Source organism: Corvus cornix, chromosome 3 (assembly GCF_000738735.6).
Source record: "Corvus cornix cornix isolate S_Up_H32 chromosome 3, ASM73873v5, whole genome shotgun sequence".
Taxonomy (NCBI): domain Eukaryota; kingdom Metazoa; phylum Chordata; class Aves; order Passeriformes; family Corvidae; genus Corvus; species Corvus cornix.
This window is the reverse complement of record NC_047056.1, coordinates 42,893,738-43,182,095: the sequence shown is the minus strand read 5'-3', so window position 1 is coordinate 43,182,095 and position 288,358 is coordinate 42,893,738. Positions and strand designations below refer to the sequence as shown.

Genomic DNA, 288,358 nt, shown 5'->3' with positions numbered 1-288,358 from the left:
GCTGTATCAGAAGCAATGCCAGTGACCTCAAAAAATTACCTGAGAATGAATCTGATGTCAGTAAAGAAAGGGTCTTCTGTCTCTTTTTTGGAGATTCATTTTTGCTGCCAGACTAAACCTTCAACCTTCCTTTTTGGGTAGTTTAACTTATTATTTATTTGGTGTCCTAAGCCCTTTAAATCCTGTCTAGTTAAATCTGAGTTATTAAGATCTTGTGAAGAACGTGAGAAGTACCAGAAGGTGGTTCGAAAGGTAAACAGTGCAACTTGTTTGAAAGGAGTAGAGTCAAGATGATCCCAGGGACGACACAGCTGGCAGTTCAGCTACAGCAACAACCAGTCAGCTACTAGTCTGTATGCCCTTGTAAGAAAGAAAAGAAAAGAAAATAGAAAAACACAACAGCAACAAAACAAAAAAAATTCCCACGACAACAAAAAACAAACAAAAAACCCCAACAAAACGGAAAAAAAACCTAAACCACCAAATAAACAAACAAACAAACAAAAGGAAAAAAGGGGAAAACACGTGTGTAACTGGTGTACAATTGTCCAGGGGAAATTGTGTTAAACTCACTTAATTTCCTTCTGAAACAGAATTTCAGGCTTTGCAGAAAAAAGCAAAGCATTGTTACTTACATCTAAGCTTAGAAAGGCTTTTGCAATATCCTACTCAGATTCTCATAAGGAAATTGGAGGAAAATGGTACAGGAGGGATAAAAAATAAGATTGCAAACTTCCATTGAGCCAGAAATGAGCGAATAAACCAAAGAAGGTAGGGAAAGTTTACCAACAAGCAAACTTTATGGAACTCCCTCCTCCTCCTTTCATTTTTCTCTTTTTATTTTATTTTTCTTTCTGTTTCCTCCATCCCATCTAGCAGAAGTTGATGGCAGCTTCAGTTCTCTTCCAGCTCAGTGACAGTATACCAGCCCAGAGGTGCTGAAGATAACTATTACTTTCAAGAGCTGAAGGACGTGAGAGAGATTTGGGTGCAAGTTATGGCTACATCTGACAGGTATTGTCACCCTGAGGGGATTAGCAAAAGACATTTAATTTTCACTTACCAACATCAGCCTTACCCTACAGCGAAACATGTGAGCCCACCTCAAAACCCACTGTTTAATTGCTTTGAGTTATCCATCCTGTGTTGCCTTTCAGCTCCAGTCTCTGAGGGTGCTCCTGCCTCACACATGCATTCAGAGTCCCAAATGTTATGTACAGCAGCAAAGCACAATGCCAGAGTGACCTGTCTTCTGGTCAGAAGGGGCCATGGGACTCTCTGGCTTCCTTTTTCCCCAGCTGCAGCAATCTCCACTGCTTTTGGCTGTGGGAAAAAACACCCAGGCAGAGACACCTACCCAGTGCATGGACAAGTGTCTCTTTGGAGGAGCACGGCACTGCCATCCCTCTGTACATCATGGGTCACCCAAGAACCCCTTGCCACTTCCCCTCCGCCACAGCCTGGGAGCACGGGACCAGAGGGCATGCACTGCTCTACTGCACGTCAGGAAGGAGGGGAGGATTGGCCCCTCTGAAAGCATTCTCTTTTTTCACAAATGTTCTGCTTTGGAAATGGATTTTTTTCTCCTTTGGGACAGCCATCAGAACCAGAGCAGGAACAACTGGCAGAAAAGACAAACAGAGCCACCACGCTTCACATGTTTCCAACAATGCCCTGCTGTGACTTGATCCATAAGACCCTAGGAAGCTGCAGTAGCACCCTGACACAAGCTGACATACATGTTACTCCATAGAATACTGCTTGCATCTTTTCTGACAAAATATTTAGTACTCCCATTCTCCCGAGTTTCAGCACAGGAAACTTGGCATAAATTTACTTCTTCTCTGGAGAAGGCATGAGCCACCTAACTAAACTGCACTTCACACCAAACTATAAAAAAATAACAAAAAGCCCAAACCAAACCAAAAAAACCCACATAAAACTTGCCAAAGCATATTTAAATCTGCCTTTATTTTCCATCTCTGCTATTTCCTAGGGATGAAATAATGCTTTTAATACCCTGGGTGCAGACAGTTCTGGACTGTGTGAGTCCCAGAGATGCTCAGGGAACAGTTGCATGAACATGTTGAGTCCAAGGACCCTCTAGAATAAGTGAGCCCAAGGACCCCCTAGAGTAAGCAGCCAGGCCACAGGTTTGATTCATTGATTTGTTATAGGTCAAAGAGAAGCTAATTGTGTGACACTGTGCAGGATGTATCATCATTACCATTATTCTTGTTTAGTGTGCCAGTGTCTAAAGACCAGCCATGGATGAATCCTTGTACAAGATTAGCTGACAGCCCCTGGATCATGGAAGATACAGTTCAATAGCCAGAGAAAGGGTTGGGAAAAACATCTAACACACACAACATTCATGCATAGTGATCTCAGAGTGCTTTGTTTTATTTCTGTCTTTCTGTGTGTAGGTTAAATAAGCATGGGTGTGATAAATGGAAAAGTGAATGCAGAATAGATGAGAAAGAGCAGACGAGACAAGAACAAAAGGGATAAAATACACATTTTAAAGAACTTAATTTCTCTTTTACCTCAAGACCCTGAGTTTTCACCAAGCCTAGAGTCCAGTCCACATGTTTCCACACACATTCTCCCGTCACAGCCCAATCCACCTGGGCAGGGCTTGAGGAAGTTGCTGCATGAGAGATGCAGGTTATATGTCGGTTTGCAGGTTTATAAATTGTTCTGCCTGTTTAGATCTTTCGTCCAGGCATGGGAACACAGCTCCCAGTTTGATTTCTATTACTGGCAAGTATCCATCCTCCAGTCCCATCTGTTATGCTTAGCCTGCCTGACACACACAGCAGACTCCGTCCTGAGGGCAGGCTGACAAGGGACTGGTGCACACTTGCATTTCCTACCAGTGAACTGAAATGTATATACCAGCATTTTCTGCAGATGAGAAATGCCAGAGTACCCAAATGTCAGGAAGAGATTTGACGTCAATATTTCTAAAAGTCAATACTCTGCAACACCATTTGGACCTTTTTTTGTAATTCTACTCTTAATCCTGACTCCAAAACAGGTCTCCTATCATCATGGTTAGGAACTGTTGGGGAATTTCCAAATTCTCTTTTCTGCCATCTGGGAATGTTCAGTGAGTTTCCTCCTTTCTACTTTTTGGGTGCAAATGACATGAGAGAAATACACAGGGGTATTTATCAGCTTTGAGTTTCATCAGTTTTCAGCTTCCATCTTCTTGGACAATTCAGTTTCTCATGGCCCTTCCTTTCACATCAACTACCAGTACCATTTACATGGTGATTTGTTTGTGTTGAAGATTTATTTCTGATCCTCAGATTGTTTGTGAAGAGGTCTCATGCTGTCTTTACCATTGCACAAGCAACTGTGTCTTGAAGTGCTGAAAGTGATCTGGAGAAGTCACCGCAGTTGGTGAAAGCACTTCTACTGAGATCTGAGAAATGAGACATTTAACTCTTGCAATAGTATAAGGGCAGTATTAGAAAGTCTGAAAAAACAACTGATAATAGACCAACAAGACCAAAATTACGTCTTTCTTCAACTGAGTTCTGAATAAGACACTGAAAGTGTAGCATGGAGGAAACTGAATGGATGAGGCAATATCCAAATATAATACCCAGTGATATGACACTAACTGAATAAAGGCATTGTAACATTTTCATGTACTAAATATATGGATATTTATCCAATTAAACAATGTAAAGTAGGTGTGTGATAGAAGATTGTGACGGAGGAGAACACAGTATGGAATGTAAAGATGAAACATATACATGTGTATATATGTATGCACGTGTATATATATAGACACACACATAAAGGAAAGGCTTCTTTGAACATATGTTGCTGGACAGCCAGACCCCACCCTGTGCCTCTTGATCACTGGCACAAAGTACACTGTAGCTTTTGCCCATTGTGTGCTGGTATGGAAACCTACCCAATGAACCTGGTGTGCAGCTGAACTGTCCAGTTTTTGGTGACCAAATCCTAGGTTAAGATTAGTGTCTCTGAAACAGCTGACTGTGACAAGGAGGGAACATTTCCAGCACAGAGCTCTGACCAAGGGGAACCCTGTAGTGCCAGCACGTTCCCGACTCTCACGCTCTGGAAAAGGCTGCCCAGAGCCCAAAAACTGTCAGACCTGTGAGCCAAAGCCTTTCAATAACCCCCAGATTTCATTTCCACCCTCCTAACTGTGTGCATGGTCAGCTCCATAGATCCACCTGCTGTGTTGCTTGCCCTCACAAGCAGACTCTGACATTCTCTCATTAAACTAGCTGAACTGTTTTCCACACTGCACCAGCACAGCAGAGCAGCAGACCTGCATGCAGCTTTCAGTAAGGCTACAGCTAAATGACACTGTATAGCCAGGTTTTTTCGCCATTCTCAGTACAGTAATGACAGGTTTTCACTCCCATACTCACTGTATGGCAGTTTCTTTTAAAGTACTGATCTACCATAAAGATACCAGTCTAGTTAAAGTAACATGTTTGAAAATCAAGCAGTTTTCCTAGTGAGATCTGGTATCTGATAGCAGCTCTGAACAGCACAGTTCCCCTCTGTGGTTGACTAGCAGGGCAGTATCCCTGGGTTCCACAAAAAATTTGCACCGTTCATTGTATTAATCATTTTTCTGCAGGTCGTGGCTCCTTCCACACCTTTTCACTTGTCATACAGGAAGACATACGGCTCTTGCTCATTATTGCTTTGTGTCTTCCAAATTCATGCATGGATCCTGTTGCACACCACTTGCAAGCTGTTGTTTATTAAAGCGGTGGAACACAGGTGTTTCTTCTGCCTCTGTGCCAGCATAGGCAAGGGAACCTTGCAGAGATGGAGCCCATCTCATGCTCCACTGCATTTTTGCTCATAAGCTCTTTGGGTTTTGTATGGCCTCCATGGACAGGTGCAAACAAGCTTGCTGATTAGAGGAAAAAATCTCCCTTCCTCTGAATGAGTTCTCTAAGGTAATCAGAGCAGGTCAGAGGAGCATTAAAAACATCCTGTGATTCTGCATTTCTGTAGAGCGGCTGGTGGACAATCACAGAGGAAGGAGTCAATGACTCCATGTCTTCTGAAGGTACTGTGCCTCCAGAAAGGTCTGCCAAATGAGTAATAACTGAAGAAGAACAAGATATCCACAGAAACACCAGGCAGGAACACCCGTGTGACTCTGTCACCTCCACCCTTTGCAGGTCATTGGATTCAGTAAGTTTTCAAGGTTAGAGCTCTTCTTTTCTTTGCCAGGGGGAAATCCCCTCCTTTCTGAGGGAAATATGTGGCAGAGGTTCAGGATGACATCTGTGGGATTTAATGTGCTTTGTCTTTCTCATGGGTTCCCTAAAGCCCAGACCAGTGATTGTCTTGAGAAAACCATCAGAATCTGCAGTGCTGCATCAAAAAGGTCAATTGAACAGGGTAGTGGGAAGGAAGAGAGAACATGATGGGGAAAAGGAATGTTGAGAAGGATGCAAGATGAAATGGATTACCTTACTGACAGATTTTAGCAGTTCCAGCCCAAATGTCACATTTTATGCACTCTCAACAAGGTATGCTACAGGGAAGGAAATCCAGCTCTAATGGCTGATAGATATTTTCTATGGTTTCACAAGGTATTTTGCCTCTGTTGGTCTGGTTTTTATACAACAGCCTGTCTAATGAAGTAGTTCTGCAGTTCTTTTCATCAGTTTTGAAGTACAGCATGTGTTGATTATCTCAGTTGAACAGATCTGAGTTCATTTATAAGTTGCTTTGTTTTGCCATTTCTTTTCACTTCTTTGTTCCTCCCTTCTCTGTCTAAAGCACACAAATTGTTTGTAGAGGGAAAAACATATAAACAGTGTGATTCAGTACAATAAAGAACAGCTTGTTAAAAATGTGCTTTTGGTGTATGTGGAACACAAGCTTTTCCTCTTTCTATCACGCCGTGGTACAGAATGCATTAGCTGAGGTTGCTGTGGGAGTTCCATTTTAAAACCCTGTTTTCTTCTTCCCATACAAGCCTGAAAATATCTTTTCAGTTGAAATTATGTGTGTTTTTCTTTAAGCCAAAGACAATGTTTAACAAAAGTTTGAATCAAACTCATGCACCTTTTAGTTTTATGGAACTTATGAAACTTATCAGGAACAGATCTCTCTGAAATGATTAGCTGTGTCACAGAAAATCTCTTTATTCTTTTTATTCCCTTTCTTCTTTTTATCCAGCTCAAAGGAAGACAATGAGAGCTTTTCTATCTTTCCACTGAAACAGAATCAAACCCCATCCCTTCAGCTGAAAAATTGCATGTGACTCATTCTTATGAGCCAGGCCAACCTGTTGTTGCCATTAAAGTTGGCTTTAACTCACGAAGAGTTGAAGCGACTGAACATCTGTTTAGTACACACACAGTCACAAGCATTCACTGAGCATCAGCCTATATATCTGGAGCTGCACATTGACATAAATACATCCCATGAATGTTAATTATGAGGCAGTGTTTCATTCTGAAGATCTATCAGTGCATAAGCTTCCTTAAAAGAGTACAACTCTCTAAGCATCGAGACTGATGTGTTTGAGCCTGCTCCTATGGCTTCACTTGCCCGGGCAAGCTGGAGAGGCAAGAATGTTTTGAATAAAAAATTCAAAGCTGACATGCTTTGAATAACAAATAAATAATGTCATGCAGGTAGGGATGCAGTTCTGACTAGGAATCACCCAGCCACTGGGAATGGTTTGCATGAAGGGGAGAGGCACAGCACTGAGGCCGAGGGCAGATCGTGGAGCTAGGGAGGGACGTGAGCCCTGGAGCATACACCAGCCCTTGCATCTCCCGTCTCCCTGACACTGACCGTGCCGTAATTATGCCTCCCCTGCTGGGGGAGAATTTTAGAGTCTTTGCTAGGAGTCTGAGAGATGAACGGGGCTATCAGCCTTCTCTGCTTTCAGATAGTTGTTTATTAAGTCTTATCAGAGAAATAGAGCCACTTAACATGACCCAGACATAGCACAGAGCAGAGATGCAGGAGAATGCCCAATTATCAAGATTACACAGCCTTTTTAAAGGTAAATTAACCAATGGTCACTAAAAGCATACATTACTTTTACTTTTCCACCAATGTATAATAAATCATCTAATCACGTAGACAGGAATTGCAGAATTCTTTATCCAATCATCCCAAACCACTTCTACTGCAGAATATGGAGTAGTAGAAGAAGAAGAAGAAGGTCTGGAGAACAACAACAATCCTCCATTTTGAAGTTTTTTGCTTTTATCTATTTACTACATTAACAAACCCAGATCTTCTAAATTTTTCACCCTGTGACAATCTTACATAATATTCTATCACCTAGTTCACACCAGTGTAGATTCTAATTCTTTCCAGAGGGTAGGCAGTTTTCTCCAAGGACGAAGGTCAAAAACAGTGTTGTCCAGGGGGGCAGAACCCTTCAAAACAGGCAGAGAAATATTCTCTGCACTCTGCGTTCCTACATCTCCCTGTGCCCCAGGTGTTCTTGCTTCCCAGGCAGCAGGATGAAGAGCAAGGTGTTTGCCTTGAGTCACAGGGATGGGGTGTGGAGAGTGAGGGTGGATGGACGGAGCTGGATGGGGTGGCGGATGGAGTGGCCTCAGAGGCTGTGCTGCGGTCATGGCACTACTTGTGCATGTGGGTGCGGTGCTGCCTCCTCGCCGTGCCCGTCCCCTCTCCCCCTGCAGGGGCTGCATCTGGCCCAGAGGCAGGGCTGGTGACACAGGCTGTGGGGAGCTGCCCTTCAGTGAAGACAGACATTTCGTCTGGACCCCTGACGTCAGGAGCCAGCAGGGCTGGTGGCTGCGGCTGGAGAGAGTGGGGCTGCAGGCAGGATCTTGCCAGGCAGTTTGGCTGGGCTGGGGAGAAGGGAGAGGGGAGCAAGGCTCCCTTTGCTGCAGAGTGGGGATCACAGGTTTTCTTTGCAGGGAAGAAGACAGATTACATGTCAGATCTGGAGAAGGTGGCTAGAGGCTGGGATATAGAGCATCAGGGTAGGCCAGAGCAGGCAGCAGATGCCAGGAGCTGAACTCATACAGAGAGAAAGGGGAACGTGAACTAAAAATATTACAAACCACTGGTACAGAGAAAGTATTTTAGGGTCTTCTGTTCTTTCTTTTTATAGTAAAAAGGAAAAGAGGACAGACTCTGGAAATAACAGCCCACATATCCTCTGACAAAGGAACCCATTTCTGGCCACAGGCTAATGAAACGTGGAGATACTGGTGCAGGAGCTCCCGAAAGTCAGGGATACCACAGGATTTGAACACAGACTATATTTTCGCACAGCAGTCAAGGTGGTTCATGGGAAACTTCTGGCCCATTCAGGAGCAGACTTTTCAGAGATTTCAGAGAAAAGCTTACTGTCATGAGATTTTCATCTAAATTTGCAGATGTAAGAGGCTGAGGTGTTTTATAGATACATTTTGAAAGAACATCTGAAGTTTGGATGCCTATGTATATGTAGCATCATTCAGCTGGCTCTTCACTCTTCGCTGGCAGATCACTGGAATGAGGAACAGCTTTTGCTGCTGTGTGGACTTGAGGAAAGCAAATGCGATCAGATTCATCAAGCTGCTCCCTTAGCACGGCATGAACTTTAGCTCTAGAGTTTCTGAGAACAGAATTGATCAGCCAAGTCTCTTGAGGATAGAAACCCTTAAGTAATTAGGAAGATGGCATTATTCAGAAGCCTTTGCTTTTAGTACCCTTTGCTGAACAGTTGGGTCTGGGTAATTATAGTCCCTGGGGGATAGGTTTCAGTGACTGACAGTCTCCAGTGATGCTTTGGCCCTCATCCTTCCAGCTGCACAGAGAAGTGAAACTGCACACAGAAGCAGTTTTTGTTTGAATTTGCAGCAGCAGGCATTTGTGTGTGTGTGTGTGCACATGAGTATGCCTGTGGGTTTATTCAGGTTTATCAGTTCCAAATATAAGACATAGGTTGTGTGCACATTTCCCTTATGTCAGCACCAATACCATTTTTGGAGTCTATGAGTAATTAATGTACCATGATTTTTTAACTCCTTTTTTACTGATAAGCTGCTCTGAAGTCTCACCAAGTCAAGTGAAAAATCCACTAATCTATATGTACCATATATGTACTAACCTATAGGTACGGAATACAGACCAAAGAGTAGACTTTTATTTACCTGTTTAATGGAAAGAAAAATGTTTGCCTAAATTAATGGACATGAAATTATGCAAGACTCCTGTATATGAGAAAATCTTTGATTTTTTAGCAATTATGTCATTCTCAGCACAACATGGATAGCTAGAAATAAGTATGAAGGGTTCTTCTGCTCTGCAATTTACTACAAAGAGTTTTCATTTAGGGCAGAAGCAGCTAGGCTTCTTATTTTGACTAGTCCAAAGTATCTCTGTATTTCTGGAAATTTCCCCATTCTTTTTCTGTGAAAAACCTTTGAGTTTCCACATATCTTCTGTTGAGTTATTTGGTGTTCTTTTTCTTTTTAATTCACAGTGAATTTTTAATTTCTTGGGTTACAAATATCTTTCTGATGTAAGATATTACCCATCAGGTTACTGGTGTGAATATCTAACCTGAACAGCAAATTAAGTGAGAGGATTGTTTGGATTAGAAGCTGTTCATTAGACTTTCTTTTCTCATGTTAAACTAGCATCTCTGGATTTTTTATTTAAGATTTTATAATATCCTTAACAGTGCAGGGTAATTTCTTACCATGAAGAAGTTCTAGATGGACAGATTGCAATTAAATGTGAGCTGTGTCAGGAGCCATTTTGAGACTCTTTATTTTAGGCTAAACTATCTGATTAAACAGTCATCAAAGTGAAACAAGGACTTGGACTTTCAAGAGAAACAAGGACTTGGACTCATAAAGCAAAAGCCAAAAATGCCTCAGAAATTAAGTCTGTGGAGAGGTGGATATTTGCTTCTGTAGGTGCCTCACAGACTTTTGTTGTGTGTGGACTTCGCATAGGGATGCATCAGGCAGAGGTAGCTGTGATCAAACCAGCCCTGGGAAAAATCCAGCCACATGAGTAAGTTATATTAGCGTAGCAAAGCAACTGGCTGTGAGGGCAGTGTGGCATTGGATGAATGCACCCCAAAGATGCACCCCATGACAGCATGGAGATAGGGAAAGTGAGGCTTGGCATTTTAAGGGGATGGAAAATTTGATCTGAAGATGAGTAGGTAAAGTGAAATATTCCTTCCTCAATTAACGGCAGCAGCCACACATCCAGTCTTTCACAGGTACCAGCATTTCAGTCCATACACAGGGATGTATTTACATTCCTCTCTCTCCATGATCTCTATACTTCACGTGGGCAGCCTTCCCTTCACTTTTCTGTGGAACACAAACTCTTCACACCCAAGACCATTTTGTGAGATTAACAGCCATCAGTACTGCCCCGTCAAACGCCTCATGGCTCCCTGCAGCACCTTTTGATCATGTAGCATAGGAAAGATGTATTATCCCAGGGAATTGCATATGCTGACTGCTCAGCTTCCCACAATACCATTTTCTCTGCATCCATTTATCCCTTAATTGGTGTGACGCCACATGAAAGCCCATGCTCTCCCACATTTTCTCTCCTCATTGAAGATGTTCCCAGTGTATTTACGTCCTTCTTACAAACACAGCACAAAAATGCTTTTTTGCATTTGCTCTGCTGGAATGGTATAATCATGAACAAGGGGTGCTGGTTTGAAGCCAGGGCAACAGAGCAACAGGAATGGATGCTGTAGACTTTGGGCTCACAAACATGTGCTCAGTAGCCTTTAGGCTCACAAACATGACAGTTATTTGAACCTGATGGTTTCTGACTTTCTGAGACCATCAAACTCTAAGTTCATATTATGATGCAGGTCTAGCTAAAGACATTTTGTATGCATATGAAAAGTCTTCATGACGTTGGGTGTGGTGATGCATATTGTGGTGCTCGGGGACATGACTGTGGTCATTAGAACCCCCAGGAAAGACAAAGGACATCAGGAAAGAGGAAACACAAGTTAACAGAAGGCACTGTGTGGGCAGAGGATAGAAACATATAATCACTGACGTTGGAAAAGACCTTTAAGATCAAGTCCAACTGTTATCTGAGCACTGCCAAGACCACTACTAAATCATGTCCCTAAGCACCACATCTACACATCTTTTAAATACCTCCAGGGATGGTGACTCCACCACTTCCCTGGGCAGTCTGTTCCAATGTTTGACTATCCTTTCAGTGAAGAAAATGTTCCTAACATCCAACTTAAACATCCCCTGGTACAGCTTGAGCCATTTCCTCTTGTCTTGTCACTTGTTACCTGGGAGAGGACATTGACCTCTACCTTGCTTTGATGCCTTGAAGTGGCTACCTAAAAACAAAGACCGGACAAAAAAAAAAGAGAATAAAAGTAGGTATTTATTTGAAGGCCTTCAAAGGTACACCCCAAGCAGTCAAAAATATTTCACCCAAGATGGACACTGGATCACGGGTTCTTTCACACTAAGTTTGGTCCATTTGCATATCAGGGTTAATACTCCAATTATAACTTCAGTTAATGATGTAATTACCCCAAGTTTACCCCTCCTCTTCAGAGGCTTTAAGTTTACACATTTTGGGGCCTGGGACAACAAGGTGTCTTTGAAGAGCAAACCTAGAGAAGCTCTGTTATGTCTAACCAGCATCAGAGAACAGCAGCTAACAGGCCACAAGAAACTTCAGAGTTACACACTAGGCAGTACAGGATTTGAAAAATATAAAAGTTAAAACCTAAGGCATCAGTTTCTCTGGACTTGCTCCAGCACCTCAGTGTCTGTCTTGTCATGAGGGACCCAAAACTGTACACAGGATTTCAGATGTGACCTTGCCAGTGCCAGGAGAATGCTCCCTTTCCTGCTCCTGCTGGCCACACAATTGCTTACACAAGTCAGGATGCCATAAGCAGAAAAGATCAGATCTATCTCCATGCCAGCACTTTTCTGTAGGTCAGGAGAAAAGAGAAACTATTTCTTCAGCTGCCAGGCCCTGCTTGAGTTTGTTAGCTGCTCGGATTGGTGTGAGGCACAGAGGCAAGTGCTCAAGCCTGCTCCTGTTCCAAGGAATCTTCCACTGCTGTGAAGACCCATACCTACACAGTGCATAAGCTCTGAGGAAGCCCAGTAGATCTCCCTGATGAGTAATATTGTTGATTTGCTTGTACAGATGCTAGCAAACACCTTAAAACCTCACTGGGGGATCTCTTGTTGCCTCACTGTCGGGTTTAAGTGGTTTCCCACTTGCACATAAATTTGGTTCTTTGCTTTTAGTTTTCTGTAACCATCCTTTCAGCTCATTACATAGCTACAACCAGCAGCAACACTAGACCAGTGAAAGTTAACCTCTTAACTATTTTGTACATCTTGTTTGGAATGTAATTCCCTGAAGGAATTCGACTTTCCATTTTAGAATACTGAGGCTGAAATACAGAAATTCTCCTCTGAACTATTCCAAGTCTCACCTGACTCCTATTGATAGTACCTTTGACCTAACCCACCAAAAAAAAGTTATTTATCCCACCCAATAGACAGTTTCTCTTGCCTATGTGAAAAGACTTAGCAGTGCCGGTCAAAACTGAAGCAGCTGCCTTAGCTTTTGCTCATGGCTCAGTCACCAGAGGTGGAACAAGACCATTTAGGTGCACTCTCAGAAGAAACAGCCACACTGCACAAAAAGCAGAGGTTTTTAGTTTATATAGGCATGCAGTAGAAAAAGCAGGACCAAACACTCTCCAGCCAAAGTGGGCAATCTTTTTTTACTTACCACAAGATGGACCAAAAATTTATCCCATGAGACTGATTCTACTATTGAATTGTGGTGTCTACATCCTCTAGTAAGAAGTGGATTAAAATGTAGAAGATCAATAAATATAGTGATTTCAAGTGACCTGAAAACCTGGGCAGTGTGCAAAGCATTTTGAAGGACAAAAACCTATATATTGAAACAAATATATGGGAAAAAAATCCTAGGGGTTTAGTGTTACTAAATGGACTTTAAGTATTGCTGCTGTCTTTGCAGTAAATGACAGGAACTATGAAATTAATTTAAAAGACAGTATTTTCCCTGTCTGGATTAAAGCTGTACTATCTCTGTCAACTTCCCTCATCATCTTTTTGAGAAGCAAAGACATCCTTGCTAATCAAACCCTCAAGGAGTAAGTTCCCAAGAACTACATACACAATTATCTCAAGCATGTTGTACTGCACATCCTAACCCCCAGCCACCTCATCTGCGTATCTAAATGCCATTTTCTGTTCCTCCTGTATAAAATCAGTCCTGGCCAGACAGACACAGGAGAGGAAGGGTGCTGTTAAAGTAACTTCTCTGAGCCCAGCCATACGAGAACAGCTGCTGGCATGGGTGCTGGTGGAGGAGAGCAAGTAGTGACACTGGCCTTCAAGCCACAGAAGGAACTTGATTTTGCGGATGGTGATCTGGGCCATTATGCCACTCTTTGGTCATGGTCCTGGTGCTCTTTGAGGACCCATGTGGAGCAGATGCAAGACCACAGGTTTGCTGAGATATATGCAGGCACTGGTGCAAGCTGGAGGCATGGGGAAGGAACAGAGCTGTGGTCCAGCACTAGGGCAGTGGTTCTGCTTTGAGCCATCAGGGTGTGGGGGATCCCGATGCTAGGGCAATTGCATTGCCACACACTGGAGGCAATTGCAACAGCTGTGAGCAGCACCACACAGCTAAAGTTTAGCTGTTCTAACCCCTCTTTTCTAGAAGCTCGGTGCTATAGGTGCTCTCCCATCACTGTCCCTCTCACATCTCGCCTGGACGTTGTTTACACAGTACCCGGAATTTTACTGGAGAATCCTGTCAGCTCATGCTCCCTCCCGTGTGTGTTGCTGTCTCCTCTGCAGCCAGCCATGCTTTCACCTCCTCAAAACACAAGCCCATCTCCTGCCATCACCAGTCCCCAGGTGAGTCTCTTAGAGCCAAGGTCTGTATCTTTGGAGGGTCCTCCTGTCCCATAATGACTATGGGAGCAGTGGCTCTCTTGTCTGCATCATGCCTCACAAATGCTGTTCTTTTTCTCTTCAGAAAAAAGGAATATTTTTTTCTCTTCCTCCATTCTTTTTGCTACTCTTTATTCACTTACTCTGTGTTTGGAGGAGAAGACAGCAGAGGAATATAGCTGCATTTGAAAGGCTATGCAGTGTTATGAACTAGATCCAAAACATGCAAGAAAAGCCCTCTTCATGTCCCATCATTTTATGAAACCTCCACCAATTCTCATTCAGATATTTTATTAGGTTTTTAAGTACTTCTCATTTTAGTCTTTTAGCCTGGTACAAAGACCTTTAGCACCATTTAACTAGGAAAAAAGTGAATCAGTCTCTGTGGGAATCATCTTTCTCTGTCTTGTTCCTCCTATCTCTTGGAGTTTGTATACAACAAAATAGTCTCCCTTGCTATGCTTAAGATTCCACACACTAAAACCCTTCCATCATGTTCCAGATAGAAGAAAGGACTCCGAGTGGTAAGTTTTAAACTTAAATACTGTATAAAGCACAGGTAAAGCTGCCAGTGTTTGCTGCTATATGGAATTGTAATTAACTGTGCTTGTGCATATGTATTTTCAGTGTTGTACTTATGTAAAGCTTCAGCTGAAAAGTTTTGCTCTTCTTTTTGTCAATTTCAAGTCTATTCTAGCATCTAAACTGATGAAAACCCTAATTTGATTCAAATAAGATGGACTCAACCTGGGATGAAAATTATTAACACCATATATATTTTCATCTCTTCAGGGACAAACAGTTTTCATTTACGTTAGCATCAGTCCAGCCTAATGAAGAAAGACTTTTTAAAAGTTTATCTTCCTGCTTCTCTCTGTTCTGAGTCTTGTTATCATTCTTGTGGTCCAGACCTCAGGGAAGCACGAGGTCCCTTCACCTTTTCCAATGCTGTCAGTCACTCGTCATTACTACTTTTCTGCATAAACTGTTACAGATTCTGGACTTTGCTATAAAGGTACCTTATTGGATGTTGTGCACAAAAGGCACTGTACACATCACCAGTGAGTCCATTAGCAGGTGATGCCATGAAGATTTTTGCCTTTTCTTTTTTACCCCTGTTATACCCGTTATACCTTTTTACAGCTTCTGTATTCCTAGTGCTTTTTGCCTACATTCTTGGACTTGTTTGTTAAGCTAAGAGAATAAACATCTTAGAAGCTTCGTAGTTAGGGATCAGTGTGCCCCAGAACCCAAGGTTCTCTCCAGAACATATTCTGTAAACCAAGATAGAACCATCCAGGGGAAGGTTCCCTGGGGAGGGGGGCTCACTTGAGCCTCTCATTGGGGAATCTTTGATAGATATGCTAATTAGTAAAGCCTATAATGTTATACCCAATGTTGGAGGGGATGAACACACAGGAGGAGAGAGACACAGGGAAAGACTCGGTGGGGTACATCTCGATGCATATGACCTGGACGTGTACACCTAAGGATCCTTAAAAATAAATACCAAGGTAAAATCACTTTTCCCCTTCTAACCGTGTATGCCTCTTGATTTTAAGACCAGGAAAAGGCATCACAGGCACATTTGACCATTAACTTGATAAAACCGTCTAAAAGAGCAGTGCATAGTATTTAAATAAAACTGTGTAACAATAGAGTAGTTCCACCAAGAGATGGCCGTCATTTGGCCTTGTATCTGTACAAGCCTGTATACACCACCAGCTCTGGCTGCTGAAGTGAGTAGTGATAAAAGATTTATTTTGAGACAGTACATTACCTTGAATAGCATCACAGTCCTGGGTACCAGTCACAAATGAATAATGGAAGTGCTTTTTCTGCCAACAGCCTGTATATTTGTCTATTGCATCTCCTGCCAGCAAGTTTCTGAACACTGTTTGTGAATCTAGGGCGTGAATTTACATAGAGTATGAATAGGTATTATTTACTATGGCTTGTTTTGTAGATGCAATATATTTTTATACTTTTTATTTCTTAAACCATATTTCTCAGAAACCAAAAAGCAAGCAAGCAGTCTTTCATTTGATTTTTAAGCTGATGAATGCAAAGTGACAAAACTGATCAGTCTTAAACTCCACAGTAAATCCTCTTTTGACTTTAGAATTTAATACCCTTACACAAGTGGTTTGTCCCTTTTGTATGCAAACTTGCACACAAGAATTACTGCTTCACAAAGGTGACATTTACAGGTTTGTGGCAGAAAACTTTTGTTTCGATCCTTTATCACCCAATCTACCCACTGAATGAAGATCAAAAGGTAAGTGATGGTTTAAGTGAAGACCAGACATAGTTACTCTGAGGTGCTGTGGGAGTTGAACCCCCACCACCACTATTGACCAGTGTTTGTACAGTGTCTGCATCATCTGCCACATAACCAGGATGTAGCTGCATGATGGAGACTGGGGCTGCATCCCTTCATGAGACCTGAATCCTGAGGTGGAGGCAGAGGGGAAGAGATTAAGACCAACTGAACCTTGGCCTGTTTCCCATCTCTTTTTGAAGAGACTTATGCCTTGAAGGAAAGAAGGGAAAAGTGGTTCTTACTTGAGGGGACAGACCTTGGCAAGGCCAAAGAACAGGTTTGGGAACCCACTGTGTGCCCACGCCCCATCCTGTGCAGTCTGCACAAGAGCTGCTTGTCCTTGATAATTGAGACAGACAGAGACAGGATTTTTAGACATGAGTCTGACATATCACATTCCCTTGGCAATGGCCAGTGCCAAGTCACATTGACTTCTGATGTTTCCCTCCCAGTCTGGACCTTATCCCAAGGTCAACTCAAGGGGAAGGGACCATGCTCCTCACTTCTCCTACCCTGAGGAGCTGATCTCTGTTTATGCTTTTTTGTGAAATAAAATTCCTCCCTAATTATTGCTGTCCTCTTGGAAGTGTGGTTCTTTATGTCAACTAAAAGTTACTGTTATTGGAATCCCCATATTGTTTGAGTTCCTGCACATATTGCTGGCTATCAGTTTGATGACTTCAACTCTGACTTCCAAACCTGCAACACTGCCTTTCTGCTTCCTTTCCCTTGCCCATCAGCATCTAGTTTTTGGTCCACCCAAAAGTGAGGTTTTTTTCACTCACCCTCTGTCCCTTTCCTAAAGTCCACTCTGAGACCCCACCATTTTCACTCCTCCAACCTAATCCGCAGACAGGCCAGAGGCAGATCTAGAGGAGAGACCACAGGGATGGAGTGAGGAAGTGGCTGTCACTGAGTAAAAATCTTACCCTGCATGATCAGGCAGTGCTGTTGTCTGGTGAGGAGAAGATGCATGAATTTTTTTAAATCTCATCCTAACCAAGGCTGCCTGCAGCACGCAAGTCTTGTCTCCCCTCAAAAGCTTTTCTCACAAATGGAGAGCTGGTAGGTCAGGATCATGAGATGTCTGCTTTATTTGCCTAAATCTGCATAGCTTTCCAGGCTTCTGTGCAGCTGTATTGTGTCACTCATCTCCGCTGGGGGTTTTTTTTCTGTATGAATTTTGATTACACATAAATCAGCACAATATTTGAAGGAAAAATTGTAATGAAAAAAACCAACAAAACAGAGCATCAGTGAAGTTGACTGCACTGCCGTAAATTTCAGAATCAAATTTTACAGGACAGCGGATTTGTGCAAGTCTCTTACTCCAGTTAGATTTCCAGTTTCAGTGAGTACTGTCAGCTGAAATGCGTTAACAGTTCAGCAAATGCTGAATCACAGTGGACACCGTATAACTAGCCTATGTCGTTCCAACATACAGAAATTGGCGGCTGTAATTTTCCCTGTAGTGACAGGTGACAGAGTAACATCAAGACACAACTATAATAAAGTCTAACTGAGAAGAACACAGGCTTAGGAAGTGCTAGATTTGAGGAGGGATTTATAAAAGTGCTGCAGCAAACTCGTGCACAATCTTCATTCAATCACTGTGCACAGAGAAGAGCACGTCGCTGAGTATAGCAATGGCTCAGACTGCACAGCCGTGCCTGATGGCACAGAACAACCCAGCCTGCAGGCCAGTGCTGTGGATTTGTCTCCAGGTGCCTTTATATTTGAACTGCATATCTATGCTCCATATTGAAGAGCAAATGAGATCTTCCTTAGGTCTCTGATCTAAACTCAAACCCCACTCACTGGCAACAGAAGAAAGTTAATGTTTGATGTCTCTATTTGCCCTGTGTAAAAGATGAGACAAAGTTCTTTTCCTTCTGTGAAGACACTGCTTCTGTCAGAGGAGCCCTGTTATGCTGTGGCAGCATGATCTGGCCTATCCCTGTTCCTGGAGGAGAATGAGATGCCTGCACCATCTGCGCTAGAGAGGCTGACTCACTCAGGCACAGGGGGGCCAAGGACTGCTGCAGCACATCTCACAGGTCACGACACCATGTAAGGCCAGTCACATCCTAAACTACACTTTAAACCAGCTCATCCTTTGGTCTTCCTATTTAGGAAAGCCCACCACAGAATTTTAACTGCTCTGATTCCATAAAATCTTTCCTGACTCCCAACTAAATATATTCCCGACTGAGAAATACTTGATGTGATCTGTAGGTGATGGTCAAGCTCATGTGGTTCCCCTGCCCTCTGCTTGCCCTTACCCTGCCAGATTCAGAGTTCTGGGCTAGGGGCACCTTGTGCAAAATGCCAGGGATTTCTGGGAGAGAGCTGATAACAAAGCTGTGATGCCCTGCAACAGGACTTCCCACAGATCTCTGGAAAAAGGTTTTTTTTGCTAGGACTCAGCTGGTGAGAGGGGGCTGCTGGATCCCTGGCTCTCCCTGCCCAGCCCAGCCATGAGGTCCTGCAGGGCAGTAGGGAGGTAGCAGGAACACCCTGTGGGTTGGGACAGTCTGTGACACATTCTGGAGAGGACAAGGGAGAATGCTTTGCACCCTTATCATCTTTGCACATTTGTCCGGGGATCTGGCTGTAAAGACACAGATCTGTGTATCTGTTAACACATCTGGAGAGAAGGAAAAGATACATTAAATTCCCGTTAAACTGACAAAACAGCAGACAGTCTGCATCTGCTGAGAGTCTGAAACAAAACCCGAAGCTACTCTATCCTCTATGCAAACTGTAAAACCATGGGCAGGATCCTGATCCCCCCTCCCAGTTTTATGCGGGGCTGCCACTGGGAAGCTCAGTTGTGCTGCTGCCACTGGTTTACTTAAAGGCAGTGGAGATCTGCATGAGATCCAGAGTATTTTTAACGGCTTAAAATAGGCCACAGCTTGGCCAGAAATCTAAATTAAAAATCTGTTTCCAAGGTTTTGGCCAGCAGCTCCAGCCGTCACAGTGGCGGGCTGGAAAGATGGGCACACAGCTGTGCACGGCTTCCCATGCCCAGGGCTGGACCATTTTAATTGGGGAAGTGTGCGGGAAAATGCAGGGCCAAGAACCCGTTAAGAAAGAGGAAGGCTTGAAAATTCTGGGAGAATGTGTGGGTTTGCATTTACAAAAGCTAAGCAGTGGGCTGCTGAGCCATCCTGGCCCTGTTGTTAATCAAGGGAAGCATCCCAAGAAAACAACCCCACAGCGACAGACACTGTAGAATTATTTTATTTGCCACAGGGACGTCCCATTTAAAACATATAAATAGAGTGAATGATGTGCAATTCCTGCCTAAGTTACACACTTTGGCTTTTGCGCCTCCTTCCCAGTGTTGTACTCATAACTGAGCTCACTGTTGGCAGCAATTAAGTTTTGCCCACTTCCCAGAGTGGTGAATTTGGTCTGTTTATTGCTCTTGTCCTCTCCCAGATGCCTCCCTTAAGCAGTCTCCTTCAGGCAAATGTTTCAGGCTTCAGTATCATACTGGCTGACTTCAGCTAGAGGGAATGACTGAAAGCAATGTCAGGATACGGGAGGGACCAAATTCTGAGCAACTTGTTTTGGTTTGCTGTTAGCATTACAGATTTGCTGTTAGAATTACAGATAGTTCCGAGCTACCCGACTCTCACCACTCCTAAATGTGTCTTTGCTGTGCAAGGAGGAGACACAAGCGCACAAAACAGAGGTGCTTGTTTGTGAAGACAGCTCTAAACAAAAGCCCTGTCTCACCCATGTCCTTGTACTACCATGGTTATAGAAAGCTCTTACTGACGTATTTCAGTCATGTCATCCATTTGCCATTATTTGGGCGTAGAAGGAGAGGACTCATGTTCTCACTGCATGCCTGCACCATTAGAAATAGGTGCATGCATATTTGTGGAAATTTCCAAGGGCAATGCACAAGGTGTTTCCTCTTCTCTTTCATAACAAACGTATCTCTGGCAGCTCCCAGCCACAAAGATCAGTGTGAGAATCAAAACAGACAATTTTTAACTATTATATCCTTTTCTTTTAATAGTCTCAATAAAAGCAAAAATTAATAAATAATAAAAATCTTCAATAGGATGTAAGCAATCCTTATAGCATATAAGAAGACACATTTAAAAGTGCAGAACTGCTACAATTTATCTGCTTGTACAGGAAGAATCCTTGAAAAGCAATAAAAGTCTGTAAAATGAGCTCTAGTGTTGAAAAGTAGTTCAGTTCAAAACCTATGATTTATTTCCTGGAGAATTTCATCCACATTGGTCCAAATATTCAGAGGCATGCACATGCATGCATTTAATGCTTTTGTTAATATAATGTTTTTATGACTGAGTGTTTTTCTACAGAGGGATTCTGGACTGCTCCACCAAAAAGCTCTTTTCTAATCAAAGGAAATTGCGAAGATCCCCAACAGTATGAAATGTGTTTGCAACAATCCTTTATTATTAACTCCTGATGGTGCATCTGTTTCATTCTATTCAATAAAGTCTTTTATAGATTTTGATTCTTCTCTCTTGCAGCAGGCTAACGCTTCTTGCTGTCGGCTTTGGATGTGCACCCTTTTGTTCCCGTGTCCTTCTATGTGCTGTTGCTGCTTCTATCTAGTGATTGCTCTTCTTCCTAGCACTTGGGTGAGGATCAAACAACCTACTTAGTTTTTCTTAACTTAGCTCTTGACTTTGTTTGTGCCCTTAGAAATATCTCTAGTATCTCCCTTTACACAACAGCCCATTTTCATAAAACCTGTGAAGACCAGTGGGGTTTACAGCAGTCACACCTCACACCTCAGACATATATCTGATTGCCTTCCATCTTTTCTTTAACATGACACTTCTTCTCAGCCTTCTATCACTTTGCACCATCTATTCCCTTTTCTGTTTTCGCATTATTACCTTTTCATTAGCTTTTAGAACTTCTGAGGAACCAACAAAATTTTTACCAGCTGTGTAACACCTTTGAAGGCCCCTGTGTTAACCTGTTTGAAAAGAACTTCATCTCCATCCCTGAAAAATCTGAAACATCTAAGGGCTCTGCACTTACCAATGGGTCTTCCTCCAGGAGGGCAAACTCCCTGCAGAAAATCCCATGCTTTCTGCTTCACTGCTAAAGTTATGAACCCGTTACCTGGGGAGAAAAATGTGGCCGCACTGACTGAACAAGGGCAGATCTTGCTGATATGGAATAGTTCCCACTCAATCCATCCCTCTTTAATATTGTGAGACGGTCTTTTGAACAGGGCAGAAGTGTCTAAGCCTCACATATATCTAAATAAGGGTATTTGTCCTGAATTCCCTTATTGTGTTGTCTGGTTTGTCACTAATTCTGGGTACTTCACTGGGTCTCTTAGCCAGACCAACCATAGTGTTCCTTTCCTCATCTGGGCTTTGCCCAGGCATCCTATGTAGGCTTTTGGCATAGACACAGGCCTGCTGACCTATCAGCTTTCAACATAATCATGAATCGTAACTGTAACTGAAGGGGCCATTCGTACCCCGAATGGAAGGAAAGGCTGTTGGCACGAGAAAGATTAGCTCATATTTACCCCATCCACAGACAGCTACATCACTTCAATGATGCTCAGTATCTCCAGTGAAGAAGGTTATGTGCAAATCAAAGAAACCATTTACAAAGCATTTATAAAACTGTTCCAAGAGATTGTTATAAATCTTATGTCTTTTGCCCAGACAGAGCTGTGCTGGAGATGATTCAGGCCGATTTGACAGAAATGACTGTCAAGATCACAGCCAAAGTGGCTGTTAAAAAGCACTTTTGGCGAACTCCATTCCCTGCTTCTGAACTCCAGTCTCCCAGAGGCAGTGCTGCTACCCTTTGCCAGCACAACTGCTTCTTCCTACGTCACCACTACAACTCTGCTCTGGAAGTCTCTGGGTCAACTGCATCAAAGAAGTGGGAGATCGTTTTGTCAGGTTGCTGTGCTGTGGCCCCTCTCCTGCTCCCACCCTAGTCCTGCCAGGTGCCCTTGGCCCCAGAAAGGGTTGTTCATGTTCTAGCAGTGCATTTTGCATCCAGGAGAGAAGTGAAATCACTCCTTCCAGCAACCTGGAAAAAGTAGTCATGCCTGCACATTATAAAAAAACCCAAATATGTATTTTCCAGTATTAACAACACTGACATCAAGTTTTGTGCCATCTTATAAGCTTTTCTCCTTGGTCTTTGTTTTTTTTTTTACCTTCGTTTGATGATGTGTTTTATTCCTTGAACCCCAGATTGCCTCAAGAAACTTCTTCTCAGTAATTCTTCTGAGAGTCCTCAACGTCATTCACAAGTGACCTTCCAGAAGTCAGAAACAGGCTCAAATATAGTCATTGACTCATGTTTTGTAATGAGTCCAGTAATTCATGCTCTTAATTCTTCCTCAATTCTTTTCATTCTTTCCTCAGTGCTCCAGAGCAATGTTAAAATCCAATTGCCTTGCAGGTGCTTTGCATAGACATGCTGCCAACAGCTTGTGATTGGACTTTGGGGAAGATGGAGACCACAGGCCCACAGAATTCACCATCACTAGGGAGGTTCACTAGAGGGCCAAGCAGTTCTGACAATGTGAGAAATGGCTGAGACTGCCAAACAATGTAATTGTGCTGGGCAACTGTGTAGACATGGATGAAAAATGAACCGCACAATTTGTCTTCTGCATATCTCTAGGAGCACTCCTGTCTTTGTGCAGCATTAGAAGCCATCCCTCCAAGTTCAGACAGAGGAGACCAAGGGCAGGATGTTTCTGGGGGTGTAATCTCAGACCCTCATGTAACCTGAATTTTATATTTGTTGTGACTGCTCTCAAAACATGTTTGTTTTTCAAGTACATTCCATTCAAGCAGCTTTCTGAAAATTAAAATGTATACACAGAGTTTTCAGCTTACCATAGCAAACTCCTCTTGCACAGAGAGATTGCAGCTCTGTGTCTGTGCATGTCCATCTGTGCCTCTCCCGTGTAAAATCATCCCTCCAGCCCTGACCCCAGCAGCAGCACCATGCAATCTTTTCTGTGTATTTTCACAAAGAAGCAGTGCCTCAGTATATCTGTGAGCAGCTGGTGAATCTGGGTAAAAATGCATGGTAAAAATGTTTGTGTTTTATGAGAGCACAAAGAAGCCCTAAGGAATAAGCTTGCAGGAATTTTTGCTGATGTCGTTTGTTTTATTGCTTCCTAATTGGAAGGAGGCCTTGTTATCAGCATTTATGTCCAATTGCACAGATTGCTCACCTGCTGTGAGGGAGCTACAGCTCCTTATATTTTAAGTCAGACCTGCTAATACTATTATTTTTTGAGGACAGTCAACAAAAATATCAGAGCTGCCTGAGGTTAATATGATGGTAGCTCCCTCAGCTTTAAGAAGCTTTGTGGTTACTCAGGGAAAATCTCCCAGTTCTTGGGAGTTTAAACTCTAGTTTAAGTGGATGTGAAAGAGACTTATGCCACTAAGGGTTATTTCAACAACAATGATGGTTTCAAGAATAAAGTCCTGTTTTCACTTCCCAAACCCTTCTGAGAATCTCTTCTGAAACCCCACGTGACTATCTGAGATGCAGTTGTGAAGGACTTTGGAGGCACTAGCCAGAACACGCCAATATCAATAACTGAGACTGACAAAAACGTGATTTTCTTTCCAGACATTCCCTGACGTTTTCAGCAGGATACAGTGAGACCAGGATCCCTTCAAACTGAGGCTGGGTGGAACACAGTCAAAAAAAAGAGTCCCTGCCCTGGAGGACGGGTGGATCTCTGAGCACAAGGCAAAAAGGAATGAGAATCAGTGATTCATCGCATTTCTTTGGACCTACTCAACTTTATTAGGAATGGCCCATCATAAGGAATGAAAGAAGAAGCTGGTTTTTGATATGGAAAGGATAAAAACAAGGAAGATGATATTCTCAGCAACTGAAACAAAGAGAAAGTGGAAACTATTGTTTAAATGGTATCTTCTCAGAAGCCTTTGTTTAATTTAACATTAATGCATTAATCAGCCTCTTTTTTTAATGGATTGTCCTCAGTAAATTTATCGTCTTTTCCCTGAAGCATCCAGGAACATGCTGTATTTACATATTCAACACTTATACATAAAATGGGAAATATGTGTTTACTAACCCATTACATTCCACTTGCAGAGTGAGGGTAATTCTTTTCTCAGTTATCAGGTTGATTGCAGATTTTTTGGCTTAATTGAGTGCATGCGTGCTGTCTACATGTGTGACGGCAGAGCCTCCAAATAGAATGTGAAATAGGGAAGTGGCTGGAATTCACTGAAGATCTCCTATTCACATGCTTCCGTCTGAGACAGGTGTATCTGGAGGGAGTTATTTTGAGCTTAAGTTAATGCTGACCTCAGCTGAAATAATTTGCCCTCTTGCTCTTCCTCTGATACAGAGTCAAGAGGGAGTTGTCTGACTGCTGAGTGTGATTGTACACATCTGTCAACAGAATTGGAGATACGAATGCAAAACGTAGCGCTTGGGAGCGTTGTGTGGGTTTCCAACACTCCCTGAAGGACACAAGGACCATAAACCAGTGAATGGATTTCAATAAAGCATAAATAGAGCATTTTTATCTGTGACAGATGTAATCCTGCTCCAGCAATGCTTATGTTACTTAAAGGAACAAGATCGCTATCTAGGACCAGCTCTCTGAATTTCGAATGAGAAAAGAAGTCACAAGCTTTCTTTCCATGCGAGTATTTGTGAGGCTCCTTTGTAAGTGGTTTGGCAGCTTTGTTTGGAAGGGACCTGGCCATTACCTCTTGCAGGGCATGCCCTCCCCATGAGCACAATGTCATAGAAGGGACCACAGGCTTTCATGTATGTTGCCACCCCAAGCAGGGGAAGCCCTGCTTCGCTGCCCTGCTTCTCCACTTGAGACCTGCAGCACCACAAGCCAGCCAGGTAGTAAGAGAATTATGAGAAATAATATCCCAAAGCCAAGAAGCAGGTGTGAGACATGCTTCTCACTTGCACAGACGTATGCTACAAAATGTTGCAACCTTTTCTGCATAATATCTTAATGTATAGACATTAGGCAGGACAGAGTGGAGAGTGCACATATGGAAAGCGTCTCCTATTTGGAGACAGGAGCAAGTACTTTCCCTTTAATGCTGGCATGTGCAAGGAAATACTTATATGCCAATTCCAAACTGCCAATCACAACCTGATGAAGAGACAATCTTGAAGACAGCAGAAATTTTAGCAGGCTTTAGGTTAGAAACAATTTTCAAATTAATTATTCCCAAAAAGTGGCACAGCCAGATTCTGAATGACTGCATCTGGATTTCAGTGCACTGGTAAGTCTTACTGGTAAGTCTTTCAAGGGAAATGAACTGAAAAAGGAAGACTGGAAGTTTGGGCTGTGCAACACGTAACAAAAGCATATGGCAGTGGGGTAGCTCACTCCTTTGGACAGCCTCCAATGTACTCACAGCTTTTGAGTCAGGAGGAAAATGTTCATGTCGAGTAGCTGGGCAAAAGTAGCTGAGTGGAATATTCATATCAATAAATGGCCATATTCTAACATCTTTGTGGTGCTGGATTATTTTAATTTTCCCTAAAAGTAGACCCTGATGAACTCTAGCAAAATCTAAAGTCTTCTAGACTCTTTAGCCAGCCAAGAGGCAGTCAGGCACTGACTTGCCATGGCATACAAAATCACAGAGCAACTGATGGCTGGTGTCTAAGGAACCTTACATTGTATTACCAGGAAAATCTGGTAGAATTCAGGCAGGACAAAATAATTCCATCACGGAAAAGATAAATTGAAAGAACCATATTGATAAAGGTCTGGTTATCTGTAGATTTTTGAGAGATTCAGGCATTGAGATTCGGAATGACGCATCTATTAGTATTGAAGTGAGATTAGTAAGTTTAAAATTTTGACGGAAATTTTTTAAAAAGAAACAAATACCATGAGCACTTTCAATGTGATCTATGAAGTAACTTTTCATGGGAAGTTTCGTTTCTCGAAACATTGAAAAACTAGACAAAAACTGTTGCAGAAAATGGGCATATATTGTCATAGCGATAAATTAGATGAACTGCATGGCACAACAGTCATTTTTCCAGCTCTGTCTCCATTCATCTTTAGCTACAGAGACATATCATACTGGTGTAACAGTCCAGTAATTTTGTAGACTTGATCTTTTGACACAGACACATAAATATACCTCCACAGATTCCTCTCTTTCTTTCAGCTATTGCAGCTTAGATTTTTATACAGGTCACAGCATGTGCTGCTGTTCTCTTCCCAGCTGGGGAGATGATCAGTGACTACCAGGTCAAATAAATTCAGCAGGGTCCGGCAGCAAAAATAATGTACTGACGCAAATCCCTGCACGTTTATTCAGCTGCCATTGAGCCCATGCTCAGGCTCAGTCCCATTGCTTGTACTGCCCTTTCCAGATGTATGCCTGCCAGGACAAGAAACGGGCACTGGAGCAACACAGCCTCCAGATGTCACATTTCTCCCCCTTTTCTTAGCCTTTCACTTCCACTGGTCAGATCCCAGATGTGAAGTCTTGCGCTTTCCCTCAGTGGTACCCAGAGAAGCAGAGAAGATATTACCAAGGAACCACATAGCTTTATCACTCTCCAAGGAGTCAGAGTTATATGGTTCCTTCCCTTTGCATATTGCAGAGTAAGGACAACTTCCAAAATAGGAGGTTTCTTCCCTCATGTCTATTTATTAAAGATTAGGTTTGTGCAGCATGAGCTATAATTTATGCATTTTCATGGAGGTATTACTTTTACTGACTGTGAAGTTTTGATGCAATGAAAGAGGTAAACCTTGCCATACTCGTCAACTGCACATGCTGCTTCCCAGCATATCTTTAGCAAGTGACATCTTAGTGGCTTGTAGGACAAGGAATTTGTGAAGGATTGTTCCTTCAAGGGCAGCTCCCAGGTAGGCAGTAAAGGAAGGTGTGACACATACTGGTTTTGAGGAACAGTCTCCCTGTCCCCTTCCACCCATCCAGAGCGAAGTACACTCATGCATCTGCTCATACAAGCCAGCCTATACCTTGTTTTCTCTGCTGTGAGTGTCAATGCGCTGAAGTCATCCCATAACTTGCTGTCATTTATAACCCTGGTGCCTCTTTCCAGCTCCTGCCCGGGAAGGAAGGCTCACTGGACTTGCCACAGTTTGTTAATGGCACAAAGTGTTTGATTTGCTCCAAGCACGAGGGCATATTCAGTACAGCCAAGACAAGCTGCAAAATTCTTCTGGTTTTTTCCATGACCTGTCATCACCTGCCTTCTAGCCAAGATGTGGTTTGGAAGAATCTGTGGGTAAACAGCATGTGGAACAAATTATATAGGGAAAGAGCAGAAATCCAAAGCAGTGCTGCACGCCATGCTGGCTCTTGTGCAGGGATCTTCTTGCTGGTCTCTGCGGGCAGTTGGGGAACAAGCAATGTTTCTTTTATTAACATTACCCTGTGCTCTTCTGTTTTATCTCTTAACTGTACCTGCAAGTAAGAAGTGATGATTTTAACACACACGGCATGAAATCAGGTTTTGCAGTGGGAATAAAAATTCACCTCTCAGAAGGAAAACTCCAAGCGCATGCCAGCTCTCCTTTAGTTTGTTTTCTTTTTGTTGCCATGTGGTTATGTAGGTAACACAGTTGCATGTAACACAGTAGTGATCAAACTGTCACAGACAGCTTTAAAATAAAATATTTTTTCTTCTGAATGATTAAATTTCTGTATTTTATTTTATGAGCAATGAAAGTGTTTTTTTTTAGCTTGGACAGCTAAGACAGAGTTGTTTTCTTTCTAGTTCCTGTATGCCAGAGAAAAGAGTTTAATTTCAAACAATGTGGAACATTTTGGTTCAGAATTACAGCATTAGAATTTAAACTAACAGTTTTGTTAAACGCTATACATTAAGATCATCATCTAATCTGTAAAATCCACTTTAAAACTCACTTAAGCTAGTTAAACTGCTCATCAGTGGCAGTATGACAGGAAAGAGGAAAAGAATAAAATCATCTGTGCCTGATTTCCTCTGCCTCTGTGCAGGGAATCAAAGCCATGAAGTTTCCCATCACCACCTCACTATCAGGTAACACTTCCTTCCCCCTGCCAGACACATCACAGCAGGGAAAGGGTCCTGACAGTCCCTCTGTGCCTTGCTCCATAGCAGGGAGGGAACTCTGCTGAGATAGATTGTCAGGGACCAAGCTGATGCCAGGGTGGGTGGGAGAGATGGGATGGAGAACCTCTGTAGGCCAGGATAGGGGTCTTGGAGAGAGGCACCCAGCTCCATGCTGCATATGTCACTCAGGAGAACAGGGCTGGTGGGCAGGAGGTGTAGTCCTAGCCATGCATCCAAAGGGCTGCATGTGGGGGATCAAGGGAAGAACATCTGGTGCAAAAGGAAGGAAGAGGAATGGAAAGAGAGGTCTTTCCCACCATTGCTCAGGTGCTGTGCTTCCGGATTCTTATTTTTTGCATGACTGCTGGGGCCAAATCCTGAATGTTTTTCCACAGAGAAGAGATGGGAGCTGTCTGTGCTTGACTATCAGTTCCCCCACCCTGAGCTTGCAGTGTCCTCAACATGTGCTCATTTACACAGGAAGTCAATTAAGTTGCTTAGGAAAGGTGAAAATGCTCAGCTAAGATGAAGTGCTGGTCTTTCTCGAGATTCAGCTTCTTCCTCGCCTGGTTAGAATCGCAGTGGGAGAGTGACTTTCTCAGCCATGCTCAGTGGTATGTCTGCAATTGTTTCTTAACCTCTCTCTACCTCCAGGACCCTGAGACCAACTAATATTGGATCCCTGGGGAGGACTTGCTCTGTGCAGCTGTCCTTTTAACCTTTTAATGCTCTTCCAGTTTAAGCAGTTTGTGGCAAGACCCAGACTTAAATTGCAGAAAGCAGATGTCACAAATGGCTTTTCAATATGCTCTAGTGATGCCTGGAGCTGCTGACAAGTCCTGTAAGGGTGAGTTTAAAAAGAAGATTTTAGTTTGGACAAGCTTTAAACTGCTTTCCCCTAGTTCAGCATCTGGTCTCACATGAGTGATGAACTGATGAGTACAAAGAAAAAAGAAAAGTTCTTTCCTAAAGAATAGGTTCATGGCCAGTGAAATTCTTTGCTAAAAGATAAAAGTAAATGTTATAAAGATACAGACAAGTCTGAAGAAGAGATGAAGCCTCCTTCTATGGCAATTTTCAAAGAGAAGCTAAGAGAAAATGTGAAGCAGGGCAGCTGGCAGATACAGATTACTGCTGTATCCCTCCTAAGCAGTCCATGGAGGCGACTGCCAGATATGGGTATCTGGGTAAGACGAACGCTCCCTCCAATTGGTTGTGACAATTCCTGTCTCCAGGGATCTTTGATGGCTCAGCCAGGAGAGAAGGAGCCTTCAGAATGCCATCTGGAAAAGGCACTGCTCCTGCAGCACTACCATCACCAAAACCAACAAACAAGAACACACTTACGAAAAAATGTGCCTCTTTGGTGCTCCACAGCGGAGTGGCAGAGAATGCAATGGAAAAATCCTCCCTCCTGTACTGTGCCACATGCCTTGCAAGCATTGCCACAAAAATTCTCCATCAAACCCTCCACGCTTTAATACAAGGAAGAAATGTGACAGAAATGCTTGGAGGCAATTACATATTTTTTGTTTATTACTTTCTTCATAAGTGTGTTCATCTCGGTGTTAATGTCTGTGATTGATTATTCAGGTTGTATTCCTCTTTTAATTATGGGAATGTCTGAATTTTATTTTACAAGGAATGTTTTTCTTTCTTCCTCTCCCTATTTTCCTCTTTCCACCCAAATTTCTGGAGATGCATGGGGTTACCGGTCTGCAGCTAGTGACCACATGTTTCTATTGTGCTTATTAAATTTGATATTTTATTTTTATATTTTTAGACTGACATTTATATAAATATTGATATTTGATATTAATTTGCTAGGCATGATCCTAGGGCAGAAGTCTTGTTATTTGCCTTTTTTTTTCCTGAATAGCACAAATCTTGTTGCAGACCAGTCCAGACTAGGAATATCTTGCTGACAGATCTGTATGTGAAGACCTAAGTTTTTCCCTGCCAGCTGCTGCTGATTCACTGAAGCTGTGTTTGTGTCACCAGATCCCAGCTTGTACTAAACACAATGGAGAAGTGAGGATGGGGGACAAAATTACCAGTCTGCCACTTCCTGGTGTTGGCATGGTCTCTGCCACCTTGGGAGAAACAGCATCACAACACGTGTGACTCAAGAATTTGGGGCCTGCTGAAGGGATTATACTTAACAATTTTGGGTAATGCAGATCTAGGACTCAGAGAAGGACACAAAGTTATACATCTGTCCATTACCAGCAGAAAGAGGCAAAACCTCTCCACAGACATACATTCCCCCAGTCTCCAGAGGGAAGACTTGGTTGCCTATCTTCTTGGTTTTGTAGGGGGACCCAGCTCACACTGCACTTTCCCACATGAGCCCCTGGGGCAGAGGGAGGACACCCTGACACCTGCACCCTGCTCAGCAGCTCACAACTGCACCCAGGCACTGCCACCTCAGGGGCCAGAAAGCATGGCAAATTTGAAAGCATACAGCTCACATGTCGGGTTCGGAGCAGAGGGAAAGTTGGGGATAAAAGGAGATGAAGTGAGAATACCTCCACATTTGGGCAGGCTACCAAGCAGGGGAAAGGAGCTGCAGGCTAACAAAGGGATCTGGGTGACAAAGTGCATAAATGCATTGGCACAAGCAAGATAGGTCTCCTTTTCCCTGACAAAACCAGACGTCTATCCCAATAGGATACAGTTCTGTACCTTCTTCCTGACTGATGCTCTAAGGCTGCTTGTTTATTTATCTTTTAAATTCAAAATCTCTAGGATAAACACCAGGTAGCCCACAACACTGTGTTTATCATCGCCTCTCCTGTGAGCAGATTTCTTAATTGTCTCGAGTGATGGCTGTATATTGCACTAACACTCCTAGTCCCCATGAGACCTCACGCTTGCCTGGCTTTCCTGCAGGGGTTTGCTCAGAGCAGATGGTTTTGGTCTCAAAGGCTGCATTTTTTTCTAGCAGGAGGAACAGTTATGGCCCAGCAGCTGAGCAGTCCCCAAGGCAGGTGTGGGACTGTCTCTGGAAAGAGCCTTCTGGCAGGAGTGGGAATGGATCATAGCTGGGGCTTCTGCCTAGCAAGAGAGCAGAGGCCCACAAGACAGGAACAAAGCACAGCAGGCTGAGCACAGCTCATTCCCGCAGTAACACATCTGAACCTTCAGTTTATTTTAAACAATATTTTGCAATAACAAAAAAACCTTGATGAGTTCTCACTCCATCTGAGCACTTCACCTTCCTATCTTTCACAGCAGCGTTAGCTAATCAGGCAATTTTTATGTATAACAATGAACAACCCTTTCCTGGAATGATTTTCTGTGCTCCTGGTGCACTTTGCTTTGTTATATTGGACAGCACTCAGAGACACAATTATACCCACTCTGCAAATGAGGAAGATGAGATACAAAAATGTTATGTGACCAGGTCAAGACACAATCACATTCACAGAAATAGGTAAGAAAATCCTGACAGCTCTATAAGGTCGCTTGTTCTTTTTTCGTGACGCCAAGAGTAGCTCATTCCCTAGCTCACTGAATGGGGTAGGGACATTTATTACTGGTATAGTTTGTTTTCTGTACTTATTTCTTATAAAATGAGCACTAACAGAGGTCCACTAGTCTTGAGAAGGCACTGTGTAAATAATTATTTAGCCTATTATCAATGGTTATGGTCATGTGGGCACATACATATTTGTACATCTGACATGAACTCTGCATATGGAAACGACTTTGTGAACACACAAAGCAACTGCTTTTGAAGTGTCATATTTTAAGCCATTTTTTTTAAAAAGCAAATGTCAAAGGAATGCCTCCTCAAGCCCCTAAAAATTTCAAGTGTACATATTTTGACTAATCTCTTGCCAAAATTTGTTTTTAATTGGCTTTTTTTACATTTAATTACCATATATAAATGCAGAAATACAAGTCAAACCACAAAAATCCCCCTATTTTACTTCACACTCAAAATAAGTTACAGTAAAATCGTCAAATGCATGTATTTTTTAACAAATTTGGAAGCCTTCTGTCTTGAGCAGGGATAGTTACATTTTTGCCTTGAGACCACTCTGCAATAAAGCTATTATCCCAAAAACCTCCTATTCTTAGATTAGGGGAAAAGCTCAGTGAGACTCTCTTTCTTAAAAATAGTAACAATATGTGCTCAGTAAAGCAGCAGGGATGACCACAATGGTTTCCAACAAAATGATCTGACTTGTATGTGGCAAAGTATTTCCACCAACATTTTGGAGACAAAATGTTCTGGGAACGAGTTTGACCTCCAAATTATACGAACTCCAGACTTGAAACGCCTTTGGTGCTTACCATTTCGATGTTCCTGAGACTCATTTCAGGAATTCCAAAAACACCTCATCCTCTTTGGCACACTGGGAATTAGGGATGCTTTCTGAAGGTTGGGCTGGCAACATCTCAGAAATCAGTTGCCTGCTGATGGGTTGCCACATCTGATCAATTGATTCTGAATTTTTTAAGTCCTTTTAATTATGAAGCTCTTACCCACTTGATCCTGCCACTGTCTACAACATACCCTACCACTAACTTTAATGGCCTTTGGAGTGACCCAAGGGAGGGGGTTCTGGACCTTAGTACAAGCCTGCCCTCAAGGATGGAAAGACACAGCCTGTCTGTGAGCACATTAGAGGTTTAACACTTTGGTGGCCTGAAGGCAAATCTTGCTATGGAAGGTGCCATCCCATGGCTCTGTTTTGGAGGGCAGTGGGATGCCTATGATGATTAAACTAGTGTCCTGAGAAGCAAGAAAGTACAAAATTGTGAGACAGGGGCTTTAAAGAGGAGTGATACAAGGCAACCTAGATCTACACAAGTCAGCAGCCAGCAAAGATGCTGTTAAGTGGCTTGTCTCTGACTCCTCTTTAGACCTATTCCTTTCTGTTCAGCGGTCACAGTGAAAGCCTTATACAAACGTGGGCTTTAAACTGGTTGTGATAAGCAGTGGTCACCAGCCCCACGCAGCTGTCCTGGCAGGAAGAGAAAAACCCCACAGTTAGAGGTAGCAGTCGCCACCATGGCTGGTGGAGCGCGCCACATGCAGATGGAAGGGAGTGGCCTTAGTGGCATTCTTGCCTTGGAGTGGTGGTTTAGCCTCCTGCCTGACACATGGATATAAAAATAGGCAGCCTTTCCTCAGGGCCTCACTAGCAGTGGACTAAAACCTGCTCCAAGCCCCAGTGTATTTATTTTTTTTTCCCGAGGCTTTAAAGGTTTGTTAGTTGTCACATTATGCTGCGTAAGAAGTGTAGTCCTCTAGCGACAGGACAAAAACCTCCTGGGTGACAGATAAGCAAGCTTGCCTGCTCCATCCTCCCCATCCTTTCTGGACAGATGAGTGTGTCTCTAAACCTGTCTCACTCTTACCATGCATGCAGTAGTCTGCAGGAAGAGAAAGCTTATCTTCTTGCTCTGTAGTGTCTCCACTGAAATTAGTGGAAATGAGTTTGAGCCATGGGGTCTGACAAAGGTTGCAGCAGGTCCTTTCCATTGCTTCCAAGGTGCAGATTCCCAGAGTGTAACACAACACTGTGAATGGTGAGCAGAATCTCCTCAGGGTGGGGGTCCTTGGAGGAATTACTTGCAGCCACGCTGTCCAGCTGTTCTCTGCCATCTGTGAATTAATGTGACATCTCACCATTTCCAGCTCTTATTTTTCATCCACAGTCTTGCAATAGCTGATAAATTAATGAGAGTAAAGCTGTGGAAACAAAATGTTACCTGGAGAGTTGAGAACTTCTTTTAAGTTGCTTCTTTTTTTTTCAACAAACACATTTCTGATTTTCACAAGAAAACAAACAAAAAAACAAACCGCAGTCAAAAATGGCATTTGAAAAGAATGCAACCTTTTGTCTGGATTTGTGGATTGTGAAGCCTGTCTGATTGTATGGGGGAGAGAATGGCAGTTGTAGAATCAGGAAGAATGCAGCTAGACAGAAAAAACAGCTCAGACTTCCTGGGAGAACTTCAGGGATTTTGAGAAATAAGTCCATTTCACATTGATTGCCCTCTCACAGTGGTTTTATTTAATGCTACAGCTGCGTCTGTTGATCCAGTGGCTATCTTGTCTGGCTAACTGCTTAATCTCAACCTAGCAAATGTTGATTTGTGGAGTCTTAGCAGCAGACGGACACCTTTGTTTCAGTAAATATTTCTTACAGTGTTTGTAGTGTGAAGGAAGGGACACTGAAGGAATCCAGAAAGCCAGAGATTTGAAAGACTTTGCAGGTTACTCACGGAATAGATATACCATAAATCTGACTGAAGCTGGTGCGTTACCCACTGTAGCCGCTGCAGGGGCCTATCTGCCAAGGTACCCCACGGGCAGATTGTGCTGCTGAGCTGCTGGACATCTGTGTTGCATCAGGAGGGATGAAGAAAAAGTGGTACAGAGCAGACAGGTTGCCCAAACTATCTGCTCCGTTTGACCTTTGACATTCGATCAAAACCAGTTTGCTTAGACATGACTTTTTTTATGGGAGTCTGGCTGGACATATTTATTCATTGCGCTGCACCCACCATGCATTTCTTCAAGAGCTATGCAAAAAAGGCATCAGTGAATAGATAAAGATATATAGACAGACAAATGAGAACTGATTATAATTGCTTTGGTATATTTTTTCACTCTTCAGACTTTTAAAAAAAAGGATTTTGAAAAAAACAAGAGAAATAAATCAAGATGTGAAGGGGGATTGAAATCTCATAGTGGAAGCTATCAGCATCAGCCTTAGCTCAAGCAAAATGCACCATAACAACAGCCAGAGAGTCAGAGAAGACAAGAGCTGGAATGCTGCCCTCTTTGCACCCAAGAGCATTCCAGATCCAAGACTCTAGTTCCTCAGTAACTGGTGCACCGCACCCCTAGGACCATCAGTACAGGAGATGGCATCATTTCATACAACAATAAAGGTCTTGTGGCTCAGAAACCCCGTTTCCAGAAAGATAAAGACAATTTCTGGGTGGGGTGTGTATGATCTTAATTCCAGTTAAGATATATATGGGGTGTGAACGTTGCTCTTTCAATAGAAAAGCAGAAGTAATCATAGCTTAAGGCTAAAGCACTGATATTCTCACTACACAGCAGTCATGGTCCACAGACACACTGGGTATCACCAGTTAAACCCATGTAGATTGGCACATCCATGAAGCAGACAGCTACAAGGCTGGATCCCGAAAGCAGGATAAGCTGTTGAGAGTTCCCCTGGTCAATAGAGGCATGAGCACCTTTGTGGTGCGTGGGCCCCCACGCTGAGTGTGCCTCAGTTCAGCGTATCCCAGCCACTCACAGGGAAGAGCAAGCTCCCTGTGGCTGCACAGGCCATACCTGCCATGTGTGACCGACTGGTGGAAGGTGATTTCAAAACAGCAGAAGTTGTTCGGAGACCAAACACTGTTTCTAAATCACTTTTCTGCTTAAAGCAGGTCACATGGGTTCCACCTCAGCATGCCCTCCCTCTAAGAGCCAGGGAGGCTTATTTCAGAGAGACTGATGATGGTTCTTACAAGTGGCTGAACTTGCCTTACTACACCCACGAGCTGGCCATGACCCTTTATTCTGTTGGAACTGAGGAAGATTCCTTCCTCCACCTGTCCTTGCTGAGAACAACCTCGAGGTGTCCAACGGTACCACAGTCGGGCTGTGTTCGTCATTCCCTAATGCAGCTGACACCGTGATACATTTTCTGTCACACAAAATTTAGAGGCACATTAACCTGCTTGACAGGAACAGTGAGTCACAAACAGCTCCTGAGTAGAAATGTCCTCGCTGTGGAAAATGTTTCAGGATTTTTTTAGGCTGCAGTTCTATATACTTACTGATTACATTCATAGTCTCACAGATATTCCCTGCCCCCCCCCCAAAAAAAAAAAAAACATAAAAATACATAACCTTCCTAGGAACACAACTGATTTTGTTGCCAGAATTTTCTAGACATTTCTGTCTTCTTTAAGCAACCAAAAGCAAAATCAGCCTTGAGACACTCTCTTAATGCCCACTGTTTTGCTAGTAATTTCAGAATTGTTTGGTCTACATCATGAGGCCTGGTAGTGGCCAGTACATCTGCTCCAGAGTCAAATCAAGAGTTAAGAAAAAATTACCTTTATCTGGCTGTACTTGTATATGCCTGTGTGTCCTGCAGAGTTTCCAGTGCTGCTGGCACTGGACTTGGATTTGTTGCCACCCTTAGCTGTGGAGGGGCCTGGCTTGGCAGCTTTGCTCTTTGCAGCTTGGCAGAGCAAGGGGGCAGAGGACGTGGTGCCCTGGGGTCCTGGCTGTGGCACAGTGCAGGGACTCCAGCCAAGGACTGGCTCTTTCCCAGCTGGTGCACTAGTGAGACATCATCACTCAGCTGATTTCTGACAGGCTTCCTTAGAGACAGGTCACTTCCTTCAAGCCCTGAGAGGAGCCTTGGAGTGATTTGAGCATACCAGGCAGCTTGGGAAGAGCAATTGGTACTGGTTATCTTTAGTCATTTGCTTTAGAGGAGTCATTCCTAGCTGGTGGTGATGGGTATTGTCAGAGATGTTTGAAATCAGAGTCAATAGAGTCACTGGTATCTTTAAATTGAAACTGACCATAGTTGGAAAGAAATCTTTCTCCAAAATCTCATGTTTCCTGGTTCAGTTTCATCTTCTAGCCAGTAGTGTAGCCAATCCACATTAATCACTTCTTCCTTTCTCTTGCTCTCTCTCATTCTATGTACTTGTATGGCTCTTGTCACACTCATATCTAAATGCCTCTCCCTCAAAGGAATTTAAGAGTAAAAATAACTATCTCCTTTCCCAGGCTGGAAAATGCCTCCAGTTTATAGTTTCCTAAAAGAGCGCTGCACATACTTTATCCCAAAGAACTCTTTTCTTTGACATGTGTATATGACAGGAAAGTTACATCAAACAACAGTTGCAGGTAATAGGGAGAAATCCTAGGACCTGGGTCTGGTCCTAGACATAGAATAAGAATGTGATCTCTGTTATGTTTGTGTAATCTTTAATTACGCCACAAATTATGCTAATGAAATAAATATTTACCTGCAGTAGTGCACCTGCTTAATTCAAGTGCAGGATGTTTTGGAATGCATTAGTTAATGCTGTAGGCCACTATGAAGGTATAAAATGCTATGTCTGTGCTAAGTAGTGGTAGTAGTAGTGGTAGCATTAAATCTGAGTTGAATAATGTAGTAAGGATGCTGCAGAGCAATTAAAAAGAAAGAGTTTCTTCTAGTTGTTTGGGGGAACAAGCACAGAATGATTAATGCCTCCTATAAAGAGCTAGCAAATCGCTAACTGATGTAGGGAGATAAGTATTTATTTCTTGGCAAAAAACCCTTTTATAGATAGCCCTATCCATTAGATACTTCCAATTAAATTGAACAACACATTTGTTTTTACAGATTTTTTACTACTTGTTACTGATGCTAACAATTTCTATGGAAGGAATTGTCAATCCTAAGTACTTGAAAGTAGTGCTGCTATAAAGAAAGGTATTTCTCTATAAAGCCTGGTAAGGTCTTGAACAGAAGTATCTGGAGACATTTGGAACTACACCTCCAATGCAAGTAAGTGCACTTTGATCAATTTATACCACCACTTTTCTATCTTTACAGTCATTTCTACCTTGTCACCCCAGATTCTTGCGGAATAATGCAGGACTCGATGATGTACCCATGTGTGATCCCATGTATCCCAAATGAAAACCTTCCATTGACATCAGAAGCATATACAGGGTGGGGACAGGCTGGGGGGGGATGAACACAGGACACAATGAAAAGTTAGTCTGTGTAGCCAGTATTTTGTACCAGCAATGACACATTCTTCAGAGGAAGGTGCAAAGGACTGTACAGTGCATGTTTAAAACAGTATATTCACAGTAGCTGAAGAGAGGCCTCTAGCTTGGATTTTTACTGACTGCAGCAAGTGATGAGAAGTTAACAGCCCAATTAACAAATGCTTTTCATCACCCATGTATAACAAGAGCCAAAAATCCTTAGAGTACTTGTTTAGAGTAAAACATGGGTGGACTATTACACACTATTTTATCTATAATGGAAATCCTATTTGGAAGAACGTGCTTTGTGTATATGACCATTTGCTAAGAGAAAGCATACAGCATATGGAAGAAGAATTTTCCTTAGGTTTCTCTGATATGTAGATGCCTGCTTAGTGGAAATATACACTGTTTCTAAGGCGGCCAAATCCCCAGGTGATTCAAATTTGAAGGATACAACTGAGCTGACTGATGCGTGTAAGAGTGCATCTGAAATGAAAGAGCTCATCCTGGACAGCTTTGCCATGTATTCCTTTCAGGGAAGGCAGGGAAGAACCCGCATTATTCTCTGGGAGTGCACAGCAAGCTCACCAAAATTGAATTAAACCTCTGAAAGCAATCTTTAGCCTGTTATATCTAAGTGGCTGAACCCTGTGTGAGGTTACATACAAAAAGAAGTTATTTTGCATCAGCAAAGCAGATCAGATTTTCATATTTTACTCTTTGTTGTGACCTCGGCTATGCATAAAATGTCAGCAGGTGAGAACTCATTGGGGCTTGCTCCTTAGGCAGAAATGAAAGGAAGTGTGTGATAAAACTCTTGATTCCACCATTATGTGGGAGAAGACCCTCACAACCCGCAATCCCTCATTCCTGCGCATTGTGGCTGTGGGCCAAAGCTCTCTTAACCTCTTCTCTTCCTTGGATCACTTTTAAAATTGACATAGTGCAAGGCATTTTCAGACTGGGCTTGAGCCTTAGTTAATGTTGGTTCAGGGTCCTTGATAAAGTGAGGTTTTGCTATTTGCTACTGAACTGGCTTGATGCAATAAATAACAGGACGTTATCAAAGAGTGAGGTATAGTCTTGAAACTCTCCTCAGGACTTGTCTACCTGAGACCATTAGCATTTCAGTCCCAGGAGATTGATCCACAGTCCTTCATGGAGCTGTTGACCTGAAGAAATCAGGGTAAAGCAAAGCAGGCCCAAAGTACAAGGACAGCTAGGGTGGCATGGAATTATTAGTATACTTATTCCTCAGCATCTGCATTTACTACGGCTCTTACTGCCATGCATCTCTCAGAGAATTTTGCCCCTCTCTCAGCTCCAGCCATTCTCTGTATAACCCAGGCTTGCTAAGAGGACCCTGGCAGCCAGTTCCGGTGCCAGCTCTTGTGGTGGGACTTCACTCCACATGAAACCGTGGGAATTGCTTTTTTTATATATTTTCATGTCACAAGTATCCTGTGCATCTGATCCTGTACCAGCAATTAAACCAAACTCAGCAATGAGATCAGAAATCATTTTGCTTCAGCATGAATACATGTTTGTTTAATATTTCTATGTATAAATATTCCTTAAATGCATTCTGACTTGGCTTCATACAATCAAGCTTGCTAGTTAATAAAAACTGACTCCCCCAAACCTTATACTTCCTTAATTTAGGAATGCTCTGGTGTCTTTAGGGGGTGGGGGGCTTGCTGACACCCAGGGTCTCTCATTTTGGGTGAACTTTTATAAAACACACTATATAAACTGAAGTTGACTGATCTGCAGAAGAAAAAAAAAAAATAGGAAAAAAAAGGTACCACAAACAAAACACTTTCTTCTCTCCAAAGAAATAAATTCACACTAGGAATTAACTCCAGCAAAACTAAATCAGTTTGAATTCATGCCTTTGGTTATGCCACCGTAAGTTTTCCATGTAGACAACCCCATATAGGGAAGTTACATTTTACATTATAATGAGGTTGCAATGTGCTAATCCCCTTGGACTGAAGCAATTATCACCTGACTGCTAGGTGTTAAATGCTGCATTACAAGGGGATTATTTTCTCTTTTGTTCTGACTGAGGCCTGGTCTACCCACAAATTCACACTGGTTAAACTGATTCAGGAGGGAGTTCCCGTTTTGCCGCCTCTGAATCAGTTATGTATTACATTAATAAAACTGGACTCAATGACAATTCCCTTGATATGCTGTAATTCAATGTGGTAAAATGATTATTTCTCTGCTACCTGGCCATTTACCATTATTCTCTAGGGTCCGTTATTTGATTTTATTCATAGCACCTTTTATTTCATAGTTGGACATTTACTCTTCCACAGCCTAGTTTTACAACCATGCATTGTAACACAGCTAAATAATATAAATGAGGCGAGTTTGGGAATTTTCAGTCATTTCAGTCCCTGAAATGACACACAAATGTTGGTGCCACAAAAAGTAGGTCAGCAATTGGCCTTTTTTTTCCCTTTTTTACTCAGTGCAATAAAATAGTGCCAGGGGACAGCTGGCTGTCAAAGGTGCAGTCTTTTGAACAAGCTATAAACATCTAGGTCCCACGTCAATCTTCACAGCAGTAATGAAAGGTTGTTGCCTTGAGTGTCCTGGGTGAGTTCCAGTTATATTATTACAGTTTACATGTCTCAGTTTCCTCATAAGTTACTTGCATGAAGCACTGATCACAAACTTTCTGTGCAGACATGCATCCAGCTTAGAGGCCTCCCTCCACCACTTCAGAGCAGACTGTGGTTTAGCGATGGTGAGCGAGCTGTACCCGTACACACACCGCACACCAACACACATTGCTCTTCACCTGCAGTCTCACTGAGTACAGAAGAGGAGAGAAACACCCACTCCAGTGCGTGCTTCAGATCTTGTATCCTGAGCTGGCCCTTTGCTGTTCACTTCAAAGCTGAAAGATGTGTCTTGGCATGAGCCATTGCTCCCATCCTGCTGGGTGTGTCCATAATGCTGCTGGGCACAGCCCAGACCCACCATGGCTCTTGAATGCATCTCCTCCTACCTTTCCCTCCGCACTTCCTTGAGGTTGCACGACAGACACTTTTTCTGTAGTCAGGCAATCCATGACTACATATGGTTGTATTGGACTTGCCCAACATTTTGAGAACATAGTCTTATTTGGATGAAAGACACCATTTACCACCAATGTTCCCATCATTTGTTAGTTGTAATGTATCCAAAGACTCCTTGAAGGCCAATTATACTGTGCCTATTGTTTCAAGGACTTGGAAAAATTTATGTGAAGTATCTCAAATAAAAATAGAATTTTTGTGGCTGTGCAAATGCTCTTCATGAGCCTAAGTCCTGCAGACATTGTCAAGAAGAAAGTTAATGCCAGAAATTGTAAAGATGGTAAAACCATCTTGAAATCCACTTCTTTTCTTACTGGTAAGCCTAGACCAACACTTAGTGCAATCATTCTAAGACCAGCACTTTTAAAAATAATGTCTGACTTCAAATAAGTTTGTAATAATAAGTAATAAGTAATAAGTCAGTGTTTACCTCACAGATTCACACTGGTTTCATGGTGCTTACAACCCAGGGATGCTACAAGTGCTGTTTTTGCCCATTGGATAAACAAAATAGCAAGGTTCACCAAGACTTCCTGATACTGCTGTTTTATATGGCGATGCAAATCAAAGGCCAGCCCAATTTAGGCAGCAGATTAAGATGCATTTGCAGTTGTTTTGTACCATAGGAGTATGGCAAGCTTCTGGCACTAGCTTGTCTATCATCCTGAGCCATGGCACTACAAAATCAGGCACATGTGACCCCCAACCAAGCTCCAATACATCACAGTAAGTGTTTATCTGTGGTAGGTCTCTGCGAGCATGCAGCAACAAGACAGCCTTGGTCCCTGGCAGAGTCTCCTGCTGCTGCTTCTGTGGAGAAGGAGGGAAAGGAGTTGACAGCACTGAAAAGAGAAGGGTTACTCAGTTACCTTTGTAAGCCCACCCCCCTTCCCCCCCCCCACCTCCTGTGATGGAAGTCCTTCAGTCTTCCCTCTCTTTGGAGGACAAAAGTAGTCCATATTCTGCCCCTAGGGAGAAAGCTGAGCCACCTCTGGCACAAGGAGAAGAGCAAAGGGAAACATATCTAAAGTAGCTGAAGTTAGTGAAGGCATGTGGCAGCATAAAACCAAAAACCAGCAATCCATCTGGATATTTCTTTCACCTGCACACTTCACTACCACTGTTATTTAAGTAGGGGCTGACCCTCTGCAGGTTTCTCACTTACAAAATAAGAAGGAGCTACTACTATTTTTTCCACAGATGTCTCGCTACTTGAGTCTCATCTGGTCTAAATCTAGTAGGAAACCAAAACTGGAAGTGTCAGCACTGCTGAAGACTTTTTTCTTCTGCTGATTAATGAGGGGAAATGAAACCCTGATGAGGTCCCTGCCTTTCATCTCCCAATAAAGCCCAGAGTTCCATATATCATGTGTGGATTCCCTGAATTGCTGCCCACTGGTGCCACTTCAGTGAGGAATGTGTTAGTGATGGTCATCTTTGGCAACCAAGCACTTACCAACATTCTTAACTACAACAGATGGGAAAGAAGGAGGAGGATGGAGTAGGAAAGTCATAGAACAAGCTGTGATGGAGGCAGGAGGGAATAGCATCTCTAAGTGATTCACACCCCACTAGTTCAGGTCTTTCCTGGTTTCCCTTCTGCCTGCCCTACCTGTGCCACCACCCTGAGAAACCAGGCTGCTGCTGGTGCTCCTGCTGTGTAGAGAAGGTAAGAGTATATGAGGCAGTGACTGTTGTTGGGGCAGTCATTGCCCTCATCCTGCCTATTTCTTCAGCGGCAGAAAGAATAATAAGACTTTTTGTAGATCCCCACTTGCCTGGGAAACCTTTGGCTAGTGTTGACTCTGCTCCCTCCCTAAGTTCCCTGCTTCCCTCATGCCTTAAAGCTGCTCCTTAGCTGACTGGTGAACATTTCCAGAGCCATTTCTGCTGACTGTGGGCTGTAACTAAGTGCTTTTTCCTCTGGTTAAGAGCAGGGCAGATCTTTAGCATATTCCTTTGCTAACAGTCCCTTCAGATGGCTGGAATTCCTGGTCAAATATTGATAAAGTCATGGCAGTCTGTACATGACACAATCTCCCCAAAAGTCATCCTTTTCAAAATGTTTTTTTCTGTCTGGAATGCGGCACTCATCCTCTGATTTGCAGGGACAGTCTTTTAATTTCAGTTCTCGTGAAGTTCATGCAGACTTGTGAGCCTCTGACACTACTCAGAGACAGGCCATCATGCCTGAAATTGGGACTGAACAGCTGACAGCACCCCAAAGGAAGGAGTAGGTGTCCATGGAAATGTGACTGTAAGTGTGCAGTGAGCCTTACTCCAGGCATGTGAGAGCACTGCTGCAGAAATCCTTGAATCCACGAGTTCTGTCTCTGCAATGGAGCCTCAGACACTGAGGAGTAGGAGTAGGAGCTGATCATCAGCTCATACTAAAAGATATTTGAACCTCCTGAGTTTATTTATTGCTCAGGGAAACCTTGTCCTCGCCCTTTTTCCTTCAAAACTTGTAACGATTAAGTGTTCTGTGACTGTGAACTTTCATCTTTTCAGGGTCATAAACTCCCTGTGCTGTTGCAACATTATTGAAAGAAGCAGTTTTCCTTGCTCATGTGACCTCTTTTTCACTCAGGTCTGGGTGAGGTGGCTCTTACTTGGACAGCTAGGTAAATGATACAGCACTAAAACAAGGAGATCACATTTAGCCATTGAGGTAGAAAATGATCTGTTTTCAGACTGACAATGCTTTTTTTTTTTTTCAGTATTGACTGTTACAAAACAAGGTATGCTGTGGGAGATACCATAACTGCAGCTCATATAAATGTCTCATTATAGTGATGAAATTTCCTTCAGCCAGACAGCAAAGAAGGATTAAATCCTTGGTTGCAGGTGCCCCAAATATAAGTTGAATGAACAACTGGTTTGCACTTAATTTCAAAGGCCTATCACATTGCAGGAGGCCTGAATTCAGATCTCTTTCCTCATTATTATTCCTCCTGAAGTATCACCCAGATGCCTACATCTAGAGCCCTTTTGTGTAAGACAGCTGCCAGTCAGAAGGATGTAGGTATTCTCTAAGGATCCCATTTCTCAGGGGTATCCACTCTTTTGCAGTTCTTACAGGAGCCATGGACTTCCCAATTTTTGCCAGAGGACCTGGGAGCTCTGTTGTGGCCACCAGTCCTTATCTTCTCAGGCTCTGGTTCAATAGTGCCTGTTCTGCACCACTGGACCGCAGGTGGATCTGCTCTAAGATTAAAATCAGAGCAGCCCAGAGAATGATTGTGAAAATGACAGGTGTTATGGCATTGTTATCACCTTCTCTGGAACTCGCAGGGTTCAGGTGTGCTCTCCTTCAGACATGCCTGTAGGTTTTCTCTTGTGCCTGTCTCCCATGAGGTCTTTCTTTCTTTCCTGGTAAACCCCAAGAAAGCAACTCCTGGAGGGGGTCAGCACAGCTTCTGTGATCCTGATCTGCCTTGTCTTCCAGAAAAGACTGTGCTGGGAAGCAGAATACCCATACCAGGCCCCTTGCTCTTTAGGTGACAAAATTTTGGCTGAGGAACATATGACATATGTCACTTGATTCTGGGTAAATTCAACTATTAGATGAAATTTAAGGGAAAAGTATTTGCAACAATGCAATAGGACACAGACAGATAAAGTAATAAAAATCCTGCTGTTTAAATAGTATTTATTGCTAAAAATCCTTTGTGGATCTCAGCCATTTTTCATATTTATTTTTTTCTTATGTTAGGTGCCAGAATCTCCTTTTACTGACATAAAGCGGAGTTTCTTTGTCAGAGAGAGCTGTCACCACCTCTACTCTCCTGTCACTCCCCACTTACCCAAGGGAGGGAAGGGTAGAGAACAAAAGCTAAAACTGTTTTCTATCCCATCCTAAGCTTGGATACCCCAGTTTTCACACAGCTTACTTAAGAAAACTGTCTTCTAAACATCTGTGATTAGTTTCTGGACTCCACATGGCATCATATAAAATGAGTTACCTTACCTCATTTTCCCTCTTTTTCTCAAGATCTTTTAGTTAAGATTTTTGATCTACACTTTAATCCTAACTCTGGAATGCTTGTCTTTGTCACCATCTTATGCAGACAAACAAACCACTGTGCCTGTGTAATTCTTCTCACTAACTTATAACCATCGGTTTTTTGGTGACTATCTTATTAAAAAAAATGCAGATCATGTTGAGCAATACCAAACACTACTCTACGTTTTTCACAGACGCTTTTGATAGATGTTATCACAGGTACTACGTGAAAAACCATCTCAACTCATGCTGCATGCAGGAAACAAGCAGCCATCTCACTGTCTGCAAATGGATTTTTGAACAAGATGTTGCATCTGACATTGCATTAATGCAAGAACTGATTAGTATGTGAATAAGAGTTACTAACAAGACGGCAGAAATTAAAATCTATTCATACTTTTGAAAGAGTGAGATGTGTAGGCACTGCACTCCTCCATTCTGTGCTCTGACACCTTCTCTCTTTCTCTTGAATAATCTAATAATAACTGAAATTTCCACTCCAAAAAGCCCTCTGCATTAATCATTTGGTCTGTCAAGATCTCAGCTCAATTATTGTCAGTCTGTATCTCTGCAACTAGGAAATTACATTAAAAGTTACTTCAAAGTGATGTCAGAGTGCAAGAGCTGAATGGAGAGGGGGTAGCTGGGCTTCACTCTGTATCAGCAAAGCGTCCTCTCTAGGACAGTGCTGAGCTGGTATGCAGCACTATTTCCAAGGGAAAAAAAATTAATGCAATCAATTTGCTTCACGTTTTGCCTTGTCTCAAAAATTATTGAGTCATTAATCTTAGCAATGTCATGGTGTTGTCATTCACTGAATTCAATTAAGCCAGAGCACACTATTAGAAATCGGTGTATTCTTCACATCCAGTAAAATGGCCCTCTTGACCGTAATGAGTGGAGCTCCCCATGTTGAACTAGGGGGAATTTAAAGGAAAGGAGCTAATGAAGATGAATAGGGTAAACTGCTTCAGAATACTGCATCTTGTACACACCTAACCCTGACACTAGTGGGGCAAATTCTTATATAGGCAGAGGCCTTAAATGGAAATGCAAGTTCCCAAGCTTCCTTTCAGGGCACCTAGCTCTTGTGCTCTTCCATTCTTAATTCCCTTTTTCACTGAGGTAGTGCACAGTTTCTGGACCAAGAGTTCAGGGCTTTCATGCTCCAGGGTACACTGCTGCCTTCCTCGGAAAGCTGGGCTGTGACATGACTTTGTGCCCTTGGGTCACAACAACCACTGCTGAAACAGCGCAGTATGGGAATCGGAGAAGTGCTCACCAAAGGAGCTGAGCACTGAAGCTCTGAAGGAAAACTAGCAAGTCTGGAGAGAAATTGGAAAAAACAACATATGTCAAGAGGTTAATTGAGCTGAAGCTGATTTACACTGCATGAGCAAGCAGAAGTTTCTGTGATGCCAGACAAGAGTCAGATTAACATGGGAATATCAATGAAACTGCAGTACATTAGATCAATAGATTATTGGGGGAGAAAAATATAAATCTGATCATGGCTAAGGGAACTGCCAGAACAAAAAGGAGGAATAGGAAACTTGGTTTTGTCCAGCAGGTTGAAATCATGTCACTGGGAATACTACAAAAGGTGGCATGCAGGCTGTGCTGAAGGGAAAGCATTGCTGCTGACCATTAGGGAATGCTCAGGGGGATCTTGGTGTTACCTCTATTTCACACAAGAGCATGGTGCCAGGAATCCCAGGAATCCCAGGAATCCCAGGCTGCCATTGATGGATCTTGGGCCACCTTATGACACAGGCTGCAGGTTATTAGTGATAACAAATGTTAGTTTGACTCCCTAAGGATATACAGGTGGAAGATAACAGGGTAATTACATGAGGTAATTAGTCTTGCCTGTCAGCAGAACTAGTCAGCTACAGCAATGGTGATAGCATAATGACAATAGGGCTTCTGACTTTGGAGCTGGCGTGGATGGGTGTCTGTGATCCGCCTGCCATTCTGCAGCACTCGTGCTATCTCACGCACCAAACTCAGCCTTAAATCCAGCCCTTAGGCTTGGGTGTGCTATATGCAAAATGTGTGCTGGATACTACATGAGGCACTTTCTGAGCTATTTCCTAAAATCACCGATATGAAACAGGATCAGCACACGTACTGGCTGTACTGTAGTGTCATGGGGGTATGTAGAGTCACTGGTAGGCAGTGTAGATGCACATGCTGAAAGAGGGTTCTGACGCCGACCCTGAAGACTTTCCTTCAAAAGAAACAGAAGTGGAGGAAGGGAGAGAGCACACAGATACGAACACAGAGCATATCACGAACATGTATACATGGGATATAGTCAATTACTACAAAGCGATTCAACTCAAGCTGTGATGTTAACACACCTAAACTATGGGGTGTAGAGTGTGTTAAATCCTCAGGTGTGTTATGTTTTCAGAGCACATTCTATTTAGAGAATGACTTTATTGCCAGAGGAGGGCATCTGCATAAGAGCTGAGTGCACCTGAACTTCTGCTTATTAACTTTGTACCATTAACTGACTTGTTTTCACTATCCTGAATGCACTTGTGAAGGTCGTATCCCTGCAGCTCTAATTTTTGCCAATAGGACCCACCTGTCTTTGATGTTACAGCCCAAAGAGATGAGGGCAAGTTATTGCTCACACTTGTGCTGCTTTGAGCAAGAGGTATGACTTCAGAGTTGCAAAGGCAGTGGTGGTGTTGTGACAAACTGGCCGGGTTCTGTGTTGAAAAAGGACTACCAAGATTTGTGGAGCTTTGCTCTATCCTTGATCAGGTCTAATCACTGGAGGGGTACTCAAGAATCAAAGTATGCATCTTCATCTCAGGCCGTTCCCTGGGTTCCCAGGCCAGACACAGCTTCTTTCAGAGAGCAGATTAGGTTCTGGTCTAGCCTGGTGCAGTAATTCAGTGCATGCTTTACGTATTCAAAGTGTTTCAAGAGGCCTTTTTAAGATTTTGGGCACTGATTATTATTCTTACAGTAAACAGTTGAAGTGGGTTAACACCTTACAATTTCCCATCATTTGATTAGTGATCCTTTTTTAGAGATAATTCCTTCATCAGAAGAGAATAATTCACAATACAAAATGTAAGGATATTAAAAGAATAGGTGATGATAGTCTGGGGAGGATGAAAATGGTCTTTATTCTTGTAGTTGTGTCATAATTTTGAGTAGGTTTTTCAAGTATTTGAAGATACTAAGTCCTGTGCATTGATGGTTTTATCACCTTACACAGTTTTTCTGCATTCTGCTCTTGTTCTGTCATTGTTAAAATATCTCTGACTAGGAAAACAACTAAAAGAAAAAAAGCAATACATTGACATATCTTAAAAATGAACACTTTTATATATTTGCACCTTCCCTTGTGCTTCTGATAGGTTCTCAGTTTGCAGCACATTATTACTATTTTGTAAAATTTCTGACCGTGTTTATTATTATTGAAGTAGCCTTTGAGTTCTCACAGTTTTGAGCAGGAAACAGCTTTTATCTGTGTGTGTGTGTGTGTGTGTGTGTAACCATTTTAGTTTGTTAGCTAGTTTAATTTGACTATTAAGGTGTTTAATTTGACTATTAAGGTGTTAATGGCAGTGAGGAGCAGCCTCTGTCTGCCCTGGGCCCACTGCGGTCTTTCAGGTGAGGAAGCCATTGGTCTGTGCTAAGCAGAGGGTGTCATCCCAGCCCAGTGTGCCACAAACAGGCTCATCCCACACTGCCTTTGTCATGGGAAGTGGCCAGTGTGATACCTGCTGCCACCATCTCCCTGCAGGATCCCATCTGAGGTGAGGAGAAGGGAGATGGAGCAGGCAAGCTGGGATGGGGAGGAGGAGGAAGGGAAGGCTAGCACCAAGCAGAGAGGGGGTTGCCCAGGAGAACTGGAGCACAGCTGGAAAGGAGAGGAACGGCCCCAGAGAAGAGGTGAGGGCACTGGAAAGGACTGAGGTCTGTCAGGACCTGGGGAGAGGGGAGACTGGGACTGTAGAAAGGGAGAGGCCTGGGCAAAGGCACCTGCATAAGCAGAAACCCAGGGAGAAGGAATTGGGATGAATGGGATGGGAGGGAAGGGAAAGTGGATATGGTAGAGGTGGGAAGACTGGGGAAGAGACAGAAGCCTCACGTGTTGCAGAAATCAGCAGTTGCAGGATGAACTAGGTGTTGAACAGGAAATTGGAAGCTTATAACAAGGTTAAAGCAAGTGATCATTTTTCTAAAAGATCCAATTCTGTCCTTACAATCATCGAAGTGATCCTGTGTCATGTTTGACGTGCTACTTAAACCAAACCTAGTATTAGTGATCACTGATCCTGTATTTCTTTTCCTATTTTTGCTGCCTGACTTGAGATGCTGTAGCTCTCCCAGCTGCAGAGGCTGACAATGGACAATGTTAGTGTGTGTTTCATGCTCTAAATTGTCAGATATGCCCACATCATCCCACCCTCTTCACTTCTACAAGGTACTGCAATCAGTGCTACCTTCTGACCTTACCCTTTCTATGCCTCAGCTGTGAAACAGGATCAGACAGCTTCCACCCTTCGTAGCGCTGCTGTGGTGCAGAGTCACGCACAAACACAGGTGTGAATGAGCCTACAGGGAGCCCAGTGGCCCGCGGGACATACCACAGGGCCAGCTGGAAGCAGTGTCAGAGGATGCTGCATTGTCTTGGCCACGGAGCGAAGGAAGAGGGGTGTTATGGGGCTCACCAGGAAGGCTGTAATGGGAAAAGCAGCTTGGGATTGTTGGACCAACATTCACGAAGGGTTCAAAGACTGTAGTGCTTATCTGGCAGCCAGTCAGACCAGAAACACACAGCTCTCTGAGAAGGTTTTGTATCATGAGCAGAAAAGTAGATTTCATTTGCAGAAGGCTGCACTGGAAACAGAGACTATTGAATATCTGCCCATCAAGGGAGCACAATCCACCATGCACAGCCACTGCAATAGGCTCTAAGATAAGAAAAGAGATGTGGGCAAGGTGATCTCAGACATGATGCATTCCCAATTACCTAAGTTTTGAGCATATCATTTGATAACCTTAATAACACTTTTCAGTGCTGCTTTTCCCTGTAATGACTGGCATCTGGGAAATTTTTAGCACCTGACTAGGACAAAAGCAGAATATTCAGCCTCACTCTGCAGGACTCTTGAAAATACAAAGAGTTCAGACAAACAATGCCTGAATTGAACTCAATTAGTCACTTATCACCTTTAGGATGGAACGAGATTAAAAGTACCAGTATTGCTGAATTCCATGTTAAATGATCTAATCTCCTAAAGAAATTCTTCTTACGAATGACACTGCAACAGGCTCTAAGGTGAAAAGAGTGCTGATGGAAAATGGAGTCTAAAGCTGACATCTTTGGGGACAAAGCAAAAACCAAAGCATTGTCTTATGGAAAAGCAGACATTTCTCTCCAGATCCTTTTCTCCTGTGACCTTTGGTATCTGGTATTAGAGATGAAAATTCTTCAGAAAGTTGCAACTGTCTCACAGTAGAAAGAAAGGGACTAGTAAGTGGGAAACCTGTGCAACTAAGGTAACACTATAAATCAGGATAATTTCAGAAAAAAAGACAGTGGTTAGGTCAAAGAATTTGGGATGTTCTTCAGACTTTTTGTCTCTGCACAGCATAGGATGGCCAGCTAACTTGTCTTTGTGGTATCTGTATGTATGGTTCCTACTAAGTGCAGAAAAAGGAAATGAGAAGACCAGTCAATGTAGCAGCACTATGACTATCTTTCAACATATTTCTTATAGGCAACAAAAACTGAAAACCCACCATAAAAAAAAAAGTCAGGTTGAAGAAAAATTGCCCTGTGTGCTCAGGCCACACACTAAAGTGATGATATTACAATCACAAAGCAAACAAAACAAAGCCCGGCAGTGAGGTAAAGAAGGCACTCATCTTAACCTGGTATGTGGACAGGGAGAGAAAAACAGTCTGCCACTGTACATCCTGCAACAGGGGTGCCACCCCTCTATCAAGTAGCTTCCCAGGAGCCAAGAAGGACCATGGCAAGGCATGCATAAGAAGCCCCCAGATTTGTAGGTGAGTGGAGTTATTTCTAATTGCTTCTCTGGAACATGTAGCTGTTGCAGTTGGGTATTTCCCACCACGTGGGTTCCTTTCCTTCTGTTCTAAGGGCTTCAGTTCCAGCCAGTCATAAAATGAGAACAATCCAGCATCACTCTTTTATTTTTTTGGACCATTGTGCTGGGTTCAGCTGGGATAATTTTCTTCCCAGTAGCTGGTACAGTGCTGTGTTTTATATTCAGTATGAGAATAGTGTTAATAACGCACGGATGATTTAGCTGTAGCTCAGTAGTGCTTACCCCTGAAAGTCAGTAGTGCTTACTGAAAAGTCAAGAACTTTTCAGTTTCCCATGCTCTGCCAGCCAGCAGGTGCACAAGAAGCTGGGAGGAAGCACAGCCAGGACAGCTGACCCAAACTGGCCAAAGGGATACTCCACACCACAGAAAATCGTGCTCAGTAAATAAACTCTGCAGGAGTTGGCCAGGAGGGGCCCATCACTGCTTGGACCCATCAGTCTGTGGGTAGTGAGCAATTGTATCGTGCATCACTTGCCTGTCTTGGGTTTTATTCCTCTCTTTTTGTTGTCTACCTTTAAATTGCTACTATTATTTTTATTAATCTAATTTAATTTGATTTGATTTCAATTACTAAACTGTTCTTATCTCATATCTCCTTTTCTTTCTGACTCTTCTCCCCATCCCACCAGTCTGGGGGTAGGGGAGTGAGCAGACAGCTGCATGGTACTTGGTTGCCAGCTGGGGTGAAACCACACAACCCTTTATACCTAGAATTTGTGAATAACAGGGAAAACCAGGGATGCTACCATGTAAAACAAAGCAGTCAAAACACTCTGCTCATCCTTCCAACCTTGGGAAAAGAAATTAATATCATGGCATTTAGTGAAGAGGCAGCACAGTCGTAAATGAAGGGACTTTTTGAAGGCAGTGATTGAAAATAACCAGTTCACAAGGGAAATGGGCGGGACCAAACACATCAGGCACACAAACCTAGTAACACTAATTGAGGTTATGTTCCTAGGAGGAAGAGTGTGACTAATAGAGATGGCGTGCAATTTTTTTCAAACAACAGCAAATTGTTAAAAGGCCTTTAAATGGAGTGATACAGCACGAGTGATCCCATCTCTTAACTTGTTTCCTGGCAAACTGAATTAAGTTTAATAGATACGAAAGGCTGCAAGCAGATACATGATCTTCCTCTATGGTTATGTAAACAGATTTTGATTTTGCAGTAACCTATGCACTTCAGCAGAGAGTAAGCAAAACTTAGCTCTGATTCCAGTTGCAAAGAAAGGGAAAAAATGCAAATTTAATGAGGAATAATAGAATGGTCTGGGTTGGAAAGGACTTAAAGGTATCTAGTTCCAACCCCACTGCCATAGGCAGCGACACCTTCCACTAGACCAGGTTGCTCAGAGACCTGTCCAACCTGGCCTTGGACATTTCCAGGGATGGGGCATCCACAGCTTTTTCTGGGCAGCCTGTTCCTGGGCCTCTTCAACCTCACAGAAAAGGATTTCTTCCTCATATACAATCCAAACTTACTCTCTTCCCGTTTAAAGCCATTCCTCTTGTCCTGTCACTACATGCCTTTGTAAAAAGTCCCTCTCCATTCTTCTTCTAAGCCTATTTGAGGTACTATGAGGCCACAATAAGGTCACCCAAGATGTTTCTCTTCTTCAAGTTGAACAACCCCAAACCCCCAATTGGAGAGGTGCTCCAGCCCTCCGATCCTCTTCCTGGCCCTCCTCTGGAGTCACTCCAACAGGTCAATGTCCTTCTTTTTGGGGGTATCAGAGCTGGACACAAGTACTCCAAGTGGTATCCCACAAGAGCAGAGAAGAGAGGGAGAATCACCTCCCTCGATCTGCTGGTCACGCTGCTTTTGATGCAGCCTTCCAGGCCGCAAGTGTGATTTTGTTGGGTTATGTTGAGCTTCTCATCTATCAACACCCCCAAGTTCTTCTCGTCAGGGCTGCTCTCAATGCATTCTCCATCCAGCCTGTATTTGTGCTTGGGATTGCCCTGGTCCAGGTGCAGAACATTGTACTTGGCCTTGTTGAACTTTCATGAGGTTTTCATGGGCCCACATCTCAAGCCTGTTGTGGTCCCTCTGGATGGATCCCCTCCCTCCACCATGTTGACCCCACCACACAGCCTGGTGTCATCAGCTAACTGCTGAGGGAGCACTCTATCCTATCTGCTCCATGATCTTGCCACACACGGAGGTGAGACTGACTTATGGGTAGTTCCCTGGGTCCTCCTTATTTTCTTTCTTAAAAGGGTTGTATTTCTCATTTTCCAGGGGAAATGTTTTCCTTATTAGCCCCCTTTGAAACAGAAAAGTTTGAGCTGTTACCAAAGAAGATGATTCCACTGTCTCCAGCTGAACTCTCAGCTTTCTAAAGGTTGCAGATCTGGCTGGGAGGTTTGCAGCCCATGCATTCCTTTCAAACTGTCCTTGAAGCTCCAAATAAAAGCAAAAGCAGCAGCCGTACAGGGCCTTCCCTGCCTTTGTATGTGCTCCTCTATTAGTATGGGCAAAGTACAAATAGTGGAAATCAAAGAAATTAATTTAGTTTTTCAAGTCAGTGGAAATCTGCTGGTAGCCTGTGTGAGGTCTCATGTCAGGAAGTTTTACCAAATCCAAAGCTGGGGCACAGGAGATTGTTTTCTTTCTGAGGGGAGTATTTTTAATGAAGCTGAGTCAGAATGTGACCTGTCTCAAAAAAAACACTAGATGGAAAAGTGGCAAGAAGTTCCTGTATTAGTTACTAACGCATTTGTTTCCCCTGTTAAAGATGTATGACTGCCCAGACTGGCACTTGCATATGAGCGGTACTTGCAAGGTACATCCAGGAGCAGAAGTTAGCCTTCTGGAGATCAGGCCATCATCAGTGTCCCAGTCTCCCACCGCCTTTCAATAACCTGCCAGCAAAGCTCTGTGTGTCCTGAGCGTAAATTTTCCCTCTGCAGATTCTTCAGGAAAACTTCTCCTGCTTATGCTGTCATTCAAAGACATCAAGCCAGAAAGACCTAGGCTTCCTCCATAAATTATCAGCACAATTTAAATTTCTTTCTTAGAAAAACAAGGCCAAGAGTCTGTTTCAATCTTAAATGCTTCTCACTCTCATACCTGCATTCAGTGCACTGGCTCTGGACTTGCAAATAGCTATTCCACAGAGTCATATCAGAGAGAGATTTGAATGTTTCCATTTTTTTTCTCAGCTAACTTCTAATAAAATGCCCTAAAGTCACAGGCCATAGAACTTATGATTAATGTGTACAGAATAGGCTGCCTCAGTGCCCTAAAGAAACCAAAATCAATTACTGAGCAACTAAATTAACACTTTAGCTCATAGATAAATATGTAAATGCAATTCTTGATTAACACAGGAGCTTCAACATCTTTCCCCAATGGCCATAACAACCACCAACACCGGCAATGCTGCTGTGCCTTGCTTCTGCAGTGACCATCTGTGACCTGGCTGGGGCAAGATTCACAGCAGAAAAGAACTCACAACAGACAAATAAACAAAGGCTTTCTCCCTCCTTAACAGCCTTGGAGAGGAGAAGGGAAGCTGGTGACAGGCTTGCTGCTGTCATGAGTGAGCATAATGTAAATACCTTGACAGGCAGAATCTGAGATTTTGACAGATGTAATACAGCTGCAAAGCCAGTAATAACTGAGTGTTAAACCCCCGTAGAGAGGGCACAGCCCATCTCTGCTGGCATTCTCCTTATCCTCTCTCCCCCACCCTGCCTTTGTAAGATCTTCTTTGTGGTTTTTAGCTTTTTCTTCCACCTCCTTTCCCCTTTCTTCCTTTTGTGCTTTCCCCCCATCCCCCTCTCCCTCTTGGGAGCCGGCAGTTTGGGCCCTGTGATTCTTCACGGTTCATTGGGTTTGCTTTGCAAGGCTTCATTCCTCCACATCAAACAAAGATTGCGAGGAGGAGAGCAGAGGCTATAGAAAGGAGGTTACATCAGGCATGTTGTAGACAGCACTGAAATGTGTTTGTAACCTTGCCAGATGGATGGACAGCCCCTGCACAGCGGGGACTCTTGAAAGCAGATTCAAAGTCATACATACCAGAGGGTGGGGAGGGGGACAGAGAGGCGGGATGTCAAATTTCCATATATTTCCATGAGCTTGCTGTCATTTCTGCCTAGCATGTCACTAGCAGCATATTACAAGGCTTTTCTGCAATAGTCCTGCCTATTAAAAGAGTATCCTGACCTAGTTGCTTCATTTCCCCCCCAAAAATCAAACACATGCTGCAGAAAGATCACAGATGCTGCCTGGAGCTGGTGGGAAGCATTTCCTGTCATGGTTTGCTTGTTTGTGCTTGTTGCAGTTGCTGTTCTAAGCCATGCAAAACACTTAAGCGACTATAAACAGGGATATCCCCGCCACTCTTTGAGCTTATCGAGTTGATTCAGCACCATCCAGATACAAAGGAATGTATTGTAAACAGGCAGCTGCTTGTCACGCTGGTAAGTTGTACAGGTGCTACAGCCCATACTGCTCCAGTGCCTGTGGCCCCAGCCCTGGCCGGATACCCACAGGGTACCGGATACCCACGCCAGCGAGAGGTTCATGGGGAAGAGCATGGACCAGGGAGCTCCCACTGTAAGCACATCTGAACAAGTGGCATAATTACAAATAGCAAATAAGAGCATTCAGCATGGTTTATAAAAGGGGCTTTCAGCAATGGCCAGTCCTTGGTACTTCTCTTCTGTCAGAGCCCCAGGGAAGAAGCAGCCTTACAGATACTTCCTTCCAAATGTGGTCTATCTTGGACATGGTGGGCAACACAAGCCCAGCCTTACATCCCACCACACCACCACCATCAGCTTTGCTCTGTTGAAAACCAAAGGGATACCTCTGCCCAGGGTGCCCGGAGGGTGGGGGTTTCAAAGCAGGTTTACTCTAAGCATGCATTCTTCAGTGTTTCAAAATGGGCAGTTGTGACTGAATCCCACGTGGACAGATGGACTACTTTGCAGGCTGCACTGAAGGCTGAGCAATGCCCTGCCTGCCCCAGTAGCTGGGGCTTGTAAGGGACGATCAGAAATCTCCTCTCCCTTCTGCCAGTTCCATGATACCAACCCCCATGGAGAAGACTGCTCTCCTCTGTCCTGAGAAGCCAATGCCAGCAACACTTCCTCACACCACAGCAACTCACAGGTCCTTCTCTGGCCTTTGAGGATGGTGGTTAGGGAACAAGTTTTTCTAATTCGCATCCCCCAGAACAGTATAAGTTTTGTCCTGAATCACATCTGCCAATCTTGGACTCTACTCTTATGTCAGCTGAGCCTTCCTGAGTTGTGATGCCAAGAGGGAGATGGTTTAGCTGGTTAGTTGAAGTGCTCCCAGTACTCAGAAAAGCTAGGACAGATTCTTGGCCACCAAATGCTGCCCTTAACTGGAGAGATGCATTGGGAGAATTCATTTTCTCAATGTATGTGCCCAAGAAGGGCAAGACATTTTTTGAGGAATTCCTGTCTTAGAAGGTTTGACTGGTTTTTCAGTATCTAAAAGTATAATATTATGTCTATCTAGTATTCACTTTAAAATTAAATCCAATTCAATGCACTTAATTTATCTACTTACACAAATGTGCTGGTTTTGGCTGGGGTGGAGTCAATTTTCTTCACAGTGACTGGTATGGGGCTGTGTTTTGGATTTGTGCTGAACACAGGGTTGATAATATAGAGCTGGTTTTGTTATTGCAGAACAGGGCTTACACAGGATCAAGGCCTTCTCTGCTTTTCATACTGCCATGCTGGGGAGGAAGTTAGGGATGTGTGTGAGTCTGGGAGGAGGCACAGCTTGGACAGGTGACCCCAGCTGACAAAAGGGATGGTCCAGACCATATGGCATCACGCTCAGTATATAAAGTGGGGAAATACTGAGAAGGGGGGGACATTTGGATTAATGGTGTTTGTTTCCTCAAATAACCATTACTTGTGATGGGGCCCAGTTCTCCTGGAGATGGCTGAACACCTGCCTGCTTATGGGAAGCAGTGACTTAATTCCTTGTTTTGCTTTTCTTGTGTGCATGGCTTTTTCTTTTCCAATTAAGCAGTTTTTATTTCAACCCATGAGTTTTTTAGCTTTTACCCTTTCTGTTCTCTCCCTTATCTCACTGGTGGAGGAGTGAGAGAGCGGCTGCGTGGGGCTTGGTGGCTGGCTGGAGTTAAACCACAACAAAAAGCTAACCTACTTTTGAGAGAACTTTTCCTGTATTTTGTCTTCTGCCAGTGACAACTATGAGTGCATGTGTGTGTCTGAGTTTAGCCAAAGTCAGCCAATCCTTTAGTGGGAAAAAAATAATCTTGTTCCTTCGTATTCCAGTGTCTACCTTCCTGCTCCCACTGCCATTCCCCGCTCCAGTGCCTGAAGGCCGTAAAATTTTCACTGAATTCACGGAATCCTCAAAAGTTTACAAGACAGGCCTGAAGACAACAGGTCTTGTGGCTTGAGAGGGGTCAGCTAGGCCTCCACCCATTTTTCCATGCCACAGACTCCCGCGTGCTCTGGCACATAGCAAGCTGCTTAGCTGCCACACCACTTCAAGGAGCTTAAAATAGGACCTTCCCTCAGAAGCAAAGGCAGCGGCTGAGAATGAGCAAGAACATCAGAATGAGCCTGGTTTTGCTTTTACACACAGTGGCTTTCCACTGCTTTTCTAAAGGCGTTTCTTGTCTCCGTGGCATTCTGTAAAACAAGGAGTATCGGGCCCCTCAAATGACTTCAGATGCTGCTGAAACATTTGTCACCGAATGTTAAAGCTGTTGTTTAATCACTTTACGCACAGCCAGATTCCTCCTTTTGCTTATAGAAACTTCTGCAGTCTGGTATGTGTTTTCAGGCAAGATCAAGCTGTTTTCCAGCAAAAAGGTCTTTTCAAATCTGCAGTCATGTCTTATTTGAACTCCAGCTGGGCTCCTTTCTGAGTGCAACTTGTCATGGTCTACAACACGTCTCTTTCTGTAGCTCTTGTTTTACCGTTCGCATTTGAAGCTGACTGAACTCCTGCCATTCTGTGCCCACATCACCTCCTGGTAGGAAGTGCTGGGAAATGGGGGCCACGACCACGCCGTGCTTGGTTTGTTGCAGTACAAAAAATACATTGGGATGCTACGTTACATTCCATTGTGTTGTGTTATGCTGTGCTATGCTGTGTTATGTTACATTATGTTACAAGCAGAACGCTGCAGCCATCTGTGCACAGCTACAGCCAGAAACTGTACGATGCCATGCATGATAGACAACTGGCTTGCCCAAATATCTGGCGAATACTTGACAGTCTGCTAGGACTAGTTACTGTCTAACCACTGTTTCCTACCCCCGTTCACTGGTTAAATGCCAGTAATAAATCAAGTTAACATTTCTGGGAATTACAATTTTTGAGATTTCAAATTCACAGCTCTACATTGTCTGATTTTGCAAGCTAAATGACCAGTCCAGGATCTCTCTTAATCTACTGTCATGAGTGTGACAGGCCTAATCTTTTTTTCTGGGTTTTATGTAGGTTTAATTTTTGTTGGTTTTTTGGGTTTTTTTTCCTTTGTCACTTAAAACAAGAAAATTCAATGGGAAAAATCTGCCTAGTAAAGGTTAAGAATCTTTCAGTGATAGTTTAAATGATCTTTTTTTTCTTCCTAACTTCTAAATAATTTTAAAAACCCCTTCCCCTTACCCAGTGGGTATCAAGCATAGAAGTAAATTTTCATTGATGCTTACAATAAATGCTGTCTAGGAAATGTCAGTTCTTTCTGCCTAGGAAACGACAGTTCTTCCCAGGCTGGCTTTAGAGTGTTCAGATCAAGTGAAAGTAGACAGGAAAGCCCAGGTACATCCCAAAATTTAATGTAGCATTGCCAACAGACAATCTAGTTTTGGGGGGCTGTGCACAGCCCATTTTCACTGCATGCAGACATAGCTTGCAAAAAGCTATTCAGTCATTGATCTACTATTGCCCTGTTTGGCTGTATTCACAAAGCGGAATAAAACTGAAAAAGAAAATCGGCATACAAACAACTTAGACACTGATGCAGTAAGAGGATGTGTAGGATGACTGCTAACTGTAGGTAATTTCAGAGCTCACAGATAGTACAATCTCTTAATTTACATATGGCTACTACCCAGCAATAGTGGTAAGTGCAGATGGATAGAAATGGGTATAAAAGAAAAAAAATTTGAAAAGTTTACATGAAGTTTGGCAGTGTCAGCTGACCAAAGGGACCCAGCAGAGCAGGCCACAGTCAGGTCAGGCAGCAGAAGGGGCTGCCCAGCACACAGCCACTCACCTCAGCCAGGGGTGACCATGCAGGGAGCAACATCTCCTTCCATCCACTGGCAAATCCACACCTCACAGGAGAGGACCTTTTTCCCCCAAATTTCAGTTAATCCTGCTTGAAAAAAAAATCATGGAGTCTACCAATGTGTTCTGATTAGTTACATCTACAGACAAACTTGTCACTGGAGAGGGAAACTAAACAGATTCCAAAGCCCTAGATTTGGAAGATCTCAGCTCCTACTGAAATCACTGGGATTTAGGCACCTGTTTCTTCTTGGAGGTGATGAACCAAAGTACATCCTACATCTCCCACAGTTCAAAGAATTCCAAAACAGGAACAGGGCTGTAAAGCTTAATTTCTAAAAGCAGCAGTGTACCCTGTCAAAAAACTCGTGTTATATTTCATTTGGTTGCTGCTCCAGAAATACTCTCAGCAGCTGTTGCAGCATCTTGGTTGGGATTCCTCTCACCTAACTTTAGTCTTCCCAAGTGAGGCCTCCAATCTGAATTTGATCCCTTGGCCTCCCCCGCAGCCAGGCAGCTCCTCCAGATGGTGATTCAGAACTCAAAACATTTAGTAAGGGGAATTTCTGTGGCTTCGTAGTTGAATCTGTTTCAAACAATCAACTGGTTTATAAAATCCTGCCCTGAGAAAACACCCTTTACCCCATTAAAAATCACTCCATTTTGTTACATGGAGCATGAGACCATGTAAAACAAATGTGAAATAAAACAATTGTGTTTACTATTTGAGATTTCAACTGCTCAAAGGCTGTGACCCAGCAGGAAGCTGGCTGGCAATGGCCCACAAGAGCAGGGGTTCCCAGGGACCCAAGAACAGAAAATAACTAATGTTTTGTCTTCATTTCTGTCTCCAAGAATTAGGAGGAGCAGGGCAGGATGCTTTTATTTCAACAGCATCACTATTTTTGAATTGAGGGTGACAAAACCTGTAGAATCACACTAGCTAGAGCTGGAATCTTTGGCATTACAGTAAAAAGGCACAGAGAAGAAAAGGAGGAGAAGGAGAAGTGCTCTCTGGAGCCCATGGCACCCTTCCAGCACTGCAGAAGCAGTTCCGGGGCAGCCCATCAGAGTCAAGACAGCTCCCAGGGAGGCTAAAGAAATACAGTCACTTCCCCAAGGATCACTGGTGAAGTCCTCTGTGCCACAGCTTTACCACATTAGCAAGCTTTGTTTAACAGCAGCTTATCCCTCCAGGTAAAATACACACCTCCCAAAACATTGAGCTCCTTCACTCTGGGTAAAAAGCAGTGTCTAGAACATGCAAAATTGAATTCTTTGTCATGCAGAGACATTGAAAAAAAGTGATTAGGACAAGTACCAAGACTTTTAGTAGTGTGGTAGACTAAGCTATTAACCTGGGCTGCTACTGTTGTCGCTGTGTGTAGGGATGGGATATTTCTGCTTATCCAGGCCACCTGAAGGAGGTAATTTAATTTACCAGTGTGGTAGTCAAAGCTGCAATTAATCCTCTGACTTGCAAATGTGGTGAGTGCTCATCAGCTGTCTCTAGTGATACGGTGCTTCTGCATGGAGCTAAGGGATAAGGTCAGTCTTGCTGGGAAGTGTGGTGGGTTCTGATTGACTTTGGGTGCCTGCTGTAGATGCTGAGAGGAGCAAATGCAGTTTTCTGGATTGAGCTTCACAGATCTCTGCACGAAATTACTGGTGAGTGTTTGTTTCTACCTGCTAAACCCTTGTGCAGCAGCTTGGCTACAACTGGCAGAACAGAGCATGGTAAAAGCTAGCTGCTGAAAGTGTTTGTGTCCTCTCTAATTGTATCTGAGAATTCCTTTAGCTGTCTGATTGGTAAGGTCCTTTGAAAAGTGTTATTTTCAGATGAGGCAGTTGTATTTTTACATGTTGAAGCTCTGGTGTGCTGATATTTAAGTTTGCAGCAGAGTTAAATGTGATAGTAGTCTTTTTCTGGTCAGACTTTTCTTGATTATTGAGGTCTGGGCGCCCATCCTTTTTGCTTGGAGGGACTGATCCCAGCTATGCTGAAATAAGTCTGTTGGAAGAGATGTTCTTGCTTTAGCCTGAGGTGACTTCTCATTTCCCCTCTGAAAAGAGAATTGCTCCTTTTGAACAGTTTTTTAATCTTGGCTTTTAGATCTCTTTCATGTGAAGAGGCTGTGTCCTCTTGGGACATGGCATTTCCCTTTCCTCAAACCCTAGCTCCTACAGCCTCTCCAGCTGGTGCTGCTTCCAGAAACCATCTTCGTCTCTGTGGTTGAAGAGGGGTCTCAACCTGTTTCTAAGAAAGTGAAAATGCCCCCTCATTCTTGGGAGTCTGCCTGTGTAAATCGAGCCCCTGTGTATTGGCCCAGGGCCATGAGGCAGAGGGGTATTTCCAAAAAGACTGTAAACTGGGGAAGGGGAGGCATAGAGCTGCTGGGGTGTGACCACTATCACAGCTGTGCTATGCATATCTCAGCTTTGTGCTGTGGCCTCTACTCTGTTGGCAATTGAATTGAAATCAAAACATAACTCTATTGCTCTGATGCTCTGGCTGCTGAATAGCAGCACTGTGAATAAATCAGTGTTACTTCACAGAATTGCTTTAATGTGGCAGAATTGCAGCAATCAGGGTATAAAGTTAGATTTAAGAGTATCTGGTAAAGAACCTGATTGGCATTCAAAGGAAAACTGCTTTTGTTCACTCTTTCTGCAAGTGGGGGGTAAGCACCATCCAGAAGAATTAGCAGAGCCTGATGGCCAGGGTAACTCCTCGTTCCTGCTCTGCCCCTGATTTTCACCCTGTAGTCTTTATCGAGATAGTTGTGCTTCATACCATTTTTTTTCTAGCTTTAAGAACACTTATTACTTTAGCTCTTAGTTCTGTGTGAGACTGCTCATTTCACTGTAAAAAGAGCTATATGGGCAGTAAAGTACCTTGCACTACTCAATGCCAAACTAGCCATGTTAAAGGACAGGAAATGGAATTGCTCCACGGCCAGAACTCTGGGTGATAATTGGAAGGATGCAGTGGGATTAAAATAGTCCCTCAAGATAACCATATCTTGTCTTCTACAATGATAAATTAAGCCCAAATCAGTATTGCTGCTATTGATGTCTCCTCTGTGTTGATCTCAGGTGCATCCCACTGTCTTTGCTGTTGTTCCCATAACATATCTTCACCATCTGCTGCAGCCTTTAACCAGACCATGCTCTACAAGCCTTGAACAAAAGAATTAGCCTACTCCTCTCTACCAGAGAGGGGCTAAGAGAAAAAAAGATTGGTCTATTTTAAAAATAAAAACCCCTCAAGAGGTTGTTGTTTCTGGTTGGCTTGTGAGGGAAATGTGTACTCCAGGTGTGTCAGGTTGAGGTGGGCAGGGAGGGGATGCTGGCTCTCCTGGCTTCTAGAAGTGACAATGGGCAACAGGTGAACATTTGCTGATTCTGATCCTCAAGGGACTGCATAGCAAAATTTCTGGCTTCAAACTACCCTAGACATGCAAATGGTGACCAGGAAGCTTAATTAGAGGGATACCTGAATTTGGTTTTAAATACCAGGTTATCTTCTAGGTATTCTGTTTAAAACACTAGTTTTTCAGGCAAGCTGAGTGTCTGTGATATTAATGTAATTGGATTTGTCAGGTTTTGGAACCTCTGGAAACTTTCACTATAAGGCCATGGATCTGTGACTTTTTTTCCCCCCTCCCTTTGCTAAACCCATAAATTTTTTTTTTTTCTCTCTTCTTGCTCTCTTTCTTTTGGGCACAGAGACTTTCCATGTAGCATGAACTGGCAGAGTGAAAGAAGTCAAGGCTCAGTCATGGTATTGTGGACACTCATATTTTAGTGAACTCTAGTAAATAGCCCTGTGAATAAATAACAAAAATACAATTTGGTTTTTTCAGCTTCTTTCAAGATGGCAGAAAAAACAAACCTCAGCTTGCCCATTTGAAAATGTTTTTTCTCTGCTGGGCGTAGGCTAATTAGGATTTTGCAGATTCTGTCAAGTTATTCTAGTTTTATGCAGAACTGCCTTTAACTTCTCTAAAGTCACATTAGCATAGTTGGTCAAAAATAACGTCTCTGGCTAGATATGCCCCCTCAAAAATCATACAGTGTCACTTTTTTATTGTTTTAAGGTAGAGATAATAGATATCTGAGAACTTGATTTATACATTCATTAACAGACATGGATGAACTAACACTTATTTTAATTTTTAGTGGTTTCTTAGTTGCATCTATGGAAGTCGTACTGATGCCTTTTCCTGGTCTTAAAATCAAGAGTCAAACATGGTTAGAAAGGGAAAAGGGATTTTACCTTGGTATTTATTTTAAGGATCCTTAGGTGCACACATCCAGGTCATATGCACCAAAATGCACCCCGCCGAATATATGCCCCAAAAGATCGGGCATAACATTGTAGGTTTTACTAATTAGCATATCTATCAAAGATTCCCCAATGAGAGGCTCAAGTGGGCCCCCCTCCCTAAGGAACCTTCCCCTGGATGGTTCTATCTTAGTTTACAAAATGTGTTCTGGAGAGGACCTTGGGTTCTGGGGCACACTGATCCCTAGCTACGAAACTTCCGAAATGTTTAGTCTCTTAGCTTGACAAACAAGTCCAAAAATGTAGGGGAAAAGCACTAGGAATACAGAAGTTGTAAAAGGTATAACAGGGGTATAAAAGAAAAGGCAAAAAATCTTCATGGCATCAGTATAAAAGAAACTTTATGTGTCAGCATGTGCAAATTTATTTCAGTTTTGTGATGGAAAGTATAGCCTGTGGTTTGAGATCTTGCTGTGGTATGTTGGCACTAATCTGATTGAATCTAGATCAGGCAAAATGAATCTATTGTTTCTGATCCTTAGGACAAATCTGTTGCCACTTATAGCTGCCTGTATGACAACTTCAGTGTAAAAGGCCTTCATGCTTCACAGCCTGGTTAAAGACACTGAAAATAGATTTCCCCCCCCCCCCCCCCATTCACGAGCTAAGGAATTAAATCTGTTCTTAGGATCTGGCTATCCATAACATGAAGGTATTTCTTTCTCTGCCCGAAGTTAACCTGTTTGTACTGCAACATTGTATGCTTTGAAATATGCACTGTTGTCTTCAGTGCTATTCCCAAGAAAAAAGACAAAAGTCTAAGGAAAAAGTGGCAATTACTGGAGTAACTGTATGGGACCATGTACAGAATTGCTTGCACCAGGATATTCCTGACATTCCCCTCAGGTGAGTCAAGAAGGGGGATGGAGAGAGCCCACAGGGAAGTAAAGTTCTGCCTTATCAGACTTCCTGTACAACTACAAAGCAGTATGACAAATAGTTTCCAGAGATCTTCTAGGTCAGCAATTTTGGAAGTCTTTCCAAAGCACCTTGGCTGTAATAGTAGCTGTACAACTTGGGTGTCTGCCTTTGCTGGTTCAAAGGCTCTTGCCTATCAGTACAACCATTTCCCTATGCAAAGCTGCCAAACTGGTTTTGTCCTGCCTGCAGAGTTCACCTATCCCAGCTTAGGAGGCCAGGAATGAGCTGGAAGAATCCCTGAATTTGTATGGTGTGAAATTCCCTCTCTAGTTTCATAAGCAAGATGAATGCATTTGGACTGAAATACAGTGGGAATAACAGGCCAGGGCACTTTTCTTACCTGGCTTTGATAAGTTATTTCCGCAGAAGGTGCAAGGTATTTTGCATATGTCTGGTGATCTCTCACGCTTTGCTTGTAAATGGTGTCCTGGATAACAATCTGGAGTTGTCTGTCAACACCATGGAAAGCTCTTTGGTTTTTGTTTTGGCAGTTTCCGTGGTTCTGATTTACTTACAAGAAGTACTCTGTGAACTTCCCTATCCCAACTCCATAGCAGAGATCAGGCTCCAGACAGGTTTGCCATCCTGCAAAGAATTTCATGTCTTCCAAAACTCCTAAAAATATCGTTAGTGAGTTATCAGCAGCCTGGAGACCCATGAGATTATTAGGGACCTAAAGCAAGACTAAATGATCTGGGGAGATCAAGAATTTGAACCTGATCTCCAAGGAAGGTGTGACACTTGGGATGGTCCTGTGCAGGGCCAGGAGTTGAACTCAGAAATCTTTGCGGACCCCTTCCAACTCTGCATATTCTGTGCAATTGCTTGTCTACTGCCTATGGTGAAAAACACAGGTGGTTTCTTAATTATGCAGCTTTTGTTACTTTGTTTTGCTTTCCTTTCCTTGTGTAAGAAGACTAACAAAGCATGATTTCCTCACTAGGGGTGCAAAAGGAAAGTTTCTTTTAATAGGATAGGAAAAATATTTCCTGCACAGCTCTAATGGTAATATTCTGTAAGTACTGACAGTATTTCAGGTAAGGAGTGTCTCTGGGAGGATGGGAAACTTCCAGGAAGAAAAATATCCCCCTAAAAACATCTGCTTCCAGTGTTTTCTGGCTCCTGTTCAAGCTCAGAATTAGCCAAAGATGGCCCCACATTTACATCCACCCTCTGCTCTTGCACGATCCAAGGGGAGGCAGAAGGTGCACAGGAAGGGAAGGCTTTGTCGTTCATATTTGTGGTTAGTCAGGCTTGAAAGGCGGCTCAGCCTCAATCTGAGCTGAACTTTGTTTTGGCTGACGGCTCTTATTCTGTCAGCACCAATTCCCCCATCCAAGTTCATCAAAGCAGTTTGTAGGAGCTCACACCTGGGTGCTCTTGTCAGTGGGGAAGGGAAAGCCATCAGCTCCCTCAAACATAAGAATTTTGCTCTCTCTGCTGGGTGAGAGCAGCAAGTACCAGCAGGGCAGAAAGCTTTGTGGAAGGGCAGTGAGTAACAGGCAGCAGCAGGGATGACTTGGCACTTGGAACATGTCCCTGCCACTGTCCCAGCCTCCTCTGTAGCTTCTCAACGTGCTGTTGTGCTGCTTGCTGCTCCTGCACTTCCTGGGGGCAGCCAGCTGCAGCACAGGCCGGGGCAGGGTATGCTCTGGCTCCTGCTGAATTCCTCCAGTCAGGAAGGGAACAGTCCTGGAGAAGTCTGTGCATACAGATTGGTTCCAGCAGGCACTGGCATTCAGTAAACCTGCAAACAAACCCTGTGCCTCAGTGCTTAGCTGCTGGCGTTCCTACTTCATAGAAAGCCCTGTTGCTTACAGTATTACTTGAAGGAAATGGTGGGGTTGTTGCTGGGTTTGGTTTTTCCCCTCACTTGGAGTTTAGCCTTGCTAGCTTCCCTCCAACATAGCAATTCCTAGTGCATAGCAAAGATGGGTACAGAACACAGCATTTGTCAGTAAAAAGAGAAATTGTAGCCTTTACTGAACCAAGCTGAAGCATTAGATGACAGATTAAAGTCTTTAAAGCTAGGCCAATTCACATCTGTATTAACAGTGAAATTTGAAATGCTATCTGCTGCCTCTCTGTACAAATTGTCAGATGCACACACCTTGCAAATGGCAGTACTATGTACATTTTAGTCTTGATTTTTGGTTGTGTATTTATTCTTGCTCACAATGAGCTGCTCTGCAGTCATAAGAGCACAGACATATGCACAGGGTCACCTCTTGGCCTGCTAGTTCTGTCAAAGGAGGATGAAGCCTCTCTCCTCCATACCTTTCAGAGTTTTCTACCTTTTTCTACTGTGAAATACTGGGTGAGAACGAAACCCCAAGTTGTGCAAGGTTGTGCTGGGGAAACAGCCAGGAAAAGCAAGTGTGTGGAGGAAGCATTTAAAGAGCAGAGGTTTTTAACTGTGGGATCTGAGATTTTTCACGTGCTAAAGGGGCAGTATAATTCTCTCTATATAATAGAGGAATTCTCTGTATATAATAGAGGAAAACCCATGAGAGCTATCCCAGACCCTTTGCTTAATGTTTGGGATTTCCTGCCCAGAACTGTTCATTTATTTCAGGCTTAAGTAAATGAAAAAAACATAAGCTCTATTGGGGTCCTGTAACCACAGCCTTGAGCAAATTGTGGTGCTCCAGAGCAGCAATTCCTATTGGTGAAAACAGAACCTTGGACAAAAGCAGAGGGAAGGGCATGTCCTGCCTCAGCAGCCAGGCATGCTGAGCTCTGGGCCCAAACCCAGCTGACAATGGGATCACAACAAAGGGATCCTAGCAGGTGGGTTATCAAGGTGATAACCAGCCTGTTTGCTGTGAGGTCAGGTTTTGGAGGCAGCTCTTCCTGCCCATGGGTTTAGCCTCATAGCCCCCGTCTCCAGAGGGCTGCTGCATGCCACCACAGCCTTTTGGCAAGTGAGCACTCCAGTCTGAGGTTTTTGCTCCTTTTCCCTTGCCCTTCACTAGTTACTTTCCTGCCTTCAAGGCTCCACAGCCACCTCCCAGTGATGATGGCACATTGATGCACAAAACAGTGTCCCCGTTGTGGAAAGGGAAATCTCATCTCTCTGGCACACAATTCTGGATGAATTATTACCCAGCTGAAGTATGTTTGCAGGGTGGGCTTGGGTGATCCTTTCAGCTGGTGGCAAAGGAAACCAAACAGGAGGTGCTAACAAAGGAGGAAGGGCCTGTCTGCAGTAGGAAGCTTTGAGAAGTAAGAATTTAAGGGAGGAAAAGTTGTTGACTTGCTGTAGCTCACGTCAATCTCTGGCAATCCTGTGTTTATAGATCTTGCATCCTCTTCCTGTTTACATCACATTCTTCTGAGCTTTGCACCATGTATGTGAAAGAATCTTCAAAAGTGGACACCCTTTCTGAAATAGATGCTTTAAGCTATGAACTCTTTTAAGAGAAAAAAATCTTCACACAACTCTATTCTTGAGGGGTTTCTGGTGAGCAATTTTAAAACCATTGTTCCTTCATGACTTACAAGTGCTGCTCTGTGGCAGTAAAACTGTGTAGTACAATAAAATTGTTCATATGCTACCTTGGGTTTGAAATGGTAGAGAAAAGTATAAAAGTTCAAAATAACAGCATGCCAAAGTAAGGACTTAACCACCCAATCTCCTTAGGAAGATGTAAAGCCGTGGCTTTTGAAGGGACATGGGTCCTTTGAAGTTCTGTACCTAGCTTTCCTTGTAGGAAGAGCCAAGTTCAATTTCTCATCTGGACAGTGTATGGAATTTAGCATAGAGGTCTTGTGTCAGCTTTGGGATTGAAGATCCATCTTGTACCCAGTTGTGAAAGACTTTGAAAGCCTGCAGCCATAGGTGCTGTGACAACTGGCTGAAAGTACACCGTGAACTTGTGAGGCGAGGCAGCAGATGCTGAGCACACGGTCTGCGTGCAGCAAGGGGGCTGCAACACACCAAGGGAAATTAATTTGTTGCAGATGCTCTGTGAGTGAGCCAATGAAGGATGGCCAAGAGGGCCATATTGCCTCTGACCTGTGTGCTACAGATGCTCATTTTTTCCCCCCCTCACCAGCTGCATTTTCAGTGTATGTGACGGATGAGAGCTCTCACTTGAAACCTTTTACTGTTCTGTATGGTAAAGAATTGGGTATCCCCTGCATCCTTTCTGCTCTCCCTTCTCTATCTGCCCCGATGTCAGTAAGAGTAAGACAGACTGTGCCATGTTTGAGAGCTGAATATAGCAGCTAAATAAGGGAGAAGCTTGCTGGAGTCCTTAAAGCTGTATAGCAAGCATGTACTTTGCTAATCTTAGATGGGCTTTTCTGCCAGCATTTCAAAAAGAGCTCTGAAAGATCCCTTTTCACCATAACTACAATAAGAGAAAATATAGGGGATGACTCTTGAGCCAACTTTTGAGATGGAACAAAAGCCTGTAATTGAAGTTCTTCTCCAGGCGCCTCAAGGAGGTGCAACAATACCTGGGAAATCAAACTGAAAGGACTCAGATTAAAAGGTTGAAGGCAGTTGCAGGATTTTGCCTTCTCTAATTCATTGAGTATCTTCTATGAAATAGTTCTTTCAAATGAAGATGTTTCCAGTGTAACACTGGAAGGTCAAAAGCAGGACCTTGCACTCTTCTTGACTCTGCTTGTTCCCAGGCCTTCCAGGGGATGGCTCTTCCTGGGCCTGCCAAGACTTTTTCTGCTTTGCAGTCATTTTGTTCAGCCCTTCACAGCCAACCTCCTGAGCCTCAATCCAAGCTGTTGCTGAATGGAACAAACTTGACTCAAAGTATGTATGTAAGCACCTGACCTGAAGGATCCCCACCTTCACCAGTCATTGTACCTGCAGCTTCCTTAGAAACCAGTGGAAAGCATGAGCACTCCTCTCCTTGGAAAGACAGTAGAGCCTCTTTGGCTCCTGTAAGACAAACAGAAGGAGAAAATACAGGAGAAACACAGCTATTAGATCCCTACTGGGATAGAATCTCAAATGCTAGTGAGATGCAGCTCTTCAGGGAAGTCTAATCACAGGTTTTTACTGCTGTTTGGGAGGGGCACAGTGCTTTTTCTATTCTATCTGTGGAGTCCCACAAATAAGAGATAAGCAAAGTCTTTACTCCAGTGCCCTGGTTATGCTGTTAAGTTTGGCAGCCAGGGGTGCAGACAGTAAGGAACTGCCATGGAGGACAAGGACAGTCCCACTTTTTCACTTGAAATACTATTTCTAATCTGTGGGTTTCTGTTGTTGTCCTTGCACAATGTGGGAGGTGATAGCAGCCCAGAGTATCAGTGTACACTCTGGTCTTACGGGTCTGTAAATGCCGCCTGCTTCACTGGGCTGTCAGACAGAAATGTTAAGTTCATTACCATGGGAAACTACGGTCTTTTGGCTTAAACTGAGCTATATGGGAGTCCTAACCTAACTACATGGAGAAAGCAAATATTTTTCAGGTGCTGGAAGACACCAAATGGAGGTGAGCCTTGAACTTGGAAAGGAGCAACTCATCAGAGACCATGAGCATTTTCTGTTTGGTTTGCTCTGAATGGCCAGAGGACAGATAACTGATGAGCCAGTACTCAGATGTGGTCCTTGCTGATAATGCAGCATCAGCTGTCTGGGACCCCGCTGCTCAGTGAAGTTGGGCAGGCTGTTTGGTTTCTGTCCCAAATACACGTGTTCTCAACAGGAAGAAAAATCAGAGCTGATACTAATTGCCACGGCAGAGGCCACCTGCATGCAAGGGGAGGGTGAGCAGGCCCTGAGCACATGGGCTGGGAGAGGACTGGCCCCAAGCAGGGAATGCTGTCTGTGCTGCTGACTGGGCTGAACACAGAGGACAAGTCAGTCTGGTACTGATTTTGCTTTAATGGCCATTGAGGCTTGCTGGGAGAGATGATTCATCATGTGAGAGGTGAAGCTCTTGCTCCAGACTGGGGATGCTAGTAGAGACTGAGAAGGGATAAACTCTCACCAGCTGGGAGCATATCATAGAATCATGAAATGTCCTGAATTGGAAGGGACCCACATATCCAACTCTTGGCCCTGCACAGGACAACCATGACATGGTTGTTGAAGTTAAGACCTTTCTGCCTGCAGAAAGTGTCATCTGTTCAGAAAAAGTTTTGTTCTTGTCCAGCATGTCTTGAGCCCTGTTCTGAGCTAAGGTTTTAGGGCTACCGGCATCTGAGCAACAGGGCTGCTGCTCTGGTTCAGGTGCCAGCACAGCACCTGTGCACATCTGAGCTGTGAATCTGTGCTGAAAGAACACACTGCATCTGATACCCTGGTAGATAATAAAGCCAGTTGTTCCTGGCTGCCTACTTATTTTTCGGGTGAAGTGCACTGGAAGTGAGGCCTCCATTACCTGGAGAGGAAGGTGGGAATGATACCTGCATTTCCATCTGTTGGAGTATGGGAAGAGCTTTACAGCTGAGGAGCTTACCTATTACCAGTGAATGCATGGCATTTCTTCTGCATGGGCAGCAGTGCCTCTTCTCCTAAAAGACACCTGGGAAAACAAGTGACTCGTTTCTCATCAGGCTACAAGAATTTTGAAACTCCTCTCTGGGGTTCCTTCTACACTCTTCTGTGTGCCTCTTAATTTCCTGTAACAGTCCTAATCTGCTTCCCGTAGGTACCCATGGGAAGCTTGCTATTGACCTCAACTGGAAAAAGGATTGTTTCTCTCCCTCATTACGACTGCTATTAACTGTCATAGTTCTTGTCTGTCTCCATCACAGGAGCCATTAATGTAATAGGTCAGAGAAAGTGAGCTCTGCCTCTGCCCCTCAAAAGTGTCCCCAGAGTGGGGATGGAGAGCGCTGTCTGTGTGAGAGGGAGCTGCTCTAGCTCCCCATCCACTGTGGAGTGCTGAGACCTGGGGCTGTCAGAAAGGGCATTTGCCAGCATTTTCACCCCCACACAACGTCTGGGAGAGTGATACGGGTGACAAGCTGCCCTGACAGCTGCTTTTTAATTGCCTGTTCCTGAAGCAGCCTCTGGGCTGAACCAGCACTCAGTAGCTTGTTACCTGTGTGGCCTCCATAGGCTTCCTGCAGAGCTGCTAGGTAAGAGAGGTGCTGAATTGACCTTGGAGCTTGCCTTATTCCTCTCCATTCCCAGAGTAACTAGGCACCAGAGCTAGGGTGAGCTGCCAATTTAATCAGTGCTCTTCCTCCTGCAGTAGCGTCACAGAGTACTGTGATCTTTCTCTCCAGCACTGGGAATATCCACATATAAGGCCAGGCCTCAAGTGGAGGAACTGGAAGCAGATTTTGTGGAAAAAAATACAGGGATAGTGGAGTCCCATGAGTGTTCTTGGGGCAGGTCACAAGTCCGACAAGAAGGATGCTGGATTAGCTGTGGCACCCAAAAACCCTACCTAAAACCCTGCCTAAGTTTTAGCTACCTAAAGTAGATGCATGTAAGGCCAGAGGCAGGTGTAGAACAGGCTTGTCCAGGTCTTGGACTGGCCACTGGAATGTGTCTCAGGTCATGGTGCCTTCCAGAGAGATCCCTTCCTTCTTGAAAAGCAGCCCCTTTGATCAGTGACTGTAGAAGAGAAGGGTGATGCTCATTCCTCTGTGCTTGCTCTCTCATGTTTGCAGTGCCTTGGGCTAGCCCTGGCACAAGGCATTTGAGATGGGAGGGCATGGCAAAGAGTTGGTCCTTCTGGCATGGGCCAGCTACAAACACCTGTGTTACAGCAATAGTCTCAATGTCTGGGTCTTGCCAGGTATGTCCACACACGGCACTCAGTCTGAGACCAGCACAGTATCTGTGCTAAGTCTGGGACAGACCTGCAGTTAAAATCTGACTGATGTCACAGATCTCATTGCCTGATGCCTGTCCTGAATGTTTTCTTGTGCCCATACAGACTAAAAGGGATGTGGAAGAAGAGATAAAAAAAATAAGCTTCTGTGGTAGGCAACACAGTCTTCAATCCTGAGAGATCAAAAGCATCAAACTCCAGTCTGGAAAAAGGAAGATGTGGTGATGTGGTTTTGGGGAGAAAAGAAAATCAGAAAATGAGATTAGAGAAGTACTCATAGTTCTGCACACGGCCAGTATGCGGAGCCTGCTAAGAGCCATAGAGATCTGTAATTACATTTGTATGGATTATACTAATCCACGAATTTGTAGCCCATGGGACCTGGGCTAGAGAAATACAGAATTATCAGGTAGTGCTTCATGATGTGCTAGTACATGTCTTGTGGCTTTTTTTCTTAACCCCAGGAGGACTTTTCTAGTAAGGTGTTGCTGCCCTCCCCCAGTCTGGGTTCTGGTTGACAGTGATAATTTGTCTTTTTGAGAGTGTAGCTTCAATTGTACATTTAGGAGGCAGGAAAGCTTTACCACCCTTTGAACTTGCTTTAAGGCACAGCGTAATCAGGGATTTATTTAAATGTAGTCCAGGAATTTGCTTATGTGTTCTTATTTTCTTACTATGGTGTTGGTCATGCAGATGCAAGCAATCTTAAAATCACTGATCACACTTTACATTGCTCACCTTTGGGATTAAACTCACCCCAGCTTCATCTGTTCGGCTTCTAATGTTCCTCATTCTCTGTCTTAACACTGAGATTTCAGGGTCCCAGCCCCCACAGGGGATGGCTCAGCTCAGGCTGCTCGCTGGCATTTCACTGAATCCCAGCTCTCCCTCTTGGCTTTGGTAATTGCTCCAATATCTCTGACAGTAACAATTTATTTGAGAATTTTTTTAACTTGCTAATGTCTCTGCTGGGACAGAGGGAACACTTTCATAAGCTCATTGAAGAGTAATATTCTCTAAAGAGGCTGGTGAGGAGTGTGGCTACTTACATACCCACCTGCAGCAAGGAGGTTGTGGCTCACTTGTAACACCTAACACATTATTAAATGGACTGAAAGATAAATTTTAAAATCATCAGCATCAAGGGATCAGGGCATGGGTTAAAGTAACTGACCCTTTCACTAAGCTGTTGAGCATCCTTCATGCCTCCTGAAACTGAGGATGCTGGAGGGGGTTGTGAGGTGAACATCTAACATATCTGGTACTGAACACTTCAGGCTTAATGGAGAACAGCAATGGGACAACCTCAGCTCAGTGTTTGACTGGACTATGTTTTGTGTTAGAGTTTGTGTTGCTAATGTTGTCTGCAGCCCACTAGTGAAGTGTAGGTTCTGGGTGTGGGTTCGGCAATCACGGTGGGCGCCAGACTGTAGGTTACGGGCGGGTTCGGTCGGGACGGTCGGTGATGGGAGATCTCTATAGGCAGGTCTTGGGACACAGGCGGTTTATTGCAAAAGGCTTGGGTATAGGGGCACTGCTCAGAGCTGCCAGACTCAGCTCTGAGCAGGCCCAAGAGAGCAAGAGAGTAAGCGGGTGAGAGAGAGAGAGTGTAAGAACAAGAGTAAGAGTAAGAGCAAGAGTAGAAGTGGAAGTGTGCGAAGTCCTGGTTACAATGCAATAAATCATCTTCTGTACTGAATATTCTAATTGTCACTAACCAGTCTAATACAAGATACAAATCCTATAGCATTTACATACAGCCTATAAGAGTTCTTATATTACCATAGAGTGTTACATCTTAACTTCTAAAAACTACTCTTTGGACCCCTTCTGCTGAGCTAGTAGGGTCTGCTCTGACCCTTGGACCTGCCTGCAAGCAGAGGGTATTGTTCCATCAAGAGGGGATTACCTTCAGTCGCCCATACCATTGTTTTCTAGTTGTTCAGTAACTAAGACTTAGTATTTCAAAAGTGGCTTTCATTTCGATGTTGCCTGTAGTTTTCATATTCCTAAAATCTTTTGTCAGGCAATCATATTTATAAGGCTTTCCTGTTTCATCTTCCCCAACAGTGAAGGTCACTTTTCTGTGGGTTCTGCAACCGTTATTTGTTGGACCTTGGATCTAGTCAAAGTGTTTTCTTTAAAGATGTACAAAAACAGGAAAGGCTGATGAGTTGTGCCAGGGAGTAACCCTGAAGAGTCTTTCTGAGAAATCACGTGTTTCTAGGAATTCACACTGGGGGAAAAACCACATAAAGTGCATCTTCCATTTACTGGGGGCAGGGAAATAGCAATATAGTAATGGAGGGGCAGCAGGGCTCACAAATGCCTTTTGGAAAGTGTTAAAGCAGCAGTAAATGAATTTCTGAACTTCAGTGTGCTTGTGAACTGCTAACCTGATGTGACTGCTTCCTGGCACATAAAGCACTTTAAAACATGCTTCAGCATGCGATGCTGCCATCTGCTATGAGATGGTGGCATCTTCATGGTGGCTTATAACAAGAGGGTTTCTCTCAGCAGACTTCATGTGTTCCTCTGTAAAACATGGATGGTTTCAGTACCCTGCCCAGACTCTTATTTCAGACCAAAGTGTCCAGGGGCTGATCCAGAGCATGGCCAGCCTTAGCCCCAGACACTAGTGGCTGTAAATTGCCATTAAGTTGGGGGGCACTGGGATTCAGTACTTCTGGCAAGAGATATGGGAGGACGGAAGAGACAGATGTACCTAGACTGGTTCACATGTCAGACACCCAGCACAGGTGTGCAGAGACAGCCCTGACCTGCTGGATTTAAAACAACCATGGCTGGACCTAGTTCAAAGCGTGTGGACTAATGGGTGTTAGAGAGGAATAGCAGCCTTTGGCTTGCTCCAAGATAGTCAGTATTCCTTGTCCTGACAAAATTTAGAACTAAGAATAAAATAAATTTTAAAAAATAGAACTTGCTCTCTGTCTTAGTCACGTAGTGCATCTGCTCTGGGCAGAAGGTACTGTTTGTTCCTCAATATTATTTGCCTGCTGCTCACCAGAGAGTCAAGAGAGGTTCTAAAACTTCATTAGAAGTCTCCAAGCTGGAAATAGAGAAGAGGGCAATATGGCCCTGAGGGTGGGGAGTGGGGGAAGGTGAGGAGAAATATCATGTTGTGTAGAGCATTTGAGATTTAAAACACAGTCACATTTGCAGAGTAAGCTGATATCTGTGATTCCAAATGGCACGTGAGATGCTGCTTTGCCAGCACTCCTGGGGATGTGCAACCTGTTCCCTGGTTCAGTGGGGCTCAATAGAGCTGTTATTCCTTGTCTGCAGACTATTTGGCACCACCAGCTGTGATGTGGCTATGGTCAAAACGGGCTCCTAGAATCACAGAGCTATTTTAAAACTGGCTAAGCATTATCTGGCACAGATACGGATGTGCCAGAGCTTTCATACAAAACACGTCTGATGTGTTAAAGTATGACTTGGCTCCACAGAATATTAGAGATTCACTGGTGGAGTGAATTCTGAGGCTGATGTGGACTTCTCCCTGGTCCTACTGTAACCCTTTGCATCTGCTGCTGCAGAGCATCCTGTCACTTTGTGCACAGCCACTCTTTGGCATCGTGGGGAAGTGCAGCGCAGTGAGGATGCCCAGCCACACTCAGAAGCTTCCCTGGCACAAAAATGACAGCATTTATGTTAAGTAAGAAAATGTAGACCTACTTATACCAGCTAATTACTGTGTCAGAATCAGTTAATTAGCCCATGTCATGATGAAAACAGGGTCTTTTTATGTGCAGATAGGAATTAGTAGTATCAAAGGGCTGTGAGGTAGGGAAGGAGGAAGTGGCCCTGTGGATTGGATATTGTGCCCTCCAAAGAGGGAACTGCAGTCTGCCAACCAGTCCTGATTATCTTGCCCTTATCTAGACAATGTCTTCCCTGACTGCTGCATGAAATGTGGTACATCTGTCTATGAACTGAGGTTTACTAATCACTTCAGTCACTTCTCTTGGTTTTGGTGAGTCAGGGGTGAGACAGTCCCTCCTTCCCCCTCTCAGTGTGAAGTTGATGAGACACAGTGGTGGAATGGCAAACTCCTTACTCCTGCCCCTGAGTGGGTGGCATGGAGGGTGCCTCCTCTGCCTTGGACTGGGCTGCTTCTTGGCAAGAGTATGCTACTCATTTTATCAACTAGGAGAGAGAATAAGAAGGAACTGAAAAAGGTGCCTCCAATGTGGGGTGCAGAATAGAAACCAGCAGTAGGTGGAGGAAACCCTTTGAGCAGGAGGTCCCTGTGCAGAGCAGGCAAATGGTGGGGAACCACTGTTTTTTGGATTCTCTCCACCCTTGGACACAGGTTTTTATCTTGGTTAATGAACCTGGGAGAAGGTTTCAGCTGGGGGCAAAACATTCATGACATTGTTTTGGATGAAAGATGAAATAAAAAAAAAACTAAGGTAGAATTTTTCCTAGTGAATCCAATTACGTCATTGCTGCTACCTTGAAATGCTGAAGTCCCTGAGCTGAAGGATCCAGACTTTTACTTTACTGCTTCAATGCCTACCTTCTGGTGCAGAGTTTCTGTGTCAAATGTCATCGCTCCTGTTACTTTATGGGCACAAAAGAGATGAACTAAGAGAGGACCATTTTATACCAGTTTCAAAGGGTAAAGGCACATGAGGATCCTAAGCAGAGTTCAGATGCTGTGGTTGCAAACACTGAAACTCTATCTTCTTGTCACCTTAGGCCAAGCTTCCCTCAAGCAGCTCGGATGATACTCCAAAAGTAATTTGTAAACTGCTTCTTGGGCTTAAACCTTATGTTTGGGTCAGAGCTGCTCGTAAAGGTGCAATTCAGAAGTGAAATGCACTTACTGGTTGCTATTACAAGAATCCAGTGTCAGTGTCTGTCTAACCTCAGGTTTCTCTAGCATTTTAATAGCAGAACACTGGAGCCGTGTCAGTGGTGTGCCTCTTGCCTGCATTTTTTTCCTGGTATCACTTTGTGACTCTCCTTGGGGAACTCCACATGATCCTGCACAGTTTAATGCTCCCTCCAGCAAAACCTCTTAAAGGATTACTTTGACTTGTGATTAGAAGTGGCAGGGAACACTTGGCAGATCTGAAACTCGACAAAGTAGTGCAGTTGGCTTTCTGGGATTATTTTTTTGTCCCCTCTTATCACAGAATGATTGGGGTTGGAAGGGACCTCTGGAGATCTTCTAGTCATCCCCCTCCCCACCCTTTCTCAGATTCAACTATCGCTTATGTTTTAAAGTTGTCAGATTGCAAATGATGCCAGGAAGGGCAGGTGGGGTTTGGTTCAAGACCCAGTATTTAGCCTAGGAGATGGTAGGAATGCTTATAGTAAAGTGCAGGATAAGCTCTCCTGTTGACAACTGTCCATATAAATTCTGTACTGTGTCCTTTGCTAGAGAAGGTCTCTATCTGCAAGGGGAAAGCTGAAGAAGGAGGCAAGGTCTTCAGAGGGCATCAGGAGGTGGAAAGAGCAGCTGAAAATCAGTATCAGACCCTTGGGGGAGTAGTTGAGGCTGGAGGAAGGGGAGCTGCTCGCTGGACTTATCCATCTGAGGGGTTCCTGCTGAAACTCATTCCTTTCCAGATGCAGAACAACACTGTTCTTCTATGTGGGGGTAGTTAAAGTTGTGAAGTCTTACTTTTATCCCCCAAACTGCACGAGAGAAATTGTTCCACCTCTTTGTGACTCTTTATGTAACTTCTTGGCCACTGGCTGGGAGTTGCTGGGGCAGTTTATTCAATCTGTGTGAGAATTAAGCTGCATTTAGTGCCCCACTGATATTTACAAGAGCATACGGTTGAAATCCTGTCACCAAGTCATAAGGAAAGGCTTGATCTCTAGTGGGTGCTGACTGTTGCAGGCTATGTAGTCACCCACATTCTGCCTTTTCCTATGCCAAATGCTTCATGGAGGATGTCTCACAAGCTTTATTTCCTTTGCATCAATCCAGGATTATGCAAAGCCCTGACTAACTGCAGAGGACCATGTTGCCTTTTCAACTACCCCAAGCCTCACTGAAGCACCGTAGGCGTTTTCAAGATCAACCTGGTGCCCAAAGGCAGAGACATACATGAAAAAAGGGTCTGAACATCCTGTGCCAGATGCACAGTGCATCCTTGCCTAGGGGGTTCCCACAGACAGGCCAGGAGATCTGACTGTTTGCTGGTGAGTGGTGGGTTCACCAAAACCAGAGAGGCACGTGGGTTTCGTCCTAGCATTAGCGAAGCAAGAATCACCAGAAAGCTCATCTTGGACAGACTTGACAGCATGCAATGTTTTAATTATAAGGGCATTGGTGAAATTTACTGGAGACTTAGGTTTACATTCTCAAATCACTGATCTGCTTAAAAACCCTGAAGGACCAGGACCTCTGCTCTTTCATGTACCTTCAGCACTGGGCAGCACTGCTAATTGCTAATTTGGGGATAGTTTGGAGTCACCTATCAGGCATGAGAGGTTCAGCTCTCCTGTTTCTCTAAAGCCTTTAACAATCACTAACTGAGCTGCACGGTAATCACCCAGGACTGATGTGTTAACTCCAGCTGAGGCTGGTAGTGCTGAAAGCCCGTGCTCACACAGCCCAGCTTTGGTAGGGTCAGATGGAGATCCAGGCTACCCTTGACTTTTGAATCAGCTTTTGTTTTATGTCCAGGCGGATGAGTTTGCTTTGCCCCTGCAAAGATGGGAAGGAAGGTGTGCGAATGTACCACCGTAGCTGATGATCCCCTGTGGGATCCTGAGCTTCCTAGTTCAGGCTGTGTGGTGCTGACAGGGTCCTGTAGCTCATCCTGTGATTCTGTGATGAGATTAACTCCTCTGGGAGAGCTGCTGGGGCAAGCCCCTGCCTGCCCAAAACGTACCTTTTGCCTCCTACTTCAACCAATTTAACTAAACTTTCTTGCCTCTCTGGTGGTGTTCTGCCAGTGCTTTTTGCAGTGGTGGGGAGAAGATTAGTAGATACTTTGGGTGTGGGGTTAGAGACAAACGGCTCTGCTCTCTGCCTGGCTGGCCTCAACCTCTCAAGAAGCAGAGGTGTACAAGACTAGGTTTAAAAGAGCTTTCTTTGACCTGAGCCCTGGGGATCCTCAATCCCTGACAAGCATGCCTGCCTCCCCTGAGCATCGGGCTTTGGGCAGGCTGTGACCCAAAGCAGTGAGGGTAAAGCATCTGGGCTCTGTTTATTCCCTCGGATGGAGGATGCGTACGGGGGGGGGGGGGGGTGGGATGTGCCTGTGCACATGTGCAGAGTGCAGGGGTGAGCACTGCCACCACCACTCATGTCCCAGAGCTGATGTGCCAGCCCATGGCAGAGGCAGGATGCTGTGCAGGGAGATCAAAGAGGAAAGCTGAAATGAAAAGATGAGTACCAGCAGTGGGGAAAAAGCCTTGAACTCTAGCATGAATTTTGCTCCTTTCTTTCAAATCAGTGCACCACTCAGGACATGCACAAACCATATGTTAAAGGTGTTAGAGGGATGAATGTGGAGCACATGTGTTTGCCTGAGCCTTTACCTCGGAGTGGACTGACTGGAGAAAAAGATAAGCACCCTGGGAGCTCCTGACCATGAGACATCAAACACTGCTTAGGTGTCTGTAGAGGACTGTCTGTGCACAGGAATTGGCAATATTTTCTTCTACTGATTCAACATCTAGAGCTAAATAACACTGGGTTCCCACAACCCAGTGACCATTAATAGTTCGAGGTGAAACTGAAAGTTTACTAATATCTCTTGCAAAAGAGAAGCAGGCTCTGTTACCAATTTATGGGGAAAGTGAATAAAGAAATCCCTAAAAGATTGTTCTGCTGACCTCAATATATCTTCTGGGAAGAACTTCCTAAAGCCCAAGAACTAAGGCTGCAGAACAGGAGACATTAACCATGTGATTTATTTCTCTTTCAGAACACAGTATTGCTCATTGGTTTTTTTGTTTGGTTGGGTTTTTTTTTCTTTTTTTCTTTTTATTCCCCCACAAGTGTAGACCCAATCAGTACTACGTTTCTAATTCAGGATAATAAAAACCCCCACCTACAGAAGGAAATAAAGCTGGTGATGCCTTTTGTTCCCACGTCATAACCAGGGAGTATTACTGTGCTAGAAGAGCTGCTCTGTGTTGCTGCCTTCAGTTCACAAGACTAGAGAAAAGTTCTATGGACAACTGGGTGTTTGGTACAGCTGTAGCATGTATTCATTCAAGGAATTTGGGGTACTTCATGAGAAGACAGAGAAGAAACACTTCCCATCAGGATTAATGGAGAGAGACTGGCTTCACTTGCTACAGTTCATTATAGAAAATCAGCAATGGCAAATCACACACGTCTGTGAGAGGCAGGGTGTTCTTTTCACCTCTTCTCTCTCACTTAACAAAATCAAGCAGCACTACATGGATCAGCATCATGAGCCAAGACAAGCAGTGCCTGATGGCTTGGTGCTGGTTGGGTTTCTTTGGGTTTTCCTTTCTTGCAGAGGATGATGAGCAGTGCTGTAAGCGTCTGCGCCGTCTCTCAGGCTGGAGTGCTGTCCAAGTGCGGTGGCAGTGCCTCTGCTTCCCGGCCACCAAGTCTGGTGGCCTGTCCTCCTTGCTACTGCACCATGACATGTGGCCCTAACTCCCTAGCCCATTTAATCTGCCTGCACCTGGGAGGGAAGATATTTGGCTCATAACCCTAGGCTTCTCCCTGGTCAGGCTGTGAAGCATTTTGCAATAGCTTCACTCTTTGCTTCCTGGCAAAGATTTACAAGAAGGCCTTCCCTAGCATTTGCTTTCACTTGCCCTTTTGAGCTAAGGTCAAGATCAGAGAGTAGGTAAAATAGGCTTTCCCAACTTGCTGACACCCAGCTGTTCTGTCCTCCAACTCTGCCTCTGAGCTAAACAACAGTTCATGAAAGCATTTCTTCTTTCTGTGCCTCTATTTTTTTTTCTTAAGCTAGTAAGGAAAATGCATATATTTAAGGTAAAGCACTGTGGCTATTCCTCAGTTCTGTAGGTAGCATGCAGGCTGTATAAAATTGAATTGTGGTGTTTTCTGAGTCAAGTGCATTACATCTGGGATGCAGAAGGGCTTTAGTCACAATTTCTGGGGGAAAAAATCTCAATGGATAATTATGCTCCCTGCTAAAAATTTTCTTTTTTCTTTTTTTTCCTCTTTTCTGTTTTTTTTTTTTTTTTTTGGGGGGGGGGTTTGGGTTTTTTTGGGGTTTTTTTTTGTGATTTCTGCTACATGAAACAACTACCAGTAGGCATTGCAAATCTTTCTCCATGTAAATACTAAAGGACATGAGTGGGTCACACTTTGGGCTTTAGTTGGCAGGCTATCTGTGCTGAACTTTGCTGGTCTTCCTTACAACTTAATTTAGTTTGTCCTAATCTCCAAAGGGCTTCTTGTTCCTCTTTTCCTGAAATCTTGCTTGTTTTTAATTTGTGGGGCCACAGCTGAGTTATCAGTGCTCATAAAGTCTTGTCAGTGCTGTGTACAGATGTAATGCCATGTTCTTGCTCTTCAGAGTTTCTCATCTCAGGGAGGAAAATAGCCTGGTCAACTATTCAGCTGCTGCTCCAGGAGCTCATGTTATTGAAACTAAAGGAGTAAACTGTGATGCAGTCCTGAAGATGTTCTACCTGTAGAGCTGTGCCTGGGTCTCTGCTGTTGCTCCTGAGCCTTGCCCTGGAGCTGCTACTACAGGGAATCCTGAGAGCGGGCACAGAACTTTTTTTGCGATTGAGCTGATAGACAAAATCTTAAGCCTACTTGACAAGAAAACAGAGAGGTCTTTCCTTTGGTGTTTCAAAGTCTCATTGTCAGAGAAGTAATAAATTCACGGTCATTTTCTCCTGGTAAATTGGGTCATCAGTGTGGAATGGTTTCTTAATTTTCCATTTCTCCAGTGAGATCTATCATGTGTCTCCTACCTGTGCCTTTAATATTCTCTCTCTCTTGCCACTTAATAAGCAGCCATACAGGAATACTATTATAAACTATTTGTTCAACTTTGCAGGTGATTACAAGAACAAATAGTCTAGTGTTGTATTGACATTGTGTGTCCTTGACAATGCTCCAACAACCCCTTCCCAAAGATACTGTTCTTCCAGATAAGGCAATAGGGAAAGTGTGACTGAATACTGAATGTGCAGAACTCAAAGACTTCCTTACTCACTCAACCCCAGATGTTCTTTTCCCAGCTCTCATATTCAAGTCTTCATTAGAAATTTGAGAGAAATGCTTTGCTGTGGCTGCTGGCTTGGCTGCTTTTCAGGTTCAGGCAGAATCTCCTTTATTTACAGGCCCTCTTTTCTTCTTTTTTTTTTTTAATATTTCTCCAGAAACTTGTATTATCATCTTTAGCAGTGCAGAAAAATATCCAATATTTTAGAGCTTCTTTGTAGCATGTTAATCTCAGAGACTAAAAAAAAAATCTCTTGGTCCCAGTCTCATTTTCAATAGGATAGTAAACTAAGAGGATACATGAGGATTATTCTAATCTCACCCTGGAGCTCTTTCCAGCACTACTGCCTATCTGGGACCCATTATTGAACTGCCTTCTCCAGTGCTCCAGAAAACAGGCACTTATCTTGATTTAACAACTAATGATAGCAAAAGCCTGAGCCGTCATGCTTTAAAAATAATGGATTAGCTAATTGATTGTGAAAAGAAATATTAGGCTGGAGCTGAACACCCTTTGGAGTGCTCTCCTTTCCTTGCTTCCATCTTTAGTCCCTTGAGAGTATGTTTGTACACTGGGGGGGGGGGGGTGTTCAACACAATCAACTACTCCCCCTACAAACCACATGCAATAGACTGGTGGAGGTGAGCTGCTTTTCCTCATCTTGCAGCTCTCCTGGAGCAGTCCATTGTGTGTGCTCTGGAAGAGCAAGGGAGCTGGGGATGTTTAACCTGGAGAAAAGGAGGCTCGGGGTACCTCATCACTCTTTAAAACTGCCTCAAAGGAGGGTGCAGCCAGGTGGGAGTTGGTCTCTTCTCACAGGTAATGAGTGACAGGACAACAAATGCACTCTAAGTGCCAGGGGAGGTTAATGTTGGATACTAGGAAAAAATTCTTCACTGAAAGGGCTGTCAAACATTGGATCAGGCTGCCCAGGGAGGTGGTTGCATCACCAGTGCTGGAGGTATTTAAGAGATGTGTAGATGTGGCACTTAGGGATGTGGTTTAGTGGTGGACTTGCTTGGCAGCGTTGGGTTACTGGTTGGGCTCCGTCTCAAGGTCTTAATCTAAATTATTTTATTATTCTATTGCTGTGGCAGAAGACAAACACACAAAGCCTTATTTGCCTGTGCAGTCTTAAACCTTTTGGGTCTGGGCTCTTGGCTAGGGACAGCACATGACCTGGGCAGAAAAGGAACTTCTTTCTGGAGATGTTCATTGTTTGCAGGTGGTGGGAGACAGTCCACCCAGAAGTGAGAATTCTAGCAAGGATGTATGAAACTGGTGCTTGGGACACCATACACACTCTCCTACCTCTCATCATGGCAATGAACATGTGTAAGAACATAACTTTGACCTCAGATACTGCTGTAGTCAATGCACAGTCATACTAACCTCCCTTCAGCCCTTATCCATGGGTGAGGAACCGAGGGAAGGCAGGCAGGATTCAGTTGCACAGCAAGACTGAGTCAAGCTCAGACCCAAGTGCAGGTTTTACCTGTCCGTACAGCTCACTGTGTGATACTTATTTCTCCCTCTCATACTGAAAACAGCTACAGGTCAGACTCCAGTCTTGAGTATGTCTTTAGACTGCTTCCAAAAGGCACAACAGACTCCCCCAAGCAGACGAATTGCTGCTGTCAACAGCACAATAATAGTCACACACATGGTTTCTTTCTCCTTTTCTGTCCTCCACTCTCCATGATGAAATTTCTAAAATGTTGTACACTGCACAGAATGCAAACAGACACTGGGTTAGTTAAAAACATATTTCTCTTTATTTGAAAGTTTTTTATTCACAGATAAAAGGTAGTCGATACATTGCATAGTATACCTTTTGTTTAAAGTATGTTTATTATCAAATGTGTCTGAGAAAAGGGATGGTTACTGGCTCTAACTCCCCACAACAAACAGTGAAGTTAATGGAGTAATAAATTAAAGGAGTAGTAGTAGCCCATGTTACATATAAAAGAGATGTTAACAGATACAAATGGAACATGAATGATGACTGATTCAGTTTCCCTTCTCCTTAGAAATTCAGTGTCTTATTAGAGTGGTTGCCTAAGTTGAGGTTTTTATTAAAATGCCGTGGTGCTCTGAAGCTTTGAAACACAAAAGCCACATAATTTTTTAAATTGAATGGGAATGTCTTCAAGAAACCTCACTAGTGGGAATGAGGGTGCTGTTCTCCTGCCCATGTGATGGTTGGATCCTATTCCTATTGCTGAGCCCTTGCTGCTGCAAGGAGGCAGACTTGATGCTTCAGCTGTAGCTGATGCTGGCTCTAAGGCACTTCTAGGGCCTAACAACTGTTTACATTGCAGGCACTAAGTATTCAAAGGACAAAACTCCACAGGGTGGGAGAGTGGGGTGTCATGTAACCTTAGTTTAGTGTACTGGCCTGGGCCTGTCCTCATAGTCCTATATAAATGCTCATTGCTGGCAATGCAGTACCCTGGGCTCTCTGTGGTATTGAACCAAAAGAAACAGTTTTAAGAGATGTGTCTTGTCAGTGTGCTCTCTCCTGTTTACCTGAACTCATGTGGGTTTCCATGAGTTCTTTCTGGCAGGCAGGTTTTCCCATGGAGCTGGTCCTGTGTGTGGGCTGAATGTCAGGGTGCCACCTGCACTTGTCTCCTGCCTTGAGCTGGAGGCAAACACCTTGTTCATCTGTTCAGGGGAGCTTCAGAAAGTGCCAGAGCTATGGTGGGGAGGTAGGTATTGAACAGGGACACGGAGAGATAAACTTGTCAAGCAGAACAGCGAGAGTTCTCCATTAGGGAACCAAGCACCAGAATCTCTGCAAGCTGGAGCTCCAGGAGTCTTTACCACAATGTGAATGCTGGCCCATATATTACTCAATGAGAGAAGTCAACCATGTTCTGAATTACAGGGCTGTAATTCAACCCTGAGGATCTGATGACTACAGAAACCACCTGAGTTCTGCTGCCCTGGTTTGACAACTGTATGCCCCTGGAGGCAATTTTAATCCTGTTGTATGTCTCAGTTGCCTGGCACTTCTTCCCTCCCTCCTTCTGTACTTAACACTGAGGTAGAAGTTTCAACTAGCATTAAAACACACAAAAAATGAACAGAATCTGAGTGGGAAAGTAGTCCAATGACCTTCAAAATTTGCAAAAACACAATGTGGCTATAAATGAGTAACTTAAGTAGAAGAGTAATTCTAAAAATGTCAGAAAAACAGTATCAAAAAAGTACAGTACTGAGTTGCAAGACATTTTCTATTGTATTTTTTAAAATTCAGAGGTTTGGTTTTTTTTTTTTTTAAAGTCACCCTCTGCAAAAAATGGCAGGAACAGAATTTTTAATGGTATCAGAGATATACTGGTATCAAAGTACACATGGATTTTTGAAGACATTAACTCTCTTGAACAATTATCCAGTTGGCTTCAGTTGAGTATTGCTTTTATTTCCTATAAAAATACAGGTTTAAGTAGGTGTGTGTGTATATATCGACATATGTGTCTTGCAAAAAAACCTGCATTCCTTCTGAAGCTTGCAAGGAAGATCAAAGTAATGGTAGTAATCTTTACAAGGAGACTTAAATGAGTTATTGTTCATACTATATTTCAATATATGCAACACAAGTCACCAGCATAGGATTTTTTTTTTTTTTGCCTTACAACCCCTGTAATACTAAAGAAAGTTTATATTAATACCTAAATAAATTCAGTTAAACTACTGCTATAGGGGCTGCTGTTAGTTACCTCCACTGTACTTAATACCACAGAGCAAATGAGGTCCAAATTTCAGTTGAAAGAACATGGTTAGCTTCAATTTCGCCCTATTGATTTAATTATTTGCAGGAATGTGAAAATACATTCAGTGTAAGAAAGCTGTTAAAGCCAAAGAAAAAAAAATCTTATTATTCTTAGAGCTATTTTCCAAGAAATACTAGATGTTTCAGCTTTAATGCTGCATTTTAAAATCAGGACAAAAAAATCCATGAGTAGAGGAAGACAGTGTTTATGAGCCTTCAAGGAGAACACTTCACTGACATTAAAGGCAACTTTGCAGACTCACTTGAAATGTATCAATTTGTAATCTACACATTTACAGGAGCTGCTCTGCTCTGAAAGCTGTTTCCCAATCTGTGCCAAAACATGTGAGGCTGTGTAGCATACTTCTGATGATAGACCTCCAGGCTCTGTTTCCCCATAATTGATTTAGTTATTAGTTATGCAGGGGAGAGAAGAGATCCCTGAGGCTTAGTAAAACAGTATTCAGTTACTAAAAGCAGCCCTTTGTGAATTAATGTCATCCTACCAGCTCTTTCTGCTCATTATTCCTTCAAGTCTTGTTTTCCTGGACACCAGCTGTCACAGAGGAAGTCTCCAGCCTTTTCTTCTCCTGCCTCCTTGGCTGACTGAAGCTGCACCAGCACGGTCTGGAGTGTCTCCTTCACCACCTGGATCTCCCTCTGCAGAGACTGTGCAAGCTTTATTAAGGAATAATCTATAGGTGATTGGCAGTCCCTTTTCTCTTTCCAAGTTATTAAGTACATTCTTGGTCTGCTGTTCACAACAGATGGCCATGGCTATCTAATTGTAGCTTCAACTTCTTCCAAATTGTTTGGATTAAATATTAATACATTTCTCACACTTGCTAGCAAAAGAAAAATGCAGGCAAACTCAAGTTCTCAAGCAGCATTATTTAGCAGTTTAAAAAAGGGAGGGGATGGGGGATACTGCTTGGATACTGTTCTCATGGGAAGGAAGGAGATAAAAAATACTTGTACCATTGAGCAGCAGCAATGTTCCCTGTGAGTTCCCTGATGGATGGAGGGTGGACTTTTGCACCAGAGACACAGACCTGGGTGGATCAGATCCCAGGTGAAGGCAGCAGGAGGAGTCTGACACACAACGCCAAGTGACCACAGCTTGTGTGGCATTAGTGAGCTCAACGTGTGCTATGCAAGGTGGGGTGGGAATCAAGGTAAGGAGCAAAATTAGCTTATAGCAGAGAAAGTGTTTCTGCTACACTTACCTCCAGAAAGCTTTCATGTTAGCTGAATTATCATTATAATTACAGTGCAGAACACACAAATATTAAGCTATATGAGACTCCACAGGGAATGCTTTGAACAAATTGAAAAGCAAAGAGGGCAGTAACAAGGTTGTACTTTTGTGTATTAAAAGGAAGAAGGCCACCTGAAAAGTATCCAATAATTAGAATAAAATGCTTCATTTGGTTAAGAAAGAGTTTTCCACATTTTATTTTCCTCTGTCTAGTTCAGGGTTCCTGCAATGAATTCAGGAAGAAACTGATGGCTAATGATTCAGCCTCTGAAAGAGACCTTCCATTTCCCTCTTTCTGCAGCTGCCCAATAACAAGAGGGAGGGTGTCAGGTGGTGACAAGGGGTGCAGCAGGGAGCAGACTGGCAGATGAAGGCAGGGCATTCACGGAGATAGTAGCAGCTGCTGACGTGCACAAGCCTGTTAAGTGGCTGGGCTTCCTTGGCAGTACAGCTTTTTGTGCTACGACTGGCCTCTCATGGCAACAAGTTTGTACTATCAATATATTGGCCTTTCTGCTGATAATCTTAAATCAACACCATCCATTCTTGGAAGAAGTGCAAGGACTGGGTGTAGCTCAGTGAGACAACCAATTTTATCCTCTCTTCTATAGCTTACACTATGTGAAGAAGAAAGCAAGCAGAGGCAAGTCAGAGCCTCTGAAATGCTAAACCAATGACCAAGTCCGTGCACAAGCCCTAGGGCCCATCCCATCCCCACTGAGGCCTCCTGGACAGGTATGGTAAAGGGCAAAGACCCCAAAAGACAGAAGTTGGTTCATTTCTAAAAGTATGTCATCAAATTATGCCAGAACCTCACTTCAAGGAAAGTGAAACAGGATGACATTGAAACAACTCAGTTTCAAAAGTACAACACACAGAAAGGATAACACACAAGGCCAGGCTTTGTCCTTTGCAGAGCTCATACACTAGGAAATATTGTTTTACTTAACCCCAATGTCAACACAATGTCAAGAAAAAAAGACAGCCTCAGGTTATGTGACTGTAAAAAATAAACTGCTACTTTTGAAAAATTGTGACTGGACCATGGTAAAGCTATACAAACCACAGCTCTTTCAGGCAGCCATTATTATGCCTTTGAAAAGTCTTGGCTGCTTTTGATTCTGTGATCAATTCCTCAAAACATCATCTTTGTGTATTTAGATGCATCTACTACGATGTTTTGCCCTTAATATCTTCATGCTTACTTCTAATTTCTGGACAGCTCTGTTAATCTAAAGGGCTTCTGTCTCTGATTACGAGTAGTAGCAGCACACACAAAGCTTCTCCTATCCCAGGATCACAATGCACTGTACAAGGACAAATTAATTATGCTTTGCATCTTCTCTGAAGTAAGAAATATTATTATCCTCTTCTAAGTCCTGGATTCTCCACCCCTCTGCAACTTAATCATGAGGCTCTGCTGAAAACCTAAGTGGTAAACATAAATTCTGCAGTCCATGAGCACCATGAAACTTCTGAAGTTTTATTAATTCTGATGCGTAGTCTCTGACTACATGCTGTTACTTGTAATATTCCAAGCAATTACAAAATTCTTTTCAGGTAGAGAGAAAAAGCAAAACTGAAATGTTTCAGTGACAGTGGATGAGGAATCTTATAGGATGGAAGAAAATGAGGAAGACAGGAAAAAAACTGTTAACCAACAGAAAGACGGAGCAACAAAAACGATGACTGCATAGTCTAACATCAGCAAGTTCCAATAACCTCATAATTAACACCACAAGCATATGTAGACAAGTAACTGTCAAACGAGCCTTTATGGCTAAGAAAAATATATGGTATATGGCTGAGCATGGCATCTCTATCCATGCACAGAGGTTATATCTGGATAAATAGCTTCACCCATTTTAAAAATGCAAATAAACAGTTCTGCATGGGTCCACATGAAAATGTGTCCTTCATGCTTTAACTCTCTATCTAGTGCTGCCAATATGGAGCCAGTATCCAAGGCAGTAGTGAAAACAAGTTCCAACTGGGAATATTTTCTGGTCCTGCTGTCTTCCTCTGAAAACTGAGAAAATCTCCCCAATGTCAAATAAGCTGTAAATTAAGGTACTTGGGAACAGCTTCACACAAATGCAACCCATATTCAATAATGCTGCAGCTCTAACATTTTCTTGCTTGAAGCTTTTCACCTGTTTGACTTTGTCTCTTTGAAAAACATGAGCATCATGACAGAAGCCATGATTTGCAAGCAGATAAAAAGCAGGTCTAGTTACTGTAGAGACTTAATTTTTGGAAAAAATGGGGTCATTTTGCTCAATTACAGCTTCTGATCTCTCAGCATGGATGTTTAGGGAAAAGAGACAAAAAGTAGATATTATGAATCAGTTGCCTACCTATAAGAAAGGTTAGAAACCAGAAGTACATATTGTAAGATAAAAGGACATTGGAAGGGCAGTGAAGGACTACTATTACTCTAAGATAAGAGGCAACAGGATATTGGAAAGTAACTGCATTTTTTGGACATCTGAAGAAGAAATTAGTTCTTGAAAAACAGAAATAATCAGAAAGAAGTGGCTGGTTTTGGTTGTTTGGTGTGTTTTTTTGTTTTGTTTTGTTTCTAACCTGGTTAACTAACTATTCTGCTTGTTTCCAAAAGCTAAACTCCACAGTGCTCGCAGACAAGCTCAGCTCGATGTCCCACCACCTAACTGCAAGTGTCACTCCTAATCCCAGGCACCAGCACCCATGGAGGGGCTAAGCCAGCTGGAAAGCAGCTCTGCAGAAAAGGACCTTGAGGTCATGGTGGGCAATAAACTGAATATACACAAGCACTGCATCTTGGGGCAAAGGTGCCCAACAGCCTCCCAGGCTGGATTAACAAAAACACTGCCAGCAGGTGGACGGAGACAATCCTTCCACCCTAATCAGCACTGGTGAGGTACCATCTGGATGTTGTGGGCTCCACAGTAAAAGAGGAGGACTTACTGGAATGACTCCAGCACAGGACCAGTTTAATGGACTTCGGTATCCATCACACAAGGAGATGCTGAGAGACCTGGGACTCTTCAACCTGAAGAAAAGAAGGCTCACAGGATACTACCACTGTGTATAAATAGCTGAAAGGCAGGAATGAAGAAGAGGGAGCCAGACTCTTCTGACTTTTTTTGTCCACTGACAGAACAAGGAGTAACAGGGAGAAATTCCAAAATAGGAAATTGAATCTGAATACATGAAAACATTTTTTATAGTTTGAAGGTGGTCAAACACTGGACTATGTTGCACAAAAAGTTGTGGAGACTCCATCCTTGGGGATATTCAAAACTTGACAACATCCTGGACAACCTCCTCTAGGTGACCCTGCTTGAGGCAGGGAGTCGGACCAGATGATCTCGAAAAGGTCACTTCCAATGAAACCATGCTGTGATTGTGTGTGCTACATGCCAAAGGACCAGTGAAGAGCCAAGACAATTCAGTAAGTATTTTGAATGACCTGGGTTTTGGCCTTTTTGAAGAGCACTCTTTGGAGCAAGGGAAAGACACTAAGCAAGTCCCTACTATTTCTGTATGAAGCCTGTGTGGTGCCACAGCAAGAGAGCAAAATGGCCTTTGGAAATCCATCAATCCATCACTTCTTACAAAATACAGAGGTATTTGCAGTAGTGCAACCAATTAGAATTTTCCCATTTACCCCCTTGATTACTGTCTCCCTCCTTCACATCCGTGAATATTTCTATAAACTAATATAATACCCCTCCCGTGCAAAACCCAAAATACTCCCCCAAAAACTACTAAACAAAAAACTGCAACAGAATGACTGCTACATATTGAAAAATTGAATACTTCAGTGGCCTGAATATCACTTGTTCCAGCAGAAAATGGAAGGCAAAGAAGCTGCAGCACCTGGAAGGAAATACACTGACCTATCTCCATCACAGCATAAAACTATACAAGTGGAACCATGTTCTCTGTGTGACATGCAGTAGGAAGGGCTCACCCTCCTGTCATCTAAAATAAAATCAAAGAGGGTGCCATTGCCACCTCTGAACTTGGAGGATCCCAAAATCTTCTACAGGTTCACCCAAAGTGAGATTCCTCACTGAGCTACAGCCAGGGCTAAATTTTACATTATTCTGTTGAAAACCTACTCTGGTGTAAAGCAAGACTTGTATGGGACCCTGCAGCAGGATAAAGGTGAAGGGTTAGCAACATGATCTGCAATGTTTAATAATTGTTTAGGCACAAAATTCTGCTTTTGAAATAACTGATTAAAATGCCCATTTTAGGGCAAGAAAAGAAGATTGTTTTTATCATAATACTCCAGCCAGGTTTTCTTCCAACAAAGCATTTCCACCAAGAGGAACTATTACATGCATTCAAATTGTCTATCAAAATGTAACTACTAATTAAGAACAAAAATGACTGTGAAATTGCAATATAGGCTCCATTTAATTTTAGTGGGAATTCCAGGCCTTTACTATCAGGAAAGTAACACCTCTCATCAGCTCTGCAGACACCAGAACGAGTTACTTCTCATCCTTTGGTTTTTCCAATTAATGATGTGGACTGTTTTCATACACTCATTAATGATCAACCATAATTGAGTATTTTGTGGGTTTATTTGTTTATACTCCATAGAATTTAGCAAATATGTCATAGTGCTACAGAGAACTCTTAACATGCCCCTATTGTTTGATGCTTTTTATATAGAAGTGCAGTTTAATGGTTTTTGTGAAAGATTTCTACAATAAATTAGAATTGCAAGTGGGTCTGTGCCTATATTCAGGGCCAAGAAGTATCACTGGATTTCTCCTTTGTTCAGGTCGTGCTGGCACTTATGACGAGCAGCATGGTTGATTTAAGTGTGCTATGCCATCAAAACATAGAATGAAAAACAATGACATCTGGGTTTTTTCTTCTAATACAAACTTAATTATTAATCAAAGCTATGACACACACTAAACATTGGCAAATGGCTCGAGAGCATCAGGAATTTATTTTTCTCAGTGGTGTCTTTAGAAGTCTTTTAATAATCAGACCACAGGACTAATTTACATCTGTGCAGCCCACAGTTAGATTTTTGACCTAATACATTTTGTAACATTTATGAATAAGGCAGTTTTTTTGGGAAGAAGATGAGAAGGATGAAAGTAAGCAGTGAATGGACTTGGAAAACTTTATCCTGTTTTCATTACTATTTCAGGTCTTTGAGCTCCTGCTCTTAGAGTTCTACAGATTTTTAACAAAGACTGCATGATTGTCCAGTACCTGTGATAGGAAATTGTTTTATCTAAAATCAAATAACTTATCATGCAAACAACAGATCCATCTATTAAATAAATTCTTCAACCGAGGCTAATTGTTGTCTCCTATCTTAGTGCTAGTTCCTGCAATACAGGCAAGTTACCAATGAGTGAAAGCTAATTTTATAGGCACTGAGCAGTCTTTATTTAAAAAAAAAACAATCTACAGGTCTGTAGCACTGTGGTAGCTATTTTTCTCATTCCTTTTTGAAGTATAGCACAGTGATTACACGTACCAGATGGTAACATTTTATGCACATTGATCTGGACTACCTCTGAAATAGCAACTGAATGTTAATGAGGGGTAGCTGAATTGCTGAACTGCTTCTTTGTATGTCCCTATGTTTTAAACATGGCTTCTTATTTTGTGACTGATGGACCAGGATATCACACAGTGTGCATTTCTGTATTTAGGTAACACGAGCTGAAGTTCACTGATAGAGGAAGTCTGATCTCTATCAGAAAACTGTGGCTTAAAACGAGACTAATCTACAACTCTTCTGAAATTTCCAAGTATTAGTTTTAGTTTTTTAACTAACTCTCGCGGTTTCAACAGCTATGAAGAAATAGGCACGCTCCACAGAACATACAAACACTACTATTTCACATACGTCTAGTGTATTATCTTCTGGAACCAAATATGCAATTTTCTGGCTTATTTTACCTTACCTAATAAACTATAACTATGATCAGATCTGACTGATGTGTTTGAATATTAACTTAAGTCCCCTGCAAAGAACCTGTAACTCCAACCCTCAGTGTTCTTCTATAAGGGCCACTGAGAAAAGCTCATTTGAGAGTAAATATATGCGAGGGAGAAAGGAGTTGGATGCTCTGCGCACACACACCCCCAAGACACATCCATACAGCTCTGAAAAGAATGCACTGGGGAAACAACTGCAACCAAGCACGAACACTGCAAATATAATGAAAAGAAAGTTGAATAATCTTTCTGTATATTGTGTGTATATTGAAATGCTTAGAAAAGAAAGATTTGAAGTAGTGACCAATTACTGACTAGATTTCTCTCCTCTGATGCAAATCCCCTTCCCCCAGCACCATTCTCCCCTCCCTCTGCCCCTCACCCTTCATTCTTCTGTTACCTTTAAATAAACCAAGTTCCTAGAACAGGAAACTTGCAACGACTTGCAATAGATGCCCAATTACTTAGAACACAGTGGTATTTCCACACACTATTTATCCTTCTTTCTCTAAACTATCCCCTGCAGGGCTGTCCACCTTGACTTAATAGGAACTGAATCCTTTCTAGCACCATCATTACCTCAACTCACCTTCAGATATCTCCAAGGGCTCCTCTGCTGATCTCTGTCCCTTGAACATATTTGTCTTTCTTCATGATCCTCTCAAGTGCCACCTCTTCTCTACTAAAACCTAAGCAGCTCAGTACTCTCATCTTCATCAGCTTCACTGGTTCTTACTTTCTTTACCCTTTCTTACAAGAACAAAATCTATTTTATGAAAAGTTCTTCCTATGAAAGTTACAAATGAAACAAAACTTTGTGCTCTTAAATTTTGAAAAATGGCCAAGGAATGCCTCATAAAGGTTAAGCAATCTTCAGAAAAACTGACAGATTAAGAACAGAAAGAGATAAGGGTGCATAAGACAGTATCTTGTCTGGTTACTTGCATTGGAGTGTTAGAGGCAGATTAAAATGTGTAGGATGCCACATGATGCATCTGTTGCCCATTTTCTTTAAAAAGAAAAGACCCCAAACTACAGGTGACAATATGCACAGTCTGAGTCAATAATGTAGCACTTAATTCAGCCAAATCATGTTGGGAAATGCAGGTGCATGGACACTTGTATCCATGCAGCTGTTGGTGTGCTACGTATTTAATTATATGAGCATTACAAACAAAAGGATTTTAACAGTAAAATAAGGGCTTTTCAGTGCCCAGTCTTAATTTACAAAGAACTAACTCTGTTTAAAGCAATTAAAGGTGGATCAGACCACAGTGAAAATGCACTATAGGAAAACTTACTACACAAAAATGCCCATTTCAGCAAGACAATCAATACTCCCATTCTTAATGTATCTAATCTACACTAAGAACTAGCATTCCATGTGAATCTGAAAGGCAAGTATTTCATGTGCATACTTACACAGATTGATATGTATCTATAGTTATAGCGAAAAGGATATGAATAACTCCTTCATCAACTCTGCAGGCGGAACTTTGCAATTGATCTTCCAGATGCACCAATTTCTCACTTATTGCTTCACATTTTTCTCCCAACTCTGCAGAAAATATGAAGAACTCCTACAGAAAGTTGAAAAAGAAAAGAAAGCACGTTTGCTGCTGACTGCACTTTTCTACATCAAATTTGCATCAAATTAAAGGGAAAATAAAATATTAGTAAGGGGATATGATACTTTGCAGTGCAAAGACATTGCCTAAAAGCAAATTCCCATTAGAGAGACAAAAAGCTGTTTCTGTATAATAAATTGGTGATTAATATGAAATGGAATGAGTTTGTGGTCTCAGTCTTCTTCCCAGCAGAAAAAAGTCATGATCTCACTTTCAGCAGATGATTAAAGGGGTATAAAGACTGAACTGCTCTCCTTCTTCCCTGTTGTCTCACCACAGCAGGGGAGGGAAATCTCCTGCTAACCACCCCATTAAGGTACCCAAATTTCAAGTTGGTCATATAAATATGATTTACACTTTTAGGTCATGTAAATATTTCAAGCAGCATCATTTTGGTAACTCTTACACACATAAAATATATTTTTATTTTTGAAGAAAAATCTGTCTAGAGTACTTGGGGACTTTGCTCAAGCAATCAAAGAAAATGCATCAAAGTCTTTGACATTACAAGATGAAATTATGCTTTTTTTACTCAGTTATCATTAAACAAGATTAAATTTTCAAAAATAATGCTTCTCTATTTAGAATTTACACAGGCAAATACTTTTTCTATTTTAAACTGAGTATTTTAAACCAGTTTCAAAGTCCTTCTCATAAGTTTTTTCAGATACACTCCACAAGGGTAATTGCTATATTATATATTTTGCATTGAGTAGTACTTTGAGAATTGACCCAAATAGGCAGCAAATATGAGAAGAGGAAAAGAAAAAAATCAATTTGTGCAGCTCTGGGACAAGCCTTTCCTCTCGCTCCCACAGCACCATACGTCTACAGTAATGACAGGGGTTATTTGTAAGAAAAGGTTATGGTGCCAAGATGAACTTCTGCTGGAACCATGTTAAAAAAAAAAATTAGTAATTCATCAGCTGGAATCCAGAAAACTGGATCATCTCTAGACCTAGTCTGTGCACTCATCAATAAAGCTAGCTTCTAATGTGGCCATATATTATGTGCAGAAAGTTTTTCTCCTCAAAGGAGAAAAATACTTGGGGGTGTTTGCACTTATCTGTTGCTGTAAGACCAGACATCAGTGGTTGTTCAAGAGAAATCAAACCTTCAATCAAAGGCCTTTCAGAGAAATCATGCTAACACTTTTTGGAATGCTGCCCATTGTGAAACAATCTGAGTTTTGGTGAACACATTTACCAGATCTGCATTGTGTGCTATCCTTTCACTTTGCATCACACAGTGCATACATGGAGTTGAATGCCAGAACAGCTCTGTGTGCTGGCACAGAGCTTTACCTTTCTGCTTTCCTTGGGCCCTTCCCAGACATGGCTATCCATCAGATCCCACTAGGACCAGCTGCAGCTCAGCCCCTGGATGGGTGGATTGGTTAAGAGGTTATGTTGCAAACCCCTGCAGCTTAGACACAGAGGAACACAACGTCCAAGTCCCTGGCTCTGCACACAGAACCAGAGCTGCCACTTCCAGGCATTACCAAACCTGAGAATCGACAGCAGCACTCCACAGAATGTATGGCTGTGAAAAAGACCCACTGTTTTTAAAGCGAGAATATGGGAGGAGAAAGCAAACATTCTCCTTGCAGAAACTAGGAATGTCTTTTTCTCAAGATCAGGGACAGAAGATGAGGAAAAGTCTTCCATCCAGCTACTAAATTATCATTCAACATACCAGCAGGACTCCATATGCTGTTATGGGTGGGATAACCCAGGCCATTTGTATCAATAGAAAGCTCTTAGGGAATCATTCTGTGACACACATGCAATAACAGACGACAGTCATCCAAAAGAACTTGGGTCTTAGGCTAAACAAGTCAGTAAACTGAAAAAAACCCCAAGTACTCTGAAAGCACACCTAAAATTATGACCATGTAGAGAAAGCTCCACCTTTGAACACTGATTTTTCTCTAACAGTTAATTACACATAAGAAAATCAGTCTTCCCATAGCCCTCATTTCAAACAGAAGAACAACAAGCAAAGAACGCTCAGTGCTGCACAATCAGTGGACAGTTAATTTAGGAAGAACAGCTTTTAATTCCTGCACAAACTCTTAAGTAGCACTCTGACAAACAAAAGCTGCAAGTGAAGTATTCAAACCAGATGCTTTCTACAGACTGTGTACTTCAACAAAATGAATTAGTCCTGTACAGATCTTACAGACACATAAAAAGCACATTCTTGCTCTTATAACACCAAGATATTGAATACTTTAGTCTGATCCACGTACTGCCTTTATCAAAAATTATTACTTCATGAGATTTTGGATCACATTCATGCTTGCCAAGCAGGATGACACTTCTAACCCTGATTTGAAATCACCAGTTACTACAGACAGACAAATTTTTAGAAGTACATGTTACAGTACACTCCTGAATACCTGTGCCATTAAGTATATTTAAATATAAACAAATGTCCAAAGGTATGCATTACAGTAAGGTACCCCTTTCTCTTTTATGGTACCATTATGGCAGGAACATTTATGCAGGTAATTGGTCACACAATTAGCTCTATCATTAGTTGCTGTATGAGAAGATCCATTTTCTCCACTTTAAAACTGCCCCCACATTTCCTACCTCATACATGCAAATACAATTAATTAACTGAGCAGCTATAAAAAGTACACTGGCTGGATTTGCCTAGCTCTGCTGTGAAAATCCACAGTGGAAGACTTTTCCCTATTCACAGTGTCAGTGAATGTACAGGACAAAATGGGCCTTTTAGACTTAACCCCTCACTGAACTTCGGGTGAGTCAAAAGATCCTGGAGGCAGCATTTAGATACCTGGGTGATAAAACAAGCTCCGTGTTGCGAGCATGGCCTCACTCTAATGTGCACAGATCCTTAAAACCCAGAATAAAATTTCACTACAGCCTGAAAGCCATAGTGAATGAAGCTGGATGATTACACTTATTGGTGCACTGCTACATAATCTGATGTCACGTTTGACATTTTATTTTCCCTTTTAAAATAAAACTTTACAGCCAAGTAAAGAAAGGTTCCAGGAAAGACAAAAGGAAGGAACCCAGCAAACAAGCCCCCAAGACTGTAGGGTTTCAGGTGAATGCTTGTTCTGCAGCAAAGGCATCTCACTGTGGGAGTACAGTGCTTTGCATCAGTACTAATCTGTATTTTGAGTACTCAGCCTTGGGGAGTAGCTTCCACCCCACTGCAGTTCCAGTAAAGGCCTTTATTGATGCATTGGTCTTGCACTAAACATGCTCAGAAATAAGAGACTAAAATTTTTAACCCACTGGCTTTAATTCCCTTGTCAACTGTATACTTAGATTCTCAGTTAAAGTAATATGTCCGTTCTACCGCATATGAAAAAGTGCAGAGTATTCTTCCTGAATGAAGTACATAATGGTACATAATGAATCGTCCAAAAATGTAACAAAAATCCTGTTTACTTTGGAAATTAAGACAAAGGAACAATAAATACCACAAAAATGTAACCAGTTGTAACAACAACATAGGAAGGAAGACAGGGAAATCTAAAAGAGTAAAAGTCAGATCAAACTTGTTTAGGTATTGAAACCAATTTAATCATAACTAAATGGCTACAGTTGCACTGCAGAGTAACGAAAATAACTCTGTAAGATCAGGGTTATATTTAATTAGTCTTTAACTCCTAGTAATGCAGCTTAATTTCTCTTTATTGCAGCCATAATAGTGTATGGATAAACTATTTCTGCACCTACATAACCCAGCTGCCTTTGTAGCTGAAATGCGAAGCTCCTCCAATACCTTAGACAAGCATCAACTCTCAGGAACTTACTTGCAGGTGTCACGTGAAAAACGCAGGAGAACCATCATATAAATTATGATTATCCAGAACTTATATGATTAAATAAATAAATATGAAAATGGAAATGGAAGAAACATACAGTGCTCTCAAAAATACATAAGAATAATTCCAAATATTCAATCAATTCCACAGCTTCTGCCTCCAGACTCTTGTTTAAAAAATGTTTGATAGCCCAGAGAAGTAGATAGAAAAGATTTCTATTAGGGCCTTTCATGCCTGGTAACATCACTGGTAGCATTTTTATTTCACATTTGTCTATGTAGGCAGGAAAACCCCTGTCAGTGATACACAAACTATTCAGAACAGCTCCTGGTTGGAAACTGGCACTTTACACTGATCAACAATATCTCTGAGAGGAAAGTGGACTCTGCCTCAAGCTCAACTTATTAATAAAATACAACTCATCCAAGCTTGTAGGTTATGTCAATGCTACAAGATGCTGTAGGTCTTAAGACTTTGGTGATTTTTGCTCTAATGGCATTTTTAGGAAGCAGCTGGGAGAGATTGCAGGAGTCAGGAGAGAGCTGAAATGCAATATTGCTTTATGGATTTTTCCGTGAACAAGGAATGTAGCTGGCTGGTATTTTTTTTTTACCTCTAAACCCTTAAGGAGGTGAAAACAGCACAAATATGGGTATGATTTACTTTTTAAGGTGCAATTCTTCTGCCTTCTCAGAAAAAGTAGAAATTCTCATTCTCTCCCAAAGATGTGAAATTCCAATGCAAGAAATGATAAGAACAGACAAGGTTCCAGCTGATCCACTGCTGTAGCATCAGCATATTGCATCAAGAGCAGAGGTAATGGTTTTCACTTTAGTCTTATGCATTTTGTTTTACCTTTTTACCAGTAATTATAGTCACTTATGAGCAACAGCTCCTTGACAGCATTACTTGAGGAAAATGTTTGATCAGCTTTGCCAGTGCAAACACCTTCTGTGCTCTTCAATCTAGTTCAACAATTTTATACAGAAGAACCGGTATTGTAGTAGCTAGATTATTTTAATTCTATTAGGGATTAGAGTCTTTGGTGGTTGTGCTGAGAAGGAGGATTCCCAGATATATCCTTAAAATTCATTCTTCCTACAGAGGAACTTTTGTAAAAGGGCATTGCCTTACTTCCAAGCAGCAATATCATAATCCCAATAAAATAGAAGCTTTAGGAGACCCTCTGCAGAGCCAAAGCCAGATTTCTTTCACTGCACTAAACATTCTCTCTCCCATAATAGTTAAAATAAAATAACATAAATAACAACTACAAAAAGTTGCCCTTACAGGCAGATACTTCATATTATGGTACAAGCTTTAGAACAGTGATCTACAGTTGGCAGAAGTGCTGCATGTTTACCCTTGATCTTTGCAGAAGTTAATGGCAATTGTCAGCACTAGAAACTCCAGAATGTTAGGCCAAGGCATATCTTAAATAATTACTAGAAACAAAATGCAACCATCCGTGTTTGTCCTGCTCGAGCAGATGCTTCAGTCACACGCAGGCTAAGCACACATGCCCTCAGATAAATGAGCTGCACGGCCATGAGGTACCCAAGGTGCAGGGGAGGAACAAACAACAATTTGTGTCTGCTCTGCATCCCAGATTTCCTGCCCCATGTGCATTGTCCCAGGCAGCTGTTGTAGATGAGGAAGGCCACTGAGAACAATGCATGTTACTCAGCACCATTATGGCAAGGCTGCCCAGGAAGCAGCCAGGGACCACCAGAGCCTGCTCTGTCACTTGCAGTGTGACCAAGCCTGCTGTGACTGTCCTCAGCTGGTGTCTGCACACATGGCTCCTTGCAGCTGACATGAGATCTGGTGGTTCTGGTTGCAGGGTACAGGCTGCTCCAGGGCTAAACCACCCTTGCACTGAGCAGGTTTTCCTCCTGCTCCAAATCAAGATGGTTGTATTTCATTTTACCCTTACATAGCACACAACAATAACTAACAGTCCTCCTATTTATTTATGCTCCTTCAACTACAGGTTTTATGTGGTTGAAGACTTTGCTTTTCAACCAGACTAGGATTTCTAAACATTTTATTTCTATTCCTTTCCTTCTTTTCCTCACTGTGTTCCTGTCTTCTACAGAGGGAGGTGTCCAGACCAGAGCCATAGTCCTCTGGAGGCTCTGGCATTCTCAGCTAAGCACAGTAATTATTTCTGTCTTACAACTGACATTCCCAGTAATGAGCTGCAAATGGCATTTGCCCTTTCTTCCAACACAATGAAGGTAATGAATCCCACTATATTTGTAGTCCACTATAAACCTAGATTCTTCTTCTGCAGTATTGTCAACTTAGCTGCTATTTACCATCTGTATACGTAAATCCGACTCTTTTTCTGCCTCAAACGTAATTTGCACCTGTCTTTCAACATATCCCTTCTTATTGATTTCAGACTATTCTTTCAATCTATCAAGACCATTTGGAACTCTAATCCTAATTGAAATTATGTTGACTGGCACATAAACTCCTGGCCTACCTCCTTTCTAAAGGCAAACACAAAATCTGCCTTTTACTGATCCCTTGGGACTTCCAGCTCCCTCTAGGAGTTTTCAAAGGAGCTTGTTAATGGTTTGGAGATTGTTTTTCTTGGCTCCTATGCGCTCAGAAGAAATTTCATCAGTCTAGCCTGACTTGAGTACATCTCATTTGCCTTTGGATCTTTTACTGCATTTGTCTCTTGCTAGCTTGTAGTGAATACTAGGAGCATTACATAACTGGACATAGCTTATAATCTTTAGAAAGACCAAAAGCACAGAGAGTAAGGAGGAAAAAAATTCTGATCCCATTTATTTTCTCATTCACCTTCGCTATTAGAAAACACACATGGTATCTTTCACCTTTCCCTTACATCCATCTTATCCCTGAACTCCCTTGCCATTTCACATGTCTTTTGTTTAATGCAGCTTAGTGTGCTCGGGGGTCTTGCTGCTTCACACTTATGCTGTGCAGTACCATTTTAAGCTCATTCTTAGAAACACTTTTGTCCTGTCCTTTTCAAAACTTCTGAGCCACTGAAAAACTGCTGACATAGGTATGTAGTCTGTGACTGTGTTTGCACTTCTCTGCACCAAAAGAAGATGGTGCTGTACTATAAACCTGATGTCATCTGGATAGTACCAAAGAACATCTGCTCATTCCTTCTCCTAGAGAGTTTGTCCCACAGAAACCCCCCTATTGTCTCCCTGGTTTTGTTTAGATGAGCTTTTCTTTTGTGGAGGTAGCTATCTAACTTTCATCAGAAGAGGGATCAAGGTTGTTTCCCAATTACTTTTGCTCTTATCACCTTCCACTTACAGACTGATTGCTTGTTCCATCAGCGTGGTTATATATATTTAGGAAACTTAAACACTACAACACACTCCCCCACTTTCTCATATGCAACAATTTAGGCATAAAGCCTTCCAGCCAGCTGTGACCTACCTCTTTCCCACCATCACAGCTTTTCCCACACTCCCTTTGCTAGCACTGATCCCCTTCCCTTCTCCACATGCGAGTGTTAAATGACTCATCAGAATTACAGTCCAATGTTGGCAATTCTTCCCTTCATGTATCTTCCATTACAGCTACAGAGGAGTGTCCCTGGAAAAGCATCTATGCAGGAATAGAGCTTTTCACTGCCTTCCAGCACCCTGCTGTGGCCTGACAGCAGTCTTCCTATTCTCATCCATAGTAGATTGAAGACCTTCCCTAATTGCAGACTTCCTAAAATGAGAGCACACTACTGCACTGGCTCATTTAATTACACTGGGACAATTCCAGCTCCTGCTGTGGGAGGATGAGGCTATTTACTAACTTACCAATAAAAATGCACAGTGGGTCAGGACTTGGAAAAAGAAACCGAAGTACCAAACTGTTTTCCCATGTCCACACCCTGCTGTGCAAGGAGTCAGCATAGCTGGGTTGCATTTATAGGTGGTTCCTAGCATTGTTCATTCCCATCTCTGCTCCCAAGTCACTAAGATGTAACAATCTGGAATGACTAACTGGGTGCTCTCCTGCAGGCAGCAGGGAGACTGACCAGCGTGAATTTAGGGGACCAGAGCATCAAAGGTACATTTAGGCAAAACCTGACATTGTACAGGCTGCTGACACTTTCACGTCACTTCAAGGAGAGCTCTCTACAAGTCACCATCAATCCAGCCGTGGCAGTGTGGTAGAGCCTGGCTTTCTCGCGTATTTCCATTTCTTTTATTTCTATCGTTGCTTTATATTCTCTTTATGCACTTTTGTCCCCCGCCCCCCCTTAAAAATTCAAAAGTCTCTCTGCTTCTGAGGACTGTAAGATATTAAGCTTTTTGTGCACACTTCTATAGTGGCAGCCCTGTATATTGTGAACTCTGGTGCCCTCAGTATTTTGCCCTGATGGCAGTAGGGCTTTTTGCTGCCCTTTATCCCATGGGATTACCTGCTCCTATTTCATGTCATCTACGGACACAAGCAGCTGCACAGTTTAACTATAATTCACAGCAAAGTTCACTGATCAGAAAGGCCATTTGCATTTCCTGCAAAGTACACCTTCATTCTCAAGGCTTCCTGTTTTTATTTATGCTGAACTCACACAAAGCTAAGCAGTCTATCCTAGGTGTGACCTCATTTCACAGTCTCCTTGAGCACAATCTGAGCTTGGTGTTGCAGCTAGATTATCTTTCCTGGAGCATTCCAGCTGCTCCACAGTCTTTGGATTCACTGGTGGGAATCTAAAGAAATGCCTCATCTGAATAGTTATCCTAAACCTTAATATTTATTTATTTAATAGTTGTTTGGCTCGGAACACTTGTCACTTGTACTTGACAGGAGGCATGGATGCTGTTAGGGAAGGTGAACTGGGGGTTACTTGTCCATGTAATTTATTTGCTGGCTGGACACAATGCTTGGATACTAAATTTCCTTAATATGTAAGTTGCAACCCAAGGCATACCGATATAAAAATGGACCAGACTGAACCAGTACTCTTAGAACCAGGGTAACTCTCCTTACACATGTATTACCTTAACTCTTAGTGTGTAGGTAGACAGAGTTTTGTATTTTTTTGTGAGTGGATTTTTCTCACAGGCCACGCATCTCATGTTACTCAATTATCCTAGCTTTCTTAAATGCATGAACTAGGTTCTGGCACATTTTTATTTATGAAAATGGTGTAAAATTACAAACATCCAGTATTTTCATTCAGACGAAATTCCTGTTACTGGGTATTCTGCTGCAGTATGTTGTCTGCTTTTATACTTCAAAAATAAATTCAAAGGTATTTTTAGTGGCACACAAGAAAACAACCTAAGCATAAAGATTTTGTTCCACTCTTAAGCATCATGACAGTGCTACTGTGGGCCTGGCTAAATATTACTCCTTCACCCCAGTGTGTTCATCCTGTAGTTGGTATGTGTTAAAAAAATTAGCACAGGATTTAACTATAAACTCCCTGAAATACTCAGCAATTATGCCATTATTTTCAATGGGAAAAAAAGGAAAAAAGGAATGAGCCCACTCTAGTTGTAATTGTGTTGCTTTCCCAAGTGCTCACACATTCTAGCAATTTTTAAGCAAAGGTAACACTATAAAAACAAGAGTCATTTGTTCTAATTGAGACAAAGAATAGTCTGTACAATATCACCACTTTATACTGCCTAGGAAACACTTACCTCAGATAAATGACCCTCTGCTCCAAATGAAATGTCTTCCATAACCTGTTAGAGATAAATTATTAAGTATATAGTAGATACATGCTATATAAACAGTATGATTTTAATGGAACTTATAAAAACCATATAGCACAATAAAAAGTTATGTAAGCTGAACAATTGCATCAATTTTCTTCACATGCATGAAAGATTTAAATTGCATCTGTAATGGAGCAGTGGCAGCCACCCAATATTTAAAACTATATTTGAATACATTTTATTAAAGCCTGCTTTGGCTTCCCACTTAAAACCCACAAGGAATACTGCCTCTAAAACTGAAGGACTAACTATAGATTGAAACAAACTTTTCTATCAAGCTCTTGCAGATCTGTACACCATTCAAGAGTCTACAGACTTTTTTTTTTGGTACGAACCCTGTAAATTGTTTTGGGCAGGAGAAATGAGAGACCCCATCAATGTTTCCTATTGGTAACAAATACTAACTATAGTCAGTTCCTCCTTCAAAACTTCCTTCATTTGTGAAGTCTATAAGAAATTAGTGAATGTTTCATTGACTGGCTGAGGAGCAAAGAAATTTGATGTTCCCGATGTTTGATGTCATTGGGAAATCATTAATACTTATCACACGTAAGAGTGTTATTGACAATAAACTGAGATAGGGATATTGCTTTGGTATGCACACACACACACACCATAAAAGTCCAAAATCATTAATTTGCCATAAAATCACAATTGTTATTGGATACTATTTTCAGCAATCAATCTGAAAAGAGGTTTAAATTTGTCTTGCCTGTAATATTAATTTTCTGATGGTATTTTTACTGCTAAATTACATGTAAGCATTAAGCTTACTGAGATGCAACCCCTACCTAAAGAGCTGGCATTTTTACCAGTGGACACTCCACCCCAGTCTCAGATGCAGCAGAGGGGCACCGTGCTGCAGAGCTCCACATGTGGCTGCCCAGTGAGGATCTGACCATTGTGTACAAGCCAGCTGCCTCTTGCCACTGCCATCCTTTCCAGCTTGGATCAATGCAAGAAACACGCAAACGCTGACTTTCACTAATGCTTAATGCTGACATTTAAAACTAAGATTAAATTTTAAATTTCCAAATTATTTTCTAAGCTCCACAAATACACCATTTAATTAAAGCTCAGATGAATGCACAGTTTATTTAGCTTTCAAAAGGCTTTGTCCTTTACACATTACACGTTTGCCTCCTGGACCACAGGCCATCCCAATGCACAGTAATGAGTTACAGTCTGCTCACAAAGGTTTTCTTGATGCTTGCCACCACTGAATTCTGAAAAATGTTTTATCATGTTCTGTGATAACTTCTTTTTAATGGCAGACACCACATTAAATATTTTTTCATGATGGTCCATTTGGTATTACTTAGACCTTGGTACCTTTTTAAAACTTAAACACATGAAGGCTTACAATTATAGAACGTTTTTCCAACACCAGAGTGATCTTCAGCTGACCCCAAAACATAATCCCAGATGGCCAGACTGAAGTATGTAGAGGAGAGGAAAAGACAGCAGGCCTTACTCTCATCCCTGTTCTCTATCTCTTTCATGATGAAAAAGTGAGAAATTATCTACAAACAATTCTGATGGAACAACTACCAAAAATGCTAACTTACAGAAGGCAAAACTACTGAATTTTGGATTTTACCTTGTAACTTTAATCACCTCAATTTTCTTGAAATCTAGTAGGTGTTTCTTTCCTTCATAGTGATTAAGAGGAAGCACTGCACAGCATGCCAGAGAGCAGAAGAAGAAAAAAGGACAGGTCAGGAACTCAAGCCTGCAGGTGCACACACACCCATGTTCATGAGGTTTACTTGCTGTTAGGAAGGTCCCAGCACACACAAATCTCTCCGTTTATTAGTTATCACTGGTGGTTTTGCTGTTTTTAAAAGCTTTTTATAAACGCTTTTGCTTACACATACATTATCAAGAAGGAAAAAAATAAAGCAAGATATTATAAGGAGTGGAACAAGCAGGCATTAATGTCTGAAGAGAAATGAAATAGTACTGCATATTTTAGAAATCACCCAGATATGCATCTAGCCATGTAGTAATTATCATTGCAATTTCCACCTCACTCAGTTTAAAAGCGTGGCACATTTGTGGGATGAAAACTGAAACTCCCCTTTAATTCTTCAGAGACTTAGAAGAAAATCAAGCCCAAATAAGCACAAAAAGTCTGAAATGATGGGACACCCTAATTTCATCAACACAGCTACAAGCTGGAACGTACACACTTATGTGAGAATTCAAGAATCTGTATCAAATACATTAGACAAGCTGACTGTCACATGACTGAGGGTAGCAATATTGTCTGCAACTTTGCTCCAGTGTTTTTAAAAAAAAAAAAACATTGATAGTCTAATGAATTATCTGCCACTGAGAGAAGCACATCTAATTTAAGCAACTCAGAGTGGTTCACAGGTTGATTTTTGCTGGGCCCACTTTATTTAGTTTTCACCAAAACATCATTAATGATGTTTCAACAAGCTCAGCTGCCAATGCATCTGATTTTCATCCCTAGTTAACAGTCAGTGTTATAAAGGAAGCTTGATTTACTGAATTATTTTGGGATGCCAGTCTACCACATAAAAACTGAGGGGGAAAAAACAATCAGCAGTCTCTTAGAAAGCACAGTTATGAAAACTATAAAATAACTGTTGACAGTTAATAAACCTGTGCTCACATGATAGTAAAAGAACAAACTTTCAAAGAATTTATACCTTACACATTTTTATACCAGAATATGTCATATTTTATGATTTAGTGAGGATATTTAATTAAAAATGATAAATGGCCCCTCTGCAAAGCAGTATCTGAGGATCTAAGAGAATGGCTCTTTCATCTATTTTGCTTTTCTTATTATTGCTATGTTTCTTGTTGCTTGTTTTTTTTGCTTTCTAAGGAAACCTATAGAGTAAGATACAGTTACATGCAAGAAAACTATAGCATACATCAACAAAACCAATATTCACCTGGCACTAGTCTTAGCTCTACATGACACAATAAATAACTGGAGAACTTCATTTATAGAATTCCACTGTAAAGTAAATCCATCACCTGGGGATGAAATGTACTTTTCACGGCATATATGCACATATGCTATTATCAGCCTTTTGTATATTGTCTTGAAGTAATTAATTCAATAATCTTGAAGTACAAAGAACATGAGTCTTTCCTTCTGCTTCAGTGGCCAGTGGTGCTCTCTAGAAATTCCCTAATGGGGAACAGAGGTTGTAACACAGTTGAAGAGGATAGTCATCCCAGAAACATGGCAACCACAGCAAGCTACTCCTCTCACAGGGGCACCACAGCCTTGTTAAATAATATGAAACCACGTATTTTGACAAATACATGCTTTTCTATTAGGTATCCTCACTTGCTGACAAATGGCTATGAAAAGTTCCCTGCTAATGTACAAGAATAAGTTCTTCTATGGCAGTCATATAAACAGCTAAATTGAGAGAGTAAGCACAACACCACTTTTTTTTTTTTTTGGCCACAAATATTGAATTATTTTTAAATAAAAAATACACTACCCTGTAACAGAGCACTTAAATGGCTTCAGAAGTGGTTTGTTTTTCAAGTCCATTTACAAATCAAGATGGATTTTTTCTTGCACTTCGGCACATTCAAAACCAGAAGTTAGCATGATTTGTGTCAGGTTTTTTTGCTTGTTTTTATATTCTCCCTTGTGATGAACTACTAAGAGATGTTAGGGAATAATCTGTTATGGCTCTTCTCTAGAAGTTTAGATACTGTCTGTCACTTCTAATGAGATCCTATCAGTTTTACAACCTAAGCCATTTTTTGGGGGGCAAAACTTCCATGCTCCACAATAAAGAAAAAAATCCCATCTCTTGAAAGTATAAAAGCAGGCAGACCAACCCTAACTCCAGAGCCAGAATACAGTCGATATGCCAGGGCAGTTTCACTGTTGCAATGGGTTTCACTCATCAGTGGCACATAACTTTGCCTCAACGGTGAAGGCTGCAGGCAGCACTGAAGCAGAGGAAAGCTGTTTGAGTAAGCCATGATGAAACACAGCTGTGTTGCTCAACTCCCTCAAAAAACTGGACAATACATGAACAGTCTCATACTGGCAAAACTGCTTCCTTTTTTTCTTTCAAGTGTATCAGTGCTAGGAGTGCTTTAGGAATAGATGGAGGAGTACTGTTGGAACCTTGGGTTCAGAGAATTTCAGTCTTTCAGTGCTGACAGGCAGTGATCCTCAAAACCACACTGCATTTGACCTGAGGCCTTGGGAAAGGCTTCCCTTTTTATGTGATAGCACTGAGATTGTTGCTGTGTAATTAAAAAAGAAGTTTGTTATAACACTGGGTGGAATATGTAGAGATGTAGAAAATTTAGGTTTCTGGGATATAGTAATATACATGTAACAAGATGGAGGATTTTGGGTGTAGGTTAGCTCTTCTTTCTTCACAAGCCTGGGTGATCTGGTATTGGTTCAAAAAACCCACAGTGCAGAACATGAATGGTTAGTTATTGGATTATAAGTAAAAAAAAATTAGTTGGCATTCCATAATTGGGTAGTTTGGGCTTTAAAAGACCTTGGAAGGTAGAATTCAGGGGCCATTTCCACCTTGTTAATTTAGAGGCACATTCTGTGCAGCTGTACCATAAATAAGAAATAATAAACACCTGAGTCCAAAGAACAACTCTGCATCTCCTGTGTTTCAATCCAAACTCTGAGTAAAAGAACCAAAAGACAGAGGCAGAGAAAGAAAACAACAACAGAAAATTTAATAGAGTACCTCCACAGGTCCTTCCCTGATGGACATTTTCATGTTTATACATCAGCTTCTGAATGGATTTTAGTGCATTCTCAAAATGGAGTTTATTCAGGATACCAGGATTAGTCAGATCCCAGGCAAAGGCATTTACACCACAAAGTTAAAGCACCTAGGTGAAGTGAGCAGTGGGTGAAGTGCATAGTCTTAAGTTCCCTCTATGGCTGATAGAGACAGAGAGGAGATTATCAAAAAGCAAGCTCAAAGGAGGAGCTGAATTGGAAGCACTGCAAATACACTTTCCTGTTCCATTTGAGATATGGGGAACCATCCCTCAAGTCCTGCATATCTCTCCAGAACCAGAAGTCACCTCACTTTAGCTGCCCAGTTGTCATTCTTGGATAGCAAGGTTGATTTCAGGGAAACAATCTGGACTTGCAGGGGTGAAAGAGGTGATAATTACAGCACAAATATCAGGAGTGCTACAGAAACAGTCACAAAATTCCAAACACTCCAGAGCCTCTAAGCACTTTTGAAAGAGGAGCACAGATTTCCATAACCAACAGAACTCCTCATATTAGTTCAGCAGACTCATAAAACATATGAAAAGGGAGCGACGGGGGTGGAATCAAAGCCAAGCTGACCATTTTTAATAAAAATGTTCTCTATGTGAAGTCAGTCTGTAAAGCATTTGCCCTGGGAAAAAACTGCAAGAACTACTGAAGCCCAATATAAAACTGGAATTTTACTAACAAGAGGAGATTGTACAGTAAGATAAGGGTCTGCTTTCCACTAAGTCTCAGCCAGTGCAAATGCAAAATTATGCATCAGATTTCAGAGCAATCCACAGTTCAGTGGCTCTTAACATCAGATGCAATTAAGCATAATTTAAATTTTTTTCAAATTAATTCCATAGTAATAAAACCAACAACTGCTGTTGGAGGGTCTTTTTGTCACAGTGGTGCTGTTGGGTGATGAAGCTTTTTTAACAGCTTGTTTACCTAGGCAGTACAGTTAAAAGACTATTAGATAGTGGTTGATTTTTCAAGCATTCCAGATCAGAACATGAAAACTTAAAAAGAAATTTGTCAAACCTTCTAAGCTTCATGATTTTTTCCTCCTTTTAATATCTATTGGATGCTGCAAGCCTATTAGCATCTATTAGCTCAGAAGTCTTTGACGATTTCACTAAGGGAGGAAACCTAACTCTCTCCTCATGTCAGCTAACAATGATCCAGGCTAACAAGTCAGCAGAACCAACTCAGAATGAAACTTGTCAGTGAGATGAGGAACAACTGATAATTTTGGTTAAATACTTAGTAATTTTTCCTTTAAATCCTGATGTACATTCTGTATTTATTGCCTGCATAATTTCTGCATTTTAAGAAGACTGATGGTAAAAGGAAAAAGGGTTGAAGGGCTTCTGAGAAGCTAATAAGCTATTTCATTCCAGATTGGAAGCCAGATGTTAAGTTCATATTTAACCTGCCCTGCTGACTTGTCACCAAGATTCAACTCCTCCTCTCAAAAGGAAAACCAGCAGTATCCCTTGAAATGCAGCTGCAGACTACTTCAGATACCTCTTTCAGCTCCCTGTGTTTGCAGCAGGAAACAGCACCACGCTCTGTGCCCTTTCGTAAGTGACCTTCTTTTCTTTTTTCAGAATCAGGTGGGGCATCAGCAGTCATCTCCATCTCATCCATTTGGTTCTCTTCTTTCTCAAAAACACAGCAACTGGTTTCTTTCAGCTGAAACCCTTGGATCAACAGCTGACAGGCCTCCAAGTCAGCTTCCCACACTCTTTGGAGCAGCTGGCTCCCGCAGCTGAAATAAAAGCCAAAAGAAAATAAAACTGCAGTTCAGGGAGAATAGTTGCTATTTCAAGTAACAGTTGGGGTAAATGCTTATTATAGACAGAAAAATAAAAACATCCAAAAAACTTAAGTACCTCAAATACTCCCACAGAGATAACATTACTATATCAAACTGAAAAGCAATAAAATCATTGCCCTATTACGAAGTCGACAACAGAAAAACCTCCTTGGGTTAAGATGTTGCTTCCAACTGTACGGCAAACATGACGCTTCTTCTGTTCAGACACAGGTTCAGGGGTCTTGCCATTATAATCAGAGCTTCCTTCACACTGTCAGACACACAGGCCTGTCATCCTGCAGCCACATGCCTTGGCTGAATTCACTGTAGAAGATTATATGTGAAAAACCACACAATTTACTGTATTACATCAGCTCTAATTTTTGGAAAATAGGTATACTAAATTTCTTATTAGACTAAAATGTGCTTGCTTCAGCACTGGTGAATCAGATTAGATTAAACCAAAATAGTCTCCCTTTTCTTCAGTCTTATACTTTTGAGTGTTGTCCTTACCTCTTACTAACATGCTTTGGTTTCCTTCTACTTTGTTATACCACCAAAACAAAACCAAAAGTGTTAGTAAATTCAAAATACCAAACTTCTATAAACTCTTCATCCATTAATCATCTCTCAAACATGTACATTACAAATAACACTCCTGAGATCCATCCAAGAGTTATTTCCACCTGAAATAAATGGGAATTCTAAGTGTAGATAGCTTTTCGGAACTGAACACTAACATCACACTGTTTGTAAGTGATGTGGTCACATCTCCACTTAAAACAGGTTGTCTCTAAGGAACCAAATGAGTAGATTGCCTGCTACAGTATAGCAGAGCCTGGGATGGGACTCAGAAGCAGCTCTTCCCATGGCAATACACACTTCCAGACAGATTTCAATGTTAATAACGGCAATTTTTTTTTCACTGTTCTTTTTCAAATTATATCATTTACTATATAATTGTGAGAAATTATAAGTGACTTAAAAGAAGAAAAATAACCATTTGATTTTAACTTTTCTGACTAAATTAAATACCAGCTTATCTTTTATCCCAGACAAAGGATAAAGGAGCTGCACTTCTCACAATGAGATCATTAATCTAACACAAGTATGTTTTTAACTCCACAAATTCTACAAAATGCCAAGCCGTAAAAATCACTCAGCAATATATTGAGACTGAGAGCAAAATCAGGCTTCAGAAGCTGAGCTATTTGATCTGTGCTTAAGAGTCAGTATATATGTTTATTGAAAGCATAATGCAGCATGGGGTCCACAAATTGGTCTCCCCCAAGGAGTTCAAAGTATCACTAATTAGAAAGGGAAGAATGCTTCACTGGATTACATGTCTGTGTTCCATCCAGGTAGCATTTCACTTACCAAGCCAGAAAAATAAAATAACCCCCACTGTTTCTCTACTTGTCAATCACATTATCATAGTTACACAGTCAAAACATTTTCCTGCAGACATACATAAGCTCATTTACTTGCTTTTTGAAAATGTTTTTTTGCATCTATAGACAGCTTATTATTAAAGGCTAAAAAACACTCGAGAGACCTAAATCAGAATTTGCAATGGATAACTTGTTTTGGCTACTTAATTTAATGAAGAGCTTTATTGACAAAATTAGGGCAGAGAAGGTGATGTATGCAGTATTTCACAGTGGGAAGATGAACAGCATGTATAATAGTACAGCATAATGGTGCCTGGGCAGCTGTTATTTGGCCATGACTCAGCACACTGGTCAATGTGGTTTTGTCTGTGTCTAAGTTTTAAACACGTTTTAGTAATCAGCAATTACTGAACCTACTGCTAACAGATGGCTTTTGTTTGAAGGCCATCATGGTCTTATCGTGGTATCTTTGTAAAACTGATACATCTTGAGCTAAGATGCTAAGATGTTATGCTGAACTTTCCAACTAAAACCAGTGAATGCACATACACTTAGATACTCTGAACATATCTAAGCCCAACATAAGAAGGCTCCACCTTTTAGTCTGTATTTTGGAATTCAGTGCCTTGAAGCATTTTTCAAACATACTTTTGGAATGAAAATTACTTTAAAGCTGCAAATAGCTAACACAGAGACATTCCAAACGATTATTAAAAATTATGTTGTCCCCAGCACACAAAAAAACTTTAGCTTTTACATCAGGTGTTAAAATTAAACTCAATTGAATTACAGAGATTGGCTTATTCATTTTCAGTCCGCTCTAAAAGTGCATTTGCAGTCTCCATGAAGCCTCCATGGGTGGCTGTACTGAACACAGTGAGATTTTTCAGGTATGAAATGTTTCAAAATGATGGATCAAGTCTGGATGAGATTTTACATTATTCCTATACTTATAAATATTTCATGATGTATCAACACCTCTAGGTGTTATACGCCTGTATATAAGTATCAAAGTGGCATATGTGGCAAGTTCAATGAAGGTGTCTGGAACAATCTGCTGCAATCCACAACAAATCACAATCCATCAACCATTTACATAGACACAAAGCATGCCTTAATCACCTACTGATTCTGAACTGCCAAGAGTCAGTGCCAGGCTTTGTACAAACACCAAACACATTACAATAACGGCCTTTTTCCCAAGGCAACTTTTAAGTTCCAATCAGCAAGAGCTAGGATACAGATGAGGATGTTCAAAGAAACACAGTGGACTGGACACAGCACGTTAGTTACAGTACAACAGTTTAATTAGTTACACAAGTAACTGATTAATCTAAGTGGTGTCAAGAACACTGAGGCTTCACAGTGAATGAGTATTTTAAGGATTTGTGGGAGGTCAATGAAACATGTCATTACATATCCAAGATCTCCATCCCTTCCCAAAGGAATCATGTAAGAACACAAGAGATGCTAGTATAAGAATACAGTGGGCAAGTGATTGACACCAATGTGGTTTAACATCTACAGAGGAAAGTCAGTCTTTTCATATTAAAAAAAAACCAAAAAAACTGAGTAGGGAGTGTAAGATTGTGAACAGCCCTGACACTGGAAGCTAGTATTTAGTCTTAATGAGACAGAACAGAGGGAGTCAATGGAGAAAAACAAAGTGAAATGGAAAAAAAGACAGAAATGTTCATTTTGAATGAATGAGAGTAGGACAAGACTACTTTTGTCAAGTCATGGCCAGGGAAACTGATGGTGAAGTAAGTGAGATGCAAGACTCTACGTGAGTAATTTTTTAGCTGCATGGATAGCTGGGACAGGTTTTACCTCAAGGATACTGTGCAGAAAAGAATCTACAAGAGCAGGCCTAAGCTGACTTGAAGAATGGCTGAGACATCCACAGCAACACAAAAGGACACAGCAGACAGAATTCTGAATTAGGTCAAGCTGATGATGATGAAGGAGCTGTCAGAGAAACAGAGCTGTTTATGGGCAGGAGGAAATGGATGTAGAACAGAGAGGCTTATCCTTGAGTTCTCTTCATAAAGTGGCAATTGACACTGTAATTGCAGTTGCCTTTACTAAATCTCAAGTAGTTTTACTGGAAACACAACCAGGGTAAAAGGGTAAAAGAAGTAAAAAAGGATATCTTCCCTCTACTTGTGATGTTGGGTGAAATTCATGTCAAGAGACATATCCAGCAAGGGTTCTCTCTCTTGAGCTCCGAAGAACATTGCTCCTCTGCCTTTTGATGAGATTCTGGGAGGTATTAACAGGGGCTCTCTATGGCTCTCAGCACAACATTATTCTAAAGCTATTTATAGTGCTAACTGGAACTATGAGAACATGACTTTTCTTTATTGAGGGCGCTGCATACATACAAAAGGCACATTCAGTTCCTGAACATTGTGGTCTAAATGAAAACATGCCTGTGTAAAAATAGAAATAAGATTTTATATTAAACTCTATTTTAAAAAAAAACCCCAAACCAAAACAAAGTTCTGCAAAACCTCCTCAAAAGCATATTGGAATCAACACAGGAAGATGTCACTACTTGTAATTCTCATCATCTATAGTTTTCAGGAATGCCCCTTGGTGAGTGAATTGTTACGAGTGGTTTATAACACCCTGAGGTCAACACTGTGTGTTGATGAGGTTGCTTATTTCAAGGGAAATCCCTGTAAGAACCCTCGGATTGAAAGCCAAGAGAGTGAGACTGAAGCTAAAGGGTTACATAGTAAGACAACTATTTAGAAACTGCATAATCAAAAGGTAACTTAGGAGGGGAGATCAACCATCATTAAGAAGAGATATTCCAGATTACTTCCTTTTAATAGGTGAACCACATTAAGGTGCAGATTCAGGAAACCATGTACTTATCTTCTCCCAACACCTGGCACATATTTTAACTCTGCATTCACTGACCCTAAAAGCAGTTTTCTCTGACAAAAACAGCAAACAAAATGCAATAAAAATAGTCTGGCAGAAACAACAGGGATTTTCATTTTGACAATTTAAATGATTGGAAACTTTTGAGGCTTGCATAAAATGCCAATGGGAATCAAAAGACTTTGTTCAATATCCCCATTCTTTATTGAACTATTGTACAAACTAGGGAAAGTTTCTCTATATTTTGGTCACTTGCTTCTATTTATATTTTGCACCACAGGGAAGGAATGAGCTCCTCTCACTCAACATTTAGCAATGTCTTTGTTTCCTTTTCTTAAGGCAATAGCTGTGCAGTGAACAAAGGAGACAAGCAAAAGAAAGTATCCTCTAATGATACTTAGAGGAAAAAAGGCAACGGTATTGCTTCGCTCTCAGTAGAGCCTCCCCTTTTTATTTGATTCATCATATTAATTCGCAGTAATGCATTAATTAACTCTTCTTATATTTAACAAGTATTTACTACTTCAGAAATATGCTTTACTTCTCTTCTTCATTTAAAAAAAATAGAAGTTTCCAGCCTGATCAGTTCTTGTTCTTTAACCTTTATATTTATACAAAGGTCATATAATTATATATATAAGGGCTGTTATATTTTAAGATGCCGACAGCCAACCTGTGGAACATACCAAGGACTACAATGTGCCAATCAGTGACTCACATGAGGCTCCTGGGGGAAGGAGGCACATAATCCAGTTTTCCCCACCTGACTGGTGTGCAATGACAGACTGATAAGGGAGAAAGTACAAAGAAAATGTGGACTCTGCCCAAACAGTAAAACTTTTGTTTCCCCTTGAGGCACCTGCACACTAGAAAGTCACCTTCCCTAAATATCTGAAATCAAAACCTTTTTTTTTTTTACCCCCTTCTTGCAAGTCTCCCTAATCCTATAAACACCTTCAATGTAATCTCAATTTCAGAATTCAATTCCTTGCATTGTGTCCCTCCTCTCCATTCTCCACAGGAGCCAAAAATCTAATGAATTGACTTCGTATGATTCCAATCGCATGGCTGTCTCCCAGTGCGGGAGACACTCTTCCTACTCCCTTATTTCAAAGCTCACTGATAACCCTTGTTTGCTGCTCAGCACTATTATCACATTTCTCCATGTGAAAACAAGACTCACTCCCAGAAAGAGACTCCACATATTCCCTCGTCAGATTAACAACCTACTCTACCCTGGAGAATAGCTAAACCTCCCAGGCAAAGTCTGAAGCTTGCAGTCCTTTTTTTCCCCTGGCACAAGCAACAGCAGCTTGCTTCTCCAACCTTGCCTTCTCCTCTATAAAACATACAATACTAACTACAAAACAACAAGTAGCTCTCCCTCTTTAAATGTGATGTTTCACCCACTAGAGAATATTCTGGACCAGAACCACAGAAGCCCAAGAAAGAAATCCTCACAACCCCCATCTAATTTCTGGACTTTTGTATCTTCAACACCTGAAAAATTTGCTCTGGGCTGACTTTTCTAGTATCTACACTTCATAGCCACAGTCAAGTTCTCTGCACATCAGGCAGATTCAAAAGACATCCAGTGCACCCAGACAGGATATGACAGTGCAGCACAGAGGTGAAGACACCACTTTGACGCAGCTGGAAGAATGGGTGATGGCAGTGGCTCTGCTTTCTACAGCATCCCAGGAGCAGAAGCAAATGTGCAGAAAGGGGCAGATTTGAGGTAAAAGGAGAGCAGAGCCTCCAAACCAGCCCTCAGTGTGGTGGCTATGGCATCCACATCTCAGGACAGAGTAAATCTGGAGGCAGAGCACCTGGAGCCAGATATCCTGTGTCCTTGTTGAGTGATCTAACCTCCACAATACTGCTATGGAACACCCACCACAGTCTTTTAAGTTGTGTTGGGATTAGGAGCTGAAGTGAACATGTACCATATTCACTTCAAGCAGCATCAATTTCTAAACATGTTCCAAACTTTCAGTACTTCTTGGCTTGGTGAGCAAAAAGAAGAGCAACAGTTCAATTCCCTCCTTGCTCACATCTGCCAAATTTCAGACCAGTCCTAGTGGAGAACCCCAAATACATTCAGACACCTGCTCGTCTGAGATATTTAACACTGTAGACACCCTATGCCCAGCATAAAAACCACTTAGAGAATGGAACTGAAGTGTAACACTATGTTGAAAGGAACAATGCCATGCTGGAAGGCGACCACTTAAACACTGCACTGTCTTCCTCGGACAGCTGCTGCCTGTTGCATGGTCCTTGCTTCTTTCACATCTTTGCTTGCCCATATCTGAACTTTCACTCCAGGAAAAGTGTATTTCTGCGAGTCTGGGAGCAGGGACAACTCTTTCAGTTAAAAACTTCAGCCTGTTCTTCACTGCCTCTGTTTTCTCCCCCTCTCTGTTCTGTTACCCAGAAGGTAACCCTGCCATTCTATTACTTGTGGTAGCTCCAGGTAGTGTCTTTAGATGAAGACATTTTGTATATATGCATAATGAGGCTACACCACCAATTCTATAAATTGTGTAATTAAGGAAAAAGCATAAACATTCTATTATGATGGGTTCTAAGATTTCTAAGGAATTTTCTCACATCTCACAAAAGCTATTAACTTGAACCGCCTTCATATTTCTTTAAAAAATTCCTTTCTGTGCAGAATTTTTCATAGAGATACACTAATAACAACAAATATGTAAATTCATATAAAAATACATGGCCCCTCACAGTAATCTCAGTAAACAAAAAAAACAGAATAAATATATATCTGCCAATGTTTTCTGCCAATGTATTTTTAAAAATTAACCTTATCAATTATACTCATTATCCACAATTTTTTCCACTCAGTGAAACATTACCTACTGCATCCAGGATACTGAAGTTTAGCACTGAAATCTAAAACCAATCTGCTAAGAATTGACATCTTTTCTAAAAAAACCCCACCCTGATATGGCAACTTAAGGACAGAGCTATCACCTCGAATTTTATGTGGAATGTACATATTTTATGTCTGTTTTTTGTTTCCTGAAAGGCCTGTTAAAAACAATATTTCTAGTGCTTAAAACCAACAATAAACATTTGACTAGTGTTATTAAAAAACAACATACCACACAATATCAAACAATACTTTCGTTGTTTTCTCTTCAATTCTCCAGCCATTTATTTTACCTGGCGCAGAACTTTAATCATGGGCTGTCATCTTTTTACCAATATTCAATGTGATTGCATTATACTTAAATTATCTCCACTGGAAACACAAAATTACAGACTGCTGCAGCTGATGGTTTTCGCTTCAATTCTTAACACAGGGTGGATGCAGGAACAGGACCAACATGCCAGGTGCAGGAAATTCAGTAATTTACAAGGGAAGAAGGAAGGCATCTTGTTGAGAGCATTTATAATTCAATTCTGTCCCTATATTTACTTTAGAGTTTATTTTTACTGTATTACCTAATCTATAATGTAAAAATTTACTACCTGCTTTCAGGGCTATTTATTTCTCTTTGAAAAAAGGAATGGTCCTCTGCCCTTACCTCCACTGAAACATCTATTACAAATAATCTATTCTAAGACTAAAAAACTTAACCTTGATAGATGAGGAGAAAGCTACCAGGGAATTCTTCTTATTAAGCAGTTCACACAAAGCCAGCTTCTCAAACCTAGTTTATCATTCACCTTATTCATAATCTGATAAAACACCTTCAAGCTTGGTACTAACTCTGATAATTCAGTCTGTATCCTGCTTGCCTTTGGCTCCTGCAATAACGGCAAAGCCCCACAATGTCATTAATTTTGGTTGGATAGGAATTGCTGGAATAAAATATTTTTTCTGCACTATTTAATATTTGATCCCAAATTAGATTTAAAGGAGAGGCACGAATTAGGCCCTGATTTTGGAAAACACGTATCTCAGTATCTATGTATTCCTCTAAGCCCTGTTCAGCTGAGCTGCTACACAAGCTTCAATACTTTCTTGAGCTTGAACTCCACAAAGCATCCAACTCTAGTGACCTCCACAGAAATGGAAGTCATTTAGTGGCTTTCAAAGTCACCACCAGTTCTAATCCAAGAGAATACACTTGTTTCTAAAAGTATGCCACAGGAAGAAAGCACAGCATTTGCATTGAGGCCACATTCTCAGCTGCCACAAATCCACACTGCTGCAAGAGCAGCAATGGCTATTTATACCAAGAGAAGAATGTGTTCTTATTGCAAAGCAATTAGAATAATGAGCCTGATCTCTTATTGCTTATTACATTCTCTGACCACAGTGCTAGGAAGCACATAGAAGGAATTCACAATTCTCCTATCATTTTTATTCACCTCTCTTCCCTGATATCAAACAGTTTAAAATATACTTCTCTGTCTGAAAGGATGAGAGATTTAGACTTTCAGCATCAAGGGAATTTGGGAATGTGAATCATCTTGTGCGCCACTGACCAAACAGGAATTAAGCATACATAATGATTAAAAAACAGGGCAAAGAAATAACCTTTTAGAAGAGGTACAATTGGGAGAGGTGATACATTGTTATCATGTAGGAATGTACCTTGAAATTCAACTTTTGTAACCAGGACACACCTGGAAAAACGAGAGCATTGGCCAAACACCGATGTCAATAGCCACGTGCTTACGGAGTTCCTCTGAAACATCCAAGGGCACCATATGACCTGCTGTAGTTGCAGAGTCATGTAAGTTCAGGAGCCAAATCCTGTTCTGGATCAAAAAGAGCAAGAGAAAGGGCAAGGTCTACAGGTCCTCCCTGGCTGGACCCTGCTACCTACAAAAACCCTGCACTGCTGCTGACAGCACACTTGAAGCTGCTGGGCCACACGTGTCTCCCCAGACTAGCACAGTACACTTCCAGGAGTAAGTACATTAATTAATGAAAGTTTCCAAATGCTAGCAGGAAAGACTGTCCCAGTTGTATGCAAAATAGAGCTACCCTACATCTTCACACTTATGCTATGCAGATGGCAATACTTTATTTTCTACTTGTTTAATCACGATCAAGTTCCTATCTAATTGGCCAGCCAGGGCTTTGTGCGAATTATCACCCAAAGACAGAACAGGAGGATTTAGCAGCACTGGTGGAGAGCAGGCAGAATGGCGTCAGGCATCCATCCTCATCTTCCTTGACTGCTCTACAGCCATTACTACTGTTGATGGCAATCCCACTCAAGAGAGATGACTAAGCCTCTGTAATTGCACAAACTGGTTTCAAATCTTGTCTTCAGGGATGCATTGGAAAAGAGTAGCAGTAAGAAAATACACATCCACCTCTGAACACTTTTCTTGCCAAGTTCAGAAGGGAGAAGCTCTTTTTCACTACATGTATTCACTTACATGCAGCCACCAAGAGCATCTGGTAGGAGAGCAAAAGCTAAATACCATGGACCCAGAGGTGACAAAGAGCTTTGCTATCCCTCCCTTCCCTCACAGAGTCATATCTTCACAGCTAAAACGGGTTGAGGTTTGCATGAAATCAGCTCACAGAGAAGTCAACAGCAGGGCAGAGCTGGGCAAGGCACAGGTGATGCTGAAGGGCAAAGAGAAGCACTTTGAAGAGTTTACAGTTATTTTTCTCAGTAAGACTGGGAAAAGTTACATAAAATTATTGGAAACAGTCCTCTGTGTAAAGGGATATTCTTTAATCAATTTCTCAAACTCAGTCCCTAGTTTTCAGACTGCCTCCCACCTAACACTACTACACCCTGCTGCATGTTTTCCTTGTTATTTGAAGGGAATGATGAAACCACTGTCCTTTAGGTTGACAGTGTCCAAATTTAACTCCTCAGCAGCTACAGCACACTGCAAATACATCCTTATATTGTTGATCTTGGATCTTATTTTCAAATTCCCTCTGAAAATTCTAGAATGAGGTCAGTGGCTGAACACTCTTTGTGAAGCATAGTGGAGCTGTTATAAAAAATATTCTGTCATAGCCAAAGCATTTTTGCATAGGAAATGGGAAACTATTAAAAGCAAACCACCAAAGCTCATTGTATCAATCTTCCCTTCATTAATGCAAGCATACGTTAGGACCAATATCTTCAAGAGAAATTGTATAGGCTTCCAGGTCCAAAAGCCAAGAACCTACTCCTGGGAAAGAGGAAGGATGTATGACTGATGTCAGTCATGGTAGACATTCAATTCATAAAATGGATCCTCTCCACACTGAAAAGTATCACCAATTAACAAACAAGCAAAATTATTAATATGAATTTTAAACTCTTAATCAAATTCACATAATTCAAGCAAGAAGAGCACAAGAGATTAGGGAAAAAGATAAGAAAAATGTTACTTCAGCTGCAAAACAGGGAAATCTCAGCACACCAAAGCAGCAAAGTGATATAGAATTACTTACTCTTGACAAGGCAAGGGTTTGCAGCGGAGGACTACTGTGTGTGCTAGTTTTAGCTGAGGTAATTTTCTTCCCAGTGGTGAGTATGGGGCTGTGTTTTGGATTTGTGCTGAACACAGGATTGATAATACAGAGATGCTTTTGTTATTGCTGAGCAGGGCTTGCACAGAGCCAAGGCCTTTTCTGCTTTTTCTACTGCCGTGCTGGGGAGAAAGTTAGGGGTGCATGGAAGTTGGGAGAAGACACAGCTGGGACACGTATATAGACCATATGACGTCATGCTCTATATATAAGTGGGGGAAGAAGGAAGAAGTGGGGCATGTTTGGAAGGATGGCATCTCTCTTCCCAAATAACTGCTGTGTATGAGGGGGCCCTGCTCTCCTGGGGATGGCTGAACACCTGCCTGCCCATGGGAAGTGCTGAACTAATTCCTTGTTTTGCTTTGCTTGCGTGCGTGGCTTTTACTTTCCCCATTAAACTGCCTTTATCTCAACCCATGACTTTTCTCACTTTTACCCTTCCTGTTCTCTCCCCGATCCTGCTGGTGGGGGAGTGAGCAAGGGGCTGCTGTGTGGGGCTTGGCTGCTGGCTGGGGTTAAACCACAGAACGTGACACTAATGAATTTCAGCACAGTGTTGCACTCTAGCTTTGCAGGCATGACTGACCAGCACCAGAACAATGCAGCATAAGAATAGGGCATAAAGAATAAAACAAAATCCTAACAAAATATACAATTACTAACCAGCTAGAGAGGCTGTAAACTTTCACCACATTTCCTTTTCAAGCAAGGGCAATACTTTATGTTTTTAGAAGGGGAGACACAGCCTTGCCCTCTGACAATTTTTGCTATGCTAAGAATAAAATGAATGGAAGACAAAGAGCCTAGAGGGAAGAAGGGCAAGATTTTCCATGAATAAGCAGCAAAATCTCCTGTCACCTTGTCTTTGACAATGCTGCACACTAACTACTGAAGTTAATTCAGTAACTTGGAAAAAGCCCTGGCTGAAACCTGAATTAATATGGACAGGGAGTTAGTGAAGGCTGTTCAACCATGTGCTTTGCTTTTTCCAAAGCTCTGAGGCACTGGAAACTGGCCTCAAATCTGACCTTTTTTTTTTTTCCCCTAAAAAGATTTAGTTTCAATGCTGAGAACAGCTAAAAAGAACAGCGCTTTCTGCTACTTCTTATCAAACAGTACAGTCACGTGCCACAGTTCCCCTACCTCCCAATTAAAAATCAGTATTTGTGACCCAGTGTCTCCAAACAGGCAAAATACCAAAAAAATAGATACATATATATAAAAGGGGGGGGGGGGGAGGGGGGAAGACAATAATTTCCGAGGTTTTAATTCTTGTGCCCTTCTTCACTTCTTATCATCTTATATAGAAGCCAAACAGCTTTTTAAAAATGTTATATGTAACACATATACATTGGTGCAGTTTTAATTGTCTACTACAACTTAAAGTGAGGAAGTAAATTTTCTGTTACCTTCCCTTCCCCCAGAGTACTGTGGGGCGCAAAAGCCTACCCATCTCCCTCCACACCTTAAACCAGCAGATGGTTCCCTAGGATATAAAACAAAGTTCTCCTCCCCTTGAAGCAAAAAATTCATTTTATCACTGCAAATTCAGAAGATTCCTGCTACTGCCACACAGTAGATTACTGCTACAAAAGACGTGGTGGGTTCCATCAGTGGAATTATCTCCTATCTTGTGGATGCCACAGACAGAAGTAGTAATGGGGGTGGTTTTCGGCTTGGTTTTTGCTTTGTTTGGGGTTTTTTTTTTAAATACATTTTCTCACTTGGTGAAGGAAGCCGATTGCATTCTTTGCCCTCTATTTTTATTGCTTGTGCAATGTGCATTTCATCTATAGATAGATATTAGTCCTGCCAGGGCTGAAACACAAGTTCAAGGCTGGGAATCAAGAGTTCCATCCTGGCACAGACATGAGTTTATCATGGGATCTCCACTAGCACATGCCACCAGATAACACTGACGATAAAATGCACATTATGCTGCAGAAACATGATTAGAAACTAATCTGCTGCACTTCTATAGAGATGATTTCCCTTTCCACACCCTGTGGGCATTAGCTACATTTTCCACAACCAGAAATGAAAGGCATAGTGAAGATTCTCCCCTTTCCTCCAGACCCAGTTAATCTAGGCTAATCCACTTCTGTGAAGCAATACCATCAAATATCTTCTGACATTATTTAAATTTACTAAGAGCTTCCAAGATACTATACTTTGTCAGGAAACTGCAAACATTTTCAAATACATTGCAAGTGATCGTGAAGACAATAAGGATATTTAGTGAGAACCTGCAGTGTGGTCATGCAGCCTAAAACAGCTTGAAAAGTAATCTAATGTGGTTTAAAGGTGAGAATAGGTTTTCTGTGTAGAAAGTGCTTTATTATATTCCTACTATCCAACTTCCCCCCGCTCTATGATGCACAAAGGAGATAGGCAAAAAAAGGTGTCCCAAGGGATAGAGTTGGAAACAAAGGTAAGAAAAAAATACACAAAGTGGAAATGAGACAAGACCAAGGAAGGAAGACAGAGGAGCCACAATAAAGGAAAGAGCAGGAGGAGAATCAGAAAGTCCCCTTTCTAAGATTGCTAACTTCAAGACAGGGCAATTAAAGAACAGCAAATAAGAAAGCACACAACATTTAAAGCAGAGGGGAGAAAACAGAGCAAGAAAGATGTTTACATTTTTCTTCTTTGTTAACTGGATTCACCACTGTGGAACTTTGCAAAACCATTAAAAAAAGAAGATGTATCTCCCAAATAAGACTGGGCCAATATAGCAACCAAAAAATCACCTGTAATTTATTAACTAACACACTTAGCAGTTTGCTTTCCATTATTCACAGCTCCTTTGATTTGTGAGTATTTTGGGCAAGTAAACTTCCCTCACTACAAAAGTACCAAAAGATCCATTGGATCTTGCCAAATTTCCCCTCCCCTATAGAAATCCATTTAAAATGCTACTTTCATTCACAAGTTCCTATGTTCTTGTTACCAGTTACATGGCTGAAAGTGATAATCCTTCAATCCATGGTATCATAACCTTTCCACAGCAAAGTAAGTAGTATGAGAAGAGTTGCTGTTTTCAGGCTGGAAAAGAATATCAGGAAAACATGAACCTTTAAGAAACAATAGTCCTGTTTTCATGACAGCCTCTCTCATGTAGACAGAAAAATAAGGTAACTGAAACAAAGCAGATGTATTGTTCACAACAAGGAGAACGGATTGTCCAAAGTAAAGTGTTTGATTGTTCCCATGAGAGTTTGGTGACACTGCAATGTGTTTTTCACTTTACTGAAACATGAGAAATTATTTGGTGGTGGTTGAAGGCCTTTTGGGTACCCATCAGTATGATAAAACTACACAGTGTGGTCGAGAGAGACTGTTTTACTCTAAAGAACAGCAAACCATGATTTAGGCAGAATGCCTTCAAATGTCACTGGAGAGTGCAAAGATTTCTTCCAAATTTATGAATCTGGCAAGTTATGTAACATATTCACTTCAAGCAGCATCAATCTCTAAACATGTTCCAAACTTTCAGTACATAAGTTAATCACACTGAGCCTAGTCCTGCAGTCCTTTGTTGTAACAGCAGGCAACACAAGTGATTCCACTGCCATCCAAGGGCATTTTTTCACAGAGATAAGGACCACTCAAAAACAACAGCCTGAAATCATGAGCAAACAACACAGTTGGGGAAACTGTACCTATATAATCAATGTTAAACTAAACCACAAAATATTCCATACAGACACGAACAACAGAGAAAGAGAGCTACAAATCTGCCAGGGTACACAGTCCTTTTGATGTGTCCTGAGATCATCTTTAAGACCATCAGCAGTATGAAACACTGTCTTTCAGTATGCTGTGCTATTCAGAGCATTCAAACCCAGCTCTGCTCCCAAAACCATTTCTGAAACTTAGTATGTTATAAAGGAGACTCAAGACATGTGGTATGTAAGCTAACAATGAATAATAAGGGAAGGCAATAACTTTTAAGACTGTTCATTTTCACGTAAACTGGAATGTGATGTGGTGGCATTTAATCCTGACCTGTCCTCTTATGGCACGGGACTCTCAGAACATTGGATGTCTTGCCTGAAGGGACAGGATCTCAGTGAAGATGACATACTCAAATGCATTAAAAACACTGCCTGCATGAGAAACCCTTGTTTCTGACACAGCATACATGCATGCCCTAGCAGCCAGAGCAACCAGGCTGCAGCCACATTTGTTCTGAACTAGTCAAGTGACATTTGGTTGAAATGCTTAAAAAAAAAAAAAAAATCACAGATGAGACCGGGTAAAACAGACCTTGTGCTTGATTTCTGCTGCTTCAATAAATGCAAGTTGCCTGTATCACACCAACCATCTTAACACCTCAGTGAACAAGGAACCACCCGGATGAGCACAACTTACGTGCTGTAAGTTAAGACTCCACGACATTTTCCATACCATGTACCCATGAGTGCAACTAAAGGCACCATTAATATGAAAACAAACATTGTTGAACAGAAAATTAACCCAAGACAAACAGCAAAAGAGAGTCAATTAAAGAAGAAAGGTTTTGCACACATTTGCAAAGTTACCTGGTGCTTTATCACTCAACAATGGCAAAGTAAAGTCATTGCAGTATTGCATCTTGTTATATTTGTGCATTTCCCCTTTCTTGCAGAATAGCACAGAAAATAGCTCAATAAAATACCTTTGTGTAATTGTCACCAGTTATTCTTGAACAATATTATTCCCCAAAAATAATTTCATGATTCCTATCTGGGAATTAGGAAAAGCCACTTAAAAGCCCTGTTTTTGTGATGAATGGAAGTCACAGCATAATCTTTCAAGGCCTAGAGAACAGTACAATCACATTAAATTCCCTCAGCTCAAGAAATGTCATCTTTACATCAGCTAGTACAAAAAAATTGTTTCCAGCCTGAGGCAGCTAGGATAAGGGATTTAGAAGTCATCACCATGTGGGCCAAGAGATATGAAGGAATGCATCACCGCATATAAAGTATCTGCTGCTCAGAATTTTGGAGCTAATGTTCTCACAGCTGTGTATGACTTAGACCAGCTGGGAAGAAGAAAGGGACTAAATGAGTCACTAGAAGGATCTAGTATTTTGTCTAACCTGCATTTTAATACTCCAGCAGCAGAACTGTTGGTAAGCAAAATAAGATCAGATCATTATCCAGCAAGGGAAGGGGCCGTAAGGTCTCTTGGAAGCACAGTAGAAAACACACAGTCTTGGGGGCAGGCAGGCAAAGATGACATTTCAGTCCTATCTGTGCACTGCTAAGATACTACCAGCAGCTGGAACAGCCCTCAGCACAACTGAGGAGGGTCATGGGTTACGCAAAACTACCGCAGACCATCTGGCACTCCCAAGTATGTCTGTGCTGCTCCATAGACAAGAGGGAAAAGCTTTTGGAAAGCCTTACTCAGCAGCCTTAGCACAACAGTTCTCCTATAGCAGACATCACAGTTTCTACAACATGACATACAGCCACTAGCAGCTCAAGATGAAATCTTTTATGGCTTTACAGCACTCTCTCCTAGGATCAGCTCGTGACCCTCACTCATTTACATGACTTAAGCTCACTTATGGCAGAACTTGGTGGTTCTTGAAAGAGTTGGATGGTTGAAGTACATTTTATTTATGTTAGTGATATAAAGTGCTAGCAGAGCCTTCACTTGGTGTGAAAACAAGCGAAATTAAAAAAAAAACACTTTCTGTGGAAGAACAAGGGTCCCACGAGAAGATGCTCATCTGAATTTCAATTATCTATATCAGGCAATTACTGTAAACTTCTCCTGTACAATCCCTCCTAAACGGCTCAAGTGATGAGCTGAAGTTATCCACGCAAAACTTCTTGTACTTCAGATATTCAGACATCCAGATGTCTCTGCTGAACTCACTTTGGTTACCCTAACTCTGACCACTTTTGCACATCTCCTGTTTGCTAACAAAAGGTAAGCAATTTGCAAGGTCTACCATGGAAGAGATGGCAGTGGTACTTACAATCTCAAGAGAGCAGCCAATGATTTAATGTATAAACTTGAGGAATGGTTTGATGTATGCTGGTGACTGGGAAAGAGACAGCAGCAACATTATTAAATGTGCTATTTGTTCATTCTTTTCTTGGAGGATATTGTCCTCAACAACTGTCAGTCCACTCTCAGAATACAACCCATACTTTAAATAAGGAAAAAAAAATGTCAAGCAATCTGTATACTTAATGGGTGGTTTGCCTTCCTTGGGGTGAAACTAACAGATACTGAACATATTTCTGGGTTTTGTCAATGCATATTTTCCCATTTTTTCTTTACGTACAAGGCTATCAAAAGAGTAGCATTCCTAATGAAATGTGTTCTATTAAGCTACCCAACAATGGATGCATTTTTTAGGTCACAGTGAAAAGCATTGCACTTGTTTTAAAAACCAACAAACCAACAAACAAAAAACCCTAAAACCCCCACCTCACCAAAAGGTGCTCCAGCAAATAAGTTATGTTCCCCTCCCCACCCTCCAACCATTAAAAAAAAAAAAAAAAGGACAAGAGGAATATATTCCACACTAAATAAAAAAGGTGGGTGGGAGGGAAATTAACTGAAAAAACTGATATTTTTTAAACCTGAATCTTCATTAAAGCTGTTTTGTTATGAGTTTTCTTCATTAACTTCCTTTTCCTTCTGTTACAAAGTGGTCAAAAACAACATTTCTGAGAGTTCTGCTTTACTTTGAAGCTGTATCTTAAATTGAAGGGTTCTGAATCTAGGCTGTTTCTATTTGAAACATTACCTGGCAAAATTATATATTTCATCTGGAGAAAAGCTTTAGAGGCTTATTTGAATTCATGCTACCCAGACTTGATCCTCTTTTGGTTTCAAGAGCATCCCCAAAGGCGCATCCATGAGCCAGATGCAAATTCTACCTCTGTCTAAAATGTAATCTTAAAACTCACTCTTTAAATTTTCCTTAGAGACTCTTTCTTTAGCTTATGATATATATAAATGAGTAATCTGAGCATCTGTATGAAGACCGCAAATGAGAAGCTCTCTCATGTTACTGCTCTAAGCAGGGGCAGGGTTCAGGGAGGCCTATTGGGCTCTTGCTTGCTTTTTCTTTTTATTGCTCAAGCTGTAAAGATGGTGCAGCTAACTACTTAAAGACCAAAGAACGTATTAAAAACAAACATCTATAACCACCTTATTAGCATAAAAATAAACTATTTTTCAAGACATCGTATCTTGGAAACTTCTTTCTGATAAAAACATTAAAGGTTTTCTCTTGCCATCAATTTTCAAACAAATTCTTAGCCCTTAATTACTTGAACTATTTTTAGACTTATACCATTTGCAGATCTTGGAAAACAAGTTCAGGAATGAATTGTCACCATCTGGGACCTGCAAACTCTATCTGATAAACCTCTGGAAGGAGAAACAAACATACAGATTCTCCAAGTATTTAACACTTAAAGAGAAATTTACTTCCTTCTGAGAGCCTGATATGTCAAATTAAATCCATACAGTCTAGAAGCATCAAAACATGTTGCTATACTTTATTTTTTATTGAAGAGTATGGTTTTCAAAAAGGCAGCACACAAAGTCCTTAAGATGTGTCTTAAACTAATGGACTGAAGTATATGGAGTAAAAATGTTATTAAGAGAGGGCTAGGCAGCACACAGACACAAAGCTTGATCTTCAGGTCTCTTTCCATCATTTTTAATTCAGATCTGAATATCTTTTAAATTTAAGAGTTGAGTAAAATAAATATTTCTATATTCAAAAGTATGAGTGAACAAAACTAAACATATAGAACCCTCTCTTTGTCAATACAACAAAAAAAATAGCAAGGGCAACAATTTATTAATTATACCTGCTCAGTAATGGAAATGGAAGTGGTGTTAATTTGGTGGATTACATTTCATTAAGACACAAACTCCAGTTACAACCCATGAAAGCCTTTTTCAATACAAATACACTCATTCAGGGCAAAGTTCACTCACTAGAAGATTCCATTACAACAGCAGTGTAGTATTTGCTAACCATATTTCAAGGAGAAGCTGAAAGTCAGAAGGGGTCACCTAGAACCCCCTTCACGCAGCAAGAGAAGGAAATATAAATGTTAGCATTTGTTTTAAAAAAAAGCATAAAAATCTGTAAATTCTGCATTAGGATTCAGTTCTTAAGATATCTCTATTGTTGTCTTGGTTTGTATTTGCTCTCCACAATACCCCAAATAGGCATTTTTCCAAAACTGTTACACAGACTGTCATTACTTGCTAAAGATGTACAGAATTCTGGTAAGGGATTCCTTGGCCTTAATCAGCACTGGGTTTTGCATAGGAGCAGAAGGGTGATTTTTCACCCAGTTGTCATATCCCCAATACTTCGGGGTTTCTGGCTGGACCACCACTGCTCCAGAGCAGTCCCGTGCACTGGAGAATGCAGTGATTCTTTCACCTGCACCCATTGCCAGGCTGCTGAACGCAGCCATGAACAGAGCTCTTAACACAATCAGTATTTCCTACTTTGAACTATTTTTGGTATTATTCTCATGCAAGTTTCTTAACACTTCTATGCATATCAATGCTGCATGTACAAGCATCTTTAAGATTTCAAAGGGTCTCCACAATATCATCCTTACCTATGTAGTTTATCCTCCAGAATCTCCATGTACTTCTCAGCACTTTCTTTTACACTGGTCACTGCAAAATAAAGGTCAAAGTTAGGTAACAGTATAACTGTACAGTTTCATGGGGGTTTTCTTTTTTAAACCAACTCATCTCTTACCCACATATTTTACACATATCAGTTAGGAATAAGAATTTCATTAATCTTTTTCACATTCAAATTAGAGTGTGGGTGTCTTCTCCCTTTTTTCTTGAAAGTCTATTGTCTCTATATTATAATAATAGATCAATAACGAATGCATTAACCTCTTTGTTGGGCCAGAAAAACTGTGAAACTAACAAAGGCACAGTTTGTAGAAGTTTCTTCTTGACAAAATAAAAAGCAAACAAAGACAACAAGAACAGCCAAAAAACAATCATCCCCACAAAAAAAGAAACATTACACATGCAGCTAGGTCCTCCTCTTTATCTTTAGGAGAAGTAAGCCAGCCTAAAACATGCATCAGTGCATGCACAACAGTCCTTTAAATTGTTATCAATTTTGCATCAAACTTTTTCTGATAAAACCAAAACACTATAGAATGAAAAGAAATATCACTCAAGATTGTTATGAAATTCAGGTTGGGGTTTTTTGTGGTTTGGTGTTTGGGGGGGAGAGTTGTGTGTGTTTGTTTTTAAAGTTCAGACCTAGATATTGTCTGAGTCCCTACAACTTCTTCACCCAGAAGACACTCCAAAAGACTACTTACCATAACACACAACAAAAAAGCTATTCTTTTGAATTACCACCAGTACTCCATCAATGGTAGAAGGTAAACCTCTTTCAGGAAAGTGGAGCCTTTTAGACAATAACCATTTTCACAATATGACAACATTTTCCCCTCTCCCTAACAGCTGTTTGCCAAGTCCAAGGCTAGTAGGACTGTAAATCAGTTGGTCTCTTTTAAAGTCTAAATTCATTGTACATCAGATGTGTATTTTATATGAAGAGGCATCCTACAGAGCATCACTGTTTTTACATGCAAAACTTGGATCAGGTACCCCTGTGAATTTACCCACTCATCTCCCCCACCTTCCTTACAATACAATGGCTCCAAGCACACACACATATCAAGCGCTTCCCCTTCTGTGTTTGACGGGTTTTTTTCCTTCACAAAGTGGAATGTCACCCACCAAAACCTAACCTGAAAACTCAGCATTAACCAAATCAGCTGTGCTGAAGTTTATACACAGAGGAGTTCACTGAGGTAATACCATTAGCAGCAAGCATCAGGGTCAGTGTAACATCGACTGTCTGCAGAAGGTGGTGTTCACCAGGTCACACAGCAGTCACACATCACTGAAGCCATCTGCAATGCAATGGCAAGTATAGAAGACATTTTGCAAGGTTGATTTACTTTTTGGTTGGGGTTTTTTTGTATTTTGTTTGTTATATGGGTTTATTGGATTAGCAAACAAACAAACCAAACAACAAAAAAACCTGAAACAAACAAAAACCCAAACCCACCACAGCCCCAGTAGTCTGGAAGCAGGACTCCGCACTATTATACTGTACATAGACAACTGCATTAGTTTATACATCCACATACCCAACTAATCATTAGAAGAGTGCTAGTGGACATTATGCAAAAGGGTTTATCAGGATTTCTGCAATGGCACTGGAGACTAAATAACTTTCCCTAGCTTGCAGCAGTTCTGTAACAACTACAGGGCTTAGTAAAAGCTCAGTTTCCTTACCATGCTTTTATTACTACACATCCTGCGGAACTGCGGAGAGCCTGCAAGACGGCAAGTCTTTCTTTAATGACACACTACAGCTTTATACAAATGGCAACCACTTCTTCCAAACTCCCTACCCATCAACCCCCAAATGCGCTGACCTGAGGCCCAGCGCACGCTTTGATAGCAAAAAGCTTCAAGGTGTACGGGTGCTGTACTTCCCCTTCTCTTGCCATTGTCACAGCGCCCTTCAACATGAGCTGTTACAACTCAGGGGCTTATTCTTTTGGATAATAAAGTCAGCAGATATTATTAATTTTCGGAGAGGGACGAGAAGAGGCGGAGTATCTGTAGCACGCTCACTTTGTTTCTAACCGATATAGTGACTTCTTACGTTACATGAAAGATAAACCTTGCTTTCAATTTCTCCTGCTGTGCTTGTCACTTTTTAATTGGGTTTGATCTGATAGAGTAATTCACACTTTCACAGTTCAGTCCTGCCCCTACATGCAATTTTACAATGCCCTTGAAGCACACAGCTTAATATATCAGCATTATTCAATGACAAAAAGTAATGGACAAGAATACACCACTAGTCAAAAGTAGGTCAGCAAAAAGCTAACACTCATTTGGAAATCACCTCACATCACTAAACCCTACTCTCTCCTGTCAAACGTTTTAACTACATTAAAAGAAATGCAAACTTTGCTGCTGAAAGAGAAAGCTCCCCAGACTAGCTTTGTCTCCTTGCCTTCTTCTCTGTGTAATTGGAAAAGCTGTGACCTGGTGATTTTGCTGGAAGGAAAACACATCTTAAAAATCTGAGTAAGGTTACTTTGCTTGTAACAAACCGTAGACAGCACTGCAACAAATACAGAAATACTTCCAGCCTTTTAGTTCATCCATTGCAATAGAAGACAAGCAACAGATTAGCAGATTTTTTGTTCTAATTTAATGAATCTATTCACCATCACTTCAAAGCAAAAAAATGCAAACAGGAAACTGTGTGTGCCTTCAATCTGGCCAAGAAAGTACTGGATGACAGAGAAAGAAAAGAAATAACAATTTATGAGATTCTTCTCTGCAAGCCAAATAGTTTATTTTTACATTTAAGTGAATGGGGTTGCCTTTTTCCATAAGTTCTCTGGGGATTTACATGCTTAGCTTATATTGGCCTTGAGGGGAGTTATTAAAATAAAGAAGTATAAATTCTCCATTAAAATAAAGAAGTATAAATACTCACAGAAGATCAGAATACCACGTTATTTGCTAAGACTAAAAATAAAATTTTCCTGTGAAGTCTTAATTGAAGAAAAGTGAGTCAGCATTTCTTTCCCTTATTTTATTTAAAATTTTCTTCCCCTTATTTTATCTTAAAATTTTCTTCCTCTTTACAGCAGCAAGGTCCAGTCTTGGAATCAGTCCTGGTCAGACAGAACTGAGAAGCAGCAGTGAGCTCCTGTGGTGGCCTTGTAACTGCTACAGAATGTAAATCTGCCATTTTAGAAGCTGCATAAGTATCATTCAATAATTAACCTACATAGTGTTCTTTTAAAATAACATCACATGTCATTTCTCATCTGAAAGCAACCCCAGTGGGGTAATGCTATTTCTGTTACTTACTAAGATTATTCGAGCCCGCATATGAAAGTGTATCATCACGTTTGTTCTTCGGTCTCTTATTCTTTGGTCCTCAAAAATTGAGCTTAAAAGGACCTATGGACTATGATATATGCTTTGGATTCTATGATCAATATTTCCTAAAACTTTATAAAACCTGAGTATCTGACTGGAGATACCTTGAGCCCAGTGTTCATATGGATGTTCCAGATGTGCATACTTGGCAACTCAGAAGAATAAATCTTTAAAATTTTATAAGGGGCTTAAAAACTGGTAGTCAATATCATAGTATTCATAGACCAGTAGTTCTCTACCAGACAAGTCATCCACTGAGTCCCAGAGATATAAAGTCCAAAGAAAATTCTTTGCCTTCTATCCTAGAAGGTTTTTTTTTTCTTTTTCTTTTTTTTTTAAATGGATAGAGAGCATGGATAAATAATGACAGAGTTTTCCACAAAATTAAAGCTTGGAAGAGCTGTGATAGCTCCTAGATCAATACCCAGCATAAAAAGAACTGCCAGACATCACCGGCCTGCATGACAAGACTGAAGCCTACAAAATTAGCCTTTCTGATCAACAAGCATTATGTTTCTTCTCAAATACTTTATTAGTCAGGTAGATCAAAACTCCCACTGGCTTTAATGAGATTTTTTCCTGACTTAAGCATCTAGGAATAAAAATCACTGCATGGACACGCATTCATCTACTCTGAGGATAGAATTAGGTGTGAACAAGGCTGACATGTTGCTTTTCCTGTCACTATTCTTTTTTTAAATGTAGAAGTTGTTATTAATACTAAGAGAAAATGAAAGCAGAAAATGACTCTATGAAAATGATTCCAATCTTTTCTGTCATGGAAGATGTACTACATTAATGCTCGAAGTTGGGGTCTGAAAAACTGAAGAATGGCTTTGATATATTTAAAGGTTCACTTGAAAAGACAGTCAAACTTCAGAGATGACATCTCAGCTGCCCAACTACATGTCAAGATGATTTATCAAGCCCCAGTAACAAGATTTTGGATTACAGAATGGTAAGGAATTTTGCATCCTGCAGACAGACGGGGGAAACCCCAAAGAACAAGCTCTGTGTGAAGAACAATGGCCTCTCTCCAATGCATTGCTCCCAAGGAACTCAAGTAGAAAGAGCAGAAAAGGTCAAGATTAAAGGGACAAAAATAAGTGCCTTAGTAAAAAAGCGTAAATACTCAAAAAAGACAAAGGAAATTCTATGCTGGTTCCCTGTCATCCAGTAATGAAGTAAATACCGAGATAGGTAGTTACTACCTGTCTCTTCCAGGAACTGTGGTTTGTTCTAAGAAATGTGCTAATTCTCTAAATATCATTGCAGAACAGCACAAAATCAGCCTGAGGAAATTACTGCCACCAGAGATGAGGTGGCCAAAATTTAGGGAGTCCAAATAGACTGGCTATTCTGCAATTAGAAGCACTACAGAAAGGTGAACTGGAAACACCAACATCTGTACTGAACACCTGAGAAATTAAAGCCAGACATTTAAAGACATAACCCAATCTTACTTGGTGGAGTTGAGAATATTCTCTGCCTAATTGGAGATGATTCCATAACTCAATCACGAGGTTTTTGCCTCCTTCTGTAAACAGCTGGCCTGGAGAACAGCATACTGTCCTGTCACACAACTGGAAAGCTGTGCTTTGCGGCGGCATACCACTGGAAGGCAGTTCAGGAGCAGCAGTTCTGCTGGGACTGAGATCTGTGAATGCAGCAGGGCTGTACACTATGCAGAGCTGCTAGGCAGTCTCAGTCCCTCTGGATGGAAAAGAGCCTGCAACAACAGCTGGGTGATTCAGTAATATTGATTTTACCATAATCCCATCCCACAGGAGAAGAGGGTGCTTTCAAGGATCCATTGTCAAATGACACTCCACTGCTTTCAGAGCCCTCAGAGGGATGGAGTAGGTTGTATCTTGTCCATGTGAAGATTTCCATCAGCATCGCTTGCCTCTCCAGCACGAGACACTCAACTGCTCTGATACCGCAGGGCAACTCTTCTGATACATAGAAGCAAACAACTAAAGGTTCCATCGGGAGCATCACTGTCTTAAAATACTTCGCTCACTCTTACATTTAAATACCTACAGCATATTTCCACTTTATACCCTCTAACTCTGGAAAAATATGGGAAGTAATAAAAATCTATGAAGAGTAATAGAGAAATACAAAATTGGCAGAACACATGACAGCATAGCATTTTGCCCCGAACACTGCTCTGAAACAGGAAAACACTGAAAGTACAGTGTGAACAACTCGCCTTCCTCAGGAAGTTCCCTTTGGAGCTGTGGATACAGAATGTCTACTGTTCAATTTCTCCCAAACACATTGGTACATCCTGAACAGGAGGAAGCATCATCTAACCTCCAGACATGCTGGGAATGGGTGGGCACTGCAAGCCCAGGAGAAGCAGCTTCCTCTCTCTAGGAGATCACATAAAGGCCAAGTTTGGCCAAGTTTTTCCAGCTTCTTTGGAAAGATGGCAGTATTTTACACATAGCAGAAGCAGGCAAAGAAAATGCTCCTTCTGCTTGTGTCAAAGTTCTCAACATATTTACAGATGGCTTAATTTGAAGACCTTGGTGCAACAACGATTTGGAGCCTGCAATAAGACAAGTGGCACCTTGCCTTTGACGTAAAAAATTACAGCTAAACATAGATAGCATACAGAAAATACTGATTTTAACAGAGAATCCACATTCTGCTCTCAAGTTAGATGTCTGGGCAGATATAAGTTATGGAAAATGTCAGAATGAACAGAAGTTTGACAAAGAAATAAAAAACAGAAAATAGATCTTACACAGAGAAATGACAGGAGGTGCCAGCAGCTCTGCCTATAACAACAACTGACAATTCTGTCTCTGAGCAAGGCATAAAAGGTTTGCAGAGGTGACAGGGAGCAGGGGAAAACCACCCTGCATAAAAAGGCACATTTGAGAAACAGACACTCCCAGAATCTGCCTCCTGAACCTTCTTTGTTGTATGCAGTACTTTTCATCCAAAGAGACAGGTGACCCTTCAAGTTCTGTGATGATTAAATCGCCTAAATTCAAGAGAATTACCATACTTTCACATGGTTTCTGAGTTTCTTTCAAATTTCTGCAAAATCTGTCAAACCTGACACAGGGATTCCTTCCATGCTACATGAGGGAGACAGCGGGCAGAAGGAGGCAAATTACTTTCAGTAAATAATTTACCTTAAAAAAAAATCAGCTGAAATTTTATGCATTGTTTTATTGCACAGTATCAAAGCAAGCATACTGATTTTAAATTAAAGGGCTGTAGGCCCAGCTGTCACCAGAGCACATAACTACATGACAAGAGACCTGCCCTGATACTTCAAGAGACTAAAGTGTAGGGAGGCTCACAAAGCAAACAGCAGCAGACCACCCACCTGTCCAGCCCCAGATGTGGAAGCAACCTCCTGGCCTTCCAACTTCTCCCCTGCATGTACCACCTCTGCAGTAACCACAGGCTACGTGCAGATCCCCTATCACAGGTTTGGTTACTTTTCCACAAATGATTCAAAAGCTACAAATGACAGGAGTGCACTAAATGGAATTTTAAATTGGCTGCAGAAAACCAGGAAGAAAACCATTCCTACTTCATGCATTTGGTACTGGATGACAACATTCTCACTTCAGGGGAATCTGAGCTCAAACCAAACTCTCTCTCTGTTTTACACTGCTGACCTAAATTAAACCAACTTGCCCCAGAAAGGTCTTCTTCATTGCAGACAGGTTTAACTTTATTTAAAATTAGATAGGATATGGATCCATACACAATTTCTAGCTCCAGAGTGACTGGAGTACCACTTCTGGAAGAATGCTGGAGATCTTCACCAATAACATCCTCAGGGGATGGAGGCACCTGAATTCTCTTATGGGAAAGTGAGGGTTGAGTTTTCCTCTCCCATTCCATCACATGGATAGGACCATCCTGTTTTGCTTGCTTCTCTGCAGCCACCAGAATCATTGTTTACATTTTGTTACACAGTAACTTATTAACGACTTTAGCATTGAAAGTACAATCTCTTTCCCAAAAACCATGAGAAAAGTTTCCTTTCACTTCCTATTCCTATTTCTCTTGCATTCTTTACTGAACAACTGGGGAGGAACAAAAGGGAAGGCAGAGGCATCAGAGAGCAATCTGCTTACATTTTCTCCTACCTGGTTCTCCTCTCTGCCTGTTTGCCACCTATTAATTCAATCCTCTGCTGACCATCTGTTCAGCCTCCCCGCTCAAAAAAAAAAATTTCCTTTTTTCATTTCTCCTTATAAAGCAAAGCCTGAACATCAAGGAGAGCCATGTGTCCAGCTTGCCCTCTGTAGATTGTCAGCAGTCACAAGACATCATCTGGAAATCATTACACACCCAAAAACAAGGCAACCAGACTCAACATGTGCAAAGGCACCAGAAGAGTTCAAACTTGTTACTTGAATTGCCACAAGTTTTTCCTGGAAGTAAGATTTATTTTAAAACTGCTAGATAAGATAAAAAGACCCAGAATGAGCCCTTTATATAGCTATCCAAGACAAACAACAGAGAACAATTAAGGCTTTATGCATGGGCTAAGCTCCACGACAACTACTGACAACACCTAATGCCTATGTTATGAAAAGCAGGAACAGATCAAACATTTTTGTCTGATGAGACAAACTATAAAACAAGTGAAAGCAGAATTCAATTTTTGGCTTAAGAGGATACTTTACAGCTAATATGGATGATCCATAGACCACTGGACACATGTCACAGCAATGCAAAAATATCAAAGCTTCTAAAAGACACAGTATCTGGTTTCAGGTGGCTCTTCTGCTGAACTTTCAAGTATGCAGTATTACACCTAATGCTTTAGTAACTAAAAAATTATATTATTAACCCATTTTGGCTTTTTAATTTAAGATTGTAAAGGAAAAATGACCAAAGATTTCTCTGAATCAACTCTAACCCCTCCAGAATTTTTTTCTAAAATATCTTTGCAAAATTTCATGCTAGTCTTAATACTGCTGATTATTTTTCCCTATCTCAACATGCTTGCTAGTCAGGCCATACAAATTAGCAAGAACCCAGGCAGCTACAGAGAGACAACCATAAGTCAGAGGAAAAAATATATTTTTATTTCAACAAATACAATTATTTAATGAAGAAGATGTTTTTGTTCAAAATTTTATAGAACAAAACCACATCACTGCAGCATAACAAAAAAAAAATTTAGAAAAATGAAATATGCCCCCAAATGCTGCTGTAGAATCTGGTTACTAAAAGAGATTAAAGGGAGAGCAGCATACAAGCATGAGAGCTTTGAAAAGCCACCAAAAAAGGGAAAAAAGTGTTTAAAAAGCCAATGCTATCACTGACAAAGGAAAATCTCAAACACCTTCATAGTAGAACAAATTGCTACTAAGGCATCAGTCCTTCAGGTAATTTTAAGGAAAGCAAAGTGGACCTCAAAGGTATATACTGAAGGTTAGAAGTAATATAAATTGCAATAGTGATGAGAAAGAATATTCAGCATTGCAAGCTATTTTTTAACAACCTTGAAATGACATCAAATAAAGCAGGGACTTCCTGTACCAAGGCTTACAAACGAGACCTGCAAATAGCACTAGCTTACATTTTTGTACTGCTGTTCTCTCCAAGGATCTAGAACAGGTCTTCAAACTTCAGAGAAGCAGCAATTTCTTTTTTGAAAAATAGCTGACAATGAGACCATGATACAGAGAAGCAGTGTCCCACATACACTGAAGTTTTCAGAAACCCCTTGTAAACTACTTGACCACTGTTGGCTATACCAGGCATCCTTTCTGCAATGCAATTACAGGGCTTCCATACAAGAAAAAATGTGAAGCTGCCCAGCAGAGAGGCTGAGCAGAGCCTGTTCTGTTCAGCCATTTCAGGGACAAGGGAGCTTTAATATATCACTTTCCTTAATCCCTAATAATCTTTGCCCTAGCTGCTTCCTCCTGGCATTATACAACCTGCACATAACTGCATACGAGTTTCATTAAACCCACAAGTAATATTTGGCTATGCCTGACACATCAATGTAAACATGATGCTTTTGACCATGAACATGCAGTGATGCCTTAAAAGCCTCTCTGCTCCTTACACACAAAGCTGGGGCAGAGATTTACACAATGTATGTGGGAGAATTACTGCAGCTGAGCAAAACAGATATACCTACAAGACCGTATGTGCACTGAGTGCTTCTACTAATCCTGAGCACCCAAAAGGGCAGAGTCACAGACACAAGGGCGCACTCTTGAGTGGACAGATGTTTTTTTAACTGTTCTCAAGACAGGATCATTAATTTAATTGGCTGACTTAAAAATGTTGTTTATACTATAAATTCTTTGTTAGTTTTCTTACTAACTTCCTAGTGCAAAACTCTACTACAGTAGAGTTCTTGAGAGCAACGGCTTTAATATCTCTAAGCTAACGTGGTCACAACGAAGGGATAAGATTTCACATACGGTGATAAAGTGCACTTTATAAATTAGTTGTACACATCACTTTACATTGCATAATAAAAATGGGTTTCCAATGACATTCCAATGGAAGACAGACTCAAGTACATTGCAAATTACCACATAATCTTCCCTGATGCTACCCTCTCTTTCTTATCTTTTTTTCCTTGATACTGTCTTCTGTCACTAGAATTAGGCATAAATCTGCATCTTCCCCTTATCTGGATAACCATAAAATATTTGAGCTCCCTGTAACCTTTTGGTTTTGTGGTTTTTTTTAAAGAGACAATTCATATTTAGCTTAGAAAGATGATGAAAAGAGCAACCTTATTACTAGTTCAAAATCTCTTTCTAGATTGAAGCAGACAGTTTCAGCATCAATAGAAAATCTTTTATTTGAATTAAACCCTAAGACCTCTGCTTATGTAATGTCCATAAAGAAAAGAAATTAAAGACCTTGCCCTTCATATCGAGTCTCTGCACTGCTATATTGTAAGTAGGATGAGTGAACTCATTCTTCAGAGCAGCAAAATGCTTTAATGCAGGGGCCATTAGAAAAAAACAAACAACTAAAATAGCAACTTCTGTTGAAATTGACACTTTCTTGACTTTTGACTGACTTTCTTTTTCGTGCATTTTGTTTGCCATATGACCCAAGCTGTCTCCCTCCCTGACTCCTAAGTCTATGCTGTTTGTGTCATTTTCTCCTCCGTTGTTCTTTTCAGTTTCCACTCTGCCTTTCAAACTCTTCTTTTTCAGATTTTGTCAGCTTTTCTCTTTCACTTAAGCTGCAAATCATTCAATACCACAAGGAATTTTACTCCTTGTTTTGCTCTTCATACCAAACTTGCAGTGTTTAAGCCGCTTATAGAAAAGAAAACTTGTAAGTACAAGCTAGTAAGGATTCCTGAGACAGCAGTTTGTGGATACTTTACTGGTTGTTCTGGTGATGTTGAAACAACTTCCCAATGGCTGATGCAGACTCTTCTACAATAGCTTAATTGAACATTTTCTAATACCAAATGTTCTTTAGGTATGATTTCACATGCTTAGTTGATGCAATCTTCACAACCTAAATTATTTTTCAAGTGTCACCTTGAAAAGGCAAGTTTTAGTTTCTTAAGTTTTGAAGACATGAGGCAGAAATCTAATTCTGGCAAAAATCAAGGTCCAAATCTTCAGAATATCCCAACACCTACAGCAAGAACAGCATTATGAGGCTATTCCAAAATGTACAACATTAGGATTAGAATTATGCCTCCTCAACCTTCTCACTAAGGTGCAAGAGAAGCAATAACTTCTGTACACTCCCAGGACAAACTAATCAGCTCTACAGACAACATCCATCCATTTGTCATTACTCCTTCATGGAAAAGGTGGACAGGCAGATAGAATGTTGGTCCACCAGCTGGACCACAACAAATCTGGGCTCTGACACCTAAGGAATTAAATCTTCCATGAGTCTCACAGCCTGAACATAGAGAAGATGACTCAGGTTTCCTGCTCAGGTATCCAGTCTAATCATTGGGCAGTTAACAGCTTAAGAGAGACAGTCTGCCCAAGAAACACACTAGAGTAGTGCCAAAAAGAGAAGTGGAGGGAGTCAAATAGGAAAAAGAAGGAATGACGAAGAGCAGGTTGAAAGGTACTGCTGAAGAACTGAGCCCAAGGGAAACCCTGTTGGTCTGAACTGGTCTGCAGCAGACAAGCAGGTTACAGCTGACCTTCCAGGGCACTCTGTTCACATGTGAGTAGAGCCAAGTGCTACAGTTCACCACACTGGAGAATAATTTTTCAATTGAGTTGCTGCCTCTTTGCCTGGCTGACTAATTAATATGTCAGTTGAACAATTAGAGTGGCTTTTCTGTCATCTTCCCTAGCAACTGAATTTTAAACATTGGGACAAATTGCCCACCATCTAGTAGAAGTGGACTTGCACCAGCCTGCATGTTTATGCAAAGTTGAGGAACATTCAACAGTTTTCTCAGCTTTAAGGTTTTCATAGATTTTGCTGCTAACACCAGGTCAAGTTGTAGAAATGAGAAATGCTCACACAGCAAATGCTTCCACAGTGTTGGATTGTAAGAGGCTTTTTCAAAGCGCTGTTTGTGCATTTTAGCCGTGAAACTTCCAGGGATATCAGTAGGAGTCACACAGCTAAATCCCCAAGCAACACTTTTGGAAGATGACTTATATTTAAAGGAGGATTAGAAGAAAATACTTCTTAAGCCATTTTCCATGTAACATTATCAGTCTAAAATGTGGAGAAATATGGAGTCATTTGGGGGAAATATATGATTCACTGGGTATCAATTTTTCCATCCAATTAGGCTGGGCAGCTACGCTGAGTATTTAATACACACCCTTGCTTCCCCCACCCTTTCCACAGAGTGTATATATTAAACACAAGTTAAGACTTCTGGGTTTTCAACTTTGTTGATTTTACATTCCTTCTGGGATCGAAAGTACTACTTTGTTTAATTATTTTTCCTCTACTCATCCACAGTATTGAATGACAGTAATAATGAACTCAGAATCATTGTACAAATCCCAGTAGGAGCCATTCATAGTTTGCTAATAGGACATTATATTTGCATTACCAAGTTCAGTTCAAAGCACATTGTGTAAATTAGCTCTGAGGGTTACTACCAGGAATCTAAAACCAGAACATCAGGTCAATTAGCACAGCTCCAAAGCACACTATTTTGGGTCAAAACAAAATGGGGTATGATTAAAATTCTAGGAAGTCCTCTTGTTGGGCTAAGAGCCTTTTAGAAGATGTCTGGTCTCACTTCTGGGAGAAACCGGAATGCCTCAACTCACAGCAGTGACCCCGATGCCTGATAAGCACTACTGACCTGTTCTAAAGAGGGGGCAAAATTAACTCCCAGGAGGTGTGGAAATCCTCAGAACCCCATAGAGACACTTTCTTTCCCATCCAAATTCAAAGAACAGATGAGTATGAGGAAGACATAGAGGATGTGTGAATTTTACACAGAATCTACTGCTTACCTAAAAAAGCAACTAACGCACAAAAGATACTCCATTTCCTCCACAGAGACAAACCCAGCACGCACCAACCCATAGCCAGAGACTAAAAAGTTTAATAATGCTGAAAGGAAGCCCACAACAAATTAAGGCAAGGAGTTCCCTGTAACAAATACTGTAGGACTATTTACTTTTAGGACAGACAGCAAACATGTACACACACACAAATATGGAAGGAGTTCATGAACTTAATGAACTTCAGAGCCCACATAGCATCTTCGGACAAACTGCTGGAATGGAAGCATGCAGACATGACAGGAAAAGAGGTATCCTAATGAAGTTCTGCCTCAGGACTACAACTCCAATGAAGCCAGAAGATGTTACTTAAAAAATAAAAGAAAGGGCCAATGGATATTGTTCTGGTCAAGGCTGTTTACTGGTCTAAACACTACAGTCAATTCAGATCAGTCTTACCAAGCCATCAAGTCAGCCCAGTACATGGTTTATACCTGGGTTATTTATGGTGTGCCTGGCCAGAGATGATCTTAAGATTCCTTCCTTAGATCATGTTGTGATTAAGCTTCTGAAATTTTTGTCTAACTGCCTTGAAAGGCTGCTTATTCTGTAAATGCTAACACATAATGCATCACTATTCTCTGCAGAAAGATACTTGAAATAACAGTTAGGCAACTTCAAAATTATTTTACCTTAAATTATGGGATTTCAGATTACACAATAGAAATCATTCAATAGACAGGTTTTATAGTCAACTGTATAAAAACAATCATTCCTCACACATGAAGATGGCTAGAGCTGGGACACAGAGGGGTATTTCATCATTAATATTCATGAACCTTTAATTCATTAGGCAGCAGCCTAATGGATCTATAGGGGCTGAACTAAGCAAAATTCCTCACAAGCCCTGAAAGAAATTACTTTAGTAATGTGATATATACAGGACCAGGTAGAAAGGTATAAAAAAAGAGATACTGGGAAACAGATTCAGATGTTCGAGTCAAGTACCTCCACAAAATACTTTCAGGTCCATGTGCACGACCAGTTAAATAGCTGAAACCTCCTGGTGGAAGTGGTGAGAATGAAAGGATTTGCCTGTGTGAGAAAACAGCACACAAATACATAACAGATTCCACCCTAGCTGCAATGAAAACTGATGTGTGAAACAGAAAACGGGCTTTTACTGAATTATAAATAGCTGGCAAGGACTGAATACTCAGCTGGGCGAAAAAGGCTTTATATGGAAGACAGCAACACATGAAAGATCAGAAAGCATACGTAAATTGAAATAAAATTAATATATTGTCAGAATACAAACAAACAAAAGGCATACTTTGGAAAGTAAGCAATATAAGATGCTTACTATTGCATGACAACTCAGCAACAAAGAGAGATGAGCTAGAGTGCTCAGAAAAGTATAAGCTATTTGGTATAATAAGTGCTTCTGAAACTAGGTAGAGTAACACAAATCAATTGACTGCTTATTGTATACCTATTCAGTAGCACAGGAAGGCTGAGATTAGCCTTAGGAGTCTTAGATTACAAGCACAAATGAATTTGCAGCAGCAGTGAGGCAATATGTTACTTCAGGATTCAACAGGATCTACTGTGAAGAAAATTCTCTCTTCAAAGGACTATTCAGCCGAATTTGAATTCTGCAATTTTTTTTCAAATCAGCTCATGAGTTGTTTTCTTTCCTTATTTCAATTACAACTGTTCTTTTCAATTTGCTGCTCTTTTCCATTGGGTTCTTCACAGCTAATGTTTCTTCCATTACTTTTTATAACCAATAAAGAGGCAGAGAAACTGTCAAATATTTTGTTCTGAAGAAGAAACAAACAAAAAAAACCCAGCAAGATTTTGTGTCATTCTGCCTTTCTATGTCCACACAGAAATATGAGTTAGAAGTTCCCCTTTAACAGATACACAAATGTACCTGAGTTTGTGACAGACTTCCAGGTGCATCCATGCAGGGTCAGGGCAAACAAGGCAGGGGGAATAAAGCTTAAACACAGCTTCCTCTGTGCTTAACATGATGCTGTCAGTCTGCTATCATCTCCCCAATGAGTGGTGCAACTCTTATTCTTAACTGTGCATTATTCCCATTTTCAACATTTTTAAAACCAAATTATCTAAAGAGAAAAGATGTCCAAACGGGAATCATACCCTAAGAAAATGCATTTGAGTAGCAGCAATTAAATACTCACTTTCTAAAAAGTTGTGAGGCAGAATTGCTTAATAATGATTCATTTCAAACAAACCCAGAGAAACTCAGATTTTTAATAACTTCATTCTCCTTGGTCTTCCCCAGAAGATATTTAAACAGGGCACAAGACTGCAATCAGCAGCAGTGAAGCGATTATTGCTTCACTAAAGCAAAACGGAGCATGTCAGCACAGGAAAATACAGCTGCCTACTTTGATTTCTGGCATTGCATCTTCGCTCAAAATACACTTTTTGTGGGAAGTTCCATGACATTTGGATAGCTACAATTCTTTGAAAAGCACTCATGTATTGATGTTTTCATAACTATTTTTTAACAGAGTTTTGAATGCTTGTTCTCCCACAAAGCAGATGATCTGTAAGAGGTATTGGCCAGCTGAACTGGTCAAATTGACAACTGGGGGCCAGGTATGGTCATTTCATGAAACTCTTGACACGCAACTCCTACCACATGAGGTTGCCACCTCTTCCTGCTGGCTTCTTCAAAATTTACTAAAATCCATTCTCTGTGGTTTAAGGAGCTCACTCTCCTCAACTTTTTCTGTCATGTCTTCCTTGAAAAACAGGAATCTCTGGTTCATGGAGGTTCTGGACCAGAAGCACACTCGAGGCCAGCAGAGAGTGAACAGTGCCACCTCCTGCCCCACTGCCCTGAGCTCATGGGCCATGCCAGCCCTCTACTGCAGCCAGCCAGGCATGTAATGACTTACGAGGTTCGGATGGCACGACAGACCTGCCGAGCTTGCACAGCGCAAGGAGGAGTGGAGAGGCAGACAAAATGAAGGGGAATGAAAAGAAACCCTTGAGTAACAGCTTCTGTCACCCTGCCACAAAAATCACTGTATAGTCTAGTAAGAATCTCCTTTGATTAACCTTTTATTTTCCACCCTCCTTAGTTAATGAACTAGCAACGAAGGCATTAAATGCCATTGGATTCCTTCTGTTTGATTTGCACTGTCTTAAGACTTCCTCAGGTCTGAAAGGTGTTAATGTAATCTGCTTTCTATATGGGCAATGCCACACAGATATAACACATCCCACTTATAACAAAAATAAAAGTAATTATCCTGCTCTGCTAATTATTTGAAGATTATTTGTTCTTTTGTGCTAAACTGCCCAAGAAACAGGCTCTGCAGCTTCACTATTTACCTATAGTGCCTTTTGTATTTACAGTGATTTCTAGGAAAACAATGCTACTCTCAAGTACATTTTTATGATGGATTTTAATTTTCCCTGAGGGTAATTTCATTCTTAGAAATGACACAATAATGTAAAGGTTCTTTAGACAGAGAAAAAATATACAGGCACCCTAATAAGCTATAAATCCTTTCCACAAGCTTCTGCTGTCTTTTAAGACTCTTAAATTATCTTTGTTGCTGTGGATTGGGTAATCATAGCATTCCAGATGTGGATGAAGGAACCAGATGGACAACAGAGAAAATAAAATCCTTCACTGTCCAAAAAAGTCTATTTCAGGAAAAAACTTCTTGCAAAAAGCACAGAGGCAACAATGTACTTGGGGTACCCTGATGGGAATTCTAGCTGATGGGAACCACAGCTATTTCAGGTCAAGCAGCTTCAGACCAAAGTGACAGCTTGTATGGCTGGACTGTATTTAAGGTCAAATTCAGCCTCTTGTAAGTGTATTTTGTTCACTGCAACTGCTGAAATAAAATGAGGAATCTCATTTTTTCCTAAAACAGTGAGCAGATTAAATGCCCTCTGGACTTGCCAGGATAGTTAATAGAAAACCCCTTTGGGAATTATCTTTTGGCAAAAAGAGAGCAGCTCCCAGGCTACTTGGGCTTCTGCCCAGGATTAGGACATTCTGTACCCAGCAGCCTCCAGATGACAGCTGCATGCAACCTCCTCCACGAGAAAGCAGTGTGGTGTCCCTCAGGGGTCAGTACTGGGGCTGACGCTGTTCAGCACTTTTGTCAGCCATGCTGATGGCAGGATCGAGTGCTCCCTCACCAAGTTCGCTAAAGACACCAAGCCTTGTGGTGCAGCCAATACACTGGAGGGAAGGGATGACATCCAGAGGGACCTGGACAGGCTGGAGAGGTGGGCCCATGCAAACTTATGAAGTTCAACAAAGCATAGTGCAAGGTGCCACACCTGGGTTGGGGCAACCCCAGGCACACCTACAGGCTGGGCAGAGAAGGGATTGAGAGCAGCCCTGTGGACAAAGACTTTGGGGTGATGGGCCATGAGCAATTCAACATGAGGTGGCAGCATGTACTCGCGGCCCAGAAAACCAAGGAAATCCTGCGCTGCATCCAAAGGAATGTGGCCAGCAGGTCAAGGGAGGTGATTCTACCCCTCTACTCTGCACTTGTGAGACCCCACCTGGAGTCCTGCATCCAGCACTGGTGCTCCTAACATAAGAAGGACATGGAATTGTTGGAGCAGGTCCAGAGGAGGCCACAATATTGATAAAGAGGACTGGAGCACCTCCCCTATGAACACAGGCTGATCAAGTTGTGTCTGTTCAACCTGGAGAACAGAAGGTTGTACAGAGATGTCATTGCAACCTTCCAGTATCCAAAGGGGGATACAGTGAAGCTGGAGAGGGTCTCTTTGTCAGGAATGCAGTGATAGAAGAATGGGGAATAGGTACCAACTGAAAGAGGTTTAGATTAGATATTAGGAAGAAATTCTTTACTGTGAGGGTGGTGAGACACTGGAACAGGTTGCCCAGAGAGATTGTAGGTGCCCCAACTCTGCGTGTTCAAGGCCAGGCTGGGTAAGGCTTTGAGCAGCCTGGTGCAGTGGGAGGTGTCCCTGCCCATGGCAGGGGAGGTTGGGACTGCAGGATCTTTAAAGTCCCTTCCAGCCCTTAACATTCCACATTTCTATAAACCACTCATCATCCTACCTTTAAATGAGTACCATCTGCTCATGAATACCAAAAACTAAGTGATGCTCTTCACAGGGAGAGGAACTATTTCACCATTTCACAGTTACATGAACAGAGAGACCCAGAAAGATGTGGGTACCGTGTCAACATCAGCTTGAGAGTCCAGGATCAGAGACAGGAGCTGAATCCAAGCGTCCAACTGCTCAGTTTTTTGCTCCAAACTGCACACTGCTTCAACAGACCCACAGCTACAAAGTTAAGGCTATTTCTGGTGCTTCATTTCTAAAAGCATTACCGAGGTGAAAGCAAGTCCCATCCTCAGCTGTGAAAGAGGATACGCTGCATACTGCCAATGCATGTTTCACCCCACATGATGGGCTGGATCACTGTGTCACCTGAAGGACCAGAATGATTCAGAAGTTCACTGGGGATATCCTTGATACCAGAAACAGCCAGTGTTCAGAGAGATTGCTTTCCAGCCTCCAGCACAGGGATGCACCACTTCTCACACCAAAGGACAGCTGGGACATGCCAACAGTTCGTGGAGGGCAAGGCACCCTAGGTGACAGATTTTATGACTTATTGTGACTGACAATGCCTATCAAGGGGCCCTCAAACTCTCCTCAGAGGAGACTGTAACTTGAAAAAGTCAAAGCAAAAAGTTAATCAGCTGGTACGTACCACAGAAACAAACTCTAACCCCTTTAATCCTCTCAGCAAGGCTCTGCTTTTGACCTCCTTTTTTCCTCATTTTTTTTTTCTACTTCCATTCACCCTTCTTCAAAAAGACTATCAATGAAGGTATTTCATCCATCTGCAGTCACAGGTTTAGTATCTGCACCAACTGTCTCTGTTGCCATAGAGTTAGTGTCAGCATGCAGCTTAACCCCAAAACCACATGCAGAACATTTGCAGCTCAGGTGGGCTGGGGGGAAAGGCAGCCTTTGGGAACATGGACATGTCGAGGTGTATCATAAGCACAGGAACTGCTGCAGAGAGAGGGGTTAAAGGGTAACACAGCACTTCATTCTGAATCCAATAGATTCAAAGGATGGGAAGAGAGGGGGGAAGACAGTAAAACAGAAATGGGAAGATCCCATGTCACAAAACAGGACCGTTCTGCATGGACATTTAGGTCTCTGCATCTTTGAAAGACTGGCTGATAAAAGTGATGTCAGCAAAATCCCGTTTTAGCTGCATTACTTAATATGCTCCCAGCTCAGCACTACTATCCCCTCACAGACTGAAATGGCCAACACACACAAAGACTGACCCCAGTGTGAACAGCTGTCTCCAGTGCTGCATCAGCACAACCTGTCACAGACAAGTTACTTGCCACAGGGCATAACAGGGAACACCCAACCCAAGCACAAGTCGGATGGTATTTCCATTCAACGCTTTCAATTAGCTTCCTTCCTATTGCTATCATTTATTCACATTTCCCTTTACCATTTTGATAAAAATTCTTCTGCCTAAAAGCACAATGCTTTCAGAATTTCTAGCAAAAACACAAAAAAATATTAAGAGATCCCTCAAAAAGCCCGTTGAAAAACTTATTTCTGTTCTGAGTGGCTTCAACTAAGTTGAAACATTTATAAGTGAAATAAAAGCATGAAAATAAAACCAGAACATCCTCATGAATCAATGCAACACAAAACACAAGGAGCAGGAAGGACCCACATTAGCAGAAACATATTCACAACCGTCATCTCAAAACTACCAAAATCTTTCAAAAGATTCACAAGCCAAGCTTGACATACAAGCTTCAAGCATTTTTATGTTACCTAGGTGCAGTACTCCTCGTAAGAGACAGAAAGCGCCATAGAAAACATGTGAACACTTGGAGAAATTTAAAAAAAAAAATCACTTATCCCATTACTCGCTCTGATGTTCATTTTTAGTAAGTTCAGTTACTAATTCTCTCATTGACCGTTTCATGTCCTTTTTCTTGGTCATCTCCTGAGATCAGCACCTCTCCGTAGTTACAGCTCTTGGGGAGCAAAACCCAACTCCGAGACCTTCCTTTATCTGCTCTTCCTGAGCAATTAAACCTTTTATCTAATAATAATGGATTTTGAGTTCAATTTCCCATAGCATTCAGTGATGTTACTAAAGCTCTGCTTCAAAACAACCCCAAATCAACAGCACGCTGCATAAAAAATAATGATAATTGAGGACAGCATCATTTTAAATTGTGGGCAGGAATAAGGAGCAAAACTCTGAATTATAAAGAAACAAAAAATTTTCATTCCAGGATTTAGAAGGATTCTCATATCTTTTCCATGAAGACTGTATCAGATTTGACAGAGAACGACAGAACAAATTACTGATGGGGTGAGGCACTGCAGATTGAATCAAAGAGTTCAAATAGACAGTGCTCACAGTACTGCCACTGGAAAAAAAGAAGGGAAAACCTCTTTGCCTCAATCACAGCTCCTTTGTCCACCTGCATAAAACTCCCAGACAGAGTCTGGAAGCCTACTGCTTCAAGTCCTGATGAGCATTCATGGTTCACAGTAGGTAACTGGCACAAGAAGATGTAACAAGGATAGAGCAAGGGGTCATAGGGCTGAACTCCTCTAATGACAGCCTGTGTGGAAGGGGAAGTCAAACACAAAATGTGGTTGTTCTGGGGCTCAACTGGGATACACAGAATTGGCTCAAATGAGATAGCAAAGCTATGGCAAGAAGTTTTTTGTGTAATATCCTTCATGCTACTCTAATACAAGTAGTCACAGATGGATTTGTGTTTATAATAACTTTAGAAAGTAGGAAGTCATTATTTTCTTCACAAAACTCATTTCTGATGATACTTAAAAATGTATGAGTCTCAGTAGCATTAAAATTTTTTTGAAACAACAGTATTATTTTATTAATATTCCCTTTATTCTTACAGATTTGTTTTAAACTAAACAATAAAACACAAAACATGAAGATAAAATTGTACTAGTGCAGTTCAGATATAGATTATTTTTTCATTTAAATGTTTTAGAAGTATCCAGGAAAAGCACAAAACAAAGAAAAAATTTCAGGTCAAGTGAGGATAGCGTTACCCTTCTTGCTGATAAACAAGCGTTTGCACATATTGCCTTAGAATGCATTTTATCTTGTTGGCACAAACAGCTTTGATATGAGAATTAAGGACAAAAATCATTGCTTGCTAATCTCTTGATTGTTTTCAACTGAGATAAACTAAAAACTGTGACGGGCATTTTCAAAACACTACCATCTCCTTGTAGAAAACATATCAATTTCAAATCTCAAAGTGTTCCTAAAGTTGCTCTGAAGCAAGGATTATTTGATAAAGCTTGTTAGAGACCACATTTTGAAGAAAAAAAATTGTTCTGGAGCACAGTCACGTGCACAAATAATGTTACGGTAATGATTCAAAAGCAAGGCTACTTCAAAGAAGCCAAATTATTCTTCAAGAAAGTAAGAAGTTTATCAATCAGATTTTCTCTTCCTAATCAAGTCATTCACTGTTCTCAATGCCACCAACAGATCAATTTAGTTCAGCAGCAGCGCTACATAAATCTGAATTAAATATTTTTGTGAGTTCAAATCACCTTGAACGCTTTTTCTACGCCAGACTTGGAACACGGCAAAGAGCTTAAAAAAAAGAAACTTCATCGATGCCGAGAAAGCACATCAAGGACTTCAGGTTTTAAGGAAATGACAGCTCCCTCGGTTATAGTCCAAGGGCCGTAAGACTGGTACAAGTGAGGTGCTAACCACCTACTTTCTGACACCACATGCACTGTTGACCTCCTACAACCTCTCAAGGCTTCTGGCTGGAGATGGGGGTCAGGAAATGGGGATTGCATCTTTGTAACAGACTTCCCATGATAACGAGACAGTGAGATGAACCAGTTCATCAGTCTGCAGCTGGAGACTGAGGTGAGCTGGTTGCCTTTGCTGACCTCAGAGATACAAACTGCTCAATCCTTCTTCAGTGGGGTCACCATGGCACGTTCATATCTAGGGCACAGGAAAAAGAAAAGGAGAGGCCTGACTTGTGCACCTCTGGAAGGCAAAGAATGTGAATGAAATGTGATGATGCCTGCAACACCTGGTAAGGAACCGCTTGACTTCGCGCAAGCTTTTACAACATGTTTGTCCCTGCACTCTTGGACCGTATCCACCATCCAAAGAGATGGATCTCTCTGGATTTTTTCACCCCACTATCTTTTTCCAGAAGTTGACTGTACCGTCAGAGCACCTCACATTCAACAAGATCAGACAGGGTCAGGCCATAAAAATGCGGACAAGTGGTGCAACATCAGGAGGCAGAGAACAGCTGAAATTGCTCTAGGGAGCACTTTCTGGAGAAATATAATCTGATCCATGAAACCATAGAAAACAAAAGCAGAAAGTACCCTGGCAGAAAGAGAAACAGCCTGGCTCTGAGAGGAGGCCAAGCAGCACAAACTGACCACCTGATGGAGCAGAAAGAAACCCAAAGAGAGGAATAACAAAAGCTTTATTTTTGCAGTCACAGTGGTAACTGCGGCCAGCACAGTGCCTGAAATCACAAGCACAGCATTGTGTACCATTCTCCTCCAATCACACCATATGGACATGAGATGGGGTTCGGTTTAATGCTGCCCTTTGATACTGGTAAGAAAATTCAACACTTTTACAAAGTGAAAAATGGATCCTGACAGAATAAATGATTGAATAAACCAAGACAGGCGGCATATAGATGAAGCAATTTTATTGTAGAACATTGTCTGCCTGGAAAACTGTGCAACAGCAATTTTTAATTATAAATTCAAGGTCAATATAGAAAATAATAAAAATGAGAATTTCCAGTTCACTGTTTTAGAGGCCTCAGAATCCTCTAGTCCTAGCCAACATAGAAAGTGTTAGCTCTTTCTTCTTGTGTTACAGGAAATCAATGAATGCAGTTTTGAACCCTTTACTGTATACTGTAAGAACCTAAGTAGAAAGTAAAACTAAACCAAAAAAAAAAGCCAAATAAGTAACCACACCAATAGTAGCCTGCAACAACTCTGGGCTAAACAAAGATCTTCCTTCCTGCAACTGAACTTAAATAATCTCTTTATTAGTAGTCCTCCTATTAAAAAAGAATTGCCTCAGTTTATCAGTGAGTAAGGATGCTGGGGAAGCTTTTACCTATTTTACCTACCCTCTATACTTCTCAGTTATTCACTTCTGAATCATAATATTGGCTGAAGAAGACTCAATTAGTATAAAATTCAAATTTATTTCCCTGTAATTATACAGACTATAAAATCCATTGCTCTCAGGCACACTTTTTACACATGCACAAGTGAAGTGCCATCACTGCATCTTCCTTACAGTTTTTTTCCCTTGGTTACGGTTGTGGTACTGCTGGATAAGCTACAAAAGCTGAATTTTTCACTGTATTGTGCAACAATTCTCATTTCTTCTGGAAAAAAGCTCTATAGTTTTAGTCCAGTTATAACAATTACTATGCAAATCCCTCAACTCTGCATGGCTACCCAGCCCTAGAACTCATTACAGATTCATTAGAAGCACAGTTGCTCCATCTTCTCTTTAGATGCTTTGAAATGTAATCATTACCATGAACTGGGGGATAATACTGCAATATGAACAATTGTGAATTCATCACAAACCTTTTGTGCTGGTGCACAGGATTCTTTCATGCTTAATTTGTTATTAATCATAGTTTAGATTATAGTCACTGTTGTGGGCAGTTTTTAAAAATACAAAAAAACAGCCTGCATGATCTTCCAACTAATTCCCACTCTGCTCACAGATTTTACCAAAAATATTGAGAAAGACAAGCAGAAGTTAACTATTCTTCCTGGAGACTGGAGTGTCAGACTATTTTTAGTGGGGTATGGAAAAGTTCAGAAGAGAGTAAGGCAACTGAGGGTTAGGATGAGAGGGCAGGAACTTGAAAGAGCAGCAGCTGTAGCAGTTGCTTCTCTCAGAGGCACAGATGTTGAAGAGAGAGAAGTAACCATGATGCAGGACTGACAGGAAGAAATGCAATACTAGAATATCATGCCTCTCTTGATTTAAAGAGGCAATAAATACGTACCAGTCTGAACAAAAAAGAAGTACCTCCAAGATATTTAAGTACAAAAGTAAACTGCAAAAACATCTAAAAGTATAAAAGGTTATAATTTGGGTGCTTTGATGCTGTTTACCCCTGGAAAAGTTCCAGGTTTTGTTATTTTTTAGGTTATTACTGACTATTAGGTTATTGCACACAGCAATAGTTAAATCTCAAAGGTAAATAAGGAGTGAGCAATACAAACAAATGTTCACGGTAAAATTGGTGACTTGAGAGAGTCTCTAAAAATGGAGGGGACTTTAACCAGGCAGAATTGGCAGTGGTGAACAAAAAATATGAACAACAGATTACTGCTGTGGACATTAATTCTGCTGAACTAATCGATGCAATCAAATACTTCACATTGGAGCTGCACACAGCCACTTCCCAGGTTCCCAGGACAGGAGCAGGAAATTTTCCCCTTAAAAGTAAGAGAAACATGACAAAGATTTAAAGGGGAAAAAAACCCCAAAAAGCATCGTGTTACTATTCTTCTATTCACTATTACCTAGACAGGTAAACACAGTGATGGACTTCATCTACTACACAGTTGAAATCCCCACAACATCTTCAACTGTTATTGCCCCTTTTGTTGCTCCAGATAAATGAAGATGATATCACAAAAGGTACCAAAAACCATTATCACAAGAAACTGAAGAACAATAAAGCAACCAATGTTGCTTTATTCACGGCAGAACACTGACAGCAACCCAAGCTTGGGGTTTATATAACGAACTTCTGCAAAACTTCACAGCAAGATTGTTTTTCAGGCAACACAAATATGCTGAAGTCTGGGGGGAAAAGGAAGAGGGAGGAAAGAAGGATAATTCATTCAGTGCTTTTTGGGAGAATGAAGTGGTCTGTACTTGCTCACTGGAGGATAACACAGAACGTGTCCACACTAAGCTGTGCAATGAGGGGGGGTGAATGCAAAAAAAAATCTCTACCACTGCTCAGAGTCACAGAACTAAGGCTGAAAATAAAGTATTCAAGAAGAAAGCCAAGACATACATACACACAAATAAACAGTACTCTTTTTTTCTTTAGCAGAAAAAACATGGGTGGTCTGCAAAAAATTGCTTGATACGTGATCAATACATTCATACCCATACATGCTGCAGCAAGAGGCATCTCAAAAGTAGTTCCCTCAGTAACTTAGTGAAGCATGTTTTTGTATTAACAATTCCATTCTAATCTTCTCCTCCTCTAATTTCACCAAAGAGATTCAACAAAGCGACTTCATCGGAAATACGCCATCCAGAACCACGACTAAAAAGGGTACAGTAAAAACAAACTAAAACTGCAGTGCAGAGGCTGATCTGACCATTAAATGCACAGCACGAGAAGATAATTGACGCATCCATTTTGAAGTGATAGCAAAGCAGTCACCAGTGTATTAGAAGCCACTTGATTGCCTGCCTACTATAAGAGTTAAAGACCTATCAGATGTGAAACAAACATTTCATTGAGCTCTCCTTGACATTCTCTTCAGAAGTGATTGATCTGAACAGAGTTCCCTAAGCCATATACTGAGTAGTTAAAACTAGTGGCACAAGCCTTCAAGTTATAGTTAGGGGGCAAAAACATGGCAGGAAAAAAAAAAAAAATCAAGCATGAATTCCCCTTCCATAAACACTGAAGTCTAATGTTAGATGTTAACAGGAAGCTTGATCTGTTTAGAAACAGACTCCTGCAGATCATGACAGCTACTTTATAAGATATTATTTTGCTCATCCTGACTTCTAATTTCTTACAGAATTAACTGACTGCAATTGGCCATTTGCTTTCTAAAGTTGCCATTCTTCACTGATAATGGTATTGATATTTCCACCACACTGCTCTTCACTATCACAGACTGGAATTCACCAAGGGAATAAGCAGAAGAGATCAACGAACTTCAACAGAATCCTAAGATCCAGTTTGCCACAAATCATATTTAAGTTCTCAAAAATAAAAGAATTCTGCACTTTGCCTCTTCTGGAACACTACAAAATCATTATGTGATATTTAGAATGGTACAATAATAAAGAGAGAGGGAAAAAAACAATTAGATGCCGATTTCTAATACAATGCTAATGACCTTTCAGACTTGGAAATTTTCTGAAGAATCACTTCTCATTATGCCGAAAAGTGATGCTGCAATTATTCTGGCAATTTGTTGGTTGTCTCAACCACTCAATATGCCTCTGAGTTCACTAACCTTCAAGTACCACCACCAGCAAAAGCCTCATGAGTTTAGTATCCCTGCTTTCACAAGAGCACAATGCTCAACATCTGTCTCAGGTATCAGTGTAGTTAAAATATTCCATTGCTCATTAGAGAGGAAGATGAGATCACCAGGAAATACTTTTATATATCCTCTTGGTTAGAGGCAAAGAGGACTGGCAGTAAACCTAAAAAGCTTCTCTCTCTTTCCCTGGCAGTCTGGATATTCTCCAACAAAGTAAACTTGTCAGTCTCTTTCTCTCCAGGTGATAAAAGAAATAAAATACTGCCTATACTTTGTCCTGTCTTCAGGAGAGGGCAACCGTCTATGAACTCAAACGGAAAGAAGCATTTCCCTGAAGGTCTGAGTGAAATACCTAAGCTCTGTCCTGTCTCTCTTTAGCCTTTCTGATGGCTAGCTCTAAGCAGTGGCTGCAGATCCCACTCAAGGCACTAATTCTCACGAAGCACTGTACAGGACACCCATACACATGACAGTGTGTCGCACCACGCACGGCAAGGTTTAGCACCTGGAAGCCAGGTATCTGCCTTGCAGCACCCAGTTCTTTCAGTTCAAGACCTCAATAACTTACTAAAGACCAGTAGGAAAAGTCACATTAGGTTGTCTGTGAGAGACATTAAGAAAGCATTTGCCTGGCACACACAAAGGGCAAAGTCAGACTAAATAATGTAACAGTCTCTCCTGGCCTCAAGCCTGTGTAAAAGGAGCTTTATCTCAGAGGGGCTTGGAGACTAATTAATTTGTGCTTTAAAAACCCCTTCAGAAACTTGGAAGAATAATGCTACCCTTCTTGCAAAGTATTCATTCCTCTTCAGTTAATTTAATTCCGATTCCTTTTCCCTCAGCATGTATCAGTTCATCTCCCAGTAAGATACACTGAATAAAGCATGGAAGGTGCTTTGCAGTTCAAGGCTGATGTTTGCATCTGTTGCTTCAACACACTGCTTTTGTATTCTGTATGTGTAAGGCTGACTGAAAAATTAAGGAATAAATTAAAAAATTCGACTGTAATGAGGCAAGTGAGTTTGCCCTTTGTTCCTCTCTGTTGTCCTCAGCACGCCAGAAGGTTGGGAACAATACATGTCTACTCATCTGTGATCACCTACAAGAAAAAGGAGAACTAGGTACATCTGGGAGGCTTAATCTCCTTTCATATTATCCGGATATCAGCCTTGCTCTGAATTATGGTGAAATAAAACAATGGGAGCATCACACCATACCTCCTGCACAAAACCAAGCCTGCCTCCAACTAGGTACTTCAGGGAGAAGACTAAACACTGAAGAAAACCATCCCAGACACCAGGATACTAATCCAGACACTGGGAACAAACTATCCCAAAGACGTGCTAACAAGAACCATAGCTTGCCAGTTCAGGGACCACTCAGACAATCTCCACCAACACTTATTTGCTGAAGTGAATAATACAAGAAAAATTTATCCTGAAAGAACCACAAGCCTTGCACAGGAGTGCAGGAGCCAAAGATACAAAAGTGGGGAGCAAGCAAAGCTGCCATTTTGTTTCCTGGAAGAGTACTGGAATTTAAACACAGCCTGACCTTAAATCGTTCTTAATCCACACTTCTACTTTCTAGCTAACCTTTAAAAGACATGGCTCTCTTTGCACAGCAATTATCGAAGCAGGTTCATCCACAACCAAATCATGCCATATGTCAGAATATATACTATATATTCTGAGAGTACAAGACAAACTCTATTTAAACAGTTATAACCTACCAGAGTTGTATCTTTTTATTTCCCTCATGTTTGTTTTATTAAAAAATAGTAAGCTGTGTTTCTATTGTGATGTTAATATGTTTACACAAAGCTCAGCTTGAATGACAGTGGGTTCTTCTTAAAAGGCGCACAAAACACTAAAAAATTGTATCAAATTCACTAAATAAACTATTTTTTCATTACTTGTGTACATATGAAGAAAGTTAAGTTTATCCAAATTTGTATTTTAAATTGATCAAAAGGAAACATTGCCTCAGATAAGGGAGTGAATACAATCAGTTCTGGGTCCCAAATTACTCCAAGATTATAACCATGAAAGATGTATTTGTTGAAACATGGCTTTTATTTGCAGATTGGAAGAGGAGAAACAGGTTTCTCAGTATTTTAACTCAGTTCCTCAGTGCTCAATAAACCAGTCACTAAACTGAATCAGACAAATAAACTGAAATAGAAAATGACCTCACAGCTCCAGCAGCAGGGACAAGAATGACACTGAGATGTCAAAACCTCAGTTTCAAACAAACTGGGATCCCAGTTGCTTGGAGTCCAAACTTCCCTTCAGATCAGTGACTGCAATTTCCTGTTAAAATTTTAAATGCACATAACTCCATTTTGTACACAAGCAGCTGAAGACAAAAAATGTATTTAAAACATCATAGCAAGCTTAGTTCTTTGCTGTTTCATGATCATATCAAACCCAGTTTCAGACCATTTGTTTTCACCTTTGGTTCTAAACCCACACCAGTGTATTTGCTGGGGGTCTGTATCTGGACACTGGGATCTGCAGATGGATGTGGTGCTGTGCTGCATGGGGTACTGGCCCTGAGCACACTACCAGGACAGGCTGCACTTCCCTGGCCTCTTCTCCCTGCCCCCATTGCTCTGCTCTTAGGTCTTGTATCTTCTGCTACACAGAGGATATGAATCACAGCTGAAATTCCCTCAATGCACCTTGAAATAATGAGGGTTTACTGCAGGAGCACTCTTCCTTCATCATTCACATCCTGATACAAGCCCCCTACCCTTCCCAGTGTGAGGATTTATTTATTTGAATCACAGGCAAATAAAGCACATCTACGGAGTGCCGGTTCTGCTAGCTGCTCTCCAGGGACACCTACACTGCCAATATATTCAACTGGGTGTTAATAAACCATAATGAGTCAGCAGAAATCACTCCTATCCCAACCATATTCCCCTGAGGGTGCCAGCAGATGTTCAAAGGAGAGATCAGCAGCAGGGCACTGCCAATTGCCTCCGTGTTATTTTAACCTCACTTGTCTGTTCTGCTTTTAATTGCCTATGTCATAAAGAGGGGATAAAAGAAACAAATCTTTTTGATGAATATAGTTCACTCCTGCAGAGATAAAAATCTAGAAAATCCCATTCACACTTGCATGGAAAGACACACATAATATTACATTATCACCTGGAATGGTACAAAGCCATTGTCATCTGAATCAATTGGTCTCCTGTTTGCCACACCATACAGCACAATAAAGCTCAAGGGGTTTTGTCCACATTTCCAGATGCACATGGTTTAGTGGTGGACTTAGCAGTGCTAAGTTAGTGGCTGAATCCTGAAGTCTTTTCTAACCTAAACAGTTCTGTGACTTCCTGCAGTAGAGAGCTGAAAGTCCCCCATGGCAGAACTCTTGCAAAAGCACATACAGAATATTACATTCAGCTCCGGACACCTCATTACCAGAAAGATAACACATTAGACAGAGTTATTAGAGAAGCAACAAAAATGATAAGTGAAGACTGAAGAGAGTTATTACATCAAGACATTAAAAGTTAACTGCATAAAGGTTGCCTAGGGAACAACTTTCTAGGGGACACAGTTACAACCTGTAAATATTTGAAGGAAGGATATGAAGGACATGTACACCAATAAGGAAAACAAATTACTTAGGATGGAAAAAACAGATACAATTATGAATAAAAAGATGAAATTAAGAAATGTCTGACTCTCAAGAAAAAAAAAAGAAGGGTAATAGAAGGCAGGCTTTGAGAAGCCTATTGCTTGGATAACTTAATAGGTCTTTTATATTTCTACCTCCTGTAACTCCATGATAATAATGATGGAGAAAAAGAAAGGACTCAAAGTATGAAATCCAATTAATTCTTTGCCAGTAGGCAAACCATCTTTATCAGATATGTTGGCTTAGCAATAAGCTTAAGCTTGGCATGATAGATCCTACCTGTCAGTTAGTCAGATGTAGCTTTTTGTAAAGTCTTCAGGGAAGACAAGTGTTTTTATACTTTCATTAAAACACAGACTACATCCATCAAAGGAGGAAGTTATATTAAAAAGATCTGTGGCATTTTCAGACTAATCTGTGCATCTGACCAGTGCCATATTTAGCATTATCTAATCTGTTTTGTGCATCTAACAGACTGCAAACCGTTTGGGGCAGAAATCCCATCCTCCTCCTCCTTTTTATCACACAGTGTCGAGTGTGTTGACAGTGCTCAACAAATAATAGCCAGATCCAAGGAAGGGAAGAAGTCAGAGCTGGCACACAGGGTGTAGTATTATTTTCAAGGGATGAACCCTTATATTAGTAACAGGAGTCTTCATGTACATTCCAGTAGAAGAATAACTCCTACTTCTCTCAGGAAAAAGAACTTTACAAACACAGAAAATGTCTCAGAACACTCCAAAAAAAAAAAAAAGTTCATTTGGACAAGTACAGAAAACAGCAGAAAGAAGTGACAAAGAGGACAAAAATTATTGAGAAATGGAAGAAAATAAATACTGAAACTAAAATTTAGTTTAAAGTTTAGACTAAAATGAGGAGCATTTTAAAGACATATACAATTTGTATGAGTGATACCGTCTTTAAAAGCATAGTCAAGCATCACTTCTCATAACAATTCATCACTGGGGTATATTTAAAAGAACCCGTATCAGTGTACTTCTCTGTTTCCATGCAAATGTTTCATCCACAGCTTATACTATTTATTGACACTATTTTGGCTCATAAAAAACTCTTGTAGAGGCCCATGTAAGGAGCCAACAAGTCTGCTCACCATTTTAGTATCTGCCGAAGTTAATTTTTGAAAGAGCATATAGGGACATACATGGTTATATAACAACATGCTGCCCTCTAAGGTGTTCTGAATTAAAACTTAACAAGCCACAGACTATTTATAAGATCAGGGGGAGCAAGTTATTGCTGGCAGCCTGCATGGCACACCTGGACACTCCTGTGACAAACTCCTCCTTTTAATATCTGATATTTCACACACATACTAAGACATTACAGACTCATGGTTATAAACTCCAGCTTGGAATCACATACCCCTAACAACTTTAACTCCACCATCTTGAATGTTTGTTTTTATGCAGAGATGCAGCCTTTGTTGCTCTTAGATGAACTTTCTTCTAAGAAGTAATGCCAACACCAAATGAAATACTGATATCCAAGCATGAGACAGGTTTTACAGAGACGCTTTGTTTTTCAAATGCTCTCAGTTAAGCATATGAAGCATCTGCTGTGTACTGCTCCCTGCACACAAAACGGATATTCAGGAAAGTAATTTACATTAAATAGTACAGTGAGGGAGATGAACACTCCTACCTCATTTGCCACAGCCTTCAAATGCTCTGTGCATTTACAGAGTTGCTAGTTTCAGAAACGGTTGCAATGTAGCTTCTCTTTCCAAGGATAAATTAGCTAGAAGAATTTAAAATACATATTCAGAAAACTAATTTCTCTGGCTCAGTTTTCCAATCTTTAATAATCAAATCAAATGAATCCCAGGTTTTGATAAATAACTGTTCATAATAATTTCTGTTCAGAATGATTTCTATTCATGGAATAGAAATAGAAATTTCCTGACAAATTTTCATGTAGTATGAGAAGTACACTTTTTAAAAAAATTATTGCAAGACTTTACTGAGATAAGAAAATACTATTTTACTCACTTTTCATTAAACAATTAATGATCCTTTTTTTTTTTTTTAAGAAAGATATAGTCATTATGTCATTAAAAAGCCTAAATTCCTGTCAAAGTCAATAGGACTTGAACACTTAGGATAACTTACTCTGCTGCAAAAGCCAAGTGAAGGGAGAGTCTCAAAACACAGAGCTGTACCTCAAGTTAGGTTGCTTCCAGCTTCACCCCTCAGCTGTCAAGTAGCACTTGCAGCCAGATACGTTTTTTGCAACTCGTAAAACTTAGGGGCAAAACCAAACACAACGACAGATTTTGTAAGAGTAGTGAGAAACAAGCTCCAAATAAAGGAGGAGACTTTTTATCAACTCAAATGATTTTGTATTTGTCCACACCACTTTTAGCATACTGCTACTACAGCGACAAGTAAGGGCATAGCTCAACAAATCTCAAACAAATCCAAAATTGGGATTATGTTGGAAAGCCTATCCTTGTAGAGACCCATAATTTTTTTGTTTCTTTCTTTAGAAATCAGTTAAATATCCAAAGAGGATCATCAGTGTCTGAATAAGTTCATTATCAAGGGAAAGAAGGGACAAAAAACCTGCAGAGGGAAGATGGGTGAAGGAAAAGAGAAGTCACAGCAACTATGCAAGGTCTTATATACCAGAGTCAATATACAATTGAAGAGCTATACTTAAGAAAGGCAATATTATTCTGCTGCTTTCAATTCCTGACTTTTTAGAATTAAACAAGGAAATTGGAACATTCCTCGGGGCTCTCTGGTTTGGAGCTCAATGGACAGCCCTGTGCCCACACCAGAACTGTCTGAAAACCAACATGCAACAGCTGCACTCAACGTGAACTCGTGGCAGACGGATGCGGTCACCAGCAGCATGGAAAAGAGATGCTATCTCTTCTGCCATCAGCATGTACATGTTCTCACAAAAGCCAGATGACAATTCATAGACAAAGGGAAACCCCATGAAGCCTCACAGAGTGCCTACCAAACCCCCACTAACACTTGTGCTTTGACAGCCCTAGAGATCCTCTGCTCACAATTTAGCCCTTCCAAGCTCTGAGCTATCACATCATCTTTATGAAAGCTTACTTAAAATTTCAATGGGAATGACCTCCATAAAACTTTACACAAAACTATCCCCTTGGACAGACTTTATGAAAGAGTGCTGTCCTCACATCAGCTTCCATGTGAACTTTGCTTTGCACCATAGTCCTGAGGAATCACCCCAGTTGAAAATGAGGACTGTAACACAGCAGCCTCCTTACCTAGGGTTTTCGTAAGACTACCAACCTCTTTTTGTACCACCCCCTAACATTTCCATCCCATTCTTACCCCTCATTTCACCCTGACTCTAGAAGCTTCCATAATCTCCATACAAATCTACAGCTAAGTGTTTTAGGGAGTCATCCTGCAACAGAGGGCTCATTTTTTTTCCTGAACTGATCTTCACAAATTGTTTTCAGTTGTGCTCACAGCATAACCCTCAAAACTGAGATACAGAAGTAGAAATCCTGGTTTCTATGAACCTGGGTAGAAAACTTGTATATCAGAGGTCCATAGGCAGATCTACAGAAACCCTTGCTGAAGCACCTGTTTCCCTTGGGAAAGGTAAAGTGGAAACTTAATTTAACTTTTTTTAACAGTCAAAACTGTAAAATTAAGTTCTGGAAAAAAACTTGACCCAAAACAGTTTTGCATGGTATTGCTGCATCAATAATCTCACTCTGAACAGATAAAACTACTTACATGTACACAGGCAGGCATGTGGATGTATTCTTTGATGATTTCATGATGATGTAAGCTTCCCAGTAGCCACACATGATAACACAAATTTGGTTTCACACTCCTACTCTTGTCCAGTCCCAGCATAAGCTGGAGACACTGAGGCAAAGCAGGGTAGGCACTTTGGACACGCTAGATTAACTGTGTGCCTGCATGCACAAATGAGCACGCTTAGAGCGGCTTTTTAAGGAAAATCACTTAAATTAATTTCTTCCCACCTAAGGAACTTTTCTAGATGGAAGACTAAGATGTGTCCCAGCATACACAAGCAAGACAAACTGTACTGGGTGGTACTCAAAACTCAACAGGAAAAATGCTTTATGAGAAGTTCTTTCATTAAGGACTTAACTCATGACACGTCACACAAACCCACAGGAAGAGAAACTGCTGACTGCAGGGCTTTGGGATCTAGAGAGGTCTAGATCCTGTCTGCCATTTTAAAATTCTCTTACACAATAACTTTAAGTTGGGTGATGATGACCTAACTTTTGTGAATTATTTTCATTCTTTCCTTAGTTGTCACTTTAATTGTGCATAAAAGGGTTTCAGAAATCTGTATTTATTAAAATTGCCCACATTTAATCTTATACCAGGTGTTCTTCTTCAAAGAAAAACAAGAGAGAAGTCCAGAGAGCAATGTAATCCAACTGCAAGTCCAACAGCAGATTTTCCCATTTTCCATACAACAGAACTAGTAAAGTGAACACATAAAAATATAAAATAAAAGGAAGAAGAACATTTCAGTATGGTTCATTATGAAATACCCATTTTCTTCCTATTGCTAAAAAAAGGCTCAACACTAGCATCGAAAGGAAAATGGCTGCATACCTCAATATAACAAATCATATTCTGAAACAATAATTCACCTGTAACATTTATATTGATTTTTACAGATAATAATATCTCCCCCTAAAACATATTTCACATTGTCTACATTCCATTGATCAGAGGTGTTATATAAACGTTTCGATCAATCTGATAAAGCTTTTATCTACACAATGCATATCCTGCAACTTTGCTGAGCTCCAAAACATGCAGGGAGTGCACGCTAGGTAAAAAGAATCTGGATTTTTGTTATGGGCTGTTTCCTTCTATACATGCACTACCTTGCTAAGATCACACTACCCTGGATTTACCAGCAACCATCAGCTGTTTGTGTTTTCTACAAGAAAGTAACTGCATCGAAAAGGAAGGTTTTACCCAATACATTCTATGTGTTTGGAAAATATTCTTAGGTTCCCTGTTGATACAGATACAATTTTTTTTCATCCTAGCACACTGCCACTGAGTTCTAGTTCAAACTGATGAATAATACATTAACTTTACTAACACAGGAAGTCTGACATGACATGTCAGCATGGTATGTTGCATGGGCATAACAAGATACAGGTGAGCAGTAACATTCATGAAAACGGAAATTGCATTTATAATACAGATGCTAAAATCAAAAATTTGTATTAAGGTAAGTAGTCAAGAGAGAGGCGCTTGAGGGGCTATTAAAACCATTAGGAACAAACATCATCTAAAGGGATTATAAAAATGTTATATCTGACTCTCTAAAGTCAGTGTACATACACTTTACAGCACCTGCCCAATTCCATTTGACTATTCCAATGAACCTAAATCCTGACTTTCATGGAACAGGCCTAAGAGACGATTCAACTGCCATGCTTACAATGCAGTGCTAATTCTCATGTGCAATTCCCATCAATGCATAAAATACCTCTGCAGGCTGAGTTGTAGCTGTAGGAAAGGAGAGTAACCAATATTCACTTTATCTAGACTACCAATAACTCAGAAATCTGACATAAGCAAGTCCATCCTGAATATGGAAGTCAAGACATAGAAGGGCCTGCCTTTCATTAGTGATTACTTGAAGCATTTGACTCTCATTCTGAAATTAAGCACGGTCTTTATGAACCAAATAAAGGCTCTTAGCTCAAATCCCACAAGCAACAAAGGAAAACAGTACTTCCACCTCTGTCAGTAAAAATTATCACGACAGAAGACTAATTCTATGCACACAGTGGCTACACAGAAACAAATCTACAGCAGTGTCAATGCACCCGCTTTTGTTCCCACTGTACTGACATTTGAGGAAACGTGTTCTCTATTAAAAAGCATTTTATGCAGCTCAATCACTCATTACTCTGCAGGCATTTCAATATTTGGCTTCATTACACATTGCAGCACCACCAGCAGTGATCAAGGATAATAATTCAGTGTCAAAGCAGCATTCTGACATTTTGAAGTTAAGTCAGACAATGACCAGACTTGTCTGGTCACTGTCTCAAGAAACCTTCATCCTCTCAAAGTGTCTGTTTACAAGTGAGAAGGTGGATTCATCCATCCCAGGAAATCTGGTGCTACTGCAAGGAGCTCTAGAGGCTCAGTGTTACCTCTCTACTTCTCCACCACTTCATTCTGAAAAAAACAGTATCCAAGCTCACTCAATCAAGCCATGCATAGGCTTGCACATGGATACACAGTTTCCCAGATCACTGTATTTACTACCTGCTTTGCTTGAGGAAGTTTTAGTCAGTCTCAGCAAAACATTCTGTGATGCTCCAACAAATTTAAAGACTTAGCAAAATGTCTTATAAAAGTCTTCTCACCAGTTCTACTTACTGAACAGCCTGCCTGTTTGCAACACTTCCCCACCCCATTATATGTTGGTCTTCTTTCAGAATGAACTCTTAGCCTGTAAATGCAACTCAAGTAAAATTTTGAGTTTGTGAGGCCTCCTCCTCCATGTGAAACAGCTCCAGCTGTTCCACACTGCACTACTGCTTGAAAAAATTACCATCACTAAAGGTGTCAACATAATATCCTAATTTAAATGGTTATTTTTCCCCTTGTTAAATCCTCAAATGTTTTGAATACAGCACCAGGGTATAATAGAATGTGAATAAGTAATGAAAGATAAAGATGTGGATTTAAATAAAATATCCCCTATTACCATCCTGAATTCTTATCTATTGTTAAGACGACAGCCATCTGGAACATTACAGCAAGGTGCGCATTCAAAAAGAACCCAGACAGAACAAAGTGCCATTCAAACCCCTCAGTAACAGCCTTACATCGAGTTTTAAGAGGACACCTGGCTACCAAGAAACACTGCAACCGTGCCGGTTGATCTTATTCCAAGCCTGCCTTCTGCCGCAGGACGCGAGGCTGGTGCCGCGAAGGCAGCTGCGGGCTGGGTGCGCGGCGGGGCTGTCCGGGAAGCGCGGCTCCCTCCCGCCGCCTCTCCCGCGGCAATGCCGCCCCCTCGCGCTGCCGGGCCGGCACAGGCGGCCCCCGGCCTCCCTCCCAAAGGCCGACACCGCCCTAATTGCTGATTAATTACAGCCTTTCACCAAGGTCAAAGGGAACATTCCGAGGCAGCATAAAATGGGATCATGTGGAAAATACATCATATTAAAAAAGCTTTTTTTTTTTTAAATAAAATCTGATATTTGCTGCCTTAATGCGTACAGAGCTTGCCTCTCACAGTGCAAACCCTGCAGTAAGGCACCTCTCTTGTGTATGAAAATAGTGGCGCAACCCACACACCAAACAAAATTCAGCAAACATGAGGCTTTTCTCCAAATTAAATCATTCTAGAATATACTTTCTATTGAAATTAATTCTTTCCCAAACAAGGCTGGCCAATAACGTTACAATACCTGTAATTATATTGATGTGGTATTTGTAAGAACATCAAACTTTTAAATTGATCCAATTCAGAAAGAATGGAAACAGCAGTGCAGAGTGAATGTTGAGTGCAAGCAATAAATCATACAAATTGCATAATTATAACTTCCATGACTCCAGAGACAGTTTGCACTAGGAAAGGCAATGCATGATAAAATGGGATGAGTTTTATAACCCCTAAAAGGAGAATGCTCCAGTATAGTAGTCAGGACACGGAGGCAACAGCACAGTGTCTCCTCAAGAGCACATTTGACTACTGGGGACCCCTCACCCCCCTGCAGCAGGTCAGAGGTCCTGGAGAGGTGGATTCAAATCCTAGACACAGAAGAAAGTGAATTCTGATATTGCACACTGACATAGTGCTGGGCCACTGATCTCCCATTTTTTAAGGGGAAAGGCAGAGGGAAGAAGAAATTTAATTCATCTGATTCCAGAGGTTTCCATGGGGAGGATACTTAAGATATGCTTTTGGCTGAAGGAAATATTTCATACCTTACCAAATTAACAGCTTCTTCCAATATTCAACACCTTTTCTTCAAATACATCCTTGGGTTTTGTGCATCCTCCCTGCCACCACTTAAATTGAAGGGTTTTTTTTTTTCCCCACCCTCTCTCCCAATTCTCCACTTCATTAGATAAAATAAAAATAAATTATTTGCAGTATCCAAATCACAGCTGCTTCCTCAGGACAAGGGAGGAGCAGCCCCTTTCCCTTTTTCTTCATTGCAACTGATTTACTACACCAGTCACAAGCAGGCTGAGCCAGTGCTGCACCCTGCCAGGCAGGGTGTTCTCCAATAATGCCAGCACAAAGTAAGTGGCAAAAGATGACCTGGCATAAGGCTTCTCATAGTACTTAGTGAACCTGTTGGAGCTGGTGGTACAAGACTTCAGTCAATGCTACAGCAGTTTAACTTAATCTTACTTTCTCACTCCTAGCAAATTGCTCCCATTTTTCAACCAATTTACAGCCCACATTCCTACTCTGTTATAACTGTTTACAGTAAATCAAATTTGCCTGTGATTGTTGAAGCAACAACTCTCAACAAAGAGGGCAACAAGAACATATTTCAATCTAATAAAATAAATGATGGCAGATTAAGTTCTCTTTTAAAGAATGTCTTATCAAAACCTATAGAGAGACTGGCATTTCAGAGGCAAGGGGATGGTTGCCAAAGCTGGGAAGAGTTAAAGATCCTGCTGTCACTCACACATAGTGTGCCAAAATAACAAAAATAATGTGTGAAGAAAGCAATCACCTACAGGTAGGAACAGGGAACAAAAGCTAAATTAGTTTTTCCTGTGCTAGCGACCTTTGACTGCAAGACAGACAGGTAACTTTTCCTACCTAATCTCTTATTACAGAGTTATTCTTGAACGGCAACTCTTCTATTACTATCCCTTTTACCTATTTTATAACTTTAAAGGCTCACAGTACTCAGTCTCAAACTACTCACTGAAGAATACCCTTTGTACTGAAGGAGAATTCTTCATTAAAGAATCATTTCAGGTAGGCATTTTCCAGAAATCTTTTAAACTCTATAGCTCATGGAATTTCCAGACACATCTTAGGTATACAAGTTTATCACCAGTCCTACTGTTCACCAGCAAAACACCATGGAAGAAATAAAGACAGACAGACAGGGATAATAATTCTAATGCCAAGTCATCTTGGGCACTCTGCTGCTTAATACAGTAAAAATACTCCTCTGTGGGATCATCATCCTCTGCCTTGAGAGCTTAGTACTTCATCACAGCTCAACATGGACCTCTTTCCTAACAGGGAACTGAAAGAACAGATGGGAACCTGGAAAACACTGCAGAAGGAAACGCACATCTGCGATGTGTGATGACGGCACAACGAAGCCAGGATTACCCCACCACAAACCCTTTAAGGGCCACATTGAACATAATAAGCAGGGTAAGAAAAGTATTGGGTTTGCGGTTAGGAAACTGTGCCACAGTGCAGGTCCACCTGAGAGTGCACAGAGTGTTGTCTCTGGCCTGGTTACCATCACCAAGAGCAGACCACCTTATAGCAAGTGGGAGCAGGATTTTGATTGAAGGCACTTCATCACAGCACCTGCATGTTCTGGGACAGGAAAAGGACCTGGCGCTGTAGAGCACTACACAGAGACGGGCCTCCTGCTTGAGAGCTTCAGATACATTGACTCTGGGACTGTGAAGTGAAACACCCTCTGTTTACACTGCCCAAATACAAAATACAGCCTAAAGAAATTTCTTGGGACACTGAGAAGGTATATACACAGAAAAAAGAAGCATAAATGTGTGCCCATTTGGGTTATTCTCTTGCACTAAACATGTAGGCTGGGGAAAAAACATACATGTCAGTAAATATTGGCAATTTTTAGAGCAACCACCTAACTACCAAGCCACAAATCATGCAAGTAGAATGAAAAATCCATAACTCAGGTTTGCTACATGTGGATTGAAACAAGGAAGAGGGTCCATATTTTTTTGAAAATTAAGTAACATTAAGCATCAAATGTGGAAAGCTCAGTCAAACTGGGAAAAAACAAACGTAGTAAAAATAACTTAGAGAACAGAAAATTAAATTAACAGTGAAGTGGGCCCGTGCAAGTTACTTCAGGAACATTTTGCATTAGAAAGACTATCAGAAATGAGAGAACAGCATAACAAACTAAATTAAATCATTTCACACATACACAGATACAAATAAAAAAATACAGAAAATTCAAAAGGTTTGAACAGAGATGAGGAAAGATAAAAGAAAAATAAAGGAAAACTACATGTCAACTGGACTTAGAAAGTTGAAGGCTTACAATGAAAGTAAATATATAATGAGTAAAAAGATTAAGGGGAAAGAAAATGAAAAGTTGTGAACAAATTAATGCTCAGATTTTAGAGGTTAAAACTTTTTTTTTTACTGCAGAGATTCCTGGCATCAGAGATGGAGAAGTATTAAAACACATGTTTTGCAGAATGCTTAATGGTAGAAAGAGGGTATAAAATAAACACAGATAAACATAGAGAATGGCAAAGATGACAGACTCTGGGGGTTCAGAACTTTTAAAACAACTCCCAAAACCCCAGAGAATTTTAAAATATAGAGGTTTTCTTACTTCTTTATATTTCCTTGAAAGGCATAAGAGGATGCCTGGTACACTACAGGGGGATGCTACAGAAGCAGAACTAAACTAATAAATGCATACCCTGGTGGTTCTCAGCCACAGTTCAGCATTTTAGCACTGTGACAAAGTATTCTAACACAGGAAAAGATCCTGCTGCCCTGGTACTTTATCCTGCAAAATTGTGAATACATCTTCCACTTACACCAGTGAATACTGGTTTTCAAGGTCAGACAGACAGCTTGTAAAATGCTCTATGCTTTTAGAGCTCTGTGTTTTCCTGCAGTCTCCATTTCCCCAACCAATCCACTCCTACACCACATAAGTAACCTCAGCAGGGGTCACCACGAGAGGCAAAATGAAAGCAGCATAAGAATGAGGAAACACCTACATACTGGGCCTTTGAAGAATTGAGTCAGAGAAGGCTTGTGTACAGCATCTTCTTTTAAGAATAAATAAATCAAGTAGAGAGTGTGGTCTTGGTGAACTGTGCACTGTCCTGGAAAAGGTGTGAAATTGTGCTCCATACGATTAGGAGCTCAGACAAGCAGGACTTCAATGAATTATTGAATTGTAAGAAAACAATTTCATATAGCATAAGATGGAGACGAAAATAAACCATGCAGAGATTGAAAAGTATTGGGAGCTAGTAAATTAAAAATTATAGAAAAAAAGTGGGAAAGAAGAGAACCAGGCATTACTGCACAACCCAATGAATTTTAACACTAATAGAAAATGTCACCATTCTGCATTGGGCTTTATTCATCTAAAAAAATACCAAAACAGGAATAGCTTCTCTAGTTATCATTCTATTTATAAAACAAAAGTTCCAGAACATAAGTCTAACAGAAGTTATTGTTTTTGATGATCCTGTTCATCTGCAAAACACAGTAAGGTCTCTCTGAACTGATTCCAGCTGCAGCTACATATAAAAAGCCCCAAACAGTTACTGGGCATTGACAATAAAATCTTTGCTGAACTCTTGAAAAGGACAATTGTCCTGTCAGTTAAAAGGCTCATTTTTTTTTTAATCTGAAGTTGTCAGTTTCAATTACTAGCCATTAGAAATTATCACGTCTGCTCTGTCTATGATCATAAACATGTTTCTGCTGTCAAGTTCTGGTCTCTGAGCAGGTAGCTGCAGCCAACCACCAAAGGATCTCGGACTTCTGTTCTTTAAGCTGAACAAAGAACAGCTCATATCTACAACTGGTTTTAACCAGCCTCATTGGCAAAAACTGTTAGGACACATGGGCTTTATTTTTCATTTTCCTCTGGTCTATAATCCATAACACAGACAGGTTGCAGGCAAAATGTTTCTGAGTATTGGCCAATTTGCTCTTGAAGCATCCTTGGACTACGATACCGACACACCATCCATGCTTTTTTGGGCTGGCAAAAGACTAAGCCAAGTACTTGCCAGAAACTGTCAAAAGCTCCATTCAGCACTACAAAGCTGCAGGAATTGTCATGTGCCTGTCTAGAATTTTGTTATTTTCAAGTTTTCCCCAGATTGTCATTACTTACCACATAAGCAGAAAGGATATGGAGAAAAAAAAGAGCTAATCTGATAAATATCCAGATCTGTGCTTTTGCATTGCAATCTAAGGTGCTGGAAAGGACACCACCATATTTGATGCTTCAGCCAGTGTCTACAGAGGGCATCTCTCCCGATGGAATAATATCCTTCCACCCAGGGATGTGGCTGTCCACTTCATGAGCTAATGAACAACGATATGTTACACCAGTACTCACACAGTTTTTTCACAGGTACTGAATAGAAGTGAATAAACTTCACATTTCTAACATTTTTCTGCTGGCACAGGAAAATTTTTATTTTGATCACTAGATCAAGGAACACTTAAATAGATTAAGAACTAGATCAAGAACATATATATACCCAGAAGACTGTACACTGGAAACCTGAAAACACAAGAGCAATACATTCCATTCAGGTCATTTTTTACCGCAGCAACAAGAACAAATGCTACAGGTGATTCTGCTGGAAATGCCACACTGCATATGCTCTGACTTGTAAAAAAACCGTTTTTCTCCTAACTACAGAGAAACAATATCCTAAAGTAATAAATTAACGGTAAAAGTCAAAGGGCTGTAAGTTCACTGAACTAAAATCAACAGCAACTAGCTTTTAGCTTAAACACTCAAAACACCTGATTCTTCTTTAGTAGACAAGGATGACCAACTTCAAAATTTATCATTTTGTGATAAATCTGAAGGATTTCCTAGTTCCAAGAATTTCTGAACAAGTCCTGCTCTATCTTATGTGGACTGTACTTTCATCAAAATAAGATGACTTGCATCCAAGCAGCTCAGCTCAGAAACAGATGCTGCAGCTTCAGTGTGGAGAATGCCAGAGGTGAAACCCTGAACTCTGCTAAAACTGGAGGCAAAACTCTTACTGGTATCAGTGGATCAGAATTTCTGCCTCCATTTTCAAAACTCTCTCTCCAACAAAACATTCAAAATCAAGAATATATAAAAGATCTAAAATAACTGCTGTTTTCTGCAGGATTAAGCATTTTCCAAATGTTCTTTAAGTAAAGCCTACAAGGAGACATGGCTGGTGTCTATTTGCTTTTCTCTGGCACAGAGCACAGATTATTTTTCTCTGTACAATGTTTTAGAATGCAGGAACTGGGAAAAAATTAGTAGATAAAACATTACTATGACTTCTGATCCAGATATAGGACTGTTTATCTGCACAAAAATACACATAGTTTCAGCCTGTCATTTCCAGCTCACATTGTTAATTATATTTCAATGCACCTCACTAGATAAGAGGTATAATCCAGCCAAAAACATATAAAGGTTGTAGTCCAAATTATGCAAGGTGTCTTGCAGCTGATAATTCCAACAGGTAATGAACTGTTTAATCTTACGCAGCTTGGCAAACACGCCTGTTTATCTTTATCCAAGCCTTCAATGTACACATCAAACCACAGATATCATCCACAAATATGATAACTGAATCTTATTTTCAGTTAGCATCAAAGTTCTAATTATATTCTACTACAATATTTTTGCGTAAAGAAACCAGGTTCAAACACAACAACAAAAAAAGTAATGTTTCCAAATACCCACTTCTGTGAATTTCTTATATTTCTTACATGATCTCAGCCTATCAGTTGAAATCTGGCAGGCCATCAGAAATACTAATCACAAGCACCTGTTGCATACAGGCCACCGATTCTTTGCAATTATAGATGACAAAATCCCTGGGCTTTATACTATCACCTGCTATTACCCTCTCCCATGCCTAAGTACTGAGTCTGTGGAACACAGACCGCACACCAGGATCATAACAGAAGCAGTGGTTACCTCCACGCCTCGTACAACGAAACTGTGGCCCAATTCCATTGAAGCATCAGCAAACTGCCTCTGTTCCTGCTCAAGTAAGAAGAGAAATCGAACTGAAGGACGCGGAGTTCCAGTTTCTAACTCCAGGCATTAGCAATTCCTTGGTTTTCTGCCTTTAGCTCCAATTTATGTTTCCAAGCACAGAGAAAGAAAATTCTTGGGCACAAATTTTCAGTTTGCAAACCGGAGATGGAAGGTACTTAACTGGGCTTTAAATACTAAGATTTCCATTGCCTCCAAATAATCAGTTAGGACTTAATGGAAGTACAGAAAAAGACTAAAAGCTTAGAGAAGATGTAAATACATTTTCTTTGGGGAATCAAAGTCAGAACAAATAATCTCTCTTTCCTCCATTAAAATTCTCTGTATTTCTACTTGTCTGTCTTGGTAAGACGTGTCCCTTGGAATAGGGCTTCTATTGTAAAGCCTTCTTTACCATAATACATGTTGCATTAAAATAATTTTAGGAACAAAACGCAGCTCTTCTAGAAAGGATTAGAATTTCAGTAGGTTTCTTCTGGATTTATCATCAGGTATTATACCTCCCCCACATTTCAATAAATATTATCCATTACTCCAGATTTGGTTATACTTCTGCATATCTGTGAGTATAAAGCCTGCAGCATGCTTGGAAACCTGTGGTGATTGAAGGAATGAACTATACAATGGACAGTAATTTCATTCACTTTAAGTATTTAATTACAAAGTGAAAACTCAGTCAAGGCTGATAATATCCCAATTTTAAAATATCTTTTACAGAAACCTTCGTTTAGCTTGTATCTTTACTACTGTATTTGCAAATAACTCAAAGAAAACCTTAAACAAACAAAAGCAAGAAAGAATGAGGCAGAAATTACATCTGACAATCAGCAGGAACAAAAACTGGAGAAAAAAAAACCCCTGTATTTCATGAGGGACATCTTGTATTCCAACTGGAATGGTATAACCAGGGGTTTCTTTTGCTTAGATGTACATACTTTTAGATGCTGTATCTGAATACTGTCAGTCAATATCAAAGCAAAGATGAAAGGTAATGTCCGAGAAAAATAAATATCTGACTTCAGTCAGTGAGGTGAATTTACCATCAATGTATGGAGGTATAATTCTTTGCAAATTTCCATGTATTTATGCAAGCATAGAATTAGATTTGTACACTGTAACTCAACAACACTGTCAAAACTCTTGAATGAAAACTTTTGGGTGGAAATATACTGAAGTGCTAAGATTTTGAATTAAAATACACAAATCTGGAAAATATCTGCAATTAAAAGGTTAAACAGTATCTTTACTCTCTGCTTCTGCTGCAGTATACTCCTCTTCTAGCACATCAATTTTACATCAGTGATCCCAGATGACCCAAACCAACATTTTCTTGCTTACAGCTAAAAAAATTTTTTAAAAATCCAAAACAGTAACTGAATATAAAATGCTGTACTATTTTTATCTTCAATTTGCAGAAAGTCTGAATATTTGAAAGGATAACTGCTTGAGACTGGTTTCATTGAAGTACTACTTGAAAACAAATTGACACTATTTCTTAAATATTCTATCCATTTCTATACTCACCCTCAAGAGAAACTAAATGAGGCAAAGTATCCTAAAGAGCCCTTTGCACATTTCTGGGACCTGAAAATATCATGCCACATTAATATAACTTGAACATCATCAAAAAAAAAAGAAAACAAAGCAAAACCATGCTGTATGATACTGAGAATAAAAATCAAAAGGAACATAACTTAAAGAAACCTGTGAATGGTAGACCAACTGTTCATTGACTTTTTCAATAAAACGTCATGCTTTAAGAGACCAAACACTGTTTTCATACTTCCAACCTATAAATGTTTTGGGATCAAGTTATCAAATACGTGCTGTAATCCCATTCAAAAGGTCCTGGCCAGATACATACAGGCAGTACCTATATGAAATGCCAAAATGAACAGAAACACAAAACCAATTCCCTGAGTGCCTCCATTACCTCACCTGTGAGCCAAGGAAAGCCATATTTACCTTTCCTTGAAAATTAATTTGATCCTATCTGCTAAGTGTCACTACACATCACCACTTTTCTTGGTCCTCTTCTGAGCACCCCACCACCAGACACAGACTTTTCTGTCTGCCTCTGAGCAGCTCCAGTCAGACACAGCATCTTTCTGACAAAACTAGAATTCTCTTAATGTAACATGTAGAAACAGCAGCTGTATACTATCAGGAAGAGAGTTACAAATTTCCTAGCATGATATATTCAAACTCCTGAAGTGGCAAACTAAGAATGTTTGTTGGTTGTCACCAGGGCTAGTGTCATGCTAAAGGAGTTTGAATTGCATATGGGAACCTGTTCTATCTGGGCAATGAACAGAAGACACTATTTTTTCTCTCTTTTTTAATCCCAGCTTTCTGGCATCTTAGCATCTCATTCTTTTTGAAACCAGCTATAGGCATTGAGATTTCACAATTTTTTTTTTTTCTTAATCTGAGCCCAGTACCTAAGCAGATGCAGCTGCAGAACCAGAATCGAATGAAGAATGATTAAAATTGGTGGTATGCATTTCCACATTTATTCCAAATTTAACTCATCTGTGTTGCTACTTCCTACTTATTCTGTTGCATCGCTGTCAGCTGAAGAAGTTGAACTAAAAAGCAGAGCAATGCAGAAACCTAGAGCAGAGACGGCAAACCAGAATAATTTGATATGACGCCCACTCCAAAAGTTTAATGCACCGTGTATATAGCTGGCAACAGCATTTCAGATGTAAAGAAATAAGTTGCCTGGAATACTATCAGAACTTTCTGCTTGCTTGTTTGCATGCACACCAGCACAAGAAAGCACTCACACTGCATTTTGGGGGGAGGTTGCCCATCTCCCATTGCAGTAGGAACCTGTTCAGCGACGCTTCTCACCATTCAGTTGCACTGCCACGATTCCAACAGAACCACTCTTATGTTCCTCTGGCCTGAAACTTACAAAGCCTTGATGTCTCTATGCTTATCCTAGTTAAAGATGACATCGTATTCCCTGAAGAGACTCAGCATAAAACTTCAGACCAAGCTCTATTCCTTGCACCTGGTAGATAACCACCTCCATGACTGAAGCATCAGTATCGGGTCATTTCAGGAGTTATTACTCTGTATGTAATTACCTCACACTGCTGTCTAAAAAGTATTACACAGGTATAGAAAACATGTCAATAAAATTATTCCCATCACATCTTGGAAGAAAGAGATAGAAGAGAAGCTCACCTTTGAGCATCAACAGAGAAACGCCCTGATCAAAAGATCTCTACAGATATCGGCAGGCTTTGAACCAAGCTGCTTTGTCAGTTCAAGCTGCCTGAATATTTCATATTTTCTGAATTACACATATTGCCATCTAATTATACAGAAAGGCCAGATTAAATTTAATACCTCCATTGCATTTATACAGACTAAACCTCTATGCTGCAAGTGAAAACCAAAGTATTTTACATATTTAAATGAACAACATCAGACAAGATGACCTTTATAATCACCATTATAAGAAACACAATTACAGGTGACTCAAGACATATGGCAAACTTAATTACGCTTAAACATACTGGTTTCCAATCTTTTCAATCATGATAAAAATTGATATCCAAAATAAAAATGTGTTTGAGATTTTAGTTACAGGAAATGCCTAGCAGAATTTACTCCTTTTACATTACTAAATTCTACTGACAGTATCTATCAAAAAAGGCAATTCCGTAACACAAAAAAAACCCCTTCAACTACTTATAGTTAAATATTATTTAACAAAGATGATGTGGATGCTTTTGTGGAAGCATGACATGGAATGAAAATCATTAGTCTGAATTTGATCCTCAAAGCTTGCTAACAATTTGATATGCAGTTACTACCATTACAGAATTGTAAGACCAAAAGATCCGTATGCATATACTTAACTTTTAAGATCCCAAGTGCTCTAAAAATAAGCCAAGAAAATGAGACCCATGCTCACAAACAGTGATACACAAACAAGCACAGAATATGCATAACACTGCAAGTCCATGCAAATGCAGGAACACCAATTTTTCAAATGAAACAGCAGAGAGAATACTAACGAGCAGAGGGTAATTACTCATGCTGTATTTGCCCAAGACAACACAAAAGGAGCTCTGCAAGACTGGGCTTCTTGGGGATTTTGTTGTTGTTGTTTTATCCTTCTGTTTTCCTGTGTGGACATGACTTTTCCATGCTGCCCAACAGAAGGCTGCCAAGCGCTACTTTGGAGCATCAGCTCAAAGGATGCTACCAGCTGCACTGCATCACCACCAAGGGTTTTACACCTTCTGTGAAAGCTAGAGTGACCACTGGCTAAGTCCTGGAGGATCACTGTTTAAGCAGAGATGGCCATAGACATAAGCAATAAGCCATTCAATTTCACCACTCACTTTAATGACAACAAGTATTTCATAAAGGTGTGACGTGCAGAATGTAATGACCTCGCACAAATTAGAAGTGGAGACACTACGAGACTCAGAGCAGCTTCTTCCTCATGGAAGCCCACCTGTTACCCACCATTTGGGTTCTCCTTTAATGATTTATTCAAACAAAAGCAATAAAAAGGTTCAGCTTTTCAATTTAGAATCAGATAATCGCTCAAACACAGGATGAACTATAGAAACAATGCGGAAAGACTATTTGGTGCAGAAAAACTAGCACCGAGGAAGAACATTAAAACCACCACCTGAAAAATCAGCAACACAAAACATGGAATCATTCTGGTTGTGTCACAGGCACATGGGTTTATGTCATACTTAGTTGGTATTTTTTGCAAAAATTGAAAATGGTGTAAAATTGTTGATAATCTTTAGACATCTTCAAATAGCATTCCAAAGACCAGTTGTAAAGAGAAATAGAGAAGCCTTTGTATTACAGATATTATTCAAAACAAATATTTAAACAAACAAAAACGGTAGGTTTCCTGGTGCAAAGCACACTGCACGTGTCTCTATTGTAGGACTTTCTGTGTTGCACCTACCAGAAAAAAAAGTCTTTGAAAGAGAATAAAAATGCTTTGTAGCAAATGATCATTAACAGTTTGATAAATCACACCCTATACAATTGCATATGAAGCACAGAACCTTCTTTTCATAAATATTTCAGTATGTAATAGCAAGTATTACATTAAGCAGCACCACTAGTGCTTTCTGCTGTCCACACAATATTAAGTTTTAGACTAATTAATTTCATCCTCTGTAACAGTCAAATATGCGGTTTTTGGAACAATGACTATAAAAGCAATAGCAGAATTTTTGTTATTCTTTGAAGTACATTCTGAAAACATTTCACTCCTAAGTAGTATTCTACAGCTAAAACGTTGGGGTTTTTTATAAAAAAAAAAGCAGATTAAAAAATGGACTCTGATAGGCTTTTCTTCTGTTAAAAGGCCAAAACACTGTGAAATATTCTGTGCAAGCATGCATGGTGTGTGTATTGAACAAAAAGTAAAACTGAGTGTGAAAAATTTCCAGCTTCCCAAGAAACCCCTCTGCTACATCTAGTTCCTTGTTTATTAAATGTATCTGTTCAATTCCAGAAAGCTTGACTTTACAAGCAGGCTGGTAAGAGCTTTAGGACTTACACAAGCAATTTCTAAAACAATAAAACTCAAGGATGGCAACAAGAGTTGAGGAGAGAGACTGAAATATCAGCCTTCAAATAGTTGGGGTTTTGGTTTTTTTTTAAAGGGTTAAAAATCTGTTTTCATGTGCATGAAGGCCTTTATTTTATATTTCCTCCAGAAATTAATTCAGTATAGAAATTCTACTTAACATGATTTGGCAAGCACAACCTAGCAATTAGATCAGGAAGCACAGTCCCCCCTAGTTGTGTGTGTACATGCACTACTTACAGGAGATGCTTTCCCAAAAGTGTAACAGGGGCAAAAAAAGGCTGAGAGCAGCCAGGAAAAGAATTCAGCAGACGAGGCAGGAAAACTCGCCCATCAGTACTGGTGGTGAGAAAACCACAAGAGGGTAAGTTTCACTTCCAGCCCTGGGTTACAAATGCCAATCAACCCAAGCCAGGATTTATAAGCAGAATCCAACAGTTTGGCAGACAGGCAATTAATTAAGCTTCACTTGTCTGGAACGCAAGTCTAGTTGTTTTGGGCTGGAAAGCAGTTCTCTTCTTTGCCACGACAGAACCTTCTGACTTTATAAGACAGGTCTGCTCAATGATGAAGCACAAGACCTTCAGTGATTTTCCCAGAACCATCATGTCATGCGGTCCAGAAGAATATAAAGCTCACACAGAATCGCAGCACCACTTGGTTTCACTTGTTTATTGCAAGTGATTGATTCAATCAGGATTGATGCTAGACCATCAACTGGGAAACTGTTTCACCCCCATTCCAGGTAAATTACATGACCTCTAAGTCTCTGGCTTTCCTATCTGCAAAATGACAATAAAAGTTAATCACTTTTATAGCAGCGTTTTGACGGCCTCAGAAGAAAGTCAATGTCTAAAGGGCAAATTAGTGCTATTCATCCTAAAATGCTAATACATAGCGTTGCTTGTCAATGCTTCTATTATCCAACATGAAAAACATATTTTTGAGCATCTCTAAAAATATGAGAGTATTTTTTATCAAATTTCCTTTATAGGGAGCACTGACAGCTCTCAGTGCAGTAAGCCAAGCCTGATTTTTGCACTACATCTGCAATATCTTTTATACTTGGGCAGCTGGCACAGAGTGAGAAAATTCATTAACATGCTAATGATGTGTCCTATTTAAAATTCCAGCTCTGATTATTGTGTGATTAAGTCTCTTCCCTTGATGTCTGCTTCCTTATATCTGCATTACTGTGAGAAATCAACAATTATTAATGAAGTAAAAAATAGGTGACCAATTTATACACAAGAGAAAGACAAACATACACACATATTTTAACATTTAATTTTATTGTCTTATATTTTCCATACAAAATAGTATTATGTTCAGTAAAAAAAAAAAATCAAAGTAAGTTTTCAAGAAGCTCACAGGCACAAAACAACAATTCAAGTGCCAGATGACAGAGAAATAGACATGTATAGGACGTAACCCTAACCCTGACCTAGTATACGGGTTGGGGCAGGAACACAGAAAAAAAGGCAGAACTGCCTTTCTCTGCAGCAACACAGATTTTATTGGCATAAATGAAACACCAGGCCTAAGGCTGTGAAGTAAGTCAGGTCAGCTACTCCAACTCAAATTACACCTTTCACAGTGCAGACAAAGCCAACACAATTATCTCCAGTTCTTTCAAACAACAGCAAAAACAAATGGCAACAAAATTGTATTCCAGTTCTTTATGCTTTATTTCCTAAACATAAAAGTGCTGTGCAAAATAGCACCGTTTCATAAAGGTGGCCTCTCTTCCTCAAGACATCATCTGCATACTGTTTTCCAGAGTATATCTGAAGGCTTACATTCAGTTAAATGTGTTGGTATCAAACCCATGCTAGTGTTCTCAGATATTTCCATTTTTGAAAGGAGAAAATAGGGTAGATCACATGTAAAGAGTCAGGGACAACGAAAAGGGAAGATGTCAGGTTTCAATTTATGTATCTCTGACTAGTATCTACTTGACAGCATTTTATTTTAACACAAGCTTAGATTTCTCCTTATGCCTACAGAATCACAATAAATTAAAAGAAAATCTACATAGTAAACACTCAGTATTTTGAAATTTATTGTCACAAATTCTGGACAGTAGGGGTCATGTGAAGAAGGTATCTCCTTACAGCCATATAAATGCAAAAGGAGAAAAAGAGCCTATAAACTGATACCATTTCTGTTGTTTCAGCAAGAGTCTTGCAAAGGTTTTATTTAAAACCCTGCTGAACTAGAACACAAATGAGAAGGTACATGTGTATTATAGGAAGTTTAATCATCCTAGAAATAAGAGAGAAACAAAATGGACTGATTAGAAGGTCAGAACCCTTTTCAACTCACTTGAAAATCCAAGGAAAGAAGAAGCGTTACCTCATCTGCATTTCTGGGTTTGTATCGCAAAGCACCAAATTTGAGGAATTTTTTTTTTTATTTTATCTAGATTCTAAAAAAGCAAGTTCTTATCTAGAAGTGTGTGTGTATATACATTATTTTATCAATTTTTAAAACATTGTCTTAGATGTATCCAGCTGCCTACAAATCACCTTGTTTCTAAGGTAGCTCTACTTATCTACTTGCCTATGAAGAAACTTCATATGCTTCTAAAACAGAGGCACCTTCCTCTCTTCACCCAACCTACTGCTCATAAGATCCTGAAAAAGGAAAGACATCTCAAAATCCTAGAGATTTAAAATAGCTCTCAGAATTATATTTAATTGTTTAGAGGTAATTATAGTAACTGTACATTTGTATTCAATCAAATATTACTGAGCCTTTTCATTCAAGCAAGCAGCAAGGCCATTTTATCTGCTTCAACTCCAGGAGTAGAGCAGACAAGAGAGTAAGTCAAGTCTAGGAATGACTTTGCTATTTGATAATCTGTCTTTCCCAGTAATGGCAGACAACCTCCCCAGTTCCACCACGACACTACAACCCAAACACACTGCTCATAGTTGTGTGAGAGCAGCACTTGGCAAGCTGTTTAAACTCCCCCTCAGACACAAATTTACTACAAGAACTCTTGTTTTCATAATCAGGAATCTCTTGCACCTCATACATTCAGACCCACCACCAAATGTGTTATATATGTACACACTAAACACTTAGTTACATATACTAAACAAGTTCCTGTAGTCACAGCCAGACACATCTACTGCTTCTGCATAAAGACCACCACATGTTCCTCTGTATGTGAATACAAGCACAGTGCCAACATCACTATGATAGAAATGGGCTTAGAAAAGAAAGGTTTTGAGAACTGGGCTAAGATAGAATTCAAAAAGTGGTATATTGCTGGGGTATCCCTTGTTCCCCATGGCCTCCCCCAACTCCAGAGGAAACAGCTGAGAGGATATTGAACATACTGCTGATCTAGGTCATTGCCAGACTTTCCTCAGAACAATCACTATGTTTTGCGAAATGCAGAATGATGCATCAAACCCAGCACACCTCCAGGAGATCAGGACTGAGAAAAAAGCTTAACAATCTGTAAACTACTTACCAAAGGCAGTCTCTCCTTGTTCAAGTTCTTGTTTCAGTCTGGTGTAATCATCTTTAATTCTCTCTAATTTTCGTGTATTTCTGGCACTCAGAACCAACAGTTCACTGAGAAGTCCTTCCAGTCCCTCCTTCTCAGATGTTAGTGATCTTATTTCTTCGGCAAGATCCTTCGCAGTGCCAAAATTACTTCCTGCATATTTTGTGGGGGCAGGGGGAAGAAAGAGGAAAAAGACAATGAAGCAGACACTTGCAACATCAGTAGCTTACATAGCAATCCTGGGAAATTAGGCAATTATACTTCCCAACAGCAACTGAAAGACCGACTGGAGGAAAAAAAGAAACACTGCTTTGCAAGCATCCACTTCATTAATATTACAATAGTAACAATTGTAGCTGATTTAACCTTACACACACATAAATGGTATTTTCTTTAATTATTGATACAATTTACATGTTTTCAGGAAACCTGTTCGTACGGGTTCACACTCCAAATAATGTTATACTGTAATTCATTGATCATTGCAGTGTTATCTATCAGACCATTTTCTTCTTTTGGAGGACCCCTCAATTCACAGTACATTTGAAATAGAGGCTGTCAACCTGCTGGACCGTGAAGTATTTAATCCCTGAACAAAGCAGCCCTGTGCTGGTTTTTGTAACAAGCACCAAAGGTTGTTTATGAATGACACATTGCATTTCTTAAATGGCCTCCACCTCAAGCAAAGATCATCGGGAGATGCTCTTCTCAGAGAATATATCCAGAAGTCACAACTCTCCACTTCTGGCTCTCCCTGAAGCATGAACTGTCATGGACAGGCAGAATGCCTCAGCAGCACCAGCTCATGCTGTTCTGGAGTTTTTAAAAATGTTTGGTTCCTTTGGACAGGGATCCAAGTAAAAAGTTCAACTCCCGAGTGGTTTAGAGTGTAGCCTAGTAACATTCATCCACTTAACCGTTCTGAAAACCATTTTTATAAGCAGCTGGAGAGGAATGTTTCCTTACGTCACAAAGAAGTCCTCCATAATAAACATTAAATGACAGTGAGATACTCAACCATTAAATTACTTTTAAATAGCAGTAGAGTAACTATTAAAATGCTACATTTACATAGCTGTACCAAAATCCTTTCAATGATTGAGATAGTTGGCTGGGGGGAAAAAAAACCAAACCAACAAATACACAAAAAACCCCCAAACCCACCCCCACACTTCAATCTAAAGAACTCTTGACAAAAATAATTTCCATATAGAATTGCTCAATAAAGAAGATCTCTAGCATAAGACTTAAACTCTGATAACATCCTAAATTAGCAAAAATTTGGTGATATGATCTAATAAGCAAAGGTACCTAGTAAGTAAAGGCACTTAGAAAATTTAGCCTTGAACCAAATATTAACATAAAACACATCCAGTCACACAAATGTCTTGTCAGCTTCTGAAGTATGTGTAATGATTTTAGACGTCTGAAATCACTTTCTAATACCACCAGCATTATTCAGATGTAATGGTTTGGTTTTGGTTTTGTTTCAGCAATATAACAAACAGTTGCTTAGACACAAGAGATCATTTAAAAGTTTATTTTCATAAATCAAACAATCAAATCCACATCAGAATAACCTAAATTATGGCAAATTAAAAAATTATGGCAAATAAAAAAAACCAGCAAAGACTCTGTTGCAAACTCAAGCGGCTGTACAAGGGCAGGTGTGACAAAGGGAGGCTGCACTTACCAAAATACTTTGCTAAAAACTTCAGCAAATAAGTCAGGTTTAAAGACTGAACATTGCTAAGTGTGGTAGTCTTTCTTTGCATTTGGTTTTTTGGTGGTTTTTTTTAGTCCCAAGGCTATAGTAGTTTCATTCAACTTCTTCCTCTTTTAAAGCTGACATTTTCTTGTTTCTTTTTAACAGGTCAAAAGTGCTTCATTTCTAATTCCCTGTTAAAATCCTATTTGCCACTTCTGTCTTACAAAGAATTATACAATTAAATAATTACAAACATACTTTAAAAATCATAGGCTCTTATGGCTTATCAGTGCTTTACTGGGAAACAACAGCACAAATTTTATTACCTTAATTTATCATGTTTCCAAATGGGCAAAACAAAGCAGCAAGATAAGCAATACAAAATCACTGGAAAAATGGCAAATATTCAGATGCTTTGAAGGCAACAAGACTTGAGTCCACCTTTATTCACCTGAACTCATCCCAAGCATCAAAGCACAAGAGCCTTAATAAAACATGAAGGTGAGAAAATCTTCATTAGAATTTGGAGCCTGCTGTTAAATTTCAGAGGACAGCACGGAGAAAGGTATGATATTGCATATGAAAGTTTTATATATACTGAATGGATCTGAATTCCCAGAGGAGAAGTTTACATCAAAACTGAGGCTATAAGGAAATGGCATCAGATACACACCCAAAAGCCAAAAAGACACCCTACCTGATGCAGCTTCCCATGACAGCAAAATGTCTGAAAGTCTGCAGTGAAAATTCAGAAGAGCATATGAAAACTCAGGCATCACAAGTACCATTATCAGTGAGCTCTGACCTCAATCACAGCAAGCAAAGTAACTGCTTTCTAAATGCCATAAGAAAGTTGATTTTAAAATTAATATATAATCCATAGCTGCCAGCATTGAAAAACACCCTCCTAGGTTGTTTTTCGTTGTTGTTGTTGTTTTGTTGTGGGATTTTTTTTTTGTTGAGACAACATCACATTGGATGCCATACAAACATTCTGAAGATGTATGTCAAGATATTTTATTCTGCTAAAACCCTCAAATATTAAAATTCTTCCTTTTGATCAAATAATTATTTTGCCTAAGTGAATACAATAACTGTTACTTTGTCAACTACTTGGAGCTATGTTTTACAGAGTGTTCTAGTTGGCTGATATTAGTTAAGTCAGTCTAACTCTTCCCACAAAACTCAAAAATCATGCAGCCAATAGGACTGCTCGCTCAGAAAATCTGTATAGAGAAAACAAAGCTAAGGAGTTAATAGTCTAAGAGCAAACCTGAGATTCTGGTCTAAACCACGGCATGAGACAGAGATTCTATGAAGGGGATTGAAGAGCAAGATGCCACTTTTCCCATCTTCCCTCCTGTCTTGCAGTGATGCTCGCTAGAGATGTGCAATTTTAGCCCCTGCATACATGTTTACATAAACATACTGGTGCAAACTGGTGCAGCAAGCTTGCAGTATCCAGTGCTCTGAACAGGTAACGTGCTTGCAGTGCACTGTCATAAGGAACTGAGTATGTACACTTCACTTTGAGGGACTGAACATTACCATTATCTCAAAAGACAGCAACAAAACAAGTTAAATCTTCCTCCTTAATCTCACCCTCTGGGGCTCTCTCCTCCCATGCATCCTTCATCCTCTACAGAAAGCGACATCAGGTAAGCTCCAGTGGCTTGATGTGAATGCCAAAAATACCAGCCAAATCAAGCACAACAACCCACACTGGAAAAACAGTAAAAATAAAAAAAAATGCCCAGGCAGAAAACAGCCCTATAATTGCTTTTACTTAGTGCAAACATGAGTATATTTCCCTTATTTCCTCTCTTCCTAAAATTTTCCTTGTATGGCTACAGCTAAATAGTACTCTGCACATCAAATATATATAGAGAGATAGAGATATATAGATATATGGAGAGAGAGAAAGAGAGATAGTTACATGCCACAAACTCACGCTCATTATAACAGCTTACTGTCAGATTTTACTGTATTGGGCAGATTGCTGCCCATTTAATAGCCTTGAAGTAAAATATCATTATTTTGATACCATTTGCCAGCAACAAATTGACTAAAAATATGGTTTGAAATGCATCCGATTTTGCAAAAAACAAGAAATACATTATTAATTAAACTTATCTAATATCTCCCCCTTCACAATATAAGATAAAGTTAAGGGTCCACAAATGTTTTACTCATACTTTTTCCTCATATTTATGGCAGAATTTACATACAACCATAGTTACCATTATTTATACTTGAAGCAGAGAGAGAAGTCTCACCCCACTGAAAACATGTTCATTGTAGTACAGACAAAGGAGTAATTTTTTCATTAATAATAAAGCATATCTATTGGACACTAGCTTAAATGTAGCAAAGAGTAGACTGGTCATTCTTCATCATTATCTATAAATTAATTCTTCATATACTAACAGCACTACCTTTAATAATTCATAAGAAAGTGAAAATTTACATTTTAGCTTAGGGCATTTTCCACCATAGTATTTATCAACGGCACTGGAATTCAAGGCTGAAAATCTTCCACCCTATGATTAATGAGGATACAAAGTGATTTCAACACCACAAAAGAAATTGAAGAAAATAAATATCATTCACCTACTCACAAAGGAAAGGGAAAAAGCTAAAGACATGACAGAAATGTAAGATTCTGGAAGCACTGCCAGTGTGTTTGCACCTCTGAAAAAATAAACTGCAAATGAGGGACAGTCTACCATCTCCTGAAACATTTTACAAAAATCCAGCATATTTGAATTGCAATTATTGTTTTTAAGCAATAACACATGTCAATGCTTTTACGAAGCATAACACAACTGAATGATTGATGTGATCCTGGAAGGTAATTGCCATCTAGAAGAAGGTGAGAGACCCCACAGACATACAGTTGGAGGAGCAATTCTCAGTCACAGAGAGCCTCTTGTACCCAGACTGAATCAGTCACCACAGAACAACCCAGAAATAAAAATTAAAAAAAAAGAAAGGGGTGGGGGAGAGGGGGAAAGTGCAAATAAATAAACCCAAAAGTAATAACATTTCAAATCAGTAGTAACAATGGAAAGAGGGACATCTCTGTCCCCTTCCACAAGTGTTTTCTCTCATCCCCTCCAGAACACAGCACAGCATTTCTACAGGGTGATAGAACCTTCCCTTCACAGCTCTCACGTCTAATATGTCTCCTTTGAGCACAAAATCACAGAAAAGGAACTGCCAAAAAGATAACTTGACCTTCTCTCCTGCTCCAGGGATAGCCGCTTGGGTAAGAGAAGCGTAAGAGAGTAAGTTGTTTCATGACTGACTTCTCCAACAGAAGAAAAGATTTTCTGCTGTCTGGTCACATATTATGCTGGGACTTCAGCTACAATGAATTACTCTCGAAGTTCACTGAAAGCCAGTAACATCCAGAAGTCTGACTTGAAAATGAGATTAAAAAGACAAACAGCATAATGTCCTGGTTTCAGCTGGGATAGAGTTAATTTTCTTTTTAGTGGCTGGTACAGTGCTTTGTTTTGGATTTAGGCAGAGAATAATGTTGATAACACACTGATGTTTTTAGTTGTTGCTGAGCAGTTCTTAGCCTAGAATCAAAGACTCCTCAGTTTCCCATGCTCTGCAAGCAAGTACACGAGAAGCTGGGAGGGAGCACGGCCAGGACAGCTGATCCGAACTGGACAAAGGGATATTCCACACCACAGAACATCATACTCAGCAAATAAACTGGGGGGAGTTGGCTGGCAGGGACTAATCACTGCCTGGAAACAGGCTGGGCACTGGTCTGTGGATGGTAAGCACCACTTCATTGGTATTATGCATCACTTGCCTGTCTTGGGCTTTATGCCTCTCTCACTCTTGTCTTCATTACCATCATTATTGCTGTTATTTTTAACATTAGTATTACTATATTTTGTTTCAGTTATTAAACTGTTCTTATCTCAACCCACAAGTTTTACTTTTTTTTCACAAGTCTCCTCCCCACTGTAAGCAGAGAGATTGTCCACATAGTACTTAACTGCTGGCTGGGGACCAACAACAAACAGAGCTGTCTGAAGTCTGAGGGACCATTTGAGAGTTGGTTTGGGGGACGCACTAGCATTACTTTTTAAATGAGTTAACAGGCATGCCAAAAAGTACACTGCTTGCACCAAAACATGGGGACAAATTTTATTCCATGGAGTATAAAGTGAGGGTTGTGGGAAGACATGACCATACATGGCACTGAATGCTGGAACCAGACACTGCAGTCATGAAGCTGAATTAATCTCAATATGCCTCTGATCCATCAACCCAGACTGCTGCTGGAATCAGGAAAAGTGTGGAACCAGCTATGTCATCTGACAAGATGCAGACCTGTGCTGGACTCCAATTCATAAAAAAACTGAGCCTTCATGAGAAGGCACAAAGAGGCATTGTTATTTTTGCCTCTAAGACTAGGCAAGTTCTGCAACCACTACTAAACAACAGTTCTCAGAAACAGAAAAGATAAAAAAAACCAGGAACACCACTACCTTCCAGTGAAAGACAAATTAAGAGCTGTATGTGGCATGTCTGGGGAAGGACTCGATATCTTACCAAGAACTATGTGTCCATTCATATTTCTGCATGAAATGACAGACCACAGCACGAAAACAAGGCATCCACATTAACATAAACCACAGATGGATGGCGGAAAATGTCCTTCCGCCTGCACTGGCATCTTCCAGCCTGATGGCGCTGTCCCCTCTCTAACATACGCATTCCCAACAGGAATACTTAGTACCAAAGCTGGAAAGCTCGGGGCTCTTTTTGTTACAGTTGGATCCATGCTGAACTTGCCCTCAATAAGCATCAAAGAGCAGCCAAAGAGGCAACAGCCCTAACATTAAGCTTTGTGAAATATGCTATCTAGTATTTATGTCATGTTATTTCTAAAACCATGCTTTTACATTGACATAAGGAAAAAAAAAGTCTTATTGTACTGCTGAAAATCATCCCACAATATCATTTCCAAGCAGCTCCCACTTGCCAGTACTTAATGAAACAGAGGTAATGATATTTATAGGATCATGACATATGATCTCTAACTGGTATAGACAGTTTTAAGATCAATTTTTTTTTTTAAGCTACATGTCACCTCACTCTAACTCCTGTGTTGGGATCTAATTTGTGTTTGCAAAGACAGAAGGAAAGTTAATGACATGCATCTCATGGATAACTACATGATAAACACAGTATTTCATTCATGCCTGCTTAGCTTCCCATTAAGCCACTTTCTGGCTATCCAGTCCCATGCTAATATGCATTCTTGAGAGGAAAAAAAGTTCTCAAAGAGCCTATGAAAACACTGTAAAATGTACCTCAATAAACCTCTTTTATTCAAATATAGGAAACAGACAAAACAGGACTAAAAATTCATTTTAGTTTGCATCCTTCCTCCTATTCCAAAATTATTTTCTCACTAAGGAAAAACCAGAAACACATGATTTCTTATTATTTCCTCTTGTGTAAAACAGCTCAAAATACAACAATAAGATTCAATAATATTTCTACAGTTGTGTTCACACTTGCTTAAACACCATCCTACTTGAATTTTCTTACCAGCTTCCAATTATTTCATCTGAAATTTATTCCCTAGAAAAATTTCATGCTAAATTGTCACACAATGCTGAAAAAAAGAACAGAGTATCACGTACTGTCATGTTCTTCCTATAACTGACTGCAAAATTTTATAAGCATGTTAAGAGCCACTGTAAGAAGCAGCTGTTAGAAAAATCACATGCAGGTTTCTAAGCACTGACATTAAGGTGTTTTTTGTAATTAAAAAAAGACCTACCAGATGCTAAACTATAATAGTTCATTGATGAGAATTTACAAATGTGCATATCAACAGTAACACCTCATGGCATCAGGAGTACTTGTTACCTATAATTACCTAAAGCTACTGACTTAAAAACTGGAAAAATACAGGATCCTACTAATTATCTTCGGAGAAAAATTCTGGGCTAGCATCTCCAGAGTATTAATTATTAGTTATTTGTCCCAACAGGCCAATCAGAAGTAAGTGAGGTGCTGATATAAACTTTCTGAATTATAACTGTTGATAGAAATACCTCTTGAATGCGTAAGTATGGGCTTATTTTCTTTTTCCTATACAAAAGCTCACTGGAATTTAATTTTATTTATTTTATGGCCTTCAATAATCCAAATATTCACAATTTTTTTTTTTTTCTCTTCCAAATTTAATTTTATACATCTTCCCAGAATGAAATAATAGGAAGGAGAGGCATTTATATACATAGTATTGTCTCTTGCATCTTTACAGTATCATTTATCATACAGCCTTAAAATCCAAGGTGCTGTATTGACAGCACTAACAGAACTGTTATGCTTACACTGTATTTATTGTGGTATTTTCCTCTAAAAATAATATCAACTATATTCTTACATTTTTTGGTGCAAATACATCAGTATTTTAAATCAATGTATTTGTATTAGAAAGTACAGTCCATATAGCAAATTAATGTTGTCTGAAGCTGTCAAGATAGCCATTAAAGGCTGAGGTATATATCACGCCTTCCAAGTCATCACATCATTAAGTCACCACATATGAGCTCTGAAAGCTAATTTTCACTTAATAACTCTATTCTTTAGCTCATCTAATCTAACTTTTGGGATACAGTCACCTTTTCGTTTTGACACTGTTCCAAAGTCACTTAACTCTTTCTGCTTCCTCAAAAATGCTACTTTAATCAAAAATGATGTGACATCTGTATAGAGAAAAACAGTCGTTCTCAGTATGCATTAGTAATGTTTTTAAAGACATTGTCTGAATGAATTATGTAACTGCTACATAAAAAGAAGTAACAGACATTTAACCCTGACTGGTGTTTCGAGATTAAATGAAAACCTCTGACTTATGAGCAGTAAAATTTATTATTACTGCATATTTACATATGGACACTATAATTCCTTCTGAATACCATACTGTTCCAAGAGTGTCCTTAAATAATTGCATATTACCCAACTGAATATTCTTCCAACTTCTAACAATTGAATAATTATCCAGGCTGTTCAATAACGTTGTTCAATAACATTGCTGAGAGATCAGGAAATATGTACATAAAGAGTCTTGCTTAAATCTTAGCCAGTACTTAGAAGGTTAAAACATGCTTCTTAACTATGCCTTCCTTAAGAGGTGCCTTTCATTTACTCCTAACACAGGAATACAGAGAAACTAGAGTAATTCAGCCTCCTCCATTATCCACTGTTCATTGGTTTTGCCTTATTAAGTAAAAAAAAAAAAAACAAAAAAACAAAAAAAAAACCAAAAAAAACAACAAACAAACAAAACCAAAAAAACAACCAAACCCCACCACTATTTTTATCTCTTCCTTCCTCTTTCTTCTTCTGCATTTATCAAATTTTTTCTTCCTGACTTGCTTCTCTGCTAGCTAGCCGCAATTCGCTCCACATCCTGGCTTTTCTGATTTTATTCACTGCATGCTCTAAGACTATTCCTGGTGTTTTCAGGTTTTTTTTTTTTTCTTTTTTACTTACAGGTCATCAGAGAAATAATTTTCTTTTTATTCTTATATCTCCCCTGTGTCCTCTATATATAACTTTGCATTTTACATAAATAAGCTCCATCACATTGACTAAGTGTATCAGTATCTTACAATGAGGTAAAGAAATTACAGTATCCACTCTAACCAAATTACCTTTCGTCCTTGATTTTCAACCATGCTATGTAGAATTCTGCCTTAGTAACAAATTAGGATTATACCATTCACAGGCATTAAAATTCCCTGAAGCAAGAGTGAAAAAAGAAACAGTGCTTCTTATCAGTACGAAGAAATTGCCCTGATACTTCTTAAAAAGCATAGAAAGGCAGTCAAAGAATTGTAAAAACAGTTTATAGAAAGAGCAGCATTAAATTGCCTTTGGAATTCATTCCTGAAACAAGCAACCTCTTTTAAGAGCTAACAAGTATAAAATACTGTTATGAATGTTTTGGAAACGGTCCTCAAGTTGTCATTCACTCTCTCCAAGTGTCAGACTGCAATACAGCTTTTCTGGCCAACTGCTTCCTACATGCAGTTGCAGGTCCAGTTTATGGGCTGCTTTGTTCTCAAGCCATAAAACCCCATTTCTGAAAGTGAGAAAATTACCTACATTTACACAGCCTATGAGTAGAGAAGGACGATTGCCTGGTTTACCTCTTAGAGGTGGAGAGAGAAATAAAGAGGATTTCCATTTAAAAAACGCATTGTGAGAAGTAAGGAAACTGAGCGTGCCCAGCACCAATACAAGATCTGGGCTTTAATTTCCTTTAGGACTTTGCTCAAACCTGACATCATCCACTTCTGGCAAACAAAACATGACACTGCAGAAGGTGTCATTTTAAAATAATTTGTATGTGCAATACAGATTCTTGCATATAATTGAAAAGATAAATCACATATGGAGAGCTACATCTCATCTTGACATGTATCAAAAACCCTTTAGCCTTTCTTTACTTGGTGTAACACTGGAAAACTCCTTGTACTCTAGCCCTCATTCCCTTCTACTCAGCTTCCTCTCTGAGGGCAGGTGTCTAGCAGAGAGACACCTAGCGAAATACTTGCAAACCATTTGCTGAATTAGAAAACCCACCTCTTCCAACTTAAGAGAAAGAACTGAGATCTGCCTTTTCTCCTTGGTGAACAGTGCAGCAATCCCAAGCAAGTACCATGTAAGGCTGTTATGTATCAGACTCTGTAATCACATTTCAGTGTTTTACTGGTGGTAAATAACATGCATGAGTGCTCCAAGGATGAAATTGCTCTTTCGCTGCTAGCGTTAGTTGTTTAATGATCTGAACAGCAGAAGCTGCCAATTATTGTATTCCATTTTAAAGTGTCATTTAAAGCCACACTTGTAATTATGATACCTTAGCTATAAATTTATAACTTAGCTAGAGAGCTCTAAGAATGTAACTCATAGAGTCCTGGAACAGCTATTGATGATTATATATCAATTTCACCTACGGAAAAATACCATGTGTTTTGCATGTTTACTGCGTCCCACACAGCTTCAGACTTTTGCCAGGAGTTCCAAACTGTAGAGAGGGATCTGAAGTACCTTACACAAGGCATGGCATAGCCCTGTTGTGCTGGGCTGGCCACAACTTCAAGGGATCTACATAAGCACATGAACAACTTTTCCTAGCAAGTCTGTTACGAAGAGGTCAACAACTGCTATAATACACTCCTTAAGAATGTTAGTCCTTCTCATCACTAAAAACTTACCTGAAACAGCCAGCATTTTGGCTTCGAGTAGAGCTGGTAGTTGAGTCTCAATATCACTCACTTTCCTCCTCAAAGTACTGCAGAGTTTCTGACTCATGCAAACCTAAAGTGAGGCAGACAGCCATGATAGAGAATTTATTAATGTAAAAGTATAAGGCAGTTCAAATGGGGCTTCAAATGTTCTTGGTTTACAGACATGACATAACATCCTGAAGCAAGGTAAAAAAGCTTAATAAAAAGTGATGTCTTCACAGAAACACCCAACATGAATCAAAATTTCCAGGCTGTGCTGCACATTCTATTATTAAAACAAGGAATGGTATTAGCATTAGCTACCTGCATGAGAGAGGACATGTTTTACACCTAGATACTGAGGCTGCACACAGAAGAAAGGCCATCTCACAAATTCTGTACAATTTCAGTATTAATAATCATGCTTGAAGTGGAGCATAAGTAAACCAGTATTTGGAGATTAAAATGCCATATGATACCATGCGCACTGACTTTTATACAAAATACACCGTGCTCTGCATTTTAACTGAAAAAAAAAAAAAAAAAAGGCAAAGCAGCCTTATTTTTTTGCACAGGCAATAACTAAGGCTATACCAGCTTGATATTGTACTTTGTTTCACAGTCAGGACACACAGAGGACTAGGGTTCAGGTTTCTGATTTTCCCTTGCTCTCTTTTTTATCTTTTTAACTGGAGGTCCTTCAGCAATCAATCAGCTTTGGTATTGAAAACATGGAGAGAGAAAAGAGAAAACAAAATATAAAGGAAATTCAGCTGTTTCTGTACCTTACACTTCAGTGTACACTGCCACTTCAGAAGGAGCTTATGCAGCATGCAAAATTTATACAAGCCCCACATATTCAAAAATGTTGACATTTACTCCATATTGCATCATTTGGGAAGGAAAGGAAAACGAACAAACAAAAACCCTTCACTGAACTAAGGCAAATCCCTTGTTCTGGAGGCAGATGTCAAACACTTAAAATTGTAGCTGACACTTAAGAAAACATTGCATTCATTGGAACCAAAGGTAAAGCAATAATCAAGATAGGCACAGGCCAGTTCTGAAATGATATGATGTGAAAGGAAATCTCCAGAGAGAAGTTCCCCTGCCTTCCTTCCATTTTTCCCTCCTCAAAAACAAATGCCATGCTTGTTAACAGAGGCACAGTTATCAGTTCACTTTTTAAGAGCAAAATTTTATAGTTCTAATGGTTTATCTGTTTGTACAATTAAATTATAATAATTCATATATGACAATAGCTTTAATAACACCTTCTTCCTTTACTGAGACTATCTGTTAACTACAAATGGGTCATATTTTTTTCTTGAGTCAACAGAACTATCCTCCAAGCAGTAACTGTTACTTCTAAAGACTTCAGAGTCATCCTATTAATTTAAAAACACATATCGCTTCTGCACCTCCTTTAATTTTTAAATACCCAGATATCTCACTTGGTTTCAGTACACCCTTATAAGTGACTCACCAGCTAATTCAGTTAAAACGTTTTTAAAACCCCAAACCTGTCAGAGGTGAATAAACGTGCCTAAAAAACCCAAAGGCCATGTCTGTAGCCCATCTCTAAAATAAATCTGAAAGTTTTTAATGACTTCTTTCCAAGCAGTACTCTCTCTTTAGGGGCACTAAATGGCTCAGTGAATTGCAATTAGATGGGGAATCTTTCAGCTCCAGGAAAACTGCATGAATATATCCCATGCTGATAGTAACTTAAAGTCATTATCACTAGACAGCTGTTTGGCAATTATGCAAAATAAGCTGGGATGTTTAATCAGTTTCTAGTGAGCACTGTCCACTTTGTAAGCCCTACTGTCAGAACAAAGCTTGCTGGCACTCTTTATTGATGGACCAAATGCAGGTACCAGAGGCAGAAAGGCAGTCCCTCCAACTCAGAGATGATTCTTCTGGAACATGAGATAAGTAGGTTGCCGGGCCTCTGCTTGTATCTATGTCACATGTATTCTGTAGATAAATGAACATTAATCTTCAGACCTATCATATGGCATAGTACAACAAAACTAAATGAGCAAGTGGGAAGGACAAAGTAACATCCCCTAAACTAACGGCACTGCTTCTACATTACATCAGGTCCACTCTACAAGCTCCAATTCCTTTCATTTTTTCTAATTATTTTATCTTCATAACAGATACCATTATTCATGACAGTAGCTTATTCAGCCACAAAGGAAAGGTTATATCTTAGCTAACAAGGATGGTGAACACTCACAGAGCCAGTGTCCTTGGCTTCCAGCAAACACCATCCTCCTCTAACCAGCCTGACTGCAGGGGCCTGTGGCCTCAGCAATGCTCTTTCCCTGCTCTCAGTGACCAGCTCTGCTGTGACCCACAGACCAACAAGCTCAAAAAAAAGCTCAACAAGCTCAAAGTCTAAAAAAACTCTTTCAGTTTCAGGAAAGTGGTTTTGCAGCCAAGTATTACTGTATCTATTTAAAAATCCTCTTCAGTGGTTTCTGAGGTTTTTTTAAAGCAGAGGGTTTTTAAAAAAAAAAAAAAAGCCTCTTGTTTAGAAATATACCTTACTAATCTGCGTTCAGATGCAAACGTTACTCGACAAAGCAGTCTATCTGAAACCAGTAGGAAGCTGGTTAGCAAAGATATGCGGAATCAAGATGAAAAGCAGCAAAATATCAAAGGCAAGTTTGTCCATTGTCATCCTCTTCCATCTTTCCAGCGTATGATGTTAATCTAAAGTGGCAAAAACAGGGACAAGGACAGCAACTAAAGTACTGGAATTGACCCCTCTCTCCAATCATCTCAAGAGAAAAGAAGTTTTGAGTAACCTTCATATTTCTTTATAACAGCACCTTCGAAAAGATAAAGAAATTTTGCTAATGATGCCTAAAGGAAGGAACTGTCTACCTGGTCTCCCACACAGCACAATCTTGCCATTAAGGAAAGCAGATATTAATTTCTGAAGGAAGGTGTTGAATAGGGGACAGTGTTCCCTTCATTAGCAGGCAAAAGTTAGCTTTTGCAGCCACAGCTGAAAACAAGAGAGATGAGGCAGAAAAGGCCATAGAAATGCCAGAGGCACGGGGGAAAAGGAAAGACCTTTGACAAAGGAATGCTTTCACCATACAATAAAACTGTTTCAAAGACCAGCTCTATTTATTTTGAGATGAAAATAATAGGATGAGATGATCTGAATAAACAAAATAGGAAATTATTTGGAGGAGTCTCACTACATGCTTCCTATTTATCTTCCATAACAAATAAAAGTAATCACATAGGAATGGAATAAAATTAAAATAGTATTTTATCTATTGAAAATTTAAAGAAAAAAAGCAAGCTGTGAAATTCTACCTCACAGACTTCTCTACTGTTACCCAATGTTTCAGCTGTTATTGAAAAGGTCTCTAGATACTATGGTGATAAATTAAAACCTCATGAGACATTTTCTGGGGAAAAGGCAAATTCCATACCTTATGGTTTAGCTTGCAAATAGCTTGAAACAACACTTGAAACATCACATTGAGCTACTGAATGTCTCATTCATTTTAGTAGATGAGCTGTAGGGCAGTTACAATAATTTCCTTGATACTTCATTCATAGTCATTTAAAAAATACAGGGGGAATCATCATAATAGTCTGTATGAACTTTCTCAAGATGTGGGTCTAAGCAAAGAATAAAGAAAAGGAGCTCAAAGTGGAAGAGAAGGAAGGAATGATAATGAGATGCAAAGCTTCAAATTATCTTTTTAACAGTACACAGTGAAAATGTTGGTCAAGATGATTAGGAAGAAGAGATTATAGACAAAAGTTTTACTGATTTAGGTGAGTGCTATTAGAGAAAGAACATGAAAAGTAAGTTTATTTCAGAGTAGAAATCCATTATTAATCAAAACCCAGAAATATTTTTCGCTCCCTGTTTCATACAGATCTATGTGAATAAGCTAGAGCAAATGGAACTTTTTTTTTAGAGCATTCATGGAGCAACTGAGCCATTCTGAAATTAAATTTCAGTGTTATATTTCTTGAGAGGAGCCCATGAAATAAGAAAAATTAGGAAAAAGTATTAACATTTCTGGTTAGAAACAAAAATTATGCTGAATATACTATATCACTTTTCTTTGTATTTTTAAAGGGGTATGAAAATGAGATTGCTAGCTAGATTATTAGTGAAATGGTTGGGAAAAGAGGTACTTAGTTTATGCTCTTCCCTTTACATCAACAAAACCGGTTAGAGAGGAAAGTAAGAGACTCTGTATTAAGAGCTAAAACATTCAGCTATGACCATGATTTCATGAAGCTGAGTCTGTTCCTGAATAGAGACCTGAGCAAGAGGACTGATCACTAGTAAAAAAGCCAAGAAAGAAGAGATTACTCCATCTGCATCCTGAAGTATTATAATCTCTGTGACCTGTTCAAACAAACAGTTGGGGAGGGCTTTCCAGTGTATGCTTAAAAATATTTATGTGCAAAATCTTCTTAGAAGGAACACCACAAAACCAACTTCCAAAACAAAGACAATTTATTAAGATGCAAGCTGTGATCTGCTTCCGAAAACATTCTGAAGAACTGAAAACGTGTACTTACTTTGGCAGTAGTTTCTTTAATGGACATGCTGAACATTTGTTCTTTCTCCTGAAGGCTAGAAGGAATTAAAATAAAATAAATAAAATAAATAAGTAGAATAAAATAAAGTTAACCTCTGCTCAACACAGTCTGCTACAGAAGACACATTTTCATACAGAAGTGTTAAACTGACTCGTACAAACACAACAGAGCCAACATAAAACCAAGATAAAAACTACACCTAGTTTCAGGGTTGCTAGTGACTAACAGCACCTTTACAGTTCTTTATTAATGAGTATACAGCTTTTACTTACCATTTGAAACATAATTACAATTATTTGTGTAATCGTAATGTCTTAGAAGTTCCTGGCAATGTCCAGGACTGGTGCTTTGCTAGACTATCATCCAAACACCTAACACAAAGGCGTTTCTGACACAAAGAATTGGCAGTTTACTATCCTCTTACAACTCAGTTTTCACCTCTACCAGAAAAAGTTCAACTACAGTCACTTGTTCTCACAGTAATTTTACGTGAAATACCAGTACTCAGTTTCTTCAGATCCAAAAAACCTACCAAATATATGTATCAAATTGATGGAACAGTGGGCTGAAATTGAGGCATCACCCATGCTTGTATGAACAAATTCAAGGTTTTCTTCCACATATTATAAGCAAGTAGGTTTCCTACTTTTATATTGCCAAATCTAAAGTAAACCTTTGCCTTTGGTTCTTGTAAATAAATTCACCATTTACATTTTTAACATGAAGTTCAAAAATCCAAGTCAAATCAAACATCAGGAGTTTGGAGAGAGATTATTTTTTGCAACTTTAATACTCCTCTCTCTCTGGCTTAGGAGGAATACACTTTTTATGCAGTGTTCAATTACTTTATCACATGCTACTTTCTTTTCTGTCAAACACCTCGATTCTGTGTACATGACAGCACTCTCCATTAGCAGCATCTCAATTTTTCCTCACACCTGTGTTACAAAACCTCTACTTCTTTCATGATCTACCATTACTGTTTTTCCCAAATAAGAACTATTAATTTATTTCTGAGCTTTTCTCTAGTGTTTGGCACTGAAATATCCAAACATTTCAGAGACATCACTGGATTTATTTCAACGATACTCTTGCATGGTAAGGCAGTGTTGCATTCATCTTACAAGTGGAAGAAACACAAGCCACTGTTATTCAGAAAGCACACTATGACTGAGTGCCTGTTTTGACATGCACACAGTTTCTGCTGCCTGTGCATTTCTCTTTTCTATGCATTTCAGTTTTCTTTTGAGAACCTGCTCTTATTTTCTAAGCACAGCACTTACTGAGCCCTATTTCAAGAGTCAGCATTTTCATGAGCCTGAATCCCAAAGCATGTGACGTTGGACTTGCACTCAGCTACTGATCACCTACAGAAAGGCTGGTTGGACCATCTTGCCCAACTGCACGCAGGAGTGAAATAGCCTCAGAGGCAGAATTCAGCACATCACTTAATCACATTAACGAGGCATCCATTTGCATCGCTATCCTAATACCCGGCTTCATGGAGCACACACCTTTTCTATCTACAGCCCAGCAAGGCCTGTCACCTCATTACCACCCCAGCACCTGTGAAATGCAACAAACAGAAATGCAGCTGCCTTCCTATGTAAAAGTTTAATGACATTTCCCACATAGCAGTCTCAATTTTCTCCCTTTTCTACAGCAATATATGTGCAAAACACAAAGTATTGCATGTGTAATGATGCCATTATCAGCTCCCTGCTTGCCTCTGGGCATGCCAGAGGGAATGAACTATTTAGCCATTTCTTTTCTTATGCTTTGGAGCTCCCAGTGACTTTCAGCATCTCCTACAATTGGCATCTGAGCTGGTCAGGTTATGTAAAAAAAAAGATGGGCTTTGTGTACAGAAGTCAAAGAGCAGCAGCAAGGCTGCAGTGTGTAATTGAATGAGTAATGGGTGACTGACCCAATTGTATTGAAACTGCCTTATAAAATTCAACTCAAAAGACCCAGCCCATAATAAAATGTAAAGTGCAGTTATAGCCAGAAGAACAACAGTATATAGCTGGCAACTCTATCCAACAAATACCTTCTGTGTGCTCTTCCTCTTTTCTGTTTACTTTCCTCGCAGAAAGCCGCCCCAGGTTCATACATTTCACTGCTCTGCAGAACTCACACAGCTAACTGGAACAGAGATCAATTTTTAACTTCTTTTGAAACAATGCATCCAGAACAGCACTGCAAGCTAGGACCCAGTTGTCAAATCTGTGTTGCTAACAAGGTACACAAGCCCATGCAGACTCTCAGGACCAGGTGCTGAGTGGGAAAAAACACTCTATACCCAGATTTCTTTTCTATGAGTCTCTAACAAGTCACTGAAAAATAAATAAGGAATCAAATACTGCCATTTCAATGACACCAGAACTACAGTTTTAAGATAATTTTGCAGAACTATAGTTTTAATGGAATTTTATATTAATCTGACCTATATCAATAAAGGATATCATTAGTAAGCAATTAATGTGACACAAGCTAGTGATAGCTGGATTAACCAGGGACTCAAAACTAAAGATCCTTTTATTAGAGATACACTTGTAAGAGTCTTTGTGAATGCTGTATTTGTATTATTTATTGTATGAATTTCACAGTAGTACTCTCTTTCGAATCCTTGTTAGCCTTCAGAATGATATCATAGGAATGCCTTACCCCTTGCAGAGATTAGCCCATCATACAATGCACACACAGCAATCAAGACCACGTACAAACCAGCCATAGTTACCAACTACAAGCTGCTTTTAACTACATTTATTCCCAGGTTGTTTTCTTCTACAACAAAATACTGTCACAGAGAAGGCCCTCACAAGCTTTCCAATTAGCTGACAAGGTAATGACCTACAAGAGTAACCAGGCAGTCAATACTGATTCATTCTACCAACAAAGAGCTTTAACAGCCATGATCTGTTACATGTGACTTGAACCAGAAACAGTATTTTCTTTTACAACCACCCTGGAGCATCATATTTCATTTTAAGAGGGGCATTCTGTCATCTTAAAAGCTGCTTTAGGTATTACTACAAGGGTAAATGGCTTTAGAAAGAGCTCCTTGGAATAACACTAAATTCTTGCCTGGGAAGGCATCCACTCGTTGCTGTTCTTCTCTGACAGAACAGCTAATCAAGAATTTGACAGCTTCTCCTCACAGTCTTAGCAATCCATTATAAGGACCATTTCGAGCTTACTTCTCAAATTCAGTATAAGCTAACTCCATCACAGAAAAAGCAAAGTTCTTGACCCAGCTGATGAAAGGACTAGAGTAAGACAGGAATTCAATTAATACAAATTTAACTGACTAAATACGAAGGAAAAGAAAGGTTTTTAACACTTGCAGAACCCACAGGAATCTATACATCATGTGCAATATCTTCATCCATGCAGCTAGCCACATGGGCCTTTCATTTAAATGACACGGACTTACAGACATTGGGATCCATTACAAGGAAAGAAGAAAAGGAACATACACCTGCTGTATCCCAGAGTATCACTGTATACATGCTAGACTAGAACAGGGAAGCAGGAGCTGAGGAATGATTGCATTTCTGGATGATACATGAAGCAGTACTTTGGCAAAACACGGACTTCGGCTTGAGAGCTGCAGGAGGGTATGGGAATGATGCATGTTCAGGAACTGAGGTTGATCTGGCATGTAACAACAGACTATGGGAGAAATTTTAAGATCCAAACACTTCAGGCAGTACTCCTCAAGTATCTCGTTTTACTGATATTAAAGAATAGCTACTAAGTATATTTAATTGTAATAACACAGTTGGAACCTGCTGAGATAATATTCATAATTGGGAATGGTGTGCAGGCAAAATAAAGGAAGACATTTCAATGCAATAGGGGACAGAGGGAAGACTAAGAATTGAATGGTCTAGTTCACACATCCTTTACTCTTTCACAGGCTTCCTACATGACCCCAGAGGACATTAAGCATCATGATATAATAGATAATGTTCAAAATGTCTTTTAAAGAATCTTCTGAGAAGTTATGATTTGCATGCAGGAATTACAGATACTGTGGAAGTGGCTTTGTTCAAAGGAAGGCTAACTAGCACAATACTGGGAAGAATGGCTTTCTCCTAAAGGAAGGCATGTTTCTGAATGTCTTTCCTTCCACTATGCTAGTATACTTCCCTTTGCATACCAAGCTATTATGTAGTTACATTTTGCTTCCTAAGAAAAAATTCAAAGAATGCAAATGGGCAAAAGGCAATTCATGCTGTTCTCCACGTTCAAGATACATAAATATACACACTGCTTAAACAGAAACAGTTCCTGTATTAATAATAAAATACATACACAGCAACAAAAAGTAGAGTCAGAATTTAGTTTCTGTATCTGCACAACAGAACATACCACACATATGGTACCAGTATAACACACATGAATACTGTACTAAAAATTATTATTTTTCATAGAAAAATTAAGCTGATGTCTCTGATCCCTGCCTGAAGACACTGAAAGACAAGTAAAAAGTCATTTAACAGCAAGCATTCTCCTTTACATTACTGTCACCTATGAAATTATTATAGATCTTGTAATTTCAGTCCCAATCTCCACACCACAATACAGTGCTTAAACAAAAAGCACTTTAATTTCTTTAGAACTAAGCACAAGTCAACAATTTAAAATTACCCATATTTGAATTTCTAATTCAAGAACAACAGCCTAGAAGCCCATGCTCAGATTGTATGCAGAAAGCATGATGGGCTGAACCCTCAATTCATATGACTATGTATTCCCTCCTGGATAAAATCAGCAAATTTAAATAGTTTACAGTTTGAATTTGGCCCAGAGTAATGAGACTGCCTGCAAAGGACAACCTCATTCTCACGATCACAGCCTGCAGAGAGCATGGCTTTTACAACTTTATGCCTTCTAACATGATCCTTCCTCCGATTCTGAAGTCACAAGCTGTACTGTCTTAGAAAATGAAAATATATAAACCAAGCCCTACACTTGTAGCCTTGCTTTTAACAGCAAACAGAAGCTGACCTTCAAGAAAAGCTTTTGTCCAGTCCCTTGCAAAAAAAATCAGAAGTGCTACTTGGGGAACATTTGGTGTAAATGTCTGCTACAGTCTACATCAAGGCAAAAATCCACCAAAAATCTTCAGTGTATGGACTTCACTGTGCCTTTAGGGAAGAAATCCACAATATAAAATCAAATCAATCAATAACTTCCTTGTATTTTTATAGTTCCCTCAATGGGTATATCTCAGAAAGCTTTGAAAACAAATCAGAAAAAAAAGCTTTGAACAAAACTATACTTAACAAGAGGCATCTTTAAGTTAGACATGTACAACTAGGACTAAAGAAAAAAAAAAAAAAGAGAGAAAACATACTTGTTACCAAAGTTTTCTTGAGGAAAACCAACAGATTATTATTTACAGATACCATGGGCAGATTTTTACCAGGACAAGACCTACAGGATGTTGCTGGTCCTACACTTCTGCTCAATCAAGGACATTCAGGGCTAGAATGCATTAAATGCACTAAGGTAAACCAACATTTTTTGTTTACTTTTGAAACTCTCTACTACAAAGTTTGATTCTATTTAATCAAGAAAGATATGGGATAACAAGATTTTCACTCTCTGTGATCCTTTCATAAGCCTGTCTGGGCTATACATCTGAGTATCACCATACCGAGAAAGCAATTTTTCGGCCAAGCACATAAGTTCCTTTTCATCTTTGTGCAACGATCTACGGGACTTAAAACAACGATATTTTCACAGCAGCATAACTTTGTAATGGGAAGTAAAATCACCCCTTAAACCTAAGTCAGGGTTTTCCAAATAAACTCTGATTTTTCCTTGGATAATGCACCCCACAGAAAACTTCTATATGATGAGAGAGCTAGTTAAAAAATTACAAAAATACAAATTTTTGCTCAGCTGGTGTAGTGAAAATCCAATTTCTCTATCTAACCCTGACAGTGCTCTTGAGCCAAGGACTTTGACATTAAATAGAAGGAGAGAAAAGTTGTGTTTAACTCATAATGAAAATGAAATTTCTGGCAGCTGCAAGGACTAGTCACCTGAATTAGAAGTAAAATGCAAAGTTCCACCTTGGAAAACTTCCAACCTCAAAAATTAATCTGATCTCAGACAACAACTATCAAGAGATGTACTTTAAGTTACAGGCGCATTGCACCTTCTGCACATTTCAATCTACAAAGTTCTCGAAGGAATACGAATGAGAACCCAAAATTATGCACCTACCTCTGAGCGATCTGAGAGCTGGTTTTGCTCCAGCAATTTGCTCTTCTCCAAGCTATCATTTGCAGAGCAGTATTTCTTCACTGCTGCTGTATGTCAAGGATTGCTTCAATACATGTGCTTCCCCACTCAGAATTTATCAGGAGTCAGAACTGGAAATACACCTTCCCAATGTTTGTATAACCACAGCTTACCAATAGGGTTTCCCACTGACTCACAGGTTGCTCAGTGACTGTACTTGTCTTTGTTGAGTCTCAAAGAGTTACACTTACATGAAGTGTACTTTAAAAACTCATCATCCTGCCCAGCTCAGCATACACAAAAACTCTTAAACTGAGTCAACTCTTATTTGCTGCAGTGCTGCCAGACACTAGCCCCAGTCAGCAGACTTGAAGAAAAATCATAGCATTGGATGACACTTCACAATTTTTTATAAGAATGATCAATAAACTGTTATTTTAATGCCAGCAATACAAGGACACAGGCAGAATCTCAGTATGGTTCTGGGGTTTTTTTACATAAAATCACTCTAACAGAAACAATCATTTCACAGACACCTGAAGATGTTGCTGGCATCTTTAATCATCAGAACAAGCTCAGTTTTCATTGCCATGTATTGAGAAATCTTCTAGTCCTATAAATCACCATTCAGACAGCCAAACCAGCTGGCTGTTTCAATCAACCAAACCATTCATATGGTGCTGGATTTCCCAACACTCTTCTGCCAGCTGATGCTGCAGGGCAGTTGAAGCAGTTGTTGCTTCAGCTGCTATGGGGAACAGGAGCATCAGACTGAGAACAAAGGGACAATCAAACAGCTATCTGCAGGAGCAGTCCATCACATCCTAACTAATATATTCCCCAGATTTTCTGACGTATCAATAGATCCCCATTCTTCTGCTACATTTGTCTGGAGTGCACAAAAACTAGAGCTTGCCCACAGCAGCTGCAACTATTCTCCTAAGAACAACATCCATTTTACTTCACTGATGGAAAGGGTCTGTCCCTGGGTATTGTTGCTAGCTGTTTCTCTTCATTATATACAAACGAATTCAGTAGCACACATTGATTGAGACAGCTGGTCATTTTTCCCTAAAGAGAAGTAAATCTCATTGTGTACATACCCAGAGGAATCAGCACATATGTGGCCTGGGCTTTATAGGCTCCTATGTCCCACTGGATGCTGTTCAAGCAAGCAGGGGAAACCAGATGCACAGCATGGAAAACCAGATTCCTCATTACACCATACACGTGGGTACTCAAGCAAGTGCTACTTACCCTTCTGGCTGCGACTTTTTCCTTCTATACTGCTGCTTGAGAGGACAAAAAGCTGCCTTTAAGATTGCTCAAAAATAATTCGGGTTGACAGCAATGGCTCTGTCCTCCAAGTTGGAAGACTGGCTCTTTCCTTTCTCTGCTCTGTTTTTAACCCTGCCCCATTCTTCCCAAGAAAGGCCAGTGCCTACAGTGTGGGAATAGACTCTGCAGAAGCCCTTTTTACTCCCTCCAGCGGGATCAGAGACATTATGAACTTCTGAGTCACGTTTGCACCTTCACAGGAAACAAATTCACTTCGTGTGCCAAAGCACAGACATTTTATGGAATGCCAGGTTTTCAATACATAGTTACTCCTATAGTTGCTGCCACAAGTGAGAAGAAAGGAAACAAAGCCACTTGCCCATTAACTCTACCCTTCAATCCTAGGCAGAGGACAAAGGAATGAAATTAATCCTAGGCAGACAAAATGGAGAGGAAAACACCTATCTATCTACAAGAAAGATGAGCCTCCTAATCAGTCAGCTCACATAAGATGAGGCACATCTCTTCTTTCACCTATGACTTGTCAGAGCCTCTCACAAAAGACTGCAGCCAAGTGCTTTGAGAAAGCTGAGATGATGGCCTCAAAGACAAACTGAGGTGTGGGACTAGCTGAAAATGACACAGACCTATTATCAAGGCTCAAGCTGGATTAAGACATTTGATAAGACATTAGGAATTTCCCTTCAAAATCCCAAATGAACTCCAGGCATCACAAAAGCAGAGTGAACTGGATGAATAAATCATCAAGTCCAGTTCCTTGCACCACTGGCCGCCCTCTAATAACTAATACATGTAACAGAGAATTTACTTATCTTATGATGATCCCACAAACCCACTGTAGAATAAACCCCAACTAGTTAAAAATTGTTCCATGTGAGGAAGAGGTGGAGCATTCAAATACTTTGAAACGTGTATATTTGAATTTCTCTCAACCAGCAATCGGTGCCCAGACAATAGTCCAGATGGAACTGTGCAATTTCTTTTAAGAATGACACACTGTAAGGACACATGCATCTGCAGATATGGATAAAACAAAAACTGCTAAATGGAACTAAATATGAACTGACATATAACAGATTTCCCCAGTTTTTATTGTGAAATGGAAATAAATAAAGGAAACAACAGCTATTGAAGTGAATAGGTCAAGTAATTAAAATGGTCTTATTTTTTAATTAGAAAACTCAACTTACACTAGTTAAAACCCATGTATTTCTGAAATGGTGTCCACTTCAGTAGCAAATATGAAAATTAAATATTTTGATACCTTTTGCAATCTCCAGAAGAAAGTACTTCTTGCTGAAACACCCAGACCCACTTTCCTCTGATTTCAGTGCGTTGCCTTCAGTTAAAACACTAGTATGTGTCACAGTGCACACAACACCAGCTGCTCCCACCTTTTACACACATCTCCACGCAACCCCACGCAAGGGAACTGAGCTTTTGCCCTGCAACTTCCCCGTTTTAAAGTAACGATTACACCCTTTAGCTTACCAAAACCAATTAAGCCTGTCTGGATGAGCAAAACATCCACATTCTGCAGTCTCAACTTCAGTGAGAATTCCCTGTCAAAACATATTTCTTCACCCATTAACCAGCAGGTTTTAACCGTGTCTTCCAACAGCCATCGAGTAAGGTCCATGGGTAATGTGCCTAACATTTCTCAATTCTTCAAACTCAAAGCATGCTTTAGTTATTGACAAAGGCTTTTTGTATTTAAAATGTTCACCACATACCAAAGGCAAACAGGACAAAACAAAGAACAACAAAGAAAAAATAACACCTGACAAGAAAAATAAGCTTAGAACCAATGCTCATTGCAGTGTTACATTTTACTTGCTCTCTTCCTCCTACACACTTCTACTTGGGCAAGTATTCTTTGTTTAATATGTTCTCTCATGTTCCTGGAAGTTTGCTTCAATATATTGAATGAGTTTTATTTTGTAGTGAACTGCAAGCCACCAAACACAATTCATTACAGCACAGATTGTCTTAAGAGATGCTTCACACTAGCCTTGCCTGTGTTACTCCAGTGCTGAATGCAATTCATGTAGTCAACAAATAATTAAGCAAAAGCACATTATAGCAGTAGTTTACTGACAAGCACAATGTTGTTAGAATAAATACAGAGTATCTTGCAGCCCAGCAGGGAGGAGCTTGTAATTTACTGCCCATGGATCCTGAATTTGCTACACAAGCACTGATCTCTAGCATATGTGCATGAGTAATAGCTTTATTTCTCACACAGATACCTCTAAATTTGGAAAATTTTTTTTCGCCCCTCTACAATTATTCATAAAATAAAATACACATTTCCAGGAAAATCTCCTTCAGATTAACTATGCCAAGACTTTGGAATTTAAGACTAATATGCTGAACTAACATCAACCAAGTATTTAAACCTATTACCTAATAAACAATACTTCTTCCACAAGAAGTACCAATTTAGAATAAGCCAATGCAAGTTGCAACCATGTAAATTCTGGTGAAACGAAGGAAAAAGAGTTCACAGCAAGGGTGGTGAAATGCAGGATGCCTAGCAAGGCTGCAAAATCTCCACCCTTGAAGATATACAAAACTCAGAGAGATGGGGCCCCGAGCGACCTGATCTCATTTGGAAATTGTAGCCTCGCTTTGAGCAGAAGTTTAAACAAGATTATTGTTTAATTGCATAACAATCTAAGGGATGCCCATAGGCACACAGGAATTATACCCACACCAAGTGTCTTATGTGCATGCTGCTTTTTCATCTTACAGAAGGAGAACAGAACACACCTGGATTCAGACATAAAATCTCTGTACCTGGGGTACGATAGACTGCACAGCTTGAAAAAGAAGCCACCCATCACTCAAGCTCACAGTTAATCTGAAAGAACTCTCACTGTTAAATAACAGCATTTATGTGTCCTGCATTAGCTGAGATGGAGTTAACTTTCCCCACAGCAGCCCCACAGTGCTGTGCTTTGCATTAGTGGCTGGAAAGGTGTTGATAACACACCACTGTGCACTGGCACAGCATCAGCACCCTCTCTCCAACATTCCATCCTCCCACACCAGCAGTAGGATCGGGGTAGGCAAAATCTTGGGAAGGGACATACCCAGGACATCTGACTCACACTGACCAAAGGGATATTCCACACTATAAGATGTCAGGGATGTCTGCTGAGATAAAAGTTAACAAAAGGAGGAGGAAGAGGGGCATTCATTATTTAAAGTGTTTGCCATCCAGAGCAACCACTACATATTCTGAAGCCCTGCTTCCTGGGAAGTGTCTGGACAACACCTGATGATGGACAGTAGAGAATAAAACCTTTGTTTGCATGCACGCAACATTTTGCTTTCACTTTAGTAAACTGCCTTTTCTCAGCCTATGGATTGTTTTCCATCTTATTTTCTCTCCCCAGGCCAGCTGAGAAGAGGGAATGATAGAGTGGCTTGGTGGGCACCTGGTGTGCAGCCAAGGTCAACCCACCAGAGTCCCAATAGCAGAACTCCAGCCATGGTAATGAGAGCAGAAGCACCTGACCACCAGTGACAACAAAGTCAATCAACAAAAAATCCCACAAAAGTTTCATTCATTGCATCTTTTAAAAACAAACAGAAATGAAAGAAATTATTTTAAAATTCTCATTCCAGTTATGAACCCACTTTGAATAATGAATGCCTGTTTTCTCTCAAGTGATTGTGCTATTCATGGTGCTAGTAAGCAAACAACTCAGAGCAAATTCCTCCTGAACCCATACTATTTAACTCACTTTTAAATAATTTCCCAATGAGGTAAATGCAACCCAAATATTACAGCAGCAATGAGAGAAAAAAATAATCTGAATATTCTTTCATAAGCAAATCCAAAACTAAGAAAACTAAAATCACTTTCTCAGACAGACTGCTTGAGGTCTTCTATTCCTCAATCTCAGAAACATAGGTATAAAATACTATTAAAACAAGCTAAACTTAATGCAAGAAACTATTTCCCATAACCTTATTTAAAATTTTACACAAATGTCAAAAGAGAGTAAGTGCTCTACAAAATGTTCTGCTGACTTAAAAAAAAAAAATCTGTAAAATTAGCACACATGAGCAGCAATTTCTCATGAATGCTAATACAGCCAAACTAAATCCAATAAACATGATGGGAGAAAAAAAATTGCAAGCAACATAGTTATTGCTTATCTGGAAGAAAAGTAAGTTAGGATAAACAGGAATTTTATTTTCTTTTGGTGACACTGCTGCAGTACCACTCTCAAAGTCCCATCACCAACATCCACTACAGTTTCAGTACTTCAATTGCTTTTTTAAATAAAGATGAGTTTATTTCCAAAAGACTGCCAAGAGTAGCTACTTTTCCATTTAAAGGATCCATAATCCTGTACATTTAACTGTGAGTGTCCCGAAATCATTTATGCTGCACTCTCTTCCTCACTGCCTTGCATCCACTGTCTGAGTCTAGCACTCCTCACCACACCGGACTTTATTCTAACTACAAGTTCATGGAAGCAAGAAGCATCTCTAATACTTATTTGAATGGTGCCTAGTACACACTTCCAGGCTGTGAGAAATTTGTTTTAATTACTCCATTACCAAACTGGGGAAAAAATTCCACCAGTTAACAAGAAATAGTGTAATCTGATGATAGGAATTACCAGTTGATGGATACATATGCTATCTGTAGGTGGGTCTTCATCATAAGAGAACATTAAGTGCAAGACATTCAAATAACTACAAACTATTCTGAGGACGAACATCAATATTAGAACTCCAACACCACTTCTTAGAAAGTTTCAAAGTATCTGAATCCAGATAATTAGCTGGCACAACGATGAAGAGAACAACTGACAGCCAATTCAGCAGTTCATACAGGAAGATACAAGAGTCTACATCTAAATTGAAATTTAAATACCTCTTTATTGCTCCTGGAAGATCTAAACTGAATGGAATTTGATAGGAGGATGCTAAAGTGTCATCCACAGCCTTGCTTATTTCCTGCAGCTCTCTTAAAGAAACGCAGCCAAGTAAAGCAGCCAGTTCACAGTCCTGCGACTGAATAAGCCTATCTTGTTCTTCAATTTCTCTTCTTAGTTGTTGATCTTTTCCTTCTAATATGGCCAGTCTTGTTCGGAGATCTTCAATTTCTTTCTGCATAGAACAAAAACCAAGTTTACTATGAACCCTATAAAAGAAATCCATTTGCCCATAAGACAAAAAAGTACAAGTGTCAAAATTAGCATGTATTAAATTTGTCCAATTTAGCAAACATTAAATGAGACATCCTCTTGCTGAGACACAAAAATTCTCATGTGGGTTGTACTCAGAAACTCTAGTGCTTCCAATAGTCTGAAACTCACCACCTCCATTTCAATACCACACTTCAGGTTCCTCTTCCAACACCTACTGTCAGCCATCTTTTACTTTTAAAATAAATATTTACCAAGTTCACATGTTAAAAACTTCCACCAAAAAACCAAATGTCAGATCACCCATGGCAACAGAATCTTTTCTACAGGCTGGCAGCTGAAGTGATCAAACATTTATCCTGCAGAATACCCCTGCAATGGTTTGTCTAATGGCTCCAATCTGACATGACTATCTAACCAGCCCTTCTGATAATTAACAGTTCATTTTAACTAAAAGCTCAAAATCCTTCTCTTTACTTAAAATGGGCAGAACTTCAACCTCAGTTGCACTCATTTTTCTAGAAGTTCAAACTGAGTGCATCATGATATTGATGTTTCTTGTAAGAGCAAAATATAATTTTCGGAATCATAGAATTGTGGAACCATTAATGCTGGAAAAGAGCTCCAAAATCATTGTGTCCAACCCTTGGCCAAACAGCACCTTGTCAAATAAACCACAGCACTAAATGCCATGTCAAGTCATTTCTTGACCATTTCTGGGGATGGTGACTCTACCACCTCCCTGGGCAGCCTGCTCCAAAGCCTGACCACCCTTACAGTGAAGAAATTCTTCCTCATGTCCAGTCTTAGTCTCTCCTGGTACAGCTTGAGGCCATTTCCTCTTGTCCTGTCACTTGTTACCTGGGAGAACAGACCAACCTGGCTACATCCTCCTTTCAGGTAGAGAGTGATAAGGTCCCCTCTGAGCCTCCTTTTCTCCAGCCTAAACACTCCCAGCTCCCTCAGCTGCTCCTCATCAGACTTGTGCTCCAGACCCTTCACAAGCTTCACTGCCCTTTTCTGGATATGCTCCAGCACTTCAATGTCTTTCTTGCAGTGAGAAGCCCAAAAATAAAAAAAAGCTTCACCAATTTGTACATCATCCTTGCACAGGTTTTTCCTTGAAAACCCAACATACAGCTTGCAAGGAAGGAGCACTTCTTGAAGGGATCTGGGTAGCTGAGTTAAAGTTGTCGTTGAATTGAATGCCATACTGGAGAATTTGATTCTATTCCTACATTTCTTGCTGTCTCTGTGAAACTTTGCAAGCCACTTAAACTATTATCTTCCCACATGGCCAAAGACTGTATGTTCATCATTTCTATACAACCTGCAAGAGGTCTCTGACATGCTATCTATAGGCTCTCAATAGAAATCAAAGCTCAATTCCATGCTCTGATCACATTCAGTCCAACTAAAAATAAAAAACAAAAAGCCAGAAACCCAAAACTAAATCTTTAGTAAGTAAATAACTAGGCATTACAAAACTGATGTTAGAAACAACCATATGGCTTTTTATGGCAATTCACATCTCCATTCTCCATCTGAGCAAATGGCAGTAACACCCAAAATGGTGTTACAGAGATAAAATTAAGTGGGTTTGAATCACTAAGATGCAATGTTGATTAATACTGCAAAAAGAGCCCACTCACTAATTAATAAATTTGTATTCAAAAGGTTTGAGTGGTACACAGTAGAAGGGGTCAAATACTGAGTAAGGAAGAAAAAAAACAGTATTCTGAATATCTGAAGTGACACTTTATCTATGTATGAGGTAGCAATCTAGGGGGGGGAAAAAACCCCACGTACTTCAATATTATAGGCTCTTCTAAAACATACATACTATGCACAGATAACAGACTTTGGCATTTCTTTGCTTTTTTACAGCTTCACTTTATAACCTTAGCATTAAAATAATGTTTTCAATGCAATTTCCATGAAGTTTAGCTCACTAATGCTCATTTTGTTAACAAATGTACTTTCAGGTTTGCTGCACTGTAACCAGCTTCCCAAGTATCACTTAAAACAAGAAGAAATGGTCCTTGCATGTTCAAAGGTTGACTAGCTCCAAAATTTCAACTTATAATAGTCCTGCACACCACCAGGTTCACCAATTATTTTCCTCCTCCTTTGGTCTTAGATACAGGAACAAGAGAATGGTGTGGCCCACGTTTCAACCCACAGAGGCATTTGTCCAGGACAGAAAGGTCAGCAGACCAAAAACATGAGTTTTGCTCCTTCCAGTCTCAAATTAGGCTTTTAGTGTGCACAAAGGACAATTCTGTCTCTGTGCTAGTGGCTTGGGAATACTGCCAAAATCTTAATAGGCCCTACTTAATACAGAGACCTCCATATTCTGTGAAAACATAGTAATTGCAATCACTGCAATAAGCAACATACATGGGAACAGAAAGGAAGATGAAGGGAATCTGGTTTTACAATCACACTTTTAGTACTGAAATGTACAACATAAATAGATACCAGAAGTACACAATCTGCATTCACAGAAAGAAAGCTGCTCTGCTCAGGAATAGTTCACAGGCATTCTTGGGAGCATGGAAATTTTAATCAGTAAATTGGAATTCTCCTGCATTCTTTTCCAGAAATGCAAAGAAGCCTTTAGCATGCTCTTGGTCAGCCTCCAGGGACAGATAAAAAGGGCTTGAAGTCTCGGCATGGAGCAGCAGATGATATTCATCTCACTAAACATAAGCTGGAGTTTTACTTTGCAGATTTAAGTTTAAACTGAGATTTCCAACACGACAGCTAATCAGTACTGACTGTAAACTTCCAGCTTCACTTATGGACTGATGGTCTCAATGAAGTAGAGATTGTGGTAGAAACGGTAATACGTAAATTATAGATACGGCCACAGGTTTTCAAATCCCTGAAGACAAGTGCAGAACCAACAGAAGAGAAGGCAAAAGAAAAAGTAAAGAAGAGTGGGGCTGAGGAAAATTAAAAAAAAAAAAAAAAAGATTACTTCTGATCATGCAAGATTTTGGGCAGGAGCAATCTTTAGTGGATGCTGGGTGCAACCAATCACCACAGATCAGCCTTCCCCAGAACCTTGAGTTCCTGGTAATTTTGATAAAATGCTAATAAATAGCATGCCTGCACAACGGTGTGGTTAATTTTTCCCTACTATAACTACAGAAGAACAAAGATTCAGCTTCAGCAAGTGTAAAAATCAGCTGTTGAGGAGTCTTAAGTACAGCAGTTTTCAGTTCAAAATCTTGAGGTGGCTCTTGGATGTCTAGATTAAAATAGTTTTCTGCACACTGAATGCTGAACTACACTTTGTCTCCTCTTACATGTTGATAAAATAAACCTGAAGAATACAAAGGTGATGAATAGGATAAAAAAGACATTTCTTCATCTAAGTACAATTTTGCAATGACCACATAAGATGTTTTTTTCTATTTCTTTGTAAGTTTTTAATATATACAAATTTATGTGTGTACACATGCAGAGATTACTACACTAATGGATGCACCAAAGGGGAAAAAAAAAAATCACAAAAAATTATTTCAAGACCACAAAAAAAAAAAGGAAAACTAAGTCTACTAGGTCTCTAAGGCACCACATCGCTGAGTGTGATAACCAAGGTTTAAAAGACACATAACGAGACAAGACATTGAGATTTTTGAAGGACAGAGAAAAGAAAGAGCTAAATTTTGCTTAAAAGGCTTGCAGACTTAAAATTGGACAAATGCCATCTTGAAACATTCCGCTTGCCAAACTATCACATTGTGACATCACATGTCAGTATAAAGCTATTGTTAGCAAATGCTGGCTGCTTCGTGATGATTCCTTCATCCTTATGAAAAGCATCAACCATTTTTCAGGAATAAAAGCTGTTAATCATGTATTTATAATAAATTCTAACCAGAAACAGATGAAAAATTTTTGTCTTAAAATAAAACCTTCTGAAGATCAGTGTAGTATTAAAACATCAAATTATAACAAAGAGCACGCTTAAAAAGATGATGAGGAAAGTTAAAACACGCACACAAGCCACCAAACCTTCCAGCTCTGCATCTCTGTAATGAGATTAACACAACTCCTGTGGCTGCCATCTCCAATCATCACTTAGATTATCGACTGGACTCCAGCCAAGGCTCTAATTACTACACAGAAGCAAAGTCGCTATTACAATAAATTTATTTAATTCTGTGTGACAGCTTACAAGGTTTTCCCCACACAGCACTGGTTCTTATACACCACTTCCCAGTTCTGTTACCTGTAACCGTTTCTTTTCTTGAAAAAGCTGGTTTCGTTTCATGGCCGAAACCTGCATCCTCTCCTGGTAAGTTGATCTCAAAAGTCTATGCTCTTTTTCATGACAGAGACCATTTTCTTCATGTCTAACCCTTTGAAAAAAACATGACAAAAGCTAAAAATTAGAGGTTTTCATGAGTTTCAGTGTCTCAAGGATTAAACAGATCAGAATGCTACATGTTACCTTTAAAGTCATAACACTCCACCACCAGAATGATTACATTTCAAACAGATACAGTTAGAGAACAAGAGATTTTTTTTCCTTGGCATCTCTTCCTTTATTATCTCAAACATTTACACTGTTTTTACAACACGATGAAGAAAGAAAATGGAAAGCTTGTATAGCTTCAGGCTTCCCCCAGCTTTATCATATTTCAGAAATTTATCCATCACTGCCTTGAAAGAGACAAAACTAAGGCATGTAGTTTCTATCAATACAGAGAAAAATCTCTTAGACAGAAGTTTAGAAACTTGCCAAAGCCATTTTTGCAGCTTCTGTCAGCTTTTGGAGACTACATTAGAGATCATCTGGAGTGTTTGCTCCACAATGCCAAATTTTACTTCTCTCTTGCACAGCGAGTTCTTTCAAAATCACAGTCAGTGGGCTTCCTCCCAGTCATCTGTACAACCCTCAGTTGTAAATCTTTCCATGACTGGACTCCAAGGTAATCAGCACATTATGTTAAGTATCAATTCCATAATCAGCCTCTCAAAATGCACCTGCAAACAATGCAAATCCATTTTGCCTTCCATGTTCCCCCATAAGGGCACGTGCGCTTGCTAGGGCAATTGCATTTCTGCGTTCATCTCTAGGGACAAGTGCATGCACCTCCACAAAAGGAGTACAGATTCATTTCAGTATCTTGTTTAAAAAATACTGTGTCTCAGAGTGGTTTTGAGGCATAATTTCCCACTGTGGTCTTGCAAAGCAAATACATCCATGCCACATACAAAACATGCATTGTAAGTCTGGTTTAAGCATGATTAATCACACAATTATGATCTCCATGCACAGGTGTTTAACAAGCACGTTGAACCAGAGATTTTCATCTATTCTGCAGGACCATCAAAAGACAAACACTTTACTCCCTTCTCTGTGGGCTGCAGAATTTACTGAAAAAGCAAAATAAAGCCTCGGCACTAACATAGGTATCATTAAGCAAGATAGACATAATGACAAGTGTAACTGCATTTCTGTATTAACAGCATGCATCAAAGAGACATCCCTATTATGATGTGCTAGGCCATCACTTTGCCTTACAATCATTACAGGTGCCTGTGGCTCCAGCCAACCACACTTCCCAGCAGCTCTGATGCCACCTTCTTCAAGGTGGAGCTGCATCATTCCTAGAGAAGTATGTAATAAACTTCCAAGTGGCTGATCGAAATTTAGAAAAAAATTTGATTATAAACATAATTTATTTTCAGAACCTTCTTGGAAATTCAATGTGTACTGTCTATTTGGGGCTGGTGGAAGAAAAACAAGATCTCTCTAATCTCACCAAACCTGACTGATTACACAACCACAGCATTTGTTGTTCCTAAGCTAAACATAACCAAATTGGGCTCCCACCACATGCCCCCAATATCCTGTGTCAACATCAAATGCATTCACTTAGAAACTCATCTCATAATTTAATCAAGTAAAATAAAACTGTGGCATGAATTTCAGCTTCATCTCTTAAGCTGCCATACACACTTTTCATTTCAGAATATTGCAAAAAGATGAGATTGACTTAACTACAGTAAAATTGCAATGATCTGGTCTTCTGATGCTAGTCTGATCACCTTTTTAATTTTCCAGGTAAAAAAGAAGTCTTCTTGGGTATATTTTTTTTTGTTCCAATTCAAAATGAAAACAAAAACTGAAGCCTACAAGTTTTCCTTGGAGAAGCAGTTATGTTTTCCACCGTACTATCTAAAACTACTGTTGGAACAGAAAGAACTTAAACTCCTGTACAGAAGACAAAAGGTACTCTTGCTGTATCAACGAGTCACCACAGACAAAGCAGTGTAAAAGGCTACAAGAATCAAGCAAGCAAAATAAAAGGGTGTCACAACAACAGTATTCAAACTTAAGCTCAAAGAAAGGAGTGTGCACAAGACAAAAAAGAGAAGAGGCTATCCATCTGACCCTGAAGAATGGCACTGCTCCGACCTGTGCAAAGAGAAGAGTTACAGATCTAATCATCCTAAGAACAGGAACACTTTCATAAATATGTTATAGCATCTATTTTATATATAAAAGTATTATATATACATTATATAGGATAAAAATAAGCAAACTGTATCTGAGGGATGCTTTAGTGACTCAGTTTCTATGATAAAGAAGAAACACTACCTCTAATGCCAAAATCATTATTACAAATTAATGCATAGAGCAAACACATCTTAATGACGAAATAGAGAATGGCGTATCCTAATCTTTAAGGGATAGTTAAATAGCCTCTTAGAGCTTCAGAACGTAGAAGAAAACAGCTCTGAAGGACTGCAGTTTGTTTTAAACCTCACTTATTACTAGATGCTATAAATAGAGGCTAAAAATACCTTCAAATTTTCCAATTTCACCAAAAAAAACCATTATCTGTACTTATTCTATCTAATTTTCATGTCTATCAAAAATTACACCCAAATGTATTGACTAGCACACTGCAGCCTTTATATGAACAAGCTGCCAGAAAACAAAAGGCTTCTCTTCTTTCATTTGTGCTGTTGCATTTGAGAATAGCTTTCAATACCTAAAAAGTATTCTCTTCTAACAGTAACTAGGAGCATGGATGAAGACAGACCAAGAAACAGAAACAATTTCTTTTTCCTAAGGTAAGTACCCCTCTTGGGCCATCCAACACATCTTGCATTCCCCCCATCTTTGAAGCCATCCCTTCAAGACAAGGTTTAGAATTTATTTTTGTGGCTTTGTACAGTGCTGAGCTCAATATTGCTGCTGTATAAGAAGCGGCACACAAAAGGAAGCTCCCAAAGATCTATTCATATCAAAAAATAATCTGGTTTTTACTTTCTATTTAAATATCCTTTCATTGCCTGAAAGGGAGCATCAGAATTAACTCCACAGGGAAGCGTTGCTCAAGCTGCGTTGCTGTTGTATGCTCAAGCTGCCGTGTCAAGGATTCAATCCCATTCCCACTCAACATCAATGAGAAACATTCTATTTAATTCACCAGTTCATCATGATCAATGTTTTTCAGGGGAATTCTGAAAGAATTGTAGAAATAAAAAAAGGGGGGCAGGGTGGGACTTTCACAGACAAGCTCTGATACGTTAGGCGGTCATTAAAACCCTTGATCAAAATTATTCATAATTTGTATTCCTCATTTTGAGAAAAAGAGAAGCATCATTTTACACAATCATGAATCAACAAACTTACCAATGATCAGCAGCCCAGCGCAATGTTGCCTGAACTTGGGTCATGAACCTATCCAAAAAACTGCTGACTGATGGCTGCCTTGAAGGAAGCTGAAATTTTAAAGAATTTTTCTCCTTCTCCAGTTCTTCCAGTTTCCGTCTAAATTTATCAGCTAGAAATTAAATTTAGAAAAAAAAAAAAGTTAAAAACTGACAAAAGTGTCCTGTTTTACCTGGGAGAAAAACAAAGTCTCTCAACAAAAAGTAAAATCAACCTCTCTGAGGGTTCTTCTTCCTCTTTTCATAAAATATATCAATCTGTTCTGCTCAAGGGCAAATTAACAAGACTAGAATGTAAAACATCAAATAACCAAGATGCCAAGCCACTTTTTTCTACAACAAGGACAAAACTGCAGGCTTCCCAGCACTTTTTTCATTTCATAGGGCTCCAAAGAATTGGCTCAAAGTTATCACCCATGCTCTTCCTAGAGTAATGGCTGAGAATTAAATTCTAGGAGAAGTGCTACTCTTGGCTGCTTCAGCTTGTCTTAAAACTTAGATAGCAGTTACACATTTAAATTTTGACTTTATAAAAAAATTGTACTGTTATTAGAACTGAAGAATCACACACAACATAGCAGTATACTTCAGCAGAAAATGCACGTGCAATTATAGCAATTAAACAATTATCACATTCCAGGCTCTCCTGAATCATGCTCAGTTTATTATCCAAAACAAAAAAGATTTACCTTCAACTTTAAATAAAAATAACAGTAGTCCCCAAGAGATTGCTTTGATTCTACCATAACCCTACATGTTTCTTAGACTAACCACTTCTCTATGTAAGTTACTTATTTGTTTTCTGTCCCTGTGTAGAAAACAAAGGAATATCATTCCAACTACTAATTATTAAGTCCAGTACGTGTATCTTCTATTGTGCCACTATACCAGCAAAATCACATACATGACAGATAACAAGCCTGCCAGTCCAAGGCAGAACACCTTTGACGATACATTAGTCAAATTAGAGAGTTTTGAGTTAAACCACAAATGGAAAACCTTTACAGTTCAGTCCTTTGCTCGTGACCTCACTGCCTACAATTTTGTGCGATTAGCGATCCTTTCCACGTTTTCAATACGTTACTATCAGAATAGCATCCATCTGTGCATGCTTTTTATTGCTAATTTCCTTTCTTTATCCTCTGAGGGGATTTAAGAAGGTAAGTTGCTTACATTTGCTGGTTTAGCAAAATGATGCATTTTTACAATAATCTATCATTAGTATTGATCTCCATTCTGCTTCTGTGCCAACGGTGTAGAATAAAGACAGAGACCTTACTAATAAGACTAGATCTTTTCCCTGTCCCAGCACACTGTTCCAGGGTAAACTTACTATGGTGTTATCATCTGGCTGCAAAATGTCAGAAAGCCCTTGCTGAAATGAGCACCCTACCCCACACGTACCCACGTGCATACCAATGTCCTGCAAAGCAGTGGAGGTGAACCACATCTGTGACGCATTTCTCGGGGGCCACAGCTAAGCTGGTTCACCCTATCCCTATCACCCCACTGCAACTGAAATTTGAGCTGAGATTCCCAACCAGAAAAACACATCAGCACTTGCATGCTAATATGCCACTCGGCATTGCAAACTCAGCCATCAAAAATACCACTGTTACAAACAGAATAGTAAGGGTTGAAAGGGTTGGATTGTGACCAGTGACCACTGAACACCAAACCACATGGAAACACTTCTTTTTACTCACAATCCTTCACCACTGGGCTTGCTGGGAGTTGTGGCAACCCTCTACAGCCATGTAACAATGTCATCATTGTTCTTCGACATAATTATGCTTAACTGTGTTTGTGTGTCCAGTTGTTTAATCGTTCTGCTCCTACTCCTCCTGGCCCTAAAAACATGCTATTTTGGGAAGGAAAACAGATGAGGGGATCCACATGCCAATTCCTTCTCTCTCTCTCATTAAGTCTTGGCTGCATCCTGCTTTATATATTCCAATCTGCACAGTATTCAATTAGTTTTTACTAACAGACGTTTCTAAATAATTTGTTCCACTGGCATCTAATACTGTCCCTGCTCAACTCTGTGGGGTCCCGTGTGCACCCACAGAAGCACGGGCGGGTTCAGTGATACAGTCGGTAGCAAAGAGTCGAGAAGGGTACCGGCGTGCATTCCCTTGCTTCGACACTGCCTAAGAGAGCAGAGACAAATACAAACATGATTCCAAAGCTCACAGTTTTATCCAGGGGCACGGAAAAGGCGGGACTAGGGAACGGGGACCAATGGGGAAGCTCTGGGGGAGTGACAAGGGGTAGAGGCTGACAGCCAACTGGAGAAGCCAAACTGGGATAAACTAACATAACAGAACAAGCATCCTGGGAGAAGCCTTTCTGGTCACCCTAACCTAAAACTTCTTGTGGTACAAGGGATTTGTCTTACTGAAAACTCTCTGTCCCTTATAATGTATGTTCACCAGCCACCATAGGCATCTTATAAGTAATATGGCTGGTCATATCCACTTACCTCTCTGCACTAAATGATTTTTTATCCATTTATCTTTTCAGAATCACAGTTACAGGTCACGTCTTAAGAGACTCCAGCACCACTGAGCTGAACACTGCAGCACTCAGCTTCTAGAATCCTCTCCTGGAAAGGGGACCTCTGCCATTTAACCTGGCTGATATCTTCAGTGCATGGAGAGACCCAAGAACCTCAGTGCTAGCTGAGCAGGGAACCATGCAAATAAGGCTCATCTCAATCCAGCTTTCAGTGCTGCAGCTCAAGAGAAATCTGGATCAAGCACAAGTAATGGAAATGATGTAGCCAACAAGATGTGAAAGAAGGCAATAAGCAGGGTTCCTCAGACTAGCAGAGATAAAGACTGAGGTAACTTCTAGTACTACTACAAGCCAGCAGGCTGCAAAGAAAGCAGTAATAAAATGTTCCCTTAGAACTTGAGGCCTCAGTAACAAACCTGAGTTGCAGCAAACAATATGAGAAAAAAACATTAGATATAGTGAATCACTAAATCTAACTGCCAGGGTTAGACAGGAACTCTCCACCAGTGTGGGTTTTCAGGTCAAACAGACATCTCTCAGGAATAGCTCTGGCAGAGTTTTAAGGTTGAGGCCAGAAAAACCGAATGTATTCTCTTGTTTTAACAAGGAACAGTGCCAGATTCTGCACCTGGGATGGGGCAACCCTGGATGTATGGACAGACTGGGGTATGAGATGCTGGAAAGCAGTGCTGTAGAAATGGGCCTGGGGGTCCTGGTCGATGGCAAGTTGAACATGAGCCAGCAGTGCCCTGGCAGCCAGGAGGGCCAACCCTGTCCTGGGGGGCATCAGCCACAGCATTGCCATCTGGGCAAGGGAGGGGATTGTCCTGCTCTGCTCTGCACTGGGGCAGCCTCACCTCGAGTGCTGGGGGCAGTTTTGGGGAAAACAATATAAGAAAGATATTAAACTGTTAGAGAATGTCCAAAGGAGGGCATTGAAGATGGTGAAGGGCCTTGAGGGGAAGCCGTATGAGGAGCAGCTGAGGTCACTTGTTCTGTTCAGCCTGGAGGAGACTGAGGGGAGGCCTCATTGCAGTTACAGCTTCCTCCTGAGGGGAAGAGGAGGGGCAGGCACTGATCTCTTCTCTGAGGTGACCAGGGACAGGACCCGAGGGAATGGCCTGAAGCTGTGTCAGGGAAGGTTTAGGTCAGATACTAGGAAAAGGTTCTTCACAGAGAGGGTGGCTGGGCACTGAAATGGGCTCCCCAAGGAAGCTATCATGGCACTAATTCTGAGAGAGTTCAAGAAGTGTTTGGACAATGCTCTCAGGCACCTCATGTGATTCTTTGGGCTGTCCTGTGCAGGGCCAGGAGGTGGACTTTGGTGATCCTTTATTCCAACTCAGAATATTCTGTGTGAGATTCTGCGTGATCTCTTCCACCATATTTTCTAGGATTTTTCAGCCAAGAAGCAGACACAGAAGGCCTTTGCTATTACTAAGTCATCAGACTCACAGACACAACTTTCTTTTACTTTCATTTTAGTCTTTTAAGCATGTTATTCCAACACAGAAAAGACATTCACAGAATCCAAGAACTCACTGATAGACTGGGACACCAAGAGAAACCACGTGCACTCAGATATCTCCATCACAAAGAAAGGCTTAATACTTTCTCTCTCCCATACTTCATTTCAAAATAAGTTACTTAATGCACAGCTTACATGCCAAAAGCAAGCCCCCCCATTTAATGAAGTTCTTAAATGACCAAACTTTCATGTAATCAATACATACTGTTTTACAGAAGCATTTAAAATTAGGCCTAATTTTCTTTATCAGCCTTTTATTTCACTGTATTCTGGTGCCAGTTTGCTGCCTTGCAGAGTCCTACAGATACCCTAGACAAAGCTCCTACTTCAGACCAAACAGTAAAAGTTAACTCTTAAATTACCCTTCATTGCAATCCATTACTGTGCAATCCACTACTGCCTGTGTACTTCAGACATCCCACTCACTTTAAAGCCAACCCAGAGTACAGGCCTGGAAGATGCTGACTAACTGCTGTTCTCAATTAAACAAGCAGCAATCAGAAAACAGTAGTGTCTCCAAAGATCATGCTTTGTGATAGCTTTGTGAAAAGGAAGCAATTTCCATAATTTCTAATTGACCATGTGAGAACATCTGGCTACCTCTCTACTTTTTACGTACTCTAAACATTGGTTTTATTCCTCCGAAGAAAAGGTTCACTTTATCAGAACTACTTATCATTATTTAAAAAACATTTATGAAAATCATTTCAGTAAGGAGAGAACCTCATTTGCTATGTACTGCATATATTTATGTTTATTTATGTCTGTGCTAATAAGTGGGAATATAATCAATCACACTATTCTACAAATTGCTGGACATTAAAAAAGTGTTTCTTCAACTAGTTCAAGGTCTAGGGAAGGTCATTTGATCTTGCTCCACAGTTCAGTAAAACGACATCTTCCCTTTCGCCCTTGCATCCCCCCAAAATCTGAAGGCCCTAAAAGAGGATTTGTGTAGGATTTATAAGCATAAATCACACACTGCAGCTCTAAAGTAATTTTTCTTGCCTGCTAGATACTTCCAGAGACACGTAATCTCCCCACCATTTGCCTTTTTAAAAACTTTAAGGGTCCAAGATGACTGAAGTGTCTTGTATGCTCAGCACCAAACACAGTTATGAAGATCTGAACCAGGTTCAGATCCAAAGACCACTCTAGCAGCCTGTATCCAAAACCACACAGAGTAACAGGACTTTAGAGAGGAGATTAAGAACCAGGGTGCAAAGTGCCCCCTCTTTCTGTTCCTGAATCTCTAATGTCTGTCAGCTAAAAGACTTCCTGTGCAAGATACTACTCTTAGATCTCTTCGCTTCTTTAAGTGAGGGAAAAAATAAAACCACCAACTGGTGGACATCTATCCACCAGAAACTTCTCTCTTCTCAGGCTATCCATGCTTTTGGTCTCTAAAACACACTATAACAGAGAATATAAAAATTGAATCATGAATTATTTAAACACATACCCCATTTGGTAACTTGACGAGTCTAATGTGGAGCTTGAATATGTGACTGAAACACATCTAGTGAGCAGACTAGTAAGCAAGGTGTCTACAGCCCAGTTACTAGCATTGGCCTCCTGCAAAGTAACTTGCAGGAGAAAATGTAGCTCAATTAATATCCAAATATGACACATAAAGACATATACTGTGATAGGACCTGAAGGCATTACAAGCACCTGGAATACCTATCTGCTCTTAATTTAAGGATAAAATAATTAACCATTTAACATATACACAGTCAAAAATAAACACACTTGATATGTGTAAAATGGAACTTCAGATTACTCTTGGATAGTTGAACAGCTAGCCCTCACCATGTGCTGTCTGGTCATCGGTATAGAGCAAAACCTTTTCTACCTTCCATTCAGCCCTGCACATGGAAAACCAAAATAAAGCCACTGCAGAGTCAAACTGCACACCTGGGCAAGGCTGACTCCAAGACATCATGGGGCTGGGGACAGACACCACAGAAGCAACAGGAGTAGCGGAGTTATGCCTACCCTACTGACTGTGTGGACTAAAGGGAGAACATCTGCAGAGCAAAACAGTTCAGTATTGAGGCCCCAGCTTCTGCATTTCAGAAGGTCCTACTTCAAACTAGGTTTAGTGTAATGCCATGGATCAAAGGACAGATAGTTGAGCCTCTTGGGTACCTCTACAGCACATCTTCAGACTTTGTCTCACCTGAAAGAAAACCAACCCATTGTTCTACAAGATTACTCTACAGTGCAAAGCAAAGCATAGTACATGGGACAGGTGGGACAAGTGGGAGATTCCTTTCAAAGGCTCACGCACCTAACTTGAACTGAAATTTTATTTGGGCCAGGGCCCATTAAATCCAGCAGTCAGTGGAAAAAGCAGCTCCTGGGAAGGCCAGTAAGCAGAGGCTAAAGCTTTCCAGACAAGGCTGTAACACTCTGTGTACCACAGCCAAACATTCATGTTCAGCTCATAAAAAGGCAGAGCAAAACACAAATGTAATTATCCCACTTAACCACCACTTAACTTTTTCCATCCCAGTATAAAAGGCAACCTTGTGAAATTTCACACTCCAGCTCTGCTCCTGAACTATCAAGACTATCTTTAGGAACAGTGGAACAAACCAAACTCCTGGCTGCTGAACACCCTTTGGAGTCAGAAGCTACTACCACAAAATTCACCCTAAATCAGGAGGGCCAAAATCTACAGGAGCTATAACTCCATAATTCCTTGTTTTGTGTGTATTCCTCAGTTATTTGTCACTCTTAGTACAGATGACAAACCCTTCTAATTCCTGCTGAGATGCTCGACTGATGGTTGTCCCCAGTTCTGGTGCTATTTAAAGTTAAAAGACTAGCAACCAGAAGAGTACAAGAGAATAAGTCTCCTATATTCCCTGACAGACTTAAGGCACCAGAGTAACCGAAACACCCAGCAATGACCTGATGTGGCATTTGATGCCACAAGCTCCCCCTGCTGCAGTCAGCATCAGCTGTCCATCCTCTAATTCCTTCTCCTTTCCTAACAATGAGCACCACTATACAAAAATCAGGGTGGTGGAGGAAAGGGAAGGAAACCTGGTACTCAAAATAGTCCCTTCACGAGAAGCAATGGAGAACACTGTCTACAAGATATTTTAAGACGGAAGACAGCTCAAGCCTGCTCTCTGCCTCCCAGCAAGCTCTGCATTTTCCACCCATCAGTTCATACCAATTACAACTCAGGAAATTGCTGCCTCCTTAACATATATAACATTTCAGAATTCAGTGTGCTAAACATCTGTGTTGCAGCAGAGTTGGGAAGTCTGAAAGCTTTAAAATATACAAGAACAGACACTTTTTAGCTATTATTACAAAGGGAAGCTTGGCACATTGGCACATTTAATTTCTCTCCTCTAATTTGTATTGAATTTAAGAGCATTCATTTAGCTTTGAACAAAAAGCTACATTCTTAGAAGTTTTACAGATGCTTCCTCCAAAGCACAGCACTAAGATTTTCACCTACAACTTACATCTTAACATTGGAAAGCCTGTGCTGTATATGAAACTTCTCCCCAGAAAGGCACTAGCACAAAGCCTGGGGCAAACTTTTATCATAAATTTTGACCAGTGCCCCTACTTCATAGAACATTCACAGCAGCAACGTGACTGACAGACTGTCACTCAGATCTGTAATTGGTTCTCTGGCTCTCAATAACAATAGTTAAAAGGATTTATGGGCACAAGCCATAGAACTCCATGGGTTTTGTGAGAGTGTACGTACAGTTACTTTAATCATCAGCAGGAACATTAGCAAGAAGCCACAAAGCCAGAAGGGCTTTGTCCAGCACACCTCTGGGAAATATGGGGGTTGAGAGCCCAGCAGGAAAATATCCGAGTCCTGACTTGGACAATTAATCTCTTTAGTTACTTGGCCAATGTTAGAAAAATTTTGCTTTCTCATGTTACTTTCTCTTCACCTGGCAATGATGTAGGGTGAACTATCCTCACAGCTGTTATTTCTGGGCTGAGCTTAAGGACATCAGGATTATTTGGATAAACTTGCACTATAATTTCCTGTAACGTGACTATCCTAAAAGCAAAGTAATTATTATTTCCCACTATCATCTCACAGAGGAGCCTCCAATGGAGGTTCCAATTGTACTCAGCTCAGACAATAGTACTGGGGGGGGGGGGGAAGCTCTACTCCAACAAATTTACAATCCACAAAATAAATGAAGAGAACAGTGCATCAGACCTACATTCTGGGTGAAAATTAGGGGCAATAATTTCAGCATACTAGAAACAGCTTAATCTCCATTTCCCTTAATCTGACACTTCTGAAAAGTGTTAAGTTTTTGTAATATCTTTAATAGCAACATTTTATATATTAAGACCTTCATAAGTATTTCACATTAGAGCGTAAACTAACTAATTCTATAATTTTCTAAATGCTGAAGTAGTTACATTTTTTTAATGTGCCTGACATGCGTAACAGTCAGTGAAATAGTGGGTAGTTTTCTGTATGTGACAACCTTTGTAATTCATCTTTGTAACTGCATGAGAAGTACAATTCCATAGTTTCTATCCCCTATAGTCTTTCTCTTCAGATTTGCTGCATTTGTAATTTCCTTCAAACACCACAAGAGTTCACAGATAGGCATGTGAACATTGGAGACATCATTTCTCCTTTAGCCAGTTCACAATACAAATTAAACAATGCCCCACTGTCTGTTTGCTTTCCACAGTCTTTCCAATGAAACCACCAAGATCCTTACATTTCCAATATGACTTTACAATAAAAATAATTTACAGTAACATCGAAAGATACATTAAAAGGGAAAAAATAAGCTGATTTCTTGTGCACTTTATTTGATACCAACATTATTCTGCAAGCAGTGCTGACAGTACTGTCACTACATATGAGATTTTAGAGAAATAAAGAAAAACATACTGCTGACTCCAGGTCAAATCTGTATCTTTAAAGATGTCAGGCTATGCAGCACAATGGCACAGACAACTATTGTGTATTAAATTCTACTCTAAAAGAGATCTCACCAGACAAGGAAGCTGGCAGAAATCAATGCAAAGCTCCTTGGCTTCCAATACAGCTCCTTCTTTTATCAGAGATGGTAGAAGAAAAGGTTTGGTGGAGGTTTCCAATCAGTGCAGTTCATACACAAGAACTGTCAGCTGTATATTAATGTCAGCTGCAGACAATTCAATCCCATTTCACCATGTCCCTTCCCTTGCTCCAAGAATCTCTAAGCCAACATCTTTCTTCACTGCCTCTGAATAAATGCCATGGGTTGATTAGAAAACAGGTGAGTCAATTAACAGTAAACTGTGCAATGTTCTACAACTAATTGCATTGTATTGTAAGATACCTGTAATTTTTATAAAGTTCTAAATACTTCAGAAAGAAATTTTGAAATTGGATGGTCTATATCTGGGCTTTTATAGCAAGGATTTTATAACTAGAGACAATCTGATTATATTGGGACTTTTTCATACCAGGCTCTATTTAAGCACATATTGTGAATCTAAAGTGCTTTGTTCCAGCTGTCAAACAAAGAAAAGGATCCTTTATTATTGCCTAACCTGAATACATTGAGAACACCATCCTAAAGCATACTGTTTGAAAGATTTTATTTTTTGTGTGAGAGAAGTCACAAAGTAGTGTAGATAATATAAGCAGTGCTTCACAAAGGTTTATCTTCATAGTTTTAAAAGCCATGTTGCAAAAATGCAGAACAAAGCAGCACAAAGTCTAGGCTAAGAAGCACCAATGAGTAGATGTAGAGTTGCTTGAAGTTTGAAAGAAAACAGCACAAATTTTGAAGTGTGGTGTATGTTAAATTGTGGTATGTTTCCCAAGGACTATAATAAGGGAAGAAATCAGCTTGCAGTTCTGCTTAAGCCACCAGCTACAGATCAACAGCATCAAAACAAAACGCAATTAGCCAACATTATCTTCCTTCTGTGGCAAGGCACACTGATGAAAAGGTATAAAATACTATTTCTTATTGATTGAATATTACACACCGAGAACTATAAAGAGAATACAAATGTGTGCATGCAGCCCCAAAGCAATTGCTCTGAAAAATGCTGTGGACTCCACAAGGAAACTTGAAGCTTCTAGAAACAAAAGATGAGAGAGAAGATAAAGTAAGTCCTTGTGGTAGCAGAGCTGAAAACAGTACATCCATTATGGATGAGCACCTGGATGCCAGAATTTTACTTTAGGTTAAAGCAATCTTTTTTCTGCCTCTCTTGTTCCCTGCATTCCTCTTCTTGAGCTCCCACAGTACTGCTCAATATTTGCTTGAATTCCAGGTCTCCACTCCCGCATTTAATAGTCTACGTAACCTCAAATATATAGATCTAGTTTTATTGTTTCTTCCTTATTCCCAGTGCTCTTCAAGAACTAAAACTTCACCATCCATATCATCCAAGCTGATAGCCTTCCCCAAGCACTCTGCATCAGTAGATGCAAAACCAAAAACTGTTTTAAAACTATTTAAAAAAATAAAGGCAAATTAAAAAATAGCATATAAAAGATATTAACTTAGTTCAGCCTAGCCACTTTTCCAATTTCTACCATCCATCACTGTTCTAGCACCCAGAAGTTACACTCTTCTACTTTATACAGAAAGGGCCATATCCTAAGAAATCAAGCAATAAGAGAATGGTTTGTCATTTGTTCTCAGACTATTCTGACTGTCAAAACCAAAAATGGATTCACAAAAGTTAGAATTTCATAGAATCATACAATCGTTTGAGTTGGAAGGGACCTTTAAGGTCATCTAGTCCAACCCCACTGCAACAATCAGGGATATCTTCAACTAGATCAGGTTGCTCAGAGCCCCATCCAGCCTGACCTTCAGTGTTGCCAGAGATGGGGCATCCATCCACCACCTCTCTGCACAATCTGTTCCAGTGTTTCAACCACACTCATTATAAAAAATTTCCTCCTTGTATCTAGTCAGACCCAATAATTTCCACCAGCTCCAGGAATCAAAATTCAATGGCAAAGCAAATCATTGAAACACAGAATAGCTGCTGACTGTTAATATTTGGTGACTTACTTCCCACCCTTCCATTTGAACTTGGCCTTATTAATCAATTCCCTCTCAGCAATTCACAAGCACCCTTACACCCCAGTTTCTCCTCTCATTGTTTCTGCCCCTTGATCCTCTCACCCCTTCCCACATCTTCCAGCTAGCATCTGCTTCTTTCTCTAGTCTTCTTTTCCAAAACCAGAAAAAATACAGTTTTTAGCTATGTGACTTACAGTTTGTTTAGCATACATATACAAATACTAAGCTCTTGTCTATTTCTTAACTACCATCTTCAACATTGCTTTCCCAAGTCTGTTTTTGGTACCAAAGCATATACACAACTTAAATAGTTTTGGGCAGCAACAACTGTAGCTGGATCCTGCAACTTCCTTTGGAAGGCCAAAAAAATATAAAATATCAAATGTAAAAGCCGCATACCCTTTTCTATATTTTCCCCTCTGGAAATTAATCTCAAGCACACTTTGTCCTATTGATCCTGAATGTCAAAACATCCTACATTCCTGACATTCCCAAAATGTCACCAAATCCTGGAAAAAAACCAGAAGGTTTGGGGGGGGGGGGGCTCAGAGCACTGCACTAAGTGAACTTCTCTGAAGAAACAGAGTCTGAGGCTGAACTGAATCAAAGCCACATCTCACTGACATAATCTCAGAGGAGACATTTCCTCTGCCATCAAGCTGTACGTCCTGTTGGCAGATTTGCAGGTTCTCATTGTAAAAATTACTTGTGTTTTGTTTAACTGACAACTCAAAGGCATCACTTCCCTGAAACAGATCTCTACCAACATATCATGGCACTGGGAGAGTCAATGCCCCCACCACATTCAACCTGTTACAGAGGCTTCCAGACACAACAAAGGTAGCAATTTTGTCAAGCTTCGTCTTGGAGCTCCCCAAATTCCACCACCAGGGACAAAAAATGGAACAACTAAATAGAAGGCAGGCAACCCCCCCCAACACTGTGTGGGGTATGGTCAGGAGATGATGAAAGGCTTAGATGATTTGCTCAAAAAAGTCCAACATTCTACAAACAAAGTAGAGTAAGGATATCTCAAAATTCTGTTTCCCCATCCTCATCCATCTACCAGTACTTTTACAGAATTCTTTTGTGGAATTATCAACAGCTCAGGAGTACTACAGGAAGCAAAACAACAATTAAGAGTTGTTTGATATCCCTATGGGAAGCTGACAAAACAATCTGTCTGCTCTGCATTGAAAAGATTTACATGAACACATGAAAGAAATTAGCATAGGAAAACTCAACAACATAAGTATATTTTCCTTCTTGCTGGTTCCCATAAACCTCACAAAACACTGGATGCTAACCAAAATATCACAGGAACCTGCAAATCACAAGCATAACATATGGAAAAAAAAAAAAAAAAGGATAACCCAGGAGTAGTTATAGGCATAATCAAGACAGCCCATCTAGAAATAGTAACTTTTCTTAGTCCACAGTTTCTTTTTATGCATCTACACATACCTGCATTTTCAGGCAAAGAGAAAAAATTTGGGATATACAGCACGGTTTCACGATGGGTTGGTTCTGCCATGACTGTGCCAGGTAGCTTCAAGTCACAGTGGGTGTTCTCCCATGAACACCAATTCTACAGTGCTGCATTACAAGGTCTCAAACCAATAATCTTATTTCTTTCAGCTTCTAGGTCCTCTGTCTGTAAAAACACAGATAGCAACAATTGCTCCACAGGGGCCTCATTAGGCTTAATTAACACCTGTGTGAGATCTTCAGATAAAAGGACAGGTGTAATTACACAATCTGAACTGCTCTTTGCATAAGAAACCTTGTATTAACCCTTTCATAATTTGAGCTTTTCAGATTCTGTTCTATATAAAAGACTCTCACCTACTGGAGTCACCTCTTAATCTTCTCATTTCAAAAGCACATGAAACTCATCATCTTCCCTGTTTTAACAAATGCGATCCTGACGTCTTTTTTTTTTTTTTAAATCATTATTCCCCACTTTCCTTCCTTTCTCATTTGCACTTTAGCTTTTTACACTTACAATATTCCTTTCATCCTGGCTCTGAGCTCTTGGAAGCGTTTTGGGTGTAAGAACTATTATTCCTCAAGCACACAGGACAGTGGGTAGAGCTGCACAGGAGGAGGTCAGCAGGTGGAAGAACAAAGGCTCTCTAAGGAAGTTCCACAGCTCTTTAACTCTACTTTTGTGCTCACTTCAGCAAAGCAGTTAGGAATGAGACAACGCCCCATCAAGCACTAAATGCCATCAGAGGCCTGACTGGATTGTGTTCACAGAGGAGCAGCAGCAACCACCCAAAGACAGCCACTGCAGGAAGTCCAACCTCCTCCAGCATGTAGATCCACAGAAGAGCCTCTCCAATGCCCAACCTGAGTGGAATGCAGCAGTGCCAAGGCACCTTCACTGGTCCTCACACTTCAAGCTACAAGACTTGAAAATTTTACACACAGGCTCACTGCCTTACCCAGCCCATGAAGGGTCACTGCCTCCAGCAGCACCTCTTCCTGTTCAGCAGAGCCTCCAGAGGCTGGAAATGAAAGAGGAAATGCCAGAACAGAGTCTGTGTTGACAGAGCTAGGTGGGAAGGGGAAAGAGGAGAAGAGTGGGACTCTGATGGATGCACCACTAGAAACTGAGCTTGGGGAGAGGGATTTGGATATTGCCATGCTTTCCAGAAGGGGTTCAGAAAAGCACATGCTCCAGAAAGGATGAGAGATCTGCTATTTTTATATGAACCCACATACAAAATGCAGAACATATTTCAAGTGTGATCCTGTTGTAGACCCCAAAATTGCAGCTCACTGGATGTAGGTTCTGCTTCCAGCCCGTGCAGCACATCTCCTGCAAGCATGTAAAATAAATGCATCAAAGCCTGCTATCTTTTGTGGCATGCATTAGCTACAAATGAAAACTTTGCAAGAAAATAGTTTTATTAGCACACAGCTTCACAATAACTAATCTGTGCTTTCTTTGTGACTTACAATCAAATAGCATTGCTACAGTAGTGAATCTTCCTATGAAATTCATTCTATGCCAGTACACCCACACAAGCTGTTTTACCATAGCAAAATAAACATTTCTACCCAGCCTCCCACCTTGACTCTGTCCAGCAGCATCCCCTGCTACTGAAATTGAGCAGATTGTCTTTGAAGTAACAAGGAATATGTTAATGTGTCTGTTGTTAACAGCAACCTCTATAAACACCTAATTTTTTTCCCCTTTCCAAATATCTCCTGCAAATGCAACAGAAGAGAGCTGAGCTGCTTTCCCCTCCCACACCCATTCAGCTCTTTTTTACTTTACCTCAACGGACAGCTTAAGAAGAACTGTGGTAAAATACATAGATCAGACAGATGGCATTTGCTGCTCTTTTCTCAGTCCTGCTGCTCAACAGCCTTAAAAAGCCACAATAATTCATTACTTAAATAGTCTCAGGTAGATCCTGAGTTCCACTACAACTTTTTCTTATCCATTTTGGAGATGAAATTATCTTATTTACAGGAAGTATCCAGAGCCTTCCACCAGAGCAGAAAGAGATACTGGATTAGAACAAGACACCTGAAAGAACTGACTTTTGCTCTCTGCTTTTAAATTTCTCCTCAACAAGCACAATCCTCTCCCTTCTTTAACAGATCTGAAGAGCAGCTGACATCTGCACTTCCTGGCTGGAGGAAGAAGTGGGGCAGGATGGTTTGGTTCTCCTTTATAGTTCTCTTTACATTATCCACTACTCTCACCCTAGAGTGTGCTTATAGCTCCTCGCTCCTCCCCACAACCAGAACTTCTCTCTTCCCAAATTATATCTGGCCATTATTTCTCTAATATATTCATAAACAACCAAGAAAGCTATTTATACACATATATATACACACACATCCATCTATGGGTAAAGTGCACATACATATATACACATACACACACGTGTGGCCATCCTCTTGAAAGTCATGGCTTCCTTGTCATACACTGAAAACTGTTTATCTGACATTTATTCCTCTTTTCTTTTTATAAAACAGGTAGCAAGGTCAAAATATAGAAAACCATTGTTATTTAGTTACAAAGCAATGCAGAAATAAAAAGTTAAGCCAATAGGTTTTACTCTGAAATGTCACTGTTTGATAAGGTTTACTGGAACCTCAGTTAACCAGCATTTAAATTGCAATTTAGGCAGCAGTCATTTCTAAGCAAGTTTTTCCTTAGTGATGGAAGACATGCAAATAACTTTTATCACATTATTTACTAGAGGCTCCACATTTCCACACATAACTGCTTCCAAACAATAAGCTCCCATCAAGTTAGTGCTCCATCAAATCTGTCAATTGCAACTCATTTAGCACTACAGGGCAAGCCGACACATTGCATAAAGGTCAAGTGGAAAAATGTCCCTTCTACTACATCAATGTCTAGATTGGTAAAGGTCACTCCATCCAATAATTGCTACTACAGAAAATAACTTTGTTGTAATCTACATCATAGAGGGAAAAAAAAAAAAATGGAGTTCAAGTATTTCATTTTTTCCCAAGACATGACAAACTAACATTACTGTCATTTCATGACTGGAGTTCATTGGGCTTAGAGTATCTAATTAGAACTCGAAGGCAAGTGATGATACATCCATTTTATGGACAGCTCACCTGAAGCAGACTGAAATAGCTTGCCTAACGTTAAAACAGCAAAAAGAAAATATGATTATGTAGACTACAACAAAACAAACAAAAAAGGTAGGTTTGGGTTTTTTCTTTCTTTTAGCTCCCTTTTCCTGTCATATCAAAACTTTTTCTTCTTCTTCAAAAAGTATCACTTAATAATTTGTAACATCACAGTGTGTTGTAAAATATAAAATTAGCATATACAGAAGTTAGCATCAGGCCACTTTAATGCTGGAGCTGAAATCCTAAGGCTAAGTGATCAACAACCCAGCCTGTACAGACACATAACCCTTGTCACCCAAGGAAGCCTGGAGTTGTATTGTGCAATGATGGAAGAGAAGGGAAAGGAAGATATTCAGGTTCTCCTCATCTCATCCCTCCACCACTCGATTCATACACAATTCAGTTTATTCTCAGCTTCCATTACTAACAAAAGATTAAAAATTCAACACTGTTGCTTAAGATTCAGATCCTGTATCATCAAGACAAGTTTGGAAGAAATTTGACGGTTACTGGGAAGAGCGATAGAAATATTTTAGAGTCGACTCTAAAACAAGCAAAAATAAAATAATCATGAATCAATGCCCTGATTGTAAGCACTGGGCTTCCATATTTACTGCAAAGCAGCTTAGGTCTTACTAGACTTTCCAGATATTAGCTGAATAGAACTAAAAACTGCCTGCATCCTAAGCAAGCTTTAGATTAAGACAAAAAGAAACAGCATTCTGTTAAAGGAACAAGAAGTTAACCAGAGACATCTGCAACTCTGTCCCTAAGATACAGAATCAACATTAACTACCTGAACATTTCCAGAATGAGACTAACGGAAATTAAATCATCATTAAGAACAGAATCAGGCCATCCTGTAACTAAGTACTCTAATAGATACAGTAACAGGTATCTGAAGCCACATACCCCTTGTTCAAAGCATTATCTCTCCACTAAAAAGAAAAAATCTGGTATAGCACAGTAACATCTATCTCCTTTCATAGGTTTTCACTTCTACGGGAAGAGAAGGCTGGAAGCTGGCAAAGGGACAGGGTGGCATTCTTCAGACCTCTTCACTGCCACTTCAGCTACCACATGCAAGAACAGGAATGATGTTTGTTTTACCCTCTGGCAGGTTTCCTAACTGTGTCAAATTCAAGTAGTTATTCAAACATACTCAATAGCAACACTATCAAGACCTTAGAAAGCTGCAACGGTTTCTTCAGTGACAAGCACTATGAATGATGGCAGCATCAGAATGTGAGGCTGCAAACAGCTGCAGTAAAGAAAACCCAAAAGAAAACAGCTTCTCAGTAAGAGAGAGAATATAATTTTTAAGTGTTTTAGGCTAACAAAGCACTGTGTTTGATGAATGTCCCTCAATGTGTAGATGCTTTAGCTGTAATTGCATTGACACAATACAATATTCTGGAGAATGTCACCCCCCCCCCCCCATTCTGGAAGAAGTTGTTTACTTGGAAACTTCATCAAATAGATGCATACTGTGTAAATAAAATTTGCCCTTGGCCAGCTGTCTCCTGTCTGAAGAAGGGAAAGCTTATGGATCCAGAACCTAAATATAAAGAATCTGATATCCACTGAAGCCAGTGGGGTTCTCAGATGCACAGTCTATTGGCAGGCTGGAGTGGTTACATGAGCCTAAGTTGCAGGAAAAAAAATTATTTTGCTTTATAGAGGGCTAAAAAGAAAAGTTTACAGATGCTACCTTATACCTTTGTCAGCACAATAGGTACATACAACAAAACGTGAGCATATCACACCAACAGAAGAAACCAAAACAGTCTCGAAGCGACAAGAACTGCCAGACTAGATCAGACCCGGGTCCATCCAGCACTGGATCCTGCCTGCAGCACTGACAACTGGATGTTTCATCTCTTCAAAGGATGGAGAGAAAAGCCTACAGGGCAGCCTGCCAGCCTCTGCAATACTGCACCCACCTCTGGTGCTGGGAAATTCTACAGACCTCTTTCAGAAAGCTCCAGGAATTACCAGGCTGCTATGTCTTATATTTAATGCAATTATGCTATGATGAGCAATTAGAAATAAACCCTCAGACAAAAAACCCTCATACTAACTTTCAAAAAAACATTCCAGAAATAACTTTTTTAAACACAGTTAGGCAGAAGGTAAAATCAGGTACAGTAGGCAACGTGTCAAATACATGAAAGAGTAGAATAAAAAAATGCAACTAAGTATTTGCATAAAGTTTCAAAGAAAGTAAAAATCTAATGTTATTCTTTAAAAAAAAAAACTCCTATTGAATACTTCCCTCTGTACAACTGCCTTATCTCCTACATTATATCCCAGTTACTGAGCTTCACCAATGATCAAAAGCCTTTGTTTTAAAAAGAAAATTCTATAGAAGTTCTCCCCAATGCCACATCATTTGCACTGTCATCACATTCACCTCCTTTCTCCACTGTTATTAAACAAGATAATTAGCATAAAAGTCAAAAAAAGTGAGAAATAAATTCTGTTATAAGTAGAAAAAATACCTCTTGTTCAATTCAGGCATTCCTGGTCACTCCACCCAGTTTCACAAATTTTCCTTTGGAAGCCAAACAAACCATTATTTGTTCTTATACTTAACCTGACTCTTTAGATTGCTTACTGTTTTTAAAAAAGGATTAAGATACTCAGATATTAAGATATCCTCTAGCACTGTGGCTTCTTCTCCTTTCCTAGTTTGGCTTTATTTCTAAACCAGCATCTGCTGGGGCTGAATTTGCACAGTAGGAGCCCTGGCAACTTCTCATGGCTGAGGTTAAGACAGTAAGCAAATAGCTGTTTGACAGCCCTTTTGCAGAAAGGGACCCCAAGCAGAGTATTTCTGAATGAACAAGTGCAAAACACCAGAGGACAAAATCCACCCAGAGATAGCAGTTCTGACAGATTTGTATTTCCCACTGGTGTCACCCTGGTAATTAGCACTTCCTTGTCCACTATGGTCATCCCCACAGTTTTCAGTAAGCTTGGAAGCAGCTGAGCAATAAAGGAAGAAGCCATTTAAACACTGATCAAAACCCAAGCACGGCAAGAGAACCACCTGCACAAAGACTATGCACAGGCAGTTCAGCTCTGAACACATCATAATACTGCTAAACATATCCCAAATCCACAGGATGTTTCTCTCAAACACGTATTTAAGGCCAAATTAGGCTCCTCACCAATAGAAGGAAGCAGAATCAGTAACAGAACACCAGGTTGGAAAGTACCTCAAGGATCACCTGATCCAACCTCTCTTAGAAATGCACAGTCTAGACAAGACAGCCCAGGACCCTGCCCAGCTGAACCTTAAAGGCATCCAACATTGGGAAATGCACCACTTCCCTAAGGAGATTATTCCAATGACTAACTGTCATTGTGAAGAATTTTCCTTGCATCCAATTGGCACTCTTACTCTCTAGGAGTAATTAGTCCCCATTACTCCTTGTCTTTTCATTGATTCCTTGCAAAAAGGGACTCTCCATCTTCTTTGTAGCCACCTTTTAAATATGGGGACATGGTGACAAGGTCTGCCCCTAAGCCTTTTTTTCTAAAGGCTGAACAAACCCAGTTCTCTCAGCCTTTCCTCACATTGAAGGCTTCCAGTCCCTTTGGTCATCTTTATGGTCCTTCTCTGGAACCTCTCCAGCCTGTCCACATCTTTTTTTTGTCTAGCAGGGACCAAAACTGAACTCAGTATTCCAGGTGTGGCATGACAAGTCCTGAGTGAAGTGGGAAAAAGTTGTAAAGCAGGACAGTCGTGAACTTCATGAGAGCTGGCAGTGATGAAATATTCATTCAACTTTTTGACCTTACCCTGAGCTCCCAAGAACATTCTTTGATTGGAAATAAGCATAGCACCAGCTTCATTCTAACCTTCAAAAGAAGTCTGCAGCAGTTAGTTAATCTTGGCTGAGCAGAATATTAACATCAAGGAAGTCTCTCTATTTCTCTATTGCAAGTTGGTTTGGGTTGTTACTTTAAATCCCTTTGCATAGAAGGGATGATTGGTATTTTTTGCGACTTTCAACTGACCTCAGTATCCTTTGCCTACTTGCTTGGAAGCCAAGATGATAGGTTTGCATGCTACACATCACTTCAAAAAAGACCTCCAGCTGTCAAGAGTCAATTGGCCTGCAGATGAGAACTGAGAAAAAAAATATCTGGTATTTCACACTGTTTTCTTGATTTTTCCAAAGGTTATCCAGTCTACTTTGGTAAAAGGAGCCTTGCTAGTTGCCTAAATGCTTTCTTTGCTTTCCCAAGGGTACTTACAAAGTTCTGCACCCCAGGTAATACTCAGCAGTATTTCTTTTAGGCAGGCATTGGAGATATTAGGAACAATGCGTGCTGTTGCATTACAAGACAGATAAATCTTGGATATTAAAAATGGACTTTAATATGATATGAAGTGTAATTTTGTAATGGATAGGGGAAAAAAATTAAGATTGTGTAAAAGAAGCATGAGAAACAAGACACTCCTTAGATCTAATAGGCATCAACTATACATACCTGAACAACCAATCATCCAAACAACTCTTTAGATCTTCCTACAGACAAAGAAATGTGAACCCTAAAGGCATCTGCCTTATGTGAAAGAAATTCAAAAACCCCTCATCGCTCTTGGCTAAGAACACCATAGCTTCTAGGATCCTGCTCCAGCAGTGGGGAAGACACACAAGCCACTGACCTGGCCCCTTCTGTTCTAGAAAGAACAGACTTGGGGAAGCGTAGAGAAGGCCAGGCAGCACACTGGACTCTAGATCCAGGAATTGGGAGCACAGAAGTTCACTTTTCTAATGGAAATAGAGGAAAGGTTGCCTCTTAGGAAAGGAAGAGCCAGGAGTGTTTAGAATCAAGGAGGGTACACTTCCCTGAAGAACTGATTTTCCATCCCTCCTAACTTCAGAAATCAAAATTGATTTTGTAAGCCAACATTCTCTTTCCTATTAGTTGCTCTTATCAGCATTCACTCTGAACAATTAGAGACATTCATAAGGAGGTTTCTATTAAGGAATCATACGTTATAAAATTAAAGCAGGAAAAGAAAGGGCTTCTAGACAAATTAAAATCAGGCACAGCATGCAAAGCAAACTTGGCCCCTGACATCAGCGGGACAGGAGAAACGATGCTGTTGCTCGCACTCAAGGGAGGCCAGGAAATGGGGTGAACCTCACTAATAGCACAGTCCCTACAGGAGCATACATGGGGGGGGGTTACAAGAAACCTCTCAGCACAGGCCTGTTAAAGTCAAAGTTCAAGTTTGCTTCCTTCAAGCTACAGCCCACAAGATGCTTGTCCAGCAGAACGAGACCAGCTACATTATCCCCTTGAAGGATTCCAGCCCTCACATGACTTACACTTTTTGCAGTCAGCATAGAACTGAGCTCTGGCTTGAATAGGAACTGAATTCATTGTTTTTTCCTCATCTGAGCAAAAGCAGCACTTTTCAGGACACTTTAACAAGCCAAAAAAGCTTCATTTCACATTTTTTGACATAATATTTTTTTTCCTACATTCAACAAACAAGTGTGTCACAAGTAAAGAAAGTAAGTCAAATACAGCTCAGCTGCTTTGCTGCCCACACTGTTCCCAAGTAACTCCCATCTGTTTGCACTGGTGAGGCATCAGCCATTCACACACAGACAGGCAGCCTTGCCTTCTCCTTGCTTGATCGAAAAGGAAAGGATTTCTTGTCTTTTTTTTTTTTTTTTTCCCCTGAGAGAAGCAATAACAATGGAATAATTTTAGCATGTAAGGTTGCCCCTATATATTCAGCCTGAGTGGGTCAGTCAATACAACAGCTATAAGTAGGAAGAGCTTAAATATTTTGAAAGCAGGAGCAGGGCAGAGAGAAACACCTCTTGTATACAGTCAGGCATGTTCACTCAACAAGCAAAGTGGCAACAGTGCATGACATGGGGAGTAAAGATTATTTGTTTCTCTGCCAGATTTCTCTCCTTCTTACTTGGAACTTCATGATCATTTTCAAAAACATTCCAAAAAAAAAGTAAAACCCATTTAAATGAAATAACAGCATCCTGTTTATTCCTCAGAATAAGTCCTGGGAGTTACAGGTCTAGAAATAAGCACCTGAGACAGGAAATACAAAACTGCACAAAACTCAGACTTCTCTACAGGCAGACATGAACAGATTTGTGATGGCAGAATAATTATATCAGAAAACCATTCTAGTAGCAGTGCTTCTGCAGGCACAGAGCTCTGAAACAGAATTAAATAGAATTAAATTTTAATTCTGAAGTAATTCTACTTCGGACTCCCTCCCTTCCCTCCCCCCGCCATACTTCTTGTTTTTATCCTCCTCAGCCATCTTCAACATTTCCTTCCCTGGAAGATCTTGTCATTTTATACAATATTATGATTTTTTTTTTTTTTTTTTTTCAATACATACATGCTGAGTCTTCTTACCCTAGGTTCTGCAAGGCAAGTGACATAACCTGACCAGAACCTTTGTTCAGAACTCCTCACTATTTGACAATATTATTATTAGACAGCACCAGAATAACCAGTTGTTGAAGCCTGCCCGTGAATGGGACTATTTTAGCTCTTGCTCAAAAGTGTTTTCTCCACCACATAAAGGTCATAAGAAAAATATTTCAAACCAACGCCCCTGCACTTCAATATGAATTTGAGTTTCATTTTAATTACTGCTGTGCACTTAGAAGAGCTGAGCTTTTTGTTTTATTCCGTTTGTTTGTTCTTAGAAAGGCCAGGACAGCAGATTCTCTATGAACATGGGCAACAAAGCATGGCATTTGGCCTGTGAAGAGCGAGCAGCAGCTACTGCTCGTACACATTTGAAGGAGGTCAGAATCAGTGTAGCTTCCTTAAGATACCAGGGCTACTGTGTCAAATCGGTAAACTCAAGACCTCAGCAGAACTACTAATGGGCTATTGAGCTTTCTGCTTACAGTTCACCAGTTTGACTCTTGCTCAGATTAAGGATTGAGAAATCAGTTCCCCTTGAGTGGTATTTGATGATCAAGACTTTTCAGCAATAACCCTACTAGTGGGCTTTGCACTGTGTTACGGGGTACAGCAGTAATCTTTTCTCTCTGCATTCGTATGTGCTCGTAATTAAGAGAGCCATTTAATTTTAAATGACTCCCACTGAGAAAGTTCTTGCTGTCACTCAGGATTCAGACTGAAAAGAGCCCAGCTTCAGCCCAGTGCAGAGCTGCAGCCAAAAGTCAAGCCATTACATCATATGCCTTATTTACCAAAAATGAAAAATACATGAGAGCACTTAACACGCTTTTGATAACACAAGAAAAATTAACTTATAGGTTGTATTGCTTGGCAGGGGTTTTAAACATACATTTCACTTTAAAACTATAGAAGTCTTAGGACCAAAAATAATTTGCTTCAGAAACAGATAAAGTAGAATTAAGTTCCAGAATCAAGCTGATATTCACAACCCTACTCATATGCCTTTTTTTTGTCATTATTTATTTCAAATTATGCACAACTCTAGAAGTGACAGATCACTGGTGTGACTGCATGGTTGATCTTCACCACTATAAGGAAAACTAAAGAAAAAAATAAAAAATAAGAAAAATCACACCATTTAGTGACACCAGCTTTTCCACCTGTGCTTTCAGAAGACTTTTGCTATTAAAAATTCCTCCAGAAGTCTCTAAAAATATTTTCTATTCCAGCAACATTTGTTTTACTGCTATTGGTATGCACAATGGGAAATTCCACACTACTTTTGAATTTTCAATTTTCTAATACGTGATCAGTATTTCTTTTTCATGAAAAGAAACCCTTCCTAGATGATGATTTTAGTTATCTATATGTTCCCTTGGTTATTCAGATTTAATGAAGCAGGTAAAACTGGTAATTTACTTGACATTATCAATTACCAACTACTACAAAGTACCGAACTGACAGTTTTAGAGAAGCAAATGTCATATCCTCACTGTTAAGTTTCAAAGGCAAGCATGGAGTCTACTGTTTTGTAAAGCAAAACTAGAACTGTCTTTTTCCCTCACACACATCACAGCATCACAGTATTGCCTATAGTGCATTTATCACAGCACCACAAAACAGGTAGCACAAGGCTTGTCCTGCTGACTAGCAAGCCAGGACAACTAGTTGAGTTAGAACAGTAAGACAAACTTTCAGGCATGCAAACTCTTCCACACCAGTGTGTCTAAAAGCTTATCTGATTATGGTCAGACTCCTAAAGACATTGCCCTGTGACAAACCTTGTCTGGAAGTCATGGCCGTGCCAAAATCCCACACTAAGAATGAGCGTATTTAAGTCCAGAAGGTCAACACCTGTACCTACAGTTAAAGATTAATCTCATTTGCCTCACAACACAAAAGGAAGAAAACAATGAAAAATTTCCCACATATTTTGCACAGAGTTAGACAAAAAACTTACAAAACACATTTGTTCAAGAGTGCTTCTTAAATATTGAAGTTATATTGCTACTCCTGTCAAATTCAAGATGTCTCCTGTGTGTTCTCACTCAGTGTAGCTCAAGTACACCAGCTTCTCAGAACACATCAGTTAGTACCTCTTTGCACCATGCCCCTTGAAAGTTTCTTCAGGCAAGAGGTAGAAACTGAAATGTCTGAAATTTAGATATTGCAATTCCTGATCTTAGAACAGCCTATTCCAAGCTTAGGCTTGGATATTAGCACAGCATAGAAACATTTTAGGTACAGCACATCATGAAAAAAATTAATCAGGTAAAAACCCACTCATTTTATTATCAGCTCTTATTCTTGATACCATTATCCTGAATGCTTCAATATATAACACACTCCCTGATGCTGGTGCAAGGCAACAGATTCTGTGTATGGTGCCACAGCACATATAAACCCAAATGGGTTTTGTTCTTTATTTCCCCTGACTGAGTTTCTCAAGAAGCTGAATGACCTCTGAAGAGCTTCTAGCAACCCCAGTGTTAAAGCCTTTTCTCCAAGATGTTATTTCTCCAGGGAATTATTAGCAGGGAGGCATACAGGGGCACTTGGCAGTGCCAGAGGCACACACAAATGAACACCCACAAATAGATCAATAGTACATTCTGCCATGATCTAAACAAAAAAGGCTGTACATCTTTACCTGTATGTGGTTCCAACATAGTGTGGGAATTATGCCTCCACATCACCCACCTTGCTTTTTTCCCAACTTTGCCATACATCAAACCAATTCAACTTACTCATTTCATTTACTTTTTCACATTCCAAAAACCCTCACAAAGATGTTCCAATTACTTTCCACACTTCAAATCAAAACCCACCAGCAATCTTGACTGGTATTAAACTGGTAGGCAAGTTTAAAGCTCACGTTACCTGACATCAGTTTGGATGCTCCTACAGTCAGCATTTCCTATAGACTCACTGAGTCTTTGTCCAACACATGCTATTGTTTAAGAATGGTAGGAATTTGAAATTTCCCCACTTGGCCATTTTTATTACAGCTTACTGCCACAACCCTATCACTGTCCTAAGAGCACTAAAGATCTCCATGAAACACCACATTTGCTACTTTTACCTTACACAAGTTAATAATAAGAAAGAAACACACAGAAGTTTGCATATGTCAAAGGCAGGGCAGTGAAGCATCAGAGAGTACAGACACACCTGCAGAACTATCAACACAACATGGGCAGTTCGGCATGGACACATGGACATGAAGGACAGGAGGGAAATCTGAAGAGAAAGCAGAAGTTAATTGATTGAGGCAATCCCACTTTGCAGAGGAGTTTGGAAAGCAATGGAAGGGCTGCAGAGATCTCCAACAAAACATCCTGTTAAGGAATTTGACCAGACACCATCCAACAATCAGCAAGGAGCATTATCATTTCCCCACAGAAGACTCACACTGGAAGATTTTCATGTTTGCTTTCAAATGGTAGTCACGTTCATTCATCATCTTTTAAATCCAAATTCACACAGAAATTGCATTATCATGACATCTAGAAGTTTCTGCCCATGTCCAGTCATTTATTAAGTAGATAATAATTGAAAAGAGCAGATGTCCTCCTTCCCTTAAAATTGTTACATCTTAAGTGTAAGACAAGGGCAGCAAAATCAGTTTCTAGTTGTTGGTTGAATTAATAACCATGCTGTCTCCAGTGGTCATATTGCAAATGAAACACAATTTTCTTATCCAGTGCTAATATTTCTAAAGAGCTGGGGAAAGATAAGTCTGTCCTGAATATAAAATTTGTTTTCAAGTGCAAAGTAAGCAGATGGGCTGGCTGGGTATCAGGAGAGCTATGTCACTCACTCAGTGGGTACTGTCCAGATAGCCCATCAACACTTCTCCCAAGTTACACCCATCAGAACCCAATGCTTCAAACAGCAATTCAGAAAGTAAGATCTTAAATTACCTATAGTTGCTTATTTTGTTCATATTTTTGTCATTGCTTGTTCATTTGTAAAAGACTAGCCAGGCTGTCTGGGAACAGCTTGGCTGCATCATGGACTGGGAAACAGAGCCTGACTACCCTAGGAGAGTGCCCGGCAGTGTCAGTTTTAGACAGCAGATGGCCAGGAGCAGAGAAAGCTTCCAAGCACTCTGCATGCCAAAACTTCAGCAATTTTCCTTTTGTTAAGCAGCTTCCAGAAACACAAGGAGCTGAACCTCTTCACTCTGGCCAAGATTAAAATACAGGAGCATAGCAGAATCCCATAAAATACTACCACTTCCTAAAAATATTTAGGTTGTACAGTTTAAGCAAGATACTGCATGACTGCAGTTTCTGCTCCAACATTGGCTAAGGAATTAGAGATACAGAAAACACAACTGCATTCTCAATGTGGAGGTATAACCAGACCAACAGCAAGATCTGGTTCTACCTCAAAGACACTCACTGATGTGAAACAGAACAACTGGTATAAAATAAGGATTCACATCAAAAGCGTTTCAAGAACCTGTTGAAGATGCATGTGTTTCATGTGTAATGACTAAAAAACAAGAAGTCAAAGTACCCTGAAATGCATACCAGACCTCCCTCTCATAAGCATTGGTCACTGCTATTTTAGTATTAAAAGAAGTTTTTCCAGTTGTCTACCTGACAGTAAGATAAGGAAATTCATACCTTTAAATTGTGACTCCTGCTCAGTTTTGTGACTAAGAAAAAACAAACCCAACACAATAGCAACTGGATAGGCCTAACACAGATTGCATAAAAATAAACAGTGATGTTGTTACTGCTGCTTGTGGACAGAAGCCAAGATGAAGGATTTGAATAACAGCATTTTGGTCCACAGTTTCAACTAGCACCACACAAAAAATGGATATGTGCAAAAAGACTTCTATCTTTTCATTTCAGTCTGCTATCTTAGAGAAACACAGACAAGATGGTAGAGGTGCAAGGCTTGTGCTGCCTCTGTTTTGTTGCAAGGTAAATTAAGTCTAAAATATACTTCACATAAGCATTTACTATCCTTAACTATCCAGACTCTTTTGGGGAGGTTATTCGAATTCATCAGAGTAAGACAAGATAAACAAGATCTATGCCACAAGGATTTGGGGTTGAAAATTTGTACAGGCCCTTTTTTCCCCCCATCCTCTTAACAGTTTTACAGGAAAGTTATAAAAATGAAAAATGAAACCCAGAAGACCTATCCACAGGTTTCAAGAAGCTTCTACAAGCTTGTGGTGAAACAAGGCTCTGATAGTGTGGCATAACAGAAAGCTTTATTTGCTCCATCTACCCCAAACCCATTGACAAGTCAGTGGCCTGCAACTGCAAGTTACAAGCTTGCAATAAGTCTCCTGTGTCGCAGCAGCTCTGCTCCTCCAGCATTCACCACTTTTTATTTAGCCAGCAGCCTCAGCTAGAGAGCTTCACTAAGTATACAGCTGGGTTTGAAGATTCAACTTCCAAAGGTACATGCCACACTGAAACAAGTCCAATCCAAACTGACATGTTCTTCGAGAGTTATTTCCAGATATAGCTTCTCTCAAATTTGCTGTCCTTCCTCAGACAGAAGCCAAGTTGCCTTCGTTTCTGTGTCCTGTTATAGCAGCCATCTGTCAGGCAAGCATTTTAGTTCAAAATAATAGAAGCACAGTAAAGCAGGGATTCTATCCAACCCTCATCTACAAACAGCTCTTCCAAAAAAAAAAAATTAAAAAACAAACAAACAAAAAAGACAACAAAAAGAACAACACACCACCCACCTGCTTGAATATCAAATTGGTTCAAATGTTTAAGAGCTATGACTAGAAAGAGTACTTCAAAGTGGGAAAAATATTGCTCCAGTTTAAACTGCAAAAAGAAACTTGTAGAGGCCAAACAGGTACACATCTGGTCAGGTGTTCAGAGCTTTTGCAAAATTCAGCATTTGCAAGTACCACTGTAAGAAGTGGCAAAGGCCTTCCTCTGAGTGCCACTTAACATTTTCAACCCAAGCATTACTTAACAGGATTCTCCCTCATTTACTCTCTCTGCAGTTGTCTTAAATAGCTGGTTCAAGTGAGCAACAGCACCTCTTCTGGCGTAAACCTACCAGAGACTAACGATTACAAAGTCTTTCCTTTCCCTTCCTATTCTTGTGATTAAGTGAAAATGTGCAAAATGAGACTCAAACTCCTACACACCATAGGCTTCTGTCCCTGATGCCCTGTAGATCCTGAGACATGGAAGGGATGATTGGTATTAAGAGGTCTTAAAGAGCACAAGCAAAGAGCAAAAAATAAAGAAAAAATATGCAAACACGATTTGTCTGCAGAGGACACAGCGCCCAAGTCCATGGCAGTTCACCAATTCACATAGCTCATCCTTTGAGAACTCACCTAAAATAACTGAATGCTTACATGATGTTAAATGTATCTACAGCACGAATCCTTATTGCTGAGAGGATAAATTTTGCCACCACAGGCATAAATGTCTCTGTGTTCCTCCTATCATGCTGGACTGATGAGGAGTTGCTCTGATCTGCTCAATGACCTTCACTGAAGAACCCTAACTCTGAATTGCATGGGGGAATTAGCATTCCCTACCAGTTGCAAGCAATGCATCTGCAAAGGAAAAATTTCTGTAAAAAATAATTATAATAATTTAAAATAATCAGTAGTTCTGAGGAAACTTTTTTCTGAGTAACAAGATGGCATGTGAGCCAGTAGTGGAGTTCAGCAGCAAGACTTGGTCCTGACAGTTACCAATCCACCTGCTTCTTGCACCAGGCAAGGCTGAGGATCTCAAGCAGCAAAGAACAGGAAAAAGGTTTTCAAATGTTTGGCCAATAGATTTGTACTGAGCAAAATACACTTGCTCCCACTGCAAGCACAACTCCCACAGACACAAAATACACAGTCTCTTTTTTTTCCTCCTGTATTCAGCAGTGTGTTTAACCTTGGAGCTGTCAAGCTCCATCATGAATAATGAGCCATGACAACATTCCAAGTGATCCTTGGAGAACAGACCAATTTTTCCTATATGCTATGCAAGGCAAAATGCTTATATTCCCATGGTATAGTACCTGCTTTAAAAATATACAGTAATGTGGCCATCAGGAGGAGACCACAAGTAAATACAGGAAAATAAAAAAAAATCACTTATTTCCTGATATTTCAGCACCTAAAAACAGCAAGAGCAATAAAACCCATAACATCCTAATGGTTCCTCTTTAAAATTACACTGGGACTGAGCGTATTTGTCTCACTGAATATGCATTTCACACAAGCATTTCACAGGCGAGGAACATCTGCATTTGAAACAACCCACGACAGTTACAGCATGAAGAGAGAACACCCTGCAGGTTTCACAGCACCATGACCTCTAGCACAGAAGCCCCAATGTGGGACACGGGGGTGGCCTCCAGGCCGAGCAGCCTCCAAGGCTCTCGGAACAAACACAGCCCCCACCCCACACACATGGCACTGCCAGAAGGTGTAGGGAAAAACGTAGTTATCTGAATGACTGATTGAAGCTCCTCTACACCAACACCCTAACCATGCCAAGGCAGGTCTTTCAGAAAGCACAGCACAGGTAACCAAGCAATGGCAAGAGTCATGTTTGCTGTGCACTTCTCAAGCCCAAGGGGAGGAGGAAGACAAAGCAAAGAGATTCACCCAAAGAAAGGAAAAATTAGGAAGAACAAGCTGAAGACTTAAACAGGCATTCCCTTGTCTCTTAAACAACAATGGAGGGTTGTGGCTGCCCTTAAAAAAAATCATCCCTCATTCAGGAAATAAATGCTAATTCATTAACATTAACCTGGCACTCACCATGTTCTCTAACAGCTCGAGCAGCATGCATTTGTTCTGTGTTTCTTCAAGGGGGAAAAACAAATATATCCTTATTCCAAAACTGTTTGCAACAAGATATTTGTCCATTGCTTTGCAGGGGGAAAAGCTTGCCTTTATTTCTGTGACATGTCCTAGACTTGTTGCCACAACTGAAAACATAGTGCATCCCTTTTCCCTCTCTGTAGGGACACCACTTTACTTGTAATTCAGTTTCAGTTACTACCTCAAACTACAGGAGCTTTCAAAAAGCTCTGTAGAGCAGGAAAGCAACAATGTCAAACCTGTGATGCTTGCCTTTCCTTAAGGTGTGAAGTTTGCAGCGTCAGACAGCAGAAACCAGTTCTGAGCACTTAGAGGAGTTTCAAGTGCTAACACATCTCCCTCTCACCAAGAGGCCTTCCCTGCAAGACTAGATGACTCTTAAAGAGCTGGAGTCAGAAAACTGCTTCAGTTTCTTGACTATGGTTGAAGCTGGAGAGGAGACTACCACCAAAGCAGTAGTTACACATGATAATGTATTTATCGCCAATTTAATTTTCCCTTTGAGAGTCTAGCCACACATACCCCTCCTCCACTTGCTCTCCCTCCCCTCTACTCACCTCTTGCATGTCCAGGGCATTTTACAGCTATTCTTATCACACTAGAACTATCCTTCCCCTGCAGCACTTCCAAATGAGCAAGACCTGTGTTGTCACCATGCACAGCACTACCATCATCTCTGGTTCAAAACAGTTCTGCCCTTAACAGAGGACTCACTCTATACTCAAAGTCATTTCCCAAATTACAGGATCAGTAATTTTCTTTCTAGAATTATAGTTAAAATGTCCTCAGCCCTCCCCATGCACCATGTCCACTTCTCCCACCCTCTGATAATACACTGGGCATAAATGGCCCCACATCATGGCTCTGCACATGTAGCAATTCCATTCCCTGCTAGCAATATTTGGCAATAAGATTTCTTCAAAGAAGGCTAATTACAGATTTCACTTGAACAGAAATTGGTACTGGGCTGATTTGTAAGCTCTTTAACAAGCTTACAAACTTCATGCCAGGGAAGACTTTGTTCTCCACCAGGAGCAGCAACATAGCTCTAAAAGCAAAGGTGGAAAGCTGTGCCACTGCAAGATGAGGAAGGAAGGTCACAGCTCTGATTCTCCTTGCAGCACTGCACCTTCTCCAGGCAAGTCTTACCTTGAAGATACACTGCCTGGGTTTCACAAAAGGAAAACTAAGGAAGCCAGTTCAGCTACCATGAAAACAATGAAAAGCAGTCACAAAAGAAACCCCAGCTGATAGTTCTATCAGAAGTGGAACAAAGACCAGTATGACAGAAGCAGGTCAAGAACTCAAAAGCTAGGAATTGATAAAATTAAGGATGCCTGGTCACATGCACGCATGAAGCGTATCATTTTCTGAGAACAGTGTCAAGATGGACTTCTAGTTTTCAAAGGGATGTGAGAACCCAAGTCAAAGTCTCTCAAGCACCTCAGCATCTAGTTCCATACCAGGACAAATATTTTCTGTGTGTGTGTATGTCAGACTTCACACAGAAAACAGAAATCCCACCTGTGGATTCTCCTTACCACTCTTCCTCTCTGTGCCCACAACACCTAGTAAAATAACATTTCAGCCAGACTACTTTTCTGAGGGGAATTAATGCAAGATTCTGCAAACCACCCTCTGTGCTAACCCTGCTTGATAACTAGGGTGGAATTGAAAAGGGTAAAATGATAAAGTGATGGTCAACAGAAGGCTGGGCCTTATTTAAGGGTAGAAGACTAGTGCCCAGGAATTCTACACAAGAGCTTTCTGGGAAAGATTCAACACAAGTCATCATTTTTCCCTGTGGTCAACGACTATATGGCATCACATGGAGATGTCACACCTGATACACTGAAATACTGCTGTCAGACTGGCTGACTGCCTAGATATCCCAGCTGGAATCTGTGGTAACCATGCACACTGAGTACACAGCTGTTGGGAAGTCTCCAACTGTGAGCTCAGCCCACAGGCATTTAAAAAAGAAGAGTTATGAGTGTTACACATGTAAAGCACATGCATCAATAATGTCTATTTGACAGAGATTAAACCCATAAGTATCTACTACATCCTCAGATTTTAACATACCTAAAGGTTTTCCCCTTTAGGAGATGCCTCACTAAAGGAATGACCTGTGACAGTAGCAGACTTTTCTCCTATATACAGGAAGGGCTTTAAGAGGCCAACACTCTTGCAAAAGCACTACACACCAACACCCTAGACACTATTAAAACACATTTTCATCATTTTGGAGACTCCTTTGGGGGCAAGAAAACAGAGTCATGGTACAACTGCAGGGCATCACACATTAATTTGGAGAGGCAAACCACAAGTCTGACCACTGCCCAATTCCTAAAAGCAGAGAATATAAAAGTGGCAGGAAAGGAGTTATCTTTTTCCACCCTTATTCTCTGAAGTGACCATGCAGATTTTAATGAAACATTTGCGGGCTCTTCCCACTGAAGATAGATCTAGCAGGAAGAATTTAACTTAGAACCTCAAGATTATCAAAATATGAGTACCTGAACACAGACTAGCACAACAGGAAACATAAGAAACCCAATGTGTGTTAAAAGATGCTCTAATTATTAATGGGCACACACACAAAGCTTATCAGAAGTGCCAAGGCTTTTGAAAGAAAAAGCATTATTCAAAGATAGGTATTTGCCAGCAGCTGTATCACCACCATATTCTCTAGCTGATTTTGATTGAACTCAGTGGACTTCAACTTAATCCTACAGGACAGTATCATTCACTTCTGTAATAGCTACTGACCTTATTTTTATGAGCCCTGTTGTAGGGTCATGACTAAATGTGACAAACAGCAAATCTCACTCTGTCAGCAGCCAGTGCCTGTCCTTTCTCCTTTTGAAGCTTCCACTCATTTCTGCAGGTTTTTTTTTTTTTCAGTCATGCTGCTTCAAAACAGCTGATCCAGATGGTAGGTACTTGGATTTCAACCTCCCCACATGGTGATGTGGCTCAAGAAAATAAAAACTGTTGCTACCTGCTGCTGACCTACTTTAAGTTCTTTCCTGCCATACAACAGAAAAAACAATACTGTTCATTGAACTAGTTTTCCACACCTACTCACTGCTATGTAGGAAATGTAAAATAAAACTAATAGAGGAAGAAGGAAAGAAAAAAAAAGCAGCATGATCCAGTGGGGAGTAGGGAGGAGCAATTCTCACCTCTATCATAGTCATCTTCCTCTATTGCTTTTTCCTGAAGCCTCTGAAGCCGTAAGATCAAGGATTTTAACTATGCAAAGAAAAAAAAGTTGGTTATGATGAAGCTGCATTTAAAAATATGTAGGCTATTAACCTCCACATAATAGAAATTTAATGGATTACTACATCACTACAATGGCCAAATTTTGATAGTAAATCCCAGTATTTAAGCAGACAGACCTATTTGGAAGTCAGCTGAACTGCAGCTACATGAGCCAAGCATGGCTTTAGTCCAAACACATACAGAGAATAACAAATGGTATCTCTTGAAAAGCAAAGGAGATCGTGCAATCGCAGGATATTTCTCACCCTTTGAATAAATGAAAGTACGATTATTAAAGGATTCTATCAGCATGACATCTACTTCTGATCACATTGTACTCAACAGTGAGTTCCCAAGCTCATTCTGACAATTTTTTACCTGAGTTTTGCAGAGAACAAATATAAAATTTCCATATGCAAACCACATTTTATTCTGTAAATAGAAATGCAGTATGAATACTTTGGAACAGGTATACTCATGTTATGGGTCAGAAAAGAGTGTTCACATGCACCCAAAATATTTCATTAAAATACAATTTAGGCTCATCTACATAATGTTGATATTTGCATTTTTGCAATGCAAATGCTAGATGAGGGGAAAAAAGCAGAACACCAAGAATACACGAACCACATACAGAGTGCTCTCTCACATTCCAAAAGAAACTTACCATAATAAAGTCTTATTTCAAAAGTTAATGCTTCTCTTCGTTAACATTAAGAGTCCAGACCAAAGTTCTAAATTTACTAAAAATTTGTAAGGCCTTTACAAGTTTTTGCTGTTAAAAGAAATTGGTTAGAAGGTAGGTTTACTCCTCTCCTCATTGCCATGACAGCCACAGCCTAACTCAGCTGCAGTTACAAGACTGGAATGTGTTTCTTATTAAAATTATGCATGACCTGTACCAAGCAAGCCACTATCAGCCCTGAAAAGGATGAGCCTGGAGAAAGAAGCAGCGTATATTCTCAAAGTCCAAAGCCTGAAAGTGCTTGGGAGAGCATTAAAATCCATACTTCAGACATCCTGCACTTACAAAAGATTGCCCTTTTCTCTGAAGCTCTTTCATATTCAGTCCCCATATTTAAACTCTAAATTGCATAGAGAAAAATAGGTACAGCCAGTCAACAACTTAATAGAAGCACTCAGTTATCAAAACTGCACATCAACACACAAATCAGACAATCAACAAACAAACCTTTAAATTCAGGATATCCCTCTAAACATGGTATGTGAAAGTGGACTAGTAAGAAAAGAACTATAAAAATAAAGCTGGAAAAGTATCCAAAAATGTTTGATTAATAATAGGCTATAGGATGCATACATTCCCATTCCCTCTGCGCTTTACTTTATTTTGGTTTTCACTTCCTGAAACTCCGATCTTTTTTCTCTGAGGCTGGTGAGGAATGCAAATGATACTGAAGGGAGGAGCTCTGAATCCCCACCGTAAATTATTTTCTGTGTTTTATGCCTGACTTTTTATAGAGTTTCAAGGCAGCCTGCAGTAGGAATGATTCAAGTGACACTTTTTTCATATACATGATGTATAACAACCATCTATAGCGAGAGTACAGCTTTGCTGCTGCTGGCAGTGTTTATTCCATCATGCACCACAGTGGCAGGTCATTTAAAGTCTGCTTGGGTGCCACAGCCCAGGCACGCCCACGGCAAACTGACTGATGCTGCCACTGTAAAGTGCTTTCCATTTGCAGGCTGAGGAGATATTTGGAGCTCAACTAATCAAAGACCTGCTTCTGCTTCAGTGTGGCATGTCCTATACGTGTACCAGATGAAGATCACTTTTTAAGTACAGACAAAGCATCATTTTAACAACTTTGGTATTGTCTCCTTTTCTCGACTACCGTTGCCTTTGTTCCTTTCTGAAAACTTTGAGACTTCCTCATTATCATTATAATAGGAAGGTGCTTCAAATTAAACATATACGACTGGCTAAGCAAGGGCAAAGACATCTGAGGGCCCAAATCCCCAATTCTCCATTCAATGAATTAATGAATACAGAAATTAAAGATAGCAATGTTTCTTTTGTGCCTATCAAATAAGCAATACTGAAAAGAAAGAAAAATCATTTCCTATTTTGATTGTATTATATATTCCCAAATTTGCAGTGAATTAATTTCCCAAACCATCCCAGATTATGTGCACATTGCAATTCCAGGCATGAAACCAAAGAAACTGCTCCTTGTCAATGTGTGTGAAGTCTGTAAATAAGAGAACCTAGTTTGAGTTCTACACACATCATCTATGAAAAGAAAGTATTAGAGAGCATCATAAGACCAGGTCAAATGTCATGGCAAGTAAAGAAAGAATAAATATTTCTCAGCCTTCTGTCTTACCCAGACAGCAGGTTTGTGCAAAGTGTCCCCAAAGATCTGAATTTCTGAAAGGCAACCAAGAAACTCAGGCACTAGTGAGACAATTAAAATAAAATATTAAAAAAAAAAAAAACCAAAACCAAAAAACAACCGGCCAAAAACCTCCAACATAACCCCCACTACCCACACAGTGCACCTTGAACAAATTAGTGAAATCTATTGTGTCCATATTAGTCTCCAGATTACTGTTTCCTGTGTGCACAATGAAGCCAACACTTGGCTCCTTTGATCAGGCAAGCTCAGAATGGTTTCCTCCAATGCCCACCCTACTATCATAAAAATATAACACAGCTATCCTTCTTAAAGTTTCCCCACGCCTCTCCTACAAAGAACACAGTGAATTACACTGCCTGTAGATGTTGTAGGTATAAATGTGGGTATATACATATATGCAAAAAGACTTCTGACTCACCAGCCCACTACTCCTCTGGAGCGGAAGGGGAAAAGCAAAAAGGTTCAGTTCCCACATGGAGACAGGGACTTGACCCCCATTTTTCTTCATATGGGGAGAGCACCTATTAGATTACACACTACTTTCACAAAGTTGACTAATTCCTAAAAATCTTTGGCTCAACTTAAATATTTCCATTTTAAAATTTTAGTGTTATTAAATCATGATACTTCAAGAAAAGAGTTCTTACCACACCCCAATTTTATACTACATATACCCCAAACTGCAGACAAAACAGCCACCTGTGAAAAGAAATGGTACTTACTGAAGTCAGAAACTGCTGTGTGATGTTAGAAATGAGAGGATCAAAGTTCCAGTAGAACATAGAATAGGGTACTGCAACAATATCACCTATTTTTAAAGGACCAAACAAAACCTGTTCTCTCATTTTTATCATGCAGAACACTACTGTAAAACTCTGAACAAAGGCCACAAAAGCCAGAAATATCTGAACTCCTACATAAACTTTGATTTTAGCACTATAAATAAAAATATTTTGAGGAAGAGGAATCAAAAACAAAGTGAGATTACTGACCTTTAACGTACTGCGGTTGCCAAGCAAGCAATCCTGTAGCACTGGTTCATATTTTTTCATCAAAGTATCCCAGTTATGGTCACTAAAGCTACTTTCATACCCTGAGGTGACAGAAGAGCCAGCAGATGCTGCATCTGAGGAATCTGTAGAATATGAAAATGTTGCATCTATATCCGAGAGAAAGACAGTCTCACAGTCCTGTAATTTATCATTGACTGGGCTCTCATGTTCATGCTGCAAATCCTCACTGGACCTGGAGAAGCAACACAAATCTCCCAAGTGCTCATGAGTTTGTGCCATCTCTTCTGGCTTCTGCAGATTTCCTGTGGTTTTGGGATGCAGGACGATTTCAGCTTCCTCAATAGATTTGCCTTCAACATAATTTATTTCGGAGGCCGACTTCAGGGAGAGCTGTATGAAGCTGAAACTTGAACTAAAGCTATCATGTGCACCAGCAGAATGAGAAATACCGTCTCTGTTTTGATATTCACAGTTGTTATTCACTTCTGTCTGATCCAAAGCATACATGTTTGAGGGCTTGCTCACTTTAGTGCTGTGGCTTTTCTGCCATGTACAGCACACGGCAGAAGCATCTCCTTTGCCTGTTGTGGCAGCAGGGCAAACCCCTATCCCCGTGCTATCTGACCGTGGACTATTGCAACATGAAAGATTTTCGTGGCATCCTGGCGTATTTCCCGTCGTGGCCAGTGGTGTTACCCCATTAGCAGGAGGTACGGCACTACTCACTGCACTACAGCGCAGGAATTCCACGCTATTTTGGCACTGCCTGCGCCGAGCGCAGTTCTCGGAGCCTCCACAGTGCTGCCTGCTGTGCTGGAGCTCTGCTGGGCTGAAGCCTGTGCAGGCACCCAGGGACTGAAACTCGATCTGTCGCTGAGCTTCTGGCCTCATGTATCCAGGTCTTTTTGCCAGCTTCTTTTTACGAAGAGAGCCCACCGGCATTAATTGCTGGCGATCATCTGTAGGGGGGAGAAAAAGTCAGTGTTTCTGCAGTTTTCCAGGCTTAACATACTGTAGCATCTGAAAATAGTTGTTTCTGAAATTTCAAGCAGCACATCGTTTTCAATTTCAACAAAACACAGACACTGCCCATACTGCAGATAGAGAACACTGTGTATTCATTCACTTTCTAAAGACTTCGCACCTGTTTTTAAGTGAACTCACTAACAAGCTCCTCCATCAGGACACAAACCTGGGTACAATGAATCATCATCTTCCCTATTCACAATATCACTCTGCTTTTCCATTCGCAACTTGCTTAGCAGCACACTGAAGCAAAAACTTGCTTTAAGTTTCTCTGATCCAAAATGATTTCAGACTTACAAGCACATCTAAGATAGGACTGAATCTGCATCCAAAAAGGTGAGAACCACGATCACAAAGAAATTTTGTTCATAACCTTGTTGTTGCCGTGTGTTCAACTGCTTGTGTTCATCTCCATGTTTTAACACCCTGAGCAGCAAGTGGTTCAGGTTCTGCTGCCATAACAGAAGCAACTGTAACACCCTGTGGTTGCAGATGTTGGTCTAATGAGATATTGTACAAGTTGTCATTTAGATTTATGGTTCTACCTATTGTCCGAAATGTAAAGTTAAAGCTTTGCATGAAGAACCACCAATCCTAGAAAACTAGTAATTCGCAGCATTACTGAAGTATTAATATCATTATCAAGCAGCTTCTGCTCAGTAACTTATTATTTCCTTATACATACCTTGCTTACATAGATGAAAAGAAATTTGGTGTTTGCAGAGAAGAGGAAAACAAACAAACCAAGCCAAACCCGAACAAGATAAAAAGATCACAGTAAACATTAAAAGTGGGAGATCAGAATGTAATGACTGTGTTTTCTGTATATTTTAATGTAAGTATTATTGGTAAAAGATTTTGCGGTGACTACTTTCATTTTCTCATGGATTTACTGCTAGTTAAAAGGTATTCCATTTGTTTGTCCTGCACAATGGGAATCAATGGGAATACAAGCCCTGCACTATCATCCACTCCATAGCACAAAAAGATATTGACTGGACCTATTTGCCAGAATCCCCCTTCAAGGGGATCTGATGCCTAGCTGAATTATGCCCTCTGTTAGCTGCCCTCTACTCACTGAAACAGAATCAATTGGGTGTTAGAAATATTCATATCACCCACACAGAGCTCTTCCAAAAACACAAGTTTCCAATTTTTTTCTTTACATTTACCATTCCTCTCTAACCACAACCCTTTGTCAGTTTTTACATTGATAGATATGCACGTAATCTAAACTCCTCAGCAGCTCCTAACACAGGCCTCATACGCACCTCACTACGATGACATCCGGTACAAGAATTTAAGCACTGAAACTTCCCAGGAGAATTTTCCCAACATTCATTACATTCTCTCCAAATAACCTTCAACAAAAGCAAATGATACATTTTCCATATACTAGAATAGTGGCACATCTCACCATGGGACTGCAGTTAAACTTCTGTATTCTGCTTCCTATCACCATAAATTAGAATATCCCAGCAGTCTCTTACATTCTCTTTTGTCTGAAGAAAAAAAGCATCACAAAAATCAGAAGTAAAAAAGGTCATGGAGTCCATCAGCCTGTCTACTATAAAAAGACAGTGAAATGCTGTACTGGGAGTAATTTAATAGAAGAACCAACAAGCAGGAATCAGCCTCAGAGCAAGGGAACAAAAACTGAACAAAACGTTCTTTAAAATTTAATTCTTTTAGTTTATATACAAAACAATGGCCTAAATTTGACTTCAGGAGAAGAAATCAGTCATGCATAAAAAAGTCATTCTAAGGCTGCATATAGTCCATGGCCATTTAAAAAGGCCTGTCACAGGCCTTGTCTGTAAAAACACAAAAGGTTCTCTGGTTTAATTAACATCAGTTTAAAATTGATCTCACTAAATCACTATGAATTTCTAAAGTAGACAGATAATTACAGCTCTTTAAACACCAAATTTAAACTAAGCTAATGTAAATAAGGTTTAAATTGGCCAAAGTATTAGATAGTCTCACCAAGGGAACTGGATGCAATTCTAAAAATTATTGTGGAGCCAAAGGGGTACAATTCCAGTATCCTGAACGAGATCACACACAGCCCACACATCTCTGTGCTCCTCACAAGGTTCACAGATAACCCTCTAGACAGGTTTGATATTCAGTTCCTTCATGGACTCCAGGTCTGTCTCCCGGTGAGTCCAGCAGCACAGATCGCTCCCCTGGATACCAGAACAGAGCACTGCCTCAGTTACAATCAGGATGATAGTTAGGCCAAGCCATGAGCCATCCAGAGGATGCTGCAAGGACAGAGCTGCAGGTCCTTCTCCCCAGTGTGGCTGCCCCTGAGAGCAAGGCAGAGTGGACAGAGACAGAGCTGGGACCAACATTGACACAGACACTCACACCTTCCCCAAAGGATAAGAGAGGCCCCAGCCTGATCCCCAGCTCCAGCTAGAGGGCACTCACATTGCCCTCAGCCATCAAAAAATCCAGCCAGGTAGTTACTACTGCCTTGGGTATACTGTTTGGGCACTGTTTACCCTTGTGCCATGTCTCTGTTCTCAAGATTAGAATAATTTCAGTTGTTTATTATCACATATCTGAGATACAGTTATGTAAATTTTCTCTGCATAGTCTTTCAACCACAGCCTGCTTTGTCTTCATGTCAGAGAAATTAAACTGAACCAATTCAGCTGGCTTATTAAAAAAAAAAAAAAAAAGACAGGCCTTAAATTCTTCTCATCACTACCTCAGTTTGAAGAGCATCAAATAACTGTTGGCAATTAACTACAAGAGTATCAGAATGGAAACAACTGAAGGCAATTTTAAAACCCTACACTACAGTGTGTCATGCATTGTATGAGACACACATTTAGAAAGAGAGAAAAGCCACAAATGGAAGAGCCTTTCAATCGTAATATTAAAAATCAACTTTTTAAAATATATATTTTACAATCTTAGAAGATGATGTAACATATTTAATGGCAGATACGTGCAAATTACTTTAAATTCAATTACGAAAGCTCAGAAATATTTTTAACAGCTATTTCACCACAGCAATCCTTCCTGATGACCAACATTTCATAAAAAATAACAGTTCAGATCCAGAGCAGAGGGAAAAAGAAAATAGTCTATTGCTGTAAAGTAGCGTTGTTCACATCTTAGTTACACTAGTGAGATGAAAGAGGGAGAGGTGAAGCCTAAGAGCATTTCCCACTGATGGAAAGAGTACATTCTCTTGTACCCAGTCTGACACTGAAGGACAGCAAAACAGTCATCTCATTTATTTTAAGTCATCAGTCTTTGTTTTCAGCCACAAAAGTGGCAGTTCAGGTTTTTTGACCAAATGTTCTAACAGCATCTGTGGATAAAAAGGTGTAGATACCTTCCATTTTTGTTAAGTCAAATAGAATTTTAGAGATCAGTACAGAAACTCTGAAGTGATCACCTCCTCACTCCTACTTTAAGCATGTAATGCAGAATGCTTGCAAGTTCATTTAAGTTCTCCCAGTTTTAAAGATAGCTCAACTATCTGAATACACCTATATTATACACAGTTCATTTTTATTAGAATAACAAATTCATCTTCAGAGCATTTGCAGGTGGTAACTGATGTGGAAGAAAAGGCATTTGGTCATATTCAAAGCCAACTATCAAAGCACTGCTCCAAGCAAATTCTGTAGTTGCTTCTATTAAGGAAGCCTTAAACACCTGCATCAAACTCTACACAGAGTGAGTTTCAAATATTTGTTATTTACAAACATACACACATAAATGTTTTTAACCTATCAGAAACAAAAATGAACCATTCTTGGAGATTAATCTGACATGACAATAACCATGACTGTTCAGTTCCTCTGTCACAGAAATATGTAAAACGTTGCAGGTTCCTAACCAGTTATAGTTTGACTCATTTACTGAATTTCAAAGACACCACTAAATATGCAAAATAAGATGGTGCTGATCTCAACACAGCCTACGCTGAAACAAACAAGCACTATCTCTTTGCACAAATAAGCTTTCAAAGAAAGTCACTTTCAAATAAACATTTTCGTAACTCTTAAAATGAAAGGTCTCACTTCGCTTTTTCATCTCACTTGCTCTCAACTCTAACTGTGGTTTATCTAGCGTTCTATAAAGTGTATCTATAGAAGGCAAGCATGGCTGAGCTACATTGTATTGGATATAATGATACAAATTGTTTCCTCACCAAGGCACGCTGTGATTTCTAAGGTCACAGACTGGGTGCACTTTTTCAACTGTTAAATTTCCAAAACATCTCAAATAACATATTTTCTGAGGTCATTAAATGCATGTCAGTTTCCATTCTTCATTAAAAAACACTCAAAGAGTTGTGCATTGTGAAAGCCAGAGTGCTCTTCTTTAGCCAGGGTTTAAATAATTGTGTTTTTATTGACACACTCCCAAAATGCATGTCATTGAGTTGTTACAATCAAGCCATTTAGCTCCTTAATGCAACAACTCATTTTAAGACATTTGATGAAACTGCAGCACCTCTCTAGAATTAGAATCACATCAGCTGATATTAATACCCCCATCAAATTTTTCACACCTCAAGAAATAAAGAAGCAGTTTAAACCTGGTCTAGCCTCAACACTAAGAAAGAAAAAAGAGTCTACCAAAAAGTAAGTTGGTAAATAACATTTCCCATGTCAGTAATAATTTAGCCAGGGGAATAAGAGAAATAACCTTTTCCTTAATTACACACCTGTTACTACACCTCACTTTCCAAATTCATCTCTGGTTGATCAGCCTCAACCTAATCACTCTCCAAAGCTCTTTACACAACTCACTGATGTATTTCATCCAACCCACTGATACCCGCCTTGGCCAGCTAGAACTGCCAAACTCACATCACCAGCTGCTTAACAGAGCAGTTCTCAGACTCCCCAGTCATCACTAACCCTACACTCAGCCCAGTGATCCATCCTGTCTACCATCTGATGGACAACAAAACATGCCAGGGGAGAACACAAGCAGGTCTGGAAAAACAAGCCCGTACCAGCACAGGGTGCCTTCAGCACAGTGAATAACAGAAGACACTTCCCCAAAAATATCCAGCCCAATTTTTTCCAAACCTGTGGGCAAATTTCTTTTTAACTTACAGTTAAGTTATTGAGAAGAATTTATCCAGTTTCCAAAGAGGCAGATGGACACACAAGTTGCAAGCCTACAGAGAATACTCACAACACAGAACCAATGCTTATTTCAGGAGGTGGGGTGTGGGTGTGTGTAAGGTTTCTTGTTCTTCTTCCTGGGGAAAAACTCTTTTGTTCCCAGTTTCAATGCAAAAGTCTGTAGAGGCAGCCCATGCAAATGTCTTAAGTGGAGAGAACACTCTGGTTCTTTCAGTCAAGATGTGACAACAGCTTTAAATGTTACACAGAAATAGGGGAGCAAGGATGTTGCATAGAAACTGTGAAGTTTTCTTAGGTAATAAATTAATTTGCAAACAACACTTAATGGGTTTGCAGTCATATCTCATAAAATCATTTCACCAAACACACATGAAACTATGAAATCAGTACACAGCAGTCCTTTTCAAAAATGGTCTATTTAACACACCACACTTCTCTTTCATCACTCTGTCTACAGACTGACAGTGTGGATTCCCACTACTTCTGCTCAGTCAGATCATCTACAGCACGATTCTAATATAAAACTCATCAGGGGGGAGGGGAGGGAGGAATTAAAAAAAAAAAGTGAAGTGTGAGAGCACATTGACAGCAGTCAATTTCTAATTCAAGCACAGTTTGAATGTTCCAGCTTGGAGATTTGAATTTTTAATTTCACCAAGAGAGTGGGTTCCAAATTAAGCATCTGATGCACAGTCAGTCTGAAACCAGAATTGAGTTTACTGAAATAGAAAGTAATTTTCTCTTAACAGCTCAGTAGTGATCACATATAATGAAAATAAAACAACGTGGCAGCTCCTGTATTGCCAAGGGTGAGGAGTCAGAAGGCTTTTAGCTTTACAATTTAATATCAAAGTCCCAGGACAAATGTTCCTCCTTTCCCTGCTGAAGGAAGTTCACCTTGTAGCCCCAGTCAGGCTGTCAGATGCAATGTCCATGCTGTCTAGGCAACAACAGAGATGGAATGGAGCTCCAGACATCAGGAAATCTGAGCACCAAATTCCCACAGAAAGCACAGCACCTCAGGATGCAGATTAATACACGATCCTGCAAAAGCCAGGCACGGACACAAACTGCAGTCACAGCAATGCATAGCACACAAGGCCAACCTGTAGCTAGGAGAAAGGCAAAGAAGTGGTGCTGGTCCCTCACCCTGCTCCCCTGAAAACAAAGTCCCAGGGCTTTACATGAAGCCTTGCAACTCTTTATGGTCCAACAGAATTTCTGTACTCGGGTATTGTTTGCTCTTTGCAGCAGCAATTGTGTGAGCTGTACTTTTGCCAGCTGACAATAAACTGCCGCTCTGAGATAAAGATTCTCCAGTGAACCCATGAGGCACAGCCTGCAGCACCACTCTCCTGTCCACAATGCCTGCACAAGCAGCTTCAGTTAATGCAAGTCCTTGCCAAATGCCAGCAGATTGCTCAGCATCATCAGCCTGCAGATGTTATAACCTGCGAGGGGTGAAACTGTGCTCCAGCAAGCAGAGCGCAGTTCCCTTGGAGACCTTCACTGGCAAGCGGGAAAGACACACATGATATCCCTTTTGAGACCTTCACTGAGAATATGGCTTGGCCTTTACAACCCTTACCCGAGGCTGTAGACAGACAAAACAGAAGCTGGAAGTTTGTTTTACTGGGCCCCAGAACACAAAAGTGAAGACGCCAGCTATATCCTTTTTCTCTAGCATGGAGGAGAAAAGTAGGTTGTTCAGATGAAATTCTGAGATTATCTATGAACAGGCTATGGAAGAAATACTATAGCAGAGATTGCTGAAACTGCAGCAGAATACTAACCACAGGCAAGAACAATTCTAGCAGAAATCACAGCTCCTTCTAAATGCCATAGGTCAGAAGTCACTCTGCCTAGAGCAAGTCAGGTATCTTTAAAAAAAAGTTTTAAAAAATTAACATTCCAGGAGAGAATAGAGTTTCTCTCTAGAAGGTAATGGCACTGAATTACAGAATTTAGCAGATGTGGCAGCACAGAGGGACAACAGCTGTCAATACAGAAGTCAAGAATAAACAGCTAGAGAGCACTTAAAGGAGGCACCCACCAGCACTAGACAGCTAGCTCTCCATACCCTCCCATGTAGGAGCCCTGGCATTAGAGGCCAAATTCACTATTTCCAACCCACATCACCTGGTACAGCAGGAACACGGAGATCCAAGCAACTGCCTGCTCAGCTTTAGGCAGGAGCTGAGAGTAACCCCATGACCTCACACCATGACTGGAGACTGAAGACGCAACAGGACCAAAGCCCGTTCACACACCTTCAAAAGCCATGGCCACCAGAAGCAGACATGGATCAAGGAATACAGCCAAGCAGCTGCCAGTCAGACTCCAGTCTGAGGGAGGACATCACCAACAGATCCACTTTGACTGTAATTCACTCATTTTGGTATCCATCCTAACTCTGCTGATACCAACACCACACATGCTTTCAACCGCTCCCATCAACCCCTGACTTCTTTTACATCGACTTTCACTGCATTTCAATCATCGCTTCCCAGTTACTCCTCTCAAACCAAGGGCTCATTTCTCTTCAAGTGAAAGAGAGTTAATCCAGAAATCCTTTCAGTTGCTGCTCTGGAACTTTGACCAAACTTTGGATAGGTCACACTTCACAGTCTAGAACGATAACCATCCACAAAGCTCCCAAACAATGTTCCAAGCCAAAGACAGATATTCTCTTTTCCAGTACCAATTTCCTCAATACTACCTCTCTGGTCCTTTCCAAGTTATCCTTTTTGTCACAACCCCAACATGCACAAACCTCCCTCCAGCCCCCCTAACAGCATTGCTCTCACAACAGCGAACAAGCACGTCTCAACTTACCCTCAAAAATCCTCCTCATATGAGCTTCCAGGCCCTCCAACTCCTCAGCCCACCCTGTTCCTTCCTAGGTGGAGAGATTTCCTGCTTCACACTGCCCATCAGCAGAGCTCAGAAGTTTCTAGGCGTCCCCAGGTGCATTTAAAAGAAGCCCAGCCCCACTTCAGCTGTGTTCATTGATTTCATTGCTTCCCTTTAGTTGCTCAGCTTTCCGGCTACCAGAACTTCAGACAGTTCTTAGGGTTTCGTTTACATCTTTCACAGCACACAGAGTTTGTATGACAATCTAAACCAAACCTCACTCCAAAGGCACACTGACTCCATTCATCCCCTTAGAGATCATCTCAATGAAAACACTCTCGTGAGAGCTTCTTTCCTGTGACTGTAAATCACTGCTATTCATGTCTAGGAAATCAAGACAATTACCTGTCACAATTTACTCTGACATTGTCCCTGGACTAACATACATTAGCTAACAACACAGGCTACTCTTACTAACACATATCTATGCTGCTCAACAAAAGCACAGACTCCTGCCAGAAGGGGTTTTTTTTAACATATTTCTGACACATGCAGTTTGTGATTCACGTAAAGTACTACTCCCTAAGTACAAGCCCATAGTACCTGCCACCTTTCATTGAACCTTACCCATCTGCTTTTATTACCAAAATAAGTGAAAGTACAGTATTAATCTTGAAAGAAATTGTGCCCCTATGTGAGATAGCTTGTTTCTTGGGTGCCAAGGACTCTGTGGGATACTGGACTGAAACAAAGTCTTTAGTAAAATACTTCAAGTTAAAAACAAAAAAGAGAAATCAACACAAAAATCAGACCTTTCAAAAATATTCTCTGTATTAAAAGAATAAACCAATGAACAGTTTTTCAGGTCAACATATTTGGATCCATCTTAGCATTTTAAGTGGATAAAGAAAGTGCAGAATGTACCATATGGCATTAAACACACACACCTGAATAGATTTGCTTCACTAACAAAAAGCTTGGCAGAGGAAAACTTTGAGTGTCATTCAGATTGTTTTCCAGAATAAATATAGATTGTTAACTCATTACTTCCAATACTGGGGGTTTCTAATTTATTGTTTGCTTTAGAAAACCTGAATTCAGAATCCAGGATCAGCAGGGTCGTGTGCAAGGTAACTCATATTTGCATATCTCTTTCAGGTGTATGGGATAGGTCCGTGTGTAACTGGGGATTTCTTCTGCTTCTTTCAGGTTTACACATAATACTCCTGACAAGTATTATTATTAAGAAGTAGCAGGCAGAACTGCTGTAGCTTCCTTTCAAGGAAAGCGATGCAATTTCAGAGATATTTGATCTCATGAGTTCTGAGGTGCAGCAGTAATCTGATGCATTTGCTTTGTGGTTGAAGCAGACCATGTGAGAAACTACTCAACTTACACCAGTCACAAAGCATGCCCAAGACAGAACAAAGGACTAACACAGGACTCCTGAAAGACAGCTCAGTATTTTCACTATCAGAATACACCTAAAGCTTTGTACCTTTAGAACTCCTGTCTTCATGAAAAAGGTTGGAGACTTAAAAGCAGCACTTGGATAGAATTTTATCTTTATATTATCTAAGCTATTAAACCTTAGGAGTTGCAGGTCCCCTTGAGGCAGATCCTGCAATAATGCTATTCTGTCTGGTGAATTTTTACTGTAAACTTCAGGTTTAACTTACATTTTCACCAGACGTGTGAAGCAAATACAAGCATCATATTTAGAGGACTTTTTGTCTATAATGACTTGCACCTGTCTACATTTCTGTACTCCAAATCTAAACAAGTCTGAGACCTGAGACTGGAAAACAGATTTATAAAATATCTGTGTCAAGTAAATCCACTAAGATAGTCTCCAGACATAAGTAGTTAATTGACAGGCTCCTTTAATTACTGAGTGACCCGGTCACACCTTTTTGCTGGAAACCTTTTAAATTTTCTCCTGACTAGGCAGAAAGGAAAACTCACAGTAATTTGAATGTACTTGCAAAAGTTCCACAACCTAGAAAGCATCCTCTCTCTCTCCAGCCCTCTGTGAGCAGGAATACATTGCATGACTAGCCTTACAAAAACAAAGACGTGACAACAAAACCGTGAGAGATACTCAGAACACACGTGTATTTTCATTTCTGAACAATAAAAGTGTCATAGTGCTTCACTGAACAAAAACATATGAAATGTCTTAAATTACCTGAAAGTCTGAGTCATAAGCAAGGACTCTGCACCAGAGAAAGCCAGGAAGGCAGAACTAAGAACATCTTTAAGGTTAGAATGCCCTCTTTGGGTATAAAGACATATTTGCAGCAACAGTAAATTTCATTAAGTACAGTGCTATTTTATGCTGTAGGAAGGAAAGCAAATCAAAGAATGCAAGTGTGCTACTCCAAGACTTCTAAAGATTTCAGAAATGACCCTCTAATTACCCTCTACTAGTAACAATGTTCTGAAGATGCTGCATAACAATAGCGAGGATGACAGCAATCCATACACAGCAGGGCAGAGGGACAGACAAGAAAGAGATGGGCATAACTAAAAGCAGGAAAGCTTCCAAGTGGATACAAAGAAAAACTTTTTCACCCTGAGGGCAGGCAAGAAGTGAAGCAGGCTATGCAGAGAATTTGTAACGTCCTTGGAAGTTTTCAGGGCCCAAGAAGGTAAAGCTCTGAGCAACCTGACACAACCCCAGAGTCAGTCCTGCTTTGAGCAGGGAATTGGACCAGAGATCATCTGAGGTTCCCTCAAACCCAAACTATCCTAACCTACCCCTAAGATTTAAATACATGCCTCAGGATTTGCAGTATTCCACTAGTTAACGATACCCACGACAAAAGTTCAAGAGCTTCATCTGTGGAGATGCACCCAACCTTGCAAGAAAGCAACTTCTCTGATTTATAACTCCACAAAGGAGTCACAAGAAGTTAGCAAACAATAGTTCAATCACATACTGGAAGCTGAAAACAGCTGACTTTCTATAAATAAAATTCAGAATATAGTTCAATACTAGAAATAAATAAGGTCTCAAACAGCATTTAAGCATCCATCATCCACACACAGAGAGAAATTACAAGCTTTGGTGATGGGTCAGGGCCTTAAGCAAGACAGATACAGTAGAGCATAACAGCACAGGAACGCCAATTGTTCCACAGCAGCAAGCCTTTAGTAGTTAGCTGGTGATTAAATGATGCTCATGAGCATCACTTAAATGTCACTTTGATCTATTGCAGTTATTTCACAAAATCTTTATTAGTGAGGCTTTTTTACTGCCTGTACAAACACTGGCAAGCATTTCTCTTTGCTATATTAAAAATTATTTTGATACCTATTCCTAGGCTGCTTGCCAACTGGAAGACAAGATGGAGCCATCTGTGAGACTACAACTCTCTGAAGACACTTGCCTTTCAAAAACATAATCCCTTAAATGGTGCCAAGGGCATTACACACAAAAAAAATCTAACATCACGTCTGAACAGCTGCAGCAAAACCTGCCTCTCACACGAATTTCCCAGCAAAGGAAGGAGGAAAACCACCTCTGCCCAGGGAATGCTGCCTCTACCCTATCCAGTCCATGAAGTCTGATTATGACATAAGCATGTAAAAAGTCACGCCTGAATACTTCGCCACACAGATGTATCAGGCAGCCACAACTCTGCCAGAGATCTAGATGTTATATATAACTGAATTAAGCAGCAAACAATTCCAACACTTCTCTATCTTCTCTCTCTTGGTTTGGTAGAAATTTGAGGGATTTTTGGGGCAGGTCTCTTTCTTCTTCCACTACTTAGCAATGTTGGTGCTCAAAATATGTACTCAAACTGCTACCCAGGATTCCTTATGTCCTCTGCATCATCTTTACCTGGTCTGTTTGATTTTGATTATTATTACTCCTGGTATTGTATTATATTATCCCTGCTTGCCCCCTGCCTTGTAATCCTCCTTTTAAAAACTCCTTTCATATTTTATATCATGATTTCCAAGCCATTAGAGATCACTTTTAGACAGCTAACATGTAGAACAATTACTCCCAAGAGACCTGCAAGAAAGACAGCGACTCCATGTACTTCTCATGGCTTGCACTGAACAGTCATTCTGGCCTCTCAGCATTAAAACCACAGCCAACCTAGACTTGCAAGGGTCACACTTAATGCCTAGGCTTCCAACTTCATGCCTAGGCAAAGCACACAGAGTTTCACTAGGGCATGGCAGCACACAAAGCAGTAACACAAGAAGTGCACGTGCATCCAGATCCGGAAGAAAAGTCTGGACTCTCATCAAGAAATTCAGTGCCACACCAAACTCACCAGAAACACAGCAAAACAATTGCTACACACCATGCTCGCTACTTGTAACAAAGTTATTATTTTAAAATAATACTAATTTAATGCAGAAAGTGAATGACATGAGTATACACTGCCTACTTAACCCAAAGATGGAAAACCTTACTAACTGCACTGTAAAAGACAAACAGAAGGCCTTGAAGAACAACAGGGCAAGCCGGTAGGTTTCACAAAGGGCAATCAAAAGTCTTATGGATTATTCTTCCCAGAACAGCAATGCTGGTTTTTAGCTCCCAGTCCTACCTCACACAGGAAAAGACAGTAACAAATCTACTCCTGAAAATCTACACCATAACTATACCCAAGGTGGGCAGAAAGCATCTCCTCGGTTAACATGAAATGGATCCTAACTTGACCCTTGAACAGATGATCCCATGGAAAATTCTGTCATTGGCAAAAGCTGGCACCATAGCAGGAAAATTCTCAATCAGCTAAAAGAACAAATATACTACTAGTAGTGCTCACTGCATACAAAAAAAAGAAGCAGAAGCTGATCTTTTCTTATCTTACAGCAACTCGAGACCCCCTAGAAAACCTGGATTTTCCTCTGTCTTCATTCTCATAGGAAGCAGACATCCAGTTCTGATGGACTGCTCAGAGAAAACCATTAACTGGAGCAGCTCTTCTCTCACAGCCAAGTCTGTACAAGTCCCCAGCAGACCACAAGCATGGGAACACTACAGCAGCTGTCTCACCATGATCATGTTCAGGCTCCCCAGGAAAAGGGAAACACAGTACCTGTTGATTATTAACTATCTTGGGAGCAAAACCACACAGAGGATCAGCTGCTCTGGCACTGCACCCCAGGCAACAGTAACCAGGCCCTTCTTACACAATTTCAGTGAGGGTCTCCGCAAGATTTTCACTGCTCTGAGCAAATGAAAGCGTACTGCAAGGATTCTGGCAGGACAGGAGCAAAGTTTCAGCACGGTGCCCTGCTAAAACAGTGCTGTCCCACTGCAGTGGCAGCATAGCTTGGGACCATCCAAGGTGTCCAAGAGTTCCTCATGCCCAAGACTCCACATCACTGCTGAAGCACAGATATTAGCACCCTATCCACATCACTCCCATCAGAGACACAGCAACCAAAAGGATGTTAACAGTAAGGAAATCGAACTAAAACAACTATCATCATTTGGTAAAATATCACCAAACTCAGCAGCTGTGTGTCACATCCTGTGGAGACTGGTGTGCCTATGGCTCTTCAGGAGCAGAGCTGGGAACGCAGCACAGCCAGAGCTCAGCTTGAACTATTAGTGCAAATACTGACAGGTTAATGCACTACTCATTAAATGGGAAAAGCCAAGCCCCAGCAAACAGCTGTGCTGCCCATTTCCCTCCATCACCTGGATCTCCACGGGCCATTAGCAACAGGAAGCACCTGAAACTTAGACAGCACAACGAAATTCAATCTCATTCCTGCCTCAGTAACCATCCTTGTCCAAAATCCTATCAGAGAACGGAAAGCTCTTGTCCCCAAAGCCACGCTCTCTAACAATATGGGGAAATTAAGTTGATACAATCAGCCTAGCTCTTGCAACAAAAAGTCAGATATTTTATGGAACTGAGGCTGCCTCAATTTACCACCCTGAACAGGCTCAGGGATGTTCCTTCCTTTGAACCTCATGGTGTTTCCCTGAAGTAAAACATTTACATGTGGAGGAAGGGGAACAACCAACCACAAGAATTAGATAGCTGTAACGTAAAGAAAAAGCCTGTGGCTACAAGCATTTGGCCTTGTAAGTGGTATCCCTCAGCACCATTCCAAGTGCCTGCATATCTGCAGGAATCATAACCCATGAGACTAAGCTGCTACATCAGTGGGAAGAATGCTTACCACCGTAACAGAAATAAAATACTTCAAGTATCCCACTAAAACAGCAAGAAAGCAGTTTACTATCATGAAAAAAAACCTATTCTTCCCCTTCCCATGCTCTCTGGAGACTTGATGGCTTCCCAAAAACAAAACAAAAAGATGTTAAAAACGGTTTCCTTTATTGCTTAAAGCATATTTTTCAGACCAAAAGGCCTGACTGGTGATTTAAACTCAAATTGCTGTCAGATGAATGAGCTGAGCTAGGGACTATGGTGCTCACCCCATTAATCAATAAAGTTGTGAAGCCATTGACAAACTTCATTACCTACAGACACATTCAAAACATCACTATAATCTGATTCTAATTTTCCATTAGTATTATTATTCACCATTAAGCACAGTCTTGAAAAGCTACACCAATGCCACATGCCTCACTACACATACCTGGAGACTTTCAAAACAATTCAGAAAATCTAGTGGTATCAACTCCCAGATCCTGCCTCTCCCACAGATACTAACCCTTTGATTTTATTTAGTTTTGGAATATTCGCTATCAGCCCTTTGATTTTATTTCGTTTTGGAATATTCACTATCAGCCTCTTGACTTTTCACTCCACAGGCTGCCTCAAAATCTCCCTACTTAGAGATTTTCCTCTGTAATGGTTTCCTGCCCAGCTGACCTCTCGGCCCAGCAAAGCAAAACTTTCAACAAGAGCACATTAAACCCCTCCAAACAACCAACTCTTCAGCCATTGCAGAGAACAGGGAAAGTTCACATACACCACATCCATTCTGCTCTTAATTTCAAGGAGCCACTTTTCCCACACAGCTCTTTCCCAAAGAGATTTTATAATCTAAGGATATGTACAGTGTGTTTAACAAATTTCTGTTCAGTTGTAGTTCTGACACGGTTGCTCTTTCATTCAATCCATAAACACAGGCAGTGCATACAACCTTAAAACTAAAGGAGCTAGCTAAGCACTACTAAGAAAATGTATTTTCCACTTTCCATCCTTTATTCTGAGTACACAGCTGTTTACATAGTAAATATTTACTATTCAAGGTAAAATCTAATTTGGTTGGGGGTTTTTACACTTGTCACTGTTATGACCAAACAGAGTGACAGAGGGCAAAAAAGAGCAGAGTAACAAGACAATTTACCCTGACACAGGGGTGACACGACTAACACACCTATTTGTAAAGCAGCAAGAGAGGAAGGGAGGAGGGGGTGAGAAAAATCAGAAAGTGCCATTGATCACACTCATTAAACAGCTGGGTCCCAATTAGAAATATATCACACAGAGATAATAAGAGGTGTTCTGGAAGGAAGCTTGGCTGTGAGATGAAGGAGGGTCTGAAACACAGCAAGCAGCATTTTGCAGTACATACAAAGGGGAGGCAGAATCCAAATTCTGCAAGTCCCAAAGGAATCATACCAAACAAAGAAACTCTACTTGAGGCAAGCACATGATCTCACTCCTCTGCCTGCAGACTTCAGATTACTCATTAAGCCACTTCACATTCTCAGCATCAATAAATAGGGAAGTAACTCTATGTCAATAGCTAATTCAATTTCCATAGAGAAAACATGTTTAGCAAACAAAGTACGCCCATAGTGGATCTCAGCTTCCACAGCAGCAGTAGCTAGCAGGCTTGACAAAAAAATATTTCTCCTTGAAAGCATTTTTCAGGTGAGCTGTTAATGGAATCCACACCTATATGCTAAAGGAGAAGAAAAAAGAAAATTACATGGAGAGTTAAATAGTTAACACTACACAGAATTAAGGAAACACCTTCAAATAAGGATACTACCACACTTAAAATAGGAACAGCAGCCTTTGTTCAGTGCCAGAGGGCCAAGTTTTTCCTCGTGTGACTGCTGGTTTACAAAGAGCGCATTCATTCCGAATACATAAGGGTTTTGCAGCAGTCTTCCTTCACGAATATTGAATAGTATTACAACATACCCTGGGTTCAATCCTAATCTAAGTGACACAGCATGAAAGGGCTGCTTTCTGGAAAGAGACAGAAGATGCTAAGGATGAACTTGGAAATCACTATGGCAACTCCACAGGTCCCTTCCTGTTCACCTTGGAGGCAATACTCCAAAGGAGACAGGAAAACCCCTTTCCACAGGAGCCGTTAATATGCATTATGGCCAAAACCAGAAAGGTCACAGACTGCCCCTGCTCAATTAGAAAGAGGGCTTTGCTCAAAGAAACACAATGCTAAAATGGGAAAAGAATAAATCATAACTCCCGAGGAGCACTCATGAGGCGTCACACACTCGAGTAAATTGCACTTGAAAGGTCAGCTGGTTCAGTAGCTGTCAAGGGCTCAAGCTATGGCGGGCAAAAAAAGCCTAACCGAGTGTGCCTAATTTGTGAACAAAGTCAGAATTAACCTTTAGGGTTTTCGCTTTTGTCAGTACAAAACATTGTTTGCAGTGCTTTCTGTCCTCCTGTTCATCACAATTAATTTCTCCTGGTGCTAATAAATCCTCTTTTCTTACACGGACCCACTACAATTCCACCAGCAGCAGCTTAGGCCCAAAGTTTTGACTTCACTTTACTGAAGAGAACAAAGGATGATTTATCTAAATTTAAAGAGGGAGGAAGCCAGTGGTTATACAATACTTGCCTCTGACTGTTTTTTAGAGTGCTGCTGCACTGTAATCATCAGTGTAATATATGAGAACGTGCCACTTTCAGTGCCCAATCTCAAAGAGAGCTATATAGAAAATTAATAACTCTGATAGCATCATACACTGGGAAGAAAAAAAGACATATTGGATATGGTCCTTATCTCAAGTGTACAAAACAGTGCACATAAGCATTTGGTGGTTCTTGTACATTCCTTCAATTTGCCATGATCCAAATATTTTAAGTAACCACAAATCTCTAAACTCAGCCTTTTTTTCATTTAAATCAAATATTTGTTTTAAACACCTCTACTTTCCAGTTTCATAAGGGCCTAGAAGCCCTATGAATAGTAAAAAATGTACCGTAGCTTCAACTGGAAAACCACAGTCAATGCCTTCCCAGAATGAACCACAACAATTTCAACTTCAGCAATGAAATGGGGGAATACCCATACATCACCATTAAAGGGACTTTAGTATTTTAACACCAAGAAAAGTTTTAATAAAGTAGAACTTCTCCCATTTTCAAGAGTTACTGTAAGGCAAATAGCAAATTAGCAAGTAAATGAACCAACAGGAAGGGGCAAAACCAGAGATAATGCATCCCAGGGGACTTCACTTACTTCTTTGAAAACTGTCATTACTTCTAATTAGCAGCAGCACTTGCTGGTATACCTTCTGCAGCATATTTTGTGGAAGCCTTTATTATAAAAGCACTTCACTGCAGAACTTCTAAATTGCTATTCAAAAGCAGAGCAAGAAGTTACTCAAGCACTTGTACACAAAGATTTGTGTGGATTACCAAAACAGGAATGAGCTGTTTTCTATTAAACTGTTGGCAAGGACAACTGAAGTGTTTGAATAAAGTCTTGGTGGACTCATGGGACTGGGAGAACCACGTATCCCAAACAACCCAAAAGACAGCAGACATACCTAGTGAGAAATATACCTTTCTTTCCCAGTTGTCCTGGGAAAGGTGAAGTGTTTTTTTCCAGAATTTCCCCATGGCTCCAGCCTTTTGCCAGCACCAGTGTTGGTAAGGAGGGCAGCCCTAGTTCAAACCAGCTGATTGCTGCTGCTCTGAGAGAAGAGGAGAGCAGTTCATCCCCATCAGAGGTCATGGTCTTATAAAATTCAGTTATGTATAAAACATATTCACACAGAGTGCCCGCTGAGAAGGCAGTTTTCTTTTTCTTCCTTAAGCCAGGACTAGAGACTGGGTGACTTTCCTAAGAGCACCATTACTTCCCTCTTTGCAGTTGGTTATTCAAAAAATAAACAAACTATACACCTTTGTATCAATATAACTGCGCTCACACTGGCTGAAGTGAAATCAAAGTATCTTATCTTTTGAGTTAAAAAAAATGGTAGCTACTTTATTTCAAAGTGCAACACCGTTCCGTAGACTGCGTTAACTGCGAAACAAATGCCAACATCACCGGGAACTTAAAAAAAAAAAAAAAAAGAAAGAAAGAAAAGACCAAAAAACTCCTAAAACTTTCGGACTGTGCAATGAAATATCAGTATTTTTTGACCGAAAAAAAACCCCCACCCTTACGCTCTCCCCATACTCAACACGACTCTCAGGAGCTGCCGACGCTCCCAGCCCAGCCCGAGGGCAGCATCCAGCCGAGCCACCCGGCCCCTCCAGCGGGGAGCAGCGCTGCCGGCGCCGGCCGGGGTGCCCCGCGCCCCCCGCGCGGTCAGGGGCTGCCCCTGTGGAGCTCTCCGGGCGGGCACCCCCGCGGCCCCGCTTCCTCCCCCGCAGCACCCGCGGTGCCCCGGCCCCCGCTCACCTGGGCCCGCCGCGTCCCCCCGCCGCCGCGGCGCCGCCTGTCGGTACCGCCCGGCCGGGGCTGCGGCCGCCACATCCCGGCCCCCGGCCCGCACCGGGCGGAAAGCGGCCCTGGCCCCGGCCACTCCCCGCCGGGGGCGGGCCCGAGGCAGCTCCGCCGCCCTGGGGAAGGAGAGGGCGGCGGGCGGGACCGGGCTCCGGAGGATGGTGGGGTGCGGGCGGCGGAGGGAGCGGTGCGGCCGGGGCTGGGCGCACGCACCGCCCCAGGGAACAAGGGTCCTCCGGGATCCCGCCCGCGCAGTGCTCGCAGGCTGTCTAGGCTCTGCTCCCGCAGGTCTGCAGCACTAAGTTAGGGGGGAGAGGAATCAGGGAACCACAGAATCGGTCAGATTGGTAGGGACCACAGTGGTCCAAGCTTCCTGCTCAAGCAGGGTCATCCTAGAGCACATGGCACAGGATTGTATTCCAGATGGTTCTGGAATATTTCCAGTGAGGGAGACTCCACAACCTCTTGGCACAATCTGTTCCAGTGTCCGCATAGTAAAGAAGTTCTTACTCATATCCAGATGGAATTTCCTGTGCATTGGTTTCTCCCCATTGTCTCTTGTCCTATTGCTCGGCACCACTGGGAAGAGCCAGGCTCCATCCTCTTCATACCTTCCCCTCAGGTACTTAAAAACATGGGTAAGGCCCCCTCTCAGTCATCTTTCCTGAGGCTGAACAGGTCCAGCTCCTTCAGCCTTTCCTCAGAGGGGAGATGCTCCAGTCCCTTTAATCATCTCTGTATCCCTCCATTGGACCCGCTCCAGGAGCTCCATGTCTCTGTTGTACTGAGGAGCCCAGAACTGGATACAGCACTCCAGATGCGGCCTCACCAGGGCTGAGTAGAGGGGCAGGATTGACCTGCTGGCAATGCTGTTCCTAATGCATCCTAGGATTCCATCAGTCTTCTTGTCCACGTGTGTGTGGGCATGGCTCACAGACAGCTTGTTTAGCACTGGGACCTTCAGGTCCTTTTCCACAGAGCTGTTTTCCATCATGTCAAGCCCATGACTCATACCAGTGCCTGGGGTCATTCCACCCCAGGTGAAGGACATGACCTATGCTACACGTACAGATATATGGCCTCCATCTCACACGTCCCAGCATCACATGGATATGGCTACAACAAATACATATACCAAATGTACTCTTGGAAAACAATTTATTTTCAGGTTTAGCCGTACTGGGCGCTGCTTGGTTTCAGAGCCATCATGTGACCCTTTGTGAGCCCTTCTCCACCAGGACTTAAAAGGATACTAAGAAAGTCTGCAGATGATACAAAATTGGGAGGAGCAGTTTACTCCTTTGAAAGCAGGGACGCCCTGCAGAGAGACCTGGACAAATCAGAGGGCTGGGCAATCACCAACCATATGAAGCTCAACCAGGCAAAGTGCTGAATTCGGCACCTGGGATGGGGCAACCCTGGCTGTATGGACAGACTGGGGAATGAGACACTGGAAAGCAGCACCATGGAAAGGGACCTGGGGGTCCTGGTCGATGGCAAGTTGAACATGAGCCAGCAGTGCCCTGGCAGCCAGGAGGGCCAACCCTGTCCTGGGGGGCATTAGGTTCAGCATCACCAGCTGGGCAAGGGAGGGGATTGTCCTGCTCTGCTCTGCACTGGGGCGGCCTCGCCTTGAGTGCTGTGTGAGTGCTGGGCACCACAAAGAAAGAATGATATAAAGCTCTTAGAGAGTGTCCAGAGGAGGTCAATGAAGATGGTGAAGGGCCTTGAGGGGAAGCCGTCACTTGTTCTGTTCAGCCTGGAGAAAAGGAGACTGAGGGAAGACTTCATTGCAGTTACAACTTCTTCGTGAGAGGAAGAGGAGGGGCAGGCACTGATCTCTTCTCTGAGGTGACCAGGGACAGGACCCGAGGCAATGGCCTGAAGTTGTGTCAGGGGAGGTTTAGGCTGGATATTAGGAAAAGGTTCTTCACCCGGGGGTGGTTGGGCACTGGAACAGGCTCCCCAGGGAAATGGTCACAGTACCAGCCTGACAGGGTTCAAGAAGCCGTTGGCCAACACTCTCAGGCACATGGTGTGATTCTCAGGACTGTCCTGTGCCAGGCCAAGAGTTAGTCTCTGTGATCCCTGTGGGTCACTTCCAACTCGGAATATTCTGTGATACTGTGAATTCTATGAATGTGTTTTCATTGCTTTTGTCTGACTCCACACATCTTTATGTCACAGAGCTTTTTCATTTTGTTGTAAGGTGCTATCATTTATATATATGCATGGGTTTTGTTGGGATAGAGGCAATTTTGTTCGTAATAGCTTATTTAGGACTCTGTTTTGGGTTTGTGACCAGAGTAAGGGATGCTTTAGCTGGGCAGGTGCATACCCTGCTTCTTGAACTGCCCTGCTGGTGAGCAGGCTAGGGTATACAAGAAGGGACACAGCTGGGACAGCCTGACCTAAACAACCCAAGGGATATTCCAAACCATATGTCCACATGGTGTCATGCCCAACAGTAACAAGGCTGGGGGAAGGAGGAGGAAGAGAGGACGTTCAAATTTATGGCATTTTTCTTCCAAATTCACTGTTATGCAGGATGGAGCCCTGCTTTCCTGGGGATGACTGAGCGCCTGCCTGCCCATGGGAAGTGGTGCACGAGTTCTGTGTTTTGCTTTGCTTACGCATGTGGCTTTTGCTTTACCTATTGACCTATCTATGCCTCAGCCCACGAGTTTTCTCACTTTTGCCTTTCTGATTCTCTCTCCCATCCTGTTGGGGTGGGAGGTGAGTCAGCAAGTGGCTGCTTGGGGATTAGCTGCCTGCCAGAATTAACCCTTAATATACAGCAAATCATTCCAAGTCCTTTTACTAAGATCACTGTACCTTTCCTGAGTCTGTCCTCTTGAACTTACATATCATTGGAACAACATGAATTTCTGCTAAAATCCCCTTTCCTGTTTTGTGTTTTAGGTAATTTTAGTCCTCCACCATTTCCTGTGTATCTTTTCCTCCCCAGTTAACACATACATCTTCTTTTGCTATCCTTAGTATTTCTTTACTGACAGTTTTATTTCTATTGTTATTCATGGTTATGAGCTTTATATAAGCTTATGAGTGCCCACTGACTACAGCTTTTATTAACTTTCCTAAAGTGGTACCTGCTTCAAGCATAGATCACCATACCCATTATATTAACCATGTACATGAAATCAGTGTTTTCGAGGTGGCCTCCATCCATCCTAGTTTTCAAGAATGCTCCTTCCTTCTCAGATGCAGGAAATGCAATTTTAAGTTAAATATACCATCCTGTGCACAAGGAAGTTTTCACAACATTCAGAAAAGTTGCTAAAAAAAGCCCAGGTTTATCTAACAACTGTCATCTTACTGATTTTCTCTGGTTTCAGTCCATTTACTAAGAAATACAGGACATGCTAAGAGAGTTTTGACCTCCTGTTCCAGCCTGCGCCCTTCCTGACTTGTGAGAGAAGACAGCAAGCAGCTGTGCCTCACATGCCAAAAATAGCCACACATCCTTCTCCTTCTTCCTTCAGCCTTGCTGCTGTGCTTCTGATTCAAGTGATGTCAGTGCTGGCTCCCATCATTCAGAAAGAAATTGGTGGTGAAAGGGCAGCTGTATGGGTGCAGACAGGGGCCATCTAGCACAGCCTTGCCTCCAGCTCAAAGCCAGGGCAGTTGTCTCAGCAAAAGCAGGAACAAGGCAGCACCCACAACACTTCCCCTTTGGACTCTCCCTCCAAAGAGGGAGACACATTGGGACCAATGTGTGCCAAGGGGGTTCCTCAGCTCAGTTTGGTTTGTTGAGTCAGTAGCCTGCAGTGGCTCTCATGCTCTCTGAGGGCTTGCCCAGCGCCACCTTAAGCCTGCTTCAGCTTTTGGCCCACACAGCACGCACGGGTGAGGGATTCCCCAGGTCTCACCTGCTGCACAAGGCACCAGCTCTTGATCTGAGCCTGGCTGTGGCTCCCTGCCTTTGAAACCTCCTGGATTTTTGTGCTTGAAAAAACAGATTTTTTCCAATGTATCTGTGCCTCTGATGATTTCCTGTGTTAACACATCAAGTAGTCCCTTTTCCAAACCGTGCAGTGCTAAACTAATCAGACTGACCTTGTACACAGCCGCTCTCTAATTTTTTTCCCTTTCTGCTTTTTGGGATGAGGGGACTAAGTAAGTGTTCAGGTTTGCTATGGATTCCTGCAGTGGCATCTTCATGCTTCTTGTTGTGTTCTGTGTTCCTTTGCAAATGGTCCGTAACACTTGATTGAGTGCTGCCACACACTTAACTGATGTTTTCTGATATGTAACTAATGCCACTGTTTCCTTCTCAGTGCGATCACTTCAGAGCTTTTCATCTTATATGAGAGGCTAGGATTTTTTTTCCTGGTAGGTGCTGATTTAGTCTACACACAGTGAATTCCATCTGTGGTTTGATTTCCCAGTTATTCAGCCTCGCAAGGTCCTTCTGTTGTTCTTTGCAGCCAGCTCTTGTTCATGCTACCTCAAATAACTCAGCATCAGCAGCAGACTTGTTTCAGCAGCTTATATGGTGAACAGCAGAGGTTCAAGAGACACTAGTCAATCCAAAGCTACCAAAAGGTACATAGTGTCAAAATAAATATTTAAAGAAGGGGGGCATGAGCTGTACTCAGGAAAAAAACCCTGCTAGTGAATTCTGTGCATCACTGGGAGAGTTAAAGTTTATCCCAAACCACCTCACTTCTGCTTCAGGTGAGCTCGCCTTACCTCATGTGTGCTCACATCAGTGTGTATATTTAACAAAAAAGTCCCGCCACAATAGAATACTCAGCAGACTGTAATTCATTACCTCAGATGAAAATCAGGAATATGTGCGAATATGTGTTTGTGTGTACACAGAACATGGCATTCTGTTCCTTTATCCAGAAAGGAACTGCTTTTCAACAACCATGCCCATTCAATTGCCAGACCACTGGAAAGGACTTGCACGGGGATGGCAGATAGTTTTTACTGAACACTTTAAGCAAAACTGGAGAAAAAGGTGCAGATACCCTTCTGAAGCAAATACTAGTAGGGAAGAATAGTATTCTTGGGTTTTAATGCTGTTTTAATTGTGCCCTAACCTAACTATAACCATAACCCTAAGTCTGATTCAAATGACATGGTGAGACATCCAGAGATGTAGAGAAATCTACCCCCTCCAGTTTGCCCTAATGCACTTTTGGGCAGTAGTTAAGTGTTTAGATTGAGATGGATGGTGTAAGAAATTACACAGAAGAGCATACCTAACAGTGGATACTATAATGCTGTCTTTAGATTAGTCAGGAGGGAGCTGGAGCATTTTGCTATTTCTTAATTTTCATTTTTCATTATAATGGCATATACAGGCACAGCCACCAAAATGAATGGTCCTGCCTGCTCCCTCCACTACTTCTCTGGTTGTGCCTGCCTTCCCTTTTGCCACCCTACTGCCTGCTTTGTGCTGGCAAGAAAGTTTCTCTGGGTCTACAACGAACTAGGAATGGATGTGGATTCAAAACTTTTTTTCTTTTTCCACTAAAACTTTTCTCCACTTGAAAGCAACTGTGAAGCTACAGCATTGCATGTTGCATCAGAAATCCTACCAAATTTTAACAAACTGTCTCTGTACTGAAGGCAGTGCTGCTGCTTCTTTCCTTCTCAAACAACTTCCTGAGCCCTCATTCAAGCTTCAAATTGACCCCTGTTTTCCACTGCTTGTCTTGGCCTCTCAGCTTTTCATTATCTACACATAGCTGCTGCTTTGTGTGTACCTTCGCTTCCAATTGACATCAGTGTGTGAGAGCTCCCCCCTGCACCTGCTGCCATAGAGAGCAGATTTCCTGTAGCTCTGTCCCTTACGACCTCTGGTTCGTCTCATAGCTCAGCTGCAAACTCTGCCTTTCTTCTTCTTGCATTCATCTTTGTTTTTCCCTCTCTGCCCCATCACTGCTTCACGAGAGACCTTTTCTGTTGCAGTAGTAAATAACGTATTCATCAAAACATGCCACTGAAGGGAAGCCAGCTCTACTCGCAAATTCAAGTCAAATTTTAAAAAAAGGTTTTGCCTGGCATAAAAATGAGGAAATCCCAGACATGTTAGCCTTATTTATTTTTATTTCTTTAGGATCAAGACATGTTGATCTTTTTAAGCTAGGCTCACATGTGGCACTGTGGCATCTATCATAGACCAGAGGAGTAAAAAACCATCACGCTCATGGTCTAATATGGATTTTTTTCAAGCTGTTCTTCTCATCCTCTCTCCTTCCCTTTAAAAACCATTTGCACGGCACCTTTTGAAGCATGGCTGCAGCATGGACCGGGAGAGCTGCGGTGGGGTGGGAGGGTGGGAAGGGGTGGCCGGTGCGGAGCAGCAGCACGGGCTGGCACAGAGCGCAGTGAGGCGGAGGCTGTGCCCGCGGGAGGTGCAGCACCCAGCCCAGCTGCCCTGTCGCACCAGCAGGCTCAGGACACGGGATGAGGAGAGCCATGGCTGGCCAGCAGGCTGGGGACAGCAGCTCAGCTCAGTGGTTTGCTGTGGCCATGGGCTCCTGCTGCCCTCTGCAGAAGGAAGAACCTGGACAATGCTTTTCCACTGCCTGGTCTTGCTGGAACTACAGTCTCTGAGCTCCTTCCTTTTCAGCTGCATACCTGGCTTCAGGTCACCACCTATTTATTTCCCTGTGGTGACATCTTTTGTTACACTGTCTTTCATATTCCTTAATTTTCACTTCAATTGTTCAAAATCAGAAGAACTCATTTCACTTTCAGTGATGAAGTTCATCACCAAATGATTGTTTTTCCATCAAAAATCAGTAAAAGCCAGGGTATTTTGGGTTAATCTGTAAAGAACTTTTAAATATATGTACTTTTAGGTCACCCACAGAACTGAAGCAAACATATTTTTGCATGGTTTTAATCAGTGCTTTGGTTAGATACACCATCATACCCTATCCAAAATGAGATGTTCTAAATTTGTGCTTTAGTTAATTCTGTGGGTACTACAATACCTCTGGAATATGCTTTGTGATGTGATTAGCGTAAAGGTAATCTTCCTAATAGATAGGGAAATAAAATAAACCAGGGTGCCTAATGTGAAAGGTAAAAGTCCCAGACTCAGTTATTAAACCACAGAACTCCTAGAGACTTCAGCTAAGCCAGGATTTTGCTAAAAAAAAAAAAAAATTAAACAGCTTTTTGAAACAAGCTCACGTAATTCTGAAAGAAAAAGACAAGACTTCTATGTGATTGTTGTTGCAGGTGAATATGTTTCCCTTTCCAGAGTCACCTGTTTCATTGTTCATCTACAACCGTAACAGAGCAGCTCTTTGGCTTTACTGGCATCATTTTCTGATCCTGTTCCAAAGACAGTAACTCAACTGGCGTCAGGGTAGTCTTCAAAATAAGAGTAAAGATGATCGCTCATTATCACTCAATTAAAAATATTTATGGTATTAATAATCATATATTAGGAATAACTCAAAATGTCTGAAGTCCTAATCCAGTGGATATACAATTCAAAAGAGTTAAGCCTCTCGATGTTTATTTTGACTGAATGACTTCCCATAAATTTAAATTAGTCCAAGAAAAGAATTAAATTTCCCTAGAGATACCTGATCACTAGCAAACAAGGTGAGGATTCATACTGCTGTTTTGCAGGCTTTAAAAATGGATTTTACTCATAGTAGTGTGAACCAGCCATAATTATACGTCAGTAGATCAACTAAGAACAAAACTGTGAGAAACAAAAGCAGGAACACTGGTGATTTGAAAAGCAGAATAAACATATTTTTCTCATCAACTGTCCTTTTTACTGAACTAATCACCAAAAATCCCAAATTTCCTCAAATTTATTTCTCACACTGTTCAGTATCTACCGCTTGTCACAAACTGGGGTTTAAACACTACACTACAGCCACTAAGTAAACAAACATTCCTGCATTAATCTTTTTACATCTGGATATGGAATTACTTTCTACTGAGCTGTCATTATTATGGTGGGATTTTTTTCACAGCACATGTGTATTTGGATTTGAAGTTGTCATTATTTGGCTGTAGCATTCATTTAAATAAACCTTACTCCTTTAACATGTCATCTTAGAATGGCCATTGTATACATCCATTCTCATGTGTGGATTGAGTGGGTCCCATAGAGGGGAAGGCCACTTTCTCCCATTTTCATACCTCATAAGTGTAGGATTACTTAAATAATGTATTAAGCAGAAATGCACAGCACTGAAAGTTCTAATATCTGAAGCATGTTCCCTGCATGCCAGAAATCCAAGGGGTACTAAAGCAGGATCGCCATCTGGGGATTGAAAGCCCCCATCCCACTGCTGTAGGGTTTGCCTGAGAATGTACAGATGGGCAATGTAGCAGGCATCCAGGCATTTCTGAGGAAATGGGAAAATACCTTCTCTCTTCCATGACCTTCACGCGCCTTGCCTGTTCACAGGTATTTTCCTGACTGCTAAGCCAGGAGCCAGTCCTGCTGGTGGTACTGTTGTCTCTGCCTGATTAGAATTGTAAAAGGAAGTATTTCTCTGGTTGCTGATACAAACTACATGTAACAATTCTAGGAAATTCTAGTTGTCAAAAATAGATTTACTTTTTAAGAAGTAAACTATATGAATTAAAAAGTCCTCCTCATTTTATTCTCCAATTCAGGAAATGCCATGAGGTGACACAAATTTTTCATTTATTAATGCCTGAAAAGAGGAAAGCTGATTCCATTTCCAACACCATCAGATAATACTTTTGCCAGAGGATGTTATTACAATTTTAGGCTAAATATATAATATAAATAACCTGTCTTCTGCTATACAAAAAATCTCTACTGGCTGGAAACAATTATTGTGAGATAATACATGGAAGTTTGCCAGCTGGGCTTGTTACATTTTCTAGCTCTACATTTATAATTTACATTAGTGCACAGCACTATCTCCAAGCACAGCCAAGGCTCTGCTGCTCTATTTATGAACCTACTTTATGTATCAGTGGCAAAATTATACGGCTGAAGTAAACCATGCAGCAAAGTAATCTAAACCAAATCCTTAGAAGATATTAATTTCCATTCAGGAAATAAGCACCACCTTTAAGTGGACCACATTCAATATGAGTGAATTATTATTCCAATTATTCGGCCAGCTTTACGACTTGCCCATGGCTCAGTGCCAGCATTTTGCTTAGCAGACTAATGAAAATTTGATTATCAAAGGCACCAGGTCAGCTGCACACAGCGGCAGTCAGGGGGCAGAGAGGGAGCTGTAGCAGCCACCTGGGTCAGACACAAGGCCAAGGAATTATCCATTACATCATTTTATTATGTCAATAATAAAATTAACCAAAAATGCTCCCAAGAGCATATTAGCCTAAGGACAGGTGGATGTGGACCCAGTTTTCCCTGCACCAGTGATCTGCAGAGAAGGGTTAAGTGCGGGAAAGAGTGTCCTGCTGAGCCTGCCTTGGAACAAGGGACATTCATGGAGGAAGCAGTCATCCCTCCTGTGCCCACGAGTGTTTGTAAGGGAAGGCAGGGCAGAGATGCACAGGGAAGGGGAGGGAGAATACAACTTCAACAATTTTATCCATTCTTGGATCAGCAAGTTGCAACTGTGCTGGAGGTGAAATCCTAGGAAATCCCACAGACAGATCATAAGACCAGTATTGTACAGAGAAAACAGACCCTTACCATGTAACAGCTTGTCAGCAACCTCAGAATACAACAGAACGTGCCCTGGGAGCGTTGTTATAATGTCACCCGTATTTTCTTGGTCTGATCACAGAAAACAGGAAAAATCTCTTTGGGAACAAATGTCTGAATGGAGATAAGGCTGCATTTGCAGTTCATGGTTCCTGTGTGATTTGCTATGGAAAAGGCTAAACGTGTCTCCATTCAAAATGTTGAAGTTAGCCCCTGGGAAACATTCTCCTGGTGAAATGAAAGTCATGGAAACTGTGAGGATGCCTGCTTTTAAATGGCTGGGTGAGAATGAAAGTTTTGTTTCCCTTTTCAATTTTATTTCCTTATTCCTTGCACGATACTTATTTTAGAGAGAAAAAAGAAACAGGAGCAAAAGTGCTTGCTTGGCTTTTTGAAGTTGGACCAAATGCTTTGTCTATAGCAGAGACGGGACTCTGGGGTGGGGGAAGGTTGTTGCAAGGCTCTGTCAGCTGCTGTGCTGCAGATGCCACTTCTCCTGACTGCCAGCGTGTGGGCAGGAGTCTGGCACCTTGGAGGGCAATGTTGGTTAGAGGGAAGATACCCTGATTTGTGCTTATCATCCATCTGACATGTGACAAAACTTGGCAAAAGCAAGATTTGTACTAAATAACTTTGGGTCCCCAATTCAAAGCCCCAAAGTTAGGATATTCATTTGTCTTACTGGCAGATCATGGGAGGACATCAGTCTTCACAAGGTCTTATGACAGCCTCAAAACCTGAGTCACCTTCTGGAGGCTCCCATCTCTTCCAGCTGACTGCAGAGGGAACCAGGGAAGGTCACCTTCCTCAGCTTAGCACCCCAAACTGTGGGAGATGACTCTGGGCTATACAAATGGCCATGCAAACAGAACTGCTGAGATTCAGCCCTTGGGAAAAATAACCAGAAAAGGAGAAAGTGGTGCATATGGTTTGGCAGAAAGCAAGAGGGAAAAGCAAGAGAAATAGGGAAGGCAAAAGAGAAAAAGGGGAAGAAATAGAAAGGAATAAACATGAGCGATAAGAGGGAAAACAACTACCAAAGGGAAGTAACAAAGAGACTACGGGGGTAAAAGTGTCTGAGAGATCAAGCAGAGCAAAGTTAAAAGCAGACAAGTGACAAGCCTGAGCATCTTGTGGAGAAGCTCATCCCTGCGCCTTGGCAGAGGAGCAGCAGCTGCCTGAGGCCACCAGAGCCACTGGCTCAGCCACCCACAGGGCCTAAAGAGAGCCCTGCATGAAGGACACTGCAGTTTGGTCTGTCAGGGTCACTCCTGTGATGGCTTCTTCTGCCATTCCTGGCAACAGCAGAAATTCAGCACTCGGTAGTCGGCAGCCAGAGAATGGAATTGTCTTTTCCGCATGACAAACGTACAGCACTGTTCAGCAGACACAGGGCGGGGTTTGTGACGTGTGGTACCAGCAGGAGGAATTTTTCAGCTTTCTGTTTTCAATTCTCTTTTAGACGTGAAATAGTTGGCAAATTATTCAGTGCTTTTTCCTTGCTCTGCTGCCAAAATTATCTCAGCACGACCAAGGTAACATAAGCACAGAGAAGCCTTCAAACATATTCAGTGGGTTCTGGAAATCTCTGAAAACACTTTTGGTTTAACTGCTAAATGTCTTTCATACTTACGATGTACTTGAAAAGTTACACAAATCTGCGTGTTATACAAATCCAGTGATTAAAAGCCACTTACTGGCTCATAACAGTAAATATACTGCTGAATGGCAAAGTTAAGTATGGTTAATAGGCAAGAATGTGGGAGGCATTAGCCAGTGTAATTGCTTTATTACAGTCTATTATCTTTAATGGAGTTTTTACAATTGTGCACACACATGTACCCACTGTGAAGATACCAAATTAGAAATAAAACTTTGGTAGAGGCAAGCCACAACTTAACTATTTAGACCATTGATAATAGGACCACCCTTGCAGCTGGATTACGTACTGTAAAACGTAGTGAGATGCATTTTCTCTTTGAGAAACCTACCTGACCACCACTTGGTACCGTGAGGAAGCATTCCTGAGGGGTGAGCCTGCATATCTGGGAAAGGAGCATCCAGGCTGTGGTACAATGTGCCCAGAGCTGCAGTGAGAGGCCGAGGGAGGCACAGAGGAAATTCTCACAATTGCCTGTTTCCCCACAATGCATTAAGTGGCTGAATGATCACAGGCCACAACTGAATTACAGGAGTGAGTCACAGAGTTCAAAACAAGAGCATCCACTAATTGTTTCATGGAAGAGGCTCAGGGAAGTCTGAAGAAGGATTTTGTAGGATATTCTTTTACTCATTGTGAGCTTTGCAGTCTTTTGTAGCAAAGCCAGCCGTTCTGATCTGAGAGTTTATTTTACGACTCATAGCCCAGGGAGGGCTGCGCTCCAGGGCTGGGCATCCATCCCTCATGGGCAGCTTTTTCTGCT

The 288,358-nt window shown here is 40.8% G+C and overlaps 1 protein-coding gene across 1 annotated transcript; it reads right to left on the bottom strand.

Moving 5' to 3' along the window:
* Window positions 1-86,992: 86,992 nt before the first annotated feature.
* Window positions 86,993-276,287, bottom strand: DISC1 (DISC1 scaffold protein). The gene is given in 15 exon segments (XM_039569478.1): window positions 86,993-87,212; window positions 87,214-87,311; window positions 95,328-95,445; window positions 104,956-105,000; window positions 111,320-111,563; window positions 130,964-131,024; window positions 183,902-184,090; window positions 194,918-195,020; window positions 199,505-199,559; window positions 211,983-212,218; window positions 216,500-216,629; window positions 219,923-220,073; window positions 253,156-253,225; window positions 256,611-257,590; window positions 276,224-276,287. Coding segments are annotated over 14 exon segments (2,505 nt in total). The 5' UTR covers window positions 257,574-257,590; window positions 276,224-276,287; the 3' UTR covers window positions 86,993-87,170.
* Window positions 276,288-288,358: the final 12,071 nt, after the last annotated feature.